Below are 288,358 nucleotides of genomic sequence, written 5' to 3' on the forward strand. Positions count from 1 at the left end.
GAATGCTCCAACTATATGTCAAGTAATATATCAAAATACTTGTATGGTCATAAGGATTCCAAAAATGTGTAGTTTGTTATGCATCAGACCTTTCTAGCGACATTTGCAAAATGGCTGCCAAAAGCATCCATATTGTAATTAGGTCATCGGTTCCTTGTACAGTTTTTTAAGTTGCGTAGTTGTATTTCTCAAGCAAGTAAAACATATAATTAGACCCCAAAATCGGACGTTGTTAACTATGATCAGAATTCAAAAGGTCGTTGACCTTTGAACATTTTTTTTTTTTTTTCCCTCTTGAAAAGTCTAACACATAACAAACTATACATTTTTGGAATGCTCATGACCATACGAGTAATTTGATATATTACTTGACTTGAAAATTTGACCCCCATGTGACTATGATTGACCCTTCCTCGGAATGCCCGAAAGTTTCAGGTGGGCCCAAGCTAAATTTATTCAGAATCAATCAAAGATTCCAATATGACTCTCAAACATTAGTTCTATGATTTGGTTATGGAGACTACAGGCTGGTCCTTTACTATATGGAAAAACATAAATTTTATATAAATAATTCACTCTCTTATTCAGAATTTGCTGCTAATTCTGAAATACTACTAGTCTGTCCACATAGAAGTACAAACCAAATCTGTGGCATCGGGGGTCGATGCTTTGTGCTTGTTTAAAAAATGTGACATGTAAAGAGCGTGGTGCGCTCGGCAAATACAAATCGCACAGCAGTTGGCGCGCCAAAGAAGCATTTACACAGCATTGCACTGAAATAATTATTCTCATACCTCCTGTTTCCGAGGTCTATTTACTTTGTACTTCTATGTGGACAGACTGTATTTCCAAGTTTATCTCCATCACAAGATACACTATAATTTGGTTCACCTCAAGTTCGGTAGTGACATAAGTGCGTATTTCGCTCACCGCAGTATCGAATCGCCTGCATAAAGTTAAACGCGCTGAGTGTACACGCACGCCTACAGGTGCGGTTTGTCGGTACGCTTGCAGAACAACCGCGAAAAAGCATTGATGTCACTACTGAACTTGAGGTGGACCAAATTATAACAGCAGACATTAATGACAAATCATAATGTATAGTATTCCATGCTTTATTTGTACATTAAATATTACGAATTCATAATATTAGTTACATATGTACATACAGCACCTAGTAAGTATTACTTAAAATGTGACTACAAACAGGTTAGCTAAGTAGTGCTGTTGGCGACATGTCCTTTGTCAACAACACACTTTTCATGCCTCGTCGACACAAAATAACTCTCGATGACAAAAATATAATAATAAAGAAGTTTGGATGAAAACAAAGCAGGCAGCAAAACCTAGAAGAAAACCCCTTGAATTTTCCGATATTGGCTTGTTGCTAATTATACAACGGCTTATTGTTGATTATACGATATTCTCCGAAACCCCTACTTGTGATATGCAAATGCCAATTTTTCCATGTGTTGAGACATGCAGGTAGTTAAGCAATTACAAAAATTGAAAATAATTATTTGTTTGATAGCGGGCTTTTGGCGATCCAACTCCCCATATGTTATAAACCAATATGGTGGCTTTATCAGGTGTGGTGCTATAATTATGTGTACCCCTGGGTGGTGAATTCTCAAAATGGTCTGCCAAAAACTGCTTGCCCTCCTGCTGGCTGTGCCAAAAAAATCTCCCCCCACCAAGAGTTCTGACAGGGGATGCCCCCCTGGCGCTGCCACTGGCGCTGCCACTGGCGCTTTGAAATAGAAGCAGAAATATATAACAATGCCCCATAGGATAGTACATGTACTCTTCCTGTCGTGGTTACTATGTTTTTGTGTTTAATTCTAGAAAGAAAGAGAAAAATATGAGCTTCTGATACCAACATCTCAGGCTGTCTATTTAGTTGCAATTATACTCATGTGCAAGTCACCTTTTGCATGGACCGCCATCTTGCTACCAAAACGAGGTTCTCCTGCAAGCGCATGCACAGAATGTGCATTTTGTTTCTCGCTTTTTTCTTGCATTGCGCCAGAAGGCGTTTGCAACGCTACACGGTAATTAAAGCGTGCATTTGACAGGCGTACACACACACAGCGCGCACTTTGCGGGTAGAACCTCGTTTTGAGATGACCGTGCGATTCTAAGCGAATATGTAGCCTCAACAGTCTCTCCCAGCACTTACAGCAGTAACACACGTTTGTTACTGCTACAAGTAACACACAACAGTCCATATCTTGGCGGCGCCCTTCAAATGAGGTCAATTTGAGGTCACATTTTACAATGTTACCATCTAAAACAATTAAAAAACATGGCTGCCAAGAGTGTTACCTTACCAAGTAACACTTGTAAAATATTGGCCATAACTTCCTCTTTTCAATTGACAGTCGCACCTACAGAAATGAGAGTCGCAAAGAAATTAACTGTAAACATGATCTCAAAGTACCAAGGTAACAGATTATCCAGATACAATTACGATTTGATTTCTAAATGATGTAATAGACCCCCAAAGAGGAGCATTATCACACCCAATTATGACTGATTAAAACACTTTACAAACCACAAGTCCATCTGACCTTGGTCAGTGTCCTATGTTTACTTGGGAAATACTATTCTCTTCATCCAGACACACAACAGTCACTTACTGACATGATACATATTGTTATTTAGCTCCAATAGGTGTGAATTGCAGAGACTGTTCAGATGTCACTGCTGCAGGTAACATCATCTAAACATGTCACTTGCACCAGTAACACAATGTTACTGCTGTGAGTGCCAGGAGAGACTGCTCAAGTTGTGTTTAGATATTCTGGTTGAAGTATACCTACTATTCTCACAACTTGATTGGATATTATATACTTCATTAATATATTCTTGTTCATTGATTGGTTAAAAGTGGATCACATGACCAAAAATAGTTCTACCATCAGTACTCCTATCCGTAAATAGTACCTCTAAGCCGTAAATAGTATTTTCAATGTCCCGGATGAGCCGTAAATAGTACCTCCAAGCCGTAAATAGTACTTTTGACCATGCCTTCAAGTATGCGCGCATTCGATGCGACGGAACAGTTCACGCACGCGAAACTGCCATAGCGTGATTTCGCTGCTGTAATTGGTTAGACCGATTTTAGCCTATTCGATTTTTTTTGAAGGGAAAATATAGATTGTGCTTAAATTGGTCGTGCTGTTCACTCAGGATAGAAGCTGGAGAGTCAAAACGTCAAATAATTTTTCTTTTAACCAATCAATGAACAAAGAACATATTAATGAAGTATATAAAACAAATATATACTGCCTTTATTCAAAGTTCTGGTTAAAACTATGGTCCCTCGTTGAGATCAATTAATACTATTTTCCTTCGGGGCTCGCCCTCAGGAAAATAGTACTATTGATCTCACCTCGGCCCATAGTTTTAACCAGAACCTCTCATGGCAGTATATATTTGTATACTAGTTTTATTATTTTATGTTTCTTAAAAATGTAATTGTTATAATAATAATAATAATAATAATAATGGAGCGTATTTATACCGCGCAAAAATCAAAAAGATCTCGGGGTGCGAAAACAAAAAAAAAGCAAAGGACACACAGTGAAACACAAAAACCTTAAGATTCAGGGAAAGCAAGTTGGAAAAAATGAGTTTTGCAACTACATTTGAATTGAGCGAGAGAAGTGATATTGCGGATGTTATTGGGAAGGGAATTCCAAGCTACAGGGGCAGCATAATGAAAGGAACGCTGACCGGCAGAAGATAAATTAACACGCGGGGTCCTGAGAAGTTATGTCCAATTTGATTAAGTTACCCTACCTACTAGATGATAATTTAATAGTTGACCTGTTTGTGCACATCTTCTGTTTAAATGTGAGTTTCCAAGCTTGTTTGCCAGAATTCCATTAAGTTTATATGTTTGACAAGAAATTCCCATCAGAGCTTTTTTACCAAAACTGCACTGTGGTTATCATACAACAAGACTACAGTGAAAGGCTTGCAATCCACATTTCCATTTTACAAAAGCCAGCATATTTGGCTGAACAGTTTTTGGTGAGCCGCAGATAATCAGGGCTTCAGTTTCGACGAGAATCACTGAATCAATTCTCATAATGATTCTTTTATTGAATCATGCAGTAAGTGAAGCAAATGGTTTTTGATTCTCGCAAACTGGCACGAAATCTAGGCCCTGATAATATCAAATTTTATTTATGCCTTGTTTCAACCCCAGCTTTTAATGTTGGTGTCATGAAGTTCCCTTTGTTGTTATTGCTTCCCGTATCTGTCTATCTAATTCTGTTATGATTCTATCTTGATGTGTATATACACCTGTTCTTAATAAAGTATCCCTCTCTTCGATAAGCCTTGCCACATGCTCATCCATACTAGAATCTAAGTTATGCATGTCAGGTTCAATGTTTTCTTTCTGCTGTGATGTTGTATGAGCAGTTCTGTGAGCATCTCTTTGTTCTTGACCTGTTATTTCATTTGGCTGCTGCTGCTTGTTCTGTTCTTGTTGTTTTAATCTGAAAAGATACACAAAGTTGTACATCATCATCTCTAATTATTGTCACGATAATAATACCACCACCTGATATAGTACAAAAATATATTTGAACAAGGTTTGCTTCTCTGTTGGCATGATTGAAATGTTTAGCTTCACACTACCACCAATCAGTGGCGGTGCCACAGGGGGGAGCTGTTGCCCTCCAGTAAAACCCCAAAATTACAAAAATTTCCCCTTTTTCCGGTAATTTTGCGCAAAATTGTTGATTTTGCCCCCCCAAAAAATTCACTTTGCCCCTCAATGCCCCCCAAAAAAACCATTCCTGGCGCCGCCACTGCCACCAATCATCAGATATCAGATTCCTGGTTAAGTCTGGTGGTATCCAATGCAACATAGCAAAGTGAGTTGAAAATCTATACTTACAGGTTCAGATTAATTTAAAAAATAATGTTTCCCTCGTAATGTTAAATGTTTATAATAATAATTTTTTTCTTCTATAGTGCAATACAAACTGGTTCTCAATATGCTTTACAAATATACATAAAAGCATAAACATGTGGCAACAATAATTAAATATACAGAATTACAATATGAACCAACATTTCAAAATGACTAAGGTAAAAAGTTGATGTATATTGCCGGGGTATATTGCACAGTTACAAAGACCTGTGAGAGAGCACATCAGAGGTGAGCCTATCAAGGACAGTAACATGTGAAATATACAACAAACATATGCAAAATCAAAATGCAAAAATGAACACATGATGCATATTTCACAAAAGCAGCAAATAAAATTGAGGTGCATGCTATGGGTCTTTTTTATCTTTTCAGTTTACCTAAGTCTATTGTTCAGATACGAAAAACCCAAGGGATTCAGTAAGTTTACTGTAACCTGACTTCATTGTTAACTCTGAAGTACCAATCAGCTTATTTCAATAGAGGTGATTGCCTGTGTCAATAAAAGCTGGAGATAAAAGATTATGGAACACCGGTGTCTGACCGGTGTTTTAATGGTCTAGCGCCCTCTCGTGTTTGACACTGTGAAATTGATTCACATTATTATGACAAAATGCCAATCCGAATGAAAAGGTCATTTTTTTTCTGTAAAAACGTTGGAAATCACAAAAGGTCCGCTTATAAGCACGTCGCACCCCAATGCACCTGTGCAGGGCAGCAGTGTCGCCGTTCCCTCGTATCAATGTCTATCTCCCTATTTTGCTTCCTCCCCCCTCCGAATGATCAGTCTCCCCTTCCCTTCTCTCTCCACTCGAGTTCTTCTCTTTCTAGTCTTTCCGTCTCTCCCTCTCGTCTCTTTCTTCCTCACCCCCTCCCACTCTCACTTGTTCAGTCTCAAGTATCCCCTCCCTCCCTTGCGAAATGTATCAGTATGATCTATGACTGAAAATAAGCTCTGCAAAAATAAACATTCAAAATAAACCGAGTCTTGCATATAGGCCCAACCAATTATCAGATTAGCTTGCGAATGAATAGAATAAATTATCTTTGCTCCAATGCAATTCTTTTGTATTGCATTTCAATATAAAACATGATTACCAAATCGCCACTTGTATGCGCCTCATTGGGAGATATTTGGCTATTTCAGACGCTTGTTTCATCGCCAATATGAAAGACTTTTGCTTATAACTTGGCAACATGGTTAGTATATATTTCAATGCAACACTATTTTTACGAGCTACTTACGCCTAGGCGTAAGTGCATATACACGAAACACAAGTCAATTGGAGCCGTACAATTTACCGCAAATTTAGGACCGTAAAATTTAGACTCTTCTTTTGTCTAGATTAGCACCCAACCTCTCATCTCAAGGTTTTATGTCAAAAATTAACATAACTTACAAAACAAAAACTGAAATTCACGAGCTTCAAATTATTAGTAACTAACAAAAGGCTAGAATAAAAGATTGGTCACACCTGGGAGGCTACCACTTCAGAATAACAATGACTTACAAAAACGGATACGGAAACAGAAACTGAAAAGATAAAACGATGGTATGTTTGACACCTGGCAAATGATTCTGAAGGATTATGAAACGTGTCGTGACCTTTCTTTCCTGATATTGAAAACAATCCTGAAGTCCTATCAACTTCTATGCTTAACGTTTTGATAAACTTCTCTTTCAAGTTAATTGAATATGTGCCTTCAGATGAGATTTTACTTAGACCAAAAAAAAAAGGTTTGTCTTCAAGCTTGCACACGCATTTGTAAAATCGCTGGATTTGAAAAAAAAAGAAATGCAGAAATTTTTTTTTTAGTTTTCTTTAGTTTTTTCCGGAAAAATTTGGAGAATATCAGACTTTTTTTCTCAAAATACCATAAAAATACCAAGTCGGGGGGAAAAAATCGCATTTTGCATTTGTTTTCAAACCACTCGTGAGCTTTGAGACAAATTGTGGTTTTTTTTTTTTTTTACAGCTTATAAATTTACACCTGGACACCCAGGCAAGCAAGAGCCATGTTATCACAACTTGCCCAATGTGTTTACAGCTAGAACTTTTCAGGAAGACTTTTATAAAAAACCACTGATCATGAATGTTTGCACTCAATGGACACTGTATTCAAGACCCTGCATCAAGTAAGAGCAACATGATACATGATTGGTGTGATCAATCACACCACGCCATGTCTTCACTGGGCAAGAAAACCCATATACTTTTGGCCCTTGAACATGGATAAAGCCTTGTAGGTGTAGACTTTATATTGAAGAGGTTGCTTCATCCATGTTCAAGGGCCAAAAGTACATGCAGGAAACACATCATATTTACTTGTGGCCCTTGAACATGTAGGTGTAGACTTTATATTGAATGGTTTGCTTCATCCATGTTCAAGGGCAAAAAGTACATATGAGGTTTTCCCGCCCAGTGACGATGTGCTAATTGAATGTAGTGTCTTTCTGAATTTATTTCCAAAGATTTCCAATCAGCTGCTGACAATGGGCAAGTGCCAAATTGGGCTATTCCACTTGAAATCCATACACCCCCTATGGAAGACATGACCTTAATCTCCCACACATGGGGCGTAGATTTCAAATGGAGTCACACATTCAAGTAACCCCATTTGAAATTCACACTCCCTGTGCAAGAGATTTACATCATTTCTTCCATAGGTGGTGTAAGGATTTCAACTAGAATAGCCCATTGTCCCCTTGATCCAATCCATTCCTACCTGTCCAACTCTCCTTTGATATCCTCTAGTTCTTTCCTCTCGGACTTCACCACCTCTTTCTCTTCGGCAGCTAGGTATCTCAGACGCATGTGTTCCAGCTCTTGCTGCTGGCGCTTCAATCTTGCCTGCGCTTCTGTGTGTTCTCGTTGCTTCAGACGTGCTAACTCCTTCAGTGCACGCCCCCATTGCTGCTTGTAGTGAATTTTTGATTTGGTTACTGATTCCAACTTGCGCTCAAGTTCAACCTTTATCAAAATTAATGGAAATGTCAATATTTTAATGCAGATCGCTTCAGATTACTGTATAAGCTGTTATTTTTGTGTACAGAATTTTTCATGATTTTTGGCTTTTTGGAAATTGTGCAAGTTGTTTGTCTTACTTTTTGAAAACTGTATTTTCTGTTACTGTTATTTTCACGCCTGCACATCCACTCACAAAATTTACGCAAATAAAGCTCTCCCAAAAATAACAAAGTATACAATACTTACAGTTGAGTCATGCAATAGTTGGCACTAAACTCAGTATTAAAATTGATTTCAAGATTGTGTAACCGATTGCTTAAAAAAATTTTGGATAAAGTGCACAATTTTACTCTTGTACTCACACCCACACAACATGTAACAAGGTGTCGAGCAAGGCATATTTTACTTGAAAAATATTTCATAGCATTTCTAGGGTTAAAGTGATAGACTACTAAATAGCAGCATTGGGCTATTCCATTAAAAATTTCCTTGTGAAAGATTTCACTACCATCTCAATTCCAGCTGTATCTTATGTTAAATTCCATTTGAAAATTGTTGAAATTGATCAACTCCAGTTGAATTTTGCACAATCTTGCATAAACTTGGTGACAATTTTGTTTGGATTTCCAAAATCGTTTGCACCTCTTCCATTTTTCAGGGGTATGAGAGGCCACAAACCAAAAACAAGGAAAATTACTAAAAACGCTGAAAAACAGCGTAAAATTGGGGTAAAAATGCCAAATATGGGCTGATAATAAAAGAAAAGACATAAATTTTGGCAACAAAAAATGAGGAAATCAGCTGAAAAGAGGAACTCTCACACCCCTGAGGGTAATTTTTTATGGATGAAAATGGTTGGGATCTGGAATAATAACTGTTGAATTTGGTTGCAATGCTAAAATCTTCCTCAAGTGGGTGTGGTTTTCAAATGGAATGGGCTATTCCAGTTGAAATCCATACACCCTCCCTAAACTAATTCCAATCAGCCGTCTACACTTCGCATGTACTGTGTATGCTTCGTAGTGACGACTGATTATCTTACAGCCAATATCATGACGGACTTCTGAAAACTATTCAATGCGACTTCAGTTAGTGCGCCGTAGCGCGACTGACTAGCGGCGCCAGCGTATCAGCGCCGCTGTGACAAGATCGCGCTCTGAACTTCTAAAAACAACAAACTCGGTCAAAAGGTCAATTTGGACACAACTCAAAGATGCTCTATGCCACAGGAATCCTGTTGCAAAATCCGTCACTTTTTTTCCACGTAGTTTTCTCAGTCGTCAATCCAGACGGTTGACGACTGAGGGCAGCAGTCTAACACCCTCCCTATGGAAAACTTGACCTTTATCTTTCACACAGGGAGTGTGACTTTCAAATGGGGTTACCTGAATGGGTGACTCTATTTGAAATTCTACACCCCTATAGTAATGTATGTATTTCAACTGGAATAACATAATACATATCATTTTGCTATGTAACACCAGCTACTTGGTGTCGACCATGAATCTTTGCTTGTAGCGTCAAAATCAATTACACATACACAACACAAGTTTAATCACTTCGCTGTAGTAATTTATGATACACTTCCATAAACGGATAACATCACATTCATAATTCCATGTACATGGAGTTACTATACACAGAAAGGACTTGATTTTTTAAAACATCATTTTTATGCAATTTGGAGTCGCCTGAGTGGGTCAGTAAATTATAGATATGTCCAGTTTTATGTGTGTCAACAGTTGCGCTCAGTTTGACACATCAAATCAACATGTACACACACATTCATCCAGATGAAAGAGGGAAGAGAAGAAATCAACTAATTATTATTTTCAGTACACACCTTTTCTAATGTGAGAAGATTGAGTTCTGATTGAAGCTTGACCTCTGGTTTACTGCTCAGCTGTCGACGGAATTCTTGAAATTCCTGGTCCCTCCGCTGTAGCTGTTGCTGTGCTTCAGCGAGCTGTTCAGCTAATCTTTGCTTTTCTTCTTCCAATAAATGTACTTTGGATCTAGCAGATAATATTGGAATTAATAAAGACATACAATTAACATATTTGCTGGGTACAAGAGCTCAAATTGGAATTCTGGTGGAATTTCAGCAAAAGTTGCACCTCTGAACAGGTCTATATCCACAAGAATTGGTTGAAGCTCACATCCCAGGGGGCCCACATTTTACCAACTATATAGACCTTTTCCTGTGATGTCACTTAATCGATATTGGGGTCCTAGATGTAAACAAACAACACATGTGTTCCCCATGTACCTGTGATGTGAAAACACCAAACACTGTGTACTTGCTCATCGGTTTTGTTATCTTTCACTCCAGCTTCCACAAAATAATTGTTTAAATGAGAACGGTTTACTGTTTACCTTTGCTTCAGCATGTTTTGATACTACAAAATACAAAAGATACAGAAAAAATGTGATGCTATTTGAAAATCAATCTTTGTTTTGCTTTACAGTTTTGTTTACTTCTTACGGGTTGACAAACTTAACACGTACTACGAGCTGGTAGTCTTATGCAGGACGTCTAGCGTCGTGCAAAGTTGATCGTGCACGCCAGTGCGGTATTTGCGTTTGAGCGAGGATAAATGCTAGACCCAGTTTCAATTGATCGGTGATGTCTGGGAAAAAGGTCTATTAGAGCCCCTTTTTTGGTGAGTGTTCTGGGTACTACTGTCCCCAACTTATAAGTTCCACCTAAATATTTTTTTTAAATAAATCGAAAAATATTTAACAAAATGCAAACGTGTAAAAAGGTATGGGTAGCGGTATTTGTTTTACACATATGGACCAAATTATAGTGTCACACGTCATTGCATCCAATCACAATGGTTCATTATGTAAAAAAAGAGACCGTTTTAAACAGTGTTAAAAGTTGCATCTGAGTCCATAGGAGTCAGCTCTCAAACAATACAGTAGGCCAGGTCTATTCATGTGTTTGTTGACGAAAACCTGACTACTATGGACTTAGGTGCAACCTCTGCAGCCTCTTTTCTTACACAATTAACCATTGTGACTGAACGCAATGACATGTGATGCTCTAATTTGGTCCATACAAATAGGGCTATATATATCTTTTTACATTTTTACATTTCGTAAAATATTTTTTGACTTATTCTAAAAAGTATTGGGGGGGGGGAACTTATAAGTTGTGGACCGTATATAAGGTCTACACAGAGTACGCCTAGTAGTATCAAGTTAGAGATTATACAGCTTACAGAATAAAGATGTCTAATCACTCAATAAAGTCTTGACAATAGGCTAATTTGGTGTAGGCTTACATCAAGTATTGACTTGTTCAGATGCTATTTGGTAGGGGCAATAATTATTAAGCCTACAATTCTGTGATGCCACTCACTTTTCAATTTGAACCTGGTGTACACAGTCCTCTTTCATTCTTCTTGATGCCTCCTTCAGCTCTGTCAACTGATGATCATGCTCCCTCTGTAAATCTTGCCGTAATCGCACCACCTCACTCTCGTTGGCAGCGAGCTGGCGCTCTCTCTTGTCAATATCTGCAAGAGCATTGCGGAGTTGGTCCTCCAAATGATTGTACTCGTCAACCTGAGATTAAAGATAGGGTAAATGATACATATAATTGCTCAATTGCTGAAATGAGACAAATGTCCTAATTTAAGCTGAACTAAAGAGGCTGCACACAGGGTTCGTAGGTTTTTGCCGCAGGTGGAAAAAACGCTTGGAAAAAACAATTTTTGCCAGTTTTTGCTGGCAAAAATGGCAAAAACTAAAAAAGTGATTTATAGTTCAGTTTTTTTTATCTCAAAACAAAGTTACAAAAATCAGATTCAAAACTTTTTCATTTTAAGGACTTGATGAGACAAAAATTATGTTGAATGATTCATTAAAAGTTGTGTGTTGCTGTTTGCTCTTTCTGTATTATTTTTTAATATTTGAGTGACTATATGTGAGTTTTTGCCATTTTTGCCGGTTTAAACCAGGCAAAAACGGGCAAAAACAGGTTTTGCCATTTTTTTGCCGGCAAAAACCAAACCCTGGCTGCACACTTATACTTATGACTATGATGCCCACATAAAACAACAGAGGGAATGATTTGTTTTTCTAAATATAATTGAGAGTAAAGAAGGAACACAAAAACAAAATAAGAAAAGAAAAACAACACAATCACATCACTTTTGAAATCTTTGGTATAGAATGCGGAGCTAACTTAATAAAGATGCTACAAACCAACCCTTGCATAAACCTAAGTTGTTTTCCGTAAAGTGTCGGATGCTACGTAGCAACCTTGTCTTCTAACTTGCATGAACCTACCTTTTTCTTGACAAGAATTTCCCTTTCCCTGTCTCTTCTCTTCCATTCTTCAGCCAGAGATTGCATATATTGTAACTCCTTTTCTTTGAGCTGTGAAATACAAACGTATGTTTATTGACAGTAACAACAACATTGCATTTTATATTGATAAGGTGAAACACATTTGAACAGAAAAAAGGGGAGATATTCAAATTCTACTACAAATTTATGGTATTTGCCTTGGTCACTCTTTGAAAGTTACTTTAAGTTAGGATGGAAATAACACTGCATGATGGGGATCAGCTTGTAATAGGCGGGACTCCTAATATCATGGATTGATATAGACTGTCGTATAGAATGACAAACTGCGCTTTGCGTGACGGACATGCACTTTTGTGAATTTACGCATGCGTACTTTGGGACTTTATCGACTCGTGCAGTAACAAAATCCGAATATTTCTCGCCTATTACGAGCTGATTGTAGCATAGCAAATAATCCATATCCCATCATGCACTATTCCAGGGTACCACTTACTCTCATCTCCGCCCTTAATTTTGAACATGGCACACAAAGCCTGACATTTGAATGTGGATATGAGAATATCTGTCATAGAAGTACTCCCTGACCACCCTGGAATGAATGGGGCTTTATGGGACATGAAAAAGGTTTATACCTCATGTTCAAAGTGTCCAGCTTGCTGCTCCTTCCACATCTCCAGTTCCATGGCAGCCTTGTATTCTGCAGTTTCCCTGGGGTCTGGTGGTTCTACTGGTTCATCAGGATGCAGAGGAGGAGGAGGCGGTGCTCTTGCTGATGCAGATGTACTTGTCTATGAGGGAAGAAAATGTAGACAAAATTTGTTCATGGAGAATTGCTTTGGTATAAAACTATTTTGATTATCAAATACAGTGTAAGTTTAAATATAAGCATAGTCACTTTGTATTTCTCTGCTCTATTTCATTTGCTCTAGTCCAAACATTGTGCTATGAAAAGCTGTTACAGTACAAACAAGATCATTTCTGAAGTTCATGGTGCGCAGTAACAAAGGTCACTTATGATGTGGGCATCAGCGTGACAAATCTAGGATTTACTGAAAAGGTGAATAAATACCTGTGATTTATCTGCTCCTACGATGATTTGCTGTGCTCTTATTGGTCCAAAATCCTCTAATCCCAAGACTACCATCAACTCGGCAACTTGAACTGGTTTCCCTTCTGTTGTCTCGGCACATGCACTTTCCCTACAGATTTGACGCCATCCCTCTGGGCCACCAACATGTGCAGACTGTATTGAATGCGAATGCAGAAAAATAAGTTGCTGCACATCATAAAGTATTATTCAGATTTCCTTTTACAAATTAAGCGTACTGCTAGCCGACCAGCCGTCCAGCGCGTATTATTTTGCACATGGTCCGATGCACACACTTGACGTCGCGCACAAATACGCGATGGTTAATTTGTAAAAGGGAATCTGAATAATACTTTAGGAAGCTTTATTCTGTATATTAAATCTAATACTGGAACTAAAATTTGCAACTCACTTTGCTATGTTGCGTCCGAAAACATCGGACTTCATCAGGCATCTATCTGATTGATGATGTTGTGACGTCAAATGTGATGACGTCAGACGGCGAGGAATGTTTCGTAATGCCAGGTCCCATGCGCGTGACAACTGGAAGCAGAGTCCCCCTTTCTTGTTGATGGCGGGCTCCTCCACTCTCTCCCATATGGATTCTCTGACTCCTCTCTCGAACCACCTCTCCTTACCGAGGGGGACGGTCTGACATCATCACATCTGAAGTCACAACATCATCAATCAGATGCCTGACGAAGTCAGATGTTTTCGGACGCAACATAGCAAAGTGAGTTGCAAATTTTTAGTTCTAGTACTACTGGATGAATAATCTACACCAAGATATCATAGGAAGCTAATCAATAAAAAAAACACCAGACTACAACATCCTGTATACAGTCAGGTAGAGCTTTCTGCTTGTTAGCTACCTACGATATTGTGCTAATATTTTGAAATCAAAATTTACTGTATCGACAAAATGAAATAATAATGTAACACAAATCTGAATTCAAGTACAGATATACATAATTATATTAGATTCTTGCACTTGCAGATTTTATGAAAGATTAAATGGCTTTGGACCTCAATCATATCCCTAGAAACAAGTTTCAGCATAAGTATTATTGATCTCTACCTAATGACAAAATGAGCTATTCCAGTTGAAATCCATACCCCCCCCTGCCTATGGATGACATCACATTATTTATCTCCTACACAGGGGGTGTAGATTTCAAATGGAGTTACCCATTCAGGTAAGCCCAATTTGAATTTCACACTCTCTGTGTGGAAGATTAAAACCATAATGTACCATTCCATCAAATTTTAATTTGTTATACTTTACCCAAAATACTGAAATAATATTAGTAATAACTGCCGGAAAGGCTTTCAGTCCATTTTAAGCTTAAATAGCGAGGGAAAGTAAAAGAAACCCCACTGGCTATTTTGGTCGTTTAACATGGAGTTCTATGGCGGACATAAAGTTATAATTATGACTTTTTGTCAAAATGTCTCTGTTGACATACAAACACAAATTTGGCTGATTCCATTTAGGTGTAAGATAGGACATGTTTAAACATAACAAATATGCCAAAAAATCAGGTTTGAAAAAAAATGAACCAATTTCATATTATAAGATTGTACATTATTGCTTTGAGGTCAGGTCTTATCCATAGGGGTTGTTTTAGGTTTTCACTGGAATAGCACAATAGAATAGAATACTGCATAGTGTGGTGTTAATGAGCTCCTCAATTAAAATGCACACCTGATCAAACATTCATCTATACTAGTACATATCTGTCTGATATGCAATAGAGGTAGTTATTGTGACGTCTACGCCGCCATCTTGTGGGTATGGAGTGCCTTGTTGCTATAAGATCACCGCGTTAACGCTTGACCGAAGAGGTGCGTCACAGGCTGCGACTTCTGTGTAATCGGGGCGTAATGTCTAACGCATGACATGCAGAACGGCAGTACCCACAAAGATGGCGGATCCTCATGGAAAAGGCTGAGGGCCTCTATTATGCATTATAACACAACTATAACATACAGGCATCATCTCGTTATACAAATAAAATCACAGGAAAACATACCGCAACTCTTGCCTTCTCAGCCTGCAAGATTCCAGCCAGTGACACTCTGGCTATTCCAAGCAACACATCTTTACTGTATGAATCACGATGCCAAACTTCCACAAGCAGTGGTACCCTGTACAGGGGAATGGAAAGTGAGACATGCAATTCAATGTTAAAGGTCTACCCCCACATCTGGAATAATGAACTACATAATTGAGTTATGTGGCCCAGGGCATGTCAGTCCAGACACCACCTAAGTCCAGACAAGTATGCAAGTATTATAGGAGTGTGATCTATAAGGACAAGGTCACCTACCAGTTGACCAGGCCAACGATTGTGGACCTTTAAGAAATAAAACATAACATTTATCATCACACAAAACAGTAATGGTAGTGGCTCAATTAAACAAGCAAAACATAAACAAACTAATCCATTGACCATCCAAACATGGTACTTTTAGTTTGTAGTAGGTTTCTCAGAAAAAATGCATGCAATCTATGGAAAAAAAAAAGTTATATTTCTACAGTATGCCTAACATTAAACACATTAAACCTATAGGTTTTACTTCCATTGTAACTATCAAAAAGAATAAACTAGTCGATAGATGGGGTACATGTGACATCAAACTACCGACCAATTTCCAGGAACTTCAAGTGCCCATGTTTTAAAAACTTGCTCAATGTCAGATAAAGGGTTTGAACAGTAAGGAGATTATATGTGATGCGATCAAGCAAAATCAGTCGGAACTCAGAAATATCAAATTTTTAGTTTCTTATAGGATAGTAAAAAGCATTTACAAAGCTGCATTTTGTAGAAAACCCCACTGAAATTGAACAACCAGTTCTAAAGATATGAGCAACTAAAGAGTTTCCAAAACAGGAGGAAACAAAAAGAAATATTTCCTTTGTTTGGCTATATATCTCAAAATCAATATTTCCGAGTTCCGACTGATTTTGCTTGATTGCATCACATATGCTATTACTTCAGGTATATCAATAGCTCAGTTTCTATTATAAAATTAGAGATTCATCCAATAATATTGGATAATCTTCTAATCTAACCATCATATTACCTGAATAATGTTTCATGTAGCTGATGAGGAGTTGTTGCAAAGTCAAAGGCACAAAACGAGTGCGGTAATAATACTTCAGTATGTTTGCGTACTTCTACAGGTGGATGAGTCATGATTGGTGCTGAGCTACCAAAGAATGGGTAGGAATACCTGTACAAAATGTGACAACAATGGTGATGATAGATAATAAGCTTCCATTGTATAATTGAAGACCGAAATAAAAAGACTAGTTTGCGTATGACCGTATTACGTCCTATCAACCAGACCAGAAATGCTGGAGGTCAGCAACCAATCACGTTGCACCTTTGCCCTGATGTCAGACGCCCAACTAGTCTTTATTAATTTTGTATTCCATTATACCTATCCTGGCAATTTCTGAGCTTTACATATCTTGAAGCCTGTGCTGTTATATAATCATTTAGATTATGTTTAAGGTATAAGTATGCATCAGAATGAATTTCATTGAAAAACCAAGAAATTATGAAAAAACTGGATAAAACATGTAAAATAAGACCAAAATGCCCCAGACTAAAATGAATACAACTGTACACAATTTGGGCAAAACCATAGAAATTCCTGTTTAAAAAAGGGAAATTCGCATGCATGTATAAGGCTAGGTTTACAGGACTTACTCTAATAGCTCAATAGTCCAAATAGTTAAATGAAGGTACACTACTTTTGACTGTTTTATGTGATTATACAATGCAATTTATGGTGCCCTTATTCACTGATTCATTTGGTAAGTGTTCATTTATATGCTAAGAGTGTTCTTTCTACTTTTAACTCTTTAAATATGAGAAACTTTAAGGATTATTATATCAAATGACTTGGAATGTTATATAAGTTTGTAAATTATCAGCATGCATATAAATAACAGCTTGTGCAAAACATACTCATCATACTTAAATTCTTTAGATGTACTGAATTTAAGTCATAATGTACGATTTCCATCAAATTTGAATTTTGTTATTATTTATTCGAAATGTTGAAATAATATTAGTAATAACTGCTGGGAAGGGTTCCTGTCCATTTTAAGCTGAAATAACAAGCTAAAGTGAAAGAAATCTTACTGGTTATTTTGGCCATTTAAAATGCAGTTCTATGGGAGGACATAAGTCATAATAAAAATTATGACCTTATGTCAAACTTTGCTCTGTTGACCTACAAAGACAAAAAAAATGGCTGATTCCATTTGGGTGCAAGTTAGGACATGTGTAAACATTACAAATATGTTTTTAAAAAATCAGGTTTGAAAAAAATTAAACAATTTTATATTATAAGATTGTACATTATGGCTTTAAGTAAGAGCAATCAAGCCAACTGACCTGAGATAAATATTGAGAGCACCTCCTGTGACCACATCCTTGATTAGTCTTAGATCAATAGAGAAACTAAAATGGTGGGCAGCAGCATCTACAACAACTTGAGCATGGCTACTTGTGCTGGTTGATTCACCTTCCCTCTGGGGTGGATGTGTCTGCAATTTTGCTCCTTGATGAGGTGGTGTTTGCTTCTGAGGTTGAGTTGCCTTGGAATCTGTAGCAGGACGGTGAGGCTCAGATGCACCTGTGAAAGCGATTCAGATTTAATTGGACTTTCCTTTCCCCAAGTTTAATGGTACAAAGAATACATTTATATACAGATCAAATGATATATTTTTAAAAAACATGCGGATTACTAGTTCTAAATCAGATGGATCAATTACATCGAACACTTAGAGTATTTTGGTGAAACTGTTAAACAAAAAACACTAGTATTTCCGTTGGTCTTGACAAAGTGCTAAAAGTAACAGGCATATCACTTGTTGGTAACAAGGCAAGAAAATTAATTCTAACTTCTTTTAAAGGTGGTATTCTTTATTAAATTAGAATTTAAACATGCTTAAAAGTGCATAATTTTAGAGCTACATGCAAGTGGAACATAAGAAATTACATTTAAAGCACAAATTTTGCATGTTCATTTAAACCTGCGTCCACTTTTGCAAAGACTTGCAATAATCAAATAAATTTTAACCTTTTCTGTGCTGCATTTGGACACATATACTGCTAATATTGTCTCTGTGAAATATACTTCTGGATCTCCAATGATCAACTTACCAGTATATTTACCCTGCCTGTGTTTCCTCCCTCCATCCTCCTCCTCATCTTCAATGCTTGCTACATCTCCTTCAGTACCGCTCCCATTATCAAGTGATGTGAGGGATACATCAGGATGCTTGGTTGCTGGGCGAGCAAGCTTCTCTGGTGGTGAGTCATGAGGTGAGACAGTCTTCTTAGATGGTTTCTGTTGTCTGGGTGGTGTACTTGGTTGTGGCGGCTGTTGTGTAGGAAGCTCAGGTTGTGATGGTGTTGGTTGAGATACTGAGGGCTGCTTTTATATGAAAATAGATTATGTTTGTTTTATTATTTCAAATACTAAGATTGGTAACTTTTCTGTTTCGGGAGCTCTATTGTTCAGAAACGAAAACGCAAGGGATTTATGTGAATTGATCTGCTCCTTGAATTCATTGAAGTAACAATCAGCTGATTTCAATAGGTAGATACCTGCATGCCTGTTGTTAATAAAGGCGGGATAAGACAAGAATGGAACACCCACAGTGTGTGGATGACCGGTGTTTTTAGTGGTCTAGCGCCCCTTTCGCTCGCTTTAATGTCCTCTAATACCGATAGGCCTTTGATGTTGGTAAACTGATTCACATGTCATGTGACAAAATGCCAATCCGAATGAAAAGGTCGAATTTTCTGTAAAAACGTTGAAATATAGGCCCAATTGTCAGATTAACAATTTATTGTCATACCATGTCATATTTATTCAACATCGTCATCATCCTCCCCCCCCCCCCCCCTCCCCTCCTCTCCTCCCCCCCTCCCCTCCCCTCTCCTCTACCAGATCATCTCCGCGTCTCATCATCCCCACTCTCTCAAATAATATACATTTAAAATAGATTTGAGTCTAGCAATTTTGCCTGAAGCAATTATCAGATTACCAATCCCAATGAAAGAAATCCTATTCGTTTCACTTCAACGCACTTCTCTGGTGTTGCATATTACCAAGTTTTAAGGTGTATTTGGGAAGAAAATAATTCCCCATTTAATCGCTACATAAGCATAATATGACCGATTTTTGCGTGATTGCACGTCGAACAAGTATACGTAATTCTTGGCAACACTGATTACTATTGATTAATTTATATTAATCATGTTAATGTATATTTCGACGCTGGGTTATTTTCAGGAGATACTCCCGCTTAGGCTGGAGTACCTATACACCCAACGCAAGTCAATTGAAGCCGTACACTTTATCGCGAATTTACCACCGTAAAATTTAGACACTTCTTTTGTCTAGATTAGCATCAACCCTCTCATCTCACGCTTTTCATGTCAGAAATTAACATAACTCCCGAAACCGAAACAGAAGTTATCTTCGTTCAACTTTTCTGTAGTCAACAAAAGACTAGAATAAAAGGATTGGTCACACGTACCAAGCTAACACTTCAAAATAACAATGAGATCCGAAACCGAAACCGGAAACCGAAACAGAAACAGAAAAGATGAAAGGACCCATAGTCAGTCATTTGTGACAGCAATGGGTTATTCCAGTTGAAATCTATACTTCCCCCATGGAAGACATGACCTTAATATCCCACACAGGGGGTGTAGATTTCAAATGGAGTCACCCATTCAAGTAATCCAATTTGAAATTCATACTCCCTGTGTGGAAAATCAAGATCATGTCTTCCATATATGCCATATTTCCTAGAATAGTCGCCCCCCTTCAATTAAATTCCCCCACCACTTTTTTCAACTGAGATATATCAAAAATGCTGATATTTCCATGCTATTTTGTATAGTAAGTTAACCAAGGTGCACACATGGTCGCTAATGGCATCGGTAATTGGCAAAAATATGGTCGTGAACCCGGAAGTGAACCAGAAGTCATCATTCCTAAGTTCATAGTTTTGAGTTTTAAGCTTACCTGATGATTTTATCGGGAATTATTGTTCTAAAAATGACCTCTACTAAACGCTCCCCTTTTGGAAAATGCAAGCCCCTGAGGGCGACTATTCAAGGAAATAAGGTAGGGAGTAAATGGATTTCAAATGGACTAGCCCAATAAATAATGGCATATGCTTCCACAATTTGTCATATCACCTTTTGCATCACAATTCCAACAATCTACATTCATAATCAAATTGAATACATTTTACTCTTACCTTCAATCCACCTGTCGGTAATGGCATCTCCTCTCTCCTCAATGCAACTGATACACCTACACAAGGAGCTCTACTAGCATCCACGGGTGGCAACTTCTGCTGTACAAGGGCGGGAGGAACCAGTCTGAAACTCCCTTCCACTGTCAGGGGATGGCGGTTGATGGCAGATGTATCCTGAACTAGCAAGGAGGTAAAAGGTATGTCTGCACTACCAAGGGATTTGTCACCACTGCATAGGTTTACCTGAATAACAAAAGGCAAATAACAAATTTCTCAGTAGGGAAGTAAAATTTATATTGAATACAGCATCAGTGGAGCATTATCACAGAAATATTTTGTCTGGTATGATAGACTTCACCATATTTTAAAGATGTACTGTAATTAACCAAAAAAGAAAAATCATTCCGACATGGAAGGATGTATTTTAATTGGATCATACATTCCAGGAAGACCTCTGTGGTAGCGAATACTGTCTTGCAATATAAAAACAATCTACTTACGGCTGATATAAGTGGTAATTTGTTGGTGGGAAAGGTGTGATGCATGGTAGTAATAAAAGTAGACATAAAACTGTTGCAGTCTGTGTCAGTTATCAATAATTATGCTATAGTAATACACAGAAATTTACTATAGGATTTGTATTTCCCCTTCCTGTAATGTATACTTTGATCAGCACTAAATAAGTAGAAATTTAGGGTTTTTGTTATCAATAGGTTATAAAATTAAATGTTAATCCAATTTGTTCAAATTTGGGGAAAAGAATCCATTGAAACTCATTGTACAGGCCATGTGTTCATCTTTCTCAACTTCCTAGGCACAATTTCCAATTTTATAATACCATAACTTACAAACTCATATCTTCGCTTAGGAATGTCCAATTTCATTGGGGAAAACGGTGTTGTGGAGCAAAATATCTCTATATTTAAGATATGTAAAAACCTCAAAATTGATAGCCTGCCCAAAAGTGTCTCCTTTTGACACGGGCCGTCACATATTTTTTTACTATGTAAATTTTGCATGCAAGTAATTAAATTTTGCATGCAAGTAATTAATTTTATTGATTCAGTTGATTTTGTTGTGTTTTGTATAGGTTAAATTTATGAACTTCCTCTGTCAAAGCCTACTATGCGCATTCCACATTTGTTGTTTTGTTCTTTTGTGCTTTAAAGCACTCCATTTTTTGTGCAATATGCATTGTATGTTTTCCAATTTCTTGCCTCTTGCACTGGTGCCTATTTCACATTTCCATTTTTTGCTGCTTCTGCGTGTGCCATTTTTGTTTTGCTCCTTGTGTAAAATATGCATCTTGTGTTCTTTTGGCTTTGATTTTGTTATATATTTCACATGCTACTGTCCCCCTTTGCTCGCCTCTGACGTAACTGTGCAATATACATCAACTTTTTTCTTTGTTAATTTTAAAATGTTAGTTCGTATCTTAATGCTGTATATTTAAATATTGTTGCAATGTGTTTATGCTTTTATGTATGCTTTGTAAAGCGCATTGAGATTTGTTTGTAATGCGCTATATAAGAATAAATTATTATTATTATTATTATTATTATCCCGCTTTAGACACATTTTGACTTAGAAACACCTTTCAGCCCAGTGTCATTGAGTAAAATATGGGCTTTCCGCTGATACTCAAATCTCCATTTTGATAGAGAACAAAATATGAGTAAGGTTGCTGATTGGGCTGTCCCCCTTCCTAGTTATAACCACAAGCTTGTCTAAAAGTTCAACTTATCCAAAGATATACCTTACACACTGAAATTACAAACATAATATTTACATGTTTTCTTTAGCAGTATAGCTTACATAGCAAGCAGGTTGGGAAAATATAATGTTGAATTATGGTACAATAAAATATCCTTACTTGGAAAATGGATTCTTTCATCAAGAATGCATAGAGAGCCCTGATACTACTGCGAAGCCTTACAGATGCTCTCTCAGCTGCAAAGTTTGGATTGAGAAGGTCACGAAAGGCTTCATTAGTCACATCATTGCCAAACAAGGAGTAGTAGAAGAAGAAACCACTGTCTTGAGCAGGAAGCGGTCTGTCTGATGGGACAAGCTGCAAACCATACAATTAAAATCAATTGATTAATCTAATGTTAAAGATACTATACTGGGCCAAAAAAGTATCCTTACACTTCGAACAATAATCACAATTTCAAAACTGAATCATAATGGGGTAAATTTGTTTTTTTTAAATAGATGCGCTATCTAATCCTGCACATTATGACACCACACACATTGAATCCAATGTGACATCAAGAAGTAAAGTTACAAGCAATTGTATAGATGAAGGTCCAGTTTAATGAGTGACAAACTGGCCTATACAAGGCACAAAGAGATTCCAATATGCGCAACAAATACAGTTTCTTCAATGAAACTTCATTTAAAGCAGTTTTTATTTCAGTTTTTACTTCTCTGTACTTCTCATAACTTTCATTTTATTTGTCAGCTCTTTTGTTTCAGTTTTGTTTTGTTCCTTTTGTTTTAAGGGCTGGGGTATGAATACGAAGAATGTCATTCTGATATCAAATAATTTTGATTTTTTGAAATTTGCAATTTAATACACATTTTATTGCAAATCATTAAAAATTGATATTTTTGATATTTAACGGTACTTGAAGTAAACTTTGTAAATCTGATGATTTATACTTAAAGTGTATGTAGGTGGGATGAAAAGTCGACGATCAATTGAAAATTTTGACCTTTTCAGATGGAAGATATGGATTTTTTCCCCAAAACACCAAAAAAAATTAGGTCTTTTGGGAAAAAAAATCCATATCTTCAATATGAAAGGTAAAAATTTTCAATTGACTGTCGGCTTTTCCTCCCTGCTACATACACTTTAAGAATATATCATTAGATTTATATAATTTACTTCGAGGACTGTTATATATCAAAAATTTGAAAAAAAAATCTAATTTTCATAATTTGTCATAAAATTTGTATTATATTATGATTTTCAAAAATGAAAATTATTTGATATCAGAAAGACATGCTTCAGTATTCAGAATGCAATTCGATAGGTCTGAGGTGCTCTCATGTCCCACAAAAATACTGTCGAAAAGCAATAAACGCTCATTTTAGATCCCTTAAATTAAAGTCACACACAAATTAGCCATTTACCACTCTCAAACCAGATCGTGGAGTTTTGAATAGGTCAGTTTGTCACTTTTAAAACTGGACCCTGGTCTAATCAAATGCTTGTAAATTTGCTTCTTGAAATCACATTGGATTCAATGGGGTGTCATAATGTGCCGGATTAGATAGTGCATCTATTAAAAAACGAATTTACCCGAATATGTTTCAGTTTTGAAATTGTGATTATTTTTCCAAGTGTAAGTACAAAAGGAATATGTTTACCCATTGCTGTGCCATTTCGAGATAGCTGCTTGGAAGTTGCAGTGCAAAAAGCGCAAAATAAGTATAGAGTCAAAATTTCTACTCTTTAGTTCAGTAAGTGAAGTTATAATTCTGTAGCAACAGGTATCTTTTCACCATCATTTTTAATTCCAAAATAAATTCACCTTAAACAACAGTCAGACAAATTAATTTTCCTCTTCCATTCACCATTTTACCAGTTGTATTGTGCTGACCACCCCCCCCCAAAAAAAACCCCAACCCTGTTCTGCGGGCCCATCCGACCCAATTTTACATCTTAAGGATACTTGAATTTTTGCTGTATATGTATGTAAAATCAACTGGTTTTGTTTTAGTAAAAGTGAATTGATTTTGAGTACAAGTTTTTTTGGCTCATTTAAAAAAAAAAAAAATCATACTTCAAAAGGTAGGTCTGGCTGAAAGGCCTGAAATTTCGGCATTCATTTGAACAGGAAGAATTTGCTTCCCATTTCTTTTAAATCTGAGTCTATCACACCCGTAAACAGGGTCTTCCTTTTTTCATTGCCTAAAACTTATTGTTTGATAGTGGCCTAACATCTGATTTCACCTGACTACTTACCTGAGCAAGGTGTGCTGCATAAGCAATAGTAATAGACAGGACAAAACTTTCAGTGCATAGATCAGGTGGTCCAATCTGATAATAGCCATCAGTGTCATGTAGAATGGGTTGAAGGTACCGCAGGTCTGTTTCTGGATCCTCAGGATATTCTTCTTCATTATCTGGTGCTACTGTGAAATTGATGCAATATTTAAATGTACAGATTATAATATAATAAATGTAATATTCTATGATGTCATTTAGGGCTCTTTTTGAAATTCCCTTACACAGGAAGGTGTGCGCCATCCTGCAGCTTTCCTGTGCTAGCCTTCTTTTGTTAAAATCCTGTGTGATTATAACACTGCAATTAGCCACTTCACTGACTTAAATTAGGAGCGCCGCTTTCCTGACAGAGCTTTCCTAAGGCGCGCGCTTAGCGAGGGGAATGCTGCCTTCTTTCTGTGTGAAAACGTGGTAGGGTATTTCAATATGAGCCCTTAGTGTATTGATTCTTGTTTGCTTTCCTCTGTGTGTTCAAAGAATACCAAATATGACTCTTATCAGAACTTTTGAGACAGTAAAATGACGAAAGCATCTCTTTGCAGGACACAATGATAATAACTGAGAATCAAATGCTACCCTTTCTGTGACTTTTTCAGAAATAATGGGGTTTAGATACCCATTCTTAGGCTTTCATCCTGATTTGTACATTCTTTTTGGGAGTTGATTCAAGATATTATAACAAATTTAATATCTGCTGTTTATTCTGCTAGCCCACAGGAACCCAGCCAAATCTCAAAACTGCTACATCTTTTCCCTTGCCTAATTTATGAATCCTTTGATTGCCACTCTTATTATAATTTCCTTGTGGTAATCATATTTGATTATATTTCAATATATTTTTTTATTTTGGGTTAAATTTTTTTGAATCCCCTAAGAAGAGCTTCAAAGGAGCTTTTTCAATTATTAAAAAAGAAGCTACATCTGATGAGGGAGTGATATTTTCTTGAACATTGGGCTGTTCCATTTAAAATCCACACTACCCCTGTGGAAGATTTTGGAAACATGTTCCACAGAGGGAGTATGAATTTAAAATGGAATTAGCACATTCCAGCTCCATTTGAATTTCATACACCCTCTGAGAAAGCTTCAATCTGAATCTTTCACAGAGGGAGAGTGAGTTTCAAATGGAGCTGCCTAATGTGCTATTTCTATTTGCAATTCATACTCCCTCTGTGGAACATATTTCCAAAATCTTCCACAGGGGTAGTGTGGATTTTAAATGGAATAGCCCATTGAACCTCTGAAGCATCACCTTGTCCTTTTCTTGGAGGTGCTGATTTGGCTTTAAAACTTTGATCTTGTCCTTGTGCATCGGTCTCCAAAGAGATCCCAATCTTCAACTCTGGTTTGTGGCGGCTGTATTTGGTGCTTAGTAGAGGGTACCATTTGGAAGTCTGCAATAAAAAAACATACAAAAATAGTGACAATGTATATTGTACATCATTTGCTGTACTCAGAGATGCCACCTAGTTTCACTCAAAAAACCTGAAACTGGTGTTCCACGGTTGACACAAAGTGATGTGACAAAAGTTGAATAGGGACAAAGGTTTGGCGGTTATCAAACAACAATGCTGGATGGGCTTGAATCCTCTGTAAATTCACATGAAGTGTTCAGATCCTAAAAGCAATATATCCATTTTTCTCTATTTGAGATACAGGCATATGTATAACTCTTCAAATATACTAACATAATACAAAATGTGCACGGTTTTTGAACATTTAAATTTAAGTAGGGTATCAAAAAGATCAAAGGGCAGACATAAGTGGCCTTAACACAAAAATTTGAAAAATTGCACCTTTTGCATATCTGACTTCTTCATACATGACACGATCTGGTCCACAGGCCAAAGGAGGCAATTTGAAAATTGAGACTTTACCATATAATTATCACCTTATGCCAACATTAGGCTATCAAACTGAAAACACCGAAGGTCTAGCAAACTTGATTCTAAAGTTCTCAAGTTTTGTGATGTAGTTGTTTTTTCACTACATATTTTCGCCTTCATCTCAATTTCAAATTTAACACCTTTGGCTCCCATGGACCTATCGTGTCACATATGTAGAAGAAGATAATACCTCTCTATCACAAAGAACTTACCACCGGTACTTTAGCTGGTGAAGGCTCAAGGAAAGCAGCAGTCCTCAAATCCAGCATAATATATCCTATGTTCTCCTTACTCTGACTAAATTGATCCACAGCATAACACTGAAGCTTGATCGGTGTTCTTTGAAGTCTGTGCTGATGCAATGCTTTTTTGCTCAGTTCCCACGCTAACTCAGTGTTAAATTCAGGTGCCTCACCATGACTGACTGGATCCGTGGCTAGGTGTTCTCCATCAAAACGTGTCTCAACAACTAACTGATGCTTTCCCCTCTTAGGAAACTTCCTTCCTGCAATATTATCAAAGCATGGCATGAAATTATCACAGGAGTAACAACTAGAATTTTGCAGTTCTTGACTTGCGTGGTTCTCGATGCAAAGCATCGGCCACAATGCCTCCACCTTGACGCCTATCATTTAACTTTTAAACCCCAAAATGACCTTATTTGCCTTGCTAAGATGGTTGTTGAAATGAAAATAAAATCACTGTGCACATAGTAGTCAAACAACACAAAACAGAGCCATTCCATGTCAACTCCATGGATGAAGTGAGATTAAAAGATTATTTAGTCGAATATTTTGTTTGCATTAGCTTGCACGAGTCACAAAATGGCGACTCATCTTGCATTTTCTGCATGACATTAGTAACTGTCCTCAAACTAGCGCCAGTGTGTCTCAGGCCAAGTAATTTTATGCAGGAAGTTTTCTTGCTAACAGCTACAGGTTACAATTAAACAATGAACACAGCTTGTTTATGTACATGTGTGGGGAGGCTTGTACGTGTTTTTGACATGTTCAGGTGTGAAAAGTGTCCTTTTTCTTCAAGAAAAATATATACCAGCGATGACCAGTTTTTAGCGGGCAATTTGATTTACAGGTATTTCGGTTCATCATAGGTTAGAAACGATAGCTGTACAATTTGTACAAAATATAAGTTTGATATAGGCCTAGAAACATTATAGTATGAACGACCATATTACTTTGCACTTGCGAGAGACTCGTAGTCGTAGCATTTATACCATGCTGCAATATTATGTATCATGGTATTGCATGCGTGAGCCACACTTATAATCAAATGCAGTAAACCTTTGACGCGCACATATTTTAAGTATATCTCGCATATTTATTGCGTTGGTCGCACTTGTCTCGGATTGGCTGCTGAGGCGATCCAGACATAGACCGTCAGGTACTAATTTCGAGGAGCATAACAAACACCAAATTGGTGTCATAACAAACACCAAATTGGTGTCGTGTGGTCTTTCAATTTGTGCCGAGTGTCCTTGGCAGACTTGACTATGCTTCAGTGGTCATGAAAGGATTCAATAGATAACCTCTGCCCCACTAATCCCCAGCTATTGTCTGAAATTGCTCCTCGAAAATATATTATAACAACTCAGTCCTCAAATGATAGTCATATAACGACCAAAAGATAAATGACTGACTATCATTGAGGACTGAGTTCCGCAGTCTAGAGGCGATCTGCTGTTGCAGAGTGGAAATTTATGAATGAACTGTGTGCCGTACGCGTCGTTAGCTCCAAATTTGCAACATCACGGTAGTCGCGCTTGTCAAAGGTTTGTTTGCTGTATTTGACTTAAGGTCGCATGTCACAAATAGGTCACCCAAAAATGGAAGGGCTGTAACATGAAAACGCTCTCTTCGCACTTCAAGCTTGGTTTATTCTAAAAGTATATTAAATACCTATTGTAGAAAGTTTGGTGTCATTTTGTAGATAATTATGTTCTTTATCAAATACAAAAAAACCCAAGTCAATTGGACAACTACTTTGAGAGTTATACTTCCATATGTAACATGTGTCAATGGAGGAGCCGGGGCGGGTGAGCCCCATAGGATTGTACACAAAATTGTGAAAATATGGCAAACTTCAAACCTTTGTATCTTAAAAAGTACAACTAGCATGGACCATAATCCTGGACTGTAGAGCTACCTCATAGTAGATCAACTGTAACATGCATGTAACGAATTAATTGCTTGCCTTAATAAAATGCTAATTAAGACAGTTTTCCCTATATGTTACTGTACAAAGTGTACACGTAATGCTCCGACATTTCTAAATGGCCTATCGCTTGCCTTCAGGAGACACCCTGCTTATTCAAAAGTACACATATTTTTAAGGAAATTTGATGAGGAATTCAATTATGCTATTAGTTTTAGTGCCAGACATGGAGGAAAAAAGTTTTAATTGATTATGTCATACAAATTCTAAAATTATTTTACAATTTTTGACCACCCTGTATGTTTTAACGCAAGAGATACCAAAGTTTTTCTTCCTAATTTGTTTGAAGGGCCCATGCAATGTCTTTCTGAATCCATATTTATTTTGAGCTACATAGCTTTCAGAAAAAGAAAATATGTGGTTTACCATGAGTGACAAGAAAGATGCTAATTTTGTTGATCTTCCACCCTGTATATTTCTTACCCACCCTGTATTATGATTTATGATGTTATACTTTGTTGATTTGGCGTCCTTGTAATATAAGCTTTCCAGAAATATATACTTATAATGGTCTAAAATGTATTCATTAAAAGTTGTGTTGAAGTGAATCAAAATTTGTGATATTTTTATCATTTAACATAATATGTTACACAAAAGATGACCAATTCATGACATGTGACCTTAAAGTTAATTTTTTATTACTTCCGTGGTCCGAGCTCTGCGCCAAGCGTAGACGAGCTGTACAATTCTAATGGGACAGTCACACACTCAGAAGAAATAAACAATCATCATGATCATGGCCCCATGCTGTAGGTAACCCAGGCAAACCTTAGTTAACACATTTGCTAGTCAGCCAAATTCGCCGACAATGTCAATGCATATTTACATAGAAATTTAAAACAACTGGCGAAGAAGGAAACGTACATAAATATGTTTTCTATACTTCACTTGACCCAAATATATGATTTTTATGGTGATAAGTCACTGGCACATGGAATTTGTGATTTTGATAGCAGTTCCATTAAAAAAAGCTGCTATCATAATGAGACTAAGATCTAGAAACACCCCCGAAATGCCGTTTTGGGGAATTTTGCTAGCTGAAACTTTTTGATGAAAGTCAATCTTTGACAAGATGTTACTTTGCTACGGAAAGTGCTATGAAAAAATGGTTTTCAGTTTTGGCTTTGTTTACTCAAGGGCTTTGATTTGATATATAAAATGATGCAGTTTGATGGCAAATTTGAATTCACCTAGCATACCTACATGCTGATTGGCTGATCAACGCACTTGACAACAAGCCGGTTAACGGTTGACCCATGGTTAGGCTAGCTCACATCACACACTATAGGTGGCGTTATTCGTCCATAGGGAAGTGGAATGTGTACGGTCCAAAAATGGCTTTACTGTGGGGCTCAATGGTAGACATGTCCACATTGCTTATTATAGAGGGCGACATTCAATCCAAAAAGTTGCGACCACAGTAGCTCACAGTCAATGGCTTAACTGTATAATCCCCATAAGGAAAAACAAAAATTTGAAATTTGGACACCAGAAACTTGACGACGTAGTCTAAAATGTGCTGGTACTTTATCCTTGATATAGAAGTCAGCATGCAGTGAAAGTTAGATTTCATAAAATAAAATCGCCTTTGTGTAAAATGGATCATCGTGGTAAAAAATGATGCATTACATGCTTTTTTTGTACAGTAAGTCATTGTAAGGCATTGTCAATGATGGCCGCAGAAAAGTGCAATTTTTAAAAACAGACATTTGCCCATAACTTCGCTAATTTTTTACCTACAGACATGGTTGACCCCTCATTTTTTAAGTTAAATAATCACCTTTTTAAACAAAATAATTTCCATGTGAAATATCCTACTTGAAAATTTTGTGAACATGCCTATCAATGCCGGAGAAAATCACTAAAAATTAATTTTGACAACCAAAACCTAATGTCTAATGATGTTGACTTATGTTGGTACTGGCATGATACTGGATTCATAAACTATCACATAGTGCAATCCATGTTCTACCAAGTCGACGCTCGATTTAGCTCAAAAGCAATTTGTGTGTAAATCAAGACCATCCAAAACAGCTTTCTTACAGTAAAGAATAGGAGGTCATCAGGGGTCACATACAGTAGTGTGCATTGTACATGTGCCTGCTGTCACAATTTCACACACAAAATTTTGGGCAATTTAATGACACTATTTTTGTCTGTAACTTCAAAAGTATATGCACTAGAAACATGATTGACCCCTTATTGTTTAGGTAATTTAATTCTCTTTCAAATGAAAGAACTTTCAGCTAAAAATATTGAACTTCAAAATTGTATGAACATCCCTACCATTCACTCGGTCGGACATCCGGGAACATTGTCCCCTTCGTCCAAGCGCGCCCATAGCAACCAGCTCGAGAAAGGGGAACTGCACATGCGCTGCACATGCGCACACTAGTTTTACAAGGCTATTTCCCCTTTGTGACGTCAGCCCGACCAAGAGAATGGTCGTCGGCGCGGCGTGTAGTAGGCGACCTTGTCACTTCTACGTGATCGCAATTCACCAGCGTGTACCCGGACCACGGAAGTAATAAAAAATTAACTTTATAACATAACACTCATGCACTGTCACTGACAGTCGATACATGCATGCATGGTCATGGATGACAGTCATTGACAGTGAATTTTTAAGCTTATCAAATTTCTGAATTCTTATTCTGTAAAGTGTTAACTTGTGCAACTCATTCTGCTTTCTGCTTCGACAATCGTATAATCTCAAAGTTCTTACCATCAAGAATCGACACCACGACTAAATATTGTTCCTTCGACATGTTGTAAATTTAAAATAAAAACAGTTGATCAGAGCCGACGACAAAATTTGTTTTGAAAACCGCCGCCATGTTTGTGAAAATACGCATGATTTTTGACCTGAAGGAGGAAGTGACGTCATATCAGCCGATCATTTAGCAGGGAGTGCTACGCTTTTATGGGTAAGGATACCGGGGAAGGTGAGCAATAAAATACACTATTTTTGTGTCTTAGAAATTAAAATTGTATATAATATTTAATCACGTTATTTATCAGTGTTCTCAGAACCAACATATGTCAACGATTAGTTAACAAATGCCGATTTTCATAATTTTATACCCTTGGCAACAGGAAATGTTATTCCGAATGTCAGTTCGGCAAATCCGTCAAAACGAGCATATATACCAAAACGGGATGTACATCCCGAACGGGATGTATAAGCGGGAAGTACATCCCGAATGGGATGTATAAAGCGCCATGCTTGCAACTGGGCACCTTGCAGTGATTTATTCCAGGACATTTCTAATTTTATTAATAGGCTTTTTTGCAGCACACGTTCTCAAACGAGATGAAAAACAATTTATTCTTATTTTAAAGATTTGAATTGATATATTTGTATGCAATATCATATTTAACCAAGGACTCAAACAGAAGATAGATCAGCCAAACATTGTTCTCTCTTAGAAAAAAAAGTGCAACGCAACGCATCGGTTTTTCCCGTTTTCAGCGCCTCTAAGCAATGATATTAGGCCTATATAAAGAACCTTAAAAAGTTATATACAAAAAAAACCTTAAAGATTTAAATAGGCCTAGTACAGGAAAAGCAGTGTGCTATTTTTTGGGATAAAACCATTTGCTTGGCTAAAGAAGTTTTTTTTTCTTTTCTACATAGAATCTCTGAAGGGTTCTTCATTAAATGTTCCATATTTAGCCAAGAAAACGGTTTATTGTAGAACCTGGAACCTTTCAAGGGTAGCTAAGGGTTCTAAGTAGAACAGAAAAAAGGCAAGTTTTTAGGCAAACAAATTAAATTTTAGAACCAAGAAGGGTTTACGTACACCTCTTTTCACTTAGTGATTAGTCCCTGAACTATTAATTAGAATTAAGGTTCATTACGTAAATTTCAAGGTTAGCCTATTCATAGAACTTTAACATTGTGGGGTGTATATACGAGACAAAACGAGATTCTAACTTCTAAGTAGCACTTGTTTTTAAGAGTCTTCTATGCCCTTTTGTCATGGTGGGGCAGTATAGGCCTACTGATTTTCATTCAATATGCAGAAGTCGGTTTTAGTGGTTTTGTAATTTCGTCCCAACCCAGGATATATTCGGCCTATAGGCCTAACCCCGATGCAAACTGTGTGGGAGCGGGGAGCACCGCTTCTAGGAAATCAAATGACAGTCAAAATTGAGGAAATAATGCCTTGAGAAGAAAAAAAGAAAGCGAGGAAAAAGAGGAAGGGGGAAGAAAGAAAAGAGGAGAAGAGGGGAAGAGGAAAGAAGAAGAGGATGAGGTATAAGCTGCAAGTGGATACCAAATGTAAGGAGTACAACAACATTGATAAAAATATGAAAATGTTACCTACCCCTTAATTTTTGTAACGTGTGAAAATTGTCCCTGCATTTATTGAAAATGGAAGGACAGGAAAACGAAAAAAGTTACAGGCATGAGAATTTAATCGATTATGCCTAAAACAACTTCTGTCATGACCAAGGTGTTCATTTTGTGTTTAACTAAATAATTTTTTTTAAACTTTTTTTTCAATATAATTTATGCTTTTCGAATTTCACGTATTTTTCGGCTTTTTCAGACCCCGTGAAAAAAACCCGAAAAGAGCGATAGGCTTGAAATGTTGATCGATTATGCCCAAGATATATAAACGTGAAGGAAAATGGTGTTTTGAATGCACGATGATATTTAATATTTTAACAATGTCAAAATGAAGAATTCATCTGTGTCTTTTAACACATAAAAGAATATTGGAACTTGATTACTGGTGAGATCCCTTAATTCACTGGGTACGGTGCAGTGGCGTACCGTGGCCGCTCCTATCCCGCCGGGGGGCTGAAGAAAATTCAATTTGCCGCCCCTTCATCAACAGCCCGAAAAGGTTGACCCAATTTTTTTTACGGTGGTTTGAAAAAGTGAAGAGCTTTTGGCCGCCTCTGCTTTTACCCGGGGCTAACGCCTCAAAGCCCCCCCCCCAAAAAAAATACGCACATGCGGTGGGCAAAATAATTTACTGGGTGGGCTAGATTAATGTCATCGCAGTTTATGGACATCAGAAATTTGGCCATCCTCATGGACACGGTCGATCATCATTCCTCTCCCGAAGAAGGGCAACCTTATATCTTGCAACAACTACCGCACCATCAGTTTGATCAGTCATCCGAGCAAGATACTTCTCCAAATCATTCTTAATAGACTTCGACCTCAAGCAGAGAGAATCATAGCAGAAGAACAGGCAGGATTCAGAAAAGGGCGCAGCACAGTGGAACAACTCTTCAATCTGAGAATTCTGAGTGAGAAATTCCGCACAGATCAAAAGCCACTTCTCCACAACTTCATTGATTTTAAAAAAGCATTTGACCGTGTTTGGCAAGAAGCAATGTTTGAAATCCTAAGAAAGTTCAACATCAGTAATGGAATTGTAAATGCAATTGAAGCATTGTACACTGCATCTAAGAGTAGGCCTACTGTACTGCTAGGAGATGAAATCATGCAGTGAGTGGTTTCGTACCCGAGTTGGAGTCCGACAAGGTTGTCTACTCACAGTGTCACCAACCATCTTTAACATCTTCCTTGAGTATATCATGATGGAAGCTCTTGATGGATTCGAGGGAACAGTCAGCATCGGAGGGCGAAGGGTTACCAACTTGCGATTCGCTGATGATATCGACCTCTTGGCAGGACAACCTGAAGAACTAAGTGACCTTACAAGAAGGCTAGATGACAGTGCAAGGCGACTTGGCATGGAAATCAGCGCTGCAAAGAGCAAGGTCTTGAAGATGGGGTCTGATGAAATAGTAGAAGTTCATGTTGGAGGGGAAGAACTTGAAACAGTTACACAATTCAAATACCTTGGTGCAACCATCACAGATGATGCCAAATCAATGCAAGAAATCAAAATCAGAATTGCTGTAGCGACATCATCACTAGCCAATTTGAAACCCATTTGGAGAGACAAGAACATCTCAATAGCAGCAAGAATGAGCCTCCTGAGAGCATTGGTAATTTCCGTCGTCCTGTATGGGTGTGAAACCTGGACGCTTAATGCCGAGATGGAAAAGAGGATTAAGACGTTTTAGATGAATTGCATGAGAAGGCTCCTCCAGGTCCACTACTCTACGCATACTACCAACAAACAAGTAAGGGCAATGATGGAAAGTTTCATCGGAGAGCATGAACACCTGATCTCCATTGTGAAAAGAAGACAACTCCAGTGGTTTGGCCATGTGATCAGATGGAAGAACAGTCTAGCAAACACCATTCTGCAGGGAGGTACAGATGGGGTAAGGAAGAGAGGAAGACCAAAGAAGACGTGGATTGATAACATCAAAGACTGGACTGGACTGAACTTTGACCAGCTCACACGATCAGCTGAGGACAGAGAACTTTGGAAATTATGCATCTCTAAAGCCATCACTACGTCGCCCCAACGGCCTACTAGCTATGGGACATAGATTGATAGATAGTTTACGGAAGGGGCTATGCAATTAATTGTCTGTGAGCAGCGGTGAGTTTGAAAATTTACATGCCAAAATCTGGTGCTCCCTCTCGTCACGTCAATGCCCCAAAATATTCCCTCTCGACCTGCTAAAAATTGATTGTTTTTTGGCCTGCAAAAAAATCCTTTGCATAAAGCATACCGGTATACCTATAACATTGACATTTTCTGTAATGTTCAGTTTCTATAGGGCCAGAGCCAAAATTCCCGTTTGTGGCGGGACGGAATTTTGATAGGCCTTAAATTGTAGCTCTGTGCCTGTTTATTTTATGGATTCTTCATGTTCTTAATATAAACAAGTAAGTTACAGACTACATTCACACACAAGAAAAATAGTCCAAAGAATCAACATGTTGCCACGGTAACACAAATTCATTGATGTGGCGGGACGGAATGATAAACTTCATGTATTTGTGAACACAGTACATTTGTTGAATTTTTATCAAAAGTACTGTAATAAAACATTTGTTTCTAACATTGGTATTAACTTCAACTATCCTTCTTTTGTTATGGAAAGAATTATAAAATTTATAGTACGTTCATCAATTTTTTTAATCATGTCGATGTGGCGGGACGGAATGTGGCGGGACGGAATTTTGTCTACCATGTCAAAATCGAGAAAAAAAGCAATTGATTCACTTTAAAACTGACAAAATTGTCTTTTCTTTCACTTCCAATGAAAAATTATTGCAAAATATTGACTGAGAAAGAAATTTTTCATCCCTTCCTGAACTTAAAAAAATCATCTCAAAATGTGGCGGGCCATGTTTTACACCATAGACCCTGAAAATAGAATTATTGCTGGCATCCTACCACAAAAGGCCTGAAATAGAAGAAGTTAAAATGGCTCTGAGTCTAGCAAAGTTGATGAATTCAATTTTTGTGTACGCAGGAATGTTTATTACCATATAATAGTTGATATTTTGGGAAGTTTTGACTAAAAAATTTTTTTTCGTCCCTTCCGGAACGTAAAAAAATCACCTCAAAATGTGGCGGGACGGAATTTTACACATATTTTAATTTATTTCTTTATTTTTGCAAAGTCCACTGAAATTTTTTTTAGTGCTGAAATTGTCTATACAGAAGACCATTATAATACCATAAACAAAAAAAAAAACCTATATTTTTTAAATATGTAGTATTAAACATCAAATTTAACAATTCCGTCCCGCCACACCGAGAGGGCGCTACGTGTGTATTTTATCTGGCTTGCATTCCGAAATTGACGGGCAAATTTTACTTTTTTTTTGCATATTCATAACCTTTGGTTAGTAGCCTATTAAACCAGAGGAGAAATTCACTCCTGTGACAATTTCTAAATTTTAGGTTGAGTGATGACCATTTTTGGCTCTGGCCCTATATTCTTTTAAGCCTATAGCTTATAGGTCTAAAGCGTTTTAAAGTGTATCCGGAAATACCCCCCCCCCCTGACTTGCACCCTTTCCATTTTCAACTTAAAAGTTGATAAACATGGGTTTTTGTTTGACAAAACCAAGTGAAGTTTTAATGGCTATACATACAATGTGTCGTCCTACAAAAAAAATTGTATAATGAGTAAAAATTCACTTCGTTTTGTCAAAAAAAACACCCAAAATGTGTTTTACAAGCCTATTAATTTTTTACTGAACAAACCTGCATGATGAATCTATTCAACAAACTTAAAAGTTGTTTGCCTTGCACAGCTGCACCCGGGGGGGGGGGGCGTACTCAAGTTTGGTTTTGGTAGGGACGTGCCGCTGAGAATTTGAAAGTGGACCCATAAATATACCAATTTTTAAAGAAATTTGGACCCATTGATATACCAAAAGTCAAAATTTTTGGCCAAATTTAACCCAAATTGTCTTAGTTTTTACAAATTTCCCCAAAATTTTGGGAAAATTTTGGCTAGATTTGGGAAAAATTGGGCTATTTTTTCAAAAAATTGAGAAAATTTAGAAAAAAGGACCCATTCATATACCAAAATAGGCTTTGAAAAAGGGGTCATTGATATACCAAAAGGCTGAAAATGCTACCCATGTTTTGCATGCACGTCCCGTATGGTCATTTGTGCTGCGCCTCTACCAAAACCCTTCCTTGCTTACCAAAATCCCCAAAAACAAACACAACAGCAACAAAACAAAACAAAAAACAACAACAAACAAACAAACAAAACCCATTTGAATGAAGTAGGCCTATGCATGTGCGATCTGTGCGGTGCGGTGCGACTTGACTGATCAACATTTAGGCCTAAAATAGCTTACAATTGCATCCTTCAACCATTTTTACATCCGAGATCATATCTTCAAAACTGTTTTATCAAATGAGCTCTGGTTTTTTGCAAATGATAGCTAAAAGTCGTGACTTTTATCTTGACACTGAATTATTGTTGGAAACACATTTTATAATGTCACCACATTCGTTTGGACCCGCTTTTTCTGCGACAATCTGACTGGGGAAGCTCCGGGACCCTGAATTCTTACAAAATTAGTTTTTTTTAACGTAAAATCCAACTTTGAGGCTCTATAACTTTTTTTTGCAACGGTAAACCCCTTTTTTCCCACGGATAACCTGGGGTAAAATTTAAGAGAATCGATTAAACATGGTTAAAATTTTCCGAAACCATGAACAAATTTCCGCCAGCGTGTTTGTCACACCCTACCATGGCGAATACAAACTGCCCACATGTTTCATTTCCAAATGCGCCATATACATCCCGATTGGGGTGTACATCCCGATCGGGGTGTACATCCCGATTTGACGGATTTGCCGGACTGAATGTGGATTTCATTCAAGTTCAACACAAGACCCACAGTACATGTGCAGTACATGCACATCTTGTCACGATTTACTGAGTGCAAGACAGTGCCAACGATATCAACAGGCATTATTTTTCTAATCTGTTTGATATAATACATATGATAAGTATGAATAGAGTAAAGCATGTTAAATTGTATTTACTATCGTGTGTAAAACATGACAAAAGATCGCGATCGTGCCGAGCTTGTCTGCCTATTTTATTTTTGGCATGTTTGGAAAATCATGCCGGACGCGGACAATACATAAAATTAATGATTGGGATGGTAGGCCTACCGTATAAATTTACATCAACTTCAATTCATGGCTACTTTATTTTTGGCAAGGTTCTTCAACAATCTGCAGATTTGGTTATGAGTGCAGCATCAACATGCGACACTTACCGAGTCGGAAGTGCATGTGCCAGGGTTCCCGTTAAGGTTTTAAAAATGTGCGTCCGTAATGACGCAAGTTTGCTGACGAGGTTGCAAAAACTTGCGTCCAGACAGATTTATGTGCGTCCATCTGAAATTCACGATTATGACGATACACACGTACCCCTCATCAATATGTTGATTGTTAAAAAAAAATGAAAGTGCATTTTCTTTCGCCGTGATATTCCATCTCCATTCGCTATGATAATTTTTCTCATTTCTGTGTCAGTTTTGGTCCGAAACGTGGTCAAAAACAGGTGCAAAAACATGAGCAAAGTCTGTCAATCTTGAGCAATTTTTGTTTGTACTTTCACTTCCGCATTTCTATTTTTAAATTAACGTGTTGTTGATGCTACAAAAACTAAAACACGCGCGCCACAAATAATACGAAAAAGGATTATCATTTCGATTTTGTCTTTAAAATTGCTTTTATTCATCGTAACAATCTTACTATAAATAGGGGAATGTTGTATGTATCTATGTATGTATCTAACATAAATAGTCACTCAATAGTCGTTTCACAGTGCTCAATACCAATTTTTAACAAGGTAGAGTTAAGTAATTTAATAAAACAATTTTGGCTAAATAATATTCAGCATTTAGTAACTAATATTAGTTTCACGCCTCACGGCGATCGTCAGGCTATTATGCTGAACATTGTTGTTATGATCCTTGATTACGGAACCGAAAAAATATACGCAAAGTAGGCCTACATGGATAGGCCTACGCATAAAGACGTGTGGATATGAAACATACGCAAAGCAATTAAGTTGTTGTTTTGATTTTTGATTTGCGGTGCCATTAAAATTTCGCGCGAAATTTACATCTATTTTTCGTAGACCTATCCGCGTGGGTCTACTTTGCGTATGTTTCATATCCACGCGTCTTTATGCGTAGGCCTATCCACGTAGGCCTACTTTGCGTATATTTTTCGGTTCTGTAATCAAGGATCATAACAACAATAGCATAATAGTCTGACGATCGCCGTGAGGCGTGAAACTAATAGTTACTAAATGCTGAATATTATTTAGCCAAAATTGTTTTATGTATACATGTATGTATCACTATAAAGGCTCCGTCAGTTTCGATCCAAATGTTGCGAAATTCATACGGGAGATCAATGAATATACGGGAACGTGTTTAAACTTTATTTGGTTGAAAACGGTCAAGAATTGGCTGCAAAAACAGTGAAAATATGGGTAAAAACGGGGTTTTTGTTATGAAAATCGGTTGTCAGCCTACGCGTCACTGCAGCTGACAGACAGCGCGTCAGCGCCGCTATGCATGCGCCTACGCCAATTCGCGTAAGCGGCGCGAGAGCCACGCGACTAGCGAGCCAGAGACCAGTGGACATGATAATACGGAAAGAAGGAAAAATAAAGGACAAAAAGGTATATGGACGGGTCACGGTATTATGATAACGGGTGAACAGATAAATAAAATGTACCTTTTCAATGATTCTACCTGTTCAGTAATTATTCCTCTTAGTGAACGCTCCCATCTAGCGGGGACCCGCGCATCCCGCTAGTAATACTAATAAAGGAAACCTAGATTATTTATGAGAAAATAAACTTAAAATATTAAAAATTGAATATTTTCAGGTTGTGATAAATAATTAAATAAACATTAACCGCACGTTAGCGGCACATGCTTGCTTGTAAACAAATCAATCGGGACTTCCCCAGGCCATAAAACAGCTGTGAGCTGTACATTATACAGCGATCGTTCGGAAAGCATGCAAAAAGTGATGTTGCATTTACAAATATTGCAGAATTTACTTCAATTCTCAGCAGGTGGGTCAAAATTTTGGGGCTTTTATTATCTTAAAAATATAAAAGAATAAAAATTTCTTATTTTTATCATCAATTAATGATAAAACTTCGAAGTTTGGTCTGCGTCCACATGCATATGTGACATGGACGCAAAATACTTGATTAGCCATGTGAACTTGCGTCCAAATTTGTAAAATACGCGTCTGGACGCAATGACGCACAGTCGCACACTAACGGGAAGCCTGGCATGTGCCATGACTAAGTCTATGAGTTGATTTCTGAATCAAATCACATCATCATGATGATCATCACATCCGCACTAAACTATAGAAAAAATATTTAATTTGTGTACATCGTGGAACATACTCTTTGCGTGGCTGTGCGTAGTAAACTGTTGTACGCAGATAACCTCCCATGACGCGTAGTTGAGTATCATTGTACGCTCATGTATTAGCATGAATAGTCGTGGTGTATTAACAAGCGTAGTTGAATGTTACATGATGTACACGAATTTGTTAATTTTTCTATAGTAAATTTTTAAATTTTATTACTACCATGGTCCAAGTACGCACTGGTGAATTGCAATCGCGTAGAAGTGACAAGGTCGTGTTGTCAAGTACTTTGATCAGCCAATCAGCATGATTGTTTACTCTTCTGTCACTGTGTGTACGCTCACAAAAAGGTCATTAGTTCAAATCTGCCTCCATGCTCCAGAAGCCATGATGCATGGAACAAGTACAAAGCAAATAAGCCAATCAATAACACTTCAACTGAGATTTGAACTAATTAATGACCTCTTGTGAAATTGCCTATATATATGCCTTAGCAATGTACATTTTGGACTGGCATACCGGGTACACCATAATATTTCGTGTCTCAATAGGATTTACACTAACATTTTGCGCAGCTCGAACATTTCACCAAATTTCTTTCCATTTATTATCCAGACGAACCTGGTGAAAAATTATGTAAATATAATTCCCGTCGATCATGCTGCTGTTTTCTCATGAACCTTGACCTGCCTAGTGACTGTATTCAAAGTGTGATTGGTCAGTTCTCAAAAGCTGCTTGCTCCGGTAAGCGTGTGGTGTTTGCCTTTAAGAGGTTATTCCACCCATCGACGACAATAATATTGACAATCAAAATTGAAACTACAGTACTGTGCTAAAAGCATGAGAGCATCGAATTCATTCTTTGTGATTTTAAGAATCTTTGACAAGGCACAGCAACAATGCCGAAGATACCTTAATAAAAAAACATATCTGTCATTTCCGTTTCAATAAGATCAAAAGATATCAAGCTTTCTTTCTGTGTTCCAGTTAATGCCCCCCCCCCAAAAAAAACATGTTTGTTTCCTGTAGCAGGTCAAAAAAAGTCAAATGCGAAATGCGTTTTTTTAATCCATGTCTTCAAATGACAAAAATACCTCTTCCTGCAGGGCTCGAAATAAGGAGGGCACAAGGGCCCTCGGCCCCCGAAAATTAGTGAGGGCCCGCAAAAGATACATCCAGTGGGCCCAAATGGCCCGCAAAAAAATTTTCTCACTTTTTTGTGGGGTTCATAGGTTAAAACCAATGGCCCAAATTTGGGCCCACAAAAGTTTGTGAGGGCACTCAAACATTTATGATCGAGGGCCCAAATGGCCCTGAGAAATTCTGGCTTATTTCGAGGCCTGCCTGCAAATTGGAATGGGAATTTCAATTTACAGTGGGTCTCTCCGACACACACAAAAAAGAATATTTACATGTATGATCCCCTTTCAACCTGCAGATTAAAAAAAGTATTAAAAAAAATGTGTGATGTTTTCTCAAGTAGTTTTTCACTATGCTTGTTTGTTGTGTAATGTGTAAAGGTTTACTCCAGTACTGTTTCAAATTATTTTTTGCAATTTTTCTGTTTTTTTGTTTTTTTTAAATGCGCAATAAGCCATCAAAAATGTAATGCTCGCTACTGGAAACAAACAAACAAACAAAAAACAAACGTTTCTTTGGCCTAATACGATTTTTGGGAGTGAAATATTTTGAGGACAAGCAGAATCTATTCTAAGGTTATCCCTCAGGGACAATTTAAATTTTTCCGTAAAAATGTATATTGGACCGATCCAGTGTCCGATTTACAAATTTTTTCCTACCTGCACTGGTGCATGTAGCCCAAAATTTCTACATGCACAGCAAAAAGTGTGCATGCACCAAAATTAAAGCAAACATAAAATCACATTGAATCACGATCATTGTCAGTTAAGCTTGTAATAATATTCCGGCTCCACTGTCATTGTCATTTTTATGCCGATCACTTTCGCCGATTTCTTAGCCAAAACACTTGATGCTGTGGCTTCATCTGTTCTAGAACTAGTCGCCGACAAGGTGCACGATTTCCAGAATGATGCAAGTGTTTTTTGAGCTATTTCCTTTTTTGCTGGACATTATTATGATTATTTTCCGTGCGTAAACAAATATTTCCCACGCTTTAAATTCCGGTTCTTTTTTTTTCAATGAAATGAAAATGACAGCTTCTACATGTGCGAGGGTATCGGGAATTGGTGGACAAGGCTTATATTAAGCAGGCACCCAGGCTCTTTTTACCCCATGGTTGCCAGGTTTTGGCTCCTGGTGTGTCCAATATTTTACACTACAAACTATAGGACCAGGAGCCATCTTTTGGACCAGGAGCTCATTTTAGCTCCTGGTCCAAGCATACTTAATATAAGGCATGTTGGTGGATGACGTCACATTACGCTAGCCCCTCTAAGGGAGTCATAGTCTCGGACCAGACTGTATGTGGCTATCTCGAATGTTCGTTAGGATCGACAAGTATCAGACCGGCGCAAACTGGCTGTGTAGGAGACTAGGGAAGTCAATGAAAAAAGTGACAGTTCTCACGTGATAGGGGTATCGGGAATTGTCAATTGCGCGATTTGCGCCAGCCCTTCTAATGAAGTCAGGATATTGCGCTAAAAATAGATTGGGTTTTTCCAAATCGGACTGACTGCTTGTTTACTTTTGTATATTGCCTTGTCATATCGCTAGCGCTAAAATCGTACATGCACGCGTGCAGGCAGGTAGTGAAAAGCTGCATGCACAGAGGGAATGTTACATGCACTGGTGCAGGTATGCAGGTGGTAAATCGAACACTGGACCGATCTGTGATTGGACACTGGCCTACATACATGTAATCCAGGCATTGTGTCTAAGTTTCTGTGAAGATGAAATACTAAGTAGCCTGTACTGCCTGTATTATATAATCCGAGAGGTGAATTCTCATTAAAGATGTGCCAAAATCATTCACATGCCAGATTTTGGGGAACCTAAATTTTTATGCCTCCACCGGAGGTATGTTTCTTGGTTGTCCGTTTGCCATCCATCCGTCCATCCATCCGTCCGTATGTCCGAGCTTGCGAGTGCAATTTCTCGGAACTGGTAAGGCGTATAGTGATGCAATTTGGTGGAGGGGTGGCATTAATTGGCGGTCTCCTAATTTAAGCAAATATGGTAATTAAGTACCTAATTTGCATAATTTATGCATATCAAGGAAAAAAACCTTGTGCACAGATTATCTGGAGATCTGTATGAGATACAGTGTCCAGTGATGAAACTTGGCGGAGAGTAGCATAGCCAGGAGTTCTTGACCTGATTTGTTTTTCAGCGCAAATAATGCGTAATTGCAAGGTCATTGTGAGGTCATTTGGAGTCATCCGGGGTCAAATCGCCATATATTGTTGCAGGTTCGTGAAATTTGGTGGGAAGGACCACTGTAGGAAGACAAAAATGTCAAGGTCATTTTGGGATCCGCCAAGGTCATCCGAGGTCAAATTGCCATAGATTGTCACAGATTCATGAAATTTTGTGCTGACAACCACTGAAACAAGGCAAAAATGTTAAATGTCAAGGTCATTTTGGGGTCATTCAGGGTCATCTGGGGTCAAATCGCTATAGACTGCTGCAGGTTGATGAAATTTGGTGGGAACAGCCTCCTTAGTGAGGCAGATAATGTGAAGGTCATTTTTGGGTCAAGTGAAATTGCACGGATTAAAATGATGGGCGTCAAGGACAAGGTGGAGGCATTGCGGCTGACGCTTTGCGTTGAGAACCGCGCAGGTCGAGAACCGCAAAATTCTAGTTAATTTGTCTAATGTTGTGATGTGAGTGCAGCAAGCAGGAAATTGTGCATCATTTAAACATTTTTCTCAGGCCTCCAGAAACCATTCAGCCTTTCTGAGAACTTGGGAATGCTTAAAAATTTCTGCAAAAATACTGCAATTGCCTGCAAAGTTCCATTTGTTTTGTGTGCTTTTCTACAGTCTACCACGCACTGTCTGAAAGAAGTTTTACAAAAATTACAAATACTTTGGTCTTTGATGGTAATTTTGTGCTATTTTTTTGCTAATTATTTTCAACCAGGGATGATCTAACCTCCCTTGGTTTTTTGAGGCCTGGTTTTTCTACACCTTAAAATTTTAGAGCATAATATTGGAACTGTTCCCAAACTATGTGCCAAAATTTGCTTGCTCCCTCTTTGACCTTCCAAAACATGCTTACCCCTTTGATTTGCCAACAAATCTTTGTCCCCCTATAAATCACCAGGGGGGTATATATTTTAACTGATGAAAGTATGTTTTACTTGAATCTGTGGGCGGAAACAATCTAATCATTAATCCATTCTGCACTTGATAGGGTGATGGAGTATGGTGACCTAATGTGCTATTTTTATGTCAGGTTATTTTTACATAAATTTATCAATGGTCACGTGTCTTATGGTGGGACCCCAAAATACCTGGTGACGTTACATTTTTCTGTCCTCTTTCAGATTTAACTTGTTGTCACAGGGCTATTCTTGGTCCAATTGCATCAAGTTTGGGCTCATTATACAGCCTGATTATTCTAATTTTCAAATATGTTTCTCAATTTCGAATGCCAATTTGTTTAATTAGTGAAAAATACCAAAATGTTAACGAAGATAAACCTGGTGGATAAGCGGTAGTGGATAAGCGGTAGTGGAGTATGCATGCATTCTCTATGGGAGACATGGCATCCTTTTGAATTTTAAATTATATCATTGCCAAATTGTGTGCTATACTTGCAAATCATACCTCAAATGAAAGCTTGATCATTCATTATTCATATTCAGCTATTAATTTTATTTAATCGTGTTAACAAGTATTCACTGAGAACCGCATGTCACAAGAACCTCAATTTTTTCCTATTCACTTACACACAAATGCCAAGATTTTCAGTCACGACATGTGTTTTGGCTTTCAATTGTTGTATCTTGAGAATTATACACCCTAAGATAGGAAAAGTATACATTTTTGGAAAGCTTTTTACCACAGGAATCCAAATATGCAGTTAAAATAAATGTAGGATACACTCTAAAGAAAATATCTTCAAAAATGTAATCAACATTTTGTGCGTGAAGTTACATATATTTTCACACCCTGTGTCACCACTTTGGTTGATCATAACATGGCAAAAGTATACATTTTATTTAAGCTCATAGTGTTGCCTGCCACAAAATTAGATTACATTTGAGGTATTCCATATCAGTAGCAAATGCAATAAATTATGAATTTACTAGTAAAATTAATTTTTTTCATGATATCACCCTATATATTTTCTTACGCACCCTGTATACCAACTTCATTTTTGCCTAGTTGGATTCCTTGGAACATAAGCTTTCCAAAAATGTATAGTTTTGTTGATGTGAGATGTATAGTTTTAGAGATGTAACAATTTAAGTGAAAAGGAGGACAAATGATCAAAATCAGTGCTTGTAACGCAAATGTGCCCCGCCATATGACACATGACCCAATATCAATTAGTTTATTTTCATATTTTGTCTGAAATTACATGAATCCACTCATTAATTCACTCGTAACTTCAAAGCAATTTACCTTGTCAACCTCATACTTAGTAAGGTGATAGAGTATGGTGACCTCGTGCGCTGTATAGTGTTGTGTCATATTGTGTTTATGAATATTATTGAGCTTATATGCATATATTTTTGCCTAAAATTCCATTCCAAGCCATTTGGCGGCCTACACACAACTTTCATGTATGTACCTTGGTTGGGTAGTCTTATGATCATCATTTCTGCTTTTTGTGTGATTGTGTCATGTTTTGAATTATATTCAACTTCAGTACTTCGTATTTTCAAACCTGTATTATTTACAAACCTTTGTCGTGGGGCCACCTTAATTACAAACTGTGCAGAACTTTCTAGTTGAAATATTATATATGAAAATGCATAATCAAATCCCTGTGATTGCGTCCGTAAATGTGCTGTCCTTGGCATTTGTGATTTTTTTTAAATGTTGCTTCAGTGTTATTTTAGTTTAAGAAGAAGGAAAGGATTAATACAAATTTGTCCATAAGCTAGTATGAGGTTAGATGGTGAATACAAAAATACTGTTGCAAATACAAGGGTGTGGTGTTATTTTCTCGAATAAAAATAGAAAATATTAATTATGAAATGACCAAAGTTGGGTTATGTTAAAAACTAAAGCCAGTTGGTCTGTAAAACTCTGTATGCAGTAGAAATAAATGTGGAGAATATAGAGTTTGCTTATTTCTACAGTCTGTGGTTAGTTAGACCACAAACCCACTAACCCATTGTTGTGTTCATGTGCTACAAACAAAATGTAGCTAGTTAAAGGTGGGTAACCTGATTGACAGCCTCATCTCCGACTTAACCCTATCAAAATGCAGATTTTGGTATCTGGTGAAAGCTCATATTTTTCTCTTTAACATATTGAAATTAGGCATTCCAAATTTGTATATTTCCGAAGAAATTGTAAAAAAACTGTTGAATTAGTCTCAACTGTGGTATACCACATTTTCGACTAATTCATCATTTTTTTGATGATATCTTCGGAAATACACTGATTTGGAACTCATTAATTTCAGTATGTGAGAAAAAAGGGATTTTTTATTTGATATCAATTTATCAACATCCACTGACTACCCAATTTATTTTCTTCTCAATTTGAATTTCCCTGGTTTATTTTAAAATTTATAAAATGATACACATATAACAGTTTCCTGAGATCACATGCATGATCGCACATGGTGAATATGTCAACATTGACATTGCACAAGAATCACATGTTCAAAGGTTCACTTCCCCAATTTTGTATGAAGCTGTGGTGTAAATGGGTGTCCAATATGTAATGTGGAAGCTACCTTCAAACTGATATTTAGTTGTATTAATTATTATCTATCATCAAAGATTAAAAAGATTTTAAAAAGCCATGCTTGATCTTGATAAATCACTATTGGGGAGGGAACAGTGCTGTCATACTGTGCATTCATGGCACTTGAATTGGGCAGCCCCAGTTACAATCCACCCTCAGGTGCCTCCAATCAGATCCCATACAAAATTAAAAATATTCTCTTTCATACTTCTTTGGAACTTTGATTTTTTAGCCCCCTCCTCCCCTATAGCCCTCAAGAGCTACAACATGTACCACAAAGACACTGGCCATAACCTTGTCCTTTATACTTCCCTGTAAAGTGATCTTGGTGCTACCAGTCACTGATCAGTGTTCGAAATAAGTGCTTATCCTCTTGTCCTCTTGTCCAAAAATCACTGGGGACAAGCATATTGAGCTATGTATTTATCCTCTGGACAACCTTTATTTGGATTCTTTGTACTCAAAAACATAACATTTATATTTTGGGGACAGCCAAAATATTTTGAGGACAAGCAGAATTCATGCTTTAGTTGTCCTCGGGACAACCTCCATATTTTCCTTATTTCGTACACTGCCACTGATTACTATTTAGCAATCACGTTTCATCAGAGAACTAACTGTACACATGTATGTGTCTCCATTATAAATCTCATCAAATGAAGTGTCAATATTCCTTATGTCTATTTTGATATCGGTAGAAATAGGCATGAATTGCACAGGTGCCACCTACACATGTACGTACCTGCTATGTCATTGAGAGCCACACCCTCTTAGTATTACTATTAGTATCAAAATTGTAAGGCATTGTTTCTTTCATCTTTCTTGATTGTAACATGTAATAATAGACAATTCATGTAATGAATGTGATTGTGAGAAGCAAATGGCTTTTAAAGGGGTTGTATTTAAAAAAAAAAATTTTTTGTGAGATATGGCAAAAGTATCAGATGAGAAAACATCGATTTACTTGGATAGATTGAACACTCAGCCTACCGAACAGGGACAAAATCTATTACAATTGAAAACAAAGATGAGCATTACATTAAGCTTACCTGCTGTACATATTTTATGTTGAACTATTGGGAAATTTAGTTCTGGATCTGGTACTTGATTATAAAATCATGACGTTTTCCATGAAAGAAGCTGATACTGATTACAATGTAGTTACAAACATCAATTGCATACACTCTATGCAATATAATGTTGCATACACTGTATGCAATGTTTTAAAAACCATTGTGACAAACATGAGCGCAAGTTTCATAAAATCTCCCATGGCCCCTTTAAAGTGTGGGTGGAACAAAGAAGACTTTCTTCTAAGGAAACCTTACGGAGTTGAAATTATGAAAGATATTTAAATGATCTATCAAATGTTACTGCTACATGTATATATACAATGCTCAATTCACCACATAAGGATTTAAATTTGATGAGAGAGCTGCATTTCATTTGAAACACTGATGATACATCTTAGCTACATCTCACCAATGTCTGCTTGTGACATCTCACGAATGCAACCATGGCAGATTAACCTAGCTCTACATGTAATACCAACTGATACATGTGTGCTCTCTTCATACCCTACTATACCTGTGCTAGCTGTTTGTCAATCAGTGTTCTAAAATGTCTGATAGTGATAGTGTATGCTCTTGTCTCAGAAAAAACAAAGTGCTTGACATTCATCGGTGATACATGTACTCTATTGGAATCAGTGTAATGCAAAATAATTTATCGTCATTGTTTATATTACAGTAATTGATTAAATTTAATATGTTTTTTTATTATCTTTTTCAGATCTTCACAAAGTACCAGCCATTTTGAATTTTGGATTTATACATCTCTATTTATCAATTATGTGTATAATGTAGACCTTTGTGAAACATCGTCAGAAGATGGAGGAGTCGGCAGGTGTAGTGTAACCGGGCCACCGTCTTCGATAAACATACCAAACCAAATCAAACGGATTTACTATCAATTTTGCTTTCTTGTGTGTACCTGTGGAAAACAAAGCCAGCAGCTATCTTTGAATGCCATTGGAATATAATATATTCGGAATTTAAAATTTTATTTTTGTGGTGTGTCGTGTCTTGTCACGTCTCGCTGTATACATGTTGCCCTTGTTCTCTACTGGGGAGAAAACAATTGAAAAGTTGACAATGCAGAGTACCAAACTAGAGGACCAAAAGAGGAAGCCCAGGACGGGTGGCGGGAGGCCCAATAATGCTCGCTCCAGCAGCTCGTCCAACGCCTCTGGTGTCCTCATGGTAGGCCCTAATTTTAGAGTGGGCAAGAAAATAGGATGTGGAAATTTTGGTGAATTGCGGTTAGGTAAGTATTTCACAGTATTTTTCAAAAATTCTTGGACATATGCAGTCTGACATGTAGAGTACATGTAGACCTACATCTGTTGCCACTGCAGCAAAGTATTGAAGTGCTGTATCTTTGTTATATACTAAAAATAGCTTCTCTAGATTACTGTGCACAATTATTTTTTTCATTCCTCACTGGACCTTGATCTAATCTCAGTTAATAATTTTCAATCTATCATTAGTAGGTGACTATCCATGTAATATTTTGTTTGTAACATCAAAGTTATAAATTTTTGATGCCTCATAATGATGACACACAACTTCCATGCCCACACATTTATTGGGCAACCAATAAAATAATTAACACTGGGTACTAGGGGTAGCATCTACTGTTTGTCAACCTTTGAGCTTGTATATTTTTAAAATAGGTGATTATCAGCTTTGGAGGATAAAAAATACGAAAAACAAGATCTTGATTAACCACGTAGTTCATACATTGTGTATTTTGGGTGTATCCAGTATCTCTCCTTAAATTTGCTATTCCACCCATTCAGTCAACAATAATACAACAAGGATACTACTAGTCCCAATTTTTTCCATGGTCCAGTGACTGCAAACAAAATGATGACTAGACCTTACTCACAAAGCTAGAGAGGGGACCCTATAATGACCTTAACTGTTTTTTGCTCCTTTTTATGCTTCAGTTGATTCCTGATCAATGCATTTAAAAGTTAGAACAAAAATTGAGGCAGCTGGTTGACTATCAAATCGATCTCGTCTAATCGGAATGGCAGTTTGCTCCAACTACCTGATTTCAATTCACTTGTGTTTAAAACTTGCAAAGAGCACTTCCAAAATGCCTGAATTCCACCTGAATAATTTGAAGTAAATTTGAAATCGTGGCATTTCAACAGACAAGTGTGTTTTTTGTTTTGTTTTTAATTTTTTTTTAATGACAATTACGGTAAGTATTTGGCATCCAGGATATAGACTTTTGTAATTGGATCATTCAACCCGAGATTTTAAAAGCGATACACGCTCGCACACACTCAGTCAGTATTCTAACGCAGTACTTTTATCTCACAGTCAGGCCTGCTGCCTCATTTCATAGATTTCCGCTTGCATTACAATCTACAAGATTGTGATGTTGAGCATCTCTTTCCCCAAGTACAATTTATATTGATGTCTGGTTACATAATGCGTTAGTTCGTGTATATCCCGATGTGATTATTCAGGAAAAACATCTTGTCATAGCTGGCTCTTTCTCTCAATAGCTCTACCCTGCCAACTGTACGCAGTACACACAAATCAATGCATTGACCAATATAACTGACAGGTGAAATTTGAACTCATTTTTTTCGCAATAGTTGTTAAAGTCTACCTCATTTTTGACTTTAGCATAGGAGACAACTTATTGTCAGAAGCTGCTAGGTTTTTCCCGTTTTTCTTTTTTAAAGTCAACCTCTGTAATTTTACTATTATTTGCCTTGGGCTATGACAGAATTGGTTCATAGAAAGTTTAGCTTGGCATGCCTCATTTCTAGTCAATATAGCTGAGAAGTATAATTTCCTATCGGCTATGATAGATAAATGAATTCCCCCTATGCTAGGAATTTTTTTCTTTCAAAACCGTGTGGTGGGGGGAAATGTTTTGAGCCAAGAAGTTAGAATACTTGTGTTTGATCAAAATAAAAATGATATGTGCTTCAAAAGGATGATTTTTGCATCAAACCATCAATATTAAAATACAAAGCCCGAGTTTAATAATTCAATTACATGTAGAATATGGTGTACTCAATTAATTGTGCCTTTTTCAAAAATTATAGCATTTGCCTCCAAAACAGATGTTTTCTTCTCATGATCTCTGCACTATGGATGTAGTACTACTGTATGATACAGACTCGAGAGTATGTAAATGTATACACACACCCTATGGAGAGAATTTTATTACATCCAAGTGGGAGAATGTACATGGTTAGAATAAAGAAACAGGTCATTATGTGTTTGTGGCGTGTATAATATACATGTGATACCTTTTCACTATCGGATCGGAAGATGAAATCTTCGGAAATTAGTCCAAAAAGATGTCACATTTGGTAAACAGTACACCACAACCAATCACTCAATAGCACAGCACTTATTTAAAATACATAACATGACTTGTTCAAATCCCCAGAAATTGATGGGTTGAATATATTTTGATTGGTGCGTATGATCGGTATATTCTTCATAAAACTTCCTCATGAAAAGACAGGGCTTGAAAACACTTCCAATCAGGGACATTGGTAGACATGTCCACATTGCTTATTATAGAGGGCGACATTCAATCCAAAAAGTTGTGTCCACAGTAGCTCACAGTCAATGGCTTAACTGTGTAATCCCCATAGGGAAATACAAAAATTTGAAATTTGGACACCAGAAACTTGACGACGCAGTCTAAAAAGTGCTGGTACTTTATCCTTGATACAGAAGTCAGCATGCAGTGAAAGATAGATTTCATAAAATAAAATCGCCTTTGTGTAAAATGGATCATCGTGGTAAAAAATGGTGCATTAAATGCTTTTTTGTACAGTAAGTCAGTGTAAGGCATTGTCAATGATGGGCGCAGAAAAGTGCAGTTTTTTAAAAACAGATATTTGCCCATAGCTTCGCTAATTTTTGACCTACAGACATGGTTGACCCCTCATTTTTTAAGTTAAATAATCACCTTTTTAAACAAAATAATTTCAATGTGAAATATCCTACTTGAAAATGTTGTGAACATGCCTAACATTGGCTGATCTACAACTAACAACCAGGAATATCTGACAACCGGGGATGTCCCCTTTATATGGTACAAGCCGAGCATTTACAGGTGTAAGCCTGAATTCAGGCTTTTTTGTTGTCCAAATTTCTGCACTTTCTTTTAATTTTAGTCTGTTTTTGGTCTTTTTTAGCCCAATTTCACGAGCTTTTTCAGGCTTTTTTCAAACACTTCCAGGTTTTTTCATGGATGTTCATTCTCATGCCTAATGGTAGAGACTTTAATAGCTTATTATAGAAAAGCTCAAAAATGCAATAAAAGCAACAAAAACTTGTGTGTATCCTAATTGCAGCATAGTACATGTGGGTAGAAGGGTGGGGGTGAGAGAGGGAAAGAGTAGAAAATGTGTTATATTTAATTAGGAGGGCTGTTCTAAAAATGAAGTGGTATTGGAATAGTTTTCATATATTTTTAGCATTGTTCTGCCAGTGTAACAGTGGGTGTATATATTTAGATCATTACATGTATATACTTTGATGGATTTGTGAGCAATTAGCTATTTTCATTTTTACTAATCCCATGACTCAATGTTTTCTTTTCTTACATTTCAGGCAAAAACCTTTACAACAATGAGCATGTGGCCATTAAACTGGTAAGTAGAACATCCTGCTTGTGAAAAGTAGACCCTATTTATAGCCAGCTATGAGTTGTGGTTAAAGGAAATGCACTACCTATAACATACTTTGTAAACAACTTGTCCTTTTATTGCTCACCATCAGGAGGTCCCTTAACATTTTGAACCCTAAGTACCTTTTTCTGAACACAATAGGTATGTTCAGACCTGAATTGCTTACTGGAGTTAAATTTTACGCGGCCCATGGTAAAATACCACAAATATTTTTGCTAACTCGAGTGATTTGTCCATATGACTTACCACGACCAGCAACAAGGGAATGTACCACGACCCTATTGAGGTTAACTTCTGGAAGCTCTATCGCTGCCGTAAAGTGGATAGAAAGCATGATTTTCAGTTGGTTTCATACCATTTTTTTAATAGAATAATATATATTACAAGCTGTTTCACACTTTTACTAGCACTCTAGCAGTGCATGTCGCTTTCTACTGACATGTACCAATCACTATTTTTTGTGACCGCACTGGAGTCAACTTTTTAAATATTTAGTGTAATTACAAATGCTTCATACATCATCAAATGCCCAATTTCCAAGTTGCAGTTGCGCAAATTTCTGGGAATAGATTACTTAAAAAGCGAGAAAAGCATGAAATGTGATGTTTACTCAACTACACGTCCACACAGGCAGCTGTTTCAACCAGACTGGTCGAGTTAGCGATTTACATCTTGACTTTTTTCAGAGGTAAATAAATTAAGGTCGTGATAAGCTGCCCTGTCTCCTGTCCACACAGGCACTAACTCAACAAATGGTCGTTATCTCAACCTTAATTACGACCTTTACTTGAAGGAAATGCCTCACGTCTGAACACTGTTAATAAGTAACTAGAGGGGGATAAAAATCATGATTGTTTTGGTCAGAACATACCCTTTCATCAATGCCCTCTTCTCAAGGTAAACGGACTGGCAGTCAAGTGGAAGTCATGATTTTTCCCTTTAACAATGTGGAGGTCAGTACTTTGTTAAAAGGTATAGCAAGGTTGTTCAGTTAAAAACATGATCTTGATTTTGTGAAATACAGTAGGGCTGGTATTGACTTTGTTCAGAATATAAAACAGTGTAGGGGTTAACTGTTGAATCAATTTATTTGCTTGATAGGGACAAATTTGAATAAATGGAATTTGTAAAAGGTAATTCCGAAATAAACAAAAAATGGGTGTAGTAGAACTGATGAAGTTTAAAGATCAAAGTACTGTTGGAATGGTCAAATTGTATAGTGGATACATTTACATATGTAAAAGTTACCTCTTTATAAATGGCCTTTTTTTTTTCATTTTCCTCACCTCAAAATAAAATCAAATTTAAACAAAATTTAGACCTTGACAAAATTTAGACTTTAGCAAGAGCCCAGCTTGTGGATGTGCCATTACAATACAGGAAAAATGAACAGCATAAAATAATAATTACTAATGATAGATAATAATACTCACTTCAATAGGTTAATTTGAATGGGGCATTACACAAACTAGTATTAATATTATAAGAATATGTAGTCCAACAAAGTATTATTTTTTAAAATACATAACATTTTCAAGTGACAGACTTGTAAACAGTGTAAAATGCAATATTACAACATCAAAAATATATGGTATTTTGTTTAAAATGTGTAGCGTTTCGCTATGCAATTCCATCAATAAAAACATGTACACAAACATTTTCTGGTCTATAACATGACATTGTTTAACATTTTCTGTGACTACTTCTGTCTCATTTACATGAAGACCAATAAATTCAAGAAAACATAAGGGGAAGTCAACAAGCCATCAAAATATGATTTTTTACAAACAGAGCAGGTCCAAATATTTATATGGGCCATTTTATGTTCATCATGATCATGCACAGCTCATGTATTTTACTCACAAATATGTTCAGTCAATTAAATACACAGCACATTGCTAAGCTTGGGAAAGTATTGATTAGGGTCATTAGGCATATGTGTAATTAATGTGTATCACAAATGGGAAAATAAACAAACCATTCTATTTAATACGCTATAGTCTACTTGATTAGTGCCCCTCCCTTACCTTGACATTGTATCATATATTTTTATAGTCCAGATCCTGTCATTTAGTTCATTTACAAAAGTTGTACCACAGACCCCATATTCTACAGTCTAACAGCCATTTCAATTTCAAGCATTTTCGTGATTGATAATTAGTTGAACGAAAAGTTTACCAAATTTTTGTTTGACTTGAACAGGCCTACCTGTGGCGGCCACCAATGTTTTGATTACCATTGCCAGGCTTGTAACCTGTTTGATCTGAATGGGTGTTTGCACATGCTGTACATGTACACTGTACAGGTGTTACCATGTTTTCAACTTTGAACCAACTAGACAGACACTGTTTCTACTATCTATGTTTGAACAGCTATGGGCATACTCTATGTTCGGATGAATACATAGTTTTATGTGCAACTGCATAGTGAGAAAAAAAAACACATGAAAATCATAGTTAAGGCCCTTGACAATCAATTCTTAGTTTCCTGTTTCCCGCGCGCGTCCAAAGTAGAGAATTGCAAACATTTGTTTAATTATTTTATTTTTATTTTGGATTTTCTCTTTTAAAATAACTTTTAATGACTTCCATTTGCTACTTTCTGACTTTGCTTATATCAACTATAATGATGAATAAACAAAGAACATAACTGTACCGTTACTTGTGTATAAAATCAAACATATTTGTAAAATAATTAAATGCATATTACTAGTCAAAACAGGTTGATGTGAGTGTGCCATCTTGAGGAAATGTTGGATTTTGGGTAGGTCCTACATATAGAACCTGTAGAAAGCAGTTGCTCCAAGTTACTTTTATTTATACATATGTATATTTATATTTTTTAATAGATTAATTATTAAATTTAATATATTTTAATTAATTAATTAATTTTATTTATTTATTTATGTGTATTTATTTATTTATTCATCATACATCATTCATTATTTATTCATTCACATTATCACAAGAAAATTTATTCTTTACAAGAATTACAGCATAATATCATAAAAAAATGCAATGTCACTGTATTGGACCAACTGATTATACTTTGAAACAATTAGTGCCTTGGCACTGTTGTGAAAGTGTGCAGGAATTGTGAAGCCAAGATTAGATTATTCGCATGCACGTGCATTATCGTATTTGCCTTTAGCGATGGACTGCAGAGATAAAGTGTAAGGGGTTCCCGCCAAATCAATTCAGAGAGTAGATAGCGCAATCCAGTAACTAACACACATTCTATACAAGATATTTTACTTGCATAATATTATTATGATTAAATTCTGTGTGGTATGTGATGTGGGTACATGAAATGTATGTGTTGTGTGGAGGTGATAGAGGTACCTGTGTGTAAATACAATAAATAGGCCTATGTTAATTTTAAAGACGATGAAATAAAAGTTGGGCACATTTGTCAAATTAATTAGTGAATTTTGACATTTGCATAAACTGGTTTTCTAATACGCAGAAATACACGACACACCCGAAGCCCATGATCTTGATTCTGAAAAGGCTATAAAGCTGATCACTTTTAATAAAAGGTTAGAATTGACAAGTCTGAAAATATGTATCCTTACCTTGCATATACATGGGACTATCTAGAGCAAGAGCAGTCAGATCAGTATTCCTTGTGGAATTTGTTTTGTGAAAAATCATGTTACATGTAGAATGTAGATTCGTAGGTACGTATGTAAATACAGCAAAAGATGCCCAGTGCTTTAATTTGACACAGACATACCCCCACACACACCAAAAAAAAAAAATAATAATAATAATAATAATAAAAATTGATTACATTTTACTTACAGTGCCAGAGTAGTTCAATTGCAATTTTTCTCTGTCATGCTACTATGTAATTAATTCAAAATATGACCCAAGTCCAATTTTCATATCAAATCAAGGAATCGACTATTCCAGATTCATTATGTCAGTAATATTGTGGTTGTTGCCATCAAAGATAAATCCACCCAATTAGAATACCAATAAAGGCAAATCGCTGCTGGCCATTCACAACAGACATTTTTCATTTATATAATCATATCTTCCCTTTGACTATCAAAGATAGAAAACGAAGAAAGGGAAAATGGCTGATTACAAATCCTGGAACTTGATCTTCTGGCGAACTTGTATCTTACTGAAATCTAGGCCGCTCATTTTAAGTCTCTGTCTTTTGTCTCTAGCTAGCTAGGGCTCATCTCTGAATGGAATAGTTAAGTAGCACCAGGAAATAATTACAGTGAGGGCTTTACCATGCAGTCAACACGAGATGTCACAGGGTAATTTCGAAAATTGTGGAGTTTGATTGGGAATTTCTTGGAAATGGAAAACGTTAAGGAAATGTCTCTGAAGTGGGACCAGGTTGTGTTTTTCGTTATGTAGAATATCAAATGTACATAATTTTGTTACATAGGGAGTATACATGTATATGATCTCTAAGGTAATGGTAACATGAATATTTGTGATTACATTTAGTATCGCCAATCCTACATGTACTTTTGTAGCACAACTATGTTTTTAATATGTTTTTTCATAATTTAAAAACAAAGATGACAGAAAAACCCACAAAAGTAAAAGATTACATATTATACTTGTAGAGGGTGCGCCATCGTTTTGTCATAGCACACAAAATGTGACCCATTCTTGGAAGATTTAGGGATTATCATGTGTAACGCGCTCACGTGTAACACACACGCATTTACTTGCACTCAGCGTATACAACACTGGAAAAGTGTGGATTAATCACAACGTTTGTCTCTTGTACAAAGGTATAGGAAGAGCGTGTTGAATTACTAAAGAATGTTGTTAAGAAAAACAATTAGACTTGAATGTGATGAAAGCAAATTGTGAAGGTGCTTGATATTTCAGCATCTTTAGAAATAACTGAAAATGTCAAGTAATTCAATGAAAACACAATTATTCATCAGATGAGAATCTTGTCAACCAAACCTTTGTGATCAATAATATTGTAACATTAGTAAACACACATATTCACACTTATTAGTTGAATTATACTGTTTAATAGTAGGCATGATAAGATTGCAACAATTCAATCTAGCTAAATATTGCAATGGGGTCAGTCCATGTCAAAACAGACTGAGTGTACACCCACCCTCTTGGATTATGCTCTCCTTTGGCTCAGGGGTACCTTTCATGGACCCCTAGGTGAGGTCACAAGAAAAAATTCAAATTCAATTTCGTTTCGAATGGCGGGCCATCTAAGTTTGGCGACCTTGACCAAAATTGGGAATTTAAGGTGTCCAAATGACAAAGCGCTCTCTTTGAGAGGCATTTTCTTCTTAATTAAATCAGTTGTGACCCTCTTTTTGAATGTGGTCACTCACTGGCTGTGTCTGAAATGCGTAATGCCAACAAAGCTTGATGTCGGAATTTTGTTGGGATTTCAGAGGGGTCAAAATCAGCACTTCATACTGTTCAATCAAATTATCTTTGATTTTGAAGGACCCATGATAATGCCACAGTGCACTTATAGGTCCTAATTATGTTCAGAATGGATTAACCATGTGCCAATGTCTATGAGCAATTCAAAAAAGAGAAATTTCTAGACCCCCTACAGAATTTTAGGCCCCCTAAAGTGGTTCAGCCACAAATGGCGCTTAAAATCGGCAAATTTTGACACCTAATAACTTTAGGTCGGAATTTCTAGTCTTTTGCATCTGAAAGAATGTAGTCTAATGTTACTAGGAACATAAGATTTGTTTTGTATTTTTGTGTTTTGATACTTTCAAAAGGTCGTTGACCTATGAACATTTTTTCGTCATAGCGCCTCCTGAAAGGTCTGACACATAACAAACTATACATTTTGGAATCCTCATGACCATACGAGTAATTTGATATATTACTTGACATAATTGGAGCATTCTGAAAATTTGACCCCATAACCTGTACTTTGCATGTGCATCGCTGCCAGGAAGTGCATTTTTGACCCCCTTAAAAATCCATACAGAGGATTAGAAAGTAGTTTTTTCTTATTACTTGACTCAAGAGCAACTTGAAATATCAGGATAAAAAATACAAATGGCTATAAAGTGATCAAAAATATAAAAAAATATCATACTAAAATTGGCATTTTGTACCGTATCCTGTATGCATGGTATGTTAAAAAAAATGACTATTTTTGAAAGCGTCAACTTAATACTAAAACACAAAAAATACAAAACAAATCTTATGTTCCTAGTAACATTAAACTACATTCTTTCAGATGCAAAAGACTAGAAATTCATATCTGGTGTACACCTAAAGTTATTAGGGGTCAAAATTTGCCGACTTTAAGTGCCATTTGTGGCTGAACCACTTTAGGGGTGGCCTAAAATTCTGTAGGGGTCTAGAAATTTCTCTTTTTTTTTTAATTTCTCATAGACATTGGCATATGGTTAATCCATTCTGAACATAATTAGGACCTATAAGTGCACTGTGACATTATCATGTGTCCTTCAAAATCAAGATAATTTGATTGAACAGTACGAAGTGCTGATTTTGACCCCCTCTGAAATCCCAACGAAATTCAAATCTATCTTTTTTGGCATTAGGTATTTCAGACACAGCCAGTGAGTGACCACATTCAAAAGAGGATCACAACTGATTCAATTAAGAAGAAAGTGCCCCTCAAAGAGAGCACTTTGTCATTTGGACCCCTTAAATTCACAATTTTGGTCGAGGTCGCCAAACTTTGATTGCCCGCCATTCATAAACGAAATGAAATTTGAATTTTTTCTTGTGACCTCACCTAGGTATCCATGAAAGGTACCCCTGAGCCAAAAGAGAGCAAAATCCAAGAGGGTGGGACGTGTACACTCAATCTGTTTCGACATGGACTGACCCAATGTTTTTCTAATCATTTTCTCAAACCAATTTTAGTTTCATACACATGTATACTACAACTGGTTCAAAATACTTCAGGTGTGTACCTAATATTACAGTAGTGAAATTGTTAGAAATTTTCTTATCTCTTATATTTCTAGAACAGAAAAGCAGAAAGGAAGCTATGACATGGTTGGGCTTTGTGGAATGATCCCTCCGGATTCTCGAAAGGTGTGAGGATGGTAGCTCCTCTACATTGTTTGCTCTATAAACCATTTATTATTGAGCAAAACTGCTTACTCTACAATTGATGTAATGATAATGTATCTATAGGGTCTGGATCAATAATGCGAATATTATTTATATTTAGCTAAATTGATTTGTTGTCTTAAATTAATTTGAACATTAATGAAAATAGATTTTTTTTATTACTTGAGAAACTGAATATTTATTTAGTTAATTAGTAGTTGAATCCCCCTTAGGCAGGCAAGACAAATGATACAATTTACACTGTGAGTGATTTTCTAGATCTTGCATATCATGAAGTAGTTGTGTGCTTGGCTGGGGTGGATTCTTAGCATGGTTAGTGTAGCTACAGAAATTAAGAAGGTCAAGTAGACAGTAAAAAAAAAAAGCGCAGTGATTTATAGTGCGCTACGCATAGGCACAACACCTAGACGTTGATCCACAAGCCTCGGCACACTTTACAGGTTGTCGCTGACCACTACTGCCCTACATCATTCCATAAACCATTTTTAAAAAGAACAATTCAGGGACTTTGCTGCTACAAGAGCGCACACCCTATACATTCCACAAATAACCATCGCAACCAGGATCCCCGAGTTTCGTACGGGTTACAACAAGACAATTAGTCCAGGGGAATTTCAAGCTGTAACTCAATTTGTCCACGAGAGCGTGTAGGCACCGCCAGGGTTCGAACCCGCAACCTCTCGCACCATAGTCGAATGCCTTATCGATTGAGCTAACTTGTTAGTGTTTTACCACCACTCCCAAATGTCTACAGCTGGTGGTAATGGTTGTGAGATAGTATAATTTCAGTCTGATTTACATAATAGATTTGTTTTGTATAACTTTTTTATGGAAATGGAAATCCCATTTTGCATTCTGGTTCACCATTTCCTATTTCCTACGGTATTAGACTGTATGGTGATAGGCTATGGTTTGACAGGACCAAAAGTGTAGCCTGGTGTCATGATTTTTATTCTCAATGGGCTACAGTACAGTAGGCAAGTAACGAGCCTGATACAAGGTCTGTACATGTAGCCCATTTATTTTCACCCTTGTTGACAAGTAAATGCCTACATGTCTGCTCCAAGCATTTTACTAAAACATGAAGTTAATAATTTTTGAAATTTCTTTCAATGTACACATGTATACAGAAAACTATAAACTCTATTTTAGGTAGGCACTGGGAAAACACATGATTTTTGACACCAAATTTTGCGCACCAGTTTTAGAAAATTTGCCATTTGTCCATAATATTCCCAAAATGTGTGCATTTTCCCAAAAAAGTTTGCAGTTCTTAAAAATAAGGTAAGTATTAAATTATGCAGCGCAGAGATGAATGCATTAATAATTTCAAGCCCTACAGTCTATTTTCTATACTTTTTTCTGCATGGATTGTATATCAATTGCAGATTGCCATGGATTTTTAACATTTTTGTGAAAATGTACGTTTTTTGAAAATTAATACTTTAAAGATTAATATCTTTGGAAAAATCTTAAAATTCGCGGCTGAACTTAAAATTCGCGATTATACCCAAAATTTGTCACAGATTTTGGCATTTTTTGCGCATCACAAATTCTCTCGGTGCTTCATTTTAGGATGTGTTGGACAAGAAAGAAGGAAAACAAGCTCTTTGACATTTGCAATGTGACCTGGCTCAAGGCAGCTGAATTCAAATGTACAATGTACATGTTATGAATATTGACATAACCCCAAACCAATCAGGGTTTGAAATCTAAGCTAAGGAAGTACATTGGGTCCATTGATGTTGCTGTACTTACTGACAGAAATGCTTATTATGTGTACTAAACAGGCATCTAGGTCAAGCGTGCAGAATAAATTGCACAAGGTGAATTGTTTAAGTGGACCAATTATGATTTAAATTCTAGAGATGAATAGAGATTAGGGGATGCTATGCCAATGGCATTTTGGTTTACTTATCATTAAGACTGATGAGCACAAATAGAACAAAGATAATAAAAGAAACATCAGAAAGACCAATTGTTTTACTTAAGCTTGCTTCAAATACATATTAAATTGTATTATTTGCGGCGTAAATCACATTTTTTGGTTCCAAGAGTCCTTGGTTCAGCCAAGTGCTAGGATCATCAGATCATAAGTGGTTTAAAACACTAAACAAGAGCGATAACCGCACCATAGCTGAACCATGTGGCTTCGGCAGTATATTGTGGTAGGCCTATACCACTGTCATCATTGCATTTAAATTTCAGCTCAATTGAAGCATTTTGAAAACTTGACATTTGACCCCTTTATTGCCCCTTAATGACCTTAAATGAATTTTAAAATATTTTAAACATGTTTAGAATGTCATAAGGATCATTATGTTTAAATTTCAGCTCAATCTGAGCATTTTGGAAAACTTGACCTTTGACCCCTTTATGACCCCTTAATGACCTTAAATGTTTTTAAAATGTTTCGAATGTCATAAGGATCATTGCATATAAATTTCAGCTCGATTGGAGCATTTTGAAAAACTTGACCTTTGACCCCTTTATGAATGACCTTAAATGAATTTTAAAATATTTTTTAAATGTTTACAATGTCATAAGGATCATTGCATTTAAATTTCAGCTCAATTGGAGCATTTTGAAAACCTTGACCTTTGACCCCTTTATGACCCCTTAATGAAATGAAATAAATGTTTAAATGTTTTAAACATGCTTAGAATGTCATAAGGATCATTGCATTTAAATTTGAGCTCAATCGGTTAAAATGACCTTTTTTGACCCCTGTGACCCCAGGATGACCTCTGACGTTTGGAAATATTTTTATTATATTCTTTATGTTTTCCTCTTTCATATGACACCACTCATGGGGTCATACCTTCGTGGCATTTAGAGATATGTCCATTTCAGACCAAATGGTTAGTCAGTTAGTAAGCTAGTAAGTAAGTAAGCTAGTAAGCTAGTAAGTAAGTAAGCTAGTAACATTCACTCATATAGGCTGATACCATTTCATGGTTCAGCAAAAATAAACGAAGATGTCATTTGCGTTCCCTTCATAATCTATAATAAAGATAGAGAAATGCATTCAAAATCAATGTATTTTAAATTTTAAATAGGTTATGAAGTTCACCCTCTCGGGAGTTTCGTGTTTTGGGTTAGAAATCACATATTTTGTGTTTTTTGGAAAATCAAGGTATTCCTAGCAGGCATGGTGAAACAGAAGTTGTCTGTAATGTACCTTGAATGATAACGTTTCAAAGGTAATGCAATTGGATATTTACTTGAATGAAGATTTCAAAAAGATTTTTGGTGCTTTCAAACAGTGTTGAAAACAAGTGCCAGAAGGGAGAGTAAACTTAAAAATATTTTGACATTTCATCCCAAATTGTTTTCTTAGTGTACGCATGTATACATACATTCATGCATGAATATACATACATACATACATCATACACTAATGAGCAGAATTGTTTTTACTCTACAGTTGTACAGAGGTGTAAGTCTTCCGAAATTCCCGAATTCGAAATGTGGCAAAAAAAAAATCCGAAATGTAAAAAATTTTTTTTTTTTTTTAAATTTAATTTTTTTTTTTTTTTTTACATTTCCGGGATTGAATGATGATAATTCGTCATAAAAAGAGCCCCCCAATTTTTTTTTGAGGGGGTGATACCCTGCAGCCTAATCCCCGGACAAGCTTGTGTGCCCTTCCAGAAATTTGGCGAGGTACTCGCCTTTGGCTTGCATGTTTTTCAGGGAGTGGATCATTACCTCACTTACACCTCTGGTTGTTTCATGTTCTAGTGTACCGGTATGTACATGTACATTAGATAACTTAGTAATTAGTAATTCATGTACTACCAATGTGCTAAACTAACATACAGTGTGCACATTACACCTGCAACTCGGATATTGAATTGCTAAAGGAAGAATACTGTCTAGCAAGCAAATCACAGTGGGTTTTGACTCTGAGAAACAAAATAACAGCTTTTGAGATTCAATCTGACCACACAGGTATTCTACAGCAGGCAGGCAGGCATGCACATCCCGTATTCCTTTCATGTGGCGTCCCAATTAAGTGACTCCCTAGTTTTTCATCTGCTTTGAGAGCACGCACGATCCAGGGCCTCTCGTGTTTGCATGTTCTGTCGTCTGCAATAATGAAAATGAGATGAATCGACGAAATCCAAACAAAATTTGTACATTTGAGAGATGAGAAGCGAAATTAGATTTCCTCTTCCTAGGAGTGAGATTTCTATTGTAGGATGTGTGCTTCTAGCATATCATACCACATGGGCTTGCGCATGTAATACAGTCTCTGTGATTTGTAATGGTTATATCATGATTGTAAAACTAAACCAGGTAACTTTTTTCTTAATTTCATTGTGGTTCCAACTTAGCAGCCAAGTATCATGGTAATTGAAAAACAAGAAATGTCTTTAAAAAAGACAATGCCTCAAGAGATTCCAGCGGGCACCATCTGTTATTTGCCATAAGAGATACTTGAAATGCTAGCTTTAAGCCTAGTACAAGGAACTTATACTATGTCCTCATTCACAAACTGATACTATCTGTCCATCGCACAGTATAAGACTATTACCGTAAGGCAGCGTATTGAATGAATATTAAACAGTCAAGAATAAGCTCCGCCACCCGCTGTTTCGGATCCCTCACTGTCTCCCAAAACATCAAAAGCGTTGCAACGATACTTACTTAAGACTGTCCTTTTTCACACAACGCAGACAAAGTAAGGCCAACTTGCCTACAAATGGTCAAATTTTGGCACGAAATATCTCTGTGTAATCCTATGCAAGTCCCACATCACATCCATCACATCGATATCGGCGATCATATTTTTTTTTACTGAAGTTAGGCTAGGCTGGTTACCACCAGCGTCATGCGCGTGACGTGACACAGCTAAAATAATCAACCGAAATCGGGGATCATTAAAACGTCAACAATTTCAAAATACGCAATGACAGTAAACTTAATGGCGAAGCGGTCCGAATTTTGAGCCATACAAGTTTACGTGGTGAACTAGCTTTATTTAAGCCATCTTGCAATGGTAATAATTCTGATGTATTTAATGCAGGAATATACACACCCAGTTTTTGCCCACTTTGTACATAAATTTTAAATTTACACACCCAGTTTTTTAAATTTACACACCCAAACCTTCTGATCCTGCCTAAGACCCTGCCTAGCATGGAGGACAGGCCTAGGCAAAATCTTTTTTTTCTAATAATTTCTCCATAAGCGTCATTTATGTCAACAAATTGTTCGCAAATCCACAGCAGGGTTGCAAATATACCATATGTCACTTTCGGAGTGCGACAATTTGTACAGATAAATTTATCACAGGTATTTTTCTATTAATTTGGCCATTCGTCTGCATATTACCAAAAATAATGCATTTTGGGCGCACCGTTTCTCCACTGAACGTTATTTATGTCGACAAATTGTTCGCAAATCCACCACAGGGTTGCAAATATACCATACGTCACTCGGAGTGCGACAATGTGTACAGATAAATTTATCACAGGTATTTTTCTATTAATTTGACCATTCGTGTGCATATTACCAAATATAACCCATTTTGGCCCACCGTTTCACCGCGAACGTCATTTATTGCGACAAATTGTTCGCAAAGCCACCATTTAGTTTTAAGAATATAATACATGGCATAAAATGTGACAATTTATCAATTTATTTTGCAATTTATCAAAATAAATTGATAATGAACGCTTTTGTGGATATTTGCCAATACAATTATACATCTGACATGTATATGAATTATGATTATGTCTTCAGGCTGTCTTCAGTCAGTAGGAATTCAGATGAGTACATGCAGCTGAGACTAGTCAATGCTAGTCTCAGGTTGTAGTAAGCTACAAATTTCAAATGTAGGACTTGTTCTCATTGCTTACCTGTGTTTCACATCATATTTTGTGGTCAAAATGATTACAAATGTGTAATTTGCAATCATTTCCGACGGCTAGTAAGGATGTGAATGCACACTAAACCCCGGGCCGTGACACTCGTATTCAATCCCTGTATAAAAGTGAACGGCAGTTGACACATCGTAAGTTTGAGTGACAGTTGCTAGGCATTTTAAATACAAGATGGCGGATGTCGATCGAGTACGTGCTATTTTATCAGCAAAAATACAGCTGATTTAGCCAAATTCAACATGGGGTCATCGGTTATAATATTTTCCTAGCATATTGAGCTAACACCACAGCTACATGGTTTTTCACAATATACTAGTAATAAAATAAAGAAAATCAGTAAGCTTAAGATGAATATACCTGGGGGAGATCGGGGGAAAGTGGAACATATTTTTTGTCCAGCCCAAACAGGATTACGAAGCAAGCAAGGCAAAACGTAAGGTTTACAAGATACATATTTGGTGCATACGCACCAATATGAACCTCGCGCCAATCAACCTTTTTGTTCCTTATGACCGGAGGAAAAGTTCGACATATCGCACGACACTGTAGGATATTTGATTAAAAGATACAGAGTTAAGTGCACAAAGTACAATAAGTGACTATATCTCATTAACCAATGATCGTACAGATACGCCGACCACTGAATTTTTTGTTCCTTATGACCAGACGAAAAGTTTGACATATCGCACGACTCTCTAGAATATTTGGTTAAAAAGATAGAGGGTTAAATGCACAAAATTGGAAAAGTAACTCTATCTCATTAACCAATGATCCTACAGATATGCCACCGCTGACTTCTTTGTTCCTTATGGCCAGAGGAAAAGTTTGACATATCGCACGACTCTGTGGGATAATTGGTTAAAAAGATAGTGCGTTAAGTACGCAAAGTAGAAAAAAGTGACTATATCTCATTAACCAATGATCCTACAGAGATGTGACCACTGACTTTTTGTTCCTTATGACCAGAGGAAAAGTTTGACATATCGCATTTGCGACTCTGTGGGATATTTGGTTAAAAAGATAGAGGGTTAAGTACACAAAGTACAAAAAAGTGACTATATCTCATTAACCAATGATCCTACAGAGATGTGACCACTGACTTTTTGTTCCTTATGACCAGAGGAAAAGTTTGACATATCGCATGCGACTCTGTGGGATATTTGGTTAAAAAGATAGAGAGTTAAGTACAGAAAGTAGAAAAAGTGACTATATCTCATTAACCAATGATCCTACAGAGATGTGACCACTGACTTTTTGTTCCTTATGACCAGAGGAAAAGTTTGACATATCGCATCGACTCTGTGGAATATTTGGTTAAAAAGATAGAGGTTAAGTACAGAAAGTAGAAAAAAGTGACTATATCTCATTAACCAATGATCCTACAGAGATGTGACCACTGACTTTTTGTTCCTTATGACCAGAGGAAAAGTTTGACATATCGCACGACTCTGTGGGATAAAAAGATAGAGGGTTAAGTACACAAAGTACAAACAAGTGACTATATCTCATTAACCAATGATCCTACAGAGATGTGACCACTGACTTTTTGTTCCTTATGACCAGAGGAAAAGTTTGACATATCGCATCGACTCTGTGGTATATTTGGTTAAAAAGATAGAGAGTTAAGTACAGAAAGTAGAAAAAAGTGACTATATCTCATAAACCAATGATCCTACAGAAATGCGACCACTGACTTTTTTGTTCCTTATGACCAGAGGAAAAGTTTGACATATCGCATTTACTCTGTGGTATATTTGGTTAAAAAGATAAAGGGTTAAATGCACAAAGTAGAAAAAGTGACTATATCTCGTTAACTAATGATCCTACAGATATGCGACCACTGACTTTTTTGTTCCTTATGACCAGAGGAAAAGTATGACATATCGCATCGACTCTGTGGTATATTTGGTTAACAAGATAGAGGGTTAAATGCACAAAGTAGAAAAAAGTGACTATATCTCATCAACCAATGATCCTACAGAGATGTGACCACTGACTTTTTTGTTCTTTATGACCAGAGGAAAAGTTTGACATATCGCACGACTCTGTGGGATATTTGGTTAAAAAGATAGAGGGTTAAGTACACAAAGTACAAAAAGGATGCAGCCAAAGATAGGAGCTTGTAGTCACCTGCTCCGCAGCCGACTGATGATTCCGCTTTGCCCCGTGTTCCACTTTGCCCCGATCTCCCCTAAATATTCGTCTCCGGCTGAACTATTTAGCTACCGTTCACAAAAAATTGGACACTGTTGTAGGACGGGGGGTGACGGCCCTTTAAATATCCCTAAAATCCTTCACAGATACCTTATTTCAGATTAACTTCTTTAAAACAATAAAAACTTTACACATTCAAAGCTTTATATTCTTTTCAAAGTCCAGAATCAAGTCAAACATTTTTATAATCACTCTTCAAGGCAAACATTTTACTACAACCCTGTATAAAGAATTTATGACCGTCCCTGTCATTTTTTTTTTTTAATGCATAATTCATTAGCCCGAAATGCAGACTCATTGAGCATTTTGTACTGTAAGAACTTCGTGGCAACATGGAAAACGTAGCCCAAATGTACTTGACAGAATGATTTGTCATGGCAATCCGCCATTATTTAGCCCAATAGTCGTGTTTCATGTTCCAATTCGAATACATACTGCTTTCGGCAGAATAATTTTTTTGAACATAGAAATGCAATGTATTTAAAGAAAAAACAACAGCTTTGATTTAGAGAATCTATAGTCACTATGTTCTGATTCTGACTCCCGAAGCTCATGTTACAGTTTAGGCCAAGAAAAAAAATTGTTTGCTTGCCCTCAAATGAATTTTAACAATTAGGTCGGTCGGTTGGTCAGGATTTCTTTTTTTTCTTTTCTTTTTTTAAATTACTAGCAAATTCTAATGTTTGCATTAATTAAGACTCAAAATATGACAAATCAGACAATTTTGTTGTTAAAATGAATCAATTAACATCACAAAACAACTATAATGTTGAACACAACCTTCTAAAATACATTTTTTTACATCTTCAGAATGCAAAAATTTGAAAAGAAAAAAAAGCTTTTTCAGGAATTTCCAAAAATAGGGTCGGTATTCTTTTGTAGAGTAAATAGAAAAAAACCCTTTTTTTCTGATTTCCAAAATTAGGGTCGGTCTGTTGAGGGCAAGCAAACATCTTTTTTTTTTGGCCTTACGCTCAACTGAAGTAGGAGTTTTAAGAATTTGCAATTGATACTTGCAAGGCTTGCTGATAACAAGCTTTATGATAATTAGTCTTAATTGCACAAGTTTATTCTGCTTTTAAAATAATATAACCAAATCAGACAAATTGATTATTTTACAAATTGATTATTTTACAATTTTATTCAATGCATCTACTTCAATATGGATTAGATCCTCTTCCATGCATTTTTCACTAACTTGCAAATCTATAGACCTGTTTCATGAATGCAAAATGATGTAAGAGTTATATTTCTTCAGTATTTTAATGAACAAAATGATAAAAAACTTATTCTATAAGAATCATTACATTATTCTCTGATTTCATGAATATTATCCGATTTCAATTAGTTCGAATGAGAAATTATGCACCAGGCATCCAGGTAAATTGATATTTATTTACCTACCGGGAGATGGAACACTTTTGAGTCTTCTCTGAAGCTCTTACATACATTTTAAAATGATGGTTATGCAACTTCAAAGTTCGTTAGTACAAAACAGAGACATGTGAAGATAAACACGCATTTAATAAACGTGCACACACACACACACTGGCCCATAGAAGTAATCGCTGCCAAACATGGACCATGCACAGAACTCTGCAAACACAGTCGTATACATTATTATGTTTTCAATGGTTAGGGCAAAAAAAAAAAAGGTTGGTCTCAAAGCTTGCGCGCGCATTTGTAATTTCGTGAGATTTGGGAAAAAAAGAAATGCAGAATTTTTTTTTATTTCAAAAAAAATTTGTTTTTCTGGAAAAAATTCGGCGAAGATTTTTTTCTCCAAATACCATGAAAAATTCGAATAAAAAAAAAAAAAAAAAAAAAATCGCATTTAGCATTTGTTTTCAAACCACTTGTGAGCTTTGAGACAAACCATTATTTTTTTTGGCCTTATTGCGGACATTTTTGCTTGTCAGCCATGGATGTTCTGAATCAAGTCTTTTGGTGGATAATCTGCATGAGTGGAGTAACTTGATACATTGTCTTTGGGAACAACGTATGTATTGTCCGCAATATGTGATACGAAACATGTGGCCAATAGTGCACAATAGCATTATGACTTGTGTATCATTTCTAGGGGATATATGTAAGCATGTTTCTTAATTTGGGAAAGCAAAATTCCTGCAAATGTCAAATTTTACTAGGATGGAGCATCGATTTAAGGACATGCAGAGGGGATTTAGCATGTTTAGTAAGATCTTTTGAAGTACAAATTTATATAGTATTGTAATACATTATCAATGCATAATACACACCATACAGACTTAAGAACACAAATAGCCGATACAGGCCTCATAGTGCAGTTAACTGAGATTGTAAACATGCTCTCAATATAAGGACAGCTTATACAAGGACAGCCTATACTCAAAGATGAGCCAAATTGGCCCCTAGAGACTACTGTAATTGTTTACATGGATACAACTGCTAGCTGTCCTACACAATTCTCTTTATCATGTTTTGTCAACAAACAAATTGGGAAATCATTTTGATCATAATTCGCTCTTTGCATGGATCCGCCATCTTGCTACCAAAATGAGGTTCTCCCTGCAAACGCATGGGCAAAATGTGCATTTTTGTTTCTCACGCTTTTCTAGTAACGCACAAGAAGGCTTTTGCAATGCGTACGCGGTAATTAAAGTATTCATTTGACATTTGCGGTTAGAACCTCGTTTTGGGATGACCGTGCGATCGGCGAATTAGTCAATCTTTTTTTTTTAGCTTTGTTTTTAAAATTTTGTTTTATAAGGAGAAATAAAGTATTGATTTCTAAATAACATGCATATTTAGAATGCGCAAGGTTTGAGACTTAATCGTTTTTTATGTTGTCCTTGGCCAACATCATTCACAATAAAGTTGACCCATTGCCACGGCAGTAAATTTAAACTCATTAAATAATAAAGAATGCAGGTTACCATTTGTTCAGTGCAGAGGGGACCAAGACAGGCCCTCTCTGACATTACAAAATCCACCAGTTCTTTCCTTCCCTCCACACAAACACACCCTCAAGGAAATGGGACCAGTTGTAGGTACTTGTACGACCATAAGGACAGGAATTCTCAATTCTGTGACGTAATTAAAATATTTGCATGGAAAGGGTGACGTTATGACACCACACACCGCCCCATTTCATGTTCCCTTACTCTGTGTGCAATTTGTACACTTTTCTATGCTATGAGCTAAAGGAAATTGTATTCAATATGTTCATAAATTGTTAGCATTTAGGAAGTCAATATTAAGAACAGACGAAATAGCTAAAAATTGGTAAAGCGCAAAAACTTTCATGTACACAAAAATTACTACTTTTATCGAACTATGATTTCAAAAATAAAGATTTAAACCAATCTTTTATGGTACGGTACCTGTTAATAGCAGTGATGATCATGTAATATATTTAAAACAATCATTAATTCATTATTTGATTGTTTTTACTTTTATAAGATTTAATTATTCCAAGCCTGTCAATGCTGAAAAAGGTCACTTTTCAATCAATTTCAACGACCCAAAATAACTTGTTATTCTATCGTATAGAAGATTATAAAAGATCATTGGAATAATTTGTTATATCATGGTCACTGCACAATACCTTGGACACCCCCGTTTATTTATCGTTTGCATGATGCGTCAATAGTTTCGTGAATATAATAATCCTGATTTAATATCGACAGGGAGAGAGAAGAAAATCTTTTGAAAACTAATATGAGATTTTCAGTGTCAACAATTACAACCAAATGTTCAGCGTCGCAGCAGGTCTATTTTGAGATGCGTCCCCATTGACAAAATCAAGAATCAATACCGACGATATATGCAACGATGAAGATCTTTTGAAAGGCAATAGAGATAGCAATAGTGACCCAATATCTTGTATACATGCCAATAGCCCTAGTGGTCAAATGGCATATTTTCACTGTTTAGAAATTTCAATGTATCCATTGAAAAATGAGAAAACAGTAAAAGACAAAAATTGCAACAACAACAAAAAAGCAGAACATAGCCCCTTTAATTTAGTTAATATCATCTGCTATAATAAGCTTTAGAGCAGTTTCAAGAAGGATACATGTTATCAGCTTCATCGGTTTCAAGATCACCAGTCTGCAAGAAAATTTGGTCAAATCTATAATGTCTTACATAATTTGTTGTCAACAAGCTATTTTCAATAATTTATTTGGGAAAATAATGATCAATGGGAATGATAACTGTGTGTTTCTTTTAAATAATTCCACTTCCAATTGATCATCTGACTAAAATAATTGATGAATTGTTCTTTTAAAAGTGTACTTTTATTACTACTTACATGCAAGACTAATATTTTTATCTCATATTTTTTATTTCTTTTCAGGAACCCATGAAATCAAGAGCACCACAACTTCATTTAGAATACAGGTTTTATAAGATGTTAGGTCAATCAGGTAAGTCATTTTCAATTCAAATGCATCAACTTTTAAAAATCTTAAAATTTCACAGTGTATACACTGAGCTACATGTAGTGGCAAATATTTCATCAGCAGATGGGTCTTTATATTTCAGTATCACTAAACAATGTTCTTGCAGTTCTGTCAACAATTTGATTTGACTTCAGTTGGTGACATAAACTTCTATTGCCAATGCATGTACACTCCTTGATTAGCATGTCAACTGAAGCATTGGCAAATTAATTCTTACAAAATCTCGTAAAAATAATGATGTGCATGAATCAAAAATTATATTACATTGTATTAAAATAAGTGCAAATTATGTTTTACAAGTCCTCACAGTTTAGACATTTCATCTTCTGTGCAAAGATTCTATCAGTAAAGATCTAGTCGCTGCATATCCTCGGACAATCCTCCTACTCTCATCCCTATACGATCAGCTAATAGAAGGAACTGCACACTCTGGGGATGAGAGTAGAATTGCAGTAGCTATAGTCTTGTTGTGTCTCAAGTTGAGAGTAACGCCATGTTAGATTTCAAGTGGCAGATTCGAATTGCACATGTTAAGCTATTTCTGTGGGATATACACACGTGTAGCAGGGTGATTTGTCCGTACGCTGGCGACACAACTGCGTAAACGCACTGATTTGAATCTGCCACTGCAAGATGCAACATTGCCTTATTCTCAACTAGAGACAAGACACACTATAGATCAACACATAATACCAAACCATGAGGGATTCAGCTAATTGTGAATTTTTTAGCAAAGCAAGAAAACAATTTGGCGCATCAGCTTTCCATAAAACTGTAGTATCGTTATGAAATACCTTAAGAACCTGTGTCTCTAAAAGTTTCCAAAAGCTATCATAATTGGGGTCTAATAAATGTTTTGACCAGATTAATTTCTGAGCTTCTGAAAAAGCCTCAACGTCAATCATATGTAACCCTCCAACACTATATATAATCATTGAATAAATAATTTCTTTTAACCCTGGCATTCCCACCATAATAATATGTTGTTACACGTGCATTGAAGCTGCATTTACTGTAAGTGATCACGATGAAGTACGTACAGTAGTCTCACATTGACATCAATAAAATGTGTCTACATGCAGCGTTTGAACTCGAATCGGAAGTTGGTGACCCAATATGTTCTGTTGTTTCCTCAATCTGTGGTTGATACTGACATTGAAGTTGGTGAGCGGCTTCCTGTAGTTGTCAAAGCGTCAACCCAGACTTGTCATTTTCATAGCTTTGAAAAGCTCCAATAAAAATTGATGTAGTCTGAATGTGTGAATGAAAGGCTGTTATAAAAGAATCAAAAATGTATATATTTAAAGAGCTATTTCTACTCTGTGAGCTCATCCAAGTAGAAAAACTATTTTAAGAATTAAAATTTCTAAATTCAATCTGATCTACTGAACTAGTTTTGGAGTGGCATCCTTTTGTACATGTAGCCACATGATCAGTCAGTCTGATATAGGATGTGAAATTATCGCCACTCCAAAGCGTAAGGCCAGTAGATCAAATTGAATTTGAAAATTAATACCTGTTGTGATTGAACTTTCAGAGGGAGTTGGAAACTTGTGATACGTCTTACTTTAAAAAAAGATGAGCATTCTAATATTATGCAATGCGAAACATTTGAACCAAACCTACATTGTTCAATGCCTGCTCCTCAGAGTTGTCATGGTCGAGTTGAGCCATTTCTTACAATATATCGAGTCGAGTCAAATGATTTGAGTCACTTTACAATCTCTATGGGGAAAATTCATTTCATTTTTGAGAAGTTGGCTCTTTAGTCATGACTCGTTACAAGTCTACAGAGATCCTAGCACAGTCTATTTCTGAATGCTACTCAATCATTCAGGAACTCAATTAATTTCAGGGGTAGAGTAGAACCATAATAGATTTAAAAGAGAAAAATGATGTATGTAGTGGAAAGGACTGCTGAGGGGAATTCTTAAAACTGAAATCGCCCAGCATCCCTTAAATCTCCCAAATATAAACATTGAAACGATTTAATCCCAAGTGGTGAACTCAACGCCACTGTACCATAAATAGGATTGCAGATTTAATCAATGAGGAATGAAGGAGTGTAGCTGATTGTGTATACCCTAGCGTGAATGTGTGTGTCTCCTCACCATTCATCACCATGTATTGGGTTCAGTGTGTTTGGTACATTGAATGGATACAGTACATGTATGTGGATAACACCTGTCAGGACGTAGATCTCACCAACATGGCTAAATGTAGAACAGGTTCATCATGGTGGTGGCAGCCATGTTTACCAATGATACTTTATTACAGGCAGTGTTATGCAAGGGAATAATTAATGCTAGGCCCTATTAATTATTTTATAATACGTCTGTGCTTTCATTAATACATGGGTTGCCCCTTAACTGCAAGGGGATGCCAAGGCAAAATGCATTTAGGGGCTGTGCAATAATTATGAGCCCCCAATTTTTTCAAAATTTCAATTTTTTCAAAACTTTAAAATTTCTAAACGGCTCGCCAAAAATCGCTTGACCCCCTCTCGGCCCACCAAAAATCGCTTGCCCCCCTCTCAGCCTGCCAAAAATTCTTTGCCCCCCCCTTGCGCATGCCAAATTTTTGGGATCCCAATTTACAAACCTCAAATGGTCTAGATACATGTTGCGAGCGCAGCAAGCAGGAAAATTTGCATATTTAAGCATTTCCGTACTGTTTTTAGAGCGTTTTATTTAAAAGGCACCCCATGAATGTGTGCCAAAAATGGCTTGCCCCCCCTTCGGGCTTGCCAAAAATGTCTTGCCCCCCCCCCCCAATTTTACCCTCCCCCAGGGCTCATAATTATTGCACAGTCCCTTATAATACAAATATAACTGATATTGCACCAATATGTGATACGATTTGGTCAATGGAGGGTTGGAGGCCAAAGGTGGCAATTTTGATCAAGGCAAAAATATGGACTAAAAAAACAATAAAATGAATAAGAAAATAAGCATCACATAACTTCATAACTGTAGAACCAAGTATGCTAGATTTTTGTTGTTTTCAGTATGATAGCCTAATGTTTTTATGAGGTAATAATTATAGCAATTCAATTTTCAAAAATACTAGGCCTCCCATGGCCCTGCAAGGTGCTAACACTTCAAAGTGTTCATAGTTCTGGTCACTTGGGTTCAACTCCCTGCACAGGCATAGAATCCTATATAATATGTATCATGTTAGCTTCCATCTAAAGTTTTTGTCAGAGAAGAACGGCACTTGTTTACATTTTGAGAGCGTATACGCGGAAGTGGGGTTCTGATTGGCTGAATCAATCGTCTGACAATCATAGCAACAGACCGATAATCTGATTGGCCGATTGTGCGTGAAATTGTTGGTCAGCACAGATCGGCGCCCTTAAAGTGAACACAAAGCTTACGCGTATGTCGCTCATTAACAGGGCGCTCGCGTCAATCTGAGCAAGGGAGTGCCATTCTTCCCTGAAACCCAGTGTAGCGATCAATAACCTGAATAACATGTGTAATCCAATTCAATGCACAAGCTCATACACATGTGGTTCTTTGATGTCAACTGCATACAATAGAAACCTTGATCAATAATGAACGTTGGTCAAAAGACGAGCTTACTGAAGTGAAAAATTACGTATATGCAGAATCATCATTTATGCATATTGCCTTGAAAATCATAAAAAGCGATTGCTTGATCAACTCAAATGATTTTATTAGTGTTATTTATAAACCATATTTCAATATTTCAAAATGTTTGATATGCCTTTTGACCCAGAAATGTATGAATTTGATGCGAAATAAAGAGAAAGAGAGAATCTCATTACACGTGTTAATTACATCACACTGCATCACAATGGTCAAGTTCATGAAGAATGCTACAAACTGTTGTATGTTTTGCTATTTCGTTTTTTCTGTAGGGAATATGTTTTATCATTAAAATCGGATGTGAAAAACTATCAAAAATACAGCACAAACGGACATCACTATTTGTGGGCATAAAACAAATTATAAGAATTATACAGAAGTGACATAATAACACAATATAAATGCTGTATCTTGAAAAGGAGAGATTACTCTAATGTTAGAATCTCGGCAAGGAAACTCAGGTGAAATGAAGAAACATAATTCTGATTGATTTTGTGTGCCTTTTGAGCATTATATGTTTCAAAATTTCAAAATAAACAAAATGCGAGTAACTATGATGTCATCAACATGATAGTAATATTCATGAGGAATAATTATTGCTCACTCAAGAAAGAAATGGTTAACAAATGGTTGTATTTCATCGCACGACCTTCTAGTAACTGTATCTAGAAATTTATGTTAGTTACTTGTCAATTTTTGCCGGAAACAAGCTTTTTCTATGGTTACTGACCAGCTCATTAGCGCGGTTCATCAGACATTCTTTACCCCGGGATTACTGCCCTCTGTTGATGACAGAGCTTCGAACTCTTATCAAGGCGATATAAGAAGTGCAGGGCCATGCTCCATGGACAAGATCATGTCACCTATTGCAGTGTTGGTTTTTTGTTAAACAAAAACATTGAAATGAGTCCCAATTGATAAAACAAATTAAGTTATCTGAAGGAATTGAGGCACTAGTAATTTTGTATGGGAAAGAGAAGTAAATGTGGCCCAGTTGTCAGTTTGTTTTGCCATCTGTATCATCAGCACTTCCTATAAACCTACTAAGTAACTTGATTTATATTTTGATCAAGTGAATGTTTCCTGCATTTAAATGGTTTACATATTGAAGTAACTCAATTAGAGCAGTGCACCTTGAAGTTCAAGCCTTCCCCTTCCAATGGAATAGATTTAACCAAATTAGCTAGAGGCTGCCAGGTGATGGTACAGGTAGCAACATCCACTGGAAGCTGGATGGCCAAAGAGCTAAACAGAGAAGTAAACACAAACATCTGTAGATGCTAGTAGTGCACACTAGCAGGCATGATAATTTGGGGGATTTAAGGTGATATGAGGATATTTCTGGAAATTAGGAAATACTCTGAGTATGTTTTCAGTAGATTAATTGAGTGGGCCAAAGTACACTGATCAATATGCCTTTTGTTTGAAGCAAATCGGACATACAGTCTTCATAATACATCAGTTTATATTTTCTTTGTATCTTATTGTTTTTATCAATAATCAATGAAGTTTCTGAGCTAAAATCACTGGAAAGGCTCATTATTATGTAATTGTTGCCAATATTTTGCTACAAATCCATACATAAATGTTCAGGGTACTTACATGTACTTGCCTTGAAACTTGGTCAAAGTGTTTCTAATATGTTCTAATGTATTTTATAGTATAGCCGCCTTCTAATTTGCATAATTAATTAGCATTTATGCAAATTAGTTCATTAATTGTGCAAAAATTCCTAGATATTTTTATCTAGTTTTTAAAAATTAATACAAAAATGTTTTTGTTACTTTGACCGAAAAAAATTTGGGCCAAAATTGAGCATTTTGGTCCAAATTTGACCTCGCAGATGAATTCATCAAGTCTTTGCCATCCTAAAAATCAGACCAACGGTTTTAAAAAAGCAGTTATGAGGCCCAAAAGTTTCCATAATTCCACTCTTAAGTATACATTGACATAATTTAAGTATAAATTGACATAATTTAAGGGACTGGCTTAATATTTATGCATATTTTTGTTTTCCCTGGAGACCAGTATTGAATTTGAAAAAAGTTATTTAATTATTAATTGCAAAAAAGAGCAAAATTAGTTACAATGCTGGCGTTTATGACTTATGTCCGAGTTGTATCAAATCAATACCTTAAACTGCTCCATTGGGTGGAACATACATTTAGTAACCATGTTACCCCAAATGTTTGCTCAGAGTTTGACGTGATACGATTATTGATGAGGGCAATAATTGGTTTCCAATAATGACAAACGGATAATAAAGAGGACTGTTATTGTCGGAGGTAGGGGATCAATACGTGTGATTATGGATGGATAAGCAAAACACATCACCTTATGGTACAGACCTGTGTGCTGTGCTATCATGAAATAATGATGTTTTCACAAGAAACTGTATTTTGGGAGGAAAATTGTGGTCCGGTGCAGGGGCAAATTCAAGATGGGGTGGCATGAGGGAGGACACACATACATTTTTTTATTCTACTTAAATCTGGCTTTTGTGTGAACAGGTTTTGAGAAAGAGATATGCTCAAACCAATAAGGGGGGATGTGTATTTCTTCACTTATTTTTATTGGCATGACCTTGGCTAACCTTCCTCGACCCACCTGTATAGATTTTTTAAACCCTGTAAAAAAAGTGGTCATTGATAAAAGAAAATTGAATACAATTTGATTGCAGAAACTTTTTGACATGAGAAATTTGAAGCTTCCAAATTGTTTTTATCAGCATTTTAAAAGCAAGGATTCTCAGTCTCAGCCAATTTACAATGCAGGAATGTAAACTAATATATGGGACACAATTTTTTGCAATAATGATATTGCTATGTTGTGTTGATCTACTGGGTAGATGTTCAAAATGATGTATGTATATGCATTTGAGGCACTAGATTCTGAAATAACATTGTTCACATTATAAACAACACTTCCAAAAGCATAACAAATAATTATGAAAAATATACCGACGTCATAATTACAACTAGTGTAATTGTGCATGTGTGTGTGTGCAATTGACATTTAATATATCAGAAATCTGCCCAGACACACAATTTAGTTGTGCTTGAATTTGTACATTAACATTTGTATCAACAGCCAAACAACATATTATCTGTTGAGTATGTGGATAATTACTTATGATGCTACAGAGTCCCCTGATTAGAACATGCCCTAATTACATGAGTTGCTTAACAGAGGTGGTCTCATTATGGTCCATTTCATTTTCAATAACGAGTCTTTGCAATTTGCCAACACGAAGCGGATTTACAACATCCCACTCCAAACTGTAAGACCCAAGCCAAGCCTACAGAGACTTTAAACAACAACTTCCCAGTCTAAGTAGTCACAGCGAGCATCAACAAAAATAAATCATTACCCTCCTTTAGGACAAGAGATGGCGAAGATATGATATTTGCAATATATGATTGGGTAATAAGCGTAAACAGAGCCGAGTAGCGCGGATTTACGCCTTGGTGGAACCTGTCGTATTGATTCCTCATCACCTACACCTGCAGACGATGATGGCAAACTGATGCGGCAAGTAGTTACCATGTTAGCCAAGTGGCGACGATGAGATAAAAAAAATGGTGCAAACTATGCTGGGCTAAATTCTTGAGGCATGCATAGATGTATATTTTGTAGTTCCCTTTCAGTGTGAGCTTATTGGAGTGGTGCTTTTCATTAGCAATTGATAAACGACTACGACTTTGAGGTGCATGTTTTGGTTTGCGGGTTGAATGTAAATATTCATGTTACCTTTGTGATCTATTACAGAACTTGCAGTGAAAAAGAATAAACAAAATGGGCGTGGAATTTTAATTAAAGGAAGGTGACCTGATATATTTGGAAAATCAAATTTTTAAAAGTTACGTATAACATAAATTGTCATCCCTTTCAAGCACTCATGCAAAAAGACCATGTAAATGTTTTTTGTAAATGTGACTAATTGCTAATGGAATTGCCGACATTCATACAGCATGATATTGGTAGTCTACAGTGTTTTATTAACGATATAATCATCATCATCATGTAATATATTGCTTTCAAGTGAAAGGCCCTATTTTTCTCATAAACACATTGAAATTAGAAGTTCCAACTCAGTGTATTTCCGAAGATATCATCAAAAAACTGCCTAATTAGTCTCAAATATGGTATACCATATTTTGAGACTAATTCGACAGTTTTTTGATGATTTCTTCGGAAATATACCGATTTGGAACGCCAAATTTCCATATGAGCCTTCATCTGATACCAAAATCAGCATTTTGATGAGGTAAAGTGGGGGATGAGATTGTCAGTCAGGTTACCCACCTTTAATTGTGTAACATGCACATGTACTGAGTTTTGCTGTAAATTATGAACTAATACATGTACCCGTGAAACAAATCAATTATTGAAAGATGAGGCAGTGTAGTTGTTAGCCCACAAAATAATGCCATGTAAAGTACACATTTTGGAGAATTCAGAACCCAAAATGTATAACCAATCTGTAATGCACTGAGCATGCTCTATTTTGGCAAACCTGTATGGCGTTGCAATCTCTACTTTCAGAGAAAATGCTTTCTGTGAGAAAAATAGCTCAGTGATTTGGGTTTGCCATATTATAAAATCTACATGTATGTAAGACACCAGTGGGAAAAAGGGGGAAATTGTTTAATAATTCCCCCTGCTCCAGAGGCCATGTGGGTTTGGTGCTGTGCAGTGTATCACCAAAACAAAGAGAATATTATTTGAATGATATACCACATGAAATGTGTTCATCATAATGCACATATGAAACAATGGGAAACGTTTGAAAGAGAATCACTGTGCAGGGTCTGACCAGACTCGCAAGGTGAAAAGTACACTTGTCTTTTGCCTATGGGCATGGCTGTTTTTGAGGACGAATTAGGGATAGAGTGCACATCACTGTAACATTATTAGATGTATACAATGCAGTGTTTCTAAGGAAGTGGTTTTATTTCAAATAGAAAGAGATAGCAGGGATTTTCATTCCATTTTTGATAGCTTCTGTTGACTAGGGTATTACATGTACGGCATGCAGTTCTACGATGTATGTTTATTTGAATACAATATATGTAGCTTTAAAATCTTTCATTTAATTGATTATACGTCCATAGTTATTGGATGCAATGCTTGACCTTAGTTTAATTTGATTGAATGGCTATTTTAGGGTATGGATGACATCTACTTTGTTGTGCAGTCATGATATTTTCTGTGTATCATGGTAGCAAATTAAATCACTGTTGCTGTTTTTGGTTTTCATAGCAAAATTGCAATGCATTACAATCTTTTGTTTTTCTTTTTCAGGATTAAACAAACATACAATGTACTAGAACATTTCAAATAATATTTTTGACATTGATGAAAACATCTTTTTAGCAATGATTTTGATACTTAAAAGGGGATTTTGTGATCCACAGCCTCATCCCTCCACTTTTCTCAAAAAAGTTTTTATACCACTGGTAACCTGGCTACATAATGTTTATGTACCAAATATATCTTGCAGATTAATTTGTTTAGCAAAAAAAATGTGAAATTACAACACACTAGAATGTCTAGATGGAGCAGTGTAATACGTATAATCATACAAACTCGCGAACACAGAATCGGAATCAACTGAAATTTGGGAATAAGCTTTTTTTGTGGATATCTACTGGAAAATGTCATAAAAAGAGGATGCTAGGATCAAGAAATACTCCTTTAACCCTAACCCGCCCGAGTACTTCAAAATACTACTTGATATATGCGCTGTTCGTGCGTGCATCCCACATGGTGTGATGACGCAATTGCCCTAAGTGATATATAGGCACGGTTTCGCTGGCCAGCGAAGCCCAAGACCCGTGGCAAAGTGTCGGCGACCATCTGCTTGGCATGCGAGGGTCTCGGGTTCGAATCCACCCAGAGCAAACAACTTCTTTCTTTCTTTTCTCTCTTTATTCCTTCCTTCTTTCCCTTCCCGTCGCCAAAAAGCCCCTGGCAGGCTAGGGTTAAGATATTTGAATTATATTATAAATCCCATTTTGATCCTGTTCACCAAATTGGATATTGCAACAGTTCTGTGATACTAAAATAGTGCAATTATGAGGTTAAATAGAGGTGACAGATGTAGGTGGCGTATATGTTTGAGTTCATCCTATATGTAGTTAACAATTGCTACTTTTATAGCTTGATCTTTGGAGTTTGACCGCTGTGTGTTTTGATTACAACTGTCTGTGTGGTGTAACTGCGGTCAGTCAGGCCAAAGCATATTTGTTTTGACCGATAAAAGGTTAGTGGGATGCAACTGAAGATTCAATATGCCATTTGTTTTGGTGTGATTAGGTCAATGTTTAGCTAAGATTAAATAATCTGACTAATGATGAGTCTGGTCTTTTATTGAGCATTGTAGGGCCCAGAGTGTGAGCAGGTGGGGCTACTTGTACCTGTAATGTAGAATATGATACAGGGTGTCCCAAAAAAAAGAGGCCCCACATTGCGCCCTCTTTTTCTCCTATTTCTGAAAAGTTGGTCAAATATATTTTGGTATGTAAAGAAACCTTCAATCGTTAGCTTTAATAAACCAAAACAATTTTTTCAATCGGCTCATAACTTTTGAAGATATGTCCTTTTAAAGAAATGTATCCGTTTTCACTCTGTCCACGGAGGAGGTTTAGCTACTTCAAAGATTGAAAAGTGCATATACCATGCATGAATATAAAACATTCCTTGATGATAACTTTATAAAATAACAACTTTATTTAAGGGAATGGGCTTTACCGGTGGGCTTATGGGTTATGGATTTTGTTAAGTGTCATTAATTTGGGCTGAAATTGATGTGGGATGGGACTTCGTTTGCTATACTTGCAATTACTTATGTTTTTCTCGTTTCTTGCTTTCTTTTTATTGACAACATAAGTCATTTCTCTTTTTGGAATAAAAGGTAGCCCTGAAAAGGGCTGTTTAGTTTGTCTTTGGTTCTTTTGAAGTGAGTTTACTGTGCTGCTCTGCTCTCTACCTGGTTGCCTCCGTGACGCATACAGGTTTCAGCCCTAGTTCTCATTGCATTAATTATGCGTTGCGTACCATCCTTAAGGCCTTGTGCGCCGGATACTTGCGAATGCAGCAGTAATCTGGGTTGCGAAGATGTTTGAAGCTAGCTGGTGATCCTCGCTTATAGTGAATGCTTTCCCAAGACTAATGCTATTATCTATCCATGTCATTAACCATGTGTTTCGTTTAAAATCTTTGATGTAGCCAAACCTCATCCGTGGACAGAGTGAAAATCGGGTACATTTCTTAAAGAGGGCATATCTTCAAAAATTGTGAGCCGATTGAAAGAATTGTTTTGGTTTATTATAGCTAACGATTTAGGGTTTCTTTACATACCAAAATATATTTGATCAACGTTTCAGAAATAGGAGAAAAAAGAGGGCGCAATGTGGGGCCTCTTTTTTTTGGGACACCATGTAGTTTAAGGGGTACTACACCCCTGGCCAATTTTATGCCTATTTTGCATTTTTCTCAAAAATTATAGCGCATTGGTGACAAGTAAGATATGTATATTATAGGGCAAGGACTACAACTACTGCACTGAAAATTTTATTTCAGCACAGACAACAGTTGTGGAGTTATAGTCAAAATGAGGAAAACCAATATTTGATCAATAAATCAATAACTACTTGTCTTGAGTCACTGAAATTCCAGTGTAGAAACTTGGTTCCTTGCCCCTATAATATACATAACTTTTGTTACCAGTGCTTTATTAGTTTTTGAGAAAAATGCAAAAATAGTCACAAATTTATCAAGGGGTGTACTACCACCTTAAAAGCAAATAGAAAATGTGTACCTGGAAATTACTGCTGACAAGATCTGTTCATAGAATCATTATATGCACTGCAAACCTTTGAACGTAATGGGATGGGTGATTCTCTTTACTGTTTTTAATTAATTTGTGATTAAAAATTTAGCACCTAGTAGACCTTTTAAACATTGCATTCAATTTCATGATCATAATTTTGTTGGAAATTTACATGTATGAAGATGACTTGGTGAATGGATGTCACCTTATAAATTTGGTATTGATTGTTGGTTCATTACATGGGATCATGTATGGTTGCATGTATGTATAATATGTGCACACCCATGTGTGCACACCCCTGGCATACAGTCATACACACTCACCCCCACACCCTACAAACCACTGTGTGCTCCTTAGGCTACGATACTGAATAAAACAATAAGAGAATCCATGAGTTACTCACATGAAATTAGCCTTGAAACATTTTTCGTAAATTATCAATCAAAATTTTTTGTTTGCATTCTGATGTGGCAGTAAAGCTACATGAAATTGTTTAGTCTAAAATTCTGCTCCACATACATTTGTTCATGCTCATGCGAAGCCTTACACAGACGTTATTTTCTTTTTAAATATTGAATGAAGCCATGTTAAAACATGGCTGATAGAACCACATATGTAATGTGCAGCCCAGGGTTATTTCAATACATGTTGTTTACTGGCAAGGGTTTAAATATAGCAATTGTACAAGATAGGTAGAATCAATGAATTCATGTTCAAATGTGAGCAGTTACATTTTAGCACGGGCATAAACATAACATGGATAGGATATTGAAAGTTAATTTAATGATTCAATTCAATTTCAGTGGCCATTTTAAATTCATTATGATCCAAACATGCTCTGTGGTAAAATGTATTCAGACATTGTATTCTATGAAATTTCAAGTTCAAATTAGTTCTAATAATATGTAATATATGATTATTTCAAGTTATGTAAGAAAACATGTACATGTCTAAATATGAGCGAGTGAAAAGTGTCGTGCCTGTAATTGAATAAGCCATTCCTCTGTGGCCTCAGGGGGAAGGGTAATTGTATTCAGCCCGTTAATGTACTTTTAATATAAAGTAGCAGATGGATCTATTTTTTTCAATTTTTGTGTATGCATTAAAAAAGAATATCAAGAATGGCCTTTTGAGTCGGAATAGAGACCAAATGCAAGTGTTTGTTGCAATAAATTATGAAAAAGTTACATGTGGGTTTTGAATTGTAACTCAAGAACACTATATTTTTTGCCAAGAAATAACTGATCGAAAAAGGTGAATGGATTTTTACATTCTTTCAAAATTTGAGCACAGTCTTTTTTTACTTATTTTGCTAGTGTTATCTTTAGTAGACAGGTAAAAGCAAATGAGAAATATACAAGTTATTGTCAACTAGCATAAATTTCCAGTAGATGGTAATATTTGTTTAACTATTGCTATCTTCAGTAGACAGCTAAAAGAGACTAGGAGAAATGTGCAACTTGTCGTCAACTAGTATTTCCAATAGATTGTAATATTTATTTAGCTATTGCTATCTTCAGTAGACAGCTAAAAGGAGGAGAAATTTGCAACTTATCGTCAACTAGTATTTCCAGTAGATAGTAATATTTATTTAGCAGTGCTATCTTCAGTAGACAGCTAAAAGGAGAGGAGAAATATGCAACTTGTTGTCAACTAGTATTTCCAGTAGATAGTAATATTTATTTAGCAGTGCTATCTTCAGTAGACAGCTAAAAGGAGAGGAGCAATATGCAACTTGTCATCAACTAGTATTTCCAGTAGATTGTAATATTTATTTAGGGCTCATATTGAAATTCCCTTACACAGGAAGGTGTGCACTATCCTGCAGCTTTCCTATGCTAGCCTTCTTTTGTTAAAATCCTGTGTGATTATAACACTGCAATTAGCCACTTAAATTAGGAGCGTGCTTTCCTGGGTTGTGCGATGAGCCATAGTCAGTTTGTTTTCTTCACATTCATCATGGACCACTTCAAAAGGCAGGGTGTATCACTGATGCATATAATTACATTATAATCCATCTTTATAATCCGTTTTATGACTGAGCTTTCCTGAGGCGCACGCTTAGCGAGGGGAATCCTGTCTTCTTTCTGTGTGAAAGCGTGGTAGGGTATTTCAATATGAGCCCTTAGCTAGTGATATCTTCAGTAGACAGCTAAAAGGAGGAGAAATATACAACTTATTGTCAACTAGAATTTCCAGTAGATAGTAGTATTTATTTAGCCAGTGCTATCTTCAGTAGACAGCTGAAAGGAGTAATGTACAACTTATTGTCAACAAGAATTTCCAGTAGATAGTAGTATTTATTTAGCTACTAATACCTATACAATTACTGGGACTTAGCAAAGTTGTAATTTAAGACTCGTAGTTATATAAAAGTGATGTTTTATAAATTTTGAAGGTGGACCACATCGACTTTGGGCCCCCTGAAAATGTTGAATTTGCAATAAATTTCATCTTCGTGAGGGCGCTGTTCGAAATGTAAATGAGTTGTGACCCCAATTTTTTGGATATGCATTGTATTTATCCTATATATAGCATCAGTGATAACAAAAAATAATTAATCTGACAAATTGTGAATTTAGGGGGGCTAAACTTGCCAGTTTACAAAACATTACATTTTTTCTTGCATATTATATTTAATGACCCCGTGACACAACGCGCAATTACAGAATTTTTTTTATTTTTATTTTTTCACAAATTGGGCATGCAGTTAGTGAGTTTCAGACCTCTCTCATTTTATAAAGACTCCCAAAGATGAAATTTATTTAAAGGGCAACTTTTTGGGTCCAAATTTAGACCCCCTACTCCAACTTTAAATGGCTGCCACAGAAAATCCGTAAGAGCTACAGACCTCAAATTTGCAGGTTTTTAATATTTTTACAGGTACAACATATGACTAAAATATAAAGCAAATCTGAGGGGGTCAGGTGGGGCGCCTCCTTGATTTCATATGGAATGACCCTTTAGCCAGTGCTATCTTCAGTAGACAGCTGAAAGGAGTAATGTACAACTTATTGTCAACTAGAATTTCCAGTAGATAGTATACAAATATATACTGCCATGAGAGGTTCTGGTTAAAACTATGGGCCGAGGTGAGATCAATAGTACTATTTTCCTGAGGGGCGCAGCCCCAAAGGAAAATAGTATTAATTGATCTCAACGAGGGGCCATAGTTTCAACCAGAACTTCGAATAAAGGCAGTATATATTTGTTTTATATACTTCATTAATATGTTCTTTGTTCATTGATTGGTTAAAAGAAAATTATTTGATGATTTGACTCTCCAGCTTCTATCCTGAGTGAACAGTACGACCAATTTAAGCACAACCTATATTTGCCCTTCAAAAAAATAGAATAGGCTAAAATCGGGCTAACCAATTTACAGCAGCGTGAAATCACGCTATGGCAGTTTCGTGTGCGTGAACTGTTCCATCGCATCGAATGCGCGCACGCGGAAGGCATGGTCAAAAGTACTATTTACGGCTTGGAGGTACTATTTACGGCTCATCCGGGACATTGAAAATACTATTTACGGCTTAGAGGTACTATTTACGGATAGGAGTACTGATGGTTAGAACTATTTTTGGTCATGTGATCCACTTTTAACCAATCAATGAACAAGAATATATTAATGAAGTATCATATAATATTATTTGTTTAGGTAGTGTTTTCTTCAGTAGACAGCTAAAAGCAAATATGCAACTTGTTGTCAACTGGTATTTCCAATAGATAGGCCCTAGTAGTATTTATTTAGCTAGTGATATCTTCAGTAGACAGCTAAAAGGAGAAATGTACAACTTATTGTCAACTAGAATTTCCAGTAGATTTTACATATTTGATACTGGCAGGCAGTTTTTCCTCCTTATTTTCTAAAATTTTATTGGACAGGAAATGGAATTATAATGTGATTGTGCAACACATATCTCATGCACTCCTAAACAAAATAATGGGTATTTGAGTGAGTCTTAAATACAGATTATTTTGATGTTTCTCAGTAGTAGCTTTCTGTTGCCATGGTTATGTGAATATTCTGAGTGACTATGAAAGAACTATAGAACTCAAAGCAGGGTTTGTTTGTCAAAGTTAGCATGTATTCATGTAAAAAAATAAAGCATTTTTAAGTGATAGGCTATCAGCATTTCCCACAAAATTGGCATGTGATTTACATTTTTAAGGATTGTGTTACAATTACAAAAATTACAAAAAAATACATTTTCAGTAAAATTTTTCAATTTTAAGATCTATGTTGTGTATGCTCTGTTTTGTACCTACACTCTGTTTATGCCATGTTTTGTACTTAATGAGTGGATTATCACTTTGTGTCCCATTCCATCTGATCGGGGACATCAACTCACCCTAAAGTTACCCCCACACCCCAACTGAAGAATTTGGGGAGGTGGTGGAAAATATGGCATTGTAGGCGAAAATGAGCACAACTTGGCAATGCAGATTTTAGCTACATACACAAGTGTATACTGTGCAAAATAACAAGATTAAAACAAATCACAGTTGTTTATCAATATCTAATTGATCAAATTCTTGGTATGTTTACATTGTATGTTGTGTGTAATATTAGTGTCCAAATTTTTGATGTGTCATGGTATTGCCCTTGTACATGTGTACACATGCCCATACCTGTACATCACCAGCATATTGAACTGTACATAACAAGAACTTATTTTTACTAGCAATTTTAATTTCATGAATGAGTGCCTATCCACACACATACAAATTTCAATAGATTCTGTTCATTTTAATGTGGTTCTCACAGAAAGCTTAAATTAGCAACATACATTGTGTACATGTATTCCAGCTGTAAATTTGTGTTTTGAATTCAAGAATGAATGACTGAAATAAGAGGTGTGAAAATAGTGCAAGCATGTTGCCTGTACACTGCCTAAAAGTACATGTACATGTATAGGTGACATTTACGTTGAGCTCACTTTTCAATAGAACTACCATATGACTAGGGAATTCTTGGTATTAGAAAATCGGGAGAACTTATTTTCACAGTGTGGGTAAAAGTGACATGCAGCAATTGTGAAGGTATTGCTAATGCATTTGTTATGTTGTAAATTGAATTTTGTCTTCAGGTTGTTGCAAAATTTAATATTGAGATAAAAATGTAACCAGAAATTTTGAATTACGTCAGTTCCACTGATTTTAAAATGTGATATTTCATGTTAAAACCTATGGGAAATTGCACACAAAGGGGTATTTGAGTAAATAACCTTGGAGTATATAAAGGAAGTATATTTTGTAAGCAAAAAAAGTCTGTTTCAAAATTGTGAATTTTCAGCCATGAAATAACCAGTCGAGGATTTGTTCCTGTCCGCACTGCATTGACCTGTTTAGCTGTAATCCTGCGATTACTATTTGCTAATTCTGTCTTTTCTGACCCATTGAACATCTCAATTTGTTCAATTGACAGTTCACATTCAAATGATTATTTTAATCTGTGCCACTTGAGAGCTGCATGATGTGCTGGCCTTGAAATTCACAGAGGCCATGAAGGCCATGGCCTCCATTAGACGTGGCCTTGATGCCCCTTAATTCCAAAGCATTCTTCAGTACATAGTGGCCTTCATGCCTTTTGCTGCACTGGCCTTGAAATGAATGGCCAGATTTGAATTTCGAGGCCTGATGATGTGGCTGTGAAAAATAAAATGACTTGCATGTTGACTGGATTATGTTTTGATTGATACGATGCTAAAATTTGATATTGTATATTGTAAAAATAAAATCATAATGTGACTGATTGATCTTGTTAATTACTAGATATTATGGCATATTTTTGTCATGCTTTTTTTAAACAATAGAAAACAAAAGAAATTACAAATTTGAGTTTGCTGTGTCTGGAAAAGTTTTCCAGATGACATGTTCAATTTATTTGATCGTCACAATTATTGTGATATTTCATTTCTTGCTCACAATCCTGCATGATATGAGTATTAGGTAAGACAACCATTAAGGTGGTATTGGCCTGGTACATCTAGTTCTGTTTGTCAAGTTATTTAATTTTTCTCAGGATTCATAGGAGTACTTTGTAAAGTAAGCAATTTCTAGAGACAGTGATTAGAATTCTCGCTTCTGATGCAAGAGATTCTGTGCAGTGGAAAAGGTGCTGCGATATTGACCTGGAAAGTCTGAATTTAATTGCCAACAATAGAAGATTAGATTTAAGACTTCTGCTCTCCCCATGTTGCATTTAGAGTTGGTTAAATATGAACCATGTGCAAATTATATCCTTTGCCGGGGATGTTAAGCAGTAAGTCTTGTGGTACAGAAGAGCCATACCTGTACATGTTTAATACCATCAGTTCCGAGAAGAGAAAGCTGTAAACCCTGACTATCCCCAAGAATATCCAATGATGATTTTATCATGCATAATTATATAAATTTATTTTAAAAACAAATATTAAATTCTTTATCTCATGCTGTGATACATGTACTTCTGAAACAAGTGAAATATGAAAATAAAATACATTCTTCAGTATGACTTGATTCCAAGAATCTCAAAACCTGAATTGGGGACCTGATATATTTTCCCTTCCTTTTTCACAGAAAGACATTGACATGAACCATGCAGAGAATCCGACATTTACTTAATGCCTACCCAATGTACATGTAGTTATGTTGTATAATTGTTGTTCCTCTATACAGGGGTAGCGCGAGCACAAAAATCAACGGGTCCAATTTAATTTTTCTGGACCCTTTGGTACCTGCAAAACCAACATTTAAGGGGTCCAATGAGAATTTAAGGAGTCGACCTGTCCGAAATTCTAAACTTTGGAACTTGTCAAATATTCCAGTGAAATTATTAGTGTCGTTGGCCCGGTGATTTGGAAGATTTACTGATCTCTTTATTTTTTTACTTTTGATCGACGATTCTTATACTGATTTACGCCTCCGTGCATCGTAAAACTAAGGAGTCCGTACAGTTTTTATCGGACCCTTTGGTCACTTTCAACTTGTAATTTAAGGACTCCAAAATGGCCAAAATCAAAAAATAAGGAGTCCCTGGACGCGCAAACTCCTTAAATGCGACCCCTGCCTCTATAGTGGTTTAAAAAAATGCATTCAGTTCCTTGAGTACACTATTTAATGCACAAAGCAAAAATAGGATAATAAAATTCCAATTTTATCTTTTAAATGGGACTGATGAGGTCATCATCTCCTTAAGCACTCGTATTATTTCAGTCATTTCATTTTGCCAGTAATTCCTAATGAACATTATTTGACAGGTTTATAACGGATAGGATGACTCGGGGTCAAGTGTGTAAGTAAATTGTTTCAACCGTTCGGTAATCAGTTTGTGTGTAGTAATACACGGTAACTTGCCAACGGCCCATCATTTTTTCAGCGGATGAATAGGTTCATAGCCTTGATCATGAAGTCTCAAGTTGTATTATGGGAAAATTTAAAAGATATTTAAAAAAGTATCATATTATCACTGTCAACATTGTTGGAATAAGAATAAAGATATTTACAAGCATGTGGACACTATAAGTATATCTGACATTTCAAGCGAGTGAAATTAAAAAACAAGTGAAAAATAGTTTAATCATCAAAGCATGATATATTAACTTTCAAAATAACATTATCACTTTCACACTACATCACCTGTAGTTAGTGTTATTATCCAATATTATTTATAAACTCTTGAACAAGGAACTCATATTTTCCTTCATGCCTCTGATACTGTATCCGGCAAATTTTCGTAGGGTGTTAATTTTTTGCAAGTTACTTATTTTCGTGGTTAAACAGGTAAAGTCCCACAAAAATATTACTAATATTATATATGTAGCAAATAAAAGAAACCACAAAATGGTTCAGGACGGTTAAAATTGTGAAAAATTAACCCACAAAATAACCTGTTAAACAGTATTTGATAGAGTGCATATTCATAGACAAGGCATCTTGAACCTCGTTATTGTAATGACAGAAATACCTGACCTATTATACATGGTGGGGAAGTTCTCACCACAACCGTACCTTTGCTATGCGACATGCTATAAAGCTGCTTATATGTATGGCAGTTAGTCAGCCACCCGTAAAAGCCGGTGACATTCACTAACCACCCACTTTAGGGGCTAGTTTATACTGAATTGGTTGCGTAAGTCTTGATGGGATAGGGGAAATACATATTCTTGGAATTGACTGAGCCTCATTCACATAAGTAGACGACAGCATGTCGCTTATCATAAAATCACAAGTAGTGATGTGCTATATTGGAAGCGGAAGTGCAGTGGGATGTATCGTGTCGAAGAAAGATGAGGGAAGACGATCGTTTTGTAGATAATGACATGAGACCTAATGTTGTGATGAAAACTAAATATTTTTGGCTTTTAAACTTACATACTACACTAATTGAAAGTGCTGCCAGGCAAGTGCAATACTATTATGTATTGTGGGAGGTTTATAGCCAAAACAGATGGAGATATTCTTACATTTTATTACTCTGAACTGTGTCTAAAAATACAAAAAAAAATGCATGATGAAACAAGAAAATTGCTATGAGGTATTCCACAGTGTGGGATGCTTCTGAATATTCTGTTAGTGTGCAGATGTGATAGATTATAACTCTTGAAATCTTCTTGAGAAGAACCTAGAAGTTAAATTTATTGTTTGGCCAGCAGTTTTTATGAATTTTTTAAGTAGAGAGCAATTATAGCATCATTCATATTGTCAAAAATATTTTTCCCCATGGGGCCGAATAAAAAAACCATGTTTAGCATCCAGGTATTTGAAAAATAAGGAAGGAGCAGGGGCTTTTTTTTTTTTTTTTAAATGGTGGAAAACTCCTATTTAATCCGCTTCTGCATACACAACGATACCTGGAAAAAAAGGAGGTCTGTTTTATTTTGTTTATTTGGTAGGTTAGGCCCCTATACTGATCACAAAACTTTCTTGGAGTGCTTCTTATACATTTGTAAGGCTATAGACGGCTATAGAACTTCTCAAACATCTTTGTTAAAAAGTTATAACTGAAATTTTAGAAAAGAAAAAGAAAATTTAAGAATCTTCAAAAAGGAAGCGGGAGGGATGCTAAACATGTTTTTTTTTTCGGCCTTACGCATGTGATGTAAACCTAAAAATTGAGCTACAAATAAAATAATAAATGTTCACATTGTTTTTCAGTGAAAATTAAATCCAAAATAATATGTGTAGGTAGATATGGTGAACATTGAATGAACAATTAGAGAATCAACCTCCATGAGCAGGTCCATAAATTGTATGATTGCCTCTTGTTTATCACTTAACATTATTTTATGTATTTCAAAGGCTACTTGAAGCTGGCTCTATTATTAGTCTTGATCAGAGTATAATGAATGAAGAGTATAGTTTGACATGGGAAGTGGTGGATGTCCCAAGAGTTTTACTATTAATGTGTGTACACATAGTTAGCCGCGATTTACTTATTATTAGCCAATAGAGAGTTGTTTTTTTTAAGTTGGACACTCTGAAACTACTTTTTGATTAACATTTACATGAAGCTTTGATATTTTATTTTTCAATGTTAATGAGCATACTGATTTCACTTTTAAAGAATAAACATACCAGGCTATGATCCGAATATGGTAAATAACATCTTCAACTATAAATCCTATTATTAATCAATCTTTGCATTCTATTATTTTTGTCTCCACAGAGGGTGTTCCACAGGTGTACTACTTTGGTCCATGTGGTAAATACAATGCAATGGTGATGGAATTACTTGGGCCGAGCCTTGAAGATCTATTTGACATATGTGATAGGCAATTTTCATTAAAGACAGTGCTCCTTATAGCCATTCAGTTGGTAAGTATATGGGAGGTATAATACATCTTATCCGTGGTCGTCTTTCCAGGAATAAGCTGTCGGAAATTTCACCATAAATCCTTGTGTGCATTTTGGAGATTCCCTATTTATAAGTTTATGCATTTTGAATATATTGCAGGTCTTTGTATATATCAGTAGCTAATTTAAGGCAACACTCAATTTTAACAGGTTTTGGACACCTGCTTCAGTCTTGATAATGACCTATTCTAAAAAATTGTAGAATTTTTCTTAAAATAGCTGATGATTCTGAGATGAAACTGGTCAATCCCCCCACACACACACCCCACACACCCCCACACCCCACTCACTACATGTAGTACTGTAAAAGTCAATATTTTTGTGAGAAGATATTTTCAGGATTTAGAAGATTTTGTCAATTGCACGAGAATTAAATTTTGCGGTTTTGATATTGATACAATAGAAACCTAATGCAAAAGGTTATTTTCATGAGTTTTATTTTCGCAATTTTATGTCCTCATGAAAATAAAAACCTCATGAAAATTTCTACTTTTACAGTAGGAGATTTTGTTGAAGAAGACTACTGTAATATTAATTTTGTCAACCATCAATGATAATATTAAAGTTAGATTTAATTTGCTGTCATTTAGCAATTGTCAAAAGGGCAGTAGTATAAAATGGCACACACACCACACACACACACACCACGCACCCCCACACGCCACTCGCTAGTAGGAGATTTTGTTGAAGAAGACTACTGTAATATTAATTTTGTCAACCATCAATGATAATATTAAAGTTAGATTTAATTTGCTGTCATTTAGTAATTGTCAAAAGGGCAGTAGTATAAAATGGCATAACCATTATACAATAGTTTGATGGATTGTATACATGAACCACTTGTCTGGCTATCACAAATGATTGAAAATAAATTCTGTTTGAAGATCTATAATGGTCAAATATTGACAAGACTGAAGTATTTAAAAAAGCTTCTCAATAGATTGTTTTTAGTTCCTTTTTCATTGGAAACCATGCACTGTGTTTTATCAAAACGAATCACGTGAAAGTAATATACTTACGTGCTTTAATTGCATATGGAATGCAGTAAAGCATGCACATTCTACGCAGAGCAATACACTGTGATACACGTTCACGCGTTGTCATTTGCAGTGTGGATATGTGCTTTACCGTGACGTAAACAAAAATATTTAGGCGAAAAAGTGATATTTTCTCTTTAAATCACACAATGTTTAAATAAATAAATAATTGTTGGTATTTATACAGTGCCTTTTACATGGTATCTAAGGGACGCACCATTAGATTTAAAGGGTGGGGGCAGCGCTCAATGGACAGCGTTCAATGGACAATATTCATAACAGCTCCCCATTTCACATTTCACCCCTGGGTAGAGAGAGGCAAGTGAGGTAAAGTGCCTTGCCCAAGTTCACAACACAATGACACTGCCAAGACTTATGCTGTGTCACCGTTTTTGCTGCCTCTGACACATTATTTGGGTTCAAAGGATACAGCATTTATTTTTTTTTTTTTTGTAATATCAAGTATCATACTAAATAACCCCACTCATTCTTCAGACTTACAAAAATCAGTGAGCCACTAGAGGATACTTACACACATGCAAGCCATCCTTTTCATAATAACCACTATTAACATTCATGTTCACTGCATTCCATTTATGCACAAGTAGAAGGAAACAGTCATTTCAAAGTCATTTCCAGTTTGGTCATTATCGTGATTATTATCCCCTTTAAAAGGATGCAAATCTAATCACCATCCATACTCGTTATGGCCAATGTAATGACACTATTGTGTCTGCTGACATTGGCAATTAATAACCAGTGGTAATGATAGAGGAAGTGACCCATTCTAATTCTAGTGGGAGTTTAATAAGCCCGCTACTTGCGTTAACACTACTTTGTGATGTGCTGCTGTGTGTTGTGGAGTTTAATTAAACCTGTCACATTTGTAAATTGTTTTATGTTGTTTTGCTTATTTGAAATTAAGATAGCATGTTTATTTTTTATTTATTTTGTTTGTTTGTTTGTTTGATTTTTGTTTGTTTGTTTAATGTTTGTTATTTCATGTTAATTCTCTATCTCTGTTTTTGTGTTATGGGTGGGGCAGGTAGATGAGGCAGATATGAAAGAATAATTTGCACTCTGTTGACGAGCATTTTTTCCTCGTTTCCTGTGTGGGTTGGGTTTGAACAAAATGAGCAATTTACTGAAATAACCTCTGATTTAATAAGCACAATAATATGAGGTAATATTTTATTGCAAAATCATACCAGTATTGGATATTAGATATAGAACTACGGTCCAAGTATTAGTTTCATTATCCAGAATAACACATGTTTTCCATGAAAAGTATCCAATGTGAATTTTATAACATAGGAAATAACAACATACGGTTTGGGGGTTTATTGACGCCCACTGCATTATGGGAAGTTATTTTGGTACAACTCAACTTCCGTTGCCCTGATTTCTTGGCAAATTGAAGCTAGGATTTAGTAATTGCAGGGTGAACTAATTTCATTTCAATACATACGATTCTTGAAAAGAAAATGCAACAGTGAATACATTTCTTGTTCAAATCATACAGTATTTAATATTTCACTGTGGCGTGTAGTTTTAATTTTGTGGTTTTGATTTTTGATGTCACTCATGCCAGCAGAGAGTATTTCTTACTCGGTACTGTGAATTCACTAATGTGATCAGCTCCATTTTTGTGTCTAGAATTGTGATCGATTTGTTAATCCAGGAGCCGAAAATTGAGTTGTACCAAAATTCACTCAATGCAATGGGCTAAAAAAATCCAAATCAGCATATTTCCTCCACCTTTTGAAATTACATAAGGGCATTGGGCGTTTCATAGGTTAAACAAGGTATTTATACAGCAAACTCTTGCAGTATATTATTAAAAGTGTTTGCTAGAACCAGTTTCATATCATGAATAATCTACAGTTTCCTGAATTATTAGTAAATAATAAATTATTTATATTAAATAAACTCATTTTGGATACAGTTGCTAGAAGCAATGATATGGTTGCAAGTATAGATTGGTGTAAACAGTCATGACAGTTACGAAGCTTGATAAATTGTGTCAATGAGCAGAGCTGTAAATTATTGTTACATTTCTATGAAATTTTAAACTATTTTCAATGTGTTTTATCTCTTTGTTTCCATAGCTACACAGAATAGAATATGTACATAGCAAGCATCTGATTTATAGAGACATCAAGCCAGAAAATTTCCTGATAGGACGGCAGTCAAGTAGGAACCAAAACATAATTCATATCATTGACTTTGGGCTAGCCAAAGAGTATATTGACCCTGAGACCAACAAGCACATCCCATACAGAGAGCACAAGAGCCTAACGGGCACTGCTCGCTATATGAGCATCAACACACATCTAGGAAAAGGTAGGTTATGGGCAAGTCTTACTGTATGTATATCAAAGAGATTAAACTCAAAGAGGACCAACACCACCATATTTGCGTGTCCTTAATGAAGAGCAAAATAGTGTACCTCCAGATTATTTCCCCACAGGCCCGGTAAACTTTTGATATAAAGGGATCCTTGTTTGTGTTCTGCGTTGTACCAATAAGACACGCTAAATGCTACATGCGCAAACCTTTGTAATGGGCAAGCTCACAGAAATAGGGCTTGCTGATCCTCCTGTCCTCCATCGCCTTTCCCAGGTCAGATGCTTCCAGTCCATAGGTACACTATTTGGTCTCCATATGTGACAACCCAAGATGGTGGATTTACCATAGCATTGTGCATGGATTAATTCCGAGTCGGTATTCTAAGGGTCTAATCTCTCTGATGTAACTATTTAGCTATCTACTTAACTTGCATTGGAGTAGAACAGAGAGAGTTGATTGGAGCGTTTTACCTAAATTCCTAACACAAGACACAGTCAGGAATTCTCCCACTTGTGTGTATGTGAGGAAAGAATGGCGATTCCATTCACCTGCCTGTTGGTAAGTAATGCAAGGCTTCAAATTTGGAGAGAATCAGAGAATTTGATTCTTGTAATGATTCTCCTAAACATAGTTTGCTAGGATCAGAATTGATGCTCCCCAAATCATGCCCAGTCTGCACACGGGTAAGTTACGAAGATCAGTTGATTCTTACTTGATTCTCACCAGATAAGTTTGTGAGCATCAAAGTTTGATTCATTGCAAAGTGAACTGAAATTGAGGAGAGGCGCATAGCGACGACATCGAGACCGAAGGCCAAGGACCGCCTCTCTGCTCACCACCTCACGTTAGATAGCATCAAGTTTGATTCATTGCAAAGTGAACTGAAATTGAGGAGAGGCGCATAGCGACAACATCGAGACTGAAGGCAGAGGACCACCTCTCTGCTCACCACCTCACGTTAGATTGCTTGTGGATAGTGCAGAGGCTCTTTACTAAAGCTTACCTCAGCGTGTCCATGAATTGTAGAATGGAAATCCCCCTCGGAATATATACCAAGTCTGGCCCAAGCATAAGGAACAAGAGATTTGGCATTCTGGCCTGGAAGCACCACCCTTTGCTAATGTATCATATTCATCTTAGATTAGAAGTGCTATAAAATAGTATACATAGATGTATAAAAAGGTGTATAATTTCATAGAATATTTTCAGAATTCCATAATGAGGGTGACAAAAAATTTATCTGGAAATGATCACCCTATATAAGTACCCCCTGAAATTCCAATTGATCCAGAAGCAAAACAAGCCGCAATTAACCTAAGTATTAACACTGTCTATATATGCATCAGGCAATGTGTAATCCCAGCAATTAGGGTCATGTGGTAAATTAAACGTGAATGAATGGGTAGATTGGCCTGGCTGGGAAACCCTCTGGTGAGATCCGTTGGTTATGTTGGTTTGGTTGGTTAGGTCACTAGCACGGGACTATAGCGGTAACTAAATAGTTGTGATGTACATCATCATTGATGATGATGCTGCAGAGGACAGGGAGTATCCAAGATGCACTGAGATAGGAAGTATAGTGTTGATATTGTGGGTAGGCAATGTGATCATGGGTTTGCATAATCTTACTAGTGTCTGCATTTAAGGAAATGATGACTATCAAAACAAAATTTCTACCTGGCACTATAAGATGCATGCGTGTTGTAGACTTACTCGGTGTCATGGGGTAAATTAAGGTAATTTATTTTAAATGGTCAACTTGTGGTATTTTCCATTTAATCATTGCTCATTCATAATTAGAGAATAAAAGCATTGTTTTGTCATCTGATATATTGTGGGAGATATCATTTTTTAAGTGGAACAACAAGCACACAAAAATAATGCTATCTCTTTGTTATATCAGACGATAGAGACACATGTGGGTCTCAAAACAATAGTTTCATTCTTATTCTTAAACAGATCGCCCGTAAAATCATGTTTACATGTAATTTACGTCCTTTCTTTATGACTATTTTTATCAAGTTATACCAGTCACTCCCATTCACCAAATGGGTGAATCCATCAAGTCCTTCACATGCAGACGCGAAATATGATGTTGCGCCGTTACGCACAGCGCAAACAATACATGCAGCCGCGCAGTTCAAATGCATCCAGGTGTACTCTATTGTTTCAAAAAACATGGGCAAGAACCAATGAAATTACAGGAAAAACGACAGCTGTTTAAGAAATTGAAATACAACAGATCAATTGATATCAGATTTTTATCTCTTTGTTGAACATCCTTTTTTTCATTCTTTCAAATTCTGATCGCTATTCTTGTACACCCTTCAAAGATATTACTGGATGTTGTCAACTTTCGTATAACACAACATAACAAAATTGATTTGATGATCTATGAGATGTCAAACCTAGACAGTCATCCAAATACTTCCCATTATCGTTCCGAGATACATGTCAGACAGTTGGTAGTAGCCAAGCCAATTGAATTATTTAGGCCAAGGAAACCCAACTCCGTTCAAACATGTGCAAGACCATCCTAATCCTGCTATAAAAAGACTTATAAAACAATTTTTTTAAATTTGCAAAGTTTTAGAACGTATGTTACATAGAATATCTGGTAGAAATATATTTTTGATTTTACGTCATCAAACATTCGTTATAACTTAAACATTACTGAAAATAGAATGGGAATAGATTAGATAACGTAGATATGTTACATCTAATATTCTACATCCACTAAAAAGTCTGTAGGGTTCTTAAGAGTATATTTTGTTTCAACATGTCAATAAAATGAAACATTGGTCAGAATTCACCATTGAATCAAATCGAAAGTTGTTTGTTTGCAATAATGTCTTATTTTTAATTACATTTTAATCTGGCAAATTGCAGTTTTTCATCAATCTTATTTTGGCAGATTTTAAACCACTTTGCATTTAAACTGTGTGAAATGTGAGCATTTCATGTGTTATTTATCTTTCCTGTTTAATTCAAATGTATAGTGATGCAAATGACAGATCCTTCATGTTTAAAATGTTGACAGGCAACACATAATTTTCATAACAGTTACGAATGTTTTCTGAGAAAAGTACATATGAGTGACCTGGATCTGTCAGAAAGTGAAGATAAGCATCTTGTTTAAAAACTACTCAACATGAAGTGTGTTTTCAATTAAATTATTAATTGCATTGAAGCTGTCATCTTCTCATGATTATCATTCAGTCAGTCAATACAAATTGAGGATTATTGCCTGTATGATGAGAATTGGAATTGACTAGAAATCTTTATATGTGACCCGTTCTGACAAAACCAGGAACAAATCGCATTTTTGACATTCCATGATTTGAATATAAATGTAAGCTGTAGCACGAGACAATAAGCTTTAAAATGATACCAAAATTATATACATAACATCAATACTTTTCAAGATATGTATAATTTTGTAAATGATACCTGGATATTTTTGCCAAGTTGTTATTCTGAATAATGGGCTTATTAGTTTCCTACCTAATAGGGATTATCATAGTTTAATTGTTAATTATTGATTGAATAAACCTCGTTTTAAAGGAAGTGTCCGGCAATCACAACATTATGTTAGAAAAATAATTATCAAGCACGAATCACATGGTTTTTTTTTTTTTTAAAGTCATATTAACCATAAAAACGAATAAAACAGCCATCTCTCAATTTCTAGAGCAATGACGTCATGGTTATTTGTGCTCATTTGTCGGCAGGCCTCATTGAATTATTAAGACGTCATTGCTCTAGACAATTTCGGCGCGGGAATTTTGAATATCGCGTGTTGAGAGATTGCGGTTTTTATGGTTAATATGAGTTTGTTTTAAATAAAACCATGTGATTCGTGATTATTTTTCTAACATATAAGACATAATGTTGTGATTGCCGGACATTTCCTTTAATAAGTACTTTCAAGGATTTGAAAGTCCGCTTAGTCCCACAGTCAAATACCATGAAATGAATGCCAAAATTTGATTTTTTTTTTGAATGTCATCTTTAAAGGCCTATACCTCAAACACATGCATGGCGACTTGTTCCCGGGTTTTGTTGGAGCTGGTCACACATATCCTTCTCCCCCATTAATTAATTGCCGAGATATGGACAGTCTGTACTTTATCCTTTTTCACTTGTTTTAGCACCTATCCCTGCTCATACATTTTGTATGACTTGGGAATTTGGTTCTATTATCAGTATTATGCACACTGCTTTTATTGAATTCAAATCACCTTGACAGCCTTGCAGCATTCAATCAAATTTGAGAATATTTTCTGTTCATTTTCATTGATGGGGAAAAGTGGGTCTTGCAGCATATATTAGTCTAGATTGTTGTATATTCTTTGTAAAGTAGTATATGAATTTAGATATGGGTGAGATGCGGAGTTTGGTTATACGAGAGTCACAGATTTCAAGTAATTGTGAATGTGATGGAACAACAACTCTGTCCATTTATTGATAATAGTTGCAGGGTTCGGTTTTTGCCTGCAAGGGTGGCAAAAACTGGCAGTTTTTGCCTGGTTTGCCTGGTTTAAACCTTTTAATGAATCATTCAACTTATTTTGTGTCTCATCAAGTCCTTAAAATGAAAAAGTTTTGAATTTGATATATGCCACATTTTGGTTAAATGCACTTGGGCAATGAATACGCATCTTACTATAAATAGGGGAATGTTGTGGGGGTGCGTGCGGGTATGAAAGTTAAAGGCTCCGTTAGTTTCGATCCAAATGTCGCCAAATTCATACGGGACATCGAGGCATATACCGAGACGGTAATGCGAAAATGTGGTTGAAAACGGTCAAGAATTGGATGCAAAAACAGTGAAAATAGGGGTAAAAACAGGGTTTTTGTTATGAAAATCGGCTGCCAGCTTACGTCACTGCAGCTGGCCGGCAGTGCGTCGGCACGGCGTGCGTAATGCGCACTACGCCAATGCGCGCGTAAACGGCGCAGAGCCACGCGACTTGCGAGCCAGAGACCTGTGGACATGATAATACGGAAAGAAAGAAAAATAAATGACAAAAAGGTAGGCCTACATGGACGGGTCACAGGATTATGATAACGCTTAATGCACGTCCGCAGACACGCTAAGAGAGGACGTAATAAATACGGGGAAAAGATATATAAACAACATGAAGCGGTACTATAAAGAAACATAAAATTAAAATGAGGACAAAAAAGGTACGAGTAATTAGGCCAACGGGTTAAAGTGAAACGGGAACAAAACAAAAAAAAGAAGGAAAGAAACTAATCAGGAAATATAAGAAAAAAAAAGAAGCTAAAATAATGTGAACAGGTGGGAACGGGGTTAAATAAATAAATAACATGGACACGGAAAATCACAAGCATGACAAGCTAAGCAGAAGAAACTAAAAAAAGAAAATGTAAGAAGAGACAGATTTATATAAATAAAATGTACCTTTTCAATGATTCTACCTGTTCAGTAACTCTTCCTGTTATAGTGAACGCTCCCATTTACTCATCTAGCGGGGACCCGCGCGAAGCGCGGGTATCCCGCTAGTGCCTTTAATTTTACTTAATGTTACTTATAATTACAAAATCTGGCCTTGTTACACTCAGGAAATTATTTTTGTAACTTAATCATTTGTTTTGAGATGAAAAAACTGAACTACAAATCATTTTTTTAGTTTCTGTCATTTTTGCCGGCAAAAACTGACAAAAACTGTTTTTACCAAGCAGTTAAAACCACGTTTTTTTCCACCTGCGGCAAAAACCTGCGAACCCTGAATTATAGTTGTAATATCATTTTCATCATATTTTATTTATTTACAAGTAGCAAATCTTGCGATTTATGGTGTGGTGGTTTTTGTGCTAAAAATATTGAAATCAACAGGGAGAAAGTTGGATTCTGCAATATTTGCATGTCACTCATTACGAAGGGGAAAATAATTGTGATCTTTATATTGCATTCTCCCAGCAAATCCAGAAATACTAGCAATACTAGTTGGAATGCTTGGTTTGGATGATTGTTTGATTATAATGAAATGCACAGGGCTATATTATTTGCCTTTCAAATTCTTTGGTCAAGAGACTTAGGATGGTCAAGAGACTTATAATGGTCTTGATTTGTTGAAGAGGAGTTTGCAAGATAATATGCAAAGGCATCATCGGTATTGGTTGAATGGTGCATTGAATTATTGGAAGTAGCGTTACCAAGATGTGTTGGATTTGAAAGGCTTGAATCATATTGTGTACTATTACAATGCTTTTATATATTGCAAATCTGGTAGAAAGGATGCATAGGAAATATTGTAAATAATGATAGCAGAACTAAAAATAGTATTGCATTATACACAGACACTTCAACTTGATGTATAATGGACTCTGGTGGATGATGGTGACATTTCAAGAAACATAGAAAGCTATAATATGTAGGAGTGTTTGTACGTCTTAAAATTGTGCAGATTTAAATTGCTACCAAATTTATCAAAAATGTAAATGCCAAATGTAACTTGTAACTTTGTTATTACACATCAGCAGATATGTGTACAACTGGAGTGAATAAGAACAGTGATGCTTCATTAAGGCTACAATCACTTACACAGCTCCACTAGTGTCATTCCCTGCGAGGCATGCCCTCTATCTGGATGTCCTTTTCTTATCGTCTCCTGGGTTCAGTATTTGATGGAACATTGCTTGTTTAGGCCATGCGTACACATGTTGTGTTTGGTTAAGTTCCCCCGTAATATTGGGATTTCAATTGTAGCGTTTATTAATTGTGTTAGCTTCCACTCAAAGGGTTTTCTCAAATGTAATAACAAGATAAAGGATTTGTTATATATTCAATGAATTACACTAAGAATAAACAAAGAATGCATGCTTGTAAATGGTTCAAGCAAAACTATTTAAAATAAAAAACCAGTTTAACAACATTTCTGTCATTGTTTCTTTTTGTTTTTACAGAACAAAGTAGGAGAGACGATTTGGAGGCAATGGGACATATGTTCATGTACTTTCTCAGGGGTAGTTTACCATGGCAGGGGCTCAAGGTAGGTGTGAAGAGGAACCAGGGCAGGAAAAACCTCCTATGTGTCATTGGCCCCTGAACATGTTTAAAGCAAAACCTCCTATGTAACCTTTTGGCAGTTTTGTTTTAAACATGTTCAGGGGCCACAATCACATAGGTTTTTCCTGCCCAACGACGAAATGTTAATTTTTGTTCAACATTATTTAACGTCCATCACAAACCGTTCACACTTTCTGATGTTTAATACCTGAATAAGGGAATAAAGCAATTGGTTGATGAAGTCCTATAAAGATAACTAGTTTTGTTAGACCCCCCTCACTCCCCATGCAACAAAATTGGAAGTGGGTCACAGTATTTTCGAGAGTATAAAAGAAGCGTAATTGACATTTTGAATTTCTTCCGCTACCAGTTTGATTCCGCTAAGTCCACACAAATCATCTACCAATTTTAGTGTAAAATGCTGTTTGGCTATACTGTATGCCATGAGAAATGTCCATCTGGGAACATAAAATAGCATGAATATGGCTCTATACAGGGTTTATCAAAATGATTGGTACCCATTAATTTTGATGTTTATTGAAAAGCAATCCTCTTCCAAATACAACATTGGATACTCTTGAAATGTCCAGAATGTATAGTTTATGACTTGTTTTACAATTAATCTACACATTATTTAGATCTTATGTTGAATTTTGATGTTTCAGGCTCATCCATTATCAATGAAAATTGATGGGTACCAATCATTTTGATACATCTTGTAATAAAGCGGAGTAGACTTATCTCTTCCCTCCCAAATAAAACTCTAGTCTGTCTCATCTCAAATTGAAAGAAACGCCATGTTGGATTCCGCAGTGGTAGATTCAAATCGCACGAGGCGTTTACATACATGTTGAAGGGCGATTTGTCCATATGCGGGTGATGCAACCGCTTAACTGCACTGATGCAAATCTACTACTGCGAAATCCGAACTTGAGACGAGACACAATATAGATTCGTTCATAGGGCTTCATCAGGATTTTTGTTTATTCCCTAAATTTGTAAAAAAGGATGGGGGACATGATATGAATGACTTTACTTGATTAGCCAATCAAAAGTCAATACTTGTTGACCTGAATCAAGCAGGCCCCTGCTTTCATATTTACACACTTGCATGCAGCATCAGCCAAATAGTGCTATTAAAATTTGTGATGGTGACTAGTGGGCTAGTGGTGCATTTACATCGTGTCTGGATGTGAACAAGCAAATAGTGGGAACACATCAGTTTGATTTGTACGAATGCAAAATTGATGCCGTCCTTGCAGTAATTTGTATCAGAATGTCTGTGAAACGCCCTATCCAACTACTTAAGTTCAAAATGACCTAGTATGCAGTAACTGTGTACATGTAACAGGCACAGCCTTAGCTCAATTTGTTATTTGAATGAGGTATTCAATAATATGAAACTGCAAACCTTCACAGTTCCACTCGAGATGATGTGTGGGTGTTTGCACAGACACTGTGCATATCTTTAAAAAGCTTTAATCATAAGTGATTTGAGCTCTCAGAATAAAGATTGTTTAGGACTGGCATAAGGATAGTGATTCCTCTGCTCAACTTCATATACAAAAAACAAATTGGAAAAATGACTTGCCTTTTGTTTTGATATGGGAAAGGGCAGTATTGTCCCTCTTTTAACTGAAGGTTCATCTCTTTAGTTTTGTCTTGAAATATACCCCCTTAAAAGGTACTATTATTTGTCTTGTTGAGGCAGTGATGTCAATGCGGTGAGCTGTTTTGCACGTACATCTATGCCAGCGAATGCCCCTGATTTGAAGCTGTGAACAGTGATACACGTATTGACGTCACTGCCTCGCCAAGGTGAAAAATGCTGAAGTGCTTTACCGCAGCTTTGTCAAAATGATGTAGACCTGGCAGAAGGTTTGATTTTCTGCTTTTATCAAAACTCTTGAAGTTATTTAGAAGGTACGCAAGACAGCTTCCTTATACAACCCTGCTTGTTTTTAATAATGGGCTATTCCAGTTGAAATCCACACTCACCCTGTGGAAGATTTTGGAAATATCTTCCACGGGGGAGTATGTTTTTCAAATATAATTGGCCAGGGTTAATCATTTTGAAACTCATACTCCCCCTGTATTATGGCTTTACTATATCTTCCACAACTGGAGTGAGTATTTCAAATGGAAGTTACCCAATTATCTATTCTATTCAAAACTCATACTCCCTTTATGGAAGACTTTAGCTAAATCTTCCACAGGGGTAGTGTGGATTTTAAATGGAATAGCCCAATGCTTAGTATAGTGTGCTAGCTTGCTGAAGTAGTTGTCAAGAGTGAAACTTAATCCTATCGGATAAGTATATCAGCAATCTTGGCTCCCTGATTACTTAGGCGTCCTCGTATGGATACAGGAATTTTTTTATTATAAAAAAAATGAAAGTTTTGTCATTTTGCTTTTAAAGAATTGTAAGTGTATTTGTTAAGTGAATGATGGTCAGTGACTTGGAATTGTGGTTGCTATAGTGACGGACCTAAAGAAAGTGATTGAAAGTAATCGTATACTGTATGGGATTTAACAAACAAGATGATGCATGTAAGTGTTTTTGGTGTCCTGGCTAACTTTGCGTTCGTTTATTCTTGTTGATTTTTTTATGTGGCACATTCAAATTTTCTTGCATAGTTGTGGGTCACATGTGTATTGAAAATTGGACGACTTCTCCCAGAGTTGCTTACCTAAACATCAAAAACAATTTTATTGGATAAACTTTGGAAGTGGGTTTTTTCCATTGTTTTTTGGTTTAAATTCATACTAAAAATTACTAAAAAATGTGGTGGACAAATATGTTGTTGAATCCATAGGTCGTAAAATCTTGCGAAAAATTGATTTGATTTTTATTTAAAAAAAATTAAATTCATAATTGATAGATAGATTTATAATATTTGTAACATTACTTGGCTGAACACGAATGAGATGATAAGGAAATATATGTGCAATCATAAAAGCAGGCTAACAAATGAGAATAGAAAAAGAATTACACACAAAAATAAAATAAAAGCATTGATACGATTTCCCCAGGACAGCTCGCTGGGATTATTGTGTTTATCCAGGTGTGCATTGCATCAAATTGATATCCGCCTAACTTTCATCTGCTGTTACTGTGGCCTAGATGACAGCCATTGTAACACTTGTATCGGATGGTGTAATGTCTACTGATACAGGTGGCTCTGTTACATCGTCAGACCACTTTGTCTGATGGACATGGATCAGATTTTTGGCATAATATCAAAATAAGCTTACCTGTTGCACTTTAGATTGTGGGTTAAAAAATATAGGGCGGGAAGAGACCCAGCAAACATAAAAATGTTTTCAAAACATTATAGAAGTATTATAAGCGTGTTTTGATTTTGGTCAAAATGTTCTAATAATGTTTAAATGTCAAGTTATATAAGGTCATGAAAACATTTTATATGAAGAACATTACCACCTTTTAAAATGTTGTCCGTATATTATTGCAAAATATTACTTGGCAAACATTTGTTCAAAATATGTTGTAAACATCATGTTAAGAATGTTTTGCATCATGTTTTCAAATGTTTTTTATTTTCTACCCTTTATATAACCTGACATTTTAAACATTTTCTGTTAAACGTTTTGTGTTTGGCGGGGACAAAGGGGAAGGGTTTAGTTTATGATTAGCATAGGTGGCAAAAGGTGTGGTAAACTAGCACAAAATTGAACTCATGATTAAGAAAATTTACTGACTTGGTGCATATAAATCTTACCAGCCTAAATGCTTTTTGATGAAAGGGAAAGGAAAGAAGGAAGGAAGAAAGAAGATGTCTCAGGACAAAAATGGTTTTCTCCTCCCCTGGTTTTGAACCACTGACTCCTTACATGTAAGTGCGGAGCAGCAGATAAGCGATAGCAAGTCACGGGTGTGCCATTATGTCTCTTATCACATAGAAATACCTAAACCTAGATTTTAGACAATTGGAAACATGAGTTTTGATGAAAGAAAATAAAACAGTGCTGTAGATATTTTACAAGAAAAACACAATATCTTCCATGCTGAAACATAGTAAAATATTTGTTATCTTAAAGTCTGCAAACCCGATTCCATCATACAGTAATAACAATCTGTGGAGAAAACCTAGACAAAAATGTTACAAATAATGCAAGAATTTTAGGAAGATTAAGATTTCTATGCAGGCACTGTTTTTGGTGAAATTTAAGATGTTGCACTGTGGTGCCCTTGAGAATTAAAATTTGAGGAGTGGGTATAGGGTGTCTATGAATACCTACATGTACTAGCAAGGTTGATGTGTAGGGCACACTCAATTTCTCTCTCTTGGGACACAAAGTAGTTCCAGTAACATGCAACCTGCAATGCAGATTTCTGGTTGAAAATTCTGCGAAATTATATAAGTGATGTAACACATTGTACTTTTAGAACGTGGGTGTCATACTGGAAGTCTTTGATGTCAGGTGGTGCATTTGAGGCTTATTATTTTATGCTAATGCGAGTTGTAGAAATTTGAAGGCTTCAGAGTAACAAGAGCAAATTATTAAGTATAACAGATTTACAGCAGCATGTCTTACGTTCTTTTCTGAAGAGATTGTTTCAAAACCAGACCGCTGACACTAGAATCAGTGATTGTGCATGGTTTTTGTTGTTTGGGGTAAACCTGCAGTTGGGTATTGAAGCCATCACTAAGGGTTATGAGTATGGCTATAGCTATAGGGCAGCGGTTGACAAACTGTGGGCTGTGACCTTTCTGGGTTCATAGGAAAATCTTGAAGCTAGTATTATAAACGTATCAAAATTTTACAACTCCGGCTATAAATAGCATTTTTTAAAGCTGTATAATGTAGCGAATTGAAAAGTTTCTTGCGTGTAGACCAATTTAGCAGTAAATACCTTTTGAACATTTCAGGTCAAACTGTATCTTATTTTATAAGTCAACATTGTCAATTATGTGCAAGTTATTTAGTAAGCTGGACGACTCAAACTTTGGGCTCGCCTGGCTTGGATATCTGTGGTTATATACCACTATAATTGATTAGTTTGTGGATCAAGAAGTCAGGAAATAATCGCTCATAAAAAAGTTTGGGAACCGCTGCTATATCGCCTATATGAGTAAGGATAGAGGTTATGAGTAGTTAGCTTTGTCATCTTAATGTGAAAAATCAAGTGGCTAGACATGACTACAGGTGTTTGTGTGAAGTGAGATTTATCCAGATAGACTGCTACTGATGCATCTTGTGATAACAAGAAAAAAGTGAAAGGAAATGGCATCTTGGCAAATACAATACAGAAAATGAACAAAATAGTGTTAGATGATACAAATTGATTAACTATTTATTAGTATATATTCGGTTGATATGCCAGGTTTTTTCACCCGTTCCACATGATATCTATAAGGTAATATCAAATATTACCTTATAATATCCCTCTCACTTAGTGGAATTGGTGGCCAGTTGAAATTCATAGACCCCCTATGGAATACATCATACATGGCCCTAATATTCCACACAGCAATACAGAAAATAAACAAAATAGTGTTAGATGATACAAATTGGTTAACTATTTATTAGTATATATTCGGTTGATATGCCAGGTTTTTTCACCCGTTCCACATGATATCTATAAGGTAATATCAAATATTACCTTACACAATGTATAACATCCCTCTCACTTAGTGGAATTGGTGGCCAGTTGAAATTCATACACCCCCTATGGAATACATGGCCCTAATCTTCCACACAGGGAGTGTGAATTTCAAATGGAGTTTACCTGTATTTCAACTGGAATAGCCTAACCAGTGAACTTTGCATTGTATTGTATTTTACATTGCCAGTTCATCCTAAATTCAGTTGTGGAAGTAAGTTTTGTGACACAATTTATTATATGGCTTGTCATGTGTTATTAAAATATTAACTTTCTTTGCACAAATCCAAAAAAATAAGTTTTTGTCACAAATTATGTCATTTTGTATTATATGTGACCGTACACCACGAATGAGCCGTAAATGTCCTCAATTGTATTCTGAGTTACAGTGTAAAATGGGCATGAAGGTCGTATTCATAGGTACCTCAATTTGGTGCTTTCGTGTACCTCATTTAATGAGATACACGTAGCACCAAATTGAAATACCTATGAATATGACCTTCATGCCCATTTTACACTGTAACTTAGAATACAATTGAGGACATTTACGGCTCATTCGTGGTGTACGGTCACATATGTGCCTGTGAAATACAATCTTATTAACTGTTATTTTGTGCCTTTTCCTCTCCTTTTCAGGCCGATACCTTGAAAGAAAGATATCAAAAGATAGGTGATACAAAAAGGGCGACGCCTATAGAAGTTCTTTGTGAAAATTATCCAGGTAAGATAACATGTCAGATTGATCTTGTCAAAACTAAGTTAACATGCATGCAGATGTATAAATGAGGAAGATTGAAACAAAACAATGTGTAATTTGTGCATAAGCACATGCCACTTCCATTCATGATCTGCAGTTATGTAAATAAAAAGTACATTTGGGGTAATAATACATGTAGTGTATAATGTTAACTTTTATGACTGATCAGTCATTATATTAAAAGAAAAATGACAAAAGTTGATCACCTTTTACATTTTTGGAAATGCACAAGTTGTTAATATTTAACCATGGACCAAATTGCAGGTACATTTTTGTACTGCTGCAATACACTCTAAATTCCATGTACTCATCTCTTCTTTTTCGTCCTAACTTAGCTGTTTGGTTTACTTTTATTGTACAATTTCTCTCTTAGCAAAGTTAGTATTTCTACAAAGCTAGATAGTATTCTTGTACACTCCTTCGCCAGCATATGAACATACATTTTTGTATACACCCAAACACACCCCTGTCCCCTGTGTGTAAAATGTCGGCAACTGATGAGAGCAGTCCGCCCTATTTGAGTTTTTTCTATCCAATCGCGGACACACAAATGAGTTTTTCCGCCTTACCATGGACACGGTTACGTTTTACTATCCAAGCACGGACTGACCCTACACCAGCAACCGCAATCAATTACTATAATACATTCTTATGCTGTTTTGTAGCTAGAAACACTTGTTTATGAACCGTGGATGTCCACAGTTCCCGTGTATCTGTAGCTACACAGAGATTTCTTGTGTGTGTCCTTGTTTGCCGATATGTACTTTACAAATTCATATCCATATGTGCATCAACTAAATATTGAAAATAAAATAGAAACTTAAAAAAAACCAAAAAAAAACAGATTTTTCTTTAAATAAATAAAATGGGATAACTACTTGGTCATTGAACCGCGGTGCAAATAAAATAATTGTATTACCCATCTGAAATGTGTTGGTAAATCAGAAAAATATCATAATAGTCATCTTATGGTTAACCATCAACATGTGTGTGATGGACAAGTCCAGATTGGTGATTTTGAAAACCTTGTTTTTTAATAGAATTTCATAGTTTTTATTGCCAAGTTTGGGATTTATGTGGAAATATATGTTAATGAATCAAGACATAAAAATGGTACAAAATATCTGCAGTTGTTGCGGTAAGCTTTCACAAACTGGAGACAAGCAAATTTGGTTCTGTCATGTTTGCAGTCTGAATACACGGGTTTAAGCAGGCATGTACGTCCGCCCGTCAAGCTTGGCAATAACCCGAGTATATGCTGCTGCTACAGACTAACAGGAAATAGTGATATGAGCATACACAGGGCCATCCACCTCCAGCAACCTACATTTACAATGCATTATGCAAGAATCAAAATTAAACACCCAGGAGCTATATCATTAATGCAGTCATCAAGAAAAACACTGAGTACACATGTATATTAAACACAGACTGCTTAAATTGATTATTCAATTAATTAGGAGTGATTCTATATGTAAAATACACAATTGGTTTGCGATGTTTAGCTATAGTATGTCTGTAAGTTCCTCGTATCTATATAATCTGGAAATACTTCATGCACACTGCCAAATATAGAACATGTTTAAACATTGCATCATTTAAAAATCTTTATTAATATAATGCACATAATAACTGTATTTTCATTTGATGATTGCAGAACACAAACAGATATAATTGTTACATAACTAACAAAAAAAAACTTGCCTTCACACCTCAACATTAACAAACCTGGACCGCGATAAACCACTTTTATTATTGCTTACTGTGGCCGGTTAAAAAAAAAGCGCAGTGATTTATAGTGCGCTACGCACAGGCACAACGCCTAGACGTTGATCCATAAGCCTCCGCACACTTTACATAGAGTTTTTACCACAGAGTGCAGACTGACCCCTACACATCCACCTGCAGATGTTGTTTAAAATGAGTTTTTATATTATTTGTCATTACCAAAAGCGTAAAGCGGGCGCAGACTACCATGTTTCTTGTGTGTTCACAGTTACAGCATTTGCTGTGTGTGTCGCTGATATACTTTTCCAACACTCCCACCCCACACACATTAATGTGTACATTTACAAGGTAAAATGGGAGAGGTGGGTCTGGATATGACCTAATTGGCCAGTGAGAGCAGGCCTGAAGAAAATGGGGAATTCAGGAATCTCATTCCGGGTGAAGTTGGTAATCTAGAGGGAAATTAAGCTTCAAACCCTGTTATGTTGGAGGGAAATTTGTCCACATTCCTGAGAAATTGACATTTTTTTCCAGGCCTGAGTGAGAGATTGATATTGTGGCTGAATCCATCAGCCAGCCACTGGCAGCCAAGACGTTACACATCCACACCAAATGCTATATTGTCATAATTATACTAGAGAATTGTGACAATTACTTACGTTTTACTATTACACATGAATCTGTTACATGATTATCTCACCTGCCACATATCATAGCATTTAATCACAAGCTTATCCAGACGTGAAACCTGTCAGATGAAAAAGGAAATGTCGTAAAATCTTGCGGCATCCAAAGTTAGCACATTATATATTGATTCATGCTGTGATTCTGTTTCTTGTGTCATTCAAATGCCACAAGTTCATCCAAGTTCATCGTTAACTTTCAGGCCGATATTTAATTAACCCATTTTTCCCACAAAAATTGTGTGATACACATATTATCCACTAAACTTTCCATTTAAATTAATCATAATTATTATTGGTCATTAGTCAAATTACCGCAGCATCATATGGCATCTGATGGCTACCCAGGTGAGCATTAAGGTGACACTGACCCTTTTTCTTTTTGTTGCAATGTTTTTTGCATTTTTCTAAAAATTACAACAGTATGTTCGGTTTTGTTGTGTATACGAAAACACATATTGTTGTCACAGGTCAAGTCAAGTCAGGAAAATTGTGCGACGGTTGCGACCCACTTAAACATAGACAAAACTTGTCATGTTTGAGTAACAGTTTAATCTTCTTCACCTCATTTCTTACTGATTTACAAGTTTTAATCAAAATCCCTAAGAAAATTACAAAAAAACTTTCAATAAAAGGGCTGATTGGTCAGTGTCACCTTAATTTGTCACAATTTCTTCTTACAAGTTCACACCTTTACTTTTATCATTCTTGATGATTTGTTTTGAAATTTGATTGATTTAACAACATTTTTGATCACACACACTCATCACACATGGGAAGAGCATGATGATATCATACTGTTGTGTTTTCATTATAACAGCACTAATTGCCGATTGGAGCACTCATTTTTTTCTCTGACAGTGATGGAGACCGATTGAAGCATGTTTACCAGTGTCTTGCAATATAATGGGTGTCATGGGAGGAGGGGGTTCATTAGCCTCATGGTACAGTTAATGTATCGGGGTTAGAATTGATTGCGTAGTACATGGATCAATTTTTATCCTTGCAAAGGAATTTTGTAGGAATGATTTGATTCACATAAATCGCAAGGACCTTTGCTAGAATTGATTTGTGGATTCTGGCTGATATTCCGACCCTGTGTAAGGGTTCTGGTTTCAGAGGGACTTGCTGCGCATCATTAGCCTTAACCCCACAGGTGGTTTGGGTGAGGGTGCATTTACCCATCCCGCCCCATCCCAATGGAGGCACCCAGGGTGTGCGCTTAGGTGGGGTTAAGGTTAGTGTATAAATTAGATTTACACAACTTCAAATCTATTTAAAATCAGTTAGAAAGGGTGCAATAGTACTTTCACTGCCATTAATACTATAGAAAAATTATTAAATTTGTGTACATCATGGAACATTCAATTTTACGCTTGTTACTCCGCGACTAATCATCCTAATACACGAGCGAACAACGCTACTCTGCGCGTCCATATATACATGCAAGGTTATATGCGTACAACAGCTTACTACGCACAGCCACGCAAAGATTATGTTCCACGATGTACACAAATTAAATATTTTTCTATAACAGAGATTAGGATTCAGAGGACAGTTCAAAGCTTAGTATTAGAATGCTAAAACACTTATGATAAATTTACCAGGGACTGTTACAAGCCTTCATCACATAAGATATGAATGAATGATATGTGGAAGACGCTGTCTGCCAGTCAGTGCATGTTGACAGGAATTCTTGGTGCACTTTGGATTTTTTTTCCCCTTTAAAACACAATGAACAGTAGATGGATTAATCAGATCATAGTTGAGTGTTGCAAGTACCTCTAATAAGCTGTGCAGCTGTGGCAGAAAGCCATTGTAAAGGTTCGTTCATACTACCACAGCATTTGCGATGCGTTGCTTTGCGATGCGGTGCGTTGTCGCACTGCATCGTACTGCAAACTACTGCATTGCGATATCGCAATGAAGTTAAATACATTTTAACTTGGAAATGCGGCGAGTTGCGTTGAGTTGCGGCAAAAGTAATCGATATATCGGCATCGCAAAGCAACGCATCGCAAATGCGGTGGTAATATGAACGAACCTTAAGTCTTCCAGACTAACTTAAAACAAACCCATGAGTTCAGAAAGAACTGGTTCATTTCATGTTCTTAAATATGCCGCAAGTCGTGGTAATTTGGGGTTCAGGTCTCACCAAGCACCATTGAATTCATACATGTAGTGCTTCATGTTCTATGATTTGAACTTACAAAAGGTGGGATGAAGATGATTTAGGAAAAGGTATTAGGGATTTATGACCTACATGTACAAAAAATCACAAATATTTGTTGGTTCTCCCCCTCCCCTCCCAACAACTCTAATGAACTGAAATTGAAGCTATCTACCCTGGGGGTCACTCGCATACCAAAGTGGTATGCATGCTCGTGGTATTGTACATGTACATGTATGCCTATTTAAACGGTACCATTTATATTAGATTCTTATTCAATAGGTGCGTCTTGTAAAGAATTCACGTAATTTGATTGGTTTTCTGGTGTATACTATATCACAATAGTTGATAGTGATATTAGTCAGGGCGCGATAATGCGTTCGCGTAATACACGTGCGAGAACTAAGAACGTGATTTGGCGGCTTAGATGTTCGTGATGGTTTCGTTCATTTAAAACAACGGGATGTCCTCACAAAAGTAACTTTATTTTTTCTGAAAAAGGCAGTTTTTCTCGCAAAAATTACATTAAAACTGAATAAGAATGAGAATAAAATGCGCCGGCATCCACTACTCAAAATATTGGCCAGCCCATCCATTATGACACGATATTGGATAGGCAAAAGACAAAATCCTATCTTTTATTCTCTAAATATCAAATGCATTTAATATCTTGATTGTTCATATAGTTATAACTGTAAGATAATTGGAAAGAATTTAAAGCGAGAATTACTGACCTTGAAAGGCCAATTATATAATGCTATGTAAATCTGACATATAATTGGATTGTCACAGAAGCTAGGAGACCAAAATAGTATACCTTTAGCATGTTTTGACCAAAATCAAACAATATTTGGTAACAATATTTTAGTTATTTCTTTTATAATAAAATAGTGCACATGTGCTAGTGCTTAAAACATGTTATGACAGAATTGCAGTACCCATAGGACATGCTGTGATTAGCTTTAAAATACATGTTGTTGGACAGGCACACTGTAAAAACATACTATGAGATATTTATTGAGTAATAATAACATACTTAATTTTACATGTATATTTGCTGTTAAAACATGCATAGACTGCAGCATTAATTTGATTTAATGTATAGTTATTATGTCAGACAGTTCTAATCAATTGGTTTCATTCAATTTGTTACATTGCAATACAATGTGATTTCTTTTCTATTTTACTGCTATTGTCATCACATGATACCATTGTTCATTTGTTGTTTCTAAACATACCTGTTGTCATTTCATTTATATCACATGAATCAAAGTTGTAATTTCATATCTGAAGTTGGAATTGATGCCAATGTGCATTTCAGGGTGGGCTTGTTGCCAGAATAACTGGTGACTGAAACTGAATGGCCTAGAGTTTACTCACAAACAAGCAAATGTGCATTCCAGGAAATTGTAGACACTTATTAAAATTGTCACAATGATCAAGACCATGAGCATGATCGCATTCCGAAATGTTATTGTAACTTTAAATGGCATTCTGCAAATGTAGCAAGGAGTGCTGCTAGATGGGAAATGAGGAGCTCAAGTTTAAAAATATGCTAAGTGAAGGATTAAGTCATTTGGTATTTTTTATTACTGCAGTTAGGAAAGTGTAAAGTGAGTTCAGTTGATTTCAACAAATCATTCATTTTGTACATTAACCACAGTCAGATCACCCCCACACACATTTTTTGCCCAAGAAGTGACTCTCTTATGTATCTCAGCCTTCATTACTTTGCTTGCAGTAAATGTTAAAGGTGTCAGGGGAAGGTACTTATTTTTGGGTGCAGGTTACCAGGTGATGTGTCATGGAATTGATCAATTGGGTGATCAGGCCCAGTAGAGACACAATGGATTGACGAGTGCACACGAGGTAGTGTTACTCCATACCTGAATTGATGATACAGAAACTACAGAAACTATTTATGATACAGAAACTATTTACAGTAGCAACTTGGAAGTTAGAAACACTGGGGAATAAAAGCATGGCAATGTAATGTGTGTAGTAGAAACATAATGTATGCGTCACTTCTTCGGCGGCAATTAGGGTTCAAAGGTCACTTAAGAATTTGGTTACATGGTAGGTCTAACACTGCAGTTTGGTGGGTTGTGTCCATGTTGGGAGAAATATTTTGTTTAAGTTACAAATTCTTTTTTCTTCTTGAATAACACCTGTTTCTTCATTGATATAATCATGTTATCTTTCTGCATGACCACATCACACATCGGTATTGGGTGTATGCATGATGATCATATGATGTGATAAACTTACTATCATCATTCTTATTGGTTTAGTAAATTTGGTACGGTATTTTAAAAAAAGAGGTGAAATAGTTTAAAGTGAAACAAGCAATCTAGAAATATGGAGTGATTGACAATAGATATTCCAATGATATGACCATTTTGCAGAGTCAAGCTCCTTTTAATTAAAAGAAGCATTACTTCATGTGTCCGACCATTCCTGTGATTGATAAATGTGGGAAAATATGAAACTTGCAGAATATATCTAGATTGTATTTATAAAAACGGAAAATTTTCAATTTGACGTTTTACTTTCATTGTCATACGCCGTTTAAAAACAAACAAACAATCAATAAAAATGGTTAAAAATTGAAGGATAGCGTATGCTTTAAACATTTACATTGGGTGAATCAATAATAATCTGTGCAGATTACCCACATGAATGATAAATGTGATCGCTCGGTTAGGTTTGAGCGAGATGCTAAACGCTGAATTTCATCCCCCGCATCTCGCATTGATTTGCCCATGGATGGAACCCCTTAATGGATGCTAAAGTAGTACAATAAGGAGGTTATTCTGTAGTCTGTAATCACCTTATCTACATGCAAGTAAATTTTGTTCATTTTGCAGGAGGTGTCGGTTTGAATTTCCTTGACATTTGTTCTGTAAAATTTGGCTCTGTATTGCAGATAAATTCAATTTTGTGAACATTTTGCTGCTAATAGAGTGAACAGATGCTAGTCTTTTGTTTTCATGAAAAAAAACTGATGTAAACTAAACAGTGATTTACATTGTCATGTACAAATGGCATTTGCACTGTTAATAGCCCAGTCAAATCAGTATAACTCGCAGACGGATTCCTAGTTCAAGGCGGATGTGTGTTATGAAAGATGAGCCGGTTGTCGTTGCAAGTAACGGCTCGTCTATTTTAAGCACTACATATTCTCACATTTGACATATTAAGTCATTTATCATGTGTGCGAATGTATTAACGAGGTTGGCGTGCATGTGCATTTACATGGCTATTAACCAGCGTGTTGAAGGATTCATTTAGAACATATTGGGTAGTTGTGGAGGAGGGCAGGTGGAGCCGTGTTGCCATGGCAAAGCCATGATTATCCGCTACAGTGGCCTGCTAGTTGTGTTTAATTGATCTTTTCCTGTAGGCATAGAATACTTTGGTGTAATAGGGACTCTATTTCCGCCATCGTTATTGTTTATCCCTCCCCACCATCCTGGCAAAAAGAGAAACTAAAATGGAATTGTTTACATCAGACTAATTGGATGTCACAGGCCTGACTTTTGTAACAGATACTTATATGCATCAAAGATTTCCATGAAATTTAGAAATAGAAGCTCCCGTACAAGCCAATTAAGGGAATTATGTTTTGATATATATGAAAGACTTAAAGATTTCCCAACTATAAATAAAGATTTTGTCATGCTATTAAAGAGATTAGAGATGTTATGAATTTATTAAAAGCAACACCACATCTTCCTTTGTCTTAATATTTATCAATCTTTCCTACCAGCTTCTAATAGTCTTAATGCAGGGTTTGACCTTTGAAATTTATCCCTAGATGAATGAATGCATTTTCCCTTCTTTTTTTCTCCCTCCTTTTTTCTCTTACCCAGAAATAATGGAAACCGGGTCAAATTAATTGTACAGTTGGTGTGCTATTACAAGACTGTAGCTCACTGAGTGCTTGAGGAGCATTATCTTGTAATTCAATAAGATCTTATTATATGATTGAAGACATCTATTTTATGATAGCACTAAAAAATTCATTATGCCAATAAAAAATTAGATTTGTTTTACCTATACATGAATAGAACAATTCGTAACTCATTATTTATCAAATTTCATTTGTTTACAGGGAATCACATTTTCTTCTGAAAAAACTAGAAGCTAACAGCTTAATATGTTGTAAGCAACATGAAACATATTCATTTGTTCTAGGCCACATCAATAATCAATCTTTCTCAATTTTCTTTTCTTCTGCAGAGGAGATGGCAACATATCTGCGGTATGTAAGGAGACTAGATTTCTTTGAGACACCTGACTATAATTACCTAAGAAAGCTCTTCCAAGATTTATATGACCGCAAGGGCTATGCGCACGACTCAGAATTTGATTGGACTGGGAAGCAGTTGGTTAGTATTAAAACATACAAGTACAGAAAATCATTAAAAAAAATGATGCTTGTGATTATGTAACTTAAGTTTCCTTCTTTTTCTTAATGTTATCATGTAAGAACTCAAGTTCTGAAAGTAATAAGTTTTACCGCACTAGAAGAATATGGATAATGTGCCTGTATTTTTACTTGCCTGCCACCATTATTATTTATAGGAAAAGTAGAATGTCCCTTCCTGACACCCTAGCAAGTTTGTGAAATTTAAACCACAGAATTTTGCAGTGCCTAGTAAGATTAATTACACATTCTTAACAATATTAAAGAATATAAAATTAAAGAACAGAACATCCTGTAGTTGCATAAAGCTTTTCATTCATTGGACTGTAAAGAACAAAATAAAATTATACATATAATTTCAAAGGCAGAAAGTTTTTTACAGAGATTTCAAGTGGGATTTTTAATTTGCTTAGAATAAGGAACGTCTAGCTGCTCGACAGCAGTACCTTTTGAGGCAGAAGAAAGCAAAGGACAAATACGAACATGAAATGCGCAAGAAGGAAAGGAAGAAACGAAAAGCCGAGAAAAAAGCGGCGGAGAAAAAAATGGCGGAGAAAAAAGTGGAGATGAGGGTGGAGAAAACAGTGCTACGAAGAGCAATGGTGGTTTGTTTGATCCTCCTATCAATTCTGAGTGTGACCACCTTCATATACTAAAGGACTTAAACCTGATTGAAGTGTTTTGGCAATGTTGACCTAGACACTGGTACAGTTATGCACCTGTCTTGTGATGTCCCGGCCCATGGGTACCCGGAAATGGCCGGGACTTGTGCCATGCTTTAATGTTAAACTTCCCGGCTAACTCTCGTCCATGTCACCCGACCGATGGGGCAACATTTGTTTGTGTAAAACCCGGCCAAGTCCCGACCTTTACTAGCCGGTCAATTGCTGTAAACCTCAGCCTTTTGCCTTGGCTCAAGTCTCCACTCATAGCCCAGCTCTTTGGACTTGGTCAACTCCCTAAACCAGGCCAGGCACATCCTTGGACCTGCGTGGACAAAATTTGTGTCAACTCCCTGTACTAATGTTGTCAACTGTCAGGCCCTCCCTGGGTACCCAGGGGCAGGGTTCCAATTGACTAGTGCATAAATGCTAGTACTCAACCAAACAGACCAGTGTCATGGTTATATTGGGCTATTCCAGATGAAATCCATACACCCCCTATGGAAGACATGACCTTAATCTCCCACACAGGGGGTATAGATTTCAAATGGAGTCATCCATTCAGGTCATTCCTATTGAAATTTACACCCCTGTGTGGAAGATTAAGGTAATGTCTTCCATAGAGGGTGTATGGATTTTAACTTGAATAGCCCTTTGGAAAACAGAAGCAGCAAAACACCTCACTCTGTCCTTTTGTATAGCACAGTTTTATGCACGCCAACAGCCATCAGGAAAAGACCAAAGCTTATGGCTGGAATGCAATTCATAGGAAGATCAAGGACAAAGATAACCGTTTTTTTCTGGTTTATTCTTGATCTCTTATTTCCTTTGGACAGTTTGAGCTAGAGGGTTGCAATCCAGTTGTAGTCTTATTGGCATTACACATTTTGTCAACAACTTTAAAATAAAAAAAATGTTTTCAGCAGTAGTCCCCCTTGTGTCACAATGTTTTACTTCAAATTCAACCCCCATTAACTTCACAGTATCACTATTTTCTCCAAATCAACCTTTATTTTCACGTTATACGCACCATCAAAGTCACATAGTTGGTGTAGCCTTTCCTCAACAGCATCAGTTTCTAGTAGTTTGTTCCTTTTTCTTGCAAATTAAAAATGTTACTGAAATTGATTTAGCTTTATGCACACAATTGACATGTTTCTTACCCTTAGTATCCTACAGTATATATATCCTACCTGGCATGCACCATTCAGTATGTCAACCTTGTAGTTTATGTAGATCTCAAAATGCCAACCCAGACCCTCATTTGGATGTCAGATGTACTTGTTAAATATGTATTTAGAAACCAACACAGCAGTTCCTGGTGCTTAGTCACATTAAAATGCACCTAAGCTATCTATCCCAAGTCTATCAGTAAATTGTGTTGATATTTTAAGTGATGTTATTAGTATGTTATACAAATCTGGATATTCCCTGTGTCATATGTGGTTGATGAATAGCATGCCAATCTTTCACAATCTGTGAAATAGAACCTTCCACATTTGCACCTTTTATTTGATTTGAACTACTGAAGGATTTAGATAGGTAGTTTAAGCAGATATTTAGAATTCTCCCTTTGTATGTTTCCCCTTTTAATTAAATATGATATTAGGCAATTCAACTCTGGGTGCAATAACTCTGTGGAGCAGTTTTAGCTTAAAATAAGTAACGTTGGTCCTCACTTCAATATATGATCCGCTTGTGGGCAGTATGTTGTGCACCCCGGTGAAACTAAATTATATATGCAACAGAGGTTTTACTTGCATATATGTATGTTTATGTTAAGTGATAGTTAGTAATTTCCCATCTTAGTAACAAATTGTGGTTTGTTGCATTGTAAGTATGTCTGCTGCTGAATAATTCAGTAATATAATTAATCCTAATTGTGCCACTGTGATATTGAACATTATATATGTCATAGTTAATGAAAATTGAGCCTCGCTTGAGTGATCCAAGTCACCTTCCCAGAACAAGAAGCTTGACTAATTAATTGTCTTGATTGTATGAGACAGCTAATTATATTTCCAAGAATGATTAACATGATGATTATGACAAATCCACTAATGGGCTTATCTAGGTTAGCTCTTTACTTTATTGGCTATGTGGTTTTGATATTTTGCTTGCTACATATTTTATATTAATTGCTGTAATTTGATTGATTATTGATGCTTGCTACTTTCATGTAGCTAGTTTCAATCACTTGCTGTAATAATATATATTTTTGTTGTTTGTCCCCGAGGAAGGGCAGTTTATCTGCTTGAAGTGTTTGATGTATTTTTGTTTACTTTTGTCTACTACTCCAGCGGTTTTGGATTTTGTCTAGTGCAGTGTCAATGTACACCTCCATGGTTTACATACTGCATTAGTTTTGATCGATGTTTATCTTTATCTTGTACCCCACATCAGGTTGGTATACCTGGCTCGAGTCTTTCTCTTATCTAGGTTATACAAGATCACTTGATGTTTCAAGTTGATAATCTTGTCAGTGAGTTGTTTCCTCATTTGGTCTTCAAAAGTCAATATTTCAATGAAGAATTTGTTTGTTTTCTGGCATGTTCAGTGAACCATACCTCCTTTTCTTCCATGGCAACTTTTTGCTCATTTTGTTAGAGCATGTCTCATTTGTCATTGTTTTTACTGCTGTCAATTTGAAAATGGAAAAAAAAAAGTCAATTGCAAGCTATAAAAGTGGTGTTCTCCACAAATTTGCCTGCGTGTAGTCCTAAAAAATGCTTTATTTGATCAGGTCTCATGTCTGTTTTCATATTAGGACTAGAAACCATGACTTTTTTTGTGTTTGTGATATTATCTGCCAAAACATGTAGTTACTAATGTTTGCAAGGAAATGGCGGTCAAAGATATGGAGATTAGAACAAGCCTATACTAATTTGAGCGTGTAATCAATCTCATCTTTGCAAAGTTGATACAAGCAACATGATACATATGCATTCTACCAAAGAGATGTAGTTGTTTGAATTTCACATCAAAAGCTGGAAAAGTGAGACATTGCAAAGGGGGGAATTAGCTCAAATCTCTCGGGTCCCTCTAATAGCAGTGATGTTCTTGTTAATACCTGCAACATATTTTTTTACCACATACGAAGAACATAATATGAAAGTGTCGGTTTTCCTCTTCGCTTTGGAGGGAAATCCGCATCGGGTGGAAAGAATTGTGATGCAAATTAAAGCAGAAAGAGGTTTTTTTTTGGTTATGCCAAATTGTTTTCTATTGTATTTCCATGCTTATTTTACGAACTATAATCTCAGAAAAAAAATGATTGAATGCTTACTCTAATTTTCATGTTCTTACCAGAATATGTATACTATTTAAGTCACTTGAAACTTACAAATTATGTCACATATCCCCTCTCCTTTCCCCACCAATCAATGTTGGGCGAACATAATATGATGATGATGAGCATATTGTGTACATGGATGAGGGTAGAAGAGGGGACCATTTCCAATAATTTGAGCCATTTAAGTGTACGAACAATTTTTTTTCTGAGATTGTATGTAGCCTATGCTTAAACCACCTGTGAAAGTTGGTTTCTAATGTAGGAGTATTTTCTAAAACAATAAAATTTAAAAACTTAATGGATCTCAAAATCAATTATAACAACAGAAACCCAGCAAGCTTGATTGCATCATGTTTTATAATGGGACTTTTTGTGAGCAGTTTGTTTCCATTATATCTATTATTATAGCAATTATGATTGTAACCTCCATGTAGCTTTACTAATTGACAACCATTGTATGTTTTTGTTGTTATTTTTGTAGCACACGCATGTATCAAGTAGTGAGCCATCAAATAAAGATGCAGGAAGAGAAGGAAGAGACAAAGGCCAATCAGGCAAGGTAGGTTGAAGGAATCAGAGGTATATTTGAAGTCATAATGTTGCTTAATACCGTACTGACGCGAGTATAGTCCCACCTTCGAGTAAAGTCCCACCCCCAAATTTTCGAGAAATTTTATGCATAGAGCATGTATACATTTTCAGAAATAAAAAAAATAAAAAAATAAAAATGCATTGAATAAGTATGCATTTTGAAATCATTAATAGAGTATGACATGAGTACAAATTTATTCAAAACACATAGGCCTACAATTTTTTTTTTTTTTTTATTTTTAATCAACCATGAATGATCCTAGCATTTAGCTCTGGGTCCAGTGACACTCCAAAGCCGAAAAAATAAATAACTTTAAAAAAAAATATAGAATAGTATAGTCCCACCCCCAATTTTGAAAAATGTTCACCCAAAAACGGGGTGGGACTACACTCGAGTCAGTACGGTAGTTGTTGCAAGGATAGTGTTGTCTAATGTCAATGTCAAAAGTGTTGTAAGCAGAGGATTGTTGGAGCTGGTAATTAAATTGATAGATTGCAAGAGTATCTCACCTTTGTTTCCAATGGACATTTTATTGTGAAATGTCATTGTACAAGGAATACATTTAAAAAAAATTCCACATAGCCCCTGAATAAAAAGTATTTAATTATCTTTGTAATCACTCAAAAAGCATTTTGTGTGAATTTTACATCCAAACTAAGTGCTATTAAATTTTTATGATCCTTTTTATTTTACATGTAAAGTCTATGGGGGTGACGATTAGAAATGGACGGCAATATTGAAAAACCCTCATTTTGGGCCATTTTAGACACTAAAATGCCCATAAAAAAGAATAGCACTTAGTTTGGATGTAAAATTCACACACAATGCTACCTGAGTGAGTACAAACATAATTAAATACATTTCATTCGGGAGCTATAGAAAAAACAAGGGTTAGGGTTAGCATTAGGGTAGGGTATTCTAGATACATATTTACAATTAGAACAGGTTTGAATTAATGTTGGCCGATCTGAGTTGAATTGTCCTTGAATCTGGATGGGGGGAAATTGTATCAGCAGAAAATCTACTTACCGATCCGATTCAAATCTACAAACCACACTTAAATAAACCGCTAATGTTCAACTGGATTCTATAAATTTCAACAATTTTCCACAGCAATTTAGCATAACATTGGCTTTTAAATGGAATTTAGTCCAAATTTCACAACGCAACACTCTACTTGATCTTGATTGTCGAAAAAAATATAAAATAATGTCTAGAACAAAAACTATATTTGTCCAACAATTAACAATTCAACCTGTCTGTTTTCAACGATTTCAAAAATTAATGTGTAATGAGTTTTTTACATCCCCATTTCCTTTTGTTTCTATTGGTAAATTACCAAGTTGTATTAATGATACCAGTATTTAGTCATGTACTTGGGAGAAATGAATTTTTATACCTGGCTTAAAATATCCAAAATTTTGGTCGAAATTCAAATTTTGACCCACAGTGTTAAAATGAAGAAAACATTCAAAAATTTGAAAAAACATTAACTAGTTTTGTGTCTTTAGAACATAAATATGCAGTTTTCATCGATTTGGAAATTGAAGGTAAGTTGTTATCGTGGACGAAAAAATTAGCATGGAAAATCAAATTTGATGCTTTTCTCAAAAACTGCTCATTTTGTCAGAAATCTGCTGTACTGGTTGGATTCCTTGCATCATTTCCTTTCTGAAAATGTATACTTTTGTGTACTTAACATCATTACTTTTAAAGATACAAAACAATGTCTACTTTCCCACTTTGAGTGACTCTGCCTCCCTGAATTTAACCTTGTCTCAATCTTATGTTTTAACAAGAATATAATTTGCAGCTGTATATACCTAGAGCATCATATGATAAATTGTTGCATTGCATCTTGACTTTGCTAGAATATTTATAGTCTTTCCATGCTAAATTATTAAAGGAGGATGCTCTGATTTCATCACATGCCATAGTAATCTTGATTGAAGGACTCTGACCTTTTCTATATGAGATGAATTCTATAGAATAGAATAATTAATGGTTAACCCAACAAGACACATTTGGATAATCCAAACCATTTTTTAATTCCCAATATTTCACATGGTTATGAGAAGAGTATGGGTTTACCGATGAGGCCAAAAAAAAAAAAAATTGTTGTGTTGCCCTCAACCGCCCGACCCTAAATCCTGGAAAATCAGGGTTACATTTTTTTTTTTTTTTTTTTTTTGAATGATGATTTTACAGATTTGTTCAAAAATCAAAGTTTTTCACTTTAAATTAATATTTTATTGAGAGACTAGTCTTTAATTGATGTCTAACAGGTATCCAGAAGTCAAAATTGACAAATGTCTCCTAATTGAAGAAGTATTATTTAATATTTGAGGGGATTTTTAAAAACTGAAGGTTTAAAAAAAAAAAAAAAACAAAACTAAATCCGACCGTCCTACCCAACTTTCCCATTTTCCCACTTGAGGGCAACACAACAATATTTTTTTTTTTGGCCTGACGATGAATGGTGGGAGGACGACGCTATAAATCTAGCCATCTATTAAAGTGACGAGAGTTTTACTGATAGTTTTTATGCTTACTGCAAAATCCAAACTGTAATCAGGGTAAAAATGAATTCCAGAATTAGTAATATAAATAAATACAAAATGGTGAAGATTTGACATGTTCTAATATTTTCAAACTTCTTTGTATTCTCAACGTACACCAGTACATTGGCAATAGATTTTCAGCACAAAACTAATCAATCAATTTTCTCTGTATGATCAAAAAGCAATTCTATATGCGACAGACAAATAGATGTTATTTTATTCAATTCAATTGAATTTGTGTGGAAGTGACATTGCAGAAAATGTCACTGCTGCATTTACCACTTTATATATGACATTTTGTGATTTGGCATATTGCTAAAATTAGCTGTAATTTGTTCAATTTGATACACAACAGACAAGTAGGTACAGTTAAGTGGGTGGAGAAAATGCATACAAAACAACATTGGAATGTATAGAAATATGCTAGGACAATGTGGGGGGTGTTATTGTCTTTGGATGCATGTAAAGGGGGGCAAGACACTGCAGGGGGGCAATTGGAAGATGTATCACTTTCCACACATTGTTGTCCACATTTGCAGGGGTGTTTGCATATGTGTTTGCTGGCAAACACGGACATTTTAATGAAACTTTACATTCCATGTTACTGCAATTGACTGCAAACAGCCTAATAATGCATTTGAGAGTACGCCCCCCTATTGTTGATATAAAAATCAGTCCCTGGTTGATCCAAAATATCTAGTCAACTTCTCCGGTAAGGTGCAGAAAATCAGGAAAAGCATGTCCACGTTTGGCTAGTTAAGTACAGAGTCAGAGTTTGCCGGCAAATACCTATAGGGGGTGTGTGTTGGTGTAGTATGTTAGTGATGGGGTAGGGGTGAGCTGTATACAACAAGTGTATATAGTCTGGGTTTGTAAGAATGCATAGGCTGTGATTAGAATTATCCAATGATCCCTCTTCTTTAGTGTCTGGTAGAATCCGCCACTCAAGTTACAATCTCAAGGATAATCTTTTGTGTCAGTTAGCTCTATGTCATACTATCACTAATTCATTTCATGAATCTGGTCAAATCGCTTCAGGGTGTTGCATTAATATCATAAGAGATATGTCCACACAGGCAGGCGGCTTAATAACTTCAGAGAAAATTTCAGATAGCGGAGGTTCAGGCTAGGGTTTTTGGACTGTTGATGCACATAGAGGATTGACACTGAATTAAAGCCATATTGTAACATTTCCATAAAAATAGATTAGTATTTCTTTTCCATAAAATGGTAGCTTTTACTGTCAAATATGTCCCCTTTTTAATTTTAAGCCAAACATCTGAGGTAAAGTAAAGAAAATTGGAATTTACTACCAGTGCTGATGTCGCCAATGCGTGTCACTCCGTCGGTTGTGTTACTCTTTATGAGATTTGTTGTATGAGTGGGTACAATAATTCGGAAATAACTTGTTTATTGCTCTTCGATGGCTAATCCTATTGTTGTCAGTTACTCCGGGTTGACTAGGGGGTATTAGGTAGCAGAAGTACCGTGTGAACATAACTGATTGAGGATTCACCACTTGGGAGTTTCAAATACTAAAGATACTCATAGCCATCTGAACATGGGTAGGGCAAACTATGTGATTCTATTAGTATTGGTGTCTGACAAAAAGTGTAGTGGCCACAGCCATTATATAATTGTGTACTGCAGAGCACTGACCAAAGACAATATTTGAATTTCACTCAGAGAATGGACATGAGAGTGATGGAAGGTACTGACAAGCATACAGAATGACAAATTTGTATTCTTGAGTTAAAATGCACTGAGTGATCAGACACTGACCAGTTCTGTTTGATTCTGAAATGTACTGATAATATTAAATACCTGGCCCCCTGCACTCTGTGTATCCTTGAGTAGCCATAATCGTCTGAAATTTTGCAAAACAAGGGGTATTTTCAGTTGATGAAATGTGATTCGCGAAACAAATTGGTAAGTTTTCAAATCACATGTTAGCAAAATTGAAAAAAGTTCTTATTCATGAATCTTGTGCATAAATCATTGCAGTTTTGTTAGTTTTCATTTGAGAATCATATGCAAAAAATAAATAGTTTCATTATTGTGTTCCGCGTGCACCCAGCTTCCGCTTGAAGATCTTCCACATAGTCATTAGCATAATTTGTACAAAGCCTGCACATTTCTGTCAGAAATATATTTGAAATATCCTTTGTTTTATCAAATAATGGTGTATTATTGGAAGGGCAAAATATTTATGAAATTGCTATAAAAAGAGGTGTTTTCACCTGAAAACTTAGCCAAATGAGATGCAAAAGGATTGTTTTTAGAATTCACTGATAGTCATGCCTACCCACGGATACACAAGAGTGCAGAGGCCGGTATTAAAACCACTAAACCATAGTTACTGCACTACTAGTATATAGGCAAGGTCTAGCAACTGAAGAATAGTCCACACATATATCACCGTGTTATTGAGGAGCTGAAAATTGTTTCCATATATTCAAGTTAGGGTACTACTCTGATTTTGTTAGTTATTGATTATTAATCAGTTTTGAAGTACGCTGCCTGCTAGGATGCAGCAGCTAATCACTGTTCCCCTGGAGCACAGTTAGCTACAAATTGCTTGGACATAAAGAGACTGGTCTGATTATTTTTGTTTTGCTATTTTCTCCTCGTGGGTATTTATGTTAATGTATTTCTGTAAAGTGTTTGTTTTGTATAATTATGTTAGTAGTTGTATTCATAAATGCGGGAATGGTATTTTAGGAGAAAGGCTAGGGTTAGAGTTTTAGGTGTGAGGCACAGGGGCACTCAAGGTTGGTTTGGGTAGGTAAGTGCCAGTGAGAAAAAGTATATCTATTCCTATAAATAGATAAATCCAAGATATACATCCAAGATGGTTGAAATCATCCAAAGGTAAAGTGCTCAACCGTAATGGGAGCTAAATAATGAATTTGGACTTGTATTGATACAGTTACATATTACTTGACAGATCCTATGGCCTTACTGAACAGATCTGTCAAGTAATATGTAACTGTATCAATACAAGTATAAATTAATTATCTATTCCTATACCATTTTCGAAGAAAATAGAAGCTCAAGTTTCATCTTTTTCTTCTTCCAAGTTCAGTGTGTATTTCAGGAACTAAAAATATCACACTGCAGTTGCATGTACCGGCTATGATAAATGTGGCTGCAGGTAGAATCAGGTACAAAATATATACAGTGGTGATATGCATTAAAAAGATGGACTGTCAGCTTGTTACTCATCCTTGCACTGTTTTTACCAAATTACCAGAAATGTTTGGTAAATGTAACATTTTGGCTACAAATAATGCAAATTTGAGCTATTTGTTGAACAAATTTGAGAAATGACCCAACACCATACCAAAATAGACCTCGAAAAAGGGTCATTGCTGTATTAAATGGCCAAAATTTTAACCCATATTAGCGGCACCTCCCGTATGGTTAATTGTACAGAGGAGCGAGACCAAGATGGGAGACAAAATTTCTGTGTAAGTAGTTGTGTATGAAATCCAATTAAAATGATACACACATTACCTCATTTTCTGTGTTCATTATGAGGGTCTGTTAATTATGAGTAGCCTTTTTTAAATGAATTGCCATTAAATTAAAATTTTGATTAAGTCATTGCTTGAAGAGCATGAGCATCATTTTCTAGATGGAGTGTACAGCAGGAGAGAGAATTTGACACAATTATTTGGGTTCGTGAGTGATATGTCGTGTACAAAGGATTAGTACGTGTCAGCTCAGCTGCTTAGTATTATTGTGCTGTGAGGTGCAGCCAAGGGTTCAAAACGGAGTCCGCAACTAGGCATAATGAACATATAGCAGACTATCGTGTCTGAAGCCAAATAGGCGGGTGAATGCAAGGTCGTAAGGGAGTATTAATTACAAATCACTTGCAACCATCGGTTTTTGATGTTTAAATTAAATCCACTTCTTGTCACTTTTACCATGCTTAAACGTTTTCAAGATTGTGGTAACCCCAGGTGGTAACTTACTGAAAATACTTTTTATTTGAGATATTAGGCATTGTCACCAAATATTATGATGAGCCACACACTTTTCACAGGATGGTATTGCTTCTGGGACCAGTGAGCTCCCTTCTTTCTCTATCAAAACATTCCTCATTTCCCATCCTTATAGTCCTTATGGAATTCTCTACCTGGTCCAATTACCTCCAACCAGAATCGGCTGAGCTTCAAGCGGAGGTTAACAACTATCTTGGTGCTAACCCATCAGCGCTATCGCACTGATGGCAGCTGTTAATGCTTTGCATAGTTCAGACATTAAAATAAATAGCAGTAGTCAAGTTCAGATATAAAAATAAATAACAGAAGTCACATCATGTTTTCATCTTTGCTACTTTCTTTCTTCCCTACACATTTCCTTCTTTCTTTTCCTGCTTACTTGCATTCCTTTCCTATTATTTCTTTCATTCCACCTTTCTCCCTCATATTCCTTTCCTGTTTCACTCCCTGATAAATTTCATTTCCTTTCCATCACCATTTTGTCCATTCTCCTTCCTATAGGTATGCAATTATGTTAATAATATTATCAGTTCTACATTGTACCATTTTAATGTATGTATACCTGCTCGACTCAATCACCACCTTCAAATGACAACCCTCCTTAATTCATTCTTACTTTCCTCACCTTCATATTTCCCTTCTCTATGTCTGTCCCTACCTCCCTACAGAGATATACCCTTTACCACTAATATGCGTAGATTTCACAGCTCTCTTGGATGTCTTTTATGATATATGCCTGCTAGACTCAATCAACACCTTGTACAAATGACTCGTTGGCAATGAATAGTGCCTCTCACTGCAGCACAAAATGCTCTCAGGAAATGTGTTCATATTTTATGAATGAGAAGGATTGACTGACTGGTACGACATAGTACCAGAGCAATATGTTGTAAATATTGTACACTTACGCAATAATATAGATACACAACCAACTGATAATTAAAAGAAGATGGTTGACTATATGTAGTTGCTTAAAATTTTGTGAATGATATTTTTCTATTAATTTTTGTTAACAACAAACATTTTTATATATAATTATATTCATATATAATTCAATATAATTTCTTGGGCTTGCACTGTATATTTCTGATCCTTGCATATATTATTTGTGTCTCGCATTGTCTTACGCCCTGCGAGGGTAAAGCATATAGGATGCCTTATTCTTCATTATATTTATATTCAGTATATTTTCTGTCATGATATATCAGGCATACTGTAAATATGATTTGATGTTAAAGGAAATAAGAATGCAAATTTAGTGAATTTAAAATCTGAATACAAATTGTTTAGATGTCGCTACTGCTCAGAAACATTTGACACAAAGATTTTTCATATCGAAAATGATTATCATTCAGTTTCATTTTAAAAAAACCAATCCAGTATCTGATACTCCCCAAAATAGCAGCACTCGATGATGATTGTATTTAGTAGCATCACCCTTCCCCCGCAAAAAAAAAAGAAATTATAATTGAAATTAAATATTGCTTGTATCAGCACTACCAACTGATGCTGGGAATTGTTTTCTTTTGTTTTCAATACTTCTATAGTATGTATGCCTTCCTTGAGTCAGTAAAGCAAATAAAATTCTTTGTAAGATGTAAGATTTTCTCAAAAAACTCTTTAATTTTTGAAGGATTCTGTTTTACTAAAAAACAATGCCTAAAATACTGCTACGAGGAAGACATACAGAATATATATATTTCTCTACAGTAGGAATTCCAATTGAATGAACACAGCTTTCAACAGCTGACAGCTATCCAACCGTGATCGTATATCGCGTATTTCAAACTACAACGCAAACGTACAACCTTGGATACAATGCTAACCAATCACGAGTGAGTTGGCATGGTTGGATTCACTTCCGTGTTACTCACGCACAGTCGCACACGCTGGCGTACATCGCACAGTATACGCAAAAAATCGTCGCGCTATTGAAAGCTGTGTTCATTCAATTAGAATTCCCACTATAATTGTAAAGGTCAGCATAATCATTTCAAACTTCCCTTTTGTTTTGTATGATTACAGCCCAGTACAGATAAGAAAGCATGGGAGCAGGCTCCACATCATAGACTGATGGCACAAGTACCGGCAGACACAAGAGGTTCGGTACAAGTGATGAGTTCCACTAATGGTGAATTAGGACCAGATGATCCAACAGCAGGACAATCAAATGCTCCAATCACACAACCCCCAGATGTAGATGTTGTCTCAGATACTAAGTAAGTGTTATCGATTAATTAATGTCACTGAAGGAGCTGTAGACCCTGTATAATGAAAGCGCAAATAAATGCAGCAAGGTTCATATTAGCAAGAAATATTATTTGTTTCCAGTATCTTACAAAGTTTTTACAATTTTAATGCTCAATTTGGAGGTCTTAAAGCAGTGGCTGACTTGTACTTAATGCTCTGCGTGCTAGCCATGCGCTTCAACGGGAGAAGTTCCAAGTTTTGAAATATTTTCTCAAAATATCAAGAGCTATCTTAAGAACTACTGAACCAATACTAGGCTTGTTTGTACTCATTTTAATGCATCTTTCATACTGATTCCAAATATGGTCATGAAAATTTACATTTCTGAAATTTTCGAATTAAAAAAAAAATTTGAAACATCTCGTCTGCAGTCGACACCCGCGTGAAGAGAATTAAGAATATGGCTCATGTCAAAAAGAAGTGCACCATCCACCACAAATGGACTGTAATGTCTGTCAGCAGAGCTTGGTTTAAGATATGACCCATTAAACTTCTCAAAAAACAATAGAAAACAAAGGATTTCTTAACACTTTTACCAAATTTCTTACTACCTTGCAAACAAGCGACAGGGACATGTAATATATCATTGTAAAGCTTATTTTGAGGTGAATTTGCCTGTCCATTATCTCAAAAAGTGAAAACGCTGACATTACAGCTCTTTTGTAGTGGATAGTCACAAATATAGTTTTACGGGAATGTTGGTGTTATGCGAGATTAGTAACAACTTGACAGCCTATAGCCACATGCACAAGGATGTGAATTGACACTCCAGCTGATATTTTCATATCTGTGTTGTAGAATAGGGCAGGAAACACTGTTTTCCCAACATTTTCAGACATTTTGGTTATGATTGTGTGTTATTATACTTGGGGATAGCACAGATGCCGAGATCTTTTAAGATCTTAAAAGTGCTATAAGTGAATCTCACAGGTGCAGAATTGTCCTCTCAAAATGTTAACATATCTGTACCACCCATTGTAGTAAAAAGTTGGAATCTGCTATGTTTCCATCATGAAGGGGAATATTAATAGTGCAGGTCTCAGAGCTAATTTGGCATGTACTCAACCTTTGATTTTATGCAGATTTTTATGATATTACTCACAGGGCTGCATAGAATCTGGACTTGCATATCTGTGCTTCCATGTGCCTGTCTCCCCAATATTCTGATGATTCCATCCTTTTCAGGAGGTTAAAAAATGTTGACAGGCATGAGAGGGATATTATAGGCTATGCAACTCTCTTAATAGTTGCAATGCAAACATTATTATCAAAGTTGGTAATTCCAATTTTTTATATAATTTTTTTTTCTCTCTGTTTTCCTTTGCAGGTGTTGTTGCTTTTTCAAGAGGAAAAAGAAGAAGCGTGTGAATTTGAGAAAATAGAAACTGCTTTATGATCTGAGGCCAGTCTTTGCATTATTCTGTCCACAGACAAAGAATACTACAACACCAACTTGCACTGTGCTGAGAAAAACCAATGAAAGAGACACTGTGTTTTACTTGATGTGGTGAAAACTGGTGCTTTCATAACGTCATTATATATGAGCAATGAGTGTGTGAGTGGGTGGGAAACTGTATAAGAGCGAGTGTGCAAGTGGTTGTGTCACCAAAATCTCTTGTTAAGTGTGTGTATGTCTGGGGACACCTGCAATATTAAATGGTGTGTAAATCTCTTTTTTGTCTTCACCCCCGATCATACCATATCAAACAAGATGTTCTTTTATTTTGGCCGAAAATATCCATTTTAGTAGTGGAGGTGCAGCAACCTGGATCTTGCCCTATAGTGCCCTAAATCTTTTGCCCAAGATGGAATATGGAATTAATTGAAAGTTGTAGGGCACTAGAACAAGATCCATGTTATTGCAGCGGAGGCACTCCACATAAGTATTGGGCTATTCCAGTTGAAATCCTTACACCCCCTATGGAAAACATGCTGGTAATCTTCCACACAGGGAGTGTGTATTTCAAATTGGGTTTACCGCAGCGGGTGACTCCCATTTGAAAGCTACACCCCTGTGTGGTAGGTTAAGGTCATGTCTTCCATAGGGGGTGTGAATTTCAACTGGATTAGCCCATTATAGCGGTAACTCTGGTTATGTACCCTTTCACCTTTTTCGTGCGGAGATTTCACAGTTGATACCATACCTTTAGCTGCCTAATCAGGGCTGAGAATAAAGGAGAGTTTGATGGGACGATAAGAAGCAACCATCATTTATAAATGTACGCCAGTAGCCACGCATGAAATATACAAAGTCCATGCTGGATCCATCATTATTCCAACTGTGAATACACCGTTCAATTTTGAAGCACAAAAATTTAAGTTTTGCCTTGTATCCTTAATAAACATTTAGCGACTGTATTTTCTTTTGCAATTGCATAAATTCTTTTGCCATTTTTTTATCTCAAATCGGTTTAAATCACAATTTATGAAAATCTGTCTAGCTTAACTGTACTTTTTATACCATTCACAATATATGTGAGATTTGTCATTAGAATATGGGGGTAGAATAGAGGTACAAATGCTGTCAGGTTTTTGCCATCATAATGCTGAATTCATCCGAGTCACTATTACAATATACTTTCCATGGTACGAGCTGCTCTGGGTGGTATGTTGTTCAGTTGTAACAGCTGGTGGTATGTACCATAGTGCCAAATTGAACTACTCTAATTTTTAGGATTAAAAAATATTATCAAGTTCTGCCAAATGAAACAGCTCAATCCTAATCATTCATTTAGTCCTAAATGGAAATAAAAAGAAAAAGTTCACTATATTACTAATTTCTTGAAAAAAGAGCCAAAAACATGCATTTTCGGCATGTTTTCTGACAATCGAGTCACAAAAATCAAATACCAGCAACTGCAATTCACTCACCTAGGTCTGATGAGCTGCTATGGATGCCATGTTGTCCAGTTGCATCAGGTGAAACTACTGCATTCCTGGTTTATAAGATGGCCCGACCTGAGACTAAACACTGTCAGCTTCTATTCTATCAGTGCTAGAACCAAGATTCTTCTAGTCAAAAGGTGTGTGCAAGAAACCATTTTGACGACTGCATCACATACTTTGGCATCTCTAAAGGCAACCATGTATGATTTTTATTATCAATTAGCCTTTTTGAGATATGGCGGACACAATAGGATAGCGCTGCACGAAGTGGGTAAAGTCTTTTGAATTTCCAGGGTTAGTACCCAGATTGAAGACTGCCCTCCTTTAGTGTACGCCATACTTGGAAAAGGCTCATTGTTGTATTTCAGGTTATTTTATATTTCAGCATGCTTCTTTCTTTTATGAATGGACATGAGATTGTAATATTGTGATAATACCTCAAAATTAATATATGAAGTTAATTTTACAATTAATTTTAATTTTACAGTTTTATTATTGTCAACGCAATTTGATGATAATAATAAAACAAAATCACACAAGGCAGCCTTTTGAGATACGACAGTATGTGATACAGACGACTATTTGATTCGAGCATAATAATCAGTTTTGATTCACACAAATCGGAGCAAGAATCAATTGTTGATCTTACATAAATTCTAAACCCCCTAAATATCTTCAAAACCTGTCACTCAAACACATGCATTATATACCAATAAAATGTTGGTATGAAAATAAAAGTTGGAAATTATAAGCGTAACTTTTTAAATGCATAAGATCAGCTGTTTCATAACAACAGGGTACTTGGCAAATAATATAATAATTTTCTAATTTCCCAAAGAACAATTTGAATTTGGTAATTAATAAAATGTGAATGGGAAGGTAATTACATGATATTTTGTAATATCTAAATGACAATTGCACTTTTTAGTCAGAAAATAGCTTCTTTTTTTGTTTATTGTTGTCTTTTTAACATTAAAGACAGAATTTTGGGGTGCTACCTTTGGCGCTCTTGGTGTTCAGATTTTTGACTGTCCAATATGTGACATGATCTGGTCCATGGGGGCCAAAGGCGGCAAATTTGAAATTGAGATAATGGCAAAAATATGGAGAAAAACAATAAAATACATAAGAAAATACACATCACAAAACTTCAGAACCAAGTATGCTAGAACTTTGGTATTTTCAGTATATGATAGCCAAATGTTACTACAAAATAATAATTATAGTAACTCAATTTTCAAAAATGCCTCCTTTGGCCCCCATGGAGCAGATTGTGTCATATATTGGCAGGTATACAACAACACTCTTTGTACTCAACAAGACTGCATTGATCACTTCAGTCATATGTACCTTGATCTATATATTGGAATTTATGTACACATAGAGTTGAGTGATCAAAGTACTGTAAGATATTGTCTATACATAATGAATATCAGAATCATTTCCAGTAAGCTTGAGATATCGGTTCAAAGTTCACCAAAATGTGCTAATTCATGGGTGGTCTCATCAGGTTTTGATATTTCTCCATTTCAGTTGCAAGGCCTCTTAATATCTTAATATAATTTTATGACTAAATTGGTTTAGTGCTTGTGAATATGTTATTATTATGGTATGTGTATATACATGGATTTGATAAAGCATTTGCAGATTTGAACCAATGACAAGTATTATTGTGCAAAACTAAGAGACTGGAGAGTGAGTGAAAATACTGTGCCTATGTATGTGTGGGAATGTGTGGTTTGCCACGAGGCACAGTTGTTGGTCCCTTGTGTGCTTGAACTGTGTTATATTATTATAATACTGGTGTCTCATACCAGGTATGCACATCAGCTGCATCTTGAGTTGACTGAACCTGTAACTTCTAACAGTTTGTAATTGATGATGAACAGTAGCTGTGTGCTTATCAATCAGTAATAAAATGAAGTACAGGGGAAAAACAAGAAGAACTGTCCAATTCACACATGTAATTTATTCAAGAGATTCACATACTAAAAAGGGCCTGGCAAATGGTGGCCATCTTAGTGACAATCCTTGAGTAGTCATGTAATGAACAATTGTGTAAAAACAAAAACTTACCGTAGGAATACCCAACCAGTCTTCCCAGATGTATAAACATCCTGTTGGTTGACTTGTTCTTCTTGGAAATTAAAGATGTCACTTGTGGAGTGCCGCAGGGTGGTATTCTGGGCCCACCAGAGAGAATAACACTCCATACATAACATGCATACACCTGTGAAACAACAGTTCTTACGAGGATCGACTTCCTTGTATCAGGCTCTTGGAACCCATGCAGGGGGTCGGAAACCTTTCCCAAATGACCCTACCAGATGATAACTTTTTTTGGAAATGGTTTACTGCCTTTAATTCAGCCAATTACATGGATGGAGTAGTCAGCGGGTCATTATGCTTCCATCAACATAGCAACTGTATGGTGTGTGGCAGACACAAATCCAGTTACCAGTGGAACACAACTCTTCATGATGAAGCACCATCTTAAATCCGAGGCACTTTTTGGTCTCACACATTTAGTGAGACAAATTTTAGAGAAGAAATAAGTTGATACAGCTTCAGAGAGCAGCAGAAGTGCGTACATATTATATGTTATAACATTTGTAATACTGATATTGTATCTTTACCAGCACTCTGCAAATTTATAATGAATCAGTGCAAACAACATAATATGTTCAAAAAATGTGCAACGTGAAACTGTATTATCATTGTCACAATATTGCCTCAAATAGTTTGTTTTTTTTGACTGCAAAGCTTCATTATTGTTACTTAATGTTTTTTTAATTATTATTATTATTACGACACAGAAAAGATGAAAACCAGGATTGAACATTATCAGGAACTGGATTCTCAAAGCTGTGTTGGGAGTGTCTTACATTATAAGAGGGATTTGCCGATGAGCTATTGAAAGTATGCATTTCCCAGCATATATATGTAAAACTTCAATCAGACCCCACCCCCTTGTATCTAGTGAAGACCATGTTTTCTCAAAGACTTAACCCTATGAGAACTACCTGCCTATTGGTCAAAAAGAAGTTTTCATTATTAATTGGTCCAATCGGCGACATTGTTAGAACAATTTCACCATGCAAAAAAATTGGGGTGCATTATTTTGCAAAGCTCCATTCTGATTGGTGATTAAAGTGAAGATATCACATAATTGACCAATCAGAAGCAATGTTAGATCGGCAGGTAGTGCTCAGAGGGTTAAACACGTCACAAGTGCCTGAACCTATCAAGAGTCTCCACATTCTAAAAGCTTTAAGATTGGTTGTGGGACTTATGATTGGTTTAAGTGCTTGTGTTGCACAGTAAGTCTTTGAAAACATCCCCACATGCATACTAATATTCTTTGAGCCAACTGCCATGTTACTATTGTGCTTTTTGATACGATCTAGTTGTCATTGGTTTGTGCTGTCTATTTTCTGTAATTTATGTGGAATGTTATGTTATATATTTTGATTTATACATTTAATTGTTTGACAATGTTTTCTATAATATAAAAACTATATATCCCTATTTTAGATAAAACATGGTCTCTATAATATTTACTACAATGTTTTGACATGGCTGGACAAACCAAAGAGTATTAGAATGCATAATGAATCAGCATGACCTGTGCTCACAAGACAGTATGCTGGTTTCACGGGGTTTATGCTAGACAAGTGTGTTCTCAGTAGGATTTGTGCAGGGGTTTGCCACTCTGCACAAGGATGCATAAGTGCACAACACAGTCTCCTTGTACGGATTTGAACCGATGAGGTCAAGTCTATACCGGTGCGCAACCTTGATCAATAAATCCGAGTGTTTCTTGGAACTTCATTGGGTCTCCATACCTGTGTCCGGGACCTACATGTATGCTTAGGGGCAAAGAGGGCAAGTCTTGCAGTTGAAGCAGAATTGTAACTCGCAAAGATTCTGTGATGGTCGGTAAATTTAAAGTTGGTGGAAATCAATGTTAAATTTAGATCAGCATAAGGACCCCTTAGTTCAGTTCAGTTCAGATTTATATTATGTGAATAAATCTGAACTGAACTGAACTAAGGGGTCCAAAGTCCAACATCTCTTTTATTGAGCCCTGAAAAGGAACAATTCCACTATATTTTGGTGTTATGGATCACTTTTGGAACCCAGTGTTGTCAAGAAATACCCAGGTAAATGAGAGCAAAAAATACATGAGCATACTACAGACACAGCCATTGAGAGTTAATGGCATTGTTACCTAACCAATTCCCAGTGTTCAAATCCCGGTTTTCTATGACAGGCTGATTGTTAAATACCACAAACACTGTAGAAACACACTAACACTGTAGAATCATACAGATAGTGTGTTTCTACATGAGCATACTACAGACACAGCCATTGAGAGTTAATAGTGTTGTTACCTGACCAATTCCCAGTGTTCAAATCCTGGTTTTCTGTTACAGGCTGATTGTTAAATACTACAAACACTGTAGAAACACACTGTGTAGAAACATACAGTTAGTGTGTTTCTACAGGAGATTGTAAAACAATAACCAGATTAAAATTGGTATCCCTTGTATTTGACAGTTGGCTGGTTTAAAATATACCGAGCAGCAATGGTTTTGTTTGCTTGAGCAGAACGAGTGTAGAGAGAGAGAGTGAACTAAATATGTACATTTGAATTTTTTTCTTTGTATTTTGTTATTTCCATTTTTTGACGATAAAAAGAATGTAATTGATTAATTTTCTGATTTAAATATATTGAGGAATTCTAGCCATATTGTATATGTGGTTTTGTTACTTGATTATTATAAAACCAAGTATATCTCAAAAATGTTCTCAAGAAAATTTTCACAAGTAGCCAGTTCCTATTTATGAAGCATGCGAAGGCTAGAACGGAGGATGTCAAAAACCGGTTATTTAAAAAACTGAGTCTGTGAGAGAACAACTGTGTGTTGGCGTAGTTTATCAGGAACCCTGGGTTCAGTTATGTAAGTGTTTAAGTTTATCTTTCATTTTTTTTTGTATAAAACGAGAGAAATACACACCAACTTTTTCATTCCAAACTGTACATTCTTTGTGCAAAGTCAGTGGTATGTTTACACTAAAAAAATATCATTGTATAAAGTTTACATAGTGTAAAAAAGAGAAAAAACTAGAAAAAATCTCAAGTCACATCACATGATTTTTAGTGGAACTTTTATTTTGGCTCAGCTATGGAGCCCACCTTTATTAATTGCAGTGCATGTAAATTATTCAGGGTAACTTCATCCTGTCCACTTGTATAATGATAATAGTTTGTACTTAACTGAAACAATTAATATTAATGAGGTTTGAACTATGACCCTAGCAAACAGTAGAGGGCAATGGTTCTTATTTTGTTGGAAATATGAACCGAGGGATACTTTATTTCTGGCTAAATAAGGAATAAAGAAAATGTCGACTGATAAGTTGCAAAATGTGATAATAATGTGATATGATGCAAATATTTATGGGCTAAAATATTTATGGGCTAAAATATTTTTTCAATTGTAGACCATTCTTATAACTGGCACTTTCCTGCCGTTGATGGGGTGAATACTGAATATCGATATCACATATTATAAAAAGAATATTACAAAAGAATGAAAGCAAGGTCAAAAAGGGTATCGCATGATTGCATTGTTTCCGTTACTCGCTTTCGTTATTTAATGATATGTGACATCGATGTTCACCCCATTAACGGCGGGAAAGTGCCTATTACATGTACAAGAATGGTCTATTAGAAGGAAGTAACTATACTCTGTCCACCTGTTGTTCAAAATACCCTGTTATATTTGCTGGCAACTTGCAGCTCAGATGGTGATGATGTAATCACAAGGGCATGAAGCAGTATCTTCTGTAATTATCAGGTTGGATAGAGTATAATTTATAAACATAATGAAAAACATAGATAAAAAGACTAAATCGCGTCTGACGTCAGGGCAAAGTCGCACCGTGATTGGTTGCAGACCTGCGCAGTACGGCATTTTCTGTCTAGTTGTCAGAATTTCAGACGTGAACTAGTCTTTTTATCTCTGTCTTTCATTATAGCATCATATTTTACACTTAAGCAATGTATCTTCCTATGGCACAGTTCAGTAACCTTGTGAACTTTGACCTCTGACCTTGAGAAGGTGTAACTCACTGGTTTAACTTAATTCTGATGTTCTGCATTCACATATAATGGTTACCTGCAGACTATGAATTAACACAAACCTTTTTCAATTAAAAAAGGATTGCAGGGGAAAAGTTCACTCTGTGAGTGAACTATGCACATTATGAGATGTGTGTGCATGACCAGTGTTTCTAGATGTTAACAGGATACCTGCTGGATTGGTATATTGTCAACATTTACACCTGCACTGTTTTGACGAGTTTCCTAGGAGAAGGGAGAAAGTTATTGCTATGTGTTTGTGAATATGCCATGTTTGTGTTCTACTTAAATTATATTAATTGCTGATGTAATGGCTGACATGACAGAATGATATTGAATATCATATTATTGGCATTTTAAAGCTTTCCTGTGAATTGTCGAAGATCACTAAACTTCTGTTTATTTTGCATCTTTAAAGCAAACAATTTGTGATATAAATCACACGTCTTCAAGCACATTATGTAGCCAATAAAAAGTATTTAAGTTATCTGGTATGGGACTGATGTGCATCATCAGGTTTTATTTTTGTTTTGGGGGAGCGTTCTTAATGATTGTCCCACTGACAGTCACAAGAAATAACACACACAAATTATGAAAACCTAACAAATTACTGCCAGTAGATTTACAACGAACAAGATGCTTTGAAACTTTTGATAACTTCCAATCGCATTTATTCAAATTGCAAACAAACACCAACCCATTCAAGATCAAAATTTGCTGATCGTATGGTGAAATAATCTGTAGGTACATTATGTCTCCTTCTATGAGACACACACATTGCTGATTCACCCTTCTCTGCTGTAATCCTTCAGAATCAACCTGTTGTGTAATTACATGGTATTAAACTGGTGTGAGGACTTCCCCTGAGGGATTATGCAGCATGCATATTAAAGCTGTACAATTCCTCAGTGAAGTTCCTACAGTTAACAAGATAATAACCATGAAATGCTTCTAAAGAGCAGAGTGATTTCTAAGTGGACATTTACATTAGTAAGTCAAATTACAACAGCACTTTTTCAAGTTTAAGCAGTAGCTATGCACTGAAGTTCACTTGCAGTGGTTAATTTACATAAAGTCTAAAAACTGTCCCCGTTCTTAATTTATGAAATTACAGTGAAATAACCATGCATTTGACTGGTCCACTTGAAATCCATTCATCCATGTAAGACAGGACCATGATCTCTCACACAGGGGGTGAAGATTTCAAATGGGAGTTAACCATTCAGTTAACTCCATTTGAAATTCACACTCCCTGTGTGGATGATTAAGGTTTTGTCTTCCAGAGGGTGTATGGATTTCAACTGAAATAGCCCCTATTGATAAAGTGCAATCAACCCATTACTAATGGCTTTTGGAATATTTTTGGTGAACACAAGATTGAAATTTAGTATTGGCCTATACATGGAACAGATAGAGACAATGTTATGATATGAATTCATTTCAAACAGGCTGGTTTTGATTGTTTTGTTTTTTAATGCCCGTATCATACTTGCAGTAGCATTAAGTGACAAAAAGGATGCTAGCGATCAAACGCTGGTAGTACCCATGACGCTAGCTACTAGTGTTTCAATCATGCTAGGCCATTCTAGCGAGTTCTTACCGATATATCGGCAATGGATTCCAAGGGCTCAATTTCGTTACATTTTCAGTGAATTAAAATTGATTCTTAAGACTTATCTGACAAAAGTGAGAATCAACTGAACATCTCAACTTACTGTGTGCAGAATGGGTATAATTTGGAGAGATTCAATTCTGATTATAGCAAACTAAGTTAAGGAGAATTGTTGCAAGTATCGATTTTCTGATTTTCATTGAATTAAAGGCCCTGTGCTTTTATGATCAAGTGACGCACTTGTTGCAACCGCTTATGATATGAGCAAAGTTTAGATTCTAACTTTACATTGCACTATATCCTTGAGCTTAAAAACATGCCTTTTTTGTCTATATTTACTACTTTCTATTGTTTCTTTTGCATGTACAATGTTTTATTTCATTTTGGCTTTCCTGTACCGTGATATAGGGAGGAAAGTTAACTAAAAGATGAAACAGCTCCCAGAGTTGTGTTGATAAATCAGATGGAAAGCTATGAATACTAGTACAGTTATCAAAACTTTTTCTAACCATGTTAGTCTACCAATAAAGCAGTACAAAACTGACGTAGGTGATGTGATCAAGCTAAATCAGTCGGAAATATTTTCAGTATTGCCAAACAAAGGCAATTGTTGCCTATTGTTGTGGAAACACTTCAATATTCAATGGGGTTTTCTGCAAATGTAGCTTTACAAATGATTGATACAATCATGTAGAAAACTGAAAATTAAATGTGACCAACTTCAGACTGATTTTGCTTGATCACAACACACATCAGTATTGGGCTATTCCATTTAAAATCCACACTACCCCTGTGGAAGATTTGGGAAATATCTTCCACAGGGGGAGTATGAATTTCAAATGGAATGAGCACATTAGCAACTCCATTTGAAACTCACCCTCCCTCTGGAAGATTCAGGTTGAATCTTTCTCAGAGGGTGTGTGAAATTCAAATAGAACTGCCTAATGTGTTCATTCCATTTGAAATTGATACTCCTTCTGTGAAAGATATTTACCAAATCTTTCACAGGGGGAGTGTGGATTTTAAATGGAATGGCACATTGCCACGCAGACATGCTAATACTGTTGCATCAGGTTTTGGATGGTGTATGTTCATTTCCCCCAGTATAAACATGTTTATTGGCAGTAATTATGGGGTTCATTTGATTCTGGTTCACATGGTGTGAATCTATTGAATGTCTAAATGGAATTTTTTTATTTAGTTGAATTGAAATTAGTTTTTGAATAACAATTGTGATTTAGGAAGACCTGCATAGGTTTTGTTTGTAAAGGAGCACTCCGACTTGCATTTTTTTCAAGTTGTTTGCAATTTTAGTATTTTGGTGTACAGGATACATCTTCCAAAAAGTTTCAAATACGAGTCTTATTTCCACTTCCAGCACAGGTTCAGCTGGTGTTGAATTGTAAACTATATTTGAAATCTATAATGAATTATAATAATTGGGTAAACTGAAATTTTGAAACTTCAGTTAGGTGTATGGCTCTTCACAATTTTACAATTAATTGCAAGTTTCTTTTTCAAGTTCAAGTCAAGTGGCTCCTTGGAAGTACTTTCCTGGAATTATGAATTTGTTGTTTATGTTGAAACTTATATTATTTCAGTGAATATTAAGTTATTTGGGTGGGTTCCTTATTATTTTTTCAACTGCGTTTACATGTTTACAGACAGAACCCAATGATATTAAATTGGCATCAAGATTTAAATATAGAAAATAAATGTATATACATATGAAATCATTGATTTGTGTACGATTCATTTCTTTGTGTGATCTTGACTGGTTTTATCAAGGGGGTGAGTATTAAAAAGCTTTCAACTTGTTGCAAGTAACTCTTTGTGATGTTACAGGTATAAGTTTCCATAGCATAAGTTCACAGTGGGTTTATGTAAAATCCCATGACCATATGTGACGTAACAATCAACATGTGCCCAGTGGCGTAACTAGGGGAAAAAATATTGAACCCATTTGGCATGCATGAGCATGATTGCAATTTATTTTAATATCATAATGCCGATGCCATTCCCACACCCCTGCGTCTAAGATATTCTCGGGTGGGGGGTAGGGGCACCAATTTTGTTTCTTGCCTCAGGCGCTACCAACCCTAGTTATGCCACTGCATATGCCCGTTAGGCTAGTACAGTTGAAATCCATACACTCATATGGAAGACATGACCTTGATCTCCCACACAGTGTGAATTTCAAATGGAGTGACCCATTCGGGTAAACCTGTTTGAAATTCTCATTCTGTTGTCCTGGTATTAAAGCTCTTATCCCTTGACCTCATGGAGCCTGTTAAATGGGTAATATTAACAACAAAAGAATGACAATTGCTATTATTATATGAGTAACATCTCATTAATTAGCTATATATTTATATATATGCAAAAGTTGACAACTTTCAATTAGTACACAAAGTCGCAAACAAAGCAATTTTGATTTTCTATTTTATTTTTGCATGAGTTCCAACTCCCAATATTTCTAACTGTACAATAAATGCTTTTAAAATGACAACTTGAAAATGCAAATCAATAGTTTAGGATGTGATTTTACAATGAGCTTGTATAGACATGCATTACATGGACACAAAATTACCAAAAATTTCTGTTAATTGGTCTATCCCAGTTGACATCCATACACCAGCTATGGAATACTAGGACCTTAATCTGCCACACAGGGGTATAGATTTTCCATTTACACCCTCTGTGTGGGAGATTAAGGTCATGTCTTCCATAGGGGTTGTGTGGATTTCAACTAGAATAGCAGGATGAATCCTATGAAGAGTTGCCTATCTTAACTGAGGGACCGTAGGGATATGCCTCCCTCCCTGCCCCATAAACCAGATGATAATACCACCACCTATTATCGGTTCGGTTTTTGCTGGCAAAAACTGTTTTTGCTGGAAAAGTGGCAAAAACCTGTTCTTGCCTGGTTTAAACCGGCAAAAACTGATATATAGTCAACCAAATATTAAAAAGTAGCACAGAAAGCTCATAAGCAGTAACACACAACATTTGGTAACTCATTCAACATGTTTTTTTGTCTCATCCAGTCCTTAAAATGGAAAGGTTTTGAAGTTGATATTTCAGTTAAATGCACTAGAGAGCGATGAAAATCCATGCCTTTAATTTCTTAAAATGTTACTTATAATTACAAAATCTGGCCTTGTTACACTCGGGAAATTATTTTTGTAACTTGTTTTGAGATGAAAAAAGTGAACTATTTATCACTTTTTTGTTTTTGCCAAGCGGTAAAAACCATTTTTTCCAACTGCGGCAAAAACCTGTGAACCCTGCCTATTATCAAACTGGCATTACTCTTTATGTATGCTGAATTGATCAAAACATGCATTCATACCTAGGTAAGGCAAAAAACAGTACAGGTACTCGGAAGAAACTTGGAAAAACAAAGTGGTATGCATATTTTGCATTTGCCCCTGACGAACTAAGAAAGTAAACAAAACATCCTCCTACATGAGAAAATGTGTGTTCATTTTAAATTTGTCTTCTGGGACAAATCCCTGCGATGAACAGAGTAGTGTTGCATGCATAGTAGCACAGTCTCCCAATGATAATATTGAAAATGCAAGTTCAAATTTTAAATAATATTGACTGACTTGGTGATGTGATAAATTCTTTACTGGGTTTACTATCGCGTTGACATGAGCATCGTACTATTACTAGTATTTCCTATATCATATAATATCAGTTATATCACACAACTAATATTCCAGAACTGTTATTACACAAGTTGGCATGATTCATACCACATCCCAAGAAAACTTTGTGCTGGACTAACAGGTTTGAAAGCCCTTGGAATTATGAAAAAATTTTGGCCTCATGAATAACTGCTAAATTGTTGGACTTGTATATAATTATTTAGAATAGCAAAGACTTCATGAATTCATCTGTGAGGTCAAATTTGGGCAAAATGCTCATTTTGGAGAAAATCCTCAAAAAAAAAAAAAAAACGTTTTGTTTGGCCCAAATTTTTTCGGACCACTTAACAAAAAAATTCTTGATTATAAAAAAAAAATTAAAATTAATTTTCAAAAACTAGATAACTTAATTTAAACCACTTTTGGTGCAAATTTCTCAGTTGGTAAAAATTCAAAAATATAAAAAACATGTCCTATTTTTATCTAGTTTTTAATTTTTTTTTTTTTTTTCAATTTATTTAAGAATCGTTTTGCTACGTGGTCCCAAAACATTTGGGCAAAAAAAAAGTTTTTGCCATTCTAAATATGTATACTTTTATATATGGTACTTTAGACCAACAATTTAGCAGTTATGAGGCCCAAAAGTTTCTGTAATTCCAGGGTTTAAGACCACCCTTACTGGCACAATTAGAAGTTGCCAATCAGAGTAACCTTGAGTGCATTATACACCTTCATAAAGTGCATTTTTATTTAAAGGCACTTTAGATACATTTTGCTTATATGCCCTATCTACCTAAGGCCAATGGAACTCGATTATTAGTTTCCGATTGGATGTTTAAAAAAAAAGGATGAGGTCGCTATTTCATTATTCATTATTTGGTCTCTTTTCATTATCCATTATGTCAACAAAATCAATGATTTTATGAACAGCTTTCTCCAAATTTAGGTACCCCACCAGTACCAAAGTATATATTGTTGATGAAAGACCATCTCAAAACAGGTATTAATGCTTAGATCATCTTTACAGACATGTTGCAACAGATTGAGAAAAAAAATGAATTTGTTTTCATAAAAATGAAAAGAAATTAGCAATTTTTGCAATCACTAGAAACATGATAAGGTAATCCTTAGATTTCCATTATTTACTACATCCTCTACCCCTACAACTAAGAAAAGTGCTGATTATGATCAGCAGGGGATGTCAAACATTTTGAGAGTTTCAATTTTGATTATTTCCATCTCAATTTTCAGATAATTGATTTTTTTATGAAAATAATGAACCTTTTGGTCAAATAGAAAAAGTGATGCGGGCGGTCAATAGGAAACTAACAATCGAGTTCCATTAGCCTAATACATTTGACTTCAAGTCTTTTAAGTGACTATCATTCACTTTATTCACCTGCAAAGTTCAGGTAACATAAAAAAATAATTTTTCAACATGAACTTTTTCCAACTATTGATGCTATCTACTTGCATTATGTACTTCCATGTAAGTTAGGCTACATTATAATTTTAGCTTAATGTCAAATTCCTTCAAGCGTAGTCCTCACATGTAGTCAAGAGTGTGCATCGAACTTTCACCTTAAATTCAAAATATGCGCAGATGTGTAGTATAGTAGTACACCAGAGGTAGACAAAAGCAATAATCAGCTGGCCTTCGGGCCAGCTGGGAAGGTTTCCAGCTGGCCCAAGGGCAAATCCACTGGCCCGGATTCTACTCAATTGTATAATTCAAAATTATGCCAAGAGCCCAACTGGCCTATCAAGATGGAAATAAAAGAATTTGGCATCTTAGTTTAGGCTATTTATTGACAGATTCCTACCAATGGTCATGATGTGCAGCAGCGTCATTTAGAAAACCCCACATGTGGGAAAATTCCTGAAGAACAACCTGTGCACCCCTCCCCCAATCAGACACGGTGAACCCAAATCATGGTTGGTACCCCCAAATAGAATGACTCATCATGCTACACCACAGATGATGTGGTATACAAGTAAGCAGTTTTCAAATTTAGTTCTAACAATATTTTTCAAACAAGTCGGAATCATTTTGAGAATTTTGATTTTTGAGAATTGATGTCACATAATTTGCCTACTGATCCAATTGAAATTACGTCCTTGGGCAGGAAATACCTCTGTATTGAACATGTATAAAACAAAACTGCAAGAGGTTACATAGGTTGCTTGAAATAAGCGGACTGGAACCAGGAGCAATTTGTTTTTAAACATTGCTCCTGGTTCACTGGGATTTTACAATAACCAGGAGCAATTTCTGAAGAAACAGGAGCAATTTTCAAATAGTAAATCCTTTTCTGCAAATACAATACAGCATACCAGCACTACTGCATCAAGTGCAAAACTGGAACCTGAACCAGGAGCAATTTATTTTAGAACATTGCTCCTGGTTCATGGAATTTTACAAAGACCAGGAGCACTTGGTGGCTTTACGAGGGCAAATTTGCTCCCAGTGCCTGCTTATTTCAAAGCTCGTACATCCAAGCACATCTTCAGGTAGCCACCAATAAGACATTTTTGGTGAATGGTTATTGCTGTTTCTCACAACCTACTTGGTTGAAGTTTTAGGCTCACATTGGCATTGATTAGAAGGTTGGATATCAACAAAATCAAATTTTCAGATGATTTTAAAACTTTTGGAAAGGATTAAAACATTCCATACAGACGATTTTTGTTGAATTCTTTGAGTTCGTCCTTCAGCATTATATAGACTTTAGTAAACATTCACTTTCCAATATTGTACTCCCAGAATGACCAGTGTTCCTTCACTCTGCTCTACATTCTACAATGTAAATTCATTCATATCAAAACCTTGAAAACAATGCTCCTGTAAAACTACTTTTATTTTGTGAGCTATTTGGTATAACAGTTACAACTTTATGTTTCCTTTTAAGTTATGTTGTTTTATGATTTTTTAAATTGCAATTGAGTTTAATTTAAGTTATTGAACACAAAGCATGAAGTACTTTCTTCAAAAAAAAGTATTTTTGGCACTTTTAAACAAAAGATCACAATATAAAATTGGTTTTACAGGACATTATACACAATACACTCCCTTGGCTTGACATATTTTGTACACATGTATACACATTGAACATCAGTTGAGTTTCAAATTCAATCATCTTCTTCGCTATCGCTTATGCAATTATTTTTAGTGAACTTGACTGATTTAGAGCTACTTGATCCTGCTTCCTCCTCATCATTATCCTCTTTGGTTTGTTCTTCCTCTTCCTCTTCATGTCTCCTTTTCTTTGATTTTTCTTGTGGTTTAGAACTACTTGATCCAGCTCCCTCGTCCTCTTCATCACTATCTTCCTTGGCTTCTTCCTCCTCTTCCTTTTCATGTTTCCTCTTCTTCGATTTTGATTTTGATTTACCGGATGATGATGATGACTCCGAGGTTGATTTGGATGAGGACGATGCTGAGGTGGTTCCTTCTGGTTTTGTGTTTTGTGAACTGTAGAAATGAAATGGAAATTCAAATGTATAGTTATATTCTATGATCATCGGGATTTCAACTTAATAGATTGATGATGTGAGGAAAAGTTTAAAAAGTAGAATATTTTCCAAAGCTACAAATTAAAGCACAGCCTGTTCTCATCTTCAAATATGAGCTGAGGTAATTATGAACAGAAATAATAGATAAGGAGATCTGCGGATCACAAGTGTCACCTGTTCTTGCATTAATTTCGATAAATTTTGGAAAATGACCTTGTGATCTGTATACCTACAACATAGCTTACATTGTACCAGCGTTCGATCAGCCGGCCATTGGCCTGTAACTTTTTGGCCTGGCCGGTAACTTTTCTGACTGGCATCTAGTTGCCGCCCCGGCTGGCCGGTAACTTTTTAAGGTCAAGCCCGGCTGGCCTGGAACTTTTTGAGGCATATTTCGAACACTGCATTGTACATAATATAATACCTCACTACTCATGGATACCTGGGACAAAAGTGTTTAGAATCCCAGTCACACCCTACACAGTGCAATTTACCCATTACCAACTTCAAAGTAATGCGCCATATTGCATTAGCTCCAAAGCTGCAGCACCCATATTTATCCAACAGTCAAATATGTTGAAAAATCACTCATGAAGTTTCATGTTCAATTTTTTCAGGTTCAAATTATTGTTAAATTATTCAAATGCTTATATTTACACCATAATGTATTTGAGAATAAACATTGACTTTGTTGTATATTTTACACCCTGCTACGACTGGTACACTCAGCCAGCAGTATAGTGTTTCTGCATGCAGGTCGTATCAACAAAATCCATGCGTGCATAGCCGACCCCCATTCACGTACACACCCCCACACCCGGGAAACACACACAGCGGCCATGCGAAAGATGGATTTTTAATGTCACAAAAAACAAAAGATCCGCCAAATGTGCAAGGGATCCGCTTCACAACCTTCAGCGCATTCCACGCTACGATATGTCAATGACAGATACTGAGATAGACATTGACATTCATACACACAAAAATTAAATATTTGCAATTAAAAATTCGTGTTTTTGAACGATTTTGAATTTTATCAATGAAATTGCAGCGATATCGTCATTGGGTTAACGATTTCCCAAACGCTGATTGGTTGATTGCGTCACTGTCAGTGATCTGTGCATGCACTGTACGGAATGATTTTTCGTATGGGTAAAATACACTGTGCCCTACCCAATCCACCACCAGATAAAGGTACTGTATTTGTTCCATTAACCACCCAGGATGCTTCAGGCGGTTAACAAAGTAAGTTTGGGTGGGCGCTTATTTTTTATATTGTTTACATAATCGCATACATGTACGTAAAATAGTATGGATTTTATGTGTAGATGGTTTAATAGTTGGATAGTATACTGCACATAATGATGGAGGAATGTGTAGACAAGACGCTGGGGTGGCGCTATGGGGCATGGGCAGTTTACGAATACGGTACTTGTACCCTCCAAACCATACCTTTGCGGTGTACTGGAGCTTCCTCCTGCTTCTTCCTCTTCATCTTCTGGGCTAACATTTTCTTTGTCTTTTGTCGTGGACTTTGATGATGGAGCTTTAATAAAAAAGTTTGATATGGATTTTTGCCACTCTGGAGCTGCATGAATTACTGCTGTGTTGCCGCCGCCATGTTTGTTTCCCTTGTTGCTGCCTGGTGAAGTAGAGCCACTTCCTCCTGCAGATGAGGCACCGAGAGATTTCCTGGGTGCCTTTGCTGCAACGGCTGAAAGTGAAACAATAATATTAAAAATACATATTGTACGGACCCCAAATCATAAACACAGGCGAAATCTAGATCAATGAAACAATGGAAATACACAAAGAAATATTACATGGGCAAAAGAATCTGGATATTATGAATTTTCTGTTATAACAAGGCGGTTCTCGAACCACGAGTCTCGCCTGCTTTTGTGACCGCCTGCTTTTGTGACCGCCTGCTTTTGCGATAACTGTTGGTAGAGAGGTAAATGAATTTGGCTGTTATCGGCTGGGCACGATTATCTGGCTGATGGTAACTGTACTGTACCCACCAAGTTTCATGCCCATGCAACAGTTTTTACTAATATGACCTCAGATGACCCCAGGTGGCCCTGAAATGACCTTCTAAAAATTTGGCTTTAAATGTTGACTGTACCCACCAAGTTTCATGCCCATACGACAGTTTTCACTAATTTGACCTCAGATGACCCCTGGTGACCCCAAAATGACCTTCCAAAAATTTGGCTTTAAATGTTGACTGTACCCACCAAGTTTCATGCCCATACGACAGTTTCTACTAATTTGACCTCAGATGACCCCTGGTGACCCCAAAATGAACTTCCAAAAATTTGGCTTGAAATGTTGACTGTACCCATCAAGTTTCATGCCCATACGACAGTTTTAATAACTTGACCTCAGATGACCCCTGAGTGACCTCGGATGACCCCAGTAATGACCTTCCAAAAATTTGGCAAAACCAAAGAACTATTTCATCAAAGTAATAAATCAAAACAGAAAGATGCTTCCTTTACGAGTTATCACTCATTGAAAGTGCTACTTTGCTATAGTTTACATGGAAAGCGACTATCTTAAAGTCCTCATATTTCCTTAATTACATGACCGATCAAGCTGTTATTTGGATATGTGATGCACAGTTGAAAATTAATTATTAAAAGATTTGGTGACCTCAGTTGACCTTTGACCTTGTATGTGACCTTTGACCTCACGAAATTGGATAAAGTATGTTGCGCTGAAATCAAATTTGGCAATACCAAAGAACTATTTCATGAAATCAAAACAGAAAGATGCTTCCTTTACGAGTTATCACTCATTGAAAGTGCTACTTTGCTATACTTTACATGGAAAGCGACTATCTTAAAATCGCTATTTCCTTAATTACATGATCGATCAAGCTGTTAGTTGGATATGTGATGCACAGTTGAAAATTAGTTATTAAAAGATTTGGTGACCTCAGTTGACCTTTGACCTTGTATGTGACCTTAAACCTCACGAAATTGGATAAAGTATGTTGCGCTGAAAATCTAATTAGGTCGAGTACCACTGGCCACGCAACTCCCCACCAAGTTACGTCACTGTACCCCATACGGATCTCCAGATAATCTGTTCGCAAGGTATTTTGCTTATTACGCATATATTATGCAAATTTGGTACTTAATACCATAATTTACGCTCAAAATCTAATCAGGTCAAGAACCTCTGGCCCCACTACTCCTCACCAAGTTACGTCACTGTACCCCATACGGATCTCCAGATAAGCTGTTCACAAGGGTTTTTTGCTTGATACGCATCAAATACACATAAATTATGCAACTTAGGTACTTAATTACCATAGTTTGCGCTGAAAATCAAATCGGGTTGAGATCCTCTGGTCATACTACCCCCTACCACGTTATGTTGACCGTACCCACCAAGTTTCGTGCCCATACGACAGTTTTTAGTCATTTGACCTCAGATGACCCCTGGATGATCTCGGGTGACCTTGACGCACTAACCAATACAAACTTGTTCTGTCTGGGGTGAAGATGCACCCACCCACCAAGTTTGAAGAACGTGCGACCCCTAGTCTCCGAGAAAATAGGTTTTTGCATTTTATGCATAAATTATGCAAATTAGGTACTTAATTACCATATTTTGCGCTGAAAATCGAATCGGGTTGAGATCCTCTGGTCATACTACCCCCTACCACGTTTCATCATCATAGGGCTTATGGATCTTACGGATCCCCAGATACAGCTCCATAAGGCGGAATTCTTCAGATTTCCAACCATATTTGTAGAATCGTTCCGCATAAATTATGCAAATTAACAACTAAATGCGCATACTTTTCGCCGAAAAACTAATCAGGTGATCAGCAGGTGTGTATCATTCCTGTCACCAGGTTTCGTTACCATGCGCCTGACAGATCTTGAGATAATCTGTCCACACTCTCCGCTATCAATTTGCGCGGCTTTCCGCATAAATTATGCAAATTAGCTATGTTAATTTGCATATTTTTCACCGAAAACATATGGTTACGGAGCAAACTTGGATACCCTTCCTCCCACCAAGTAGCGTCGCCGTAAGTCTTACGGTTCCCCAGATACAGCTCCGGACGGACACACATACATACATCCACACACACACCCCCACACACGGACAGACAGAAATAGTGATTACTAAGTCCCATCCTGAACAAAGTTCAGGCGAGACAAAAATGAGCCAGGAACCCTAGTATGTAGGTATGCTAGGTGAATTCAAATTTGCCATCAAACTGCATCATTTTACATATCAAATTAAAGCCCTTGAGTAAAGAAAGCCAAAACTGAAAACATTTTTGTCATAGCACTTTCCGTAACAAAGTTACATCTTGTCAAAGATTGACTTTCATCAAAAAGATTCTGCTAGCAAAATTCCCCAAAACGGCATTTAGGGGTGTTTCTAGATCTTAGACTCATGGCGATAGCAGCTTTTTTTAATGGAACTGCTATCAAAATCCTCTAAAATTCCATGTGCGACTTGATTATCACCATAAAAATCATATATTTGGGTCAAGTGAAGTATAAAAACATATTTATGTAGGTTTGCTACACCGACCTATCCTCGAAAAAAATTCAAATTTCTATGTAAATATTAGGCCTGGCATTTTCGGTAATTTTGTACCGGTACCCGGCGCATTTTTCAAGGCGGGTAAACCGGGTACCAAATTGCAAAAAAAAAATTCAAATTCAATGCATTTTGAAATCATTAATAGACTATGACATGAATACAAATTATCAATTTTCATATTAAAAATACAAAACATCTTGAAATTCTTTTTTTTTTCTTTTTTTTTTTTTTTCAGGTCAACCATGAATGATCCTAGCATTTAGGTCGAGGTCCAGGGACACTACAAAACCAAAAAAAAAAAACTTTAAAAAAAAAAAAGAAAAAAAAAAAAAAAAAAAGAATTTCAAGATGTTTTGTATTTTTAATATGAAAATTGATAATTTGTATTCATGTCATAGTCTATTAATGATTTCAAAATTTTTTATTTTTTTAATTTGATTACCCGGCAGGGTATTTCCTACCCGGTAATGTAATATCAGGCGGTACCTGCTAACCCGCCCGAAAATGCCAGCCTTAGTAAATATGCGTTGTGTTTGGGCCCCGGCGAATTTCGCTGACTAGCAAATGTGTTAACTAAGGTTTGCCTGGGATACCTATAGTATGAGATTAGGGAACATGGAGATGTCCATTGTCTCGTCGAAGAACGGTGTTCCCCTAGTCTTATTATTGTTTATGTTCCTTTTAGTTTAAGGGGAGGGGCAAATACGGGGGAGGACAGTATAGAAAATATTTTATTTACGTTTGAGGGTAGGCCTACTGAATTAGTACGGTAAATAAATATTAATGCATACACCGCTAGTAGAGGTATTTTCACATTTGTGCAAGCACATGTAGCTCACTATAGAAAAATTACTTAATTCCTGTCATCATGGAACATACTCTGTGTGGCTGTGCGACTGTGCGTAGTATTAAGGCTAGCTGTTGTACGCAGTCGCAGATAACCTCGCTAATATACACTTACACTTACGGTATGATGGGAATAATTTAGGCATCAGACTTTTTGACCCCATATCAATATGGACACGTAGAGTAGTATTGCACGCGTTGTACTCGTGAATTAGCATGATTAGTTGTGGAGTTTAATTGCGTAGTTGAATGTTCCATGATGTACTCAAATTAAATAATATACAAATATTTACTGCTCATGAGGGATCTGGTGGAATCTATTGGTCCCCGAGGTGAACTGGAGACCGTGAGCCTACTATTTCCCGAGACCGCCAGGTCGAGGAAATAGTAGGCTCACGGTCTCCAGTTCACCGAGGGGACCAATAGATTCCACCAGATCCCAATTTAGAGCAGTAAATATTTGTTTTATATCCTTCATTAATATATTCTTTGTTCATTAATTGGTTAAATAATAGAAAGGCCTTTATCATAGACATAGGCCTAGGCATAAATGTAGGCTAAGCCCTAGCATAATCAAGGCTAGGCTAGGCTTGCCGTGCTTTGTTTTGATTGAATACACGTGAGGCCTACATGCACAAAGCACGCACACAATTGAGTGGCTATAAAGCTTACCGTTGTAATGTTTTAACCTCTACAATACCGCCGTGAAACGAGTAACCATGTTCTCTGTTATTTCACGTCAATATTAAGATATTGTTCCTGATGTAACTCAGATTATGTCATTAAACTGCCGTATTTTAGCTGCACTTCTGTGCTGCTGCTTGTGTACTTCGCCATGAAGACAACACGACTTGCTACACATTAATACCCCAGAACCGTAGCGATATCCCGCATGATGTGGCGAGTTGCACCGACCGCTAGAACTGCTGACGCTGCTATGAGGTCATACTGCGCTCAGAGGGAGTATAGCAAAAAATATATCCCGGGAAATAGCACTTTGAGTCGGCTTTTTAACTGCTTTGCAAAATAGCAAAACTATTTTTGGTCACATGATACTCGTTTAACCAATTAATGAACGAGAATATATTAATGAAGGATATAATTTCTGATGTCACCCCCGGGATGTCACCACTGCTATCGAAGAAGACCCTAACTTTCTTTGGAATGATGATTGAAATTTAGGGCAGTTTCCGGAGTTCATCGAATTACGGAAATATGCAAAAATATGACCTTTTTAGGTCAGAATATTAATAAGCATCATGGCTGCCGCTGGAAGAAAACCTGATGGAAATTGATGCAGTTTTTTGGCAAGTAAAGCTACTTTTTTGAACGGCTTCTCAACTTTTACAGTCAGAAATTATGCAGATGCAAAATTACAGCCATCATGACTTGACAATGACATCATGATCATCGTGATGATCGTGTATATACATCATAATACATGTATATCGACAAGATCACAATCATGACATTGACAATGGTTGGTAACAATGGTAAGCTTAAACCTTAAAAATTTTAAAGCTATAATTTATTTTTTCATCATTCATGTTGCATGAAATGATGGTGGCACCAGCACGCTTTATTGCTTTACCTTTCCTTGCACTGTTGTCTGCTCTTGTCCTCACCATACTGGCTTTAAATATGTAATTCTGTTAAGTATTTTAAAAATTAAACGATCGCAGATTTGCGCTAGCTTTATACAGCACGTCCTGTTCCACCACGTACACTCACGCTGATCAGATTGATGTCAACAACAACAGTTTCGCGCCATCTCATAATAAATAAATTTGGCGCAACTTTTAAGGTCGAAGGTAACATCCGGTAAGAGAATACCTTTTTTTTTCTTCTAAATACTGCATTTTTTGTACAAAATATTAATTATAATTCAATTATTTGCCAATTTACATATTTAGCTAACTGTACAATGTTACATAATGTAGTTTTCTTATTTATTTATTTTCAGTTATAAAGAGGAACCGGAAGTTGGCTCTTTAAATATGGCAGCCTCCATGATAAAAATATGCTGCTGATGTTGCACAATGATATGCAATTCTGACAGATGTTTCTCGTAATTTTGGTGTAAGTTTGGTTTCCTAACTGGTATGGTTTGCAAGATTTGCATTCTATGGTGTTATTTAGTGGTAAGCTGTAACCATGTCATGCATGCATGACAAGCTTAATTTGTAACATTCATGAACAATGTCAACAATAGTAACTTGACTGAGTAAGGTAAGCTTATAAATTATTTTGCTTATAAATTATTACGCCATTGCACTTATAAATTATAATTAAAGTTATTTTTTTATTACTTCTGTGGTCCGGGTGCGCGCTGATGAATTGCGATCACATAGAAGTGGCAAGGTGACAGTCACCTACTACGTGCCACACCGACGACCTATACGTCGAACAACTGAATACATGCACAACGTACGGACCAATATATTTTTGTAAACATTTTAGGCCTATAACAAAATGTATATTTTCGTACAATTGTACAACTATCGTTTCTACCCTATGACCTATAAAAGTTACCTGTTATCAAAGTGTCCGCAAAAAACTGGTCATCGCAAGTATCTTTGATGCTGAAAAGTCACGATATTCACGCAGGGACAGGCCGAAAACCTTACCTCGATCGTAAAATCCAGCCCATGCATGTCATAAATAATTCGTTATTGTATTGTGTAAATGTCACTGATTGTGTCGACGTATTGTTATTGCACCTGTTACAGCAGAAGTCATGCTGAATTTATACTCGATCGCTGGATCACCATGTGAATTCGCTTATTAAAAAAAAAAAAAACCTCTACGACCAGGTTGTTAAGCATCGAGCACGCTGACTGGCTTAGCAAATATCCAATTATTTTTGTAAACCAATCAGGTTAGACGTACTTTACTGGCGGGTCACATTAATTCATACCGTAAAAGGCCGTCGCCTTCATTGATTGGCTAACGATTGCGATGAATGGTGTTTGCAACCAATCACAAAACGGGTTACAAATAAATAAGGCGCCCATCGGAAATTTTGTGTGACGTCATGCCACGAGGTAGCCGGAGGCTTCGCTTTTGCTAGCTTTAAAAGCGAGCGAGTGGTATAAAGTCAGTTTCACAGCTGTGATTTATGGAGCATATCATAAAATCTCTGAGCACATACACAGCGGATTTGACAGATAAAAATGACATTTGCAATTCTGAGCAACGGGATTCCATGAAATTGAAGATTATGCAAGTTATTCTACAGGATCGGTAATAATTAACAGCTGGTCTGCAGTATTTGAAGTGCATATTGAAGTTTGTAAGTTTGTGACTTCGTGACGTTATGTGCAATAGATATTACAGGAAGCTTAAATTGGCACGCTTTCCTGCAATTTGTCTGTCGCTTACGAAAGTTATTGGGACGTGACCTCGCTGGGCATACCGACGACCAATGGGTCAACCGGCTTGTTGTCAGCGCTCGTATAGTCCGAATAATCAGACCCAGAACAAAATACCGGTATTAATTTCTGACATGATCGTGTACTGGGTCTGAACTGTTTCCATATGAAATCTTGATGGCAAATTGGACAATAGAAGCACATGGTTCTACGTGACAGCTTTTTAATCCCTATTCAGGTTACGTGAATCACGCTATTGTGGACCATCCTTCTGATACTTGAGTGTTTGGACAAGCGAAACGGTTTTTTGTTTACCTCTCTGTTTGTAAACAAACCAGGAGGTCGAAATCGTCCTCCTCGCCGAATACGAAAGTCAGCGTAATAGTACGGCACTGGCGCTCGTATTATCGTATACGATTGGCGCACATCGTCATCATCCCTATATCTTTGTGTTAAAAATTGCCGTGATAGTACAGCGAATCCTCTCGTTTTTTTGTTCGAGATAGGCCGAGCGACTCAGGCTAAGCATACCATGACTATCGTATAGGTATCCAGACCAGGCAAACCTAAGTTAACACATTTGGTAGTCAGCCAAATTCGCCGACAATGTCAATGCATATTTACATTGAAATTTAAAACAACTGGCCGAAGAAAGAAACCTACATAAATATGTTTTCTATACTTCACTTGACCCAAATATATGATTTTTTATGGAGATAAGACAATCGCACATGGAATTTTAGAGGGATTTTGATAGCAGTTCCATTATAAAAGCTGCTATCATAATGAGACTAAGATCTAGAAACACCCCCGAAATGCCGTTTTGGGGAATTTTGCTAGCTAGCTGAATCTTTTTGATGAAAGTCAATCTTTGACAAGATGTAACTTTGCTACGGAAAGTGCTATGAAAAAAAGGTTTTCAGTTTTGGCTTTGTTTACTCAAGGGCTTTCATTTGATATATAAAATGATGCAGTTTGATGGCAAATTTGAATTCACCTAGCATACCTATATCATATGAGATACCACAGCGTTTCTATATAGCTATATTCTACACATTACGATTTGTGCATGCTCTAGTACCCCATATGATGTTTCTATTACATGAAAAAAATTTGTTTTCAGGTAAAACCAGGGTTTTGTTTCCAGTACACTCACTCGAAAAGCAGTACACTAATTAGCGGGGCCTTGCAGCTTGCTGTGGATATCTTTTACTGCATTTTTAATGTAAAAAATTTGAAATCCAATGTAAAAATTGAGATATATTTAATTTTGAGAATGACAATTATACTTTATAGGTATAAAAGAACGCGTTTAGCCCATTTAGTTAAGTTCCAGGTGCACGCCCTATAACACAATGCATATGTAAACTTTCTTTATCTGTGTCAATAATAGAATATTGATTTCAACGGAGTATTGAGCTGTATAGAAAAAAATATTTATAATACAGGGTGTTGACACTGTGTGGCGCACACATGCACAGCTCGGACCACGGAATAAAAAATGAACTGTAAAGTTTAATATTCAAATTTGCATATCAAATTAAAGCCCTTAAAGAAATCCAAAACTGAAAACCGTTTTGTCACAGCGCTTTCTGTAGCAAAATTACATCTTGTAACTTGTCAAAGATTGACTTCATGACTTTCATCGTCTTTTGTAGGTATGCCAGGTGAATTTAAATTTGCGTAAAGAAAGCCAAAACTGAAAACCTTTTTGTCATAGCACTTTCCGTGGCAAAGTTACATCTTTTCAAAGATCGACTTGCATCAAAAAGATTCTGCTAGCAAAATTCCCCAAAACAGCATTACGGGGGTGTTTCTAGATCTTAGTCTCATGATGATAGCAGCTTTTTTTAATGTAACTGCTATCAAAATCCCTCTAAAATTGCATGTGTGAGTGTCTCATCACCATAAAAAATCATATATTTGGGTCAAGTGAAGTATAGAAAACATATTTATGTTTCCTTGACCAACCTGTTCTCGAAAAAAATTGAAATTTCTATGTAAATATGTATTGTATTTGGTCCCGGTCTAGGCGAATTTCGCAGACTAGCAAATGTGTTAACTAAGGTTTGCCTGGCATACCTATCTTTTGTTAGCCCCCAGATACTCACACCTCCGTCACTACAATTTCCACTAAACTCTATGGTGAGGAAGGAACCACTAGGGCCATGAAGTTTTGGGCTAGCAAGACTTTCGTCAAAAACCTTCAGCCAACATTTAAATTAATGAATCAATTGCAAAATAAAACAGCATCTCTAATGATAGGGCAGCTTTTCTATATAGAACTGCTATATTAAAATCCCTCTAAAATTCCATAGATATGATCATATTTTTGACATGTGAGGACGGCTTCATTAGACATCATATCACATATCACCTAGACGTAAATGAGTTCCCATCCATGGTAAATTTGATGAATTATTAGATGCAGAGAATTATCGTCTACATGTCTGGAAAGAAAAACGTGCACTCGTTTGCGTGATTGCTGCAAATCCTGGTATACATGTAAGAATCAACTTTCATGAGCCTAACAATTTATAGCCTTTTACTTATTTACTAGTACCGTAGATAAATCTGCAATAAATACCTGGATGGTGAAAGATATTATTAATTTTTGTAGGCCCTATATTAATTTTATTAGGGTTATGTTTTTGGAGAGTATATAGCGCGCTAAGTATTGATGAAATGGACACTGCTTCATGGAAAATGTATTCCATGTCAAATCAACCAATTTTCTGAAAAGTTCCCAGGTGACCCTCTCACTCAGATTGTGATGAAAGTCCATCAGAATAATCTTTAGTATGCACAATGAACACACACAAAAATTTGGTCTCATAGTCCATGTTGTTTTCAAGAAATGGCCCCTAGAAGTTTGGCCCAGAACCCCCCCCTTTTTTTTTTTTTTGGCACTCGCAAGTGTCATTGGTGAATTTTTACCATCTTTGGTACCATACCTCATAACTTCCTCATAGCGAATTTTCTCTAGCATCATAAACAGAGGGTCGTTGTCAGGGGTGAACACTCGGTTTGGACAGATGTGTTACCTTAGGGCACGGTGCTGGGACCTTTGCTATTCCTCATATACATCAATGATTTGCCATAAAACATACAGTCTGAAGTCTGGCTCTTTGCCGATGGTTGTGTTATCTTTAGAAAAAATAGTTCACAATCATAACCATGATCAACGCCAGGATGACCTGAACTCACTTGTCAAATGGCAGAATGATTGGCAACTACATTTCAACATCCAAAAATGGTTCGTCATGAGGATCACTCATGCACGTTCCACTAAAATGTTTAACTACAAACTGGGAGAAAGCATTTTAGAAGAGACGAAATGCCATCCCTACCTAGGAGTTGAGATTTCCAACAATCTTTCGTGGTCTAACCATATGCCCAGCGAGGTCACATCACACTCGGTGTGACGTGCCCTGAACTCCCAATAACTTTCGTAAGCGACAGACAAATTGCAGGAAAGCGTGCCAATTTAAGCTTCCTGTAATATCTATTGCACATAACGTCGAAGTCACAAACTTACAAACTTCAATATGCACTTCAAATACTGCAGACCAGCTGTTAATTATTACCGATCCTGTAGAATAACTTACATAATCTTCAATTTCATGGAACTCGCTGCTCAGAATTGCAAATGTCATTTTTATCTGTCAAATCCGCTGTGTATGTGCTCAGAGATTTTATGATATGCTCCATAAATCACAGCTGTGAAACTGACTTTATACCGCTCGGTCGCTTTTAAAGCTAGCAGAAAAGCGAAGCCTCCGGCTACCTCGTGGCATGACGTCACACAAAATTTCCGATGGGCGCCTTTATTTATTTGTAACCCGCTTTGTGATTGGTTGCAAACACCATTCATCGCAATCGTTAGCCAATCAATGAAGGCGACGGCCTTTTACGGTATGAATTAATGTGACCCGCCAGTAAAGTACGTCTAACCTGATTGGTTTACAAAACAACCTGGTCGTAGCGAGTTTTTTTTTTTAATAAGCGAATTCACATGGTGATCCAGCGATCGAGTATAAATTCAGCATGACTTCTGCTGTAACAGGTGCAATAACAATACGTCGACACAATCAGTGACATTTACACAATACAATAATGAATTATTTATGACATGCATGGGCTGGATTTTACGATCGAGGTAAGGTTTTCGGCCTGTCCCTGCGTGAATATCGTGACTTTTCAGCATCAAAGATACTTATGATGACCAGTTTTTATGGACACTTTGATAACAGGTAACTTTTATAGGTCATAGGGTAGAAACGATTGTACGAAAATATACATTTTGTTATAGGCCTAAAATGTTTACAAAAATATATTGGTCCGTACGTTGTGCATGTATTCAGTTGTTCGACGTATAGTCTAACCACATCAACCGCAACACATCATCTGCAAACAGACAATTAGGTTTTATTAGAAGGAACTTATACTTTTGCACCAAACAAATCAAACAAAATGCCTACATGTCACTTGTGCGCCCCCACATTGAATATGCTAGTTCAGTGTGGGATCCCCACCAAAACAATTGAGATGGTGCAGCGCCGCGCAGCACGTTTTGTTATGAACAGCCATGAAAGATCTAGTAGTGTCACTAACATGTTGAAGGAGCTGGATTTGTGTTCTTTGAAAGATAGTAGAACAGCCAATAGGTTAACCTCCACAACAAGGCTAGAGAAGGTCTCCTGCCCCTGCAGGTCGACGACCTCCAACGTCCTTCTAGGCACTCTCACCAGAACTCATATCAAATCATTATACCGCAAATAAAAACTGTTATAAGTACTCGTTCTGGCCAAGGACTGGACAGACTGGAGCAAGCTATCCTACCACATCACCACGATACAAGACTCCAAAGAATTCAAGAATCAAGCAACCAACTACCTAAAGCAACTCCAATAAACAGTATTCCGCATGTGCTCATCCATTCCTGTTCGTTTGGCTTCACCTGTTTCAACAAAATAAATTTATTTTGTTTGTTTTTTGGTTCATCCCTAGATCTAGATATAGTCAACATGTCAGATGAGCAGCTTGTCCAGTGGTGCTGTGAAAAGCTGTCACAGCTGCTACAAACAGACACATCAGAGGAGTTAGCTACGTGAGTATACCCGGTAGATTTCCAACTTGCAAGAACCTTGCAAATCTATAATTGATTGAACTTACATATGTACTTGGTTCTTGCATTCTCCCGATCAAATTATATACCATTTGTAAAAAGAAACAAAATACAGTATCCGTATTTTGGGGTTCAAAGTCGTCAATTAATGTAACAATTTATTATTAACTGTTTTGTAACTAATTTTGTAAAGTGCAATGAACATGTTTGGTATTGCGCTATAGTAAGCGCCGTATATTATTAACTGTAAGAAACAAATTTTTAATAATAATAATAATAATAAGTTGGTTTGTGGCCTTGTGACGACAATCATTGCTGCAAGTGCAATGTCTGTATGTTTTGAACGGAAAATGTGTTTTTCCAAGCTGCGTTTTTGGCTCTTTTTTTTCATACACATGCAACTACCGATTAAAAAAATATATATGTATATATTTCCCAGTGCAATATGTACATTTTCAAATGGAAGTAAAAAACTTTGGGTTGAAAATGGATAGAAAAAAACACAGTCTCCACCGGGAATTGAACCCGGTATCTCTTGCACAAAAGACAACATGCTAATCGATTGCACCACAAAAGCACCAGGTGCAAGTATGGACATTTTAGAGATTATATATGTTAATGTCAAATAATTGGACTCTCTTTAGCAGCTAGTTTGGTTCTGCTCTTTCCACACAAACAATGTTTATGTGAAGGATGCGAAACCAAACTAACTGCTGAGGAGGCTATGATTTCATTCATAATTCCCTGCCCAGAAATTGGGAGTGGTAGCCACCATGGCGTTGTTTTTGCATGAATTCTTCGCAAATACATCAACTTGGAGTGTCAAATTTAAGGATAGTACACATCCAATTTCTCACTGGATGTACTCTGAAGCTACTCCGGATTACCCCCAGGGCTACTCTGTAGCGGTGCACCCCAACGTGAGTCAAAAATCCGTGGACTACTCCTATCCGGTTTTCCACGGTGTACCTCCCGTAGAGACATTCTATAGCGGAGTACCTCTAGAGGTACTCCGTAAAAAAATGTGTGATGATCTGTTGCCAGATTGAATGCTATTTTCTCAATTTAGCTTTATTGTATGCTTTTATTAGGATATATTAGGGATTTTTGTTCTTTCTTTCTTTCTTTTTTTCCTTTTTTTCAAATATATGTTAATAGTATAATAATAGAAAATAGTAAACAAGTAAATAGGCCTATAAACAAGTTCAGAAATAAGCAAGTAAAATTAATGAAGTAAATAACTGACTAAATAAATTTATCAATGAATAAACAAGTAAATAAAATAATAGGTAGACCTAATTAAATTAACAAGTAAAAACTACACAAATAAGAAAGTAAATAAGTAAACATGTGTAGGCCTATTAGGCCTAAAAAAAGAATAGTACTCGTAGGCCTAGGCCTATGTAAAATAATCAATATTAGAATGATAATAATTATCATTAATTAACTTGGTTGTTATTTAGCTTTTTAATTTGATTACCTGTTTGCTTACATGTTTTTTCATTTGTTTGAGTAGGCCTGCATTTGTATGTTTTTAAGCATTTTTCTTTGCATATTATACTTGAATGATTGGTCATTTATTTTAGGACCCCACTTTTATTCATTTATTTTTACGCTTTTATTAAATTTATTATTAGTTTTATATTTATTATTTATTTACGTGTATTATATTATACTTATTTACTTTTTAATTGTTTAGTAACTTATTTGAATATTTACTTTTTAATAAATAAGTGACCAATCATTCAAGTATAATAATAAGCAAAGAAAAATGTTTAAAAAACAAACAAATGCAGGCCTACTCAAACAAACGAAAAAACACATATCAAACAGGTAAGTCAAAGTAAAAGATGAATATTACAACCGAGAAAATATGAAAACTGCGAGTAACATCAATGAAAGTTAAAAGACTAGTAGGCCTAGCCAAAACATGTAAAATATCAAAAACTGTATTGCAAGTATATTAATATAGGCCTAGGCCTAGGCTACGACTTGCAACAGTAAAGTAATGTGGTGCAAAATGTTAGGAAAACAGCATGAAAACAAGAAATTCAATAAGTATAAATTATGAATAAATTTTAACTGTGGGTCCAATAATAAACTCCTGTAATAAACAAACAACATGGGAAAGTAGAACCGCGACCCGCAGTATGCACACTTTCTTTAAAATACAGAACGACAACATCATGCAAGCATCTCAAGTTTAGCAAAACTAAAAACATAACAAGAAACACAAAATTAAATAATGATTGAAAATGATTTTAAAAACAAATTGAGACGAAGTCGTACTGTCGTTAAACAAAAGAACAAGTTTCTACAAAGGAAACAAAACCACTAAAAAGAAACAAAATGATAGTCCGTGTCTCTGTGTGCCGGCTGAAAACGATTCATGACGCCCTAAGCAAACGTGCAAACGTGGTCAATCAATTAATCAAAACAACAAACACTGACAAACGTCGCTTTGCTAAAATAGCTAGGTATCGCGCAGCACTAGTACGCCGGCCGATTCACGCTGCTCGGGCGAGTTGTTTACCGCTGCCGGTCAATGTCGCTGTTGGCTGGGGTTGTATACCGGAGCGGACTTCGGGGTTACTCCAGGGTTGGCTCGTGGCTGACAGCTATCAGATGTACTTCAGAGTAGCTTCTTAAGAGTACCTTTGGAGTAGCTCCGATATGGCGTATCCAGAAGTTGGCACTAGAGTAGCACCGGAGTTGGCTTCTAGACAGACAATGGATGGAGTAGCAGCGAAGTAGCTCTGATATGGTGTATCCACTATGGGGTTTGCTAAGGTGTAGCTACTTGGAGTAGCTTCAGAGTAGCTCTATTAAGGTGTAGCTTCAGGGCTACACCGGGTGTAGCCGCCAAGGTAATCTGCCGCATGGGGTAAACCGTGAATGAGAATCTGGATGTGTAATGAGAAAAATTTAATCTTTTATGTGATACCAAGAACTCGTCAACAATGAAAAATATCATGGGGGTCATGATGTTGTCGATCGGGTTACGGACCTTTAAAGGCAATAACCGATCAACTTCAAAATCGGTATGGTGATTGGATATGGTGGCCTGATGTGCTGTATAGGTTTGTGTCATGTTATTTGCTTATTTATGAATATCAATGAGCTTATTTGCATATTGTATATTATTTGTATTTACAAACCTTTGTTATTTTCACACCTTTGTGTGGGGCCACCTTAATTACGAACCATGTAATTCTAGTTTTAATTAAATTGTAAAACATTTCTTGATGCAACTTATTATCATCATGATGATATCCTGACCATTTTATTTCCAGGTACCTTGTTTCCTTTGACACCCCATCAGATGTTGAAGAATATCTTCAAGGACTTCTTGATATCAAGGATTCTAAACATAGCAAGTTTATCAGAGATTTCATCAGGAGAAAGTGGCCAGTATCTGCAGATGTAGCTAAAGCACCTGATAATGTACAGGTAAACATTGCAAAAATACTTCCCTTTACTTATAGCTAAGGTCAAGGAAGTGGGAGTTTGAAAACTTTTGTTTTGGTATATTATTGGCTTTAACTTGAGAACAGCAAGACCTATGGAAATATAAATGCAATTATTAGCTTCCTTGACTCATTTCCTACACAATCAGGGTTGTAGCTACAGGGGGCGGTGGTGGGCGGCAGAGCCCACCACTCAGTTTTGGAGCCCACCACTCAACTGCAACTTAAGCATTGGAGCCCACCACTCAGAGTCCAAAATTGCACACTTTTGTTGAATTAGTCAAGAATTTGATCAATTTTCATCAAATGCCACCCAGCACTAAAAATGTCCTAGCTACAACCCTGTACACAATCAATGTATACATATGTGATGTGATCAAGCAAAATCAGTCAGAACTCGGAAATATTGATTTTGAGATATAGCCAAACAAAGGAAATATTTCCTTTTGTTTCCTCTTGTTTTTGAAACTCTTTAATTGCGCAAATCTTGGAACTGGTTGTTCAATTCAATGTGGTTTTCTGCAAAATGGCAGCTTTGTAAATGCTTTTTACTAACCCATAAGAAACTGAAAATTTAATATTTCCGAGTTCCGACTGATTTTGCTTGATCGCATCACATATTAAGAAGTACATTGCCATTTTTAGTTAAATGGATAAAACTGAAAGAATGTAGCTCCTGCCATCTCACTCGCCTAATTCAATCACTCACATTGATTGGAGATGGTCCAGTTTATGAAATGGTACTACTTGGTAACTTGGAGTTTATCCAATTACCAAATCCTTATCAATATCACATGTTTAGGAAAATCACATGATACATACCCTTGCTTTCATTGTTTAAGTTTGTAGTGAGTGCTGTCGACATCAGTGATATCAATGTTCATCCCATCAATGGCAGGAAGGTGCCAAAAAATTATTGGAATGCATGCCAGGCCCACAAAATCCACGGGACCGCGGGACCGGCGGTCCCAGAAAGAAATTAACAGCTGCAGAAAATTTTTTAAGCCAATAAAAAAAATAAATAAATAAATAAAAAAAAAAAAATAAAAAAATCACAAAAATTATAAATTTTAAAATCTAAAAATTAACTTCAAGTTTTATTATTTATTTTTTTCCCCCTTTTTCTTTGCCTCTTTGTCCATTTTCCCCTTCCCGCTCCCTATCTCCATGTTCAATTTCAGTCATTATTATCCATAAAATAAACTCAGTGCGTCGTGGCCGTCGTCCAGCGACTCGGTGCTCATTAAAATTCTGCAAGGACAACGTTAGTCTTTTGTACAGTCTTTGTGAGCCTACTTACCACGCGCTCCAAGTACCGGATTGACACAATACGATGCATGCGGAAGAGACCAGTATTAAATGACAGACACCCAACACGCTATTTTTAGACATAATTATCTTGCTTAATTTAATTATTGTTTGGTATGAGTTTCGTATGAAAATGGTATTCCCAGCATCAAGAAATATTTCTCATTTTGTTTCTGCCTTAGTATCAACTTTTAAGTCCTTTTTGAAAAAAAAAATGGTTTTATTGTCAAGCTATTTTACGAACGAGGCAATGCTGACTCGTGAAGCGAAGCAAACGTAAACACAGCCGGAAGGCATGCTGTCAGTGTCATATTATATTGTCACGGATCGAATGATTGATCACGTACCAAGGTGAGTGAATGATTTCATTTATTTATCTATCATTTTCTGGATATTACTGAACTTGATTCCATCAAATAACAACTTTCAAACTGGCCGTATTCAACAATATTCAACGATGGGACCGGGCCTGTATGCATTGGTATGGCTGGCATGGCTGCCGAATTTTGCAGAAACTCATGAAGAAATCAGATGCAAATGATACACATTTTACACACAGGATTGATACTGTTCACACACAACTATGCTACTAATGCTAGACGGGTAATAAATACACATTTTACACACAGGATTGATACTTTGTTTTATTTATTGCCTCAATCAGTCAATTGACTGACAAATTTTATAAGTTATTAACATAGGAGGACATAATCACACAAATTGTGACACAATGTCTGAATGTCATTACAGTGTGATGGTGACCATCCATTCATGTATAATTTATATAAAATTTGTTATGTATTACTAATACTATACTCATATCATACTGTAATAATACAAAAGGTACCCATTTAAAGGTGCAACATTACATATTTTCACACAATTTTTATCAATAGCAGGTCATTTTATGCTATATATGTGTTAATGTGTTTTGAAATTTAAAGTCCTAAACATTTCCAAAAATGGTCCAAAACTAGGCCCAGATCTCACCAGAGAGCATCAAAATACCTTTGGCTTCCAGGGCCCTAAGGCGGCCCTGCACCCCAGTCGTGGGGACTTGGCCTCACATGCTGCTGTGATGTCTTGCCAGCACATATTTGACAGAAAATATTTGCCATTACAATTTAAGGTCCCAGAAAGAGTCAAAATTTTTTGGGGCCCTGATGCATGCGCATATTTAGGGGTGTTTTGGAGCCCAAACCCCCCAGGGTAAAAGCAGGGGGCAGTCGCCACTCAGACAGTTTTGGAGTCCACCACGCAGCTGCAATTTTAGCACTTGAGACACCGAGGCAAAAATTGCACAATTTTATTGAATTAGTTGAGAATTTCATCAAATATACGTAAGATTTTCATCAAATGCCAAAATAATTGTACTAGTTACAACACTGTAGACATGTCAGGATGTTAATGTATATCTTAAACTTAACCTGTGTCAGTAACGGCAGTAATACGCCCCTATAATGTTGATGATTTCCTGTGACTAGGAATTTCCCTTACATTACCCTGTGTTGAAGTTAACTATTTATTTCTCAATTTATAGGATATAATATATCTTATAATACTTCTTATTTCACTAAATATGAAAAGAAGCTTCTGTTTTGTTCCCCTTTTTACCCGGTTCTTGATTTGGTGCCCAAGAATTGTCCATTTTAAATAGGGTAGCATGCAATCTGATATATATCTACATTCTATAATAGACCTATACAGTAATCCCTGCTATTTCCAAGATTTTTAAGTGTGAATTACTAGTCAATTTCTGTGTACTTTTACTGCTAGCATAGTGAAATAGACAATAGAGAAAAAATGTAGCACAATGCAAGTATCCAGTGAACAAGAATGGTACTCAACGCAATTGATGTAATGAGGAGCAGGGCTGAAACCTGTAATTCGTCAAGGAGAAAACCAGGTAGAGGCAGAACAGCACAGTGAATAGCCGTTTTTAGGGCTACTTATTATCCCAAAAAGAGAAATGTCTTGCGTTGTAATAAATTAAAATAAAGCAAGAAACAAGAAAATTATAAAACAAAAAGGCATAAATAACCAAGAAAAAATAAGTAAGCTTCTTTTCCTGTTTAGTGAAATAAGAAGTATCCATAAACAAAAGCAGTCCCATCCCGCATCCATTTTGCCCACAAATTCATGCCACTTAACAAAATTCATAGCCCATAAGCCCATTGGTAAAGCCCATTCCTTAAATAAAGTTGTTATTTTATAAAGTTACCATTGAGGAATGTTTGACATTAATGCATGGTATATGTACATGTAAGTACTCCTTTTCAATCTTTGAAGTAGCCAAACCTCGTCTGTAGACAGAGTGAAAAACAGGTACATTTCTTAACAAGAGCGTATCTTCAAAAGTTGTGAGTCGATTGAAATATTTTGTTGGGGACTTTGCCTGTTGGTGCATTATCTGTAGTTATATGATCTATGATTGTACTGTACATGTACTACACTATGTTTAACATTTTTCAGTACTCACAGATGCAATCTTTTTGCCGGAAGTTAGGTACTCAGAAAATATCACTTTAAGAGCCAGTTTTATAAAATGTATGTAATATTTTTAGTAAATTCACAACAGCATGCAAACTATTTGAGAAAAACAAAACAACAACAATGAGTACATTCTATGATAGCCACTTGAGAAGGCTGGACATAATTACATGAAATTGAAAATATAAAATTAGCAACAGGGAACTCATAAACCCCTCTTGCTAGAATGGAAGAGTCGTTACCTGGCCCTGTGCCACAGATGCACCTATAAATGATGCTTGGGGTTGGGTGTGGACTTTAGTATCGAGGAGCTGAATCAAAGAGACATCATTTTATCAAGAAAACGTTCTCTGGATATTGTAAGTATTTTGTCATTTTGTTCTCTTTTAAAACTTATAATTATGTAGTTCTTATGCCAAGGATGTTGCAACTAATCATTTTGCCAAATACTGAGGCATGTGTGCAGAAGTAAACGTTCATTTATAGCAGAATATAGAGCTTTTCAAAGTTTTCCGAAGTTTGTTATGGATAACCCTGTTTACAGTTCCGGGTCATCGATGCTAACGCAAACGTGAACGCAACTATTACGTCTGAACACAAATTTGCGTGAAAGACACCGTCAAGCATTGGTTATGGCTTGTGCAAGAGATTGATATTCATATTGTGAAGACCAAACAAAGACCAAATCAAATGTGCCGCAGACAATAAACATTTGCATTATTCTTTCTTTTACTGTCACATTGTATAGTGCCAAATAGTGGAAGTGTTAGTTCAATAACTTTAGAAAATATTTCTCTGTGATGACTCATGTTGATTTTGGCTAAATAAGTTGTACTTTCACTCAAAAGGGTATGTGATTCCGCTTGATTCATTGTGCACCAATTTGACCCCCTAGCTTACTGAATAAATGGGGTTTTTCGATCTTTTCCGATCTTGATTTGAAAAGGTTTATATAACAGAATAAATTTGAATGTTTAATTTCTTTTGTGATTGATTTTAGAATTAGAGAGTTTCTGATTTAAGTGAGCTTATTATACCATAGGTTACTCTTTTGTGACTAAATTATGATTATTATGATATATTTTGAAAATGGAACTAACTTTGGAAATAGAATTGTATATAAATGCTATAATATTTAATATTTACTATTAATATTATACAAATCTTGATTTTGGCTCTTTCAAGTTGTGTCAATTTGACCCACGGATTTGTATTTTTGATTTTGTTCTGCATGTTAATGTAAAGTTAGTTTCCATGTCAGGCCATCAGGCCTATTGAACATAAACATCTTTTTAGTTACAGTATTTAAAAACTCACAGAGATTTCTTGTAATAATTTCAGAACCTCTAAAGCCATGGGAGTCCAGACAAATCCTTGCCTAGTGGTACTGGCAGCTTACAGTCTTATCCTCATCCAGGCGAATATCACACCTGTCTTGGCTCATGTCATTAACCAAACTGAGTCTCCTGCAACAGCAGCACCTCAAGCACCACCACCTGTAGCACCTGTAGCTCCTGTACGCAGTGCTATGCAACCTCTTCAAGCTACTGATCTTCTCACTGCTGATAAACCTTGTAGTCATGGATTGGAAAGGCAGATGCCATATTTTGGTATGGGTGCACCAGGTAGGAATACATATTGTACATTCCTCATTTTGATTACTTCAGTAATGCAATTAATTAAAGCCATATTACAACATTTCTGTAAAATAGATTAGTATTTATTTTCCATAAAATGTTAGCTTTTACTGTCAGATATGTCCCCTTTTAATTTTGAGCCGAACAAGTGAGGTAAAGCATGGAAAATTGAAATTGACTATTAGCGCCCATACATGTACGCGCTTGTAATACGGTACGATCCGGGAGGTGTGTGTGTATGTGTATCCCGCACGCCGTGTACGTACTGTGCATATGTGTTCAACTAATATTTCCATCGTAATAATAAAACGCCGGTTCCATCGTTTTATTCAAAATCTCAGATTTTGACAAAACTACAGCACCTAGAGTTTTCATTTTTGCAGAGTATCTTTATTGACTAAAGTACATTACAATCGTGTAAAAACCAGAATTAAAATTTTTTTTTGAGGGTGTTCTCCTCAGCAAATGTTATACTATGGCTTTAATTGTTTTGTTTGGTTGGCCTGATTTAACAAATATATTGGTCATAACCCATTTGGTACAGACATTCTAAGATCAGACCACCCAAATCCAGAGAAGATAGACCTCTACAGGGAAATGTATTTTCCCTGGACCTGACAGGACCAGTATTTGGATGGGGCCGGTACAACACAGAACACATTGCCAATTTTATGGTCCAGTCTGGGTTTTTTCACCACAAATCGGATCTCAATTTGTTAATCAATTTTGCCCAGTAAACAAAATAAGATTTTTTTTATATCATTTAATTTTTAGTTTACATGTATACAGTGAACATGCACTGGTATTTTATTGAAAATACAGTACCGGGTCTGGTCGGGCCAGGTTAAATGTCAGTGGGAAGTGTAATTTTTTTAAATTAATTAATTTGGCAATGAACTGGATGAAGTTTATAATGGTTTTTGTTCAATCAATTTAAAATTTGTGGTGCCAGTTTAAGCTTAGACAAAAAATAGGGTTGTTTGCTTGTTTTCGTCCGAGCTAACATCCCAAACATTCTGACCAGAAAACTAGGTTTTGCAAAAATTAATTTCTTCATATTTGATTTGAAAATGACATCATATTTATACCAAGTGCAAGTTTTCATCTAGTGCAACAACATACATGAAATTTTATAATAACATACATGTAAGTTGAAACTGAGTTCCATCAAGTTATCAACACTCTGCTATTCCATTTGAAATACATGCACTCCCTATGGAAGACATGAACTCTGAAATTTTAAATGGACTGTGCCAGTTGAACCCGGTGGGAGGGGGGACTCACTTTTTTTGGGGTATGGGTATGCCACCACCAGCTCCAAACTGATCGGTTGGATAAAAAAGTGAGGTCTTGGGAACTAATGATCCGGCCAAAAAAGGGTGGTCTTGAGAACTGATCTGCCACCAAAATTGGGTTCCAGGCCAAACAGGTTTCAATTTTGCTGCATTTTTTTGACAGATTTTTAAAGGAATCGATTTTGCTTGTGAAAAAAATGTGGATTGAATTACTAAACCCGGAAAAGCATTTTAATGTACATATAGGCCTAGGGGGAGGCGATTTTTGGCAGACCATTTTGAAATTCACCACCCCTAGTACACATAATCATTGCAGAGCCCCTCATGTAACCCCACACATCCTGTGTGGAAGATTAAAGTCATGTTTTCCATAGGGGGTATATGGATTTTAGCTGGAACAGCCCATTCACATGTTGTATTTTACAACAAAAAATACAGTACTTTAAAGAAGTTGTCATATTACCTAATAACCCTAAATTTAACTCATTATCAATTGTCAAATGACGACATCTGGGGTCTAACGCAAGGAATTATGGGATTTACCAAAAAGGTCAATTGAAACAAGTACAAAATTATCAGCCTAAAATCATTTGTGAGATACATGTATGACAATAAAACTGAAAAGCCATCCCTTACCTTACCTTACCTATCCTCTTCGGGCCCTGTGGCCCATAAGGCTGCAAGTCTCCTCCTCCAGCTGTCCCTTTCTCTAGCTACTGGCTTGGCTTCACTCCATGACCTCCACCCTAATTTCTTCCTTTCTTTTTCCACTGTCCGCCTCCATGTTGTCTTAGGGCGACCAACTTTCCTTCTGCCTTCTGGAGCCCAGGAAAGTGCTGTCATGCAGTGGCTATTATCTTCCATCCTTAGCACATGGCCAATCCATTTCCACCTCCTTCTTTTTACTTCTTCACTTGTCCTGTTCATTTTGGTTTTCTTTAGTAAGTCATTATTTGAAATGACATATGGCCATCTAATCGTCAGTATTCTCCTGAGACATTTGAATTGAAAAGTGTCCAACTTCCTGTTATCACTATCATTGATCTTCCAGGTTTCACAGCCGTATAATAATACTGACATTACCAGAGATTTGAACAGCTTCAGTTTGGTTCCTAAAGTGAGTTTGCTTGCATTCCATATTTGTTTGAGCTTCATGAATGATCCCATTGCCTTGCAAATCCTGTTCCTCATGTCTTCTCCCCCTCCACCTTGGTTGCTGACATTTGCACCTAGGTATGTATACTTTTCTACCTCGTTTAGTTGCTGGCCTGCTAAGACTATCCTGGTGTTGGATTTGCTGTTTATTCTAAGCACTTCAGTTTTCTTGGTATTAATTTTTAAACCAGTTCTTGCTGCAAATTCACATAGCTTTGTTGCCTTATCCTGCATGAGTTGGATGGTAGATGATAGAAGAGCTATATCATCCGCAAAGTCCAAATCCTCTAATTTTGTCATAAATTTCCATCTGATTCCTGTGTTATTTCCCTCTGTTGCATGTTTCATAATCCAATCAACCACAATCAAGAAAATAAAGCCAGACATTACATCTCCTTGGTTCTCACCGGTTTTCACCTTAAACCATTCTGACTCCTCCCTTCATCTAATACTGCTTTCGCTATCTTCATACAAGATCTGGACCATTCTTATTATCTTTGATGGAATTCCATAGCTAGCCATAATTTTCCACAGGCTTTCTCGGTGTACAGAGTCAAACGCTTTTCAAAGTCCACAAACGTAATGTATAAGGTTGACTGCCACTCTACGACTTGCTCAATAATATTCCATAAAACAAAAATCTGCTCCACTGTACTTTTTCCACTTCTAAATCCAGCCTGTTCATCTCTCAACTTGTTGTCTACTCCATCTCTAATTCTATCAATAAGTACTCTTCCAAATACTTTACTTGGGACAGAAGTCAACGTAATGCCTCGCCAATTTCCGCATTCTGTGAGATCCCCTTTCTTTGGTAACTTGATTATGAGCCCCTGCTTCCATGTTTTGGGTACTTCTTCTTTATCCCAGATTGTGTTAAAAAGGCCTGCGAGCCAGTCTACAGTTGTGTCTATGTCTACTTTCAACAATTCAGCCGTAATTTCATCTTTGCCACCTGATTTTCCGTTTTTCATCTTTCTAATTGCTGCTCTAATTTCTGCTTTTGAGATGTGTTGATCACTTATGACCTCGATTACCGTTTCATGTTCATTTAACTCCTCTGATACTGGGTTGGTTGGTAGTGGTCTATTTAAAACTTCTTCAAAATGTTCTCGCCATCTTGTTCTGCTTGCTGATTGTTCTGTTAATATGTTCCCAGATTTGTCCTTTACAGCGTTGCTTGTTCTTCTTTTGTCATTGCTTAAAGTCTTTGTAATGTTGTACAATTCCTTCATTCGCCCATTTCCTGCTGCTTGTTCTGCCCAAGCTGCGAGATCATCAGCCCATTCCCGCTTGTCCCTTCTCATACTTTTCTTGACTTCCTTGTCTTTGCTCGGTATTCGACTTTTTAAGTTCTGTTTGATTCTGCTTGACTTTGTCTGTTCAATGTCACTCTTCAGTTTTATCCTCTCCTCTACTAAATCCCATGATTCCTTGCTGATCCATGGTTTCTGGCCCTTCTTTTTGTACCCGAGAACCTTCTGTGCAGTTTCTTTGTAAGCATTCTCAAAATGTTGCCACTTCTTCTCTACACTCTCTTCTACATCCTCATAATCTTGGAGTACATCAAATCTATTTTTAAGTTCAATTTTGAATTTTGATCTGATGGTATTCTGTTGGAGTTTGGTTGTATCAAATTTCCTTCTTGTTACTTTTGGTTGTTGCTTTCTTTTCAACTTAATCTTGAGTTTGGTACGAACTAGTTGATGATCGCTGTTTTTATCAGCTCCCCGCATGGCCCTTGTATCCTGTACAGATGTCCTGTGCTGTCTGCTTACCATTACATGATCAATTTGGTTCTTAGTTCTTCCATCTGGAGAAACCCACGTTTGCTTGTGTATCTGTCGATGAGGAAAAATTGTTCCAGTAATCACAAGGTTATTTAGATTACAAAAGTCGACAAGCCTCTCTCCATTGTCATTCCTCACTCCTAGTCCATGTTTTCCCATGATGCTTTCGCATCCTTCATTATCCTCTCCAACCTTAGCATTAAGGTCTCCCATCACAATAAGTACGTCATGTTTGTGAATGCTATTTACAATTGCTTGCAGTTGCTCATAAAAATTGTCTTTATCCTCTTCATTTGTTTCATTGGTGGGTGCATATACTTGAAGAATTGAGAATTTCAAAAATTTTGAAAAGAATCTTGCATAAATGATCCTATCGTTTATTGGTTTCCATTCTATCAATGCCTGCTCTGCCTTCTTTGACATCATTATTGCAACTCCGTGTTGATGTAAATTATCTTCTCTCCCAGAAAAATCATCACACTTTCTCCTGTGCTCAACTTGACCTTTCCATGCCCTGTCCATCTACACTCACTTACTCCCAAGACATCAATGTCATATTTTTCCATCTCCTTTGCAAGCTGAGCAGATTTTCCAATGGTGTATAGTGTTCTTACATTCCAACATCCTATGTTAGTGATTACTTTCTGCCCGGTTAACGACGTAGTCGGCCGCTGAACGCCCTTTCGGCTTTGATTCAGAAGCGTCCATGCTGTCCACATACGTGATATTATCATCTTCTGGTATCTGGACCGTCGCCTCACCAATGCCATTTCCAGCGTTAGCTGTATTTGTAGTTTCTTTGATTCTTGCAGTTTCCGTAACAATTGTTTGAACTGGACGGGTTGTTGGCCCACCGCAGTAGGTTTATTTTCGGGGTTTTCCTTCCCTTAGCCATATCCTCGTTAGCCTAGAACCGCAAGGAATTAGTTTCCAGGGTGCACCAGCTTGGAGGTGAGGTTGACTTGAGTGTTCTACGGTTCATCAGCAGACTACTACTTTTCGCTTTTCACCCATACTAGGCTAGCTGATCTCAACATCACTGGCTGTGATGCAAAGCGCTTGAGCACCCCTTACACCCCTAAAAGCCATCCCTACAGTGACATAAATGTTGATTTTATTTTGTTGTTGTTGTTTTCTTCTTCCTTACAGGTCCATCTGGATCTGCTGGCATACCGGGCCTACCGGGGGCAGGTGGCGCACAAGGTGCTCGTGGCGAAAGAGGTGACAGAGGGGAACCAGGCTTATCCGGTTTTCCAGGTTAGTGTAGTGAAGTGACTATGAATAACCTTACCAAACCTGACAGACATGACATAAATACATGATATTGTGACTTTCTGTAGTAGGATTGAGTGTCACTGTCATGTGTTTATTTTCTGGATCTGGATCTGGATTGGTTACTCCGTATAAGCAAGTACCTGCATCTCAACAGAGGTTTTGACCTTTGAATTCTTAAGCTTGGTGTAGGGTGCAAAAAAGATCATAGAGCAATTAAGTGAAATGAGTCCAGATGGCAGTCTTGAAGGCTTTGAAGTCAGTAATGTCAAGTATGCTATGAGGGAGGCTGTTCCAGTGAAGTATATTGTCCAGGGGAAGAAACTGTTTTCGTAGCTGGTTGCTTGTAGGTTGAAGGGTGATGACGTCTAGTTGGTCTGGTTGGTTTGGTCAGATGGTCTTGCCAGTCGATGTCAACTATAAAGTTGTGGGTGATACGGTACATCATGGAGAGCCTGGTTATCAGTCGGCAAGTCTCTAAGCTGGTCCACTCAAGTTTGGTCAACATCTGAGTCACACATGAATCACGGGAGTAGTCATTGAAGGCGAGCTGAAGATCTCTGGATCATGTCAAGGAGATGTTTTTCTTTGATTGAAGGGTACCAGGCAGCTGTGCCATAATTTAGCTTCAGTTGAATCAAAGATTGGTACAGACGAGACTTAACATCAATTGAACAGGCACAGAAATTTCTTCTGATGACAACCATGGTTCTTTGTTGTTGCTGCTGCAACTTCAACTTGATTAAGTTGATTAAGTAAGAGCTATTTATAACTTCAATGCAGTTGGCACTCTTTGCACAATTCATGAGTATATGGTGCAATATGATTCAGTTAGACTGAGAAAGTCTGTCTGATTATACTACACTTCTCCTAGTTACAGCCCGATCGATGGGAACAACTTTATATTTGACCTGATCTTTGACCTCAGATGATCTTTGTGGTTTCATGAGACCCCCGCGTTCAATCCCCAGCGGTGGCAGCTTGCTGGGGCATTGACTTGGGGGAATCTAAATTTAATTGGTAAATTTTGGATTTGTTGCTCACCATAATTTAATCCATTAAATTAATCCACGTTTAAAAACATCATTTATATACTTGACAATGTCAAATATTTACCATCCTTCTTCTTCTTTTGCAGGTTCCAAGGGTGATAAAGGAGACATAGGTGCAGTTGGTCCACAAGGTTTAGTTGGATTAGAGGGTCTGAATGGAACCAAGGGTGTAAAGGGGGAACCGGGACGGGACTACACACCACCTTCCATGTCTGCTTTCCATGTAGGGCAGTCTAGTAATCTTCAGGTAACATCAGGCTCTCAAATCATATCATTTAATGCGCAGTACATCAATATAGGGGATGACATGAGTCAACATACAGGGGTGTTTACATGTCGCATTCCAGGATTGTATTACTTTACATACACATTCCGTGCCTATAGTCATGGTAGTTATGGTTTGAATATTGATCTTTTGGTTAATAATGTAGTGAAGTCTCAAATATACATGACAGCCATGAGCAAACATTTAATGCAAACACAAAGCACCATTGTGACCCTGCGTGTTGGTGATGATGTGTGGTTGAAAGCTAATGCAAACACATACATAAATGGTGATGATGAGATGAATGTATTTAGTGGATATCTCATTAACGCCATTTAGGAGAAATGTATGGTATATCATGACAATAGGCATAAAATTGTATAATAATTATAATAACTCTTGGAATGAATTCTGGCTTCTTGATTTTAGACAATTCATTCCATAAAAATTCTTAACATTATAGAAGTTGGAAGGTAATAGAATTCATGTTCACTAAAAGATAAAATTGTTACAAAATACGGGAAAATATCTACGGTCTGGTGCCGTCTTCCAGCCTTCGGCTTCATGGAATACGGCACCAGGTCCTAGATATTTTCCTGTATTTTGTGAACAAATAGGAGGTAGCTAATAATATCCTGTATATCCTCCTGTGTTTTACATTCCGCCTTTATCTCAGAAGTGAGAACAGACTATGTATACATATATATATTAAGATATAGGATTCACAACTTTCAAGTTCCCCAAACGCTTTTTGAAATAAATGGAAAAAATATTTTACAAAATGTATAAAAAGCTTTGTGAGCCTCATTTGTTTTACACATCTGGACCAATTTATAGTGGCACACATCGTTGCGTTCTGTCACAATGATTCTTTATGTGAAAATGGAGGCTGTTTTAAAACGTGCATCTGAGTCCATAGAAGTCAACTCTCAAACAATTCAGTAGGTAGGCCAGGCCTGTTCATATGTTTGTTAAGGAAAGTTGACTCCTATGGTAAACTTTTAAAATTGCCTCTTTTTCTGTGACAAAATGCAATGATGTGTGATGCTATAAATTGATCCAGATGCGTATATCAAAAAGATGCCAACATTTTAAATAAGGCTACACTTGTATTCCGAGGTGGATATCATGCTTTGTCACAGACAAGCGATATACACATGTACATCGTTTATGGTGTTAAATATGGGGTCTTTGACAGGGTTTCTTGCATGAAACATAATAAAATGACAAAATATTGATAATTTCCCACTATGTGCATGATATCCAGTTTCTTGGTTTTTTCCTTGGTTTTCTATGTCAAGGCATTAACTGCTTTTTTGGTAAAGGTGATGTGTTGGTGCCTAGATAGCTGTTAACCTCCTATTGCTTTCACCTGATCTGTGTAGAACAATTCGGATGAATTATTCTAGGGAAAGAAACTTTTTATTTTTTAATCATTTCCTGCTTATAGCCAAGGGGCGGAGCCACATCATGCCAGTGAAAATAATCCAATCCTGGTGAAAACAATATGCGCAAATCAATTATAAAGGCCACTGCACATTGTGCGTACTGCGCATCGCGTGCATGACATCTACGCTGTGTGCATGCATGGAATGTTTTTATTTTGACTCACTTGTTGCTGGGGAATTTAGCTCAATTTGTTGCTAAGCACCTGGATGTCCGCGCCCTCCTATAAGCAAAACTGAGGTCAGCATATTGAAGGCTAAGCGCACGCACTGCATCATCTGAGTTTTGGTACCAAAATTTTCAGAAAATAATGGGCTTTCCAACGGCAAGACTTGTGTCATTTCCCAATGCCAATAAAGCCACAAACCAGTGAAAGATAGCCTTATATGTGATGCGATCAAGCAAAATCAGTCGGAACTCGGCAATAATAAATTTTCAGTTTCTTATAGGATAGTAAAAAAGATTTACAAAGCTGGATTTTGCAGAAACCCCCATTGAAATTGAACAACCAGTTCCAAAGATATGAGCAATTAAAGCGCTTCCAAAACAATAGGAAACAAAAGGAAATATTGCCTTTGTTTGGCTGTATCTCAAAATCAATATTTCCGAGTTCCGACTGATTTTGCTTGATCGCATCACATATACAAAGGTCTATGAGGGCAGAATTATTTAAACATGCAATTTTCTCAAAATGGCCAAAATGGAGATATGAGGCAGTGTTACACTAAGCTCTCGATATTATGGTGATGAAAGCCAGAATATTACTAAGTACCTTTATTTATCTTTAGATATTAAGTTAAAGTGTTATTATTTGGATGTGTTTGTTTGTGTATCACCAAGTTTAAAACTTGAACAATAAATCTGACATAAAGCTGAACAAAAACAAACATAGTTGAATAAGTTCATCAGGTTTGTTGAATAAATAAACGAAAAGACATTTTAGCTTGTCAAAACCAAGTGAATTTTTACTCACTACAATATTTCGTCCTTCACATCGGAGGACTTCATCAGGTATTGACAAGCTAAAATGTCTTTTCGTTTAAAAACACACATGTTTGTGTCCTATTCATGTAGGTGCTCCAACACCCAAGATGCTAGATTCACATGGTTTATATATGTCTGAATTGACCTTTTTGGTAATTCTCATAAGCCTTTGCAAATACACCTGAGATGTCATCATTTGATGTCATGCCGATCTGTGCCGATGCGCACATCGTTTATCGAACATTCTTACTGCGCATTGCAAGTCCGCATGACATCAAATGATGGCTTCTCAGGTGTAATCGCAAAGGCTTATGGGATTTTCCAAAAAGGTCAATTTGATCTTGATGTCCCAAATACCTATTATCAACAGTTGCTTAGATTATGAAATTATTTACCAATAAATGTATTAAACAAAAGTAGTTTTTAAACTTTCAATGGTAACTGAAAAGATAAATTTTCATTTACCTTGCAAATATTTAGGAAACGATATGGTAACAGTTATATTGTTTATTGAACTACAGGAATGTATGAATATTTACTGCAATAAATAATTGAAATTAGTTATGGGATTGTTGTACTTTTGCCTCATTTCATTTGTTTGTGTACATTATCTTGTTATTGTGCTTTCATAGAAAGTGAAAAGGTAATTTACACATTGAACCTAGGTAGGATATACCTTGGATCCAGGGAGGGGGTATCCAGTACAAATTACCATACAGGGAATGTGCTGCAAACATGGATTGTATTTTCAGCCATTTGGTGTATCAAGAATGTGTAATTTTAAATTTTCTTGATTTTTGTCTCGGCAGGAGACTATATAATCAATTTTCCGTGTGTATGTAGGGGGGGGGGGGGTTGTGTGCGTGTGTGACAAATTTGGTTAAAGTTTTGGTTAAAGTTTGCCTCGGATGGGCATGAAAATTGGTGGGTACAGTCAACATTTAAAGCCAAATTTTTGGAAGGTTATTTCGAGGTCACCAGGGGTCATCTGAGGTCAAATTAGTAAAAACTGTCGTATGGGCATGAAACTTAGTGGGTACAGTCAACCTTTAAAGCCAAATTTTTGGAAGGTCATTTTGAGGTCACCAGGGGTCATCTGAGGTCAAATTTTTAAAAACTGTCTGATGGGTATGAAACTTGGTGGGTACATTTAACATTTATAGCCAAATTTTTGGAAGGTCATTACGAGGTCACCAGGGGTCATCTGAGGTCAAATTAGTAAAAACTGTTGTATGGGCATGAAACTTGGTGGGTACAGTCAACCTTTAAAGCCAAATTTTTGGAAGGTCATTTCGGGGTCACCATGGGTCATCTGAGGTCAAATTAGTAAGAACTTTCAGATGGGCATGAAACTTGGTGGGTACAGTCAACATTTAAAGCCAAATTTTTGGAAGGTCATTTCGAGGTCACCAGGGTTCATCTGAGGTCAAATTAGTAAAACTGTCGGATGGGCATGAAACTTGGTGGGTACAGTCAAAATTTGAAGCCAAATTTTTGGAAGGTCATTTTGGGGTCACCCGGGTCATTTGAGGTAAAACTGTCGTATGGGCATGAAACTTGGTGGGTACAGTCAACATTTAGAGCCAAATTTTTGGAAGGTCATTTCAGGGTCACCAGGGGTCAGCTGAGGTCAAATTAGTATTGTAAAAACTGTTGCATGGGCATGAAACTTGGTGGGTACAGTCACCATCAGCCAGATAATCATGCCCAGCCGATAACCGCCAAATTCATTTACCTCTACCAAAAATATTTGCAATAGCAGGCAGTCGCGAAAGCAGGCGAGACTCGTGGTTCGAGAACCGCCTTGTTTCCAAAATAATAGCCCTATTTTGCCTCATTGAAGACAAATTTTTTGAATTTGCCAAAACATTTGGCAATTTGCATTAAATTTGGTCAAACATTTTGACTTTTGGTATAACAACAGTTTCAAATTTCATTGAAAATTGCTATATTAGCTGTGTTCAGGCACATGGTTTACACCCGGCGGAAGGTTGGAGGATGGTCGTGGTAAGCACTAGTCGGCGGAAGGTCGGGGGAAATGTCAAGAGTAGTGCCAGTGTGAATGATAGTTGTGATAAGCTCCTCCGACCTTCTTACGACCAATTTACTCCTGACTTTTAACGCGTAAACACGACCTGGTGGGTCGGAGTAGCTGCCCGTGTGAACAAGTATAACACGACCAGTCGGAGTGAACTTTCACAATAAGCTGGTGACTTTTTGTTTGCTTTTTGGGAAAGATCACCATTAAGTAAGATGCAAATAGTGCTCGATGCGATGTTCATCAATGCACCATTTCATACTTTTTCATCATTCTATTTGCCACTGAGCTCCTCGCTGTTGATCATGTTGATGGGCAAACAGTATAGTGATGCATTTTTTTTCGGAAAAATTAGTAGTAAAATGTCGAAAAAAAGTATTTAAAAGCAGAAGAACAATTGTCGGCTGACAAAAAAAAGTAAAACACTGTCAGCAGCAATTGTTTTGACCAATAAATAAACAAATTTCGTTTGTGTTTCGATGATACCCAATCATATTGGAACTTGTGCCACTTGCAACGATATGTATGCAGCACTGCCATGTTACTTCCAGAAGTTACTCCGAGTATTCAATGGTCCCCTGCGAAGGTTGTGTTAAATTTGTCTGCGAGTCTGTGGTAAAGTAGTCGGAGTAAGCGTGTGTGAACGTGTGCGTGTGAAATTAAGTAAATTCTTTGGAATGCCGGTGTAAATTTACACCGACTAGTTAGTAGCCACGTCTGAACATGGCTATTGATGGGTCCACTTTCAAGTTCTCAGCAGCACATCCCAAACCAAACTGGAGTACCCCCAGGCATTGGATCTTGGTTGAGTTCCCATGGTCATGCAAAAGAGGTACCAATAATGACTCATTTGCGAGACCTAAAGGTAAAAACTCATAAGAATTTTTTTCATTAAAATACTTTGACTAGATTTTCTCCTACAATTGAAAAGCACTTTTCCACGTCTCGCTTAGTACACCAGTACAAGTTCCTCATAAACTGATTTTGGACATTCTTAACATAGAAACATGTTTGGACTAAACAAGTTTTGAAAAAATGCTTTTCAATTTTGATACCCTACTGGGATTTGTTACATTGGCAGCAAATTTGATACCGGAATTTGAGATACAAGTTTTGATTTTCCTATTTGGTAATTTTGTGACTAGTCTTGCTATTAATCTTTTTCCTTCTATCCCACATTGCACTATTCCAGGGGCGTGTGCATCCGATGGTCTTTGCAATTATTTTGTCTTAATATGGGCATACTGATTCTATATATGCGGATTATTGTAAAGGCCATCGATGTTACTAATTATGCAATTATTGAATACACGAGTGATGCAGTTACGGAGCGATGCAGAACATCTGTGTAAGAGATTTTGTTTATGTTTTATTTTTATCTCCAAAAAAAAGTGAAAAGCGGACGCCGACAAAATATCACTGCGTGTCCCGTCATTAGTTTTTCATCTCTAGGTCTATAAAATGTATACAAAGATAGGTTTCAATAACAGGAATTTTTTTCGCGACGACACCATGTCAATAAGGCATAGAAATGTTGTTTTTGCCCCGAAAGGTAAGTTAATGATCGTGCGCCATTATCATGATTATCAGTGATTCCTTTTTTGTGATGAAGGCACCAGCCGAAATGTCCGTATTCCAGAATGTGGTGAACATTACTCTGTACTCCCCCAGGGAGATGATGTATTTTGTGACGCCCATACCCCCCTGGAATTGTGCATGATGGGAAAGAGGGAAAAAATGTCTATTCATGCATGAGATGAGAGTGTGGCCAGCAAACTTGACCCTGGGATTTGGTGACAAGGTGTGATTTTGATACAGTGGCATAGCCAGGATTTTTTTCAGAGTGAAGTGACTTTCAAGTGGGGGAAATAGCCAGGGTGGGGGATGTGTGTGGAGGAGTGGTGGGGGCAGCTTCCCTCTTTGCACCCTGGCTGTGCCACTGTTTTGATACCAATGTGGTATCCCTAGGTTTGCAGCTAGTCTGTCAGTAGTCATGCATGAACATGGGAGCCTCACCAAAATGCAAGAATAAGACCTCCCCTGCCAAATATCTGATGTTGAACAAATACTAATTTACTAATCAGATGAACTGGCTGCTGAGCTTGTCATGATGGCAATGGACATCTTTACCTTTAATAACAGAATGCAGGACTTCTTACAGTTTATAGCAGCACTTTACTTTAATCTGAGCACAATGAAAGCCCATTATTTACAAATGCCTGTGTTAGACAACAAAGGTGTCACTACTCATGCAGTTGCTTGAGTGGCCTTGTTGAGGTTACGAAGTCCCTGACGAAGTCATTATTTGATATGAAGTAATAATGACCACATGTCATTACAATACACATACTGTATTCTGGTACTTTTGTTTATTTCAAATAATCATCTTAGGTTTATAGGAAATCAGCCCAGTATGAAAGCTATGCTACCAAAACAGAAAAGACCAAATCTAGCAAGGGAAGAAGTCGAGAGAAGGACAAGAAATCATCCAGTGGATATGAGAAGTTGGACCTGGCTAGTTTACATGCACAGGAGATGCCAGGAGATCCACCAGTTGACATGGCAGCTTTATCTAAACTGGCAGGAGGGTTTAAACCAATACAGGTAAGAGCAAGTCTTAGACCTTGTTTACAAAAGTCGCATTTAGATTTCGACTTATTTGCTATCGAATTCAGTGGAAATCAGTGCCAAGTTATAGTTTAACGGCTACAGTCTTTATATTTGATTATGACAAGATACCTCACCCCATATTGTGCCTCTGTGGTACAAATTTAGCTTGATCCCTAATTACCCCCTTTTCAATATGCTGCAATTCTTTCCCCCCCCGCCTTTTCAGCTTTTAAACCTTTTGTCGAGTTTGATTTCTCTACATATTCAACATATATTGGTTCAGAATAAGTTCTTCAGGACCCCTCCATTTCAATATTATTCTCATGATGTCCAATTTTCTTCATTCTACAGGTGCCTACTACAAATTCCACATCTCAACAAGAGATTGCACAAGCTCACAAGCAAGGAGCTAGAAGAAAACAGAAATATGTGTCTTTATATACCCAAGAGGGTGAAGCGAAAACTGTAGTCCATTTACCTGGTAGACATGTGTGTGAATGCCAAGCTCAAAAACATCATCTTATATCAAACTGTTTGAGATGTGGAAGAGTTGTGTGTGCTCAGGAGGGTTCTGGTCCTTGCTTGTTTTGTGGTGCTCTGGTGAGTAGTTTGCTGATGTTATTATTGGGCTATAAACAAAAATTCTTTATAGCACCCACGTTTAGGGGAGCAATTTTACCATGTTATTATTATTAGAAGAACCAGGACTTCCTATACCACCACGTACAATTGCGCCGTCAGCTATGGGGAGAAAATTGGGGGTATTCGGGTCCTTGCCAACGGTGCGCGGAGACGAACAAAAACAATTCTGCACCTCATCTGAAGCTTCTTGGTACTCACATGCAGGTTGCATCAAGTTTGTCTCTCAAATGCGCCCATCATCCATTTCGCGCTTGCATGACAATGAATGCCTCAAGTGCATTCCGAGGGAAACCGAATACCCCCAATTTTTGCTCCATGCCTGTATCAAGATGGCGGTCAAGTCTAGGGTCATCTTCTCTAATTCTGTGGTTACATATGAGGTTTAAGTTTAAACAAGTTCAGGGGCCAATGACACATAAGGAGGTTTTTCCTGCCAAACGATGAAATGACTTGATAGATACTTTCAATACTATTAATAACATTTAGTGATCAAATTATATTTTTTCAAATATTCCTAATTGTCACATCTAGCCTACTTTGTAACTGATTTGACCATAGATATTTGGGATTTAAAGCATGCTTTACCATTAAAAAAAGTTTTAAAAATCATCTCCCATCTAAGGGTGTCTACGTTTACGCACTATCCGTTTAGGAAAAAAAATAAAAATTCTAGCGCTGAGATATATAGAGTATTGAGCGGCGCAATAACGGCTGGGGGTCTAGAGCCATCCACCATAGCAGTTTGAAGGCACTCAGCAATGCTCAGAAGCCCATCCGGAGCACCAATTTCTGAATGAAACTATCTTAAACTTGAAACCAAATAGAATTATTTTTCACTTAAAAATAACATCTACCTAGTTTTGATTCAGGATTTCCTCTCTGACAAGGCTAGCTAGGTGAGAAATAAGCAATTCTCACCTGCGTTCTCACCACTGAACAACACAGCGCGCCGCCATATTGTTTTGGTTCCACTGGTTCCCAGCAGTTTAAAACACAATACGATAGAATACTGAGGATACACCACGCATTTGCAAACCATCACGGTATATTTCAAATCTCGGGTTGCCGACTGTTTTCCTACCAAAAATACGCTAATTATCATGATTGCAAATCGCTAAATGCGATTTAAAATACAAATTTCCTGCTCATTTCTGGCCGGAAATTTGTGATTTTTGAATTAAAAAAAAACAAACAGATTTTTGGGGGCATAAAAACAAAACCTTGAATAACAAGAAATTTAGCATCTATTACATTAAAGAAATTTTAAAATTTAAAAATTATAAAAAAAAAAAAAAGCGACCAGATTGTGGTCCGTTTAAACAGTTAGACAAATAACCGTTAATTTACACCCCTACTCCCATCTTAGTTGGGTGGTACAGCTACAGGAAACAAACATGTTATTTTGTAGCCATATCCATTTTAGAATTTACAACAATCCCAGTAATGATATAAAATTGAATCGATTGAGCCCATATTTATTGGTCTAGCTATGAGCTGTCAAGTCCAATATTTTCAAACTCATACCAAGACCAATAAATATTGGGGCGTAAAGCATCCAATTTTATCGTTGTTATGTTTTGGATCCATTATTGTCACACTTGAATTCATCAAAACATTAACAACATTAAAAGTGTGTGTCTAAGTCAAGTGAAAGCATAATAACTTGTACTACAGTGCATATGTTAATTAAAACTCAAAAGTGATGTTTTCTTCCCATGCTACAGGTGTGTACAAGAGACGAACAAGAAATCCTCTCCAGAAATTCCAACAAAAGTGAGAAGTTGAGAAAGAAGTTACTAGGAGATAAACCAGACACCAGTAATCATGTTTTGCCTCATGCTAAAGTCAGACAACAGGATGGGTTAGATAAAGCACTGGCACATAAGGATAAACTGTTAGAGTTTGATAAAACCAGGTATGTAATTGCTGGTATTCATATATACAGTGGTAAAAAAATGCATGATGTTTTTTCTAGATTCAGACATGTACAGTACAATATATCACTTACTGGGAGCACATTCCGGGAACTTCACATCCTCAGCCAGTGATTCAAGACTTTGTAGTGTAGGTGTCTGAAAACAAAGTAGGGTAATAATGCTTTTCGGTAGCTTTACTTCACTCGGAATCAAATAAAGTGCAGCTTTGTGGATTGCTCTAATCAAATGCCAAAATGTCTGTGGAAGGAGGTTGCAGGATTCCACATTATTCCCAGGCATGGAACTTGCGAAGTAAGTCATGTTATGTTCATATAATATTCAATCTCAAGAAGCATAGCATTGTTTTAATGACTTTGTTTCCATCACTTTATCAAAAAGGGGACTGTGGATATATTGATCAAAAGTCACTAGTATAATAGTGTCAGATCACAGCCAGTTGACCTCAAGGCAACCTTTTATTGACATTAATAGCATTATTACAATCACTACTGGTATTTTTCACTCATAATTTCTTTTGGTTGCACTGTGATTGCTATAGTGTGATATGGGCATTACTCTGATTTTAATTGAGTTCCATGCTGGCAACCCCTGTGTATTACCCACAATGCACTTTGTTCTGAATTATGGAAGTCACTTACTCAAGTTGAATACATAATATTTGTATTGTTTCTCCCAATAACAGTGTGAGAAGAACCCAAGTCATAGATGACGAATCAGATTACTTTGCTGTGGACACAAATAGGTGGCTTAGTGATCAAGAACGAGACGCACTGAAAAAACGCAAACAAGAACTGCACAAACAAAAACATGCCTCTCGTTTAGATCAAAAATTCACCCTGGACTTTGCTGGCAGGCGTGTGTTTGAGGACGATGGTAGTGGTGTGAACATGTATGATAGAAATGATGCGGTAGTTCAGGCTGTTAATTTTGGCAACCCAGCATCACGAGGTAGTGGAGATGGCAACGCTCTTATAAATCCTACAATCACGCAACCACCACCAAAGGTTAGTGTACTTTTCACTTAGAGAGGCATTCAGAGATTTTTGTTGATGAGATGATCAACTCGATTGTTATGCATGGATGTGTGCAAAAGTGAAATAAAAAATGAAACATCAAGGGATGTCAAAATAACCATGATAAATAACCAAAGGCTATTTGTGCTCATATTAAAAAACGTAAGGGAGTTGAACCTGCCTTTTTTACAGGGCGTAGTGCCTATCTATCTGTCTCGAATTTAAGTTCATACGTGCTGACGGTGCTGGTAATAAACAATTTCCAAAAGTTTAAACTGACTTTCAGCACAAAAATTCATTAACCTTGAATTTTCGATGTGTGACACACATCTTCATCAGAAGAAGTCCTAAGATGTTGTGATGGACTTGCCCTTTTGTTGATCATTGGCAACTTTTGGTCGAATGAGGCGTTGTATAAGGTTGGCAATTCCAGTCCTTGATCGCGATTTAGTTCTGGCGATTTCTTCTTGATCTGGAGGGCCTCCCGCACTAAACGGGGGTACTCTCTATCATCCTTGGCTAACCCCTTTGTGGATTCCCAGTCAATGTTGTGGTGAGACTCCGTTTTGTGTTCTGCAACAGCAGAGGGTTTGCTGGACTGGGGGCAGTTGACTTGTGCTCCTTCAGTCTATCTCCGAGTTGTCTACCTGTCTGGCCGATGTATGAACTTGTACATTCGCCAGCAGGTTATCTCAGTAGACCACACCTGATTTTTTCTTAGTTGGCGTGGGATCCTTAGGTGAGACTAATAGTTTTCTCAGCGTATTGTGTGGTCTGAAGCTTGTAGCAACACCGTAGGATTTGAAAATATGCTGGAGCTTCTGTGACAACCCCTCTATATAGGGTAGGGTGATGTAGTTCGACGATTTCTTTCCCTCTACTTGGTTGGCATTAGTAGGAGGGTCAGGAGTGTTCTTACTTTTGTCCTTAGCTTTGGCTAAACCCAAATTCCAATTGTGGTAACCACAACGTCCTAACGCGGACTTGATATGTTCAACTTCCTTCACCCTTTCCTCTGTCATTAGAGATTAAGCCAGACTCAACTGTAAAATGTTGTTGTGGGGGATCGCCACACCTCCTCCACAGCGAGTCTGTTACATTCCCACACCTACAATCCCCGAAATATGTCTTGAAACATTAAAGCGTCTTTAGGGGAAAATAAATCCCCCCACTCCCCCGTGCAATGTTGAGATGTGCAAATATGTTCAGCGTGTCTCCAAAGTGTTGCAACACTGAATAATGGGAGGTGGGGAAGGGAAAAGTGTTAATTTATGGCACAGCTTTCTTCTAATTCCAAATATTGAACATTTTTATCCACATTAAAAATACACTTTTGATTTCATTCAAGATGCCTCAAGCGTTCCAAGGACATATTTCGGGGATTGTCTGAGGCAATCGCAAAAATTAACATCTGATTTTAATCTTTTGGCTATAACTCAAAATTTTCAATGACTATTTATTAATAGATAGGCTATGATGTGGGCACAAAATAAAACAAAATAAAAATAAAAATCTTTTATTTAGGTAGTGGTCATATAAATATTCCATGACAAACATGAGTGATTCAATTGTGTTTATGTACACGCAAAAATACAATGTTCATTTATTTGAACATGTTAAATGAGAAGGCCAAATACGGTATAAAAGTGAGATATGTCATATCAGAGAAGATGTAATAACTTTATTACATCTTCTCTGGTCATGTGTGTACCACTAAAGTTATAATAGAAATGCACAAATTGTACATCTTAGGAAGTGGACAATCATAAATGTATGTATGTCCAATGCATCACGGATTTTCAGGAATCGTAGGTCTAACTGAAAATTAGGTCTGAAAGATTGAGGAAAAAGTTCTCTAGAATTAAAACAATCGCCTCAATCAGTTTGAATGCTGAACATAAATTTGTTTATTAGGGATGCGTTATTTAAAAAAGGTGTCTATTGAAATTTGGTGTAGCCTCAACGTTCACACGCAGTCTCATATTTTGGACATGCTAATCTCCATTGTTCAGGTTTCAATAGGCGGCATGTTGAAATGCAATGAAATACTTGAGACACGCTGGCGCCAGCAGAGCTTCTTATGAATGTCACAAATATAAAAAGGTTCCTTTGTAACAGGTGTCACGTGATGTAACCATATGAAGACTTTAGCCTAAAGATCTCCCATTGAAGTCATTTTACGATTTTCTTTTGAATGTGAAAGTTATTCATCAACATGGTCTTCACGGGGAAAATTCCTGAAGAGACTCATGCTTATGTTAGAATGTTGAGGACACACATGAACATGTCACTGCGCAAGATTGCCTCAGAGTGCAACATTTCAGCCAGCAGCGTTTACCGAATCGTGAAAGGAAAGCGAGTTAATCAAACTGTGGGTAGGCGTAAGATGGGAAGGCCAAGGAAGATCAGCCCAAGACAGGAGCGACACATTTTACGTGAACTCAAGAAACTGAGACAGCGCGAAGGAACGTTTACGATTTCACGCCTAATGCAGGTTGCTGGTATATCCAAAGACAACGTCACTGAACGAACTGTAATGAATTTGTTACATTGACATGGCTATAGGTTTAGACAAATGCGCAAGAAAGGACTACTTTCCACTTGGGACTTACATAAACGTGTACAGTTTGCCCGAAAGATGGTAAAGAGGCCAGCCAGCTTTTGGTGTAAGGATGTGGTGTTTTTCTTAGATGGAGTCGCGTTTACTCACAAAACAAATCCCCTCGACCAAGCCAGAGCACCAAAGTATATATCGGAAGAAGAGTGAAGGTCTGGCGCATGATTGTACGTCAAAGGGCAGGAAAGAAGGAACTGGTGGCAAGTACGCAAAATTTGTTGTTGCAATAAGCCACAGCAAGGGGGTCATCAAGTGTGAAGCATACGAGAAGATGTCTGGAGCCTACTTCGCCGAATTCATCAATGACAATTTCAGAAATATGTTTGAGGTTGCTGACAAGGACACTGATCTTTTTGTACAAGATTGGAGACCCTTCACAAAATAGCGCTGCCGCTCGTGAAGCGATGGACAGGGCAAATGCTCAGTTGTTGAGCATTCCTGCAAGAAGTCCTGTCATTAACACTATAGAAAATTTATTTTGTTTAGTCAGCGAGAAGTTGAGACAAGATGCAATTCGTAACCAATGCAATAGGGAGTGTTTTGAGAAGTTTCAAGCAAGAGTCATCAGCACCATCAGAGCTATTCCACAGGATATAATTGACACAACCATAGCTTCTACGAGGAAACGTCTGCAGCAGATAATTGCAAGCCATGGTCAAAGAATAAAATACTGACATTGTGACTGAATTAAGTGACACTGGTTCTTTCAATATTGTGCAGGCCTTATCATGTTCCATGTTCACCGGTATTGCTACATGTATAAAGTCATGGCGGGGGAGGTGCAGACTGATGCAATGCAATGCTATTAAACATGGGGAATGGTAAAGGGTTTATTTAAGCATGTTTGAAAACATAATTTGAAACAACAATCAAAATTCTTAAATTATGCCATAAGTGATTATAAGTTCATAATTACGAAATGTATGAGAATTGAACGTGGGGGAGGGGGTGCTATTTATAGTGTGTAAGCCTGTAAGTGGTAACGGGTTTACTTTAATAAGCATGTTTGAAAACATTTTTTGAAACAACAATCTAAATTTAGGCATATGTGATTATAGGGTGCTTGCACGGAAGGTCATTAATTCAAATCATCCCCCAGATACACTCCAGAAGACATGTAAATGAATGGAGTGCAATGCCAATCACCTCATTTAACGGGTATTGATCAAAGTAATTTTTTGTACTCCATCCATTTGCATATCTTCTGGAGCGTGCCTATAGAGGAGATGATTTGAACTAATGACCTTTTGTGCAAGCACTCTATAAGTAAATACTTATGAAACTTGAACGTGGGTGTGTGTGTGTGGGGGGGGGGGGGTTATCGTACAATTGCTATAGTGCCCATATTCATGACCTTTAAAGATGTCCGGATCTATTTGGGTCTTTATTACAATTTTTTTTTAAATCGGGTTTTAAAACTTATTTCGTATTTCACAATGTCCATTGTCATGAATACAAAAGAATAGTTTACTGGTTTGAAAAAGTCCCACACAAAAAAAACAAAAAAACAACAGGTGACACTGTCAGGGCTCGAACCACTAGCCTTTCGTTTCACTGTCTGAAGCACTGTCCATTACACCACGCTGTCATGTTGAAATAATTACGGGATTCTGTAATATATGGGTGCGCATTGCATTCTCATGATTATGAAAATGGTAAATCTCGACAGACGATTTACATTTGCTAAAATCAGTCAAATGTAAATAATGTTAGAGCTAGCAAAACGTAAAATAGTAAAATTAGATGTAGTTTTTCACAAGCTTTCAAACAAAACGCTTTACAAATAAAAGTTGACACCAAATCGGCCTAAATTATGAATTTTGTCAACGGTTTACCCTTTCTAAATTAAAGAAACTCTGTGTATAAATATTCAGTATTAGACTATGGTAAACCGTCAAATCACTACGTGATTCAATGGGAAGATTTACAATCGCACTTTACCATTTCACGCAAATAAAATGATCAAGATATCTCTGCATGAGTAGGCCTACTTGATGAGCGTACAAATGCGGTTTTTTAATTTGTTTCTTTCCTTCCTTCTATATTTCTTGCTTTCTTGCTCTTTTTACTTTTTCTTCTCTCTTTATTTTTGTCTGATTTCTTGTCATCATATCTTTTGTTCTTTTATTGATCTTTCTTTTTTTTCTTTCTTTCTTTCATTCTTTCTTTCTTTCTTTCTTTCTTTCTTTCTTTCTTTCTTTCTTTCTTTCTTTCTTTCTTTCTTTCTTTTATTTCTTTTTATCATATCTTTCATTCTTTTATTTATCTTTCTTTTTTCTTTTTTCTTTCACTTTGAATTTAATTATTTCATGCAAATTTTATTTGTATCATTTGATGTTATTAAACTACAAGACATTAAATAGATTGGAATTGGATGTTTTCTTTGTTGTGTCTTCTTGTCATTTGGAGATCTTTATTGGGATAAGGGGCTGTCCTCCTCATGCAGCACTAGAGCTGCAAAGCAACGGCCACAGAGTTTGAGTCTGCGCTGTTGTGCTTCTGGAATTTGATTATTAAATTCCATCTGACTGTCATCATGGCTGTCTCCCTCTCCTGTACCGCACCCCCTCTGACAAGCTGAATGGGCTGGCTGCTGGTGCAGAAGATGGGTATGTCAGTCACTATTTCAATGTCTCTTGAAAAATGAGTTTTGGGTGCTGGCAGATGGACACACTCGCCCTCCAAAAGTAACAAGAAATCTGCCCATGCAATAATCTGTATAAGTTGTAAAGAAACAAAAGTATGTATTACCTGACCTTAATAACTTGTTGCGAAGGTAAAATGTTAAACTATAATTGGAGCACACAGATTATTGGAATACATCATAGACATCTTTGTTGCCTTCATTATTTTAGTCTTCATAAAAATGGTGAGGAATGACCAAAACTATTAGATCAACAAAGATCTTTATGAAGAGTTCAAATAACCTGCGGGCTCAACGAAAGTCATTAAGAATGATGACTTCGGCCTCTGCCGCTCCAATCCATGCGCAAGTTGTTGTTGCCAGGTTTGCAAAAAGACTGATGCCAATGGCTGCAAAATAAAACTCTTCCCACAATTGGTTGGGCCTGTAATGATGATATTGCGGTACTTCCCGCGGCCTTCGGCAAGCAGAAGTCTTATGGCTGAAGCAAATTCATTCTGGTCTGTATGGTTTCTTTCCAAAATGTCAACAGCCTGGGCGAACCATTGTTGGTTGCAACCAGGTTCACACTCTTCATCCAAGCTGCGGGTGATGATCTCTATTCTCCGTAGTTTGGCTCTTTCTAGAGCTTCCTCGGAATTTCCCATGCAGTAGTCAGGGCTTCTTCAACGATCTTTTTACCGCGGTTCATGATGAACTTGGTGAGATTTGTCTTGTCTTCCCTCTTCTGCACGTTGGCGAAGGCAAGAAGTTGAAGTTGTGTTCGTAGGTTGTTTTCCTTGGCGATCTCACCCATTTCAAAGGCTGACATTCTAAATCTTTTTCTTTTAAAACCTCTCTCTTCTAGTCTGACTTGACTCGCTGTCATAGTGTTAGGATAGTCTAACTGTGGATGATCTTCAGATTGCAGAGACTCCTGGTCTTCCTTGGTGACATAGAGCCAAGCTGAATAGTAATTCGCGTGTTCTGAACTGAAGTGGACTACTATGTCATGGTTGCCCTGAAGATAGTTCTTAACTTGTAACCAATGTTGGACTCTGTCTAATTTCAAGGCAATATGGTAGTGTAATCCCCCGTCTGCATGCTTTTTTTCGGCACAGACCCACTGCAATACTTGGGCTGGCGTTTGCCCAAATGCCTCCAAAACTGCATTACTAAAGGTTTCGCGAGTTGGAAAGAGCGTGACATCTGCGCGACTGTATGTAATCATATAAACTAGACGATATTGTACCATACTTGGTGATTTTACTGCCTAGTACCACTCTGTCTAGAGTGGAGTCAAAACCCATGTACCACTCCCATGTCCCACTCCAGACATAACTAGTCACATGGGAGATTACTTGCCCCACCCTCTAGTATATACCCTCTAGTATATACTTCAAAAAGTAAACAGACCCACCCAAAGAGATGACCTGCTCCAGACATAACACATGACATGGTAGACTACTTGTACCATCCTAATAACAGGTGTGCTCAGAGAGTGGTCCTTTTTTTCAATAAAAATTTTCCAGACAACATTATGTAACCTCACAACAAGGGTTCCATGTGGGTGTATACTTTTAGGCACAACCATGACCTCAGTATGTTTGTAAACATAGATTGTCAACACACAGCATTTAGTGTAATAAATAACATGTGTTGGCCAGACAGTGGTCTCTTTTGCCATGTATCACTCTGGGCTGGTACAAGTAACTTATTCCACTCGTGGCCTGAAGGCCACTTGTGGAATAACTATTACTAGTCAAAATTGTATTCATCTATTGATATGGTAGTTAATCTGATTTAGTCTACAGCGAATAAGTGACATGTTCAAATCTTTTGTTAGCGCCAACGCTCAACAATAGACTTACCACTAGTATTATCCATGTGCATGTCATCGAACTGAAGCAGAACACCCGTTCCGTGTGAGTAAGCAGCAACTCTCCACATTGAACAGTTTTAGCATGTCAAGAAGTACATTAATTAATAGATTTTGATAGTTGAAGCATTACATACTTTCAATATTAATTGGAAAAAAAATACCAAAGAGCCCAATAAACTTGCTTTAATGTTTATACTGTGTTTAGCCTTTTCAATGAAAAAAGAAGAATTTGATCGTCTTAGATAGACATGATCACATTTTGAACATGTGAGGGCGGGCTTCGTTAAGCTTACTTGTGCACCAAGATCCTGTCTTAACTGTGTAATCCAATAGGAAAATGAAGAAAATTTGGATTTTGACCCTCAAAACTCCAACCTAGCATGATTTTTAAAAAATCTGCATTTGAATAATATTTGATGCTATCAAGTAATGAAAGCTACATTTCATGAAACATTAGCACATTTTTGTAAAATGGCCCATCGTGCTCAAAAATTTAGCCATAAAATACATGTACACATGTTAAGGGATCCAAAATGAGCGTTTATTATGCTTCGATAGTATTTTTTGTGGGACATGAGAGCACCTCAGACCTATCGAATTGCATTCTGAATACGAAGCATGTCTTTCTGATATCAAATAATTTTCATTTTTTAAAATCACAATATAATACAAATTTTATGACAAATTATAAAAATTTGATATTTTTCAAATTTTTGATATATAACAGTCCTCGATAATTATATAAATCTAATGATATATTCTTAAAGTGTATGTAGCAGGGAGGAAAAAGCCGACGGTCAATTGAAAATTTTGACCTTTCATATTGAAGATATGGGTTTTTTTCCCAAAAAGACCTATTTTTTTGGTGTTTTGGGAAAAAAATCCATATCTTCAATACGAAAGGTCAAAATTTTCAATTGATCGTCGGCTTTTCATCCCACCTGCATACACTTTAAGTATAAATCATCAGATTTATAAAGTTTACTGTTAAATATCAAAAATATCAATTTTAACGATTTGCCATAAAATGTGTATTAAATTGCAATTTCAAAAAATCAAAATTATTTGATATCAGAATGACATTCTTCAGATTTAGAATGCAATTCGATATGTCTGATGTGCTCTAATATCCCAAAATAAATACTGTCCAAACGTTCATACCCCAGCCCTTAAGACATAGGAAGCCATTGATAATGCTGGGACACACAATTTGGCCCATTTTGGGACATTCAGGCGAGCATACTTTTCCTCATAACATGGCCAATTATAGGCCTACATACATGATTGACCCCTCATTTTTTAAGTTAAACGATTCTCTTTTTAATGAAAGCAATTTTAGATTAATTTATTAAATTTCAAAATTTTATGAACATGCCTATCTTAGACGAAACGCATTAGAATCATTAATTTCATGGGATATTTAATTAATCATTCCCCTAATGATACAATTAGTTGTTTTATTTTATTCCCACATCATAGCTTATGCATTAACTAATATTCATTGAAAATTTGGAGTAATTCTATCAAGTAGTTTTAAAGTTACAGCCAAAAGTTTAAAATCAGATGTTAATTTTTGCGAATGGCAAAGGCAATCCCCGAAATATGTCTTGAAACATTAAAGCGTTTTTAGGGGAAAATAAATCCCCCCACTCCCCCATTGCAATGTTGAGACATGCAAATATGTTCAGCGTGTCTCCAAAGTGTTGCAACATTGAATGATGGGGGTGGGGAAGGGAAAAGTGTTAATTTATGGCCCAGCTTTCTTCGAATTCCAAATATTGAACATTTTTATCCACATTAAAAATACACTTTTTGATTTCATTCAAGAAGCCTCAAGCGTTCCAAGGACATATTTCGGGGATTGTAGGTGGAGAGAAGTAATCGAGATAAGATGCCTTACTCAAGAGCACAACATGAGGGTGTCACCGGGGCTCAAACCCAAAACCTTCCGAATATGAGTCGCGGCCCGTACCACTTGGTCACTTTGCTCATATTGACCAATAATAATACATAACCTTTCCTAAATGGAAACTGATCCAGCCAGTGTACTTCTATAGTCTGTCTCATCTCAAGTTGAGAGTAACACCATGTTGGATTTCAGTGGCAGATTTGAATCGCTTGCGCTAACCTAATCCCGCAGAACGTATGCACATGCGCAGAAGGGCGATTTATCTGTATGGTGGTGATGCTGCCGCATAAGCTCACCGATTCAAATCCGCCACTTCAAAATCAACATGGCATTACTCTCAACTTGAGATGAGATACACTATAGTATTGATGTTCCTGAGTCAGAAGTGATTAAAATAGAAACAGGGTTTTCTATAAACCTCTTTTTGTGTGATTTCTATTTTTTTTTCAACCATGATTTTTTGCAAAAATATAACATTAAAATACTTGCTCCATATTTGACTTTTTCTTTCAGTTTGTTTTAGAAGACAGAAGTAGTAACTCACTATCAAATAGAGGCGGTAATTCCACAACATGGCAAGATCAAAGGTCAGGTCAGGGTCAGCGAACTGTGAGAATACAGGATCGTGAATTGCTGGAGATGTCTGACGAAGGATGGTGTCTCTCAATGCATCAACCGTGGGCTACACTTTTAGCAACAGGAATCAAAGTGTGAGTTTGTTCAGAGAATCAAATAATTAATGAGCTCATATTGTGTATCAGTCACTAGAAATGAGCAATTTCAAATTGACAACATTATATGTTGTTTCCCCTCAAGTTTGGTTTTGATGTAGTTGCTTCTTTCGGTGGTCACAATATCAAATCTTGCTCGCAAACCTTTTAATCTTGCTCGTAAACGTAATCCTGTGAAGCGCATACATATGTATACAAGGGTGGTTGTACGGCACGCTTCCAGTGCATACACAAAAATGTTCTGACCGTACTACCAAAGGTCAAACGAAGTATAAACTATTTCTCACTTTTGAAATAACAAAACAGCTGAATATACTGTTATTTTTTGTGCAGAATTTTCCTTTATCTAAGGGCTCATATTGAAATTCCCTTACACAGGAAGGTGTGCGCCATCCTGCAGCTTTCCTGTGCAAGCCTTCTTTTGTTAAAATCCTGTGTGATTATAACACTGCAATTAATCACTTAAATTAGGAGCACGCTTTCCTGGGTTGTGCGATGAGTTGATTAGTTCAATTAGTTCAACAATCAATCAAATTGCCAGTCTTTGATAAACTTTTATTTATAATCCTTGTCACCAGACCACTTCAAAAGGCAGGGTGTATCACTGATGCATATAATCCATCCGTTTTATGACCGAGCTTTCCTGAGGTGCACGCTTAGCGAGGGGAATCCTGCCTTCTTTCTGTGTGAAAGCGTAGTAGGGTATTTCAATATGAGCCCTAAATAAATTACATGGGGTTATCAATGTCAAGGATAATGTGATAAGCATTATCTATGCTCCAGCTACAGAGATGCCTCGTGACGTCACACTGGACAAGTTCCATTCACTGTCAGAGGAGGTTTGTGAGTGTAAATGCAATGGAGCAAATAAACATGTAAATCAATACAAATCAACACTGAGCCTCTAATATAAGTGTAAGATTGTTATGTGCATTCTCACCAAATCAAATTGTTACCTCGTGACATATTATTGTTAAAACAGACATGAAGGAAGGACGTGGTACTCGTCACATAGAGGGCGCTTATGGATAGCCTCAGCATCAAAACAGCCATCTCCTGAAGAAATATCAGAAGTGGAAAATCTTCACAGACTATTTCACAAAGGTCAGTCCGTAATCACAGTTGACTGTTCAATGAACATATTTTTTATGTAACCATAACATTTGAACTTAGAAATAGACAAATTTTGATTTTTTTTTTTAATTTGCTGAATGAATATAAAGATATAATTAAATATCAGCAAAGTGACAAATATCAGATGTGATTGTCTTCTTGACAATCTGTTGTCATGGTTCAATATTACAAACCTTCAAGATTATTGTAATGAGTAGCAAAATTCATCACAAGTGAATTAAATTCCATTTCAATTGATATACATCATAAGTAAAAAAATGTGAATAATAACAATCGTAAGAGAGAGAGCGTTAAGTGGAGAATACTATCTACTTTACAATGATTGAGTTACTTATGATGTAAATTAAGTCCAAAACTGATGTGTATGTATACTCTTGGTCTTGCATCATTTATTTCTGATCGTTGCATATATTAATTGTGTCTCGCATTGTCTTATGCCCTGCCAGGGTGAAGCATAGGCAGATTCCTTTCTTCATAATTTAATTTATAAGTGTGGAAGAGAATTAAACTGGATCTGGTTCTCACAACTGAAGATGTCTTAGTAAATTTGTTCATTTGGATTAATTTATGTTGTCATCATCAGCCGTATTCAGTTGTATTGTTTGCTTACTTGCTTAAGTCGAGTGGTGTCCTAGAACTGTGATGGCCCTCCATATCTTCCTGTCTTGCATTGCTGTTACCATGTCAGTAGATTCAAGTCCTGTGTCTTGTCTTATGATGTTGACAAATGTTAGGGCGGGTCTTCCTTGTTTTCTTTTCCCATGTTTTGGAATCCAGTGCACCAATTTAGATACAAGTTCTGTCTTGCTTCTGTAGCAGTGGCCAGCAAACCGTGCCCTTCTTTCCCTGATCTTGTCTGATAACTTTGGGAGGTCACCATACAGCTCTTTGTTTGTCATATGCTGCTTCCAGTGGACATTACGCATTGCCCTCAACAGTCTGGTGTAACAGCCATCCAGCTCCTTTGCCAGTTTGGAAGTGACTGTCCATGCCTCACACCCATAGAGCAGTACTGATTCAACTGTTGCTGTAAATAGGCGTTGCTTGAACCTTGTTGAGAGAGATGACTTCCAGATCTTAGCCAATCCATTACAAGCTCTCCAGGCTGCTGCTTTTCGGATTTTAACATCCTTTTCTGAGCTCTGCATCCATGCCCCCAGGTACTTGAAATTTGTGACCTCCTCACAAATGTATTGTGTATTGATTATCATTGGTGAATGAAACAAAATTAAAAGTTTACTTCTTGTTTGTTAAGTTTTAAAGTGTTGGTAATCATGACATTGCTTGTTTACTCTATATGCAATACATTGGACTGGAGACAAAGATCCAAATCTGTCAGCAAACGCAGCATTGATCAATTCTGCCTTATTCCGCTGACCAGCAGCACGCAAACTATTCATTGCCAATGCAATGCAAATTGTGACATTGCTCTCATGCACATCTTTGTTACTTATGTTACTAAGAAGTTGCTTTATTGTATGGAGCCTAGCATTTTGGGCCTTCTGTTTGGCATCAATAGAGGTTATCCATGTTCTATAAGCTGCATATCCTGTCAACGACTGCTATACCTTGTTTAGGACTTTCAAAAGAAGTACATGCTTGTGCAACCATGACTGTTTCAAAATAGCCCGCCAAAGTCATGCAGGTAACCCCGAGGTCATGCATTGAATTCGTTTGAATGAGGAATACTACGGGAACCAGCGCCTTTTGTTAGAAGTCACACATGAGTGAAGTGGATAACCTCTATTAGACTCCCTGGAAGTCTACCTCTACGAGAAGAGGTGGTTTCTGACGTGCCATCACTAATGGCGGCGTGTTGGCAAACAAGCATGTGTGACCATAAGTCACAAAAATTAAATAATACAATACAATACAATACATATAAGATTTATATAGCGCCTTTTACATAAAGATCAAGGCGCATTACAGTGAATGACAAGAACAAACATAATAGTAAACAAAGCATAAAATTAATAAGCATAATAATGAGATTTTAAGAGTTTCTTGAAACTTGTGATTGAGTGTGCCTCCCTGATGTTACGTGGGAGGCAGTTCCACAGTGCCGGTGCAGCAGCTTGGAATGCTCTGTCACCAATTTGAATTCTGCCCACATGAGAAGTGATTTGAGTTTTGTCCATTGAAGATCTTGTGACAAGTCCGGAATGGGGTTGCTTTAGCGAAACTAAATCAATGAGGTATTGAGGTGCTGATCCTTCCAGGCATCTGAAGATGTAGAGACAAACTTTGAAGTTGATGCCTTCTCTTAAGGGCAATCAATGCAGTGTATGCATAAGTGGAGATGGACTATCGCGTCTTGCGGCAGAGAAAATCAATTTGACAGCCTTGTGTTGGAGTGACTGCAGCCGATCAAGATCTTAAGATTTGGCTCGATATAAGAGGGCATTACCATAATCAAAAGGCGATAGTACAAGAGCTCTAACAACAGCATGGAGTGTGTCATGGTCAAGAAAACGCTTAATCCTGCGTATAATAACCTCCTCGTACAGGCAGTGAACCTCCAGGTGATCTAACATCCGCATAACATGTTGTGATGGTAATTCAACAGAAACAATATTGGCAGAACAAACAAAACATTTACATCCTACATTTTCTACATTATTCATATGTACAATATTTACAAAAGATATGATGACATGGTACAATCTCGACAGGGGTATCTTGCAAACCACTACACATGCTACATACAACAACCTCTTCAGCCCCACCTAAATTTACAGCCACTGACTTACGGAACCTGCTGCCTATGGATGCATCACACTCAGGGCGCAGAGGAGATGGCCTAAATATAAGTGAATCAATTTCACCAAGAATATCCTGTGGGGATTTAACATATGTGTTACTACTTTCCTTTCTACATGCCGCAAATGCCTTCCTAGGCGAAGTATATGTACCTTGGTAGTCATGGTCCGTTGTCAATACAGGTGCGGTGGCACATGCAGATGATGAAGATGTACTTATTTGTTTTACCCGTTTCCCACCCATCTTTCTTTTTTTACAATGCCTCTTTCCCCTTCCAAACTTTCCACAGACTTAACCTTGACTGGAACTCCCTGGAGGTCTACCTCTACGAGAAGAGGTGGTTTCTGACGTGCCATCACTAATGGCGGAGTGTTGGCAAACAAGCGTGTGTGACCATAAGTCACAAAAATTAAATAATACAATACAATACAATACAATACAATACAATACAATACAATACAATACAATACAATACAATACATACAAGATTTATATAGCGCCTTTTACATAAAGATCAAGGTGCATAAAAGTGAATGACAAGAACAAACATAATAGTAAACAAAGCATAAAATTAATAAGCATAATAATGAGATTTAAGAGTTTCTTGAAACTTGTGATTGAGTGTGCCTCCCTGATGTTACGTGGGAGGCAGTTCCACAGTGCTGGTGCAGCAGCTTGGAATGCTCTGTCGCCAATTTGAATTCTGCCCACATGAGAAGTGATTTGAGTTTTGTCCATTGAAGATCTTGAGACGAGTCCGGAATGGGGTTGCTTTAGCGAAACTAAATCAATGAGGTATTGAGGTGCGGATCCTTCCAGGCATTTGAAGATGTAGAGGCAAACTTTGAAGTTGATGCATTCTCTTAAGGGCAATCAATGCAGTGTATGCATAAGTGGAGATGGACTATCGCGTCTTGCGGCAGAGAAAATCAACTTGACAGCCTTGTGTTGCAGTGACTGCAGCCGATCAAGATCTTTAGATTTGGCTCGATATAAGAGGGCATTACCATAATCAAAAGGCGATAGTACAAGAGCTCTGACAACAGCATGGAGTGTGTCATGGTCAAGAAAACACTTAATTCTGCGTGTAATAACCTCCTCGTACAAGCAGTGAACCTCCAGGTGATCTAACATCCGCATAACATGTTGTGACGGTAATTCAACAGGAACAATATTGGCAGAACAAACAAAACATTTACATCCTACATTTTCTACATTATTCATATGTACAATATTTACAAAAGATATGATGACATGGTACAATCTCGACAGGGGTATCTTGCAAACCACCACACATGCTACATACAACAATATCTTCAGCCCCACCTAAATTTACAGCCACTGACTTAGGGAACCTGCTGCCTATGGATGCATCGCACTCAGGGCGCAGAGGAGATGGCCTAAATCTAAGTGAATCAATTTCACCAAGAATATCCTGTGGGGATTTAACATATGTGTTACTACTTTCCTTCCTACATGCCGCAAATGCCTTCCCAGGCGAAGTACATGTACCTGCGTAGTCATGGTCCGTTGTCAATACAGGTGCAGTGGCACATGCAGATGATGAAGATGTACTTCTTTGTTTTACCCGTTTCCCACCCATCTTTCTTTTTTTACAATGCATCTTTCCCCTTCCAAACTTTCCACAGACATAACCTTGTCTGGAACATAGGCCTGTGTTCCCTTCTTTAGCTTCACATCTCCCATACCATCATCACCCCATTTCACATCAACATGAAAGGGACCCTGAAATGTTGGTGGAAATCCTCTGGGTTTCAAGAGACGAAGCAAGGTCATCTTCCACATCCAGAAGGGTCATAAGCATGTGTGACCATAAGTCACAAAAATTAAATAATACAATACAATACAATACATACAAGATTTATATAGCGCCTTTTACATAAAGATCAAGGCGCATAACAGTGAATGACAAGAACAAACATAATAGTAAACAAAGCATAAAATTAATAAGCATAATAATGAGATTTTAAGAGTTTCTTGAAACTTGTGGTGATTGAGTGTGCCTCCCTGATGTTACGTGGGAGGCAGTTCCACAGTGCCGGTGCAGCAGCTTGGAATGCTCTGTCACTAATTTTAATTCTGCCCACATGAGAGGTGATTTGAGTTTTGTCCATTGAAGATCTTGTGACGAGTCTGGAATGGGGTTGCTTTAGCGAAACTAAATCAATGAGGTATTGAGGTGCGGATCCTTCCAGGCATTTGAAGATGTAGAGGCAAACTTTGAAGTTGATGCCTCCCTGATGTTACGTGGGAGGCAGTTCCACAGTGCCGGTGCAGCAGCTTGGAATGCTCTGTCACCAATTTGAATTCTGCCCACATGAGAAGTGATTTGAGGTTTGTCCATTGAAGATCTTGTGACAAGTCCGGAATGGGGTTGCTTTAGCGAAACTAAATCAATGAGGTATTGAGGTGCGGATCCTTCCAGGCATTTGAAGATGTAGAGGCAAACTTTGAAGTTGATGCGTTCTCTTAAGGGCAATCAATGCAGTTGATGCATAAGTGGAGATGGACTATCGCGTCTTGCGGCAGAGAAAATCATCTTGACAGCCTTGTGTTGGAGTGACTGCAGCCGATCAAGATCTTTAGATTTGGCTCGATATAAGAGGGCATTACCATAATCAAAAGGCAATAGTACAAGAGCTCTGACAACGGCATGGAGTGTGTCATGGTCAAGAAAACGCTTAATCCTGCATATAATAACCTCCTCGTACAGGCAGTGAACCTCCAGGTGATCTAACATCCGCATAACATGTTGTGACGGTAATTCAACAGAAACAATATTGGCAGAACAAACAAAACATTTACATCCTACATTTTCTACATTATTCATATATACAATATTTACAAAAGATATGATGACATGGTACAATCTCGACAGGGGTATCTTGCAAACCACCACACATGCTACATACAACAATATCTTCAGCCCCACCTAAATTTACAGCCACTGACTTAGGGAACCTGCTGCCTATGGATGCATCGCACTCAGGGCGCAGAGGAGATGGCCTAAATCTAAGTGAATCAATTTCACCAAGAATATCCTGTGGGGATTTAACATACGTGTTACTACTTTCCTTGCCTTCCTAGGCGAAGTACATGTACCTGCGTAGTCATGGTCCGTTGTCAATGCAGGTGCGGTGGCACATGCAGATGATGAAGATGTACTTCTTTGTTTTACCCGTTTCCCACCCATCTTTCTTCTTTTACAATGCATCTTTCCCCTTCCAAACTTTCCACAGACATAACCTTGTCTGGAACATAGGCCTGTGTTCCCTTCTTTAGCTTCACATCTCCCATACCATCATCACCCCATTTCACATGAACATGAAAGGGACCCTGAAATGTTGGTGGAAATCCTGTGGGTTTCAAGAGACGAAGCAAGGTCATCTTCCACATCCAGAAGGGCCGCAGCCAAAGCCTTATCTACCCGCCAACGTCTCCCTCTGCACAGCGAATCTACCAAGGGGCAATCAGGTAGGCCTGCCAAAACATCCAGTCACATCCTGTGACATCTGACGAAACAGTGTAAAGAGGAGGATTAAAAGAAAAAGAAGCATATCCTGGAAGAAACCTCTTCTCAGCAGCACGAAGAGTCCTCTCAGATCTAAAAATCTGAATGTTGCCAAAGGCTCCATTCACAATCTTGGCTGATGATTTTCAGCTATATGTGACATTTCCTTTGCTTTTGCCATTTATTTTCCAGAAGAACATATAGAATTCCCAACTCATTACCCTGCTGGTTGTCTACTTGGCTGTGTTGATATGGTGGACTGCCTGTCTCAGGAGCAGTACAGAGACCAGGTCAGTAAGCAGACGATATTTGTGCATGTGACATGATCTGATCCAATCAAACTGAAGTTAGCAATAATGAAATTGAGATATAGGCAAAAATACAATTAAAGTAAATGAACATATAAAAAGTTTGGAACTTTTGCAACCAAGTATGCTAAGAATGTCAGGATTTCAACAGCAATAGATGCAGATTCTGAGCAAGTTAGATAGAAATGGTAATGTCTAAATTTTCTAAATTTCCAACTTTGGTCTGAGTGGATTAGATCATGTCACATTATCGGACTTTGTGAGTATGAGTATGAGAGATTGTGTGTCTGTTTTCCTGTCTCTCCATGCATGTGTCTGTGCTTCATATTTACATGAAAAAGGTAGTTTTTACATGCAGCACACATCAGATTTGTGGTATCTTTTGGAACAAAAACGAAAAAACCTTTCTTTAACTTAGACAAACCATGCACAAGGGACTGCAAGCTCACAGTCATTAAGTCCAGAAACGCTGATGGAGACAAAAGGAAGAGTTGTATTGCAAAGTTATTTGTGGTGTCTTTCATATATCGAGGGTTCAGCGCCACAGCATCTGAACTCCAATAGCCATGCTGAGAAAAGGGGGTAACGCTTAAAAACCCATAATATTGCAAAGCCCAAACAACATCTGTGGGGCTCATGTAGATAAAATATTGTTGCTCTGACACATTCAGTGTGAATATCGCTATACAGCCAGCCAATTAAGGACTACTATAGTGTATTGCGTGAATACAAGTCATGGATGTAGGATTTTTTGTCCCTCAAATAACTGGTGTTGCCAGCTTCATTTTCACACCTGGTCTTTTTGAACAAAAATAAAGAAACCATTCTCAGTTTGACTCTGAAAACCCGTCAAGATCACTCATTAAGTCCATTAATACTAATGGTGACAAAAGGAAGAACTGTATAGTTATGTTCTAATTTTATCAATATTGATTGGATTATATAATTCATCAATTGTTTAATCTTTACTTTGTACAGTTTCCAGATGGAGAGTCATCATCGCCGTACGTGTTTATTGTAGAAAATCCACAAGAACTAGTTGTCAGATTTCCAATCAAAGGCAAACATAAAATATGTAAGTAAACCCAGTGGCGTAACTAGGGTTAGTAGCGCCCGGGGCAAGAAACAAAATTGGCGCCTCCTACCCCCCCACCCATGAATTTCCAATTCTTAAAACAATTGCGCGCGAAATTTTGGACAAATAAGGCCTACCACTAATTAATTTTGGTTACGAGAAGTTGAAAATCGGTCTTAAAATGTTCGTTCAATTGATTTTGTGCTGAAATGCGCGCGAAGCATGTGAAAATTTTGACTTTCATCGCTTGGAGGGACGCAGAATCACGCTTTGTAGCCACTGGAAAAGGCGCATTATAAATGATGTTAGTTATTTTTAAGAATTGATGCTGAATTGGTCAATTTGGCGCCCCCCTAAGGGGATGTATATCGCGTATGATTAATGAGGTTATGAATTAGAAACAATGCATTAGTTAATGCCATGGATTGATGTTGAAGTTGAGTGTATCTTGATGACATTGGTGACAAAATCCCTGCAGGGTGGGTAGCGTATCGGTGCATGTGCCCACAGTGATTTTTCAGTAGCTTTGACAATGTTATAGCTATGAAATGAGATTTGCTCATTTGACCTGTGAAACATGAACCAGACTTCTATGACATATTGCAGGTTCTAAGAGTTCAAATGTGTGCTGCTATGGCCATGTGTATTGAATATTAAGTGTGATAGACATTTGTTAGAAAGCTTTAATTATAATTAAACATCTTTCAGCAGCATTAAATTTGCTCTTCCATGGAGCAATCTCCCAATGAATGGCAGACAGGTGACTTGCTACTCTTTTGGATGCTGATTGTTGACATTATTATTTGTTTCTTCTCTCTGTAGGGAGACTGGATACACAGGTTCACAAAGCTGCCAAGACAGGACTTCGAGCTAGGAAGCATTGATGTTTATTACCACAACTTAATCCTGGAAGGATAGTACTATCATGTGATGGATTATATCATTTTGGTCCAATGCATTAAGATCAAATATACCTTTATGAGTTGAACTTCATGTTGTCATATTCAAAAACAAATGTTATGGGACATTATAAACAAATTCAAGATGTATGACATGTTTAGAGTTTACACTTGCATACAAACAAATAAACACACAAAGTTTGGTTTAACCCCAAAGAAAGACACACGCCAATATCATTTTGCCCAGTGGTGTATACTACAAGTTTTACCGAAATATTTTATTTAAGTTAAGAATAATTATATCTAATTGATTGTATTTTAATTATTAATTAATGAAAGATTATTCATTGAATTTCCTGTATTGGGCTTTTTATTTAAAACACAAGTATCAAATTGCAATTCGGTCGATCGGCATCACATCACTCGTGATAGATCACTTCATCACACTGGTGTTTTTGCCGGGATTAGACTGTTCCATTTCGCACTCTCTTACATGAAGGGGAAGTTTAATGTTGCACTCAATGGAGGGAAATCACAAAGTATGCCATAAAATAAATATCTCTTGGTTAAACAATTCCAAAAGTTTGATTTCTTATCAGGGGTATCAAAGAAAAGGCAAATTGGTATTTTCTAGCGGAGAAAATCATTCTCACATTATTTATCAGGTGTTGAATAACCTGTCCTGTCTGATTGCTCAAAGGAGGTAAAAGCCAGATCATTCCTAGGGGAAAAACCCTGATTACTCATGCCACTCGCTAGGGCAAGTCATCCATCAAAATCAAATTTATGGTTATTATGCAGGCAAGGGTAAAGTCCTCGTGTAAATAGGCCTTAGGCCTATTTACACGAGGACTTGCCTGCATAATAACCATAAATTTGATTTTGATGGATGACTTGCCCTGGCGATGCAATTTACATGGGGACATTTTGTTTCCAGCAATATGATCTGAATCAACTATATTTGGGGCCCCCCTATGTGACCTATAAAACCATAACCAGGTAAATACATAACAAAAGTGTGCAAAAGCCATCAACATTCCAGATAAACTCTCTGGAGAGTGTAGTACTGTCTTGAAAAAATAGCCTGGGTTCTATTTTGAGGAAACTATGAAAGGTCAGAGGTCCAGGGGTATTGCCTGGCAAAATTACCAATATACACGAGGACTTTCCCTTGCTGGAAATAAATTTCCCGCAATAGAGTCCTCGTGTAAATTGTGGCATCAGACCTGGTCAAACTATGGAGATTAGTCCTACGGAGAAGGAACTTTTTGGAATTTACATAACTTATTCTATATTATATAGATCCTGTTAGGACAAATACATGTAGCTTAATATTATTAGATGTCTCAAGTTTGATAGTAAAGGAGGGAATGAAAAGATTAAAGGGATCCCTCCCTAATTCTAACCTCCATAGTTAAACTAGGTCTAAAGTTAGACTTGTTTTGTGCATACAGCATATAGGGGTTAAAACAAAAAGTCTGATTGTTCCCAAAATATTGCTGTGGTTGGAAGGGATACATGTTTGAAAATGAAATATTTTTTATTTGTCCAGTTTAATTTTATCTTCAAATATAAGCGTGTGGGATGCATGACAAAATGTTTGCAGGTGGTGTCTGTTTTTCTTTCTGTCTATTTAATTCTATGATTCAGACATAATTTACAATCTGTTTATAAAATCATATCATAGCCAGCTTGACTCTCATGTTTTCAAGTTTGGTAAGTACTGCATTGTATCAGTCTCAGCAGTTGTCTATGTAATAAAAATCTGTCAGCGATCATGTAAAATAGTACTTTCTCATGACGCGTTTAGACAAATCCCAGTGCATGGTTTTCAATATGGGTTGCAAGAGCAATAGAATTTGATGTAGAGGCCTTTGAAAGATGTAGACACAATTTTAATGCAAATATTAAACATGATTATCTTTAGTTGGTATAAATTTCAATCTAATTTGCATTCCACAGATAAAATACTACTTAGGCACCAGAAACAAATTTGTTCGATCTTTGGATCGACCGTCGATGCTGCTTCGATGCTTGTTATTAATGAACTAACGACTAATTAATCAGAATTAATGCTTAATTTATATTTTTCAATACCAATACAGGCACAGATTTATATGTTAACATAATTAATAATGGTTAATTAATTGATTTCATAAATACTAAGGATCGACCAAGCATCGATGGAAAGATCGAACTAATTTGTGTCTATTGCCTTACTGCAAGAGATAAAGATGTCATAACAGTATTAATTATATGGTTTTGAAATGTGATTAAACCACATAAACTAGCTTTTAAGCAATGCAAATTGAGTGTGTTGTGTGTGTTTCTGTGACATGACTGTGGTATATTTACTTGAATTTTCAAATATTCAGGAGTCAAACCCTTAAGTGTCTGAGCTAATTGAAAAGAGAAGAGGGACTATCCTCGCTTCTGATATTTGTAATCAATCCTAGGTTCCAGAATCATGCATAGGTAAACTGTGCACGTAAAGCCTGTGCAACAATACTCAAAAATTGAGGTACAGCACCTATATAGGATGGAAGGAAGGAATGAAGATGTGTATACGATCCACTTCTGGGGACAGTTTCGACCATCTTGGCCATCTTCAGAGTGATGTTTTCGATCCAACTTCGATGCACTCTGTTGATGTACAGAAGTTGGATCGAAAACATCACCACAGAGCATACCTTGAGAGGACACTTGGCTCATTTGCATGGCAGTCGGACTCTCCATTGTATTTGTTCATTTGTGTATGGAGAGCAATGGCGACCCTTCATTGTATTTGTTCATTTGTGTATGGAGAGTCATTCTTGGAGCCCATGGGACTCAGGCTAGGTCCTCAGGTAGAGTCAGACGCTGTATATACTAGAAACGCATATTCTTAATTCCGCGTTTATTCAATGTTAGCATTAAATTTCTATTGCCCGGCGGTACCACGCGTAATGGAAAAACCTGAATTTGTTACATAAAAAGAAATGAAAATTTAAAAAAGTCGGGTTCCACCTGAGTACATATTAAATGGGTGTAGAAATTGTTCTGAAAATATTAATTAATTTAGACAAACATACGGGATATAATGAACCTTTGACATGACGCCATGATGACATGATTTTATTAGTCGTTTTATATCACCTATACCGTGTGTCATAATACCAATATGTTGTAATTTTATATAAGAACTAATATTTTGCATCATAAATGCGCAGTCCATATGTACAAACGAATACTAATCTTCAAGATATTAAGCTTTAGAAGACTTCAAAATAACATGTCACTAAGCAGGTCATAGGTGTTGGCCTTGTCCTATTGTACTTGTTCATTTGTGTATGGAGAGCTCACTGACCTGTATAGAGGTCAATGGGAGCTAGAGCTTCTTTACGGGGCACTATCGGTTTCAGGGCGTAGTTCATTGAACTCAACGGGCTGTTATTTGAAGTGCTTTTATGTTATTGCAAAACGGATCGTGGCGAAAAGCTAATAAATAATTCATACCAGGGTTTAATTGATCTGGGATGCGGACCTTTCATTATTCACAAACCACCGGGATTCGAAATAGGTTTGCGTTGTAAAATGAAAATGTGAATAAGAGTGTCATCCCCCTGACATCACTCTGAAGATGGCCAAGATGGTCGAAACTGTCAGGTCAGTAAAACATAATTGGTTTTAACAAGACGAAATGTATATTATGAGTTTCTACAAACCCAATGAACCTCTTCAAGAACATAGTTTCTTTTGGTCAGAAATCTTCATTTGAAGATCAATAAAAAAAATATTGAATGAAAAAATAAGAAAATTTTTAAGGATTTGAACTATAAGGGACCGTTCATTATTTCTACCAGGGGGGGGGGGCCGGAGCAGACAAAGTCACTGCCGGAAACTATATGACCCCCCCCCCTTTCTCCGATAATAAAAACCATATGACCCCCCCACAGTGTCATCGGCCCGATATCTTCATGGCAGAAAATGCCATGGTAGGTTGAATCCACAGCCACGGATGGCCATTGTATTCCCACCTGGCCCATTCCATGTCAACTCCAGGGATGTGCACCGCAGCACCTCTTCAATTTTGTTCTTTTTCTGTGTGGTGGTAGATATTGATGAGAAAGTAAAATCCTGAAAATTTGAGCTTCATACTCCATTTCGTTTTCCCGTGGCATCAATTTGAAATTTAGGGGGTCAGCGTAAAATGTGTCAACGCCGAAAGACGACGTTGGAGGTCCATAAATGTATAAAGGAACCCTTTAAAACTTTGAAAAGTATGTATCCTGGGGTACTTTTTGGTGTAGAATTCAAATCTGCTATCAGAAAACTTGTAACTCCTTTACTTTAAAAGATATAGGGCCCTCAAAATGCAACTTCGTCCAACCAGGACCAACTTTGGGGGGGTCAGAACTCCAAAAGTAAAAATAATTTTAGCGTCAATTTTTTTGCCAGTCAGAGCCCTTTGGTAGGACATTACTCTTATCCAATATTGAGCATATTAGAATACATTTAGCTGAGATATTACCCATGGAAAACCACTTTTTTTACATTTTGACCCCCCTGAAAACCAATGTCAGACAATTTGCCCCACCATCAACTTCAGGTATGTTGAAGATATGTTCTTGGACAACATTTCTGAGAGATATTGGCTTGGGGTCTTGATGGCTTCAACACATCAGTTAGGTTTGCCTACTCCATAGAGTTGTACACATTTTTGATTTTGCATGTATAATGATTTAATGTACAACAATGTATAATGATTTAATGTACAACTCTATGGAGAAGGCAAACCCCCCCCCCGCCCCGGTAGGAGCGGCCACTGTTAAGGGGGCATTTCCGGAATATAACCAAATACCTTCAAAATGAACCAAAATTACACACACGATTACTTCATTACTCTACTCAAAACACATGTCAGTAACCAAGCAGTTGTCCAACTGACACAACAGCAAAATGCACTGACACGGAACAGCTTCCTGAGGGACCACTTCCAGTTTCACAGCCCAATATTTGGCACCCAGCACAATAAATCTGAGATTGCATACAAAATCCGTGCACAGATGATGAAACGGTGCTGCTTTCTGCTTTTCACGCACTTTCTTCAAGAAACAGGTATTGTTCCACACTATTCCAGCGATTTTTGGCGGGCCGTTCAGAAATTTTACCCCCGGGGGCTCAGTAGGCATATAGGCCTAGATCTACTAAAAGCTTCTATAGGCTAAACTTAGGCCTAGGTGGCTTTAACCTGTAAAATATAAAGGTCTTTGTTCATTCATTCCCCAGAGTCAGGATGTAGGTATCATTATGGCTCAAAATAGGTTTAGGCCTACTTATCAAATCAGTGCAGAGTAGGTTTGATATGAAAATTGAAAGTTTGGAACAAATTACGATAGGCCTACACCTTCACAAACACTTGTCAGTGGGGCTTGAAGCAAAAAAGGGGGGGGGGCTGAAAAGTTTTGACCACAAATTTTTGTGGGAAAAATGAGTTTAGGGCTTAGGCCCTAATATGGGACCGTTCACAAACACTTGTAAAGGGGGCCTGATGCAAAAAATGTAATCGCGAAAAAATTTCGGGGCCCCCTTTACAGACCAAAAAAATTTCAGGGTCCCCCTTTTTGATATGGAAATTATGGGTCAACCCCATAGAAAAGCATATAAACTTCATTTTCCAGAAAAATGTGTGGTCATTTTTTTTTCAGGGTCCCCTTTAGGAGGGTCAAAAATTTTCAGGCCCTTCCCCCCCCTTTTTTTTTGCATCAGGCCCCCCTTACAAGTGTTTGTGAACGGTCCCTATATGCTTGGGGTTGACCCATAATTTTCATGTAAAAAAGAAAGGGTCTGAAATTTTTCAGATCTGTAAGGGGGGGGCGAAAATTTTCACAATGAAATCTGTTTGCATCAGCCCCCCCACAAGTGTTTGTGAAGACTCTTGTTCAATTGAATACCTGAGAGGAAGAAGGGCCCAACTCCATCAAAACTGTTTTTGAGATATTAAGAAAAAACTTAATATTTGGAAAAGTTTTATAGACAGAATGTTTTCATCTTCAGGGTACCTTTAATACATGAATACACAATATTATATTACATACATTCGAAATTATATATAATGTTTCCATGGCAACGGTACAGGTCTTAATACGAGTTGGAGTTGGGCCCTTCTTCCACTAATATACTGTAAGTTCCAGTTCCGTGAGCAGATGTGTTATAAATTTGGAAATTATAAATTATTTGCACAAGTAGAAGCATGTAATATGTTAGCAAGAAAATTTATTGTAGTGAAAAGCAGATTTCATGGATGAACAAAATTCCTCTTTAACCTAATATTTGTGGAAAAAGGGCCCAACTCCATGGAAGACTCATGGAGTTGGGCCCTTCTTCCATAAAAACCATGATTAAGTGTACATGGAAGACTATTTAGAGAGTGGATTTTGGCTCATCTTTCACACACAAGGAAGAACAGTCTGCTGGCAATAAAATGCTTGGTCAAACTCATTTTTGTAAAAAATTGGAGTTGGGCCGTTCTTCCACTCAGGTATTCAATTATATGGTGCTCCTGTTACAAAAAGAATCTCCTTTACAAACAATAACAAACGGACGTCGTTTCGTTTATACCGATTTGCAAACTTATGGCTCCTAAAATTCACTTTAGTGAAATGATGTTGTAATGACAGCTGCATTTTTGAACAAAGAGTACAATTATTTAAGGCAAGTATGTAGTTTGATGAACATAGGGATTTGCCAATGAGTAATTTTTTGATGTTTCAAATTGTAGTTTATGTTGGGTTGCAAAATTCGGCAGACTCAATATAGTAAACCATGCGCTCAGTTCCTGTACTGTAGCCTCGCCACCATTGACGTCTTATTATATATTGTACAATGAACTGATACTATCTGTCCAACGTATAAGGCTAAGACCGTACGGCAGAGTGGTGAAGGAATATTACACATTCTGAGTCAGTGGGAGTGGTCTGTTAAAGCTTGTTAATATTAAACAGTGTTATGTAGATAGGTATAATACAAAAAAATTTGAACTTTGTTTGATTCTCATCAAAGTAATCTCATATTAAAGAGCTAAATGAAAGAAAACTGATGAGGCATAAATGAATGTCATACGACATGTGGTTGCGGAGATATGCTAATTTGAATGTCTCAATTTTTCAGCCAATTTCCTGTACAAACTTTTTGTGCATGCACATATTAAAATGCTTATAGGCCTATACTGTGCATTGTGAGTACACAATTTTAAGAAACAAGCACTTGTCATTTACGGTACTGAACTGTAAATGTAATCCTAGATTGATTGAATTTGTATTGATGTGAACATAAGGGCCTGGATCATTTTCCTTGGAAGGGGGGGGGGTCCCAAATATACACAGGGGTCGGGGGTCCTTTTTTTTTGGAAAGAAAAATAGGGGGGTCATACAATTTTTGATGACGAAAATGTAGGCAGTCTCAAGATGACCACAGATAGTGTGTTTATCTTATTCAAAAAGACTGAATACAATTTTAGCCTCTTCATGGGGTACATAGACCCTAAGGTGTATCAGTGGGTGGTGGGGGAGGGGGTCATAAAATTTTGTTGCCGAAATAGGGGGGTTGCAATTTTGTTGATGCTGACTTTTTGTAAATTTGGGAGCCCCTTCCATGAAAATGATATCCCCTAATATACAAATGAACATGTATGAGTAACATTTTGTTTTATTTCTGTTTTCTGATGCAGATTCCAGCTTTGACAGAGGATGGTAACCAGGGACTGTCTTTTGGAATTTGCAGGAGAGCATTAAATTAAAGAGCAGTAGAGAGTGATTGCTCTCGCTCTCCTCAAAAGGCAGTCCCTGGGAAACCACAGAGAGGGCCAACATCATGCAAAAATAAAGAAAAACTGAAATTTGTGTTCAAGTGTCTTATTTTGTTTTGTCATTGAAAAACTCACGGTTTCTATACTACCCACCCGAGTGCACCTTTTCACTGATACAAGGGGGGGGGGGTAATTAATTATTATAAGCACTAGCTGATGCATTCACCCCCCCCTCCCCCCAGGAAAATGTTTTTGAGCAGGCACCCTTTGGAGCACTGGCTGGCGCATGCTCCCTATTCCGAAGATCATTGAAGGAACTCGAGGGCCAGTACACTTGATCATCAGAATGGGGTCACTCCTGCTCAAGTATGAACCCCCCTGCCCCTTCCCCCAGCTTAAGTTTTGTCTTTGAGCAGGCACCCTTTGGAGCACTGGCTGGCGCATGCTCCCTATTCAAGATCATTGCAGAAACTCGAGGGCCAGTTCACTTGATCATCAGAATGGGGTCACTCCTGCTCAAGTATGAACCCCCCTGCCCCCAGCTTAAGTTTTGTCTTTGAGCAGGCACCCTTTGGAGCACTGGCTGGCGCATGCTCCCTATTCAGAAGATCATTGCGGAAACTCGAGGGCCAGTTCACTTGATCATCAGAATGGGGTCACTCCTGCTCAAGTATGAACCCCCTACCCCTTCCCCCAGCTTTAAGTTTTGTCTTTGAGCAGGCACCCTTTGGAGCACTGGCTGGCGCATGCTCCCTATTCCGAAGATCATTGCGGAAACTCGAGGGCCAGTTCACTTGATCATCAGAATGGGGTCACTCCTGCTCAAGTTACCCCCACCCCCATGACGAAGGCCATAGGAGTACGTCCCCCATCAATTTGAACATTTAGAAAATCAAATAGGAAAATGGCCAAAAACGCCTGTGTCCCCCGCCATCATACCCGATGTGCCCACCCCAGTCATTCAGCATCTATCATAGCAAAAATCTGCTAGCGCTATGCATGATGGGATAGGAATAGGAAAGGTCCAAATTTGCTTCTTCCCCCGACTCATAGTCGGCACAGAATGAGAATCTATCCCAGCATTCACAGCATGAGCCCATTCAATTAGTATACGCAAACCATGCCGGGTTAAACATGTTCACTCACTGGCAAAAGTCGCCAAATTCGTACTACACAAAGTCCCCAGTTCACTCACTTTTTGCGCAAGGCATCCATCAAATCTCATCAAACCAAACATGTTTATGTACAAAAAAATACCTTTATTCACCGCGTGCTCCATTTAAGTTACCGCTCAATTCCGTTATTTAGATATTTGGAGAGTAATTTCCGAAAAAAATTAGATCGAAATCGTCACTTTCAAACCCACTAGAAAGTCGCCAAAATTTGCCGCGAACACGTGCGAATCATCTGACCTCTTCCGGGTTATGATCAAGTTTAACCTTTTGACTTGGCCTTGTAAGCTTTGGAACTGTTTCTAACTCGATCTAATTCCCCAAAAAAATATTTTCAAAAACATCGCCGTAAAATTTACTACCGGTAATGAATTTCCAAAATGGCGCCGGGTGCGCGATTTCCCCTATACTGAGAGAGGCTGAATATTGCGCATGCTCAGGTAAGGAATGCTCACATACCTAATGTAGACACATAATCTGATTGGACAATCGCATGATTTTGGGTGTCGCCTATCAGGCTGTAGACGACCCCACGCCATCATGAGTGTTGATAACGCGTACGTACGCGCTCATAGAGCGAGATGCGTGTATGTATCGCGTAATACTCGCATGACGACGACGACGCGCATAGCAGTACGCACAACAAAAAGATGTGAAGTTGTAAACAAATTTGGTTCATTTTAGAAAAAGGGGAGTTTTTATGATGGTAATTTAATTTTTGCTTTAAAAAATAGTACAGTTATTAAAATAATATTTAACTGACTAAGAATGAGAATAAACGATAGGACAAGTTTATTTTGACTATCCTCTAATCCAGGAAAAAAATTGTTGGCACACTGCTTGCACTAAACAATGGAAATGTGTGCCCTATCAAAATTGAAGAGGCAAGTGAAATATGCATGCAATATATGTGAAGTACAGACTCCCCCCTATATCTCACCCTTCCCCACTCCCCATCTTTCAATGTTGGAGGGTCTCACGGACCTGTTAACAACATGGCTTGGTCCTACATTGAATTGGGGGAGCGGGGGAAGAGATATACCAAAAGACAGGCAAAGTGTGCCAACTGAGTCCTGGATTGTCTGTGTCAAATCCTGTTTTCCGTTTTTACTCAATAACTATGGAATAGAATGTTGTATTCACTTCATATTTCACACTAAAACATGTAAAAGATAGGGCTTTACAATTTAGTAAAAAAAAAATAGAAAAATGTATTTGTTTATGTAGGGAGTGGTCATTTAAAACATCGCTAATGCCTGGTTTTGCGTCATGGCTTGGGTCTGAAATTATGTGAGAACTTTTTGGCAAAAAAGAAAGAATGATTTTTAAATGCAGTATTACATCGAATTGCTTCTAATGCAAATGATAAGTAAAGAGAATTGTAGTATGAGCAATTTTCAACCAGCTATTATTACTTCAAATTAATGTGATTGCACCCGTATCATAGATAGGGCAATGTTACGTATGTCTATATAAAAACATCATCAATGCGGCAATTATGGTGATATTTGTACAGTGCCGTAAAATAAAGGTAGAAATAGAGAAAAAAAGACGAACATTGGCAAAGATTAATAGAATGACAAATATAATATGATAAAGGATATTGTAAAATGATAATAATAAAGAAAAGAAAAAGAAATATGTATATTCAGGGGCACGCCACAGAGCTCTGTGTCTTCAACAGGCTTAAACTATAATGTAATGCTATTCAAGATGCATGTATAAATATACGCTCTGCAGACGATATACAGCCCAAAAATCACATTTTTACGGCATTTGTTAAATTAACTGTATCATATAACAGGTGTTGGCTGACATTGTGCTCCACATTTAGTTTTGTCCGGGATAAATGACTTCGGGACAAAATTGAACGGTATACACGTCTTTGAAGAGTAAAGAATTTTAATATAATATTACTTTCTTTTCTTTTACAGACGTGTGTATCGTTCGTTTTTGTCCTGAAGTCATTTATCCCGGCCAAAAACTGAACTAAATGTGGAGCACAATGTCAGCCAACACCTGCTATATGATAAATATACAGCCGGGTAAATGTAAAATACTGGTAATTTACTGATTTTATCTCAAGTGGTTGACACTTGACACTACAAAAACAATGCATTATATGAGCATTCAACAAAAAAGAATGGTTATTTTGGTTAATTTTGGGCTAGAGATAAAGGTAAAAGGGGATGAACAGTGTTCAGAGTACCCATCTCTCTTTTGAAGTGATTGGGACCACAGATGCAATGTTGTTTATTTGCTGCTGTGGATTGGATTGCTACACCTCCGCCACAGTGATTTTGTTACCTATACGTAGGCTTAGAGAAAACACACAATTTTTTGACCAAAAATGCGAGATGGCAACTTCAAAATGCGAGATTTACGAGCTTTTATGCCCCAAAATTGGCGAAAATTAAAAAAAATATTCTCCCCCGCTAAAAAAATTGAGGGCAGTATTTCTTTTTTTTTTTTGACTTCATAACCAAAACAAATAGCTGACCGAACTGTCGGCAAAAATACACAAATATTGTCAATATACTGCAAGGTTTGAGTAGTAAATAAAGAATATTACGTGCCAGAAAATGGACCGTTTTTGTCAATTCAAGCTGGAAAATCAGGTCAAACTTGAGCTTCATTTAGTTGCAATGGTTGTCGAATTCTGCAACCATGCGCCACAGAAATAGATTTTCGTGGTAGAAATGAATCTTTTAGTTAAAAGCGAGAAAAGCACTAAAAAGCAAGATTCATGGCGAGAAAGCCTGCCTAATCGGCATTGAATAAAGCCGGTAGTTGATACACCAAAAGGCCAAAAATGGGAGCTATATTATTGTGGCACAAGGATGTCATTTTCTTCGGAAAGGGGGGTCATGAATATGATTTTTTTATGACCCCCCTATCACAGGCTAATTTTTTTTATGACCTACCCCCCTTCCGCCAACACTGACTCAAGACAAATTATTCTCTGCCGGAACTTTGGGGTGAAGAAACTGTGTGTAGCACGTTAAAATTTTGATCATAAGTTAAGTATAAAAAGGGCGTGCGGAGTGGGCAAATTTCTGCTATATAACTAAAGATTGTGTGCACATTTTTATTGATGTCAAAGAATGAGGAGTGTAGCTTTGCTCCAAAGCCAACCTATTTTACATCCAATTGAAAGAAAAAATGAAAAACCATGCCATATGCCCTCTGACACTATAATAAAGACTGTCTGTGCGTCATGATGAGTGGACTTGATCAGTTGGTGGGTGGGGTAGTCCAATATCTGTGGGTAGACAGTGATCTTTACTGCATAGTGGTCCTACTTGTTGGTGACTTGTGTAACTTGCCTTGTGATAGTGTAGCTCTGTACTAGGAGTGGTATTCATTTTTACAGAATGGTCTAACCAGGCAGGGATTGGCCTTACATTTTCTTTACTAGTCACTTGCTTTGGTTTATTTTACTTGAGGATCACTGGATCTTTTAAGGTACTATGAGGGCTCTGATCAAGAGCTAAAGAATTTTTGAGTCACCAATACCAGCCCTGAATAATAATTCTATAACACCCCCTATTTTGGGTGTAAAAAATTGAAACTCCCATTTTTGGTCAAAAAATTCTGTGGCCCCCCACCAGTATATTCATGACCCCCCCTTCCGAAGAAAATGACAGCCCCCTCGTCCTCATTTGTACCGAGTACCCTCTGGGATGAATACTAGCCGGAAGTTTGCACTATTTTGTTACTTCTTACTCGTAAATTGTAACACTGCCCTCTAGAGACTACATGGTTATTACTACTAGAGAGAGGGTAGCACATTATAACATGCTTATTTGCTTATTAAAAGACATGATGATCAAGTGAATAATGAGAGACATTGTTTACATCTAAGCAAAGATCTGAGCATACTATTTTTGTAGGTAAATATTTGCTTTTCCAAGTTTTCATAATTTTGAGTGCCATTAATTTGGTGGAGTGCACATTATTATAGATTCATATTACTTAGTCGTAGTAGTAAGTATAAAGCAGCTGAGGTATTATTTCAATATTCTTGGGAGAATATTTGTAATAATCCCATAATTTGGCTCATAATGTTACCATTTTCATCATGGATTCACCATATTGGCCAGATAATGGTATATTGGGCCAAGTACAAGTTTGTCAGTAATTTCAGTATGTTCATTGTTCTAGTACATTTGACAGCAAGTTTGAGAAAATTGGTTCTGCTAGCTGCAACACAAAATAAAAATAAGGCGATGAAAAAAGAGAAGAAAAAAATGGGGGACGATCCTTTCAAATTTGGGCTTTTGTTCTTGTAGCTTTTTTATTTGTAAATGACCCCAAAAATTCACAAAAATCTGTAAAATATTTGCACATTTGTTTTCACTTGCTTTGTCAGCTTTTTTGTTGTTGTTCAGTCAAGATCAATCCACTATGCTCTCCAAATCAGGTGATATGCATGTATGCAGCAAAACACAAAACCCCAAAATACAAAATCAGACCGAGTCGATCGGGGGTGGAACAGTTTTGGGGGGGGGGCGTAAATTTGTTGGTTGCAAGTGATGCCATTTCAAATCAGTTGTAGTGACAAACAAATTATTTGCTTAGCCATGTTGGGACATAAATAATGCAAATTTCAATCCCAAATTGGGAACAATTGTTTAAAAACGCTAGGTAAACTCAGATCAGGATTCTCTAGTCTGTACTTTTTCCCAGTAGCTAACAGTAAAAGTGAACAGATGTAGCAAATTATATGTGACATAAAGTAATTGGCATCAGATTATGAGAGTGCATTTGTGAATTACGGATTTCCTGGCATATCTCAAACATTTACCATACAAGGCAGCATATATTTTAAGGATGGGTGTGGGGCTAAACATGAATTGAAGTGAGGAAACACTGAAGTCATTTCATTTTTTTTTGTGAACATTATATAAAAATTGTGAGTCTAATAACCTTTTAAAATATTGGTTCGAGGAGAAGGTTTGATTGAACCGCTAAAATTGTCAGTTTGCATTCCATTAACTTCTAATTCAATCATATTTAAGGTGGGATATGAGGCATTTTTTCTTGAAATTTTGTCTTAGGAAATGCTCTGAGCATGTTGTAACAGATTAGTTGAGTAGGGAAAAGTACACTGATCAATATGCCTTTTGTTTGAAGTAAATTGGACATACCGTTTTCATAATACATCAAATTATATTTTCTTTGTATCTTTCTGTTTTATCAAATATCAATCCGGCACATTCTCTTGCTTTTTTCTCTTGTATTTAAATGCAAACTCTTCATCATGGAGTTTTCAGTGAAAGATTACATTATGTAACCCCCTTCACCAACCTGCCCCCCCATACACACACATACAAACAAACACAAAGTTCTGAAATATTATGAGGAGAAAGCTACTCTATGTAATCATGGTAATGGTGAAATGTAGCCTGTATTTCTTAATTTAAAGTCTGTTATAAAATAAAGAAAAGAGAAGTAGGTCAAAAGCCATGCAAACAATGAGAAGAGGATATACAGGGTTGTTCATGCAGGAGTGTATCATCAGTCATTTTGCTGCAATTCAATCAGTATCATAGCTGTCAGGTGTAAATGGGGTTGAATATACTGCTTGTAACACCATTAATAACCAGGTCCTGATGACATGCAGGAAACTGACATTTGAAAATAACAAATTGAACAAATTATAGTAATTTGCACTATATTTGGGGGGAAGTAGTGAAAATTGTACAACAAAATGTAGAAATATTTGGAATTATAATTATGGAAAGTGGTGATACATAGGCCTATATTTTGTGCAGAAATTTATATAGCAGCAGCATTTGTGAGGAAAGTACATGGGGGTTGTATGATGCAAATGTTTCATATTTATGGCAACAGTGGCTCAGAGGAAACAAAGTTGCAATTTTCAGTTTGAATGAGAAGAACAGTATGAAGCAAGTTGTTGGCCGGTACCTGTGTTCACACGTACATGGGTGAAGTGAAGCAAGCTGGGTTAAGTACCTTGCTGCAGGACGCAACTCTTGGCTGTGATGTGACTCGAACACACAGGCGGTACTATTATGATCATGAGTCTGAGCACTTACCCGCTGAGCCATATTTGTACTGGTACTGTTCACTGTACTGGTAACTCGGCTTTGACAAGATTGTAGGATCTTTTTTGAAATTCACATTAACACTGTGTGAAAAGTAATATGTGGATAATTGGAGAAGCGCACAGAAATTCTAAATTACACACTTTCATCTCACTTTCTCCTTGCAGCCTGAAAACCTGAATATTGTGTTTAACATCTTCAAGGCAGCTATTGCATGAGGCAATCATTACCTGATATTGTGACACCTAAGCAGGCACACACTAAGCATTACAATGTGTCATCGTTTCCTGTCTGGATTGTGTGTTGGCTCCCTCCTGTCAAATACAATTCACTTGATACACTCTAACCATACTAATCCAAGACATTACAAAATAGATAAGAGGGTCTGCGACACTTGCTAGATTACAGATTTGTCTTCTTGTTCTTATAAAAAGCCTAATGCAGCGGTTCCCAAACTTTTTTGCAAGAGCCCCAATTTTTGCCTGACTTATTTGCCTCATGCAATAGCTGCCTTATTTGTCGCTACCCATAAACCACTAAGTGGTAATTTTCGCGTACAGTTATTTTCGTGAATTGGAGTGAGACTTTGTTTTTGCGATTGTTATTTTCGCGACTGCCTATTCTTGCCCTATACAATACATATAGGCCCTAAATATATTCGTGAGCCTGTGTTAATTTCGCGGATGGCACTCCATTCGCGAAATTCGCGAAAATAAAACCCTCACGAAAATTACCACTTATACGGCGGTAGGCATATACCCACAGATATCCAGGGGTGGAGGAGCAGGAAACTGAATCTTGATATGGCACATTCAAGATGTTTCATAAATTATAAAGTGACCATAAGTGTGCACCTAGGGGTCAATAAGAGTTCAACATAGCCAGTCAAATTTTAAACTTGCTCAACTATTGTATTAAACCATACCATACCACAGTATTCCTCAAATCTGAAAAGTTTTGGGCAATATACTCATGTTTTAAAATGTGCCTAAAACTCATGTTTTAGGCACACATGTAATACACAAATTTATTGCACAAAAGCTAGTTGATACAAAATGTCTTGAGAAATATGGGATTTATTCAGAATGTTGTCAAACCATTAAAGTGTCACAGATTGTGGACCATTTTGCCGTCCAAAATTTAAAAGAGAAAAAAAACCCAGTAATTTATAGTGTGCTAAGCACAAGCTCTGGTTCAGTGCTGGATGTTCCAAACTATCCCTGGCAATAACCAATTGCACTCCAGTCACATTGCCTATTCGAGGGTGTCTTGATATCAGATGAACTGAGCCAGTTCTAGCACAAACTTGCATGTGTCAGCACACTTTTATACTTTTTTTAGGAATTTGCTGACCACTAGTGACCCAAAACACATCATATAAAACATTTGGCAACATTCAGGGACCTGCAACAAACATACTAAGAAACACACACCCTTGCATAACACAATAAACTATCACAGCCTAGGCCTATAACAGCTCCTTGAGTTCTGTATGGGTATAACACTACAGAGACAAACAATAGTTAGTTCAACTATCAAAAATAAACAGACAGTGACGGCGGGGCCCAAACTCACTTCATTGGTGTGATAGGTTACATTTTTTCAATGAAAAATTGACAAAAAATGCAAACATTTCCATGTCATAAAGTGTAGGTATATGCTTAATTAAATCTTGCACCAGTCATGTCATCAGTCACAATCGCTAAATTGCATGGACAAAACCTATGTGACTCAACTCCCATCCATATTTTCATTGCCTAGTTATGGTAGAATTTCACTAATTCTAATGCACTTACAGGTATAATTTTGTTGTATTTCCCACGAAAATGTCATTTTCTGTGGGTGCTGCCATCATGTAGTATTAGTACACAGTCTTAAATCCCTCCTTTCAACAGGAGGACCATCGGGAAATTGAACCCAATTTTTGAGCTTCATTGAGATTCATTTTTGGAGCAAGCATAGATGTGTTGCTGAAGCGGACAAATAGGCGGGCATCCGGTTGCTTAGCAACACATTGAGCTGAATTCCATAGCAACAAGTGAGTAAAAATAAAAACATTCCATGTATGCACTCGGCGTATGCATCATGCGTGTTATGCGCAGTAGGCACAATGCGCAGTGGCCTTTATAATTGACTTGCGCGTGCCATTTCATTTTCACAAAGATTTGATTATTTTCAACGGCACGACATAGCTCCGCCCTGGCTATCATGGCTATATAGCAAACATAAAAGCAATCAAATCTAAAATGAAATGCCGTCATGCAGACAAAATATGGCAAATCAAGAGATGTAACTGTTCCGGATTTTGCTGGAAATTCTGATATGGAGGCGTAAGTGAAAAAATTCTAGATTTCCAGAATTGGAATTTGGATGATGATATATTCAGCATTAAAGAGGAAGCCTCACCAGAGCAGTTCTTCTGGGGTGATCCAAACCTGCCTGGTTATCAAATTAATCAGTGACAAGGTTATCTCTGAATTTGACAGGTGCTAATTGGTTCATCCCAGAAGAACTGCTCTATCAGGACTTCCTCTTAAACAGAGCAACTGATGTGTTACATCTCTCCGACTCTACATCAAAATGAACATAGAATAAAAGTATGGCTGTACTTGTGTTACTTCAGTATATTTCTTATCTTGCCAGTGAGACACTCTGCGAATTTGGAATGTTATGATACAATGTAGGTACTACATACATGTATCAGTAAGATACTAGACACACAGGATAGCAATTTACACTTTCAACCCTTTTTTCATGGTGTGACTCTCATGACTTCAACTTGTCATTTATGTCTTGATCACTGCCAGCCTGTCAAGTCCGGAATCAATCTTTAAAGGTTAAGGCATATCAGATATGCAATCCACCAACACATAATAGAGTGGCCTATATCATCATGATCATGTTATGTTCTTGGATATGAAATGTGATGGAATGTGAATTAAAGCACCAGCTTAGAATTCTTACAATGTGAAAAAAAAAAATGGATTTAATTTAAACCTCCTAAACAAGTTCAAATCAAAATATGATACCCTTCTTGAAAATTGATGCTTCAAAACCCCAAAATGTGGAACATACAGGCCATGAAAAGAGCAGGCCCGTAACCAGGGGGGAGGGTGGATGCCCCCAAATTGGCAGTCCCCTTTTTTTGACCCCAAAAAATCCCATTTGCGAGTGTAGCAAGCGAAAAAATGTGGGGTTTTTATGCCTTTTGGGTCGAAAAAGGTCCAAATTTTGAAAACAAAGTCCACTTTTTCAAAATCCACCCCAGTCCAAAAAGGTCCAAATTTTTAAAAAAAGTCCACTTTTTCAAAATCAGCCCCTCCCCCAAATAAATCCAGGTTACAGGCCTGGAGAAGAGTGTGTATGCCATGCACCAATAGTTGAGTGCTTCCTCTGTCCTGTGATCATGATGTGAACATCTTGCTTCTGATCCCCCTCTGTACCAAACTAAATGTAATTCAATTTCACAAATAGGGGGGCTTACAGATAATTGATAATATGTTACAGAGATGGATTTGAATGCAAGTTATTCATGTTAATAGCATAAAGAAAACTAATTAAAAAAATTCATTAAAATATTTCATTACCTCATACAAAAAAATAAGTTTTTCCTTAGCATAGCCATGTGTTTTACTTGATGATATTCAGCCGCTTTAAGTTAACCCAGATATGGTTGAATCATGGCAGTTTATGTCAGCACTCCCATTATTTCAATCTCTAGCTGTATGAATCCCAATATGTAACACTGCATCTACATTAGCGTATATCATTGTATATTATATTGGTAATGTATGATATCGGTCTCTTATTATTTACTGCAGAGTAACTCAATCTGGGGCACGTTTTTAAATCATTGATAAACATACAGAGTGAAAAGTGGGGCATTTGTAAAATTGTAATCAGTAATTTGTGCTGCTTGTGAACATATTTTTTTCTCTCTTTCGGGAAAGTGATGATTCAACTTCAGGCATGCACTTTGAATTGGCTGCATGTATGATGGCACAGTTCAATCATTTTATTCACCACTGATAGCTCGAAAGTTTACTTCATGTTGTGGTGTATGAGTTTTTGCACCCAATGAATTCAAAGGTCATTTTATGAGTGTACATACATACTGGGATGAAAGAACTGTGTCCTGATAGATGAGCATGTATTGGATCCTTAGTAGTGTGATTTGACATATAATAATATATGGGAAATAATGGTGTGATGGTGGAAAAAATATGTTATTGAATTCAATTCTATTATTCTATATACAGTTTTTATTTTATAATTGCTTAAGGAATCGGATAGCAATGTTTGCTCAGTATTTTTTGTGGGAACTGAGATTACATCAGACATCGAATTGCATTCTGAATACGAGGAATGTGCTTCTAATATCAAATAATTTAGATTTTTTGAAATTCATGATATAATAGTAAAATTTTATGGCAAATTATTAAAGATTGTCATTTTTGATATTTAATCGTCCTCGAAATAAACTTTATAAATCTAATGATGTGTACTGTCCATCATTTGAAAATTTCGACCTTTCGTATTGAAGATATACATTTTTTCCCAAATAGACTTAAAGTTTTTAGGTTTTTTGGCAAAAAAAATATTTGTTCTAAAAATTAAATTAAGACTAGTCTTTTAATAAAAAATTTAATAAGTGGAAAATATTGAGATTTTGAACATATCTGTAAAAATCGTCATTGAAAAACAATGCAACCCTGATTTTCAGGATTGTGGGTGGGTCAAAATAGCCTTATAGGAAAATTTGTAGCCTCCAATTTCTCAAAATGGTCCTACTTGCAAAATCTTTTTCAATGGCACCAGTAGAAAAATATTTGTCATTGCAAAATATATACACGATCCCAAGGGTTACTTTTAGTATAATTCATTAAATAAGTCCTCGTAATCAGAAAGTATTTCAGGCCTTCTCAATTCAAAGGCATTCTGTAATTAATGTATTTTGTACATCACAGGGCCTCTGAACGAAATAAAACTGACACTTTGTAAATGTTTTAATTGATTGATTGATTGATTGATTGAATATCCCTATTACAGATCTGACATCAGTCGGCCAACTTGAGTCCGTCATGTGTTTGTGAGAGTATTACTACATGTATATACACTGCACTTGTGGAAGAGTTGTAACATTTTCAAGTATACAGGTAAGACTAAGAGACCATTGGCGCTTAATAATCAAGCATATTATCCATCTAAATTTGCCTGGCTTCTGAATACATCATTGATGATCAGTATGAAATGCTGCCCTCAATCAGTGACAATGCTACTTGAATTTTCAGATTCAATGTGTACAAAAAAGGATGCACACAATTTGGAAAAACAGCTTTGCTGATTTTGTTTCTTGATGTAAAATAATAAATAAACCTACAGCATATATGTAAATGCTAGATTCCATTAAAATAAATAGGCCCTACACCTGGGGGGCCACTCATGTATAAAAGCCTGAAAGAAAATACAGATTTAGGGTGGTTTTGAAAAGCAAAACAGGGATCCACAAGGATCCTCGATTAAGGTCTCAAAACACTCATTTTACTAGAAGAAGGGGTGTTTTTTTAACGATCCTCATGACTCAACGGCCGTTAGTGGTGACATATTTATCAAGTTATTCAGCACAAAAGAGTGGTTTCCGAGCGACTTTACATACCAGATTTTAACAATTCTGAATGACACTCATACCGACACAGGCAATGCCTATCCTTGTAAGTGGCACATTTCAAACTAATCCCTCGCTTAGGGTGTTTTTATAATGTCTATCCTTGTTCAGGGGCAACTTTCAAACCAATTCCTCACGTAGGGTGTGTTTATTTGAGTAAAATCCTTGTTTAGGGTTAGTTTGACAAAAATTTCCGACATCCTAGCTTAGGGTCCTTTTTAAAAGTCAAATTCATGTGGATGCTTACAACTTCCATAATTGATTGCCCCCCCCCCCCGGGCCCTTCACAATTGGTCTTTAAAATGTAACCAAACAACTTAAGCTTCACCCAATATTGTGATACAGTGCACGGGATTGTACAGTTTTTGTGACAAGATACATTTAAGATCTTCTGTTCAGATCACTCACTTCTGTAGAGCTTGCCAATGACTTGCCAATGACTTGCCAATGACTTGCCAAACTGTGTGAAGAATTCATCAACCAGGATGTTTGCAGACGACTGCGTACTGTACAGAAAGATCACCTCAACTAATGACACGCAACTCCTTCAAAGAGACTTGGGCGCCCTACAGCAATGGGAAACGAACGTGGCTCATGAATTTCAACGCGTCAAAGTGCCAAGTTGTGAGAGTGACCTGCAAACGCAATCCTGTAACTGCCGACTACAACATCCATGGTCAAGTGCTGGAAGTAGTTGACTCTGCTAAGTACTTGGGAGTGCACCTAGACAGTAAACTCAACTTCAACAACCACGTTGACATAACAACAAAGAAAGCAAAAGAAACTTCAGCAAGTGCAGCCGTAAGATCAAAGAGGCAGCTTTCATGACATACGTTCGGCCAGTAGTAGAGTATGCTGCAGCGGCGTGGGACCCGCACACTCACTCAACGAAACATACGCAAGGTGGAACAAGTACAAAGAGGTGGTGCAAGGTTCGTTCTGGATAACTTTGATCGCAAAGCAAGTGTTACAAGCATGTTAAAAGATCTCGAATGGCCAACCTTGCAGAGCAGAAGATTACAGACTAGACTTTCCATGCTCTACCAGATCCGCTTCGCCTCGTGGACATCAACTGGAACAACTACCTAGTGCAATCAACATCACGCACCGAGGTCACAGCACCCGCTTCCAGACGCACACATTGCAGCTCACAAGTCTTCCTGTCTTCATTCTTTCCGAGAACTTCTAGAGACTGGAATTCACTCAAACTGGAGCCAGCACAGCAGCCATCCCTTAATGCCTTCAAAGCGGCATTGAAGGGCAGCCTCAACTAGACACCACAAAACCAAGCTTTTTAACTGCACTCACCTGTAAATAACTGCACCTGTAATTTGAGAATGCGTCCATGAGGACGTGCGCGCGCTACCACTTGCAGTGTGAAATCTTCAGTACCTGAAGTCTACACTTTATAGGAAGAAGAAGAAGAAGCTGTTTTATTTGTTGTCACTTTGAATTATATTAAACAAATTAATAAATCTCTACTGAAAGAAGAAAAAACACAGTCAAGAGTACTTCAAGTTTATATCAAAAGAATCATCATATCCTTGCCGGATTTCCTTACAGTTTGTGTATGGTCTTCTGAGGATTTGATGGAAAATATCAAACGTTTGTCAAACTAGGAATGACTAATAAGTAGGCCAGTAATTTAGATAGACTTTTTGCACCTTTGTTAGAAGTATAAATGTGCTATGACTTTCTTCCCAAAATTTGTCCAAAAAAACGTAAAAACCTGATTTTTTTTTCTCGCCAAGCTCGCAAATTCTGGAATTTTGGGACTTTTGTATACTATTCCAAATTTGGGGGTGTCACCGCTGACGTACGGGCCTGCTAACATAGCTTGCTAGCAGGCCCGTCACGCAGGATTTTTTGGGGGTGCTGATTTTGAAAAAAAGTGGACTTTTTTCCAAGGGGGCGATTTTGTGAAAAGTGGACTTTTCCCCTAAATTTGGACCTTTTGACCAAAAATCCTTAAAAACCTGATTTTTTTTTGCTACTGCTCACGCCGCAAATTCTTAAATTTTGGGACTTTTTGTAGATTTTTTTCAAATTTGGGGAGGTGCGGTCGCACCCCCCGCACCCCCCCTGCGTACGGGCCTGCTTGCTAGTGGTTGAGCCAAAAGCTGTGTATTTTAACAGATAAAATAGGACATTTCACATCATAATTAAATAGAGAGCTACATTTGAATGGGACATTGTCATTACTGCTGTTTTCATTGTTTTTTGCCAAATTTTTCATTTCAAAACTAATGACAATTTTAATGACTTGTCATTCACTTCTATAGGCGCAACCTGTGCCACATCATAATTGTGTAACATTTCCTGATCCTGTACATTCAGTGATATATTAACATTTCTGGCAAAATAAATTAATGAGCTAATTTGCATAAATGCTAATTAATTATGCAAATATGCAAATTAGGGGGCGGCTTCACTATATAATACATTAGAACATATTAGAAACACTTTGACCAAGTTTCAGGGCAAAATCATGCAAAATAAAAGTACCCTGAACATTTATGCACGGATTTTTAGCAAAATATTGGCAAAAATTATATGTAAATGAGCTTCTCCAGTCATTTTAGCTCATTAACTTGATTGATTATTGATAAAAACAATAAGATACAAAGAAAATATGAATTGATATATTTTGAAAACCGTATGTCCGATTGACTCCAAACAAAAGGCATATTGATCAGTGTACTTTGCTCTACTCAATTAATCTGTTTAAAACATGTTTAGAGCACTTTTATAATGCCTCCATAACCACCTTAACAAAATGCTTGAACCTAGTTGTCTGGATCACCTTAAAGAACCGATAAGCATTACATATGTACATGGCAAGGCACAAAGATGGAGCTTCTAACAAAAAAACGCTACATCGCGGAGCAAGGTACTCTCAGCCAGCCGGCCGAGCAACACCTCCGGGGCTATATGATTGAAAGCTTTTGATTCCCCGATGACATTGATATACAATATCTTTCAGAACAGATAGACTTGTAAGATTTAAAGCCAGGAGAAAATAAACTAGTCTATTCAAATGGAGTTGACTTGGCCAAATTGATATAAAGGTGTCAGTGCTAAAGGTTAGCTGTGTTTTATGCTATTTGGTTGTTGGCATAGTAGCTAGAGACTAATGTTTGATAACGTTTGTGTCACGTTGTTGATACAAATCTAAATTGACTCAAGTATTTACTGTTTTTAATCCTTACAAAGGCCAACCATTACTTACAAGCTAGGAGATTGCATTCTTTGATATTATTTTTTGAATTATATGTAGTTAATTAATATATATTAACTGAATTTGACCTTGGTAATCTAGGCCAGGGATGTACGTATTCACCCTGAATGGGGAAATTATAAAGAAAAGAAAAAGATAATTATAGAAAGGGGTGATACCCTGTTAAAGCCATATTGAAACATTTCCATTTTCTTTTTTCTATAAAATGTTAGCTTTTAGTGTCAGATATGTCCCTAAGTTTAATTTTGAACAACTGAAGTAAAGCAAAGAAAACTGGAATTTACTACCAGCACCGATGTCATCAATACATGTCACTCCATAGGTCATGCTACAGCACTGTCCTTTGATGTATGTATAATTGCCCCGCACACCATGTACGTACTGTGTTATGGTTACCCTATGGTTATCGAGTACACATTTGACTAATATTTCCATCATAATAATTAAACGACAGTTCCTGCATTTTATTCAAAATCTCGGATTGTAACTAAACTACAGCACCTAAAGTCTTGATTTTTGCTGGGTATGTTAGTTTAATAAAGTACATTGTAATCGTGTAAATAACAGAATTAAAAAAAATATTAGTGCGTCCTCCTCAGCAAATGTTGCAGTATGGTTTTAACCCATAATGATTTGATGAAGCCTGTTCCCTGAGCCGTAAGGGTTCGACCACCTGGGCAGGTTGATTATCAAGGAAATAGATCCATCACCCAGGTATATCTCTGCTCTAAATATGCTGCTTAATTGTGCCATAGACTCTAAATGATGGTACTTACACATAGTTTAGAGACAGGTGGTTGCTTTTGAAGAGAAAAGATGATGACATTGCAAACATTGAAAATAGAACCGAAAAGCTGAATACAAAATGTAAGTTCATCAATAAGATTGTTAATTTTCACATCAAATATCATTTTTTTTTCATCTGAAGACATTAATTGAGCCGGTGAAATCGCTCTGGTGATTGATATGTAGGTGCTCAATAATTATAAATCAATTTTTTACAATGAGAATTTTGAGATAATGATAGTGATTTAAGCTAACAAATAAGTAAATGATGAGTGCAAGCTTTTATCATATTACTTCTCTTGCATGCCTATAATCCTCAAACATATTTACCTTTTCCTCTGCCTATAGACCACTTGACATCATTATTTATCAACAAAGGCGAGGGACTGGTCTATCGATATGCTTGAACGAACCGCTACACTGTTCATTGGCTTTCTTATACTATATGAAATGTGGTGGGCGATTTAAAATGCATGTGCCCTGAGCAAACTACGATTTGTATGCACTGACTGCAGGGCAAAGAACAATGGAAATTGCCATAATTTGCGCACATACTGCCTGGCAATGATGTCACATGTAAAGTGGTCTATAGATAGATTATTAGTCCTAAATTAAGCAAAAATGTGGCAAACGACAGGTGTCCAGTAGATTATGTTGTGAAAATAAGCAAAGAAATGTATAGAACCGTGACATTAAAAACAGACTGAAAAGTGGGAACAGAATATTTATGGTGGTTGCAAACAGCACGCACTGCCCATTAAAAGAATTATGGATATCAGCGTTTTCTCTCTATATACATGTATATGCATGGATGGAAGCAGACAAAAGTAACAAAAACCTTTCTCATATTATAAAAGAATTTAATGATTTTTTAAATGTTGAATAACTTTCACCAAAATCATTTAAAGATAAAGGTAAAGTTTACATATGATAATATTGATTGGTTGATGAATAGATAGAGAAAATGATAGAGAGAGTAGAGAGCGAGAGCGAGAGAGAGAGAGAAGACGGAATAAAAACATGACCCTCTCTAGTCAGATGGTAGTTGCTTCTCATTTGTATGCTATCGATGTAAGTGTCGTACATGAACACCGCCGCTAAAACGAAAGCTAAGCTTTAGAGAATTGCAACAACCACAGGCAATCAGTAAGAAAATGATGTCAATAAATTGACATAATTTTGTTCCATCGTTACATCAAACCTGTCCATTCCTATAAGATATTGTTACTTAATTTTCAACAAATTACCACAATTATTAATTGCAACTTGGTGATGAAATTTCTTTTGATTTAATAATAAGCTTGTGCAATTTGACTAACATCTCTAGCTCTTTGGAGGTTATTAATTTTGCCTGCTTGACTTGCTCAGTCACTAATAGATGAGTTCGGTAAAATTGTTTTCGTCTATCCAAGCCAAACAAAGGAGCTTGCTGCGACGAGCTGCAGCATGTTCATAGGACGAATACAAGCAATATGATTGGGAAACCAAAATTGATTTCTACTGCTTCTTTTTATGAACAGTATAAGAAAACAAAACCTGATTTATAACAGACATTTATATTATATTGTCATTATTAAAACACAGAAATAGAACAGATCATTATTATGGCTTGTTATTGTGTTGAGGTTGGTCTTAACCCGGGAATTATGAATGCTTTTGGGCCTCATAACTGCTAACTTGTTGGTCTAAAGTATATAAAACTAAAAGAATACTTAGAATGGCAAACACTTGACAAAATGCTCAGTTTTTTAAAACTTCCCCAAAACCTTCTTTTTTTTTTAAAGACCAACATGACAAATTAATTTCAAAACTAGCTCAAATTTCTAGGAATCCATTTTTTTTTTTTTAATTTGACCAACTAAACAAAAAGTGCAGTCTAGTTATGCTAAAACTAAAAACCACTGTTGCTATTTTCAAAATTTTGTGATCTTAAAATGGATACTATCTGATGGGATCTTGGGTTGCGCTGATGAATCAGGAAGAGGGTGATGTACAGACAGACCGTGCCATGGTATCTTTATTATAATGAAATACATGCATTTGGTGTGTCCGCTGCAAGGATTAAGGCCAGAAAATAGTTGCACATTTGTGGTTGTATTTTTCTTTCGCTGCAAATGCTGTGTCTTTTTCTCCCTGTAGTTTTCTGTTCTCCGCTGTGATATTCAGCTCTCAGCTGGGATTTTTCTTCTCAAATTATCAGCTTTCTGGTTTTGTTCTCCTACTGGACGTTTTCCATAGAGGACAAATTTTTTTGACGTAGCATAAATGGCTGCAGTAACATTTGCACTGTGTCTGTTCCACTGAAAAACACATATAAAACATTGAATTAACCATATCCTGGTCTTTATTCAGGTTTGCCATACTACCGACATTTTGTGATGAGACATGTACGGGAACAGAAACTGAAAGCACAAATCGTGGTGAAAGGTAGAAGAACAAAAAAAAGAGATAAAAATCTTTAAAACACCTTGATACATTATACCCTGTACGATTAAAACAATATGAAATAGTACTGTTGTAACAGATTTCGGAATGTTCAAATTTATCATAGCATTTAATAAGACCTATCTCTACTATGCCACTGAGAATTCAAGTTTCAGGGACTGATAGCTTTTAATGCAAGTGATTGCATGCAATTCAATTGACACCCACACAAAGAGAGCGTAATCTACAGAACACCTGGATTGATATGGTAACCCAATTTGTACTTTGCACAAATTTACTGCCAAAAACAAAACTTCCAAGCTGCTTTTATACATTTTTTCAAGGCTCAAACAAAGAACCACTTAGCCAATAATAGGCATGTTTCTACTTAGTTGAATTAGATTAACCAAGGATGAAAATTCAAAAATTTGTAAAAATTTCAAATAAATATTCAAATGAAAATTCAAATAAATATTGTGAAGAATTGACTCTACTTGAATGCTGTACAGAGGGGGTTAGGTAGATTAGGGCAAATTTTGCAATGAAAAGTAAATCATTGTGTAAAGCATAAGCAGCATTGCAACTACAAACTGTGTATCTTCCATCCCGTGAGAGCTGCTGTTTGTTAATTCAAATTTGTTGAACCACATAAGCAAGATACAACCTGAGATAGTGGCTGTAATAGCTCAGTTGACTTTTTGTACGGACCGGGCTTCCTGCTTCCGAACCGAGGTTCTCCCTGCCTGCGCATGAAGTCTATTTTTGTTTTTCATGATTGTCTAGTAATAAGCGAGTCTTTTGTAAAGCGCACAGAACAAATAAGCATGCATATGAAACAGAAAGGCATGTACACACAGTCGCACACGCAACATGCACTTTTGGGGTAGAATCTTGTTTTGAGATGCAAAGGGTCAATAGAGTTTCACGCGTATGGAACACATGTGGTATAGAGGGCATCGCTGTCTCAACTAAATTAGTTAAAGGTATTGGTAGAAGTTTAAACTGTTACACAAAATGAAATTTATTCACTTATGTGAGCTTTCGATGACAAGTTAAAGGTATAATGAAAGACAAAGATAAAGGCAATTTATCGCGTCTGACGTCACCTGTCAATCAAACTCGAGCACGGTTTGTTTACAAGTGTCGTGATGATGACTTGCTGAACGCGGATTTATAACCGGGCGTCTTATTGTTAATTTTGCACCTTTCTACATGCAAACCATCTCAAAAGTTAGGTATTTATAGTTGGAAACTTTCTTTGGTGAATACACCATGTCCACAATGCCTAGAAAAGCTGCTTTTTGCCTTGTAAAAGTAATGGACTTTTTCGCCATTTGCTGCTATTCCTTTTCTCCGATCAGCACCAGATAGATCGGTCTTCCTTTCTGCGCTGATTAACCTGTGTAAACCAATCAAGGATCGTAATTGACAGTGATATCAGACGCGATAAATTGCATTTATCTCTGTCTTTAATTATAGTTGTGCTTGGTTAACACACGTAATGGAGGCTGGGACACAAGATTTGTAAACTGGCTGGTGGATCCCGGGCAGGACATGAACCTTCCCATTGAGGGCCCTTGCCCACACAATCCCCATGAGCTTGTAGTGCGTAGGAGAGTTTATACAGGGTTCTATGAAAAAAGCAACCTGCTCGCTCCCATGTGGAGCTGTCCTCATCAGTGGCATAGCATCATATGCAATGCAAAATTTAGAAAATCCCATAGGAAAATTGCCAAAAAACATCCTGTGCCCCCCCCCATCAGACCCAGTGCCCCAAATCATGGTCGGTGCCCCCCAGTATAATGACCCACGCTACTCCACTGGTCCTCATGTCTGCCATTCCCTGGTTTGTATAAATGTTTGGTTACATCACATTCATGGCGCTTTTTGGATTCATACAAATATAGCATATGGCAGCCATTTTATATCCACGTTTCGAGTACCGATACCCATTATAACAAATGTATTATGTGACACAAGTGTCACATATTGTAACTCCAGCTTGTTGGGACAAGCCCAGGATCATTCTACTTTGATGTGATTAGTTGAGATTAGCTAATTGTTTTCAAATCATCAATAGCATCATCTTGGAAGATTTCATTTTTAATAGTACTCATTTATAGATTTAAATTCAGAAGTATATCTCAAGTTTGTAGCAACTCACTATCCTGCAAGCCTATATAGTTCTTTTGACATCCAAGAAAAAATTGAAAGTAAATGGATAAGGGACTGTTCAAAAGTTACACCAGAGTACGAGTTTTAAGGGGGAATTCAGATTTTTTTTGAGGTCTTGAGGGGGAAGCTGAATTTTTACTTGCTCCATGTTAAGTTTGAAATGGAGAAAAAGGTGAAAACAAGGGGAATCCAAAAATTGTTAGCTGACACAAGGGGGAACATGAAATTTGTTGTTGATTTTTTTGGTCAAAACTCCCACTCTACTGTAAATATTGAATGGTCCCTAATAAGCAAAACTTGGCACCACCAGAACACATTGTGAGGTTACTTTTGACTCAATCCGAAAAGTACAGTGTTCGAAATTTGTCCCTGTGACAGCACTTCAGTCATGTCCCTTTAATGTAGTGACAAAATGTGTGTTTTTCAATGAACTCCTTATATGAATATTTCCTGAGCCTCCCTATTTGATTGAATCATACTATGTTATTTGTTTTTGCATCAAAACGAGTAATAATCATAACAACACAACATACCTCAGAGTTGGCCGCAGGATAAGTGTCTTTAGTTGCGTTCACATTGTCGAAGGTAGTACCCGGCGGAACTTGGTCGGCGCAAGTTGCCAGGAGTAGCAGTAGGCGCAACCAGTAGTGGCAGTGTGAATGGTTTACTCCTGACAGAAAGTCAGGAGTAGCGAGGTAGGTTTAATCTCCGCCAGGCGTATTTTGCAATGTGAACGCTGCTGGCACCAGGTGTAAGCTTGACTTTTTTGCTCGGAAGCTTAGAAATTGCGACGCAGTTGAAAAAGGTCACAGAAACACTGTAAGTGTAGCAGATGTTTACGCCAACCAGAAGGGAATGCTTGGTGGAACCGGCTCCGCGGAGTGCTAGGATTAGTCTAGGTGTGGACACGCCGCACGCGGTAGGAGTAGGGAAATTATTTGCGGAATTTTTATTGCGTTAGCATAAGTTTACACCGGGTGTAACTCAAAATGTGAACACAACTAGACTAGTAAATGGAATTGTGAATGCCCCTCTCTCATCATGCTCATATCCTGTTATAGATGAGTGAATGGGGTCTGCTATGTCATATTTCAAGGGCATAGTACAAGAAGGGCATATCTGCAATAGCTACCCTATAGACAATTTATGCATTCTATACTGTACATATCTACAAAATAGACACCTGGCAGCTATTTCAGATGTGGCCTTCTTTGGAGGAGGATTCATTATCAGTTGCCATAACCACCTATAAACAGCAGAATTGGGCTAATTTGAAATGCCTTGCAGCATTGTTTCCATAGTTCGGACTTAAAGTTGGGACACAAGTAAATAAGTGGTGCAACCATGAGCTTGCAGTTCAATGATCCAGAAGTCCCAACCCTATCCTCTACATATATCTGCAGTAGATTTCACCAATGTTCACAGGCATTTGGTAACCTTACTTTGTTGCAACACCGCGCATACATTAATTAAGGCAGCTGTGTACTCTCAGACATGCATGTAGTAAAAGTGCCATAACTTTGCAATTATTCACGCAAGACATATAAAAGTATACATTTTTATTAAGGCAAGACATCAATGAATCTCAATATAAATACAGATTTGGTGTAAAAACAACAATTATGAAGAAAATCACATAAAAGTGATTTTTTTGGCAATTTTTGTTAGGTACATCATAACAAAAAAACACTCTTTCCAAAACTTTTTGTTTTGTTTTTTTCGTAGTCTTGAGGCAACGTTAAAAAAACGTTTTTTTTAGTTTTTTGATATTGGCCTTATTTTTTGAGTTATTGACCATATAAGGCATCAAAATGAACTTTTTAAAATTCACAAACGCCTATTTGCACAAACTGATGCCTAAAATCGGAAATAGACCAAAATATAAGAAAATGAGAAAACCGTTTCTTGAGCCGATCATGCTTTTTATGATGATCATAATTGCTTACCTATAGATGCTGTATTTATTGAGTTATCGTGTACCTAAATCGTCATTTTACCGAGAAAATGAACATTGAAATAAAGGCCTTTGAAGTTTAAAGTGGTCACATTTTGCACTTTGATCGAAGCTCACTGGAGAATGCAACATTTCTCGTTTTTCTACCTTACATTACGTAAACATCGGGTAAATCCACAGCCCCTTGAGAAGTTTGGGCGAAATCTATTTATATCTTGATGTTTAAATCGGGGAAAGAACTTGAAAAAATTCACATTTTATCACCTAAAACGGAGCCATTTGACCGCTAGGTTTTTGTGAAATCAGTGCTTCCGTGGTGCTTCCATAAGATGCGCCAAGATGCAGATAAGCGCTATGCGTGCGTAAGCGTATCTGTGCGTTAACAAATTACGCGACTACAAAAGCGCGACGCGTTGTTATGTGCGTGTACCCGATGGTACAACAAAGATTTTCTTTCCTTTTAAATTGCGGAAACGAGTGAAATAGTGAAATAAAAACCATAAAATAGAGCAGTTTGAGTTTACAAATCTGGATTTTCTTTCCTTGTATTTATAAAAACATAACAACGTAAATGCATTTCAAAAAAGCTCAATTTTGCACAAGAAACAATGTATAGAGTACACAGCCGCGTTAATAGATGTTAACATAACAAATATATGCCAAAAAAGATATAAAGAAAAACATAACAAGATTCTCAAAAATGGGTCGGCCATGGCCTCCCCAGCCACCCCGATTGCTACAGCCTTGCACCACACTTCTAGTACCTGCTGCACTTTTGTGTAAAAAGGGTGGCAACCCTGGATATATGGAGCAAGGAAGTCACAGCATGAACCATATGGTCACTGATTGGTACAACTTTGTATCCTGTTCCTCAGGCCATCCAGTGAAAGAGTTACCACAGGCAGTGGTGGCGCCAGATATTTGGGGGGGGCATTGCCGCAAAAAGTAAATTTTGTGCAATTTTGGATTTTAAGGCTGAAAGTGGGGGGGGGGGACTAGGGGGCAAGAAAAATATTGGGGCATAGAAGCAGGGTAGTTGTAGAAATAGGTAAACTTGCATAAACCTACAGGCCTAATTCATTTTGTATCTGTTCTCAAATCTGAATTGATCTATGCTTTAAGCCAGAATTTGTAAAATGTATGGCTCAGAATGATACAAATGATGGGATGTCAATATGTAAAATGACCTGTAGAAATAGGTTAGGGTATTAGAAAGCCAGTCATGGGATCAGTAGTGGATACCGATTGAGTGCCCCTTTAGCAAAGGATAACACACCCTTAAATTGTGTAATTCAAAGGCTCTGAATCCATGTCACAGACCGGAGTTGCAGACTTTTTGCACTTGCTGACGAATGTACCCTATAATAATTGATATAATGAGGCTGGGGTCCATTTCACTAAACTTTTAACCCTTTGTAACTCATGCATGGGCATGGGCCTAGTTTGCCCGGCCAAGCTTTCCGCGATCATATGACTGTTTGCAGGATGGTGCCCCGGATGGTGCAATCGCATCACATGGGATACCTGCCCTTGCCTGTGGTTTTGTGTTGTTTAGTAATAGGGTTAAGGCAAGTATTTTGTGTGTGTTTGTTTGTTTGTTTGTGTATATTGGGGTGTTTTGTAGGGGTGCATTTGTATGTGTGGTTTTTCTGTCCTATACATTGTAGAAAACATTAACCCTTGTTTTGGAATTCATATTAAAACCAACACAAAAGCTGGATGTTGAAAAGGGCATTTCCATACTTGATGTTGCTGATAGTGGGTAGTCATTGAATCTGATTGTAAAATATGTTGAAGGTGTGTTTCTGGTGCTATGGTAACTAGGAAAGACTGATAAACATATGTATCACACCTGTATATGGGTGTAACAGGTGCTACTGACTGACGACTATTTCATAATACTTTGAAGCGCCCTCTATCACAACACTTCTGAATTTGATATTAAAAATTGCGCAGGTGTGTGTACAGGAAATACTGGGTGCCAAGGAAATGTGGAAAGAATTTAAAATGCAAAATATCACACCTGTGGTATTTAAGTTGACTGATGACCGGGACTGATGACTGGTTATAAAATGAACACTTTGATATCCCCTCAGTAGCTGATAGGATTTACCATGTTTACTGAGTGTGACTGTGAGTAGTGACGTGACTTTTTGTGAAATAACAGGCTCTGGTCTGAGGTTTCTGCTTGTGGTTAATGTGATCAGAAATGTGATTTTTAACTACCAACTAAATGCAGCAGCGCATAAGAACAGTTTATGGGGTGATAGAGCATAATGAATACTGTGCTGTATAATATTTGTCAACTTATTTGAATATTATATTATCATCGGCTGATTGATATTACCTAGTATAGTTCATTTTATGTAGGTAAGGACCAGATGTAAGAATAATTTGTGCTACAACTACAAGGGTTTTAGCACCCCAAAATTGTCTGACAATGAAACTTGTAACTTTACATGCTATGCTATTTTGTTCTAATTCCAGATGCATTCCCCATGAGAATGATGTCTATAGACCATAGTACAATTATTTTTTTCTTGCCAATTAATTAATATTCTTTTGTGTGAATCAAGTACCTTCTCATTTACACCACCCAGTCCTAGTTGGACAAAATGTTAACACCTCCTTTAACTTAAGGACATGCTTCAGCAGCGGCAGTCGTGCGACACGTACACACTCGCCAGTTTCACGTTTTGTTAATATTCGCTGCGGATTAAAGAAGCGTTCCAATTTACACAAGTAGAACAAGCTTGCATTGATAATGAGCAATATGAAATTCATCGGTGTCTGTCACAAAACACAGCTTCTATATTGTGTGTCACCGTGAGCTACCATGGCATAATTAATAAGTGTTAACAAAGAGATAAAATGTTTGGAATGCGTTCCAATTGGTGATGAAATTCAAAAATAATGTGTCTGTGTTATAGGTTGATCATGTGTTGGATAAATGTCATGTTTACGGTCACTTCATTAGGGTATCCATTCCATGGCATAGCAAGTAAGCTATTGTTTTACAAATTAGTACATGATGAACTGCTCATGTGTATACGGACATGTATACCTTTATTCCGTCATCAGTTGACGTCAAATTTGGCCGTCATCACATTTATTTGTTGACCATTCAAGCTTCGGAAATCCTTTCAGTATGAACTGACGATTTGTTTTGAATGTTTTCCATTAATGAAAGATTTTCTGATTTAGTCCATCACTGATACTATAGTGCCTTTAAAACTATCTATGACAATGATCATGATGATGACTAAAGTTAGACATTTTAAACCAATTTAATTTTGCCTCAGTTTTTTTAGATAGGGCCTACAAGGCATAATTACAAGTGTCTTACAAGTACCTCGTTAACAGGTAACAACTAAATGACTCACTCCCAGGGTTCATTTTATGCCTCATCAAAATTTGAGTATATGATAAGCTGACTTTCTGTTTCACTTCCCCTCCTCCTTTCCCTTTTAGTTTATGGGAATAAGTGAAACTTTGTCTTGAGCATGTTGAGGAGTCAGTATTCCAACTAGCATTCGGTAAAATTCTTATGTGATACAATTAAACATTAATTTTTACTGATGAGATATTGTTGGTCGAAGCAGCCTGTCATTTGAAAAAAGATTCTGGCATGCTAAATGTAACCTGACCCTATTAATTTGATTGAGGGAGAATGGGGAAGCGAAGGGGAACGTTTGTACTTTTCATCGAATGGTCCCCACAAACAATATTATGCTAATCTCGCTGAACTAGCCGAGCCACAAATGAGGAGTTGTAATATATTCATGATATTGTCAATGTGTGCAAAGTATTTTTCCTTTGATTGTAGCAAGCATGGATAACATGTAGCAGTCTTTGTGGCTCATTGTATCACACACTCAGCTTAGTTGATTTCCTTCTCAACGGCTATAATGTGTCAGACCACGTGCCTCCAGCAACTTGTTAAAAAAACCTTTTAAATGCTTAAAGATTGAGTGTAAAATACCTGGTTATGAATTACAGTGTTTCACCACCAATGGCCACAATTGGTGACTGGACTGCTATATAAATATAAAGGTAACTAATAGTCCTCTATTAGTATTATATATACACTAGAGCCACATGGTGGTGATAGTCTACTGATAATAGACCGTAAATTAAGTTGGGGGAGGTGGACCCTTGACCTTTGACACGACTTCTGCAAAATGTTCCAAACTGTTCCCTGGTGATGAGCTTTGTTGATCGGAGCAACTTTAAATTTGACCTGACCTTTGACCTGGGATGACCTTTGCAGGTTTATACTCTCCGGGAGTCAGAGATTATTTTCCGCAAGTTACAGCCCAATCGGAGCAGCTTTTAATTTGTCCTGATCTTTGACCTCGGATGACCTTTGAGGTTTCCCCAAGTGTCAGGGATCATTTTCCCGACTTAAAGGCAGATCGGAACAACTTCAAATTTGACCTGACCTTTGACCTCGGATGACCTTTGCAGTTTGGTAGGGATTATTTTCCCGAGTTACAGCCCGATTGGAGCAACTTTAAATTTGACCTGACCTTTGACCTTAGATGACCTTTGCGGTTTTATACTCCCGGAGTGTCTATCCCCGAGTTACAACCTGATTGGAGCAACTTTACAAATTGCATTATGGATAAACAACCACTTCACATTGCATTATGGGTAGGCTTACACAACCACTTCCATACCCTTACCAACAGACACAAATGACAAATCTGTACCATTTGCAGACCATTCGGACAAAGTTTGAAATCAAATAATTTGCAGCAATGAATTCTGGGTAGACATTACGGCGCATGCATGTGTTACTTGAACTCTTTCTCTAGCAACTGCTAGAGGTATGTGTCCACTACTACTGCAGTTGAACATAGAAGTAAGTCCTGCATAAATTGTTTTCACTCCCCTGACCTTATAACCCACTTAGCCATATTTTCTCCCCTAGAGTAAAGACAGAGATATCCACAGACCCACAGACCGAGAGCTCTGTGTTAGTGGTTTGATGTAGAGTTTTGTGCAAAATAGAATGTACGACCACTAGCAAATTGTTTTGTAAGCTGAACACCAATGACCGTGCTGGGCCCGGGCTGCATTTTGGCCCTCTATAGCTAAAAGAAGGGTTACTTTCTAAATCAAACCTCCTGAATACACCATCGTTTGTTGCTAGATCTAGATTTCAAAATAAATATTAAACCATAATGTGGGACATAGGACAGGTTAAAAAAAAATCTTTGCTAGGTCTCTAACTTGGCGATTTGCCTTGGCTGTACATGTAATTAGGTAGGCGCTAGGCCTATGTCAAGCAAACAGTCTATAGTGCATAATTGGTTGCCATACCTTTACTGTTGTACATGAGATATTATCACACAAGTTCCTCCAGGGTTAGAACAAGACATGTTTGTGCATATTGAGAGCTCAGTGGCTGAACAAATTTTAAAGGGACATTATTATAACTTAGAAGTGGTTATATTTTAGCTTATTTTTATGATCAGTAACCTTCTCACAAATTGGGGCAGTCATGAAGATATCTGGTGGCCTTCAAAGTTCCTCCATCCAATCAAAGTGAAAATTTAAAAAAATCCCATTGAGAAATGGCTAATACTAATGTTAATTCAATGCATTGAAATCGAATTGAATTGAAATGAATTTTGGGCGATTTTCATTTCAATGCATTGGAATTGAATTGGAATCGAAATGAGTGGGCTTGGGCATGAATTGAATTGGATTGGAATTGAAATCATCGTGAGCAATGAAGAATTGAATTGGATTGGAATTGAAATCATGTTGAGTGATGACGAATGAAGTGGAATTGAAATGAAAATCAGCTTCGATTTCAATTCAGCATTTCAATTCTCAAGCAGATGTCTGTGATTCCAGATCACTTTTTAAAACATGATAAATAAAAAGAAACAGTAGTCACCATAAACTGGTACAAAATATAAACATAAAGTGTTACAAAACATATTGCAACTAAGTATTCTGGAAAGCTTTCATTTAAAAATGATAGCATAAAATACACATATATTGAAGAAAATTAAAAGTATGATACACTGGTATACTTTTTGAGATTTTTTTGGAGTTCTTCTTTAGAAGAATATCTCGTCATGTGGAAAAATTATAAGTTCTATGTTCATAAAGACACTAATATCTTCTAATACCGTATGATGCAAATTGATTCTTAGCATTTCCAATGTTTTAAATTGCTTGATATGATTGATAATGTGAGTATGAGATCCCCTCAACTTGCCAAAGATCTCAAACTTTTGGCAATAATATAAAGCCCCTATTTTTTTTTTTTTTTTAATTTTTATGCTCAAAAGTCATTGTACATTTGAACAAATTGTGAGAAAACCATTAAGGGATGGGGTATGTACGCTTGGACAGTATTTATTGTGGGACATTAGAGCACATCAGACATATCGAATTGCATTCTGAATACGAAGATTGTCCTTCTGATATCAAATAATTTTGATTTTTTGAAATTCGTAATGTAATACACATTTTATGGCAAATTAAATGATTACAAATTTATATTTTTGATATTTAAAACAGTACTCAAAGTAAACTTTATAAATCTGATGATTTATACTTAAATGTATGTATAGGTGGGATGAAAAACAGACGATCAATTGAAAATTTTGACCTTTTCAGATTGAAGAATGCCTTGTGTTTAAATATTAAACACTTGATGTTTTGGAGTTTGACATTTGTGTTTAGATTTTACATGTGTTTACAAATCGAGGACAAAAAAGTTCAATCTCTCGACGCAGTTTTTGCAGTGTGCCTTAATTTTGATCAATTAACACAAACTGCAACTGTATTGGAATTGGAATTGAATTGGAATTGAAATGAATGCTCAGAATTGAATTGAAATCGATTAGCTGTTAATTTCACTGCACTGAATTGGAATTGAATTGAAATAATTTTGAAAATGAAAAATTGAATTGGAATCGAATTGAATTAATTCTAAAGCAAGGTGGATTGAATTGGAATTGAATAGCAAGACTCCAGGTGTAAAAAGAATTGAATTTGAATAGAATTGAAATCAATTTTCTGGAGTGAAATAACAATAGCTAATACCCTCTGCATCAGGTTTGTACCCCCCCCCCCCCAATTGAATCACTCATGCTACGGTTCTTAGTCAGTGCCTCCAAATTGTAACACAGTACCCTGAACAGCCAATAAGGCTAGCATTTTCGGGCGGGCATGCGGGTACCCGACCGAGATTACATTACCCGAAATTACCCGACATTACCCGAAATTTAAAAAAAAAAAAAAAAAAAAACTCTCTATTAATGATTTCAAAATGCATTCAAATTCAATGCATTTTGATATCATTAATAGAGTATGACATGAAAACAAAGTATCAATTTTCATATTAAAAACACAAAACACTGTGCAAAATTCAATTATTTTTTTTTAGGTCAACCATAAATGATCCTAGCATTTAGGTCTAGGTCCACCGACACTACAAAACCGAAAAAATTAACCGAAACCGAAAACTTTAAAAAAAAATTATTTTTTCTTTTTTTTGCAATTTCGGTACCCGTTACCCGCCGAAAAATGCGCCGGTACCTGGGTACAAAATTACCCGGAAATGCCAGGCCTAACAGCCAACCGAGCAAGAATGTTTGTACCAGTTTTTAAGTGAAGTATGTGGAAATTAAATCTATCCTACCACTTTGTTACTTATGATGTAGGACAATGTCTGCATTTCAAGCCTCTAGTGATAAGAATTATAAAATCAATGGTCCGTATTGCCAGTGTAGGGTACTTTTAATTCTGTAACGGAGTTCGAAAGGAAACAAAAACTAACAAGAGTAATGACCCTTATTATTATATGGCTGTAGCCTAGACTGACCATTCTATAGTATGGTCTAGAGTACAAACATTTGCCTTAAGCCAAAGTTCACAAAAACACAATTTTTGTACAAAAGAGAGAAACTAATCAGTCGAATCAGATTTTCAATGACCAATTTTTGGAGCTAACAGTTCGATTTGACCAATACTCAATCACAGGTCTAATCATAGCCTCCAGGCCAAGTTCTTATTTGAATTTGTGTAATTCTCAGGAAAAGCAAATCTTCAAAGCATTTATCCAATTGATTTGAATTTTCAAGCGGAAAATTATTGGAATATATTACACCGAAGGCCAGTCTGGTAGCAATTTGAGATGTATTATGTAAAGTTCAGGATCTAAAAGTAGTTGTTTTCATATAATTATAACATGATCTTCCATAAGAATTATTAGAATATTTAATATTTTCAGTGTTATACATAGAATTGATTAATTTTAAATGATTCCACAGAATTAGCCTTTTGCAGGTAATAATGAATTTGATGGATGTGAGCCTATAGCATCCATTAAAATTAATAGACTATTTTGTCTGTATGTGCAGCTTGTGTCACCAATTTGCTACATCTTGAATTGCTCACAACAATTAATTTGCTTTGATCATTATTGTGATGTTATCAAGCTATATGTGTCATTTGTCGCTAATATTGATTTTGAAATGCAGAAAATAAACAGATTCAACTCCATTTTTATTATTTTACTGTTCTGAGCAAACTAAAAATAATCTCCAGATCCAATTATGTATTGAAACTAAAAAATGCATTTTGATGTTGTTCGACAAATGTGATGCAATCAAGCAAAATGAGTCGGATGTCGGGAATATTTATTTTGAGATATAGCCAATAATAGTATTCAACTTCCTTTGTATTTTATTGTTCTAACCAATACTAAAATGGCCATATCTCTGTAACCGTAAGTCTACTAAATTATGATGGTCAGCCCTCGAATTAACCCACGGCACTCATGGCATTTTGCCGTGGGTGCCCATCCCCACTGCCGTAATGCCCTCAAAATATGTCCGTTACCCAAGGCAGTCACTTGCCGTGCCCTCTAATGAAGTTGCCGTCGGTGCCCCCGCCCTGCCGCTTCATTATAAAATCATCTATCTATGTTTGTGTGTATTTTCTTCACTTTTGAGAAATTGCCTTGGTGCCCTTCTCAAATTTTCAACAGTTGCCATGATGCCCTCTTAAAATATTACAAACTGCCGTGCTGCCTTGCCTTTTCAGTGAAAATCCAAGGCAATTATCAACTTACCCTTAATTCAAGGGTTGATGATGGTGTTTTCAGCAAAATAAAGCTCTAAAAATGGCTCATGTAATGACATTGAAAACTGAATTTTGATTTTAATCGACATCAGACTCATTTAGCTTGATCACATCACAAATGCTGATTTTGCTTCATTGCATCACAATTATGTGACCAATAATTCACCTCACTTTATGTATTTTTCGTCACAAAAAGTGATATATTTTGTCACTGTACTCTCTACATAGTTATATTCATTCTTCATTGAACCGAAAAAAGGAACAAAACTTATTCACCACAATAATACATTGACAGAGCACAGATATACAATGTTGTTGGTATTATGTCTCACCGCAACAAATGAGACCATGCTCTATTTGATTCAATTTACTTATATTTTGTCACAAAAAGTGAGTCATTTTGCCATAATATTCAATGTTGTAAAACAGATCAATAGCTTGTATGCTGATTTGCATTTTCATAGGAAAATTGTGATTTGTTTATGTGGGAAGAAGGTGGTTCCCAGGAGATACTGTTTCCTTCACTTCACTGACTACACCCATACAAATAATCATAAGCATGTCAGGCAGTATTATTTAAAGGAGTATGTCCATTCCATTTGATGCACCCTTTTCCATCTTATGTAAACCCCATTTCTCATGTGAAGTTCAATTATTTTGATCATTGTTTATGATCAATTAAATCCTATCATCGGAAATTACTTTTGTTAGGAAAGGAATGGTTAAAATGTTGATTTCTTGCAGACTCTTAAAAAGTGATTATTCTTTAAACAACTTCTGGATTTGTTTTATGGGGAGGGAGGGAGGAACCAACTTGTAACAACCTTACACATAGCTTTATTGAATGTTTGGTTTATTCCCTAAGACGCTTATGTGTAAATCAACCACATTTTCAGTGGTTCAATTGGAGGATTCTGCTTATATCATTCAAAATCTGTGTTTCTGTAGGGAATGGATGATTACTAGGATAGCAGCGCTGTGATCTACACGAAGTGGTGCTATACAAAAGCACAATCTGAATGCATTATAATGAACTTGATACAAATTAGAACATTCTTGGGAACATTCTTCTTTTGAAGCTTAGATTGAGTGTGTTGTGTTTATGTTTGTATACATGCAATGAAAAGTGAATAATAATGTTGCTTCATCCAGGGGCTTCACTCCTTATCATATGTGGCATCATTTCCTTCACTTCACACATTATTTTTCAAGAGCTTTTCCCCTCCTTGTCCTCATTTTTCTGTAATAGCCATGATTGACTGTGACAAAACCACTAACATGATAAATGAACGTTACTCATGCTTAGAAGCACAACCTAGCGGAAGATAACATCGCTGAATGATGCCATCCCATGATGCATTGTGGTCAAACACACCATGAAACCTCTGCTATGCAATGTATACATGTACATAGATAGGATGGTATAATAACTGTTCATGGGACATCAACAAAATCAATCAATTACACATGTATATTATGGGCGGATCCAGGGGCTGATGGGGCCCTTAAACCCCCTCTTTTGAACCCTACCACAGAGCTGCTTAACACTGTATGCCCAGAGAACTGCTAAAACAGCTTTTAAAACCATGACCGCTCCACCTGAAAAGTTTGGAAATGTTCATTGGCAAGATTCGTAGGGCCCTCTTTTCTAAGGTGGAGCGGTCACCGGGGTTTCGCAGTTTTCAGAGTATAGTGTGTTTAAAAAGCAGCCCTGTTATATGTAAGGCTATCTTTTGTGGGCTAAATAATGTAAATTCAGCCTGTTTTAGAAATCCAGGATCTGCCGAGGGCTGCATTTTGCAGCTCTTTATCTCAAATCACAGGCAAAGCAATTATTGTCATCATTAATGCGTTGGTAATCACTAGGATCCACAACATGCTCATCTATCATGCCGGGCACAATTCTTTAACCCCATACATCTGAAAATGTCATGAAAATTTGGGTACAAAAACCTCATACTCTGCATTTTGAGGTCAAATTTTGCACTACCAGTGTCAAATTGAAGTTCTTGAACTATGTCATTGGGATGAAGCCATTGTGGTCTATACTGAATAGAGGCTTTGGAATATTGCATGATGGGAAAGCATATTCTCCGCTGTGACGGAAGATAAAGGCCAAGATTAGGGCATGTAATTTGCAACTTTACTGACAACAAAGAGACCCAAGTATTCTAATTTAATTATTATCAACAAATCACTTGCCTAGATTGCTGCCAAATATGTTCACTAAGATTTTTTTTTCATAATGAACTTCACACTAATAACACTATTTTCGTCTGATATGCTGAACTTGGAGAAAATCTCCAGTCTTTTGTAGACTGAATTTAGTCACCTGTCTTGATGATCATGGCTGGGCTATTCTAGTTAAAATCCATACACCCCTTATGGAAGACATGACCTTAATCTCCCACACAGGGGGTGTAGATTTGGAGTAACTCATTCAGGTTACCCCATTTGAAATTCACACTCCCTGTGTGGAAGATTAAGGTCATGTCTTCCATAGGGGGTGTATGGATGTTAACTGGAATAGCCTGATTATTGTCACAGCCAAGGTAGCCATGTTCACAAAATTTTCAAGTAGGATATTTCACATGGAAATTATTTTGTTTAAAAAGGTGATTATTTAACTTAAAAAATGAGGGGTCAACCATGTCTGTAGGTCAAAAATTAGCGAAGTTATGGGCAAATGTCTGTTTTTAAAAAAACCCATGTAATGCATCATTTTTCACCACGGCGATCCATTTTACACAAAGGCGATTTTATTTTATGAAATCTAACTTTCACTGCATGCTGACTTCTGTATCAAGGATAAAGTACCGGCACATTTTAGACTACGTCGTCAAGTTTCTGGTGTCCAAATTTCAAATTTTTGTATTTCCCTTTTTGGATTGAATGTCGCCCTCTATAATAAGGAATGTGGACATGTCTAGCCAAGGGTTCAATTTCAAGCTCGGATTGAGCTAAATTAAGACCGGCATGAGTAGTCCACGGGTCAGCGGATCTTTGATTGCTATTCCTTTCTGCTGCTCCAGGGCTGGATTTTGTCAGACAGACCGGCCATAAAGCCCGGTCATGTAAGCTGTACAAGGGTTTTTAGCGTACTTGATGACCCATTGAGATAATTTGAAATGCTTTGGATCATGTTGCCTTCTCAGAGTTAACACCGTGTGCCGGTGCAAGCTGTATAGCCTGCTGTTCAAGAACTGGATGATGATGAACTGGATAATGACATTTATTAGAATGTACTTTATACATGTTATCATAGATCCTAAAAAGAATTTTGTATGCACATTGTTGACAACAAAATATTACATGTGTTTAACACATAAGAAAAATCCTATATGTTTATTGATTTCTGTGGGTATAACTAAACTAATATTATTGTTCTCAAATAATTCTGGCAAGGCAAGGCTGCAATGTTGCACATATTTATATTTTTTTAGTTTTTGTTTTTAGCAGAATATAGGGGGCCTAACTGTGTTATGAAAATTATGGAAGTGTCTTATGCTTGATTTGAAATTTGAATACAAAAGTGTGCATACAGCATGCAGCATGGTTTCAATATTTTCTTACCAACAAAACTCATCACTGTGGGTTTATAAAAATTGTTCACTGTGTATTAATGATTCAAACAGAACAAACCATGCACTGGTCCCTGGTTATACCTAGTCCTATGCGATATCTGCTTTTGATTTCAAAATTGTAGGCATACATTTGTAGCACAGTCATTATGTTGTCAGTTTCTTTCAACAGTTTGAATAATGGAATCTTGTGATGATAATAACAAATCAAAACGGAATGATTAATGTCAAATGTTCCTTTAATATAAGCAGGCAGGAAAAAAACTGGCAAGCTGAGAGAAGTGGAGACAGTCACGTATAGTGACAAGGTATTGCTGGGCTGCCTATTACACAGTTGAGTTAAATCCAGAGATTTCCTTCATATCCAGCCCTTCCTCCTGCACCACACCACCAGTGCTGCTTCACAATTTTTAATACACTCGGTGTTTACACCTCTCCTTAGTTGTTTTTTTTTTTGTCACAAAAAGTGAGCCATTTTGCCGATGTTTTTCTAAGCAGACTGTTATTTTTGTTTGGGAAAATTTTTTGGGAATATATTGTAGAAAATCTAACAGGAATCCCATTTACAAAATTTATGTACGAGGGGGTATCAAAAAGTTTTAGAAATCGCCCAGAAGTGAAAGGCCTATATCAATGAAATTTTGTCAGCGCAATCACTGGTCCTTATGTACATTATGGTTCAAAAATGGTCTCATAGATATGTTTACTTTTTTTACAGGTGGCACTAGATGCCAATAACCCGCTGCCCCAGTTACTGCGCATAAACTGCAAGATTGAGAAAATTGAGACAAGCAGCATTATTAAGATCCTGCTTTTGAAGGGTTGCAGTGCCTAGAAAATTGATGATGAAATGAAAGTTATCTTCGGTGGTGATTGTGATATGTCGCTGTCACTTTTTGGAAAAGGAATTTTTATTTCATCACAGATTTTCTGGGCACTGTAGCCCTTAAAATGGAACTTAATCATGCTGCATGCCTTAATTTTCTCCATTTTGCTGGTTATGCGGTTACATAGGCAGGTAGTGACATCTAGCTCCTGTAAAAAATGTAAACATACTTATGAGACCATTTTTGCATCATAGTGTACATAAGGACCAGTGATTGCACTGACAAAATTTCATTGATATAGCTCTTTCACGTCTGTGCGATTTCTAAAACTTTTTGATACCCCCTCGTATGGTGGTGCATGTCCTTTACCTTTAAATCTGCAAAAAGCTTAAGAGGAGTCACTGAATTTTAGAAATGAAGTAGCCCAAATGTCAAAATCGGGCCAGTACACAGATTTGTTTTTTGGGGGTGCAGATTTTGAAAAGATGGACCTTTCTTCCAGGGAAGGAGGGGCAATTTTTAAAAGTTCTTCTTTGACCAAAAAAGCATGAAAAACGTGATTTTTTTCTCTCTCTACGCTTGCAGATGGTGTTTTTGTTTGGGAGGCAGTGGCGGCACCAGGAATTTTTTTCGAGGGGGGATTGCCGCAAAAAGTGGAAATTTATGTAATTTTAGGAGTTTTGCCTCAAAACTGGGGGGGGGGGGCAAGAAAACTGTTGTTAGGGGGGACTTGATTATACTTTTGCATTGCGTAAAGGCATGGTATGAATGGCTCACCTGTCAATTATGAACCTTGCAATCGGCACTTATTGCAGTATTTGTGTTCAAAATTGTAATCAATTACAGGGATTTTGGGTGGGGGTGTGTGTGTGAAGCAGCACTGGCGGTGTGCTCCCATGCACCGATTGACTAAAACACATTGGATATTATCTCACTGCACATAGCTAATGGATTGTTAATAGAATTACCCTTGGTAACAACTGTAATGGAGCCAAGCAAAAACTCTAGTTACAGGCAAACAGGATCAAGTTTGTGATCGATTGATGGGTGAATTTATGTAAACCGGAGCACCGCGACTAGTGATGAGCAAAAAAAGCACTTGCATCGTAGATTACATGCAGCGTTACGGAGATAAATCTTTGCTTTATACCGCAGCAGCTGTTCAGCTCACTTATTATTATGAGATAGGATCTTGACAGCTTTTAGTCATAATAAAAATTTTACATTTTATTCATGAGCAGAAAATAATTCAACAGCGTATTTTTGTGGGTTCTTATCTAGATGTGTAGGAGGGGGAGGTTATTTGTTATGTGTGTCATACAAAATTAAACAACAGAGACTTGGTAATCTTACCATGTTTTAACTGGGAATGTGACAAATTCAGTTGAGTTAAAATAATTGTGTGATACAAATCGTATCTCTGACAGTGATTGAATGCACATGAGTGCTGGATGTCACTTGAAGTAAAACAAACAAAATTTGGTTTATCTTGTATCTTGAATTTCTTTTCTTATTGTTCCTTATTAGTTTTCTAGCTTTTTCTTTTTTATCTGCAATTCTGTCATACTCATTCAGTTATATGTGATAATGTGACCGGCCTCGAGGAAAATGAAGTCCCCTTAAAAATGGAAAAGAAGGTTGGACAATTTTTTTAATGCTTTTGACAAAATGTTTTCACATCTATGTTTCATCTTTGAGGGCTCCCTCCAGAATGGCCAATAGAGTCATATTCACTGAAGCTTGCCAGAAAATTTTTTCATGTGTGCCCCTTTCGAAAGCCTGGATCCCGGGCCTGGATCTGCCCCAGTTCACAAGATTGTTTATAATTTGGGATGATCATGTCACGTCAAAGGAAATGTGACCAGATTCACCTGAAAATATACATAAACCACAAAACTTTGGTAGCAGGGAACACATTGTGATAGACTAAAGGATTTGTCCAACCATCTTTGTCTAATGTAAGTTGGTTCTTTTTCCACTCAATCAGTATGTCTGTTCAGATTGATCAGCACAGAAATGTAAGATTTCATCTGTTCATTACAAATCCTAGGCCTATGTTACAGCAAGTCGTCTGAATCTCTCAGCAGCTAGTTTGCCTCGTCTTCTCATATCCTGTTTTCTTTCCTTTTCACTTAGTCGTGTCAATCATGCATTCATCTTTCTTAGTAAGGAAATCCCTTAGTCTATCACAACGTGTCCGCTGCCACCAAAGTTTTGTGGTTTATGTATATTTTAAGGGGAATCATAGCAATAAATATTATTTTGGCTACAATTTATATGATTAGGCAGAAATCTATGAACAGTATTCTTCTTTGTCAGTCATCCGTCTATCTCATTTCTGAGTACTGAATTGGTGAAGCCTGAAGTTTTTTTTTACAACATATAACATTGTACAAATTATATGTCCCTTGTCAATTTTCTGTGTCTGACAGCTGCTATATTCATAGATAATTTAGTGAGTGATATTTTGTAGAGTCATGTTTATTTCCTTGAAAAAAAAGGGATGCTTCGGTCGTTAGTTTTATAGGTTATCAAGTTACTAACGAATCACCCTCAAGATTTACATTTATGTGAATTGAAAGTATGTGACATGATAAAGCAAAACCAATCTTGACTCTTTAAATAAATATTTAGATAATGGTATAAAAAAATGTTTCAATCTCTAAATTGTATTCATCTTTAGCAGACAAAGAATTAGTAACCAATGTAAGTCACAAGTCAGTACAATTGTCAGTATTTAAATAATTTGTATGAGTAGGAATGTTTTTGAAATAATAAAATTGATTTAGTTTAATGATTTATATTACACTTTTAGCAGAATGGCAAACATGAATGGAAATGTCAGAATATCAAACAAATATTCATTTTCCATGAGATTAAATTTCAGATAAAGAAACTAAAATACCCTACAAGATAAGTACAAAAAAACAAACAAAAAAAACACCCAAAATGATGGCAATATGGAAATTTCTGAAAAATTGCCAAACCAGACATACTGTTTGCATTTTGAATACCATCCAAATTGGAAGATGGGTTGATGGATTCTCTGATTGAATAAAGTCATGAAATTACCTACATCTCATTGGACAAACAAGCACAAATTTCATGCAGTGGTGTGTCCAGGGGTGGGGTGCTTTGATTTGGGGCTGAAGCCCCCCAAGCACTTTGTTAAAAATCAATGTAAAATGTAAAAATCATGCGATTTTAGCCATTAAGCCCCCCTGCATAATACTGAAAGCCCCCCCCCCCAAACAGGAACAGATCCTGGACACCACATGCTGGTGAATTTGCACCAAATGACTTAACCTTTTTATAGCTCCTCTTTTTGTACAGAAATAAAACCACAATTTGCTTGGATTTTATTTTATTATTGTTTTCTGATATGTTCGGGATAAAATGTTGTGCGTATATTCTTTGTTTAAAATACAAAATTAATGGACTTCTTTCTATGCTAATACCGTAAAACCCCGTCTACAAGGATATACCTAAGAAACGCCCTCAATAAAATTGGTTGCTTGTTGTATTTGGAGTTTGAGCAAATATATACTGGCACTGGGTGGCTATGCATTCCATCTAAGTATGTTGTAACACCAATCAATTGTATTGACATAATAACGACTGTTTCGTATATCAGGATCGTATAGCTCAATTGATAGAGCGTCAGACTTTGGAACTGAAGAGAGCATGGTCCGGGCACCGATTCCGTTTTTTCATTCTCGTTTAATTTTAACTTTTTTACATGTTCTTTTTATCTTTCTTCAAATCTACCTTTCTACTTTTAATTTTAGGTGCGTTTTTTTTTTTTTTTTTTTTTTTTTAGTTTTTTTATAGTTTTTTTAGTAATTTTGTGGTTTTATAGAAACTAGTAAAAGCATTTATTCTAAATAATAGCGAAACCCACGGTTAGACAGATGTGTTGTAACTACTTGTCTGTCCTCGTCTTTGCAATAAACACCTATGTTGCTCCTTTGTGCCATCCCAATTCTTGAGGTAGGGTGCGTTTTTGGCTTAAGCACGATTTTGTTTCTACTTGAAATGAAATCAAAATAAATATTGTTCTGTTGCCACAATTGCAGTTTTTTCAATAAAAAAAAATAGATGAGGAATAATAATTATTCCATATTTGAATCTATTGTCCCATCAAGAATAGAGTGTCTTCAAAAACTTCAATCAATTCATCTGACAAAGGAAACTATTCTGGTCATTCAATTTTGTTTGTTTCGCTTGCACCTGTTATATCACAGGCGTTGGTAGAGAAGGCACACTTCTCTTGTCTTCACCGAAGTAGTGATGTAAACACTAACATGATTAATTACCATAGCTAGCAATGGACATACACTATTTTTGTTCCACTTGAACCCATACTATAGGCTATTCGCTGTCGATGTGACGTAATTAATCGGATTAACTACCATAGCAATTGATGAATACAATTTCAATATATAGCCCTGCACTTCATCGTTCACGTGGCACCTATGCATTAAACCATAGTTGTCAAAGAAATGCTAATCACTCGCCATGTAAGATTAGTATTTATGAAAAGAGTGGTATTCAATCTATGTTTGGTGACATACGCCGGTGATTAGTGCAATCTGCTTGATGGTAGTTATTGCGATTATTACGTCACTTCGACAGCGAAGTGTAGTATAGACGAATCCAACAAGCCAAGTGATGGTCAGAATTTATTCGCCATTATACGCTGGTGAAGTTATAGATTAATCGGATTAATTACCATAGCAATAGGTGAAAACAATTTTGAACATATCGCGCTGCGCTACAAGCAGGTTACACTCATCACCTGTACTGTGTATGTCTGCAATCATAGATTGAATACAATACTGGTCTTTTCAAAGATCTTACAGGTGCAGCATGATATGGTTCAATGAAGAGGTACCGCCTGAACGTATCAGTGTATAACGCGTATATTCAAAAATTGTTTTCACCTATTGCTATGGTAGTTAATCCGATTATTACGTAACTCGCCAGCGTATTGAATAAAACAGGAGGATGTGAGTTCATAAGGGCAATGTCGGGATAGGTCACAATCGATGTGGAGAGATGAGAGGTCCGACCAACAGCCATAGCGATTCAACTAATTCCAGCGGACGGTCTGTGGCTAGTAAGGAATCGTCTTTGACCACATGCGCAGATCTGTCTCGTCAGGAAGATATTTAATATCCCGAATTTATAATAGGCCTATGCCTACCAGTTCCATCGTATAACCGATCTGCTAGAGAATATTTGTTACCATGTTTAATAAATTCATTATTTATCGTATAATAAAATGTAGCCAAATGTATATTATGTGTCACACAGTTTTCTGCTGAACCACTAGCAGGCCAGACGATGGTGGACTACATTATTCACTGTGGCAACAGCCAATATCGTAAACAAAACAGACAATATGACGGCAACACTGCCTGGACATTGGACGCCCCGTGCTGAGTTGTGTTTTTAGCAGGTGGTTTTAGCTCTATTGGCCCGTTACAGAAAAAAAATGCACAAAATATATTTCTCAGTGAATGTATAAATTTTCACATAAAAATAAATATTTTTGGATTCAAAATAAATGTGAAGAAAAAAAATTTTTAGCCGGGAGTGAGCGGGACTCGATCTCGGGACCCTATGCACCGCAGGCGAGACCCGTTACCATTAGACCAAGCGAACCGTGATACACAATGGGGAAATTTTAGGTATATATCATAAACATACCGTGCGTTATTCATACAAAACATTCAAAAAACAGTACTTACAATGAGGTTCACTGGCGAACCTCAACGGATTTAGACTGATAAAATAGTGCTTAATAACATACGTACAGTTTTGGAATAATTTGAGACATTTTTGTGTTTACGTGTAAAACCAATGACAACGTCAAAATTCAGCCAATCTTGGCCGGCCCCCCCTGTAGCAGGCTATGTTACCACATCTATGACAATGACAAAGATGAATTTTGATGATTTTTACGATCGTCCGGATGAGCAAATCACTGAATGGGTCTTTAGTTCCCTCCTCTCCTTATCCTGCCAATATTATATGAATCAAAGAAAAATAAAGAAAAAATAAAATTAAACAAGAAAAAAAAGACAAAGAAAAGAAACAATAAAAGAAAAACAATAGAATAAATTAAACTAAATATGAAAAAAAAATGATCACGAAAGGAGTCTTTAGAAAATGCAAGAAAATATAAATGAAAAGTTTGAACAATATTTTGTTTATAAAAGTTTGTGTGACCGTGATGAGGCTCGAACTCACCATCTTCCGATCTAAAGAACCAAAGTCTTATGCCTTGCCAAGTGAGCTATGCTCGTGAGATGCTAAATAAAGATAAAATAATACATTGTATACCTGCTTGTGTCGGTAAATGATTTGCTCAAATTCCATAATGATATAATATTGTGGAGGGCGCTAGCGTGAAATATGCTATCATCACAGTCGCTTCTATTCCTTATAGACGGGTTTCTACGGTATTACATTGTTTTAAAGAGAAAAAAAAATTATCCAAACAGTTGGGCGCCCATTCCTTTTTTAAAGGAATTTTTATTGTACAGTATAAATCACACACACTAACAAAAGCAAAATGGTGTCGGACCTGTAGATATGCATGACTTGGCTGTATAAGTATAATGTTTCTGACAGAATGAAATTTGACTTTGTATTGGACATGCAAATGGCGATCGGGAAGGTTGTTGATCACGATCTACACAGTTAAAAGAGATCTTTGTGATTCTGAATATTGATATATTATCTAAATGCTCACACACCATGACCAGTAGTGGGGTCCGGATGGATTGCGTGGACCAAAACTTGGACTTAAAATGCTCATCAAGTTGCCTCTCAGTGCAGTGTAAACAGAAAGTATCATTCCATTATTCCCACAAAAAATGTATTTTTGGGGAAAATGGCAAAATTTTAGCAAATTTTCATATTTTTGCTCCTCCCTGAAAAAAAAAACATCTTGCTTAAGCAGCCCTGACTATTCAAACTCACAGATATTGGAATGCAATATCTGTAAATTTGAGGAATTTCAACACAGGTATTTGTAGCAATATTAATCCTTCAACATTGCCAAATTTGGTTAATTTTCATGTTAATAGACAACAGGGAAGATGCAAATGTCAAATTTTGACAATATGTTATACCAGTGCAAACAAAATTTTGAATTGTTGACCCACAATTTTGTTAATCAGGGGCGATTCAGCACCCGTAAGACAGCATTTCGGTGTCCATCTTATGCGGTGCCCAGGGCACATACCCCCCTTGCCCATAGCTATGCCACTGCAGGCACCCACAGAATGGGTCATCAACAAATGGTCATTTTTCAGTCCTCCCCCCCATGTTAAAAATCTTCCTAAGCCACTGCTAATGTTGACTGATAAGAAATTTTCTTGTGTTTTCCTTTCAGTTTCAAAATGAAAATGTTGCAAAAATCTGTCTTACATACATACTATACTGGCTTGTATAGGGCATGGGTGGATACTTAAAAGGAAATTGGACATAATTCACTGTAATACTTCACTCTTGCAAGCTTACATTATCTGGATAAATATATAAACGATAAATCACTGCAGTTTGTTTGATGTTACTAGTGTTTGTTCTAGCACCGCTGAATGCACCGAATGTATAGTCTAGCTACCTGGACCTTCGTCCACTAATGTAGGGGCTGTGTAAGGGGCTGTGTAATAATTACGTGCATCAGGGAAGAATAAATCAGGCACAGAATGGGCTATTTGAGTTTAAATCAATACACCCCCTAATGGAAGACATGACCTTAATCTTCCACAAATGGGGCCCGTAACCAGGATTTATTTTGGTGGGGGCTGATTTGAACCTTTTTGGACATTTTCCCCCCGCTACGCTTGCAAATAAGACATTTTTGGGTCAAAAAATGGGACTATTTGGGCATTTTGGGATTTGGGGGCATCCAGCCCCCCTGGTTCAGGCCTGGGTGTGTGGATTTCAATTGCAATAGCCCATTTCATGCTTTACAGTAAATATTTGACAAGAAAAGGGGGCAAGCAATTTTATGCGTATCAAAGGAAAACAGGTCCTGCAAATGTAGGACTACACACCGTATTTATTCAATTTGATCGGGCTGTCGCATTGCATCTGGGAATTGCGATTGTTGTTTAGTTTCCTGTTAATAGAAATGAGGGTCTCTCTCCCCTGTTAATTGTTGGTGAGATATCACATCAGTAGGTTGTGATCTGAATTTGTAATGTCCAATGTAAAGCATTTGTACCATGTAAAAGTGTAAGTATTGTCAATGGGGCAGGGTTGCATGTTGTATGGGAGTGTGGCCCAAGCCTAATAAAAATTCCTTTAAAAAAGGAATGTGGCGCCCAATGTGAACTTGGACGTGATATGGTGAATTCCATGGTGTGTAGATTTGGTATTATAATGATTTTTCTAGGGAAGAGTAGAAGATGATCAAATGCAAGAGAAATGTGTTTGATTGGGGAAGGTGTTCTGACAATCCAAATATAAACTTAGTCCACCTCAAATGACCTGTAACAATTTGTGATTGACATTACTTAATTCACCTCGGATGACTCTGATCTGACATTCAACATTTTCGCGCTTACACCAATCATATCCATAACAATTTAACTCTTACAACTTCCTGTCAACTCTCTAATTTAAAACTCTAAATTTCTGTCTGTTTGCCTTTTCTGTCTTCATTGGTCTTATACCATTTTATATTACACTACAGTTTGTTACAATTATTAAGAAAAAGCAAACATTGCTGGGTAGATAACAGGATTTAGTTATTTACTTAACCCAATCATGGAGGTAGTAGCTAGTACTACCTCCATGAATCCAATTATGGCATTAGCAAACAAAAGTCGTCAGTTTATTGAGGCCTCGTTAATTGATCTTATCACTATGGACCACAAGAGTCTCATCCCAATGGCATAGTCCAATAACCTCAATTACATAATCATAGTGCAAAATTTGACCTCAAGTTGCAGAGTATGAGTTTGTGTACCCAAATTTTCAAGGACTGTTCCCATGATAGATGAGCATGTTGTGGATCCTAGTGTATGGTCAAATGTCACCGCTCTATCGGGTTCTAAGGCACACGGTAAACTGGTTGAACGCATACAAAGGTCAGGATTTATTTGGTGTTTTTATAAATCCTAATTTTGTATTTTAAACAAAGAATATACGCTCACCATTTTATCCCGTGCATATCAGAAAACAATAATAAAATAAAATCCAAGCAAATTGTCGTTTTATCTATGAGCTGGCTGCTGGGCATAATTTTAGCAAAACAATTGCGAAGTCAATCTAGCAAGAGTGAAATTAGAAGCGTTTTACAAAGTCATGCCTATATTGTGGCGCCTCCGTAGAGGGCGCCACAAAAACCATATCCATTTTGAATTTTGCAGGTACGCATCAGTATGATTTGTTTTATCCTTCCAAATATAGATATTTTCTCTGATTATTTTTGTAGCATTTTCTTCTATTCTGGAGCTTTTCCTCAAATTTACTATTATCTCAGGCTTAGGAAGATTTTTAATTGGGGGAGGGGGCTGACCAAATAAATTTTGGCGATGACTTCTTCAATTTTTCTGATGATTGATCAAATTTTTTTTGCTAAGGGTACCAAAATTATTGAGGGGCTGAGCCCCCTAGCCCCCCCAGTTTTAAGCCTATGTCTGAGGATTATAGCACATGCAAAATAGTATATTATATGTGTGGCTTATAATGTGGAAGTATAGGGGTGATTTTTGATTCAGAAAAACATTTTGCATTTTCTTGTTTCGGCATTCTAGTTTCTAAATTTTATGTATTAACTCAATATATTAGATTTCAGTTTGGGAAAAAGCTACAAAAGTAAATTCAAGTAATTTCTAGCGCAAATTTTGTTACTGATTCTTGTGTTACTTGATACCATCAAATATGTTATCCAGGGTATATTCATCTCATACAATGTGGTACAAAGAATATTAGTTAAAATGCTTCACACTTTTTGATGTGTTAAGTATGAAAATATTTTGAGGGCACAGAAACATAATTAAAACATTGTTCTTTGTTACGCTTCTTTTACTTTGTGTTGCGTTTGAAATAAAAATGTGGTAGTGACAAAGACAAGTAATTTGCTGCGTAACAGAGCGGAATGTGCAATGGCTGCCTCATGCATGGATTTCAGGGAAAGGGAGATCTATGCAAGCATATTTTTACTATGACTTAAACTTATGGTTGACTTGACCATGGTTTAACCATGGTTAACCATGCTACTATAGTCCCATAACATTTCGCAGGGGTAGACTGGATTTTCTTTTCACCAACAAATTGTGAAAAGCCTTATGAAATACCCACATCAGTGGGTTTTGGTCGAAGCATCCCGTAGAACAGGGTTGTCACCAGGACCAAAAAAGTACTGGTTAAAATATTGAAGGCGAAGCGTAGCGAGCGAAGCTCTTGCACCTCGCACTATCTTTTTAGTGAACGCTAGGGATTGGGGAATAGGCTTTGAGGGTACCACCCCACTAAAAAAAAAATTTCTTGCTCTTTTTATGATGAAATATCATTATCCACTTCCGGAAATGTAAAAAAAAAAAAAAAAAATGTTTTTAAAAAAATTTTTTTGTGGGTGCCGGACGGCCCCGGACAGTGCCGGACGGCCCCGACCGGCGCCGTCCGGCGTAGTGACAACCCTGCCGTAGAACCACATCCCCATGTTAAAAAGTTAAAATTCAAAATGCAGCTATTATTTTTCATGATTCATCTCATCCTCACATAATGAATTACAATGAAATTATGGTACTTGCTTCTCAGCATAGCCTGTCACATCAGTATCGTTATCTGCAACATTTAAAAATATATCAGAATTGAACTGTTGTGATCAAAATTAATGTGAGTTTTTACAGTGTAACAACACTCTGACACTATTTGCAGAATGTATCTGTGTTGAAATAACAGGAAGATATATGAGAGAATGATATTGAAGGAAGTCATGAAAGTCAACGCTCACTTTCTCATCAAATACTGTTTGATGGTTACACATTGTTTAGTGTGTTTTTAGAAATAACAAAATGCTGTTATAATCACTATTTATATGATGATACAGCATTTTGCCACATGCGGGATTGACTGATACAGGACAGGAGTGACTGAGACGGGGAGTGAAAAAGTCATCATGGCAAACGGGTGAAGACGAAAAAAGGGAAGAAATAAGAAGAGAAGAGAGCAGGGAAGTGATGGTAAGATTGGCAGAGCTACTGAAGAAGAGTGGAGAAAGGATTCGTCAGCTAATTTTGAAAAAAGGGGTAATTGGGTAGACAATTTTCGAAAAAAATCAGCAAAATTCTATTTTTTTCCATATGTGCTATAAATTTACAATACAAATTTGCTGCAATAAAAAAAAATTGAACATTTCTGCATTTTTATGGGATTTTGATGATAAAATTCTAGACAAAAAGAGGGGTCATTGGATAGCTGAACCTATTAAAAAGGGGGGGTCACAGGTAGGACTTAAAAAAAGGGGGGTCATCGGATATATTTGACTTTAGAAAAGGGAGCCAATTTATATTGACAGGCACATATCCGTCACTTCAAAAGTTTGAGGTAAGCATGGTAAGGCAATAGAAACAAATTAGTTTGATCTTTTAATCGACCATCAATGCTTGGTCGATCCTTATTATTTATAAAATCAATTAATGGACTATATTGTTAAATGTGATAGCGTATGAATCGTTGCCTGAATTGGTATTGACCGATATAAATTTAGTATTAATTCCGATTAATTAGTTGATAGTTCATTAATAACAAGCATCGAAGCAGCATCGATGTTCGATCCAAAGATCGAACTAATTTGTTTCTGGTACCTAAGCATTTGCCAACCAGCAAATGATGCCTCTGTACCATGTCTTTGCCCTCTTGTCATTTTTCCTCTTCATATTGTCTCTAAAGCCTGCACTGTATAATGAAGCAGATAGTGTCGTCTAATCACAAGTTCGTAGCATTCTCCTCATAGCCTTTCAACCAAGTACGCAATTATTCATGAGTCGGTGAGCGGTGCAGTGCCAAAATTTTAATGATCCAAAGGTTCTTATTCTGCTTTGCCAGCTACCTCTGAGTCTGACGATGAAACTCACACGAGCGCACGTGTGATATCATAAAGTTGTGCATGACTGATTGAGGAGCTATTTTGTTTGTAAGCGAAGGAATGAAATGGGGGGAAATATGTTTAAGATGCATGAGGTAAATGTCTTTAGTAGTAGAGTCTGCCCCAAGCTGTGTTTTAGATGTGTTTTATTCTCCCATTTGGTGTCATATAAAATGGGGTGTGTTTTCATATCGCAGAATAAAAACAATTTTTATGAAATCAAACCTCTAAACCATGGCGGCATGAATTATTAGACAGTTGTTGAGTGTGGTGTGACAGGATGATTATATTGACAATACTTGAAGTAGTCGAATAATATTAGCGTTGAGCAGTTGAAGCAATAATTATATCAGTCAATTGTGAACGTATACATGACTAATCATAGATCAATATTCAAACTATTCTAAACGCTGATTTTAAGAACCACTATACCAAAACTTGGCATCCATGTAGTATTACTAGTATTTCATGGAGATATCAAAAATCTGAATAATGATAATTGATATGAAGAGATGCAATTTGACATTTAAAATCTTTTTATGATATCAAAAGTGGATGGCTGGAGGTACCAGGTAATGTGATAGGCAAAAATGATAATTTGGTACCCCCCAATTTTTTTTTTTTTCATTTTGGTTCCAACTGGGGGGTAACCAGAGAGCAAGGCCTTCAAATCTTTGTCATTTCAATTAATTTAAAACATTTTGTTGACGACTGCATTTTTTATTTGCCTGTGAAGCGTTATTTTTTTTTAACATCTAAGGTGTTCATTTTCCTCAAATTTCATCATCTACAACGTGGAATAACAAATCATTTATGAAATGCTGAGGTGATGAATAGGATGTCACAAGTGTGGAAAATAATCATGGAAAAATTGTGTTCATCAAATGTGAATGAAAATTTGGTATAATATTCACATGTAGTGTAGTCTACTTGTGGAGGGTTATCGTGTAATGCCTTGGGTGTTCATTTTCATTAGTTATATCATCTACATGCGGAAAAATAAGATGTATGTGAAAAGCTTTAACAGTGAATTGAGTGTCAACTATATGCATTATAGCATACAGTGTTACATAAAAAAAGAAAAACAAGCAGTGTTAGATAACTGCCGATTATACTGAAAGGTTAGTGTTATCAAATTGTGTAATGGTGCCATTGCTAACAAGAAGATGAAATTGTTTAAATGAATTTGTACAACATCAATAAACTATTTTTGTAGTTAAGTGTCTGCGTACTGCAGTTGTAATGGTTTTCTGTATAGATGACAGGGTTCATCTTTTTTAGGAACAAAACTACTGATGTATTTCAAATTGTATATGCATAATGGAGAATTATACTGTAGGTATAGATGCATAATGGCTTTAAGATCTTGCTAGTAGTAGTAATTTAAAAATATGAAAAAGAAAAATACAAAACCCTCAATTCCAGAGTGAAACTGAAAACCATGTGTGATGCATCAACTTTTAGTATACCCAAGTAGATATATTATGCTACAGAAGTATGAGTTTAATTTCAATTGATATGTGACTATTTTAGGCCATGTAAAATTAATGTTTTGGTTCTCGTCTAAAGGATTTTTATTGATGAGGAAAGGAAGAGGCCCTTTTTTCCAAATGTGAAACCCCCCCAGAGTACAACAAAAAGACCAAGTGATTCTGGTTCTCTAATAAACTTATGTATCATGAAGTTTTCCTGAATCATTCCAAAGTCTAAACAATCTGACAACTCCCTGAAATTATAAGGATGGAGGGGACAAGAACCAAACCAATTGATATGTGACTATTTTAGGCCATATAAAATTAATGTTTTGGTTCTCGTCTAAAGGATTTTTATTGATGAGGAAAGGAAGAGGCCCTTTTTTCCAAATGTGAACCCCCCAGAGTACAACAAAAAGACCGAGTGATTCTGGTTCTCTAATAAACTTACGTATCATGAAGTTTTCCTGAATCATTCCAAAGTCTGAACAATCTGACAACTCCCTGAAATTATAAGGAATGGGACAAGAACCAAACCAATTGATATGTGACTATTTTAGGCCATATAAAATGAATGTTTTGGTTCTCGTCTACACACTTAAAACTACGGGGTCAAAAAATGACCCAAACGGGGTCATTTTTGACCCCAGCATAGTTATCAACTAAACACCATACCACTAACGGGGTCATTTTGACCCCATTGCTCGGGGTCATTGCAATGACTACGTATTTGGGTCAAATAGTAACCCCATTGGGGTCAAAATATTACCACATTTCGGGTCAAATGAAATGACCCTTCAAAAGGGTTGCCTTATTGGGTTACTTAATGACCTCATTTCGGGGTCAAATGAAATGACCCATTTGAAAGGGTTGTTTTATAGGGTTACTCAATAACCACATTTAGGGGTTGTTTGGATTTTTTTAGTAGGCCTATGGTCATGCTGGTCCCACCAGGACATAAGTGTGTTTCTGCACAGAGAAAGCATTACATAAACAGCAAACTGCAAAATGCATCTGTGTATCACACTCACACACAGTCAGTCATCGCCTATGACAGTTCACGTATTATAAGCTTACATGATATAAGCTTATAACAACTGCAGCCAAGACACCAGTCACGACAGCATGAAATTGGAATGAATTTGCGTGCATAGACAAGGGTCGATATGCATCCTTGCAGTCTCACTTTTCAACTAACTTTTCATATTCCATCATGCAGACAAGCACACACGACAATCCGCTGAGCTGCACAATCAGAACAAATATGGCGCTGATGTGACCACGTGAGCCGATGCACACCGTGTGTGCAAATAGTTCAAATGCAAGTCATTATAAAGTTGACAAATTGGGTAACCGGTCAAAAAATTAGTTTTATTTATTAATCAACAAACATTAATTGCAGCTCATGTTTAAACTCATTTATGAATTGAGATTTTCAAAGCGGAAGATTGAAACTGATATCAATGCGCGACGGTATCGGCAAAATGACCACTAAGTTAAATTAAAACAGTACAACCCCCTTGAAGGGTCAAAACAACCCCAAACGTGGTCAATTCAAAATGACCACGGAAAATATAACCCCGTAGTTTTTAGTGTGTAAAGGATTTTTATTGATGAGGAAAGGAAGAGGCCCTTTTTTCCAAATGTGAACCCCCCCCCCAGAGGACAACAAAAAGACTGAGTGATTCTGGTTCTCTAATAAACTTATGTATCATGAAGTTTTCCTGAATCATTCCAAAGTCTAAACAATCTGACAACTCCCTGAAATTATAAGGATGGAGGGGACAAGAACCAAATCATTTTCAGCTTTATAGCAATATGAAATGTAAAACAGCTAATTTGGCTTGAACTTATCCCATATCAGCGTTCGGTTTACCTGGTGTAGCAGAGCAAAATGCTCCCCATTTTCAACAACTTGCTTCACAAATTTAAAAGTTTGCATATAACAATTTTTTACTTCATCTAAATAATGTATTTTTGCTAAAAATTGCTACACAAAAGTAAATCGAACCCTGCCCATATCTGTGATGAGTTTCCTGTCATGTTGTTCAGCATTGTACATGTAGCTCTAGAGATAGTATTAGGAATTGGATATGAGAAATTTAGGAAGTGATCAATATTTTATTCATTTGGAAATGGGAGAAGTCTTTTCTTTCTTTCTTTTTTGTTGAAAAAACTTTCCATTTTCACATGTTTGTTCAAAAGGTTTACATTCCTTTTCTAAAATTCCTACATTTAACATTTCATGTTGCCTATTTTTCATGAAAATGATGTTTCCATGCATCCGCCCTGAATATGAATATTGATTTAATTGGGATTCCAGGTAAAAACCACATGTGCCTGCTCACGGTCAAAATTTTTTTATTGCATGAGGCGAAGGGCTTTGGTAGTAGGTTACAAAAGTCACATCAAAAATTCCTCCGGAGCTTGTTGCCATAGCAACGGCAGATTTTATGATTTTAGCGGTTTTTGCTTATTTTGGGGTGAAAATAAGAGAAAATATACACTTTTCTTAATTGCTCTTGACTTAAAATTTGAGGTCAAATTAAAAAAGCAACCTTATCACCATAAAGTACCATCTTTGCACTTTTCACAGGTGTAAAAAATATTTCAATAACATTTCCCCATGTGCAATTTTAGGGATGGGCAACATTGACATTTTAGCACTTTTGAAAAAATGACATTTTTACCCTATCTTTGAAGTCAAAAAACTAATTTTGCTTGAGCACCCAGAATTATTTCCTCTTTGGTGGTACTTGAGCAGACATTGCCCCTTTCAAATCTGTTAAAAAAACTCTGGGGCTATTTGTCCTGTAAAGCCAGTGTTGCCAGAAAGTTTGCCAATTTTCAAAAAAATGCATTTTTCGAAATAATGCATTTTCTACATATTTTCTCATATAACTTTTTATACGACCAACTTAATTGAAATATTGATCCTTTGCGTACAAGATTTGATACACAACTGCTTCCGGAAGCAACAATTAGAGGCTTCAGAAGAGTCGTGTTCTGCAAAAACCGGTATTGCCAGAAAATCCGACATTATTTCCAATAAGTGCATTTACTACAGGCTCTAGGGAGGAGTTCGTGTACATGACTCTTTCAGAAATTTACCTTGCATTTTCATGTTATATAAATTATGCAAAGACCTTCAAAAATTTTGAGTAAGAAAATCAGATCAAGTGCAATCAAAAATGGCGTCCAAAATGGCCGCCAAATAGGGATTTTCCATTAAAACACACTATAGCAACATACAAATGATCTAATGATGAAAAATTATTGATACAATATGTTTCTAATCAAATGAAATACATATATGCCCATTTTGTTTCATTCGGATTTTTAAAATTCAAAATGGCGTCCAAAATGGCCGCCGGAATAGCCTATTTCCATTGAAATACACTAGAGCTGAAATACACTAAAGTTGATATAATAATAAAGTATTCTCAGTGGAATTAATTTTTATAACCAAAGGAAATAAATATGCACACAATTTGTTTCATTGGTATCTCTCAAATTCCAGTGTTGCTAGAAAGTTTCCCAATTTTTTAAACTGCATTTGTCAAAATAATGCATTTTCTACATATTTACTCATATAACTTTTTACAAGACCAATTTAATTGGAATATTTACCCTTTGCATACAAGATTTGACACACAACTGCATCCGGAAGCAACACTTAAAGGCTGCAGAAGAGTCGTATTCTGCAAAAACCGGTATTGCCAGAAAAGCTGACTTTTAAATCTATATTTCCAATAAGTGCATTTTACATAATTAAATTTATTTAATTATTTTAACTGTTACCGTTATTTTATCTAGCTTTATCTGTACATATGCTAGCACGAGCTCATACAGGTTTTGAAACTTGGGCTTGGTGTTGCCAGATAGTACGAAAAACTGCTCTCACCCAAAGACCCTTAATTTTCCTTTCAATCTGTCACCCAAATACCCTTATATATATCCATTTCAACAGCTGGCAACCAGTCACCTATCACTGATTTTGTTACTTCTTTTGAAACAACAAAGCCATCAAAACCATTTGAAGCCATTTAGAACTAGGTTTTTACATTTAATTTGACTTTTTTGTCTTTTCAGTTCTGTGAAAAGTATGGAGAGTGCAGAGTATAGTTTAGTCAAAGTTTCTATAAATTATAGCTTTTCCCTAGTTAACTTTCCTAATATAGCTATAGCCTAGTTAACCTTTTCAACATAGCTGTAGCCTATTAAACTTTTGTAACGTAACTGTAGCCGAGTCCACTTTCCTAACATATTAGTACTAGTAGTACTTACAATCGTTTTGCAAGGATGGATTATGTATTACTAATAAGGCCATGACCATGCATGTTACCAAGAAGCTGGTTGATGAAGATACATTAATCATGTGACTAATCAATGTCATAAGAAGTATACCATGAAATTTATTCTAGAAATAATATCAAAACGGAATCCTAAGACTCAAGAGCAAAAAGCATCTCAGTAGAACAACATAGATGTTACAAAAGTTACAGTTATCCGACATCCGCCTAGAACGGTTTAATTGTCTCTGGACATTGCTAGAATGGATTTTAGGCTATTATTTCTGATAACATTGATTAGTCACATGATAAAATAAATGTGTCTCAATCAACTAGCCTTGGCCTCTTGGTAACATGGTCATTATGTATTTCACCGACTCTCGCATTATTTTACCATTGCTGGTACTTGTACCATTGCTGGTACTTAGTGTTATCACCAGTTACCCGAAAAAAAAACCCTGTATTTTGACATAGACCCTATAAACTCATATCTAGGGTCTATGGTGTGGACCGCGCAGCTCCAAAAAACATTTTACGAAAGTAGAGTTCTGAGAGACTCCTGATTTTGATAATTTCAGCTGTAAAAGACTCTAAATTGGTCATTCCTTACATTATCTAGGTTATTACAGACGCTTTTCAACCAGAGAGTTAAGAAAGACCCTTGATTCTAACCGTTTGCAGACCTGTCTGAAAGGCCCCCTTTTACCGGTTTGCAGTCAGCTCCCAAAGACCCACCATCTCCAAATTCCAGTGGAGCATATCGACCCCGGGAGGGGGCACTTTATCTCATCAAGCAAAACATTGTGGGAAGTGGGATTGCTTTATTAGCCAGAATCCATCCTTGCAAACAGATTTTAGGTACTAGCACTCAGAAGTTAGGAAAACTGACTCTGCTACATACCAGCTACATTACGAAAGTTGAATAGGCTACAGCTATGTTGAGAACAGTTAACTGGGCTATAGCTATAATAGCTAAGATAGTTAACTATATGCTACAGATATAAATAGGAACGTTGACTAGACTACAACTACTAAAGTTCTGCTACAGCTTTGTACTCTCCAAATAAGTAATCATGGCATCACACTGCTTATTCCATTTGGCTCACGGATCGGAAATATGAATTCTATTTGTATTTAATTATTACTAGGACATTAACTGGAAATATCCTAATTTGGCGGCCATTTTGGATTCCATCTTGAATTGCAGAGATTCAAATGAAACAAATTGTGTACATATTTTATTTCTTTTAGTTATAAAAATTAACTCCATTGAAAACACTTTATAATTATATCAATTTCATGTTGCTCTAGTGTATTTCAATGGAAATATGCTATTCTGGCGGCCATTTTGGACGCCATTTTGAATTTTGGACACCGAATGAAACAAAATGGGCACATATATATTTCCGTTGATTAGAAACATCAATTGCATCGATAATTTTTCATCATTAGATCATTTGCATGTTGCTATAGTGTCTTTTAATGGAAACCCTATTTGGCGGCCATTTTGGGCGCCATCTTTAATTGCACTTGATCTGATCTTCTTACCCAAACTTTTTTGAAGGTCTTTGCATATATAACATGAAAATGTAAGGTAAATTTCTGAAAGAGTCATGTACACAAACTCCCCCCTAGAGCCTGTAGTAAATGCGCTTATTGGAAATATAGATTTAAAAAGTCAGATTTTCTGGCAATACCGGTTTTTGCAGAACACAACCCTTCTGCAGCCTTTCAGTGTTGCTTCAGCCTTTCAGTGTTGCTTCCGGAAGCAGTTGTGTGTCAAATCTTGTATGCAAAGGGTCAATATTTCAATTAAGTTGGCCGTATAAAAAGTTATATGAGTAAATATGTAGAAAATGCATTATTTCGAAAAATGCATTTTTTGAAAATTGGCAAACTTTCTGGCAACACTGGCTTTACAGGACAAATAGCCCCAGAGTTTTTTCACCAGATTTGGAAGGGGCAATGTCTGCTCAAGTACCACCAAAGAGAAAATAATTCTGAGTGCTCAAGCAAAATTAGTTTTTTGACTTCAAAGATAGGGTAAAAATGTAATTTTTTAAAAGTGCTAAATTGTCAATGTTGCCCATCCCTAAAATTGCACATGGGGAAATATTATTGAAATATTTTTTGCCTCTGGGAAAAGTGCAAAGATGGTACTTTATGGTGATAAGGTTGCTTTTTTGATGTGACCTCAAATTTTAAGTCAAGAGCAATTCAGAAAAGTGTATATTTTCTCTTATTTTCACCCCAAAATAAGCAAAAACCGCTAAAATCATAAAATCTGCCGTTGCTATGGCAACAAGCTTTGGAGGAATTTTTGATGTGACTTTTTGTAACCTACTACCAAAGCCCTTTCGCCTCATGCAATAAAAAATTTTTGACCGTGAGCAGACACATGTGGTTTTTACCTGGAATCCCAATTAATTCCTTATGTTTTATTCATTTGATCTTTGAATATTATAATAACTGCAAGGTTTACTCACAGTCATGTTATACTGTTCTTATAATATGGTGTTCTATAACTTTTCATAATTAAAAGTTTCATGGAGAGAAAAAAATAAAGATCACACAATCGTGTGATTTAAGGATGAAACATTTTTAATAAATTGTGCAGAAAATTAAATTTGTGACAAATAAAAAATGAAAAATAGCAAACTGTGCAAAATTTGCACAAAATTTGATCATTTAAGTTCTAAATACCTTACTCTTAGGGGCGCACCATTAGATTTCCAGGGGGGGGCATGGGAGTTTTTTGAAAAAAAAACTTTGCCCACTAGTGAGACGAAAAAAAAAAACTTTGCCCACTAGTGAGACGAAAAAAAAAAAAATTTTGCCTCACTGATGAGTAAAAAAAAAAAATTCCCCACCCAACTTTGTATAAAAATTTACATTAAAATTGAAAAAAAAAATTCTGCCTGACCCAAACTCCCATGCCCCCCCCCCTGAGAATCTAATGGTGCGTCCCTCAAGTCTGCAAGACTCCATTTTGCATTAAAAAAAAGATCCCCCTTTAAAAAAAAATCAGTTCAAATCATTCTGGGACTAGCAATCCATTACGTTTGTTCCCAATTAAGACCCTTTTTTGAAAACGGGTAATACGCCTACCTCAATTAACATTTAGTGCCCAGGGTTTTCTTATTTTCTTTCTAATAAACCTTCAGCATGCATGCCGCTGCAAAGGTATAACATGTATATCTTGGGTGTGGGTGACACGGTAAGCTTGTCTTTATACTGTTCCTTCAAAGGAAATGAAAGTGGGTTTTGATATAATTTGGGTAAGGTTTAAGTGGATAAATCTAGTTAGGATGCATGCTTGTATTAAGTGAAGTGTCAGGTAATTCATTGTAATTCAACTACAACAAAATTGAAAAGAAAGAGTAACTATGTCATGAAATAAGATCCGATCTGCAAGACTGCCGAATTAAGTTCATTCTTATAAAGAGGTCAATTCTCTGTGGAAATTGAAACACTGTCTTAATATCCATTAGACAAAATATTTAGGAACTAAGATTTTCTTCCTATTCTCTGCATGCAAATGTGCATTTTATTTATTTGTTCATACAGTGATGACTTTAGTGAATCGCTGAGTATTGAATTTAAGTGACATATTATTTACAGAATATATTATAGCACCATACCATATGAAGACAAAATATGCAGAATCAAATATTTTCCCACTCACTATTATATGTGATGCGATCAAGCTAAATCCAGCCTGATGTCGATTAAAATCAAAATTCAGTTTTCAATTTCATTACATGTATAATGAGCCATTCTAAGAGCTGTTTTGCTGAAAACCCCATCATAATTTAGACTTACGCTTCCAGAGATATGGTCATTTTAGTGTTGTTCAGAACAATAAAATACAAAGGAAGTTGAAAACTATTATATCTCAAAAATTAGTATTCCCGACATCCGACTCATTTTGCTTGATAACATGAAATATATGTGTGCTATTTATCTATTTTATTTTATTTATTTATCTATTTATCTATTAATCTTATTTATTTATTTATTTATTTATTTATTTATTTATTTATTTATTTATTTATTTATTTATTTATTTATTTATTTATTTATTTTAATTATTTATTTATTTATATATTTATTTGTTTACTACTTTCTTTTGTTCTAGGAAGATACAAAGCCTTGTTCATATCATATACCAGGTATGTAAATTTAAGCTTGTTCTATTCATGTGGCAGAGCTGTCTGCTGCACGAACGGAATTTGAATAATAACACTTTGTAGTTTTGAATAGAAACACAGTATTAATGGGATCAATTTATGCTATCGGTGACAAATAATTTGTGTTACATTAATTATCTAGCTTTCAAAGTTGCTACAAATTATTTTTATTCTTTTTTGATTTGATTGTTTTCAGCATTATGAAAATAAGCAATTCAATTTTGATGGGATTGTCAGCATGAGCAAGATTTATTTTTTTAAATGAAAACAATAATAGTTAGTTTTACTCGACAAGCCTATGCGAAAAAGGCATGGTTGAACTATGGTTAACCATGGTCAACCATGGTTCAACCATGGGTTTTGACCATGGTCAAACCATGGTCAACCATGCTTTGAAAAATGGCACCACGGCCAGAGACCATGGTCTATCTAAAGTGACCATGGTCAACCATGGTTAAAACTTAGCATGTTTGACCATGGTTGAACCATTGTCAACCATAGTTCAACAACCAGGGTTTTGACCATGGTCAACCATGTTTTTGACCATGGTCAACCATGTTTTTGACCATGGTCAACCATGTTTTTGACCATGGTCAACCATGTTTTTGACCATGGTCAACCATGTTTTTGACCATGGTCAACCATGGTCAACCATGTTTTTGAAAAATGGCACCACGGCCAGAGACCATGGTCAACCATGGTCTATCTAAAGTGACCATGGTCAACCATGGTCAAAAATTTGCATGTTTGACCATGGTTAAGAAACCATAGCAATCAAGGAAGAAATGGAAATTATGGGGTAAATATTTAACAGAATAAACTGCATAATCATATTATTTAGATTTATTCTGTTAAAAATCTTATTTTAACTTATCAAATTACTAGTTTTTATATTCTATGGTGTCAAATATTTATTCACAACGTTGTAAATATGCATTAAATACGATTAATAACAACAGAGGGCGCTTTTTCTCATTCACTACCCAGAGTCAACCATGGTCAGGTGAGGTGATGACCATGGCTGACAATGCTCAGCCATGCTAAAGCATGGTCGACCATGGTATATTTAAAAGTGACCATGGTCAACCATGGTCAGGTGAGGTGATGACCATGGCTGACCATGCTCAGCCATGCTAAAGCATGGTTGACCATGGTATACTTGAAGTAACCATGGTCAACCATGGTCAGGTGAGGTGATGACCATGGCTGACCATGCTCACACATGCTAAAGCATGGTTGACCATGGTATACTTGAAGTGACCATGGTCAGGTGAGGTGATGACCATGGCTGACCATGCTCACCCATGCTAAAGCATGATTGACCATGGTATACATGAAGTGACCATGGTCAACCATGGTCAAGTGAGGTGATGAACATGGCTGACCATGCTCACCCATGATAAAGCATGGTTGACCATGGTATACTTAAAAGTGACCATGGTCAACCATGGTCAAGTGAGGTAAAGACCATGGCTGACCATGCTCGGCCATGCTAAAGCATGGTCGACCATGGTGACCATGGCAACCATGGTTGACCATGGTCAAGCCACCATGGCTGATCATCGCTGACCATAGTTAACCATGGTCAACCATGTTTTGACCATGGTTGACCATGGTTGACCATGCTAGCACGGTTGACATTTCGCCTAGGTGTGCCTTTAGGCACACACAAGGTCTCACATTTTGTCAAGAATAAACAGGTTTCAATCATGAACTTGTATAATTATTTGTCAAAACCAGGGATCATGAGGAAGACAAAATTTTAAATGATTGAAAAAAAATAACATAATGATATTATTATTCACAAGTTGGTGCTTAGTATTAGAGACATGAGTAAACAGTTTTAGAGTTAATTGCTTGTCAGAATCAGGAGATGAAGTGGAAGTATTTTTTTACAAGATCAGGATATGTAAGAAATAAACTTGCATACTCTTGTACCACAAAGAGAGATATCTGTGGTATCATTCCATATCAAAGCTGATTTATACCCGTGAGAAATAGAAGTATATATATCTTCCTGTTTAGGGATCTTGTTTTTCGCCAGTAATTGATGCAATATGCCAGTTGATTTTAACTTGCAATGTTTTGCAAGGCACTCAGTGCTTCGTACATTAGAGCGTGGAACAGAAGAACTCCACTTGAAATTACACCATGGCATAGTTAGATAGGCTAGTACGTGTATCAGATTTCCCGCAATTTAATTTTAAGGCTTTGCTGCTCAGCAGTAATGAATCTGATACCATTTGCTGCGCTTAAAAATGAAAATTTAATTTTGAAATCTGCTTTGCTATTGAAAAATGATGATAAACGGATGTTACCTCGTAAGTTAAGCATATGTTCTTTAATAGAAGTTTTAAGTGTATGTTCTTTCACAAAGATTGTGATTAAAAGTGCACAATTAAGAAAAGATGAATATGAGCCGGGTAGAGAATTAAGCTTACGGATCAGGAAGCATTACCCGCTGTTAATATCCATTGTGACTTTACAGGGTTTTTGCAATGCGACCATGCAGCCGAGCTAGCAAGGCTGTCTTGTCGAAGCGCTGCTGCCGCCTTTAGGGCTAATATCTCACTGATGCTTGAAAGCGCCAAATTTACAGCGCTGAGGTGAATAACGATTGAATCTTGTTTGTAACAAAGCAGCGCCATGCTCTTATCTTATTCTGATGGGGAAGTAAGAGAGGGAGAGAGAGATGGTATTTTTTATCCTGATAACTGCTACAATTCTATCATGTTTTTTTTGGTTATGAACACTATTTCAGTAGGATACAACAAAATGTTATTCAAAATTCTTTCTCCAGGAATGTTGTTGCATATATTGGCTGATTTTTAGCCAGCATTTTCAGACTCTTATTAGAGTTTTTGAATTATTTTCTATCTATAACTAGAGCGGTTCTCGGCTTTCGCGGTTCTCGGCATTCGCGGTTCTCGGTAGTGTGGGTTGGTCCGTATGTGACGTTTCTGTTCAGAACCTTGTGTGACCCTTTCCACCACAGAAAAAAATCATCCGCCACCACTGGTTATAACAAGGGCCTTGTAAATGCAACTGGTGAGACAGAGCCTCGAATGACGTTTGTGTTTTCAGTCTGATTTCAGTTCCCTAACAGGTACAAAGTTTACGCATTATCATAAGGCCTACCAAGTATTGTATGTCCTATAATCTCTTATGTATGACATGGATCTTTACCATGATTGTACAAGCCAAAAAAATATCATTTCAATACCCCAAACATGCGTTAAAAAAAGACCATGTTTTACACATGCAACCTCAAGTTTAGACATATAATTTAATTTTCCCTAAACCCTCATGCACGGACGTCCGCCACCATTGGTTATGACAAGGGCCTTTTAGGGTGCACACCAGTAAATAACCCCACTGACTTTCTGTACAGACAGGGCCGGAAAACAACTCAGTTCTTCAAAACTTCCCTTTCTGCAAGCAGAAGGTCAGATGACGACATCCATTGTAAAAATTAATATATGGATTTCAGGATTTTTTTCCAGAAATATTGTAAAAAGTTCAACCTATAACCCATACAGCTAACGCCACCTCACAAACAGCTTGGTGTTTCTGAAATGTAACACATTTTGAAAGTCGTCATAAAAAGTCGGATCCAGCTAAATTTACACAGACAATCTAATTTACAGGCCTAAATGATGATTAAATATGAATCAGGGCCTAATAGTTGCCTTTTAAGCCTTTTCTAATGTATTACATTAAGTCATATTGCACATTTCCTCGTTTCAAATACTGTTTTTTTCCTTCCAGGGTGTAGCTAGACTTCTCCATACTCCACTTGCCAATTGTGCTTTTGCATTTAAGCTTAAAAATTATTATTTGTGCACAATTGATAGATTTTCACATCTAATCTTTTCAGTCACCGTCGCCCTCTGTTTGTTAGCTTCCCAAGTGGACTACTGACTTTGGATTGCGGATAACTTTTTTAACACGGGATTCTATGGAGAGTTAGGCCAGCCTAACTAAAATTGGTCATGATGTAATGCATCTTTAAATGAATCTGGCTTGTGATTGGTCCCCCAGATATCGTTATTGATTGAACAAATTCATCAGGATCGGTAGAGTAAACTAGTAAACCAGAGTTCGTAGTATCTGATCCAAGAAAATGCACTTACTGTGTACGGTCCAACAACCACTGTTGTCTTTGTCAACACTTGATTAGGAGTGACTGCAATCTACTGACAACCAACGCTAGAGGGATATGTAAAATCAGGCGGTTTTTGGCGATTTTAGCCATTAAGCCCCCCACCGCATAAATCTGAAAGCCCTCTGAGCCCCCCTCCTGGAGACGCTATTGCAAAATCAATGGAGAGAAACTATACTACCTTGTTTCTTAATAAAATGTAACGGGTACATCAGGCAACTATGAGAGCCAAAAAGGCCTCAAATTGAGCAAAGAAAGACATTAATTTTCACGTGCATTTCAACCAAGACGCTTCATTAGTGGTGTTCGCCTTAATGTCATATTATCATGACCGCTTTATTTTGTTTTATGTTAAGGGCTGGGGTATGAACGTTTGGACAGTATTTATTGTGGGACATTAGAGCACATCAGACATATCGAATTGCATTCTGAATACTAAGAATGTCCTGATATCAAATAATTTTGATTTTTTGAAATTGCAATGTAATACACATTTTATGACAAATCATTAAAATTGATATTTTTGATATATAACAGTCCTCGAAGTAAATTTTATAAATTTAATGATACATTCTTTAAGTATATGTAGCTGGGAGGAAAGGCCGACGATCAATTGAAAATTTTGACCTTTCGTTATTGAAGATATGGATTTCCCCCCCCCCCCCAAAAAAAAAAATAGGTCTTTTTGGGAAATAAAATCCATATCTTCAATATGAAAGGTCAAAATTTTCAATTGATCGTCGGCTTTTCCTCCCAGCTACATACACTTTAAGAATATGTCATTAGATTTATAAAATTGACTTCGAGGACTGTTATATATCAAAAATTTGAAAAATATCAAATTTTAATAATTTGTCATAAAATTTGCATTATATCGTGAATTTCAAAAAATGAAAATTATTTGATATGAGAAAGACATTCTTCGTATTCAGAATGCAATTCGATATGTCTGATGTGCTCTCATTTCCCACAAAAAATACTTTCGAAACGCTCAAAACGCTCATTCCAGATCCCTTAAGTATATGTCATATTACATGTTTCACATTTGTACGATTTTAAATAATTCTTTATCATGTTTATAGGACATGCTCTGTTATATTTTTATATCCTCTTTTCATTCTTGAAAAGATAGATCATGCTTTTTTTTTTTTTTTTGGGTATTTCTTTATTAATTTGTGTTTATAATATGGCGATTTCAAGTGGGATAATAACTCCTGGATGACGTAAGCATAATGTTGATAGATTTAAATATCATTATAAATAGGCACTTAATAATAATGATATTGAAATAAATTGATAAATAGATAAATTAATAGATAAATAAATAAAAGATATATAAGTCTAGATAAATAATAAATAAATGATAAACTAGGAGTAAATTGCAAACATTAAATATCTTAGAGCAAATGAGCATTTAATAAGTTTTTGCGACAAATATTTTGCCCTTCTTGTACGTTTTATCATTATTTTATCTTTTACTAATTTTGTGTTCCTCTTATCATTTGTGAAGTATTTCTTTATTTTTGTTTTAGTACAAGTGATCACTGAGTATGTTTAACTGTGGAAATATCGGTAGATAAGGTGTTTTTTATTTCACCCTTGAGTATTATTTATAAGTGTATCATCATACATTTCACATGTCATGATTTTTCATTGTTTTATTTTAAAGCAATTCTTTATTGGGGTGCATGCTCTCATATATTAGGTGGGTTTTTTTTCATGTTCCTCTTGTCATTCTTGATAGATGGCTGTTTATTTATGTCGCGTGTTAAGTATTTTTTTAATTTTTTGGTCGAAGTGTATAATTATCATCACATGCTGTAGGCTGTTTATTTATTTCGCCCTCATTTTCTTTACTTTTGTTTTTAGATCTTTAGTTCTTTATTTTTGTTTCTGTGAATATCATCCGAAAAGTAGGCCTTCTGCACATTATGATTTTTCCTTGCTTTATTTAACTCTTTACTGGGGTGCATGCTCTCTGCTGGGTTTTTTCATGTTCCTCTTATCATTATTGACAAGATAGCACCTGCTGTACGCTGTTTATTTATTACGCCCTAAATTATTTCTTTACTTTTGTTTTTAGATTTTGAAGTTGATATCATGATATCACACGCTATGTTTTATACCAACCGCATTGTCTGGTTAAAGACAGTTCTTGTTTTAAATCCTGAATACAATGTCAACATTCAGTTCGTTCACCTCACAATGCGGTGCGATGTTATATAACTGTATATATTGCAGGGTTGCCAAACCCGCGATGTAATAGGCCTAGGTCAATAGGATGAGTTTTGAAGATTTTCCTCGCGACAATTTCCTGTCCTATAGACACCAATTGATGGTTAAGAAAAATATTGCATGACTTCTCAACATTGGCTTACGCGACTTCTGGTAGTTTTTATCTCATAGAAACCAACGGTTGATAAAAAAAATATTGGGCGACTTTTCAATGATTTGACCCGCGGATTGCCCTCATTTGTTTGGCAATCGTGGTCTGTGTTAAGTGAATATATTTCGGTAAGAAAATAATTATCATAGACCATGTAGACAGAACGGACAATAGTCATAGGCGCTCTCCTCCATTTTGAGAAATATACTTTTACACACACACTACATTTATAATTAAAATGATCAGCCTTAAAGTTTTACCTTTTAGTGGGTTAAGCCAAACCTAAGTGGATGAAATATAAATCAACACTTCTGGCACTGATTGGTTTCCGTAGTTGTTATATGGAATACGAGCTGTCTGTAGCTACAAAATTGTCTGCAAATCGGCTTTTGCCGGGCCTCTCTTTTTCTGCGTTTTTCTCATTAAATTAGGGTCCCGTTCAAATAAAAAATAAACTGGTGTCTAGATGTAATCACAGTTAACACACCAGGAAAATTATAGAATATGCAACAACCTAGTTACACCTGTAGACTGCGAACAAACATGCACCTGGCCAGACCTGGCCGTAAAACAAAGTGTTCTCCCTACGGATACCCTTAAGGGTCACACAATAATGATATACTGAAATGCTGAGTGACTACTGAAATAAACTGATTTAATAAGTAAGTAGTCAAAATGTAAAAGACACTATTACACATACGCTGACCATGCAGAGGTTTTTACAAAATATTTCTGTGACTCGGAGTTGATAGAAACAAACTGCAGGAAAATATAGGAATTGCATGCTAACCTCTAGTAGTAGCTAATGTAGCTGAACCAGCCTTTGTCAATCTCTTTAGTGATACAATATTAGAAAACAATAAGCTTGTAAGTACCAATAATGAACTATTCATGCATGTCAAATTAACAGAAGGCTATTCTATTGTTGCTAATTGTTCTCAGTATCATGAGTTTAACTGTCTAACCCCAAAGATTTAACCCTTTAAAGTAGAAAACATTATAAGCTATGTATTGTACGAGCTAGCCACTCAATTCTAACCATCCGCTCTGAATTTTATAAAATTTTTATATGAAACACACCATCCAAATGAAGCTGAAGTGTTGGTAATTAAATGCTCTCATCTCATCATACATGCAGTTGTGATGTGAATATTGGTGCGTTTGTGCATACTGGTGTGTGTTTGTGTGTATGCGCTTGTATGCGCTCTGTGTGTTTATCTAGCCTACAGGCGCCACAACCCCGAGATGAAATCAATGATCTTTTACAACTTGCTCTCGGTGTAAAAGAAAACAAAGGATTCAGTGTTTTTTCCAATGCATATCACGTTGTTTGGTTTAATACCTACTTCTTTTGAATTTCACTGTTTTGATTGGCTTAGATTACTATTAGGGGTTTTCTTCCGTTATACCCAGTTTTGTAGTTTGTAATGGAATTGCTTTTCGGTCAGATTTGTTGAAATAATTTACTGTTTGATTTATTGCATTGCGAGTGTGGTTGAATAACACTAGTGCAATCAGGTTCAGTAACAGGGAGACACTTCATTTGTTACATGTCATATCAAGATAGGAAATCGGATCTGAAAAGATTTCAAGTTATTTGTGATATTCCTGAGAATATAAAGTTGTGTTCACATTGTCGGACATACGCCCGGCAGATTACTTCGTCGGCACAAGTTGCTAGGAGTCTGCCAGGATTAGTGGCAGTGTGAACGATGGTCAGCGTAAGTTCCGCCAGGCGTACATCCGATGATTTACTCCTGACAAAAGTCAGGAGTAGCGAGCTGGGTGTAACCTCCGCCAGGCGTTAGTAGTGCAATGTGAACACTGCAACGCCTGGCACCCGGTGTAAGTTTGACCTTTTGTTGGTTGGAACTAAGAAATTACATATTGCGTGGTTGAAAAAGGTCACAGAAACACCGGAAGTGGAGCCGATGTTTACGCCGACCAGAAGTAAAACTGGTCGGCGTAGTGCTAGGAGGCTAAGTGTGGACATGTGGTAGGAATAGCGATATTTGTTGAATTTTTATCAATGTCAGCGTAAGTTTACGCCAAATGTAACTCAAAATGTGAACACGACTAAATATTGGATAAGCTTTGAACTGTTACCTCCTTTGATGTGATTGGTGGAAGCCTTCATATTTGATAAGAATTGGTTGCAAAAGAGCCCTTTAATGTTTTGTGATGTTTGATTTTGTTCATTGTATCTCATAATATAGAGCTTTCAGGCAGTGAAATCGCATAATCTCGCTGTGTCAGTGACGAAAACAAGTGATTAGAGTGTTTGAAATATCGCCAAATTAATCATTATCAGCTCAGAATGCTAGATTATATATTGCACTTTTGCTAATGTGGCTGCTAAATACCGCATAAAATGTCAATTTGCATACTTTAACCTTTTGTTTGTGATCATCACTGATCATTGTATGCAGACGACATAGCTGAAATGGTACAAAATAATGGAAAATTTAACTTATCAGAATTTGACTGGCTCATTACTATATTTAGTATGCATTCAAATGAGTTGAAACATAACAGCTGATTTAGCGATTTTTGAAGTAATTCTTTGAATTTTCATAATTTTTTTTCCATCATCACACAAAATTATGGATGGTTGAACATTAAAGCAGTATGCACACATATGTATTAACATCAGCTGGCAATGACGAGGATGTGATTAACCAATGTCAAGCACATTGTTAGCTCATGCATGAAAACTTGTAGTCTTCTGTTAAATCAAGGCATTAAAGGGCATTATCTGCAACAGCCAAAAATATGTTGTTTCTTTCCTGTGGGTTTACAGAGTTTGTCATGAATCATCCAGCGCTGTAACAAGGATATTGGTAATCATGCTGATGATGATATGACAACTAATGCTCTGCAAGTGAAAATTACTTCATTACTTATATTTTTTGTTGTTGCAATGTGAATAAGGGCTCATATTGAAATACCCTGCCACGTTTTCACACAGAAAGAAGGCAGGATTCCCCTCGCTAAGCGCGCGCCTCAGGAAAGTTCGGTCATAAAACGGATGGATTATATGCATCCATGATACACCCTGCCTTTTGAAGTGGTCCATGACGAATGGGAAGATTTACTCTGACTACGGCTCATCGCACAACCCAGGAAAGCGCGCTCCTAATTTAAGTGGCTAATTGCAGTGTTATAATCACACAGGATTTTAACAAAAGAAGGCTAGCACAGGAAAGCTGCAGGATGGCGCACACCTTCCTGTGTAAGGGAATTTCAATATGAGCCCTAAAATATAATTTGGATGTTTCCTTACACATGGGACGTATTCTTAAGAACCTGTGCCTGTGCCTGTTCAAAGAAAAAAAAAGAAAATAGATAAATTGGAATGTGTAATAGTTTAATTTTGAGATGATCACGCAAACTGGATCTCTTATTTTGTTAATTTATTGCTCAACAATTAAAGGATATGCTCAAACACCATGAATTGGACAATGTCTATGGCATATTTCAAATTGTGAAACTGTTTATTTGAAGTACTGTATTCATACCATTAACCGCCCATGCCCCTATAAGCGCCCATCCAGTGACTTTACAACAAGTAAACTGATATTATTAACTGCCCATGCAAATCTGGATCATTGTTTGAAACATAAGGCACATTGATGATGATGGATAAATATTTTGTGCTACTTTTTATGTACATGCAAAATGTAAAAAATAAGCGCCCACCTAGAATGACTTTGTTAAGTGCCCTGGACGGTTAATGGAATGAATATGTTATTTAAGTTTCAATTTAAGTTCTTTTGTCTACGTGCTGACACAGACAAGCACTTCTTTGAATAGTACCGTACTTCAGGAAAAATAAAGTATTAGTCTATATAAATTATATGACAGCAGGTTTAATTGGAATTTGAGTATCAATTCCAGGATTTATTCATTTGCTGACAGCTGAGGTCAATCCGATCTTGGTCAGGTCGCTAATTATTTACACTGTGATTGGATGATATGCCTAATTAATTAATGAGTAACTCTCATTGTAACCATGAAATAATCAGATAAACAATTATTGTCAAATATGCTATATATTTGTGTGCAGGATCACATCACAATATGAATATTATGCATGAATCAACAAAATGCAAATTGAT

At 36.7% G+C, this 288,358-nt stretch overlaps 5 protein-coding genes across 9 annotated transcripts; 3 read left to right on the top strand and 2 right to left on the bottom strand.

Annotated features, from left to right (window-relative positions):
* Positions 1-3,540: 3,540 nt before the first annotated feature.
* On the bottom strand, positions 3,541-31,608 carry LOC140158925 (centrosomal protein of 120 kDa-like). Of its 3 annotated transcripts, none has more exons than XM_072182201.1 (17): positions 31,483-31,608; positions 26,738-27,030; positions 25,892-26,033; positions 24,598-24,764; positions 22,498-22,695; positions 20,625-20,867; positions 18,508-18,781; positions 17,737-17,977; positions 16,412-16,561; positions 15,358-15,472; positions 13,307-13,480; positions 12,870-13,025; positions 12,217-12,306; positions 11,285-11,490; positions 9,761-9,932; positions 7,676-7,920; positions 3,541-4,511 (listed from the first exon to the last, which is right to left on the bottom strand). In XM_072182201.1, the coding sequence occupies exons 1-17, from the start codon at positions 31,523-31,525 to the stop codon at positions 4,232-4,234; spliced, it is 3,189 nt and encodes a 1,062-aa protein (XP_072038302.1). In that variant the 5' UTR covers positions 31,526-31,608; the 3' UTR covers positions 3,541-4,231. The 3 variants fall into 3 exon arrangements, with proteins under 3 accessions (XP_072038302.1, XP_072038301.1, XP_072038300.1); XM_072182200.1 differs by having other exon boundaries at positions 3,542-4,511; positions 18,508-18,778; positions 24,598-24,767; XM_072182199.1 differs by having other exon boundaries at positions 3,542-4,511; positions 24,598-24,767.
* A 42-nt stretch (positions 31,609-31,650) lies between these two features.
* Positions 31,651-137,427, top strand: LOC140158926 (casein kinase I-like). Of its 2 annotated transcripts, none has more exons than XM_072182202.1 (12): positions 31,651-31,702; positions 49,186-49,719; positions 53,055-53,095; positions 72,661-72,730; positions 93,864-94,012; positions 97,197-97,431; positions 104,371-104,456; positions 110,736-110,820; positions 119,680-119,828; positions 124,302-124,379; positions 133,009-133,202; positions 134,561-137,427. In XM_072182202.1, the coding sequence occupies exons 2-12, from the start codon at positions 49,500-49,502 to the stop codon at positions 134,613-134,615; spliced, it is 1,362 nt and encodes a 453-aa protein (XP_072038303.1). In that variant the 5' UTR covers positions 31,651-31,702; positions 49,186-49,499; the 3' UTR covers positions 134,616-137,427. The 2 variants fall into 2 exon arrangements, with proteins under 2 accessions (XP_072038303.1, XP_072038304.1); XM_072182203.1 differs by lacking the exon at positions 31,651-31,702 and adding an exon at positions 41,190-41,284.
* Positions 137,428-148,026: 10,599 nt separating this feature from the next.
* Positions 148,027-158,242, bottom strand: LOC140158924 (uncharacterized). The gene is made up of 4 exons (XM_072182198.1): positions 158,058-158,242; positions 152,498-152,759; positions 148,880-151,004; positions 148,027-148,325 (listed from the first exon to the last, which is right to left on the bottom strand). The coding sequence occupies exons 1-3, from the start codon at positions 158,092-158,094 to the stop codon at positions 150,662-150,664; spliced, it is 642 nt and encodes a 213-aa protein (XP_072038299.1). The 5' UTR covers positions 158,095-158,242; the 3' UTR covers positions 148,027-148,325; positions 148,880-150,661.
* Positions 158,243-158,431: 189 nt separating this feature from the next.
* On the top strand, positions 158,432-211,580 carry LOC140158923 (activating signal cointegrator 1-like). Of its 2 annotated transcripts, none has more exons than XM_072182197.1 (12): positions 158,432-158,545; positions 164,848-164,947; positions 168,259-168,415; positions 187,553-187,765; positions 188,123-188,371; positions 190,138-190,328; positions 191,033-191,354; positions 200,908-201,104; positions 202,108-202,229; positions 208,744-208,841; positions 209,838-209,934; positions 210,757-211,580. In XM_072182197.1, exons 2-12 carry the CDS (start codon positions 164,865-164,867, stop codon positions 210,816-210,818), a joined length of 1,791 nt encoding a protein of 596 aa, XP_072038298.1. In that variant the 5' UTR covers positions 158,432-158,545; positions 164,848-164,864; the 3' UTR covers positions 210,819-211,580. The 2 variants fall into 2 exon arrangements, with proteins under 2 accessions (XP_072038298.1, XP_072038297.1); XM_072182196.1 differs by having other exon boundaries at positions 158,470-158,607.
* On the top strand, positions 172,500-181,799 carry LOC140158922 (uncharacterized). The gene is made up of 4 exons (XM_072182195.1): positions 172,500-172,589; positions 173,572-173,855; positions 179,254-179,361; positions 180,515-181,799. Exons 2-4 carry the CDS (start codon positions 173,585-173,587, stop codon positions 181,030-181,032), a joined length of 897 nt encoding a protein of 298 aa, XP_072038296.1. The 5' UTR covers positions 172,500-172,589; positions 173,572-173,584; the 3' UTR covers positions 181,033-181,799.
* Positions 211,581-288,358: the final 76,778 nt, after the last annotated feature.

Source organism: Amphiura filiformis, chromosome 8 (assembly GCF_039555335.1).
Source record: "Amphiura filiformis chromosome 8, Afil_fr2py, whole genome shotgun sequence".
NCBI classification, from domain to species: domain Eukaryota; kingdom Metazoa; phylum Echinodermata; class Ophiuroidea; order Amphilepidida; family Amphiuridae; genus Amphiura; species Amphiura filiformis.

Bases quoted from the DNA above. Each gene is read 5' to 3' on its own strand.
- LOC140158925 (XM_072182199.1), bottom strand. From the start codon at position 31,525: ATGTCGAAGGAACAATATTTAGTCGTGGTGTCGATTCTTGATG. The intron at 26,034-26,737 runs GTAAGTTCTTTG...TTTTTATTGCAG, and splicing joins CACCAGCTAAAGTACCGGTG to ACTTCCAAATGGTACCCTCT. The intron at 7,921-9,760 runs GTGTGTACTGAA...ATTTTGATAAAG, and splicing joins ATCTTCTCACATTAGAAAAG to GTTGAACTTGAGCGCAAGTT.
- LOC140158926 (XM_072182202.1), top strand. From the start codon at position 49,500: ATGTTGCCCTTGTTCTCTACTGGGGAGAAAACAATTGAAAAGTTGACA. The intron at 94,013-97,196 runs GTAAGTATATGG...TTGTTTCCATAG, and splicing joins TCCTTATAGCCATTCAGTTG to CTACACAGAATAGAATATGT. The intron at 133,203-134,560 runs GTAAGTGTTATC...TTTCCTTTGCAG, and splicing joins GATGTTGTCTCAGATACTAA to GTGTTGTTGCTTTTTCAAGA.
- LOC140158924 (XM_072182198.1), bottom strand. From the start codon at position 158,094: ATGGTGAGGACAAGAGCAGACAACAGTGCAAGGAAAG. The intron at 152,760-158,057 runs GTAAAGCAATAA...TTTCACTTTCAG, and splicing joins AGACAACAGTGCAAGGAAAG to CCGTTGCAGCAAAGGCACCC. The intron at 151,005-152,497 runs GTATGGTTTGGA...TCATTTCTACAG, and splicing joins AGCTCCAGTACACCGCAAAG to TTCACAAAACACAAAACCAG.
- LOC140158923 (XM_072182196.1), top strand. The intron at 164,948-168,258 runs GTGAGTATACCC...TTTTATTTCCAG, and splicing joins ACATCAGAGGAGTTAGCTAC to GTACCTTGTTTCCTTTGACA. The intron at 201,105-202,107 runs GTGAGTTTGTTC...TTGTTAAAACAG, and splicing joins TTAGCAACAGGAATCAAAGT to ACATGAAGGAAGGACGTGGT.
- LOC140158922 (XM_072182195.1), top strand. From the start codon at position 173,585: ATGGGAGTCCAGACAAATCCTTGCCTAGTGGTACTGGCAGCTTACAGT. The intron at 173,856-179,253 runs GTAGGAATACAT...TCTTCCTTACAG, and splicing joins TTTTGGTATGGGTGCACCAG to GTCCATCTGGATCTGCTGGC. The intron at 179,362-180,514 runs GTTAGTGTAGTG...CTTCTTTTGCAG, and splicing joins AGGCTTATCCGGTTTTCCAG to GTTCCAAGGGTGATAAAGGA.